General features: G+C 39.6%; 4 protein-coding genes across 4 annotated transcripts; 2 read left to right on the top strand and 2 right to left on the bottom strand.

Moving 5' to 3' along the window:
- Window positions 1-23,431: 23,431 nt before the first annotated feature.
- Window positions 23,432-73,998, bottom strand: khdrbs2 (KH domain containing, RNA binding, signal transduction associated 2; the record flags this gene model as incomplete). Its single annotated transcript, XM_079169036.1, has 9 exons — window positions 23,432-23,526; window positions 25,021-25,079; window positions 25,823-25,905; window positions 36,035-36,218; window positions 38,226-38,353; window positions 45,360-45,506; window positions 50,742-50,858; window positions 63,576-63,703; window positions 73,908-73,998. The coding sequence occupies 9 exons, from the start codon at window positions 73,996-73,998 to the stop codon at window positions 23,432-23,434; spliced, it is 1,032 nt and encodes a 343-aa protein (XP_079025162.1).
- A 3,678-nt stretch (window positions 73,999-77,676) lies between these two features.
- LOC306702924 (isoaspartyl peptidase/L-asparaginase) lies at window positions 77,677-84,660 on the top strand. Its single transcript, XM_079168685.1, has 7 exons — window positions 77,677-77,744; window positions 79,677-79,873; window positions 81,465-81,607; window positions 81,847-82,010; window positions 82,188-82,306; window positions 82,573-82,683; window positions 82,896-84,660. Exons 2-7 carry the CDS (start codon window positions 79,687-79,689, stop codon window positions 83,102-83,104), a joined length of 933 nt encoding a protein of 310 aa, XP_079024811.1. The 5' UTR covers window positions 77,677-77,744; window positions 79,677-79,686; the 3' UTR covers window positions 83,105-84,660.
- A 250-nt stretch (window positions 84,661-84,910) lies between these two features.
- Window positions 84,911-96,860, top strand: phf3 (PHD finger protein 3). The gene is made up of 16 exons (XM_079168417.1): window positions 84,911-85,006; window positions 86,620-86,867; window positions 87,514-87,630; window positions 87,735-89,037; window positions 89,604-89,865; window positions 90,142-90,193; window positions 92,181-92,295; window positions 92,400-92,556; window positions 92,672-92,788; window positions 92,962-93,084; window positions 93,173-93,317; window positions 93,434-93,620; window positions 93,716-93,863; window positions 93,970-94,059; window positions 94,276-94,471; window positions 94,565-96,860. The coding sequence occupies exons 2-16, from the start codon at window positions 86,636-86,638 to the stop codon at window positions 96,328-96,330; spliced, it is 5,010 nt and encodes a 1,669-aa protein (XP_079024543.1). The 5' UTR covers window positions 84,911-85,006; window positions 86,620-86,635; the 3' UTR covers window positions 96,331-96,860.
- A 378-nt stretch (window positions 96,861-97,238) lies between these two features.
- Window positions 97,239-240,549, bottom strand: eys (eyes shut homolog; the record flags this gene model as incomplete). Its single annotated transcript, XM_079168679.1, has 49 exons — window positions 97,239-98,431; window positions 99,342-99,503; window positions 99,611-99,783; window positions 100,041-100,215; window positions 101,989-102,133; window positions 102,770-102,936; window positions 103,971-104,153; window positions 108,050-108,222; window positions 115,982-116,205; window positions 121,064-121,172; window positions 130,745-130,895; window positions 139,702-139,878; window positions 147,455-147,699; window positions 148,150-148,262; window positions 148,440-148,590; window positions 150,980-151,071; window positions 151,237-151,427; window positions 162,409-162,622; window positions 163,110-163,234; window positions 163,818-163,942; window positions 166,631-166,830; window positions 167,270-167,348; window positions 167,644-167,815; window positions 174,241-174,386; window positions 175,838-175,945; window positions 176,408-176,504; window positions 189,785-190,044; window positions 190,885-191,006; window positions 194,493-194,614; window positions 196,235-196,432; window positions 199,943-200,056; window positions 200,742-200,855; window positions 203,954-204,067; window positions 204,170-204,292; window positions 206,430-206,543; window positions 207,294-207,416; window positions 209,326-209,439; window positions 211,463-211,585; window positions 215,169-215,273; window positions 216,858-217,111; window positions 217,267-217,430; window positions 219,089-219,228; window positions 222,784-222,888; window positions 227,234-227,393; window positions 231,499-231,613; window positions 231,998-232,125; window positions 232,945-233,141; window positions 238,918-239,034; window positions 239,805-240,549. 49 exons carry the CDS (start codon window positions 240,547-240,549, stop codon window positions 97,239-97,241), a joined length of 8,961 nt encoding a protein of 2,986 aa, XP_079024805.1.
- Between the last annotated feature and the right edge of the window lie 44,610 nt (window positions 240,550-285,159).

Genomic DNA, 285,159 nt, shown 5'->3' with positions numbered 1-285,159 from the left:
GATGTGGCTGTCGGGGGGGTGATGACTAGAACATTACCCAGCTGTCTCAGAAACAATGTCATTGTGTTTGCTGGCAGGAGGGTGGATGAATTGTGGCAGGAGGACGGATGAAAATCAACTATTTCCCCATTTGTATTATGCCGCCTTGGAATGTTGCCTCATAGTGCACAAAGCAGTTTATTCAAAGCATACATGGTCCGCAGATATTTCCTCCTCCTTTGCAATCAGTTGTGAACATTTTTGCACCAGTGTGGCAACACATGCTGCTCCTCTAATCTTTGCTCTTTAGGAGGTCTCCACTCTTACTATATGTATTTTTTTTTATCTTTAGATCCAATTAGATCCACTGAACAGGCAGCCCTGAATTACATGAATACCAATGTGTGAATGAAAACCTCTTTCTGTAATTTAATGATTGTGAATTTTTAATCAAATTTTTAACTCCGTGAGGGTTTTGAATGTAAAAAAAAAAAGAAGAAAAATCACAGCACTTACGCACATTTGTTCTACAGGCTTTCCTGTTAAAAGACTTTGTGACACTCACGCCGTGGTTCATCACGCTTGTAACGTCGGCGCACTAAGCACACAGGCTGCACATAGCTGGAATTAAATTAGGTCTTAAAATCCAGGCATGGAGCTTGGCACAGAGAGGATTTATCCAGTATAATAAGGCAACTGGATAACAGTGCGCAGCCAGGCTGCTGTCAGCGAGACACCCTTGATGTTTAATATTTGGTTGTGCTTGACTACGTTTGACAAAGCTGGGCGCTTTCTTAGATTGTGGGCAGGCAGTTGACTGGGACAGTGTTTATCTCCCCTGAATGGATTTGCAATCATTAGTCATCAACTTGCTCACTCTCGTAGTGCGATTTGTTTTCTTCCAGGGCTCATTACATGGGCGAGAGGTGTGCTGGGGGGTGGTGCATTAACCCGAAAGGGCAAGGTGCGACATTTGTTCCATGAGCCTGGTATGGAAGCTGACATACAGGGAGCATCTGTATGCAGAGGTGTGCCCTGTAGCTGGAGTGAAGCTTCGTGAATGTGCAATCTGAAGCTGGTAAATCCTGCAAAACACAATGCTCAAGTTAATTTGCATTACAACCATAGATGAGTAAAATCAACTCAAATATAAAACAAAGAAAGCAGAACTTCAGGTATAATATAGGAACGTAACAACAGGAAGTGTGAATTTGTGATGGCTGTGTAACAGAGTTAATGATTCCACTTGCCATCACTGGCCATTATTTGCCAGTTTCTGTATTGTTTAAGTTATTACTAATCCATATAATTTTCATATTATTTCCTCTATTTCTGTAAATATAATTTATGACTATATTAGTTTCCACGGAAACAAGTGTGGTGTGTCACATTAGCGCCCTCTGCTGGCTGCCGGCAGACTTTAGTGGTGCGCCCCGCTTTGCTTATCCAGTCTGAAGCGAGATGTCTCCGTGGTAGGTTGATCTGTGACAAGCTCCGTTGTGATATCTGTATAAGTCCCTTTTTGTTCGTAGAACTGTTTTAATTTATAATTTTTAGAGCAAATGCTTTTATACTGATAAGTTATTTAGCATTTTATTTAGTTACATGTTACTGTTAGTAACATGCTAACAGCTAGCTTAAGCATTTGTTTCTTTACTTGGCAGTTCCCGGAGTTTGTGATCACGAGGTCGGCTGTGAGACACCTAATATACCTCTGTTTGTTACCAGGTATTTGGAACTGAAATGTCGTTTTATTTACATGTATATGCAGTCTGAAGCGAGATGTCTCCGTGGTATTTCATATAAAATGTCTGACGAATAAACGGCTGATTGGAGACTCAAAAGACACAACGTGTGGCTGAATATAAAACACAACGCAAAGAGAGAGTACACAACTGCTACAGCTGCGACCATTCACACACACAATGTCACAAACATTTGATCTCTGGTCAGTAATGGTGCCCACGACAAACTAATAAAAGGGGCGGGGCTAACGTGTTGGGAGGCGGGGCGGCCCTTCACCAATGAAAAAGAACTGACTTTTCATTTCATGACATGACCTTGCACCACTGCTGTATTTTTGACAGCACAGGCCTCAGGCCAATGCCTTCAGGAAGGGTTCAGTACGGTTCATCCTCAAGACGGAGACACGGCCTGTCTGCACCTGGAAGGTTGAGGTTAGGCTGTCGGATGCTGGAGGAAGGCAGACAATTACTCCTCCATGCAAATGAATACAGACTGCTGGAATCGACTCAAAAACTATCCAGACATTGGAATAGCCATTAGAAACGTCGATGTTCCCTGGAACACAGCTTTTGATCAGAAAACAGCAACGGTTAGACCTCATTTATGGTTATGGCTGTATACAATGCGTCTAGACCACTGAGTTTTTGTCCTGGAGTGCGTTGTGGAGACTTTGTTGCATGCTCATTTAACTAGTGTTAGTTGCTTGGTGTTTGAATTGTGTTTGTTTGCACCGCTCCTGTTTAAATGCGTAAACTATGGCTCTAATTGCATAATTAGAAACCGCATCAAATGAATGAGGATTCACTCTGACCGTTTTTTTTTGGAAAGTGTCCTGCATGTGATTGTTTATTTTAAGCAGCAAGTTGACTTACTGATTTAGCGTGCAAGCACTTAGGTTAGCTAACCTCCACTCGGCCCTCTTTAATGGCTGCAAACCCTCTCTGACTTCTGTTTGCCTCTTTAGGCAATAATAATCTTTTAGAATTAAATATTCAGGTCTCATTTTTTATTGCCACATCCCACGGCACAGCATATAAAAAGCAGGTTTATGTTTGACATTCGTCTAGAAGGGCTTGAAGCCTGGAACCCAATGTGGCTGCGGCGAACAGTGAACGTGCAGTTTGCTTTAAGCTCTTTCTGTGCGTTTACAGCCACACCCTTGAGCTGTGCGTCTAGATTTCAACCTCCAAGGGCAAAAACTGTGGCCACCAAAGGGTGGGGATTTTTTTTGGAGTGAGCTATAGAGCTGATCGTCGCAGCTAAAATAATCACCTGCTTTGTGAAGTGAAAATGCACCAAAACAAATCAAAAGTTTATTTGTCAGCGTCATTAGGGTAAAGCTAAGGAGACTCCAGGCTAAGGAACCATTACGATGCTCAACCCTATTTGAAGCGCGCTTCAGCCATTATTCAAAACCAACTTTCGGATTGCATGTACAATGTTTACAAGGATGAGGTTCCTCAACTGATGCACAAATGCACCTTTCGTTGCTGGTCATGAGTAGGAACATTTGATGTTGGAGAGCTCTTTAACATCGTCCTTTGGTGGTGCTATATCTTGGCATGGTGAGATACGTCGTCATTGTGTGATTATACATGGCATTATTGGGCTGGAATTTTGTCACCGCTGCTGTTGGTGACACATTGGTCAAAGTGTCTCCCTCTCACGCGTGCACATGAGAGTGTGGTTCAGTGTGATATATCTATGGTACGTTTGGATTGCGTCCTCAAATTTTCTTGTACGGATATTGTGTGACCCCCCACCAACATTTTCATACCAAAATCGCCACTGTTTGCCAGTAGTGTTGAGCACTCACCATTGACTCCATTGTACATTTCTATTCACAGCATGGTGTTTGTCTTTGTCCTCCTCCTAATATAATTTCACCCGGGGGACCTCGGTTTCATTTGTTGTTCAAAGTGCCTCACCAGAAGCAGCTCTGGTTAATTTGGGGATTTGTGCGCATTTTGTTTTCCCGCTTACATTTAGGGATTAGATAACATCCCATAACGCACACTTGTACATCTCGGCCCCCCCAGCTTTATACAAACGAGAGCAATTTATTTGATAAATGTCTCATTCCTCATTTCAGATCTCATAAAACGTTGTGCAGTCATGATGGAGTATTAACTTTTCAGCGGGAGGAAGAGCAGATTATTTCGGGTCTTTAGTGGATTCTTGTCAAATTAGCTGCACTGCAGTCAAACTTTATCCTCACTGCGGCGGAGTCCCTGGCACAGGGACACATTTTCTTTTCAATGTGCTAAAATTGTTGAGGAGATCTGCAACGCAACCTGATGGAGGTTAAACTAGTAACAACATCTAGAATTAACAATGGCTTGATGTTGTGCGTTAAAGAAATGTATAGAATTGGGTCTAAAGTCTCATCCCTTGAAACAAAAGCTGATTTCAGGTGTAAATATGGAGGTGACCAAACCATTAAAATGTTTTCTTCCTGGCGTTTTGAGGAGTAAGCGTAAAAGTGCAAACAACCGAAACACTGCCCAACCTTCAAAGAACTATCCAGAATGAAAATGTTAACTACACTTCCAAGATTCAAGTGACATTCAGCTCCTTTCTTCTCCAGATTCACACAAATGTCACCCACGAGTCCCACTGGGGTGCATTAAACACACAGTGCTTGGATGTTTACTTTGCTGCCAAAGGAAGCAGGGCAGAAACTATTTACCGTGAAAAACAACAACAGCCTGGGGATTGTGTTTGGAATAGTTATGTGAAATTAACAAGTTGGCTCTGTCTGATGCAGTACATGACCAATCAGATAAGTCTTTTTCACTTTTACAATTTCAGTTTCCTGAGCACTCATGAACTCACACACTATGACTCACTAGAAATTGTGTCATTTGTAAACCAAATTGTCAAGGCGGATTACTTTGCAAAGGTGGAGCTGAAAGAGTGGAATAACGATATTGTGGCAAGTTGCAAGACCAAAGTATAGTTTCTCTTTATTTCTCTTTGTTTCCACGATTAAGAACCACGATTACCGTTTATATGTAATTTCCTCTTTATAATTACATTAAACCGAAGCAACATGATGGCATTTCATTTCGTCACGAACACCTGAAATCCATCGCTTCAAAGCTTCTAGATGCATTAAGAAAGTGAACACGGTGGTTGGTGCTGCACTTACTTTCTTTCATTAATTATCTGACTAATACACTGTAATTGTCTTCTAAATGCATTCTAAATGCATGGCTTGTTGGTGTATAAAATGAACCAAATGAAAAGTCATGCAGTCATGCATTCACTTCGCCTGCTTGTTCTTTGCCATCTTCACCGATGGCTGGATTTTATACCCAGCAAACACAGAAGGCAGAATTTCCTTCTTTTTGACTTGCATTACATGGTTACTACATTATTACATTATTACGTTATTACATGGTGATGTGGCGGAAAACCAACACAGACAGAACATGCAAACTCTACATGTAGCTGGGAATTTATTTTTTGTTCTTGCAACATTGATGCTGCTTTTAGCCTGAAATATAAATTCAGTCATTACAAGTAGGTGTTTTCATAGAAACCGTCTGAGCCCATGCCCTTCCTAAAAGGGGTTTTATACAGTATGTGGAGGATGCACCTGTTGGCTTCATTCCATTAGTCTAAATCTGGAGATCCACGAGTGTCCATTACTGTCTCCCGATGACGTTTGGTATTGATTGTAACAGCAGACGGAAGCATCGGTTGCACTCCCATCCGCGTTTTGTCTGATTCATGTGAAACCTGGCAGTTTTTACGAGTGTGATGTCGGTCTCTTCATGATGAAAATAAACCCTTTCCATGTTGTCTGACATTTATCACAAAGTCCTCTCTCCAAACACAAAGTTAGCCAGTAGATGTTGGTTGTAAAACACTGGAGGCGAACCTCCTGCAGCTGGATGTAAACTCATCATTATTCTACCAGGCGTTGTCTCATTAACCTGACAGATGTGTGAGCCGCTGCTCATGTGATTAACTTCGCTCACAAACTGTATGCTCTTTCTGAGCTTCACCTGCAGCCAGGCGGTTGCTCCGTGTTACACTCGGTGTTGGACAAAAACTGTGGAAGAGGAGAATTAGTAGCTAAAAACAACCCCGCCTTGCTTTGGTAAACAGCTTTTAATCACTGCGTCGCAAGCATGCAAGTTGTTTTTTTACCCTTCTTCACATTGTTGTGGATCAATCTGCTTACTGAACACTGACCATTTATTTGATCCCCTATGAGAAGGAAGCTTTTCATCTTACTCTCTGCACTTATTTTTTACCCCCGAGTTATTTTAGCTTTGGTGACAGAATTTAATGAGCGCACACTGTTTTATATCCACATTTGACTTGAGAAATAACTCATCTGGCTGTATTTACCCTCGTCTGTGCTTATATTACTGTAAACTGGTATTGTTTTAAGCGTGTGTGTGTGTGTGTGTGTGTGTGTGTGTGTGTGTGTGTGTGTGTGTGTGTGTGTGTGTGTGTGTGTGTGTGTGTGTGTGTGTGTGTGTGAGAGATCAAAATGAAGGTTGTGTACGAAGATGGCTGTGGTCCAGGCCTAGTTGGTTATCCCTGTTTGCAGTCTTTGTGCTAAATGAAGCTAACCGGATACTGGCTGTAGTGTATATGTATGTATGTATATATATATATATATATACTGTGTGTATATATTTATATATATATACACTCACGACTCATATATCACTGAGAAACAGACTAGAATTTGGATGCAACGTTGGCGTTGAACGGCTGCTCTAAAAGAAAAAGTCTTCTCCCTTCCTCTCACTAGCAGTTGAGTGGATTCAGTCACACATATTAAAAACAAATGTGCGTCAGAGTGTGTCACATCAAAGGGGAAGTGGAAAGCAAAACCCCTTGTTAATGGAGGGGATTGTGGAAGCAGGGACTGTGGGATGTTGGGGGGGGGGCATAATGGCCCTGACAATCAACCAGCCGACTGCCCGTCCTTTTTCCCTGCAGGGAGTGTCGGCGGAGACGGAGCGCTGGAGCTTGTTGACGCTTCATGAGTTGACACGGAGTTAGGGTCGGTGTCAGCTCTGTACAGACGGGGGATAAGGATTGGAAAGATGGGGAGTGTTGAGGGAACCAGAGTTAAGAGAAATCCCCCGGATTTCCTCTCTGACGTTGACAGATTGATGAGCCGGAGCTCACAGCAGTCCACCAGATTGCCCCTTTGAGATTGATGGATAAAAAAGAAGTTGGGTTTTTTTTTTCCATCTTATTTTCAATGTTGACACCCTCCCTAAAGAGGTACATCTTGGTAAGTTCTAGATAAAAGGCTGTGACGGTGCATCGTGTCTCACACCATAAGATAAATGACAGACCCGTTACCTTCTTTTATCAGAGCTCATAAGTTGCTATTACCAGAATCAGAGCGTGTAGCTGCTTCAATTTCATGTCGTCTCTGTAATCTATTGTCAGCGATAACAAAGGAATGCAATGCTCCCTCTTGTAGGTGTGACCATGAGACAGGCTGGCAAAGAGAATATCGTAAAAATTAAATGTCAATCTTTTGCTTAAATGCATCATTCCAAAGTTCTCTGCTTTTGTGCCTTTTAAATCACTGGATTTATCCTGAGAACAAAGTTTCTTTGGGCACTTCAAGTTGACACAAATTATTTTCTCCAGTAAATCACACCTGTCATGGAACATTTATTTGAAAATACAAAATCATTTTAGAAATGATCTGTTAGCGAGGGAGGGTGGGGGGAGCTCACCTCTCTCTCTCTCTCTCTCTCTCTCTCTCTCTCTCTCTCTCTCTCTCTCTCTCTCTCTCTCTCTCTCTCTCTCAGCTGCATTGGTTAATCTCTTTCTTGTGGTTTGTAGCATCAGCGCCCTCGGGGAGCTGGCTTTTTATCACTACTGACATGCATTTTTCATCTTCACAGGGTCTCCAGCAGCACTCACTATAGAGAATTGCAGTTTCCCCAAGCCCCGTAATTGTCTGTAGTATGCTGTCTTAGCTGTGGAAGGCCGCACACGTGTGCACTTTTGAGCCGGGAACTTCAGAGCGAGCTGCAAAGAGACTCTCAGACTTACATCAGTGTGACCCCCACATCATAATGTCGACACCTCACAGGGCTTAGAAGGTAGACACGCTGACTGATGACTCATTATTTTTTTGTAATTGTGTTTCATATAGGGTTGCCCTCACAACAACACAAATCTATTTTGGCCTCACGTATTTGAAATTTTGTACAAAACAATCAAATCAAGCAACAAAAGAGCTGCAAAAGTGGCATTTGAAAATAATAATCTAGTAATTACGTTCACATGAAAGCGTATTTCCTTTTTTAAAGGCCTATTCATATTTTCTTCCCAGTCACACTCAGAGTGGCTGTACGCCATTCTTGCATAGTTGCCTTTTATTTGATCCTGAAAATGATGCAGAATACTTTAGACAAAGCGCTAATATAATAATACAGCCCCACGGGTCGCCACACCGACAAGGTGAGGTCAATGTAAGCTCGTAATCAACTCCGACTGCAGCAACACATCGAGCATTTTACCAAAGAAACTAAGACTGTCTGAACCCCCATGGTTAAACATGCAACGCAAACCTGTGTCTAACCCACCACCACGTAACGCGCCGTTAGGAGGTCTTGGCCATTTCATGTATTTCTGTGAGACCAGATTGAGCTAAAGATAAATGGTTGAATGTGTACCAAGAGGAAATGCATAGGAAAACGTATAACTCAGATAAAATGAGCCAAGTAAAAGAAAATACATTGAGTTTTGATTTATTTTCTCAACTGATTGGTGATGGAGAAAAAAAAAAGCTATTTACTTTTTATTATCAAGTGATTAGAGGTTAAATAAATATATAAAGCTTTGATTATTTTTCCACTATATGTTATTATTTTAAATATTTAACATCATCATTATTTATTGGCTTCATAGGTGAAAGCATCAGTTATGCATTATGTCTAAAGCAACGGCTAGTGGCACCGACCTGCGTGAGCAATAAGTGAAGTGTAAAGTGCATGTTTAGCGACCTCCTGTCACTCGTACTCACACATTCAATGTGGCAGAGTTGACACATTAACTCTCTTTTGAAAACAGCCGAAGCAGTCGACGACTGTGCGGCGCGCTGCATGTTGGGATATAGTGTGTTAGAGTGCCCGTTAGTGGCTGACTGTCAGTCATTGTGAAGAACATTGAGTGTCGTTTGCAGCGATGTGACAAGTCTAAGTAGTTTCACTTGTTCTGCTGTAAAGAGCTCCCTATAGAAAGTGCAGCCTTTTGTTACAGACTCTTCATTAACGTACCTACCCTGGGACAAAAGGACTCAAACATGACCTTGACTGACAATCGGCGGCTGAATCAATATCCCGCTGTTTTTTTCCGAGTGGGCCACACGGATCACCTTGCCCTCTGAGTAATAGCTGCCGTCGAAATTCAACAACTGTGTATCATTTTCTCGGCTGCGAAAACAAATACAATCTAGGCAAAACAGAAAAGGCGTCATTGGGGACATCCGTGACTCTCAAAATCTTGACAGCTACATCACAGTCTCGCCTGTCGGAGGCATTTATCCGACAGAGCATCTTGCGCTGTAACTCACGGGGGTGCGTACAGCAGAAACAGAGGGAAAATACCCGCGGTGCCGACGATCTTAGATGTAGTTTTTTAAGCTGATTGGATTCCACGGTTGGAAAAGCTCACCTGAAGAAATAACACACATTGGATTTACGTTGTTAAGAAGATCAATTGAGGCTGGAACAAGCAGCAGTGAATGAAATTGAAAAGCTTACAGAATGCGAGAGGATCCATGTAACGGTGAACAACTGCTGGGCGTTACACTGGAGCTAATTTTCACTCTTGGCATGGTGCATAGTTGTGCTAATAAAATAATGAGAGCTTAAAAACCATGCGCAGATCAAATTAATTAAGCACAGATGTCACATTTTCACCCATAAGTTTGCAGTTTTAGGATTTTAAACCAGGGCTTTTGTGTTCTATTGAGTCGTTTAGAAATAAATGAAACGTCATCTTTCAACGTACCATAGATGTTGAAAACAAGTCCACAGCAGAAGTGCCAAAATAAACGACTTCAAATAGACAAGTGGTAATGAGTCACACGCCGTTCAAATGCAGGCTTTTTGAGTACACTTGACTGAAAATATTTTTGATAAATAAGTTTAATAGTTTAATAGAGAGAATCATTGAAACTAATAATTGAATTTTGTACACAGAGTGATTTATTAGGGCACATAAACAGACTATATATTGCACTATATCGCACTAACACCTAGTATTAAATACACGTATATGTATCTGTGTAGATTTAGTGGAAAATATGCATAAGCTATGGTTTTGTCTGCCATCATTAGCGACATACAAACACCTTATCCTGTTTACGTCTGTCTTTTGTCGTCTACAGGAGCTCAGTTGCCAAGAAAATATGTTTATTTATAAATAGCCATTTGTAATCTGAATATGGAGATGTATTTAGCAGCTTGTATATGCATTATGCATGGTAAACACTCTCAATGGGAAGAGACTCAGACTCCACTCTTTGAAGACATTATTCAGAGAGAATTGGTTTACATTCCCTTGAGAGAGACTCATGCAAACTCACACCTTGAGCCCCAATGGTTATGGTAATGCCTCTCAATTTCACGGGGAATATTGTACTTCTTGGGGGACATTTTCTTTTAAAATAGGCAATGTCATCTTGTTCCAAATGTTCCAAGGAAAAGCTTCGCTTCCTGCGAAACGTGTGTCACAATGTTATGAGCCAAAACAAATCTTGTGTGTCAAACCAGCTTTATTTTTGTGAAGATGTTTTTGTGTGCGAGACATCATCAGTAGAAAACAATTAGCCCAGTTCACTCGCTGCTTAGTTTATCCACACGCGCAAAACAACAAAAACATGTCAAAACTCATCTCCTCTCCAAAAATAGCTCGAATGAGCCAGAGGAGGCCCGGCTTTCGTGCAAAAGATCAGATCGAGTGTAGTTAATCTGTCGACGGGAGCATTCGACTTCTACAAAACTGCTGCTCGAGCAATACGTCCTCACCTTCTTACACCTGGCTTGGATCCCAGCCTGCTGTCGCAAAGGGGAACAACATGAAAATCATCGCAACGCGTCAAGGACTCTGACTCTGCACACCATTCGTTACAAGTGCTGCGCCGGTGGAGAGGGCCCTTTTAGATTCGGGTGATTATAAACCCTCATTTTCTATTCTGGCTCATCGAGCAGCTGTCTAAACAGAGCTGAGTTTGCTCAGGTAGCCGTCCCTGGCTGGGGGGGGGGGGGGGGGGGGGGGGAAATGCTGTGTGTTCGAGTTATAACCACGCACTGCTTTGCATGATTGAACATTTCCGGGGGACTCGCCTATAGATCCTGACCCACTTTGGTGTCTTTTGTGTTTCAAATATTTAGATCAAGTGATATTGCGGAAGATGAACGCCGTGCCGTCTGACAGGCCGGTGTGGAGTGCAAGTCATGGAGCGAATTCATTAAACAAATGCCAGAATCTGGGGTGGATGTTTTGATGAAATGAGTGTTTCCTCTTTCCACCCAAAAAAAGATAAACAATGCATGATCTTCCGCATCAAATCTGACTCGTCAGAGATGTGCCTGGGATGCGAGGCTATTGATGTACCGCTTTGCATGTCAAATGGGAACAAACGAGGTTCAGAAAAGAGACGTTCATGCACCTGTATTTGAACGGCAGGATCCTGGTGCGGCTTCTATCACTCTCAAGTGTTAATCACTGCGAGCCATGGAGCTGCTGTCGGCACCATCCATTATGACTACCAGTCCGAAAAATGCATGCGAGCTGCGTCTGGCTGCTGAACTTTATTCCGGAGGCGCTGGCGGGGTTGGGCTCGTAAAGTCGCCGTGACAGTTGGCCAGAACGCCAGCAGTGGGCTCGACTTGCTTAATGACCTAACATGTTCTCGTTGGCAACACTAAGTGAACCATTTATTAGAGCGCTGGGGACAGACACAGGGTGCACTCAGAGTGGTAATGACAGCAGCCGCCAGATGACAACACGATTATAAACACGAGTGTTGTCGAGGTTGTCTTGTGGAGGATTGTTTCCAATGTTCAGGGTTTTTACTTTAGGCCATAACATCGGCCGGCGTGCAAATGATCAAACCGAACAGAAGTGAGAAGAGAAAGTTTGTGAACCTAAAGTCCTTTTTATCTGTCAAACACTTAGATTCTTAAGCACAAGTAAAACATGTTATTGTCCACCAGGAATGCGACTCATTGCGGTCTTCATAACACTCAACAACCTGAAACACACACACAAAATAAATGACACACTGTTTACTGAAAGGCAAAAAAAGAACAAAGAGAAATATACATCCAGATATTAATAGGAATAGTTTGATATTTAGAGGAAATTACAATAAGGAAATATTTATTTTTTTTGGTCAAGGACTAGATGAGAAGATTAACACCATATATGCTAAATATGAAGCTAGATTCAGGAGACAGTTAACTTAGTTTAGCATAAAGACTGGACTGAGAGGCCGGCAGCTTAGCTCAAACACAAATACAAATCTGCCTACTGGCACCTATATATCTCATGTGTTTTATCCAGACAAAACAGTGCAAAAACAACAATTTGTGGTTTTATGGGCGGCTATGTGATGGACTATTTCTTGACTATTCTATATGCTAAGCTAACTGTCTCCTGTCAGTAATGTTATAATATTTTTTGATTTTAGTTTAGGTTTTGCTTGTTTAGTTAGTTTCAGTTTCTCAGAAAGGTTTAGTTTTAGTATATTTAAATTGACAGTAGCGTTAGTTTGTTTTTGATAAGGCCAGGTATAATGTCTCAACAGTATGTTGTTACATACATTTATAAACACATGGTGGGAGAACTGCATAGGAATGGCTAAAATGTTTAAATATTTTAATTTGAGAATCAACTTCAATCCCACGCTCTTTCATCCGGACCTCATGTTAACCTTAGACCGGAGCGGAATAGCTTGGCTAAATGGCATTTGATCTTCTACAATATTTAAATCATATTCTTGTTCATCTCCTTGAATGCCAAGTCTGTTCAATTTCTGTAGTTCAATACCACACGAAATTCATGCTGCCTCCTTTTTTTCGGTAGTGACATATTACAGCTCATAAACTAAAACTGCAGTGAATTTAGGTTCATTTTTTAATTTAATTAAATTAGTTTTTTAACCAGGCAATATTGTTTCAGCTTAGTTTTAGTCTTTCTTAAAGGATCGTTTTTTATTTAGTTTGAGTTTACCATAATAGCCCTGTAGCTTCCTATTTAAAGGTCAGATATGAGAGTGATATCAATCTGCTCGTCTAATTCTTATAGCAAGAAAGCTAATGAGTCAAAAATGTCAAACTGTTCATTCAGTCTATATAATAATCTGTAGAACTATTCATCTGCCTTAATTGATTCTGAGGATGTGTGACAAATGACAGTCTGTCCTTGGTGTGCAGTAGTTTGTCTATGCAGCGAGCCTTTGAGCCCCTGACATTCTGGCTGGGTGTGCATCAAATGCAGTACAGTAATTCCCTCCGACCCATTGGCTGTCTCTTTATGAATCCCCGAGTTATAATCTGCCACCTATAATCAAACGCGCGTCTGACATCCAGGGTGGCGGTCTGTTTGTAGATGCAGCTTTCAGCCAGAGACAATCAGCTTGTCCTTGTGAATGCGATGGGAGAAGATGGACCTCCTCGCTCTCACCTCAACCTTTTCAAATGAGCTTTTATTGTCCTGTTAAGAACAAACAGGTGCAATTATTTGCGAAAATAAGGCAAGAAGCATGAGAGTTTTAGCAGCCATCATTTATTTGTTCACACGGCCGAGCACAGCGTGTTGCATATCTGAGGATCTCTCTCTCTCTCTTTCGCTCTCTCTCTCTCTCTCTCTCTCTCTCTTTCGCTCTCTCTCTTTCGCTCTCTCTCTCTCTGTGTCTCTCTCTGTCTCTGTGTGTCTCTCTCCCGCTTTATTGAATTTGTTTCAACAAGCCAACATCTTACACACTCTGCCTGTCTGTAGTGCATTAATTAACACTACAACTTTGTCATGGCAGTAAATTAATATTGTCTTAAATAACTTCTGTGACGAACATTTTTTGCTTCTTCTGACCTTGAAAAATAACTAAAACTCTGGAGTGAACAAAGTGTTTGCACAATATCCTTACAATTCACATTTTATAAATTCCATACAGTATGTCCTTAAAAGAAGATCAATATTCAATATAAGAGTGACCTTTTTAAGGAGTAAGTGCAGCACTAAAGACCTTTTGAGGTTTAAAGCGGGTACAGTGGTGAAGCTCCACTGAGGTCATCACACAGGTGCCTCGTTGGCGTTCGTGGAACAGCCTGGTAGCAGCTGTGGCAGCAGCACATATGCCCAACAGAATACAGTTACGTGGCTGACTCAGACACATCATACAAGTATTCTCTATGTGTTCCTCTGCGCCATCTTGAGAGGCTTCAGGGCCCTTCACTGGAGCACGTCCTCATGGGGCTTCAGTCAGTAGTCTCTCAAGTTCCATCCCGTTCCTCTCCCAGCGCACTCTTAGATGGTAGTAGTAGCAGCGTGGGCCGACCCATGGGAGGACTGCTGCCCCTGCATAAGCAAAGACCGGCAATCTCTTGGTCTCCTATAGCAGTGCGTCAGAGTCCATAATGCTCAAAAGTGCCGTGAGCCATTAGAATTATGAACTCAGCCACGCTGGTAAGTGTTGTGGCTGACATTTCTTCAGCCGCCAGTTGCCCTTTAAGCTTCTCCCCACCGAGGTATTGCCTTCTGCTGTCACCCAAGCCCTAATTAACCTGCTGGAACTCATTGTGGGTTCCCATGTGCAGTCCGGAGGCCTGCAGAGGGCACGGGACTCATTTGATCCCGCCAACACAAAAGGGCACTGCACTCATTCTGTCTGTGTCTGTGTGTGTGTGTGTGTGTGTGTGTGTGTGTGTGTTCTCTCAACGTGAATTTCTGCAACACCCTGACAAATTATTTTTTAGAAGTGACTTGTCAGAAGCCCACCTACTGGTTGCACAGCACCTTTGATGACGGCATCCTGTAGACACGCTCCTGGAGTCACTTTTAAAGATGTCTTTGAGTTTTCCATCTATGGTGAAGTGTGTGGAGCATCATCAAGTTTGTCTCGTGTCGCCCCGGCTCTTCCTAGAGATCGTAGAAGGTGCTTGAGAGGGCAAGGCTGGCCCCAAGACACACTGCCTCCTGTAATCTTCACGGGAAGTCCATCCATCCATCCCCTCTGAGTGTCCCGTCACTGCCGGCCTGTCGGAGAAAAGAAGTCTCTCAAGCTGCTCTCAAATGGAAATAATGGATTGAGGGCGGGAATGGTGTTGTCCACGTCACATGATGTAGATGCGTACTTGTGTGTGTATATATATATATATATATCATAGGCATTAACAACATTACTTTTAAACAAAATGTTAAGTATTACATGTTAAATTTAGAAGACAGAGTGTGAGCTGGGATGCGATGAACAACAGCTGTTATGTGTTGTTGTGGTATACATATTGATGCATAGATCAGTATGTAGTACGTAGATGTTGCGTGTTAGTCTCGTCAGAGAGTGCAGCCAAATCTAGGAGACCAGAGCCCGTCTGGTCCGCCAGCGTCGGCCAGTTTCTATGGCCAGGCTGTGATCACTGAGTCTGTTACATAGTCAATGTCTTTCTCAGTTTTGGATCACAGGTGGCGGTCAGATAGTTTCGAGCCAAATAGCATTGAAATTTGATTTTGAGTTTTTGTGGTGTCGTTGTCTTTTTCTTAAAGGGACAGTGTGTAACTTTTAGTGGCATCTAGTGGTTTGTCCAAAACGAGAAAATGTTGTTCTTGTTTTGGTGGACATGTAGTTTGATGCTGTGGTGTAAATCCACTCTGACTGTTGCTCAGGACATGATGTTCACTCGTTGCAGTCGGCTGTTTGCTGCAGAATAATGTCCCCAGGCCGCTGCTGACACACATGCATCGGTAATTGTTTAGGTCAAATTTATTTCCATTTTTAAAGATTGGTGGGATCATTTATTTGCCACAGATGTCAGGGGAGATGTCCAATGCTCAGAACAAGGTTTAATCATTTTAAAATGACATAGTTGAATTACGACTGCTAAATTTCAACATTTCATTTAATATACAATCAGGACCTTGTGTGATTTGCAGAAAGTGCCAATTTTATCCCATTTTGCTCCCTTTTCTTCTCTATAATTTAAGTGTTTCCATATGAACGACGCTCCTGATCGTCAGCTTGTCTGTGGTCTGAGTGGTTTTCTCAGATTTCTGTATCAAACCACTTTTCATTGGAGACTTTTTCAGATTGGATAAATCTGCCACATTCTCAAATATGTTGTTTACATCCCGTACAGCCTGATGCAGGCCATCAGTACTGTGGTGGTGTATAAGGTGGTAAGAAAATGGTCTAATTGAGATTGCTACTGTTTTTCCATCAACAAGGTTGTTAACTGGGTTCTGGTACATAAGGGTCTGTGACTGTCTTTCTAATGGAGAGTGTAATTTTATGATCAGATACAGTTGTTAGGGGGCTGACTGTGAATGCTCTCTACTAGGTCTACTAGGTCACTAATGCTATAATCTACTGCGCTATTGCCAAGAAGAGAGGTGTGTGTGTAATGACCAAGGGAGTCCTCTCGAAGCCGACCGCAAACGATGTACAGGCCCAGTGTTCGACAAAGTTCTCCATGTGGGGATGTGAGGGAGGGCAATGCTGATTTAGGCAGGTGTACGTTTGTCTCCCTGTGGGCTAATATAATCTGGTTCTATACCTGTTCTGGTCCCTGCAGATAAGTACGCTTTCCTGTGCCTGGTATGATTGATCTCATCTTCTAGACTGGAGAAACTATTTTCATTTTAATAATGGGATTTTGATGGGGGGGTGAAATATGCTGTACACATGCATCTCTATCCGTGGCAACAACCTCTCTCCTTATTTTGAGCCAAATAACAAAAAAATGCTATTGAGTGTACACGGTTTCCCTTTAAATAAGCATTCCGTCTGAATCCCTGCCCTGGGTTACCTTTTTCAGTTTGGTGGATGGGAACACAATCTCTCTGTAGACAAAGGGACAACCAGTGGAAATGCCTCCTCTACGCCAGGTCTTCTGCAAAAACAAACACATCTGCATCTCCTAACTCTTTGGTTAAGTATTGGGTCTTGCTTCAAAGGCCAAACACAGCGGATGTCAGGCCCTGGACATTCCAACATAAAATAACACACAATTATATTTCATTTAGCTTATTTAGCAGGCGATAAACTCAATTTCTGAAAAGTGGAGCGAATGCAAAATTGCCTTGAATTTGCATTCTCTCAACTGGCCATCAGGGGGCAACTCGTGGCAAATTGTATAGAAGGCTATAAGAAAATGACTCTACTTCTTACTTGATTTATTGCCTCAGTAAACATTGTAAACATGAGTTTATGGTCTCAATCTCTGGTTTCAAGTATTCTTCAATACAGCATGATGTTCATTGAGTAAATTATGGTCCCATTCAGAGTAAAACAGACCATAAAGCAGGGTATGCGTTAGCGTGTGTCTACCTTGTGATTGACGGGTTGTGCTACTCGAGCAGTCGCTCCTCCGCAGTCACTATCGTTCACCGGTTGCAATAAAACTAAGGTGGCAACAGACAAAATCAAAGATGGCGATGGACAAAATGTCCCAAAACCAACGGGTGACGTCTTGAAGACTACGTCCACTTCTTATAGCCTATGGATGTCACACAGCTCGGTGTGTGTGTGTGTGTGTGTGTGTGTGTGTGTGTGTGTGTGTGTAATTTCAGGGACACGGGTGGTGGTTAGGGTTTGTGTCTGCTGCTCTCCTCACTGACTGAGCGTAAAGTTACTGGGGTTGGGATGGACCCACAATGTTGAAGTATTTATCTTTGTAAAACACTTGTCAATGTTTGTTTTAAAACATAGTCTATAAATACGCGTGACTTGACGATAAATTAGGTTTCTTACAACCTTTTGGCCAATATTACCCACACTTGGCACAACACCTGTCCAAGTAAAAGACTCAATTGAGGTCAAGTAAATAGTATCTATAATTGGAAGCAATCCAACTTGAACCCAACTGTCAAACCCAGTTTTTTTGAGGGCCAATGGCACAATTACCAAGATCCATGAGGTAAAGATTGTTTTTCACACTGCAGAACTATGTTTAAGTTCAACCTGTGCGAAACAGAAAAGATTCAGGCTGCTTTCATTTCCAATACAGAGCAAATCAAATAAGCAGACAAAGATGAATTGCATGCATGCTATTCTAATAGAAAACAGTAACAGCTGATACACACAATCACCTCCTTACCTGTGAGTCATTTGTCTTCACCGTCATGTTTCATGTTCCATCACCTTTCCTCTCATCTCTGTGTGCAACACATCAAAGTTTGATACCAACAGAATTTATCTTTATTTCTTGCACAGGAACAGATGCATAAGCATGAGTATTCACTAAATAGACTAATATGAATTCTATAACGCCTGCTGTGGCTGCATAAACAATGTAAGCAAATGTGATAAACTTGGCAAACCAACGAAAAACAAACAGCTGCCAGTTCTTTTTATTGCGCCCGAGGCTGCAGACTAATGGACAAGAATCACCGTGGATCCATGTGTGGACTAATGGCAAAGAGATGTGAAAACAGCTGTAAGCACCTTAGTCTCCAGTCTTTGTGCAAAACAAGAAAATCTACAATGAGTGATGGATCTTTTTTTTGTTTATCCTTTTTGTAATCTGAATGTGAGAGTTTTATAAGTGGCATTCACTTCAAGAAAAGCACCAACATCCGTGGCAGGCTTTGGGATTTCGGCTCTTGGCTGGTGTCGAGCTGGCGGCAGTCTCGTTATGAAAATGGATCTGAGAACGCTCCTGGCAAAGGCTGCATGAACATCACTGGCATACAAAGAGTTTCCAGCAACACTGTTCACTTCAAACTCAAAGGCGGAAATAAGCACAGGAGTTGGTTTTAAGGACGGACGGAGAACAGTTGAAAAGAGGAAATTATATTTACAACTATTCATTATTCAATGGTTTGATCATCATCATTTTTATTCTTGTCAGTTTCATAACAAAATTTTTTTTTTTTGTGCATATTTTTGCGTGAAGTCGACACAGCAATTCTTCATGTAACCTCAACAACCAATCGTTTTTAACTCAGGACCAAGGAATAATCATTTATATTTAGATATTTTATGGAGAACGGCTTGGAATACGTACCCAGCTACTCTCCTGACTGATGGCATGTCTGATGGCTGAGTGCAATCTTCGGTCCTCTGGGAGCAGATTCCCGTGCCTTCTGCTCTGGAAAGAAGCAGTACAAGTAGAAAATGCTATTTTGCAGAGTCGTGTTACAGTACTGCAGAGCGAGACTGTCTAGTAATTGTACAATACAACTTCACAACAGCAGCACTTCAGCACAGTATGGTTTCAGCTTCATTGTGGGAAAAAAAACCCTCTATTAAACTCTATTATTTTGTTCCCAAAGTTCAGGCAACTGGCACATCATCATACAATAATATTTGAAAAAGACTGTTGGATATAAATGGAAGCTGCTGTGCTTTTATCCCACTTTAAATGCTATATTGTTTTTATAAAGTTTTGATGAAAGTTCTTTCATTACATCTACAGTTTGGTTGATTCAGACCAAAGTAGATTGTTCCCCCTGAATTTGTTCATTTAATAACATGATTTAGCAGGAAGTAATGTCTTTTGTTTCCCCCAGCTCAGAATAACAACAAAGCACACACACGTCCTCTTGTGACACTCGAGACTGTGTAATGTTGACGTCTGCAACTATTGACTGACTCTTTGTTCTTGATTAAGTATTAAGTAAAGCCTGCTGCGACAAGAAAACAAAAGTCCTCAGCTCTACATGTGTATTCATGTATCCTTTCTTGATTTTAACAATGCTATCATGATGACTTTAGTTTTGAAAGTTGTGTTGCCTTGCAGTCATGTCTACAGCCCATTAAGAGGGATGACAATGTGGCGGGTGTTTTGGTAAAAAATCAACAAATTTGCTACATTACAGTAAAAAAATATATATATAATTTGAGGACAAATCATAGCATATTTGTACATGTAATAAATGGGAAGCCATGACTTATTGCAGCCTTGCAGGAGAAGTGTATCTTCTAACTCTTGAGCAGCGATATAAACAGCTTTCGGTGCTGTGTCTTGCTCTTCTGGCTCAGCTTTGTTCATAAATCTTGTTCTGGATTAACAGCACAAGTGTGCAATTAAGGTGTTATGCCATGAATACATTTTCAAAAGGAACTGCACCTTTGGTAGAATGTCAGAAGAAGAGCATGAATAATGAATAGGCCAGCAGGTATCTGTCCATGGGGATTAAGTGAGGCTGCATTTGCACAGCTATAAAACACATAAATAGGATTTATTGCAGAAACGGCATAAAGAAAAATAAGTGTTGCAGAAGAAATAAAGAACATTTGTTTAATAAATGAGTCCTACAGTTAGGTTTTCTACATTATGTATGTATAGTTAATCTACCCAGCCATATTGCATATACTTCTCCTCAAGCCAGCCTCGTGTAGTCGCCACTCTGCTGTTCCACCAATCAGATGATTAATTACTTCTAATCACACTACAGTTTTAGTACGATTTCATTTCCTTCATTCCTTTTGTTTCCATTATTTTAATTGTGCCTCGTTGTGTTTTTAATGAGATGTCAGAGTTATAAAAGCTGCGTACTGTAGCACTTGTAGTAGATGTAAATGAGCTTTAATGGTGGGTTCATGAGAATGTGCAGCGAGGTGGAGGTTGTATTTCAATCCTTTGAGAGTGCGCACACAGCGAGACACAAGGAAACAATACTCTTAATCACCAAGCATAAATGGACAAGTTCAGTTGTAAAGTATGATTAAGTATTAAAAAAAAGGTATTACTCATCAACACTGGAAAATGAAATCAATCAAGGCGGCCCAATGTGCTAAACCTGCTGCTTTTATGTGAGCTATGTGTCATTTCAAAGCTAGAAATAAATGATCTCAACAAAAGTGACCACAACTACTGTAATTTACAACGTGACAATGTGACGACACCCCCGGTGAATATTTCCACTCACCTGTTACCTTCGCCTCTGCTTTGCCCAAATCACACAAAAGTGTGTTTCTGTAACTGTAGAGAAAAACAAAACAGTGTGATAAGGACTGTGTCACTTCTATGTATCATCAACAATAAACAAGTATAGACTGACGGACTGCATGCAACGTAATAAGCAATTTAAACAATACATAGCACAGAGCAGTCATTGCATTCCATCACTGTGAAAAAAGTAAACCAATTCAAGCTGCTATAAATAACATTTTATAGAAGTTTTTAGCAAATTGCTGGAATTTATCTCTATCACTGAGGTGATGTTTAGTTTAACGGACATTATTTTAGTTTCTTTTATTATTTCTTTTATCACAGTTTAGCTGAATTCATTATGAACTATTTAGTTAGCGCTATGAGTTTCTTTTATTTGGGGTTAAAAAGGGCAGGTTTACTTTTTTTTAAGTGGAAGTTAGCATTTTCCGATTAAATTAGTGTTATTATTATTAGGGTTACCTTCTTAGGGTTTAGTCTTCCTTTCAGTCCCGTGATCTACACTCTTAATGAGAGCCAGGCTTCAGACGGACTAATCACAAAACAGAATTCAAATCGCTATCATGGACTTTTACAGTGACAAGTGCATGTACAGCTTTTTCAGGCTGAATGACAGAAATGCAAAAAGAGGTTAGCAGAGACATCGATGAGTCGGAAAGATACTAGACACAGCACGCTGAGTGCATACTATCAGAGGGTGAATACCAAGATCTACATCCTGTACGGCCCATTGTGCTCTTCACGAGCCAGCCTCAAACGCTGAGCGTGTTGTTATAATATAGGAGGACGTCTTACCTCTTTTAACGCCATATCATTCTCACAGTCAATCAGTGTCTGTTTAATGATGTAAAATGTCACAGAATGGATTAAGGAGAGACATTTATTAGTTTCCAAATAAGAAAGTGATCAAAGAGTCAAGGACAATTGAGCAGGAATATAAATTATTTAACAAATTAGTCATTTGGGACAGGTTTATGGGCTTTCTTTATGAAACGAGTTAGCTGTTACCTGAAAGCAGATGTTCATGTTAACAAACAAATTTATAGCTCCATAGCCTCCTATTTAGAGAGTCTTACACACTGCGTTGAGGTTTATGTTATTTTTATTAAATGCTTTATGTACAAATACAGATTACACACAGGACAAAGCACGCATTAGAAATGACACACTGTACATTGCTGATTGCTTTCACACCAAACAAAAGAATGTGTTTTGCACGATAACGATCTCACATCTCATATCATTTAAAGTCACAGTATAACTTAGGCTAACTTTAGTGTGTGGTGTCAACTCAGTTTTACCATGAAGTCATCAGAGGTTCATAAAGCAGTCAGTTATGGGGAAACTTGAGGTTCGATTTAGATTTCTGAACAATCAACATTTTTATAAGAATTGTTCAGGTCATTTAGTCACTTTGCATTCATGTCTTCATTTCTGGAAAAGGTTCGGTTTCCATCTGTTGTGTTCAGAGCAGTGTGTGGTTCTTATAATGATCTTTTTTTTATGTTGCAAATCCTGCAACAAATTAAAGCCACGACTGGAATCAAACAGGAAGAGAAACTTCTGCAAACCAACAATGATCTGCACACGCTTGGAAAGAACAGAAATGTATTTTCCCTAAGCCAAACAATGAATGCATTTGTGGTCTTGAAAAAGCCAGTCTGTTTCTCGAAAGGTCATGTTTACACTGTCAGGTATTAGTCTGGACAAGATCCTCTTAAACCAGGCTGAGCCCACAGCCAGACCAATCCGTGAAATGCGGAGAAAGGTGATGGAGGTTGAAAAAATCATTTTAAATCTGAAGTTACATTTGCTCTGCAGCTCTAGACTCAACCTGCCTGTTAAGCCATTTTGGGTGACCCACAATAAACTGAGCTGGGTTTGTGCGCTGTTTTCTTTTAGGCTTCTAAATTAGAAAAACCTGTCAATATGTTTTGAATAACTATCAAAAGAGGTTCTCCCTTCTTTTTGCCCTTGCAGGGACTCGAGAGTATTTGTCGAACTGCAGGGGCAACTCAAATGTGAAAAATTTGACTTTTGTGCCTTGTTGTTGTCGGCCATGGGATGTCTGACAACTTTGACTCTGTGTTGTGTGTTGCAAAATTAGGACTCTAAAATCTCTAATCTGAGCATTTCGAATGGCAAAAATATTGTACAGGTGTTGGCTAATAAACCTTGATAATCACTGCATTAAAGGCAATGAAATTAAAGTAATTTGTCAACATCCGAGTCATAACTTAGATGAGAAAATCTGCAGTTTAATGTCAAAACTATGAAAAAAAGCTACCGTCATTTTTTGGGATGGACAGAGGTGGAACGAAGGACATTTAAACAACCAATTCTAAGAAAAATCTTCCCGTGCATGGATGAATATGGATGAATGTTTATTTTCATTCCCTTTCTAAATTTTAAATAAAGGACTCTATCCTCAATGAATACATAATTGGTTAAGTTTGTAGATTTATGGGGTTCGCTTTTATTTCAATTTCTAAAGGAGACAAACGAAAAAAAGATGTTACAACATTTTATGAGGAATTAAAAAAAATATATATCAAAAGTTTAAAATTGGAGGTCACATATCTGGAGCACCTTCAGTATCTACCATAGGGATGTTTTCTGTAGCCCCCTCTTGTCAGCCGTAAAACTGGGGCTTTGAGGCTGGGACGGGTAGTCGCCCACTCCTCCTCTGCAAAGACAGTTAAACACACATTGTGGGAAGCTGCTGCATCCACCGTGCTGCCACAAAGTCAAACTGTGAGCTGGGGTATCGTATACTTTCCTCTCACAACCCATTTAACCAGAGACAAGAAAATTCAAGCGAGTAAATTCTATCCCAGGTACTTTAGAGGCTTCTCTCCACGGAAAATTAATTTCATAAGCACTTTGCCCTCTGTTGGACCAATACCGAGATCTGACAGTCAGCAGCGCCTTCCTCGGAGCCAAATTACATAAACACGGCCACCTCTGCTGCATGGCACATTGCACTGCTTCCAAATAAGAAAGTGTTTATGGAGCAGAAAATCAAATCATTGCCCCCTTGGTTTTTGGTTTGGTCCGACCTCAACACCCTGGTGCACAATTCATTGTGCTGAAAATGAATGAGCCTGCAAACCCGCTGTGGCAACCGGCTTATCGCCGCTGTCATGTGACAACCTTGTAACGCCACTTGTGGTCATTTATTTTAACATTTTAGTTTAAATGGAAGCTTTTAGTTTTGATCAACCTTTTGAGGACATTTACATACTCTTTTGCTTCTCTGACAGCAGTGTTGTGTGCACAGCAGAGGTTACTAAGCCAATAGTAACAGCTTTTCTGGAGGAAGCCCATGAGGGCACATATCCAAAAGGCAAAACACTTTTTTTTACAGCGGGCATCGGTTAGCCCCCCTGAGCTTCCACTGGCACATTTACTGTTTGAGTCCAATGCAGCTTGTAGCCAGGAAGGTAGGAGGGGTGATGCATGCAGGAGCGGCCCCCTCGGTGACAATGGTTTGAAGTGGGCTGGAACCGCGAGGCGTTTTCCTTTGTTTCTCTGCTTCACAACATCTTTTAAATATCAGTGCAGCAGCAGTCCGGATTGTGTGGCAGAGACTTGGAATGAATTGAAATAAGGTCCAAGGATGTTTCTTAAAAAGTCTGTTTTTAAAATCATACATTGTGTCAACGGATGTGACGAATTACATTCAACAATAGCGTCAAATTACTGTTGCTTTTGTGAAATATTACCGGCTTGTTGTCGGGGATAGCACTGGAAAGCTGACTAGTTGTTATCACACATTGAATGTGTTGCAGATATTGCTTTAGTGACTATACTGATGCGAATAGATATTGTACAACCTAATGCTGGACTCTCCTAACAGTCATGATCAAATAACCTACCAATTTATTATTTTTTCAATTATCTGACTAATTGTTTGGTCAGAAAATCATGAAAAATCACAATCACAATTTACTAAAGCACACAGTCCCAAAGATGTTCAATTAACGATGATACAAAACTTATCAAATAACCAACTAACTGTTTAAGCTCTAATTGTGTGATGATGAGCGTTTTCCTTTTGCTACGTTAGAAGTAGAGAACGAGAAGGGGCGACTCGTGAAAAAGAGTGTGACGCGTATTTGGATCGATGTTCAACTCACAAAAACAAAGTTCTGCTTCGTCCAAAATAAGCAGTACTTACCATAGTTGTTGTAGGATTCATCACTGGTTCCATGTCTATATTCATAATATTCTGAAATGCTAAATAGACAGAATAACATCAGTCAAAATGTATTTTTGTAAAATGAGGAAAGATGGTGAAATGTTTTGTTTATTTTGGCATTATTCTATATCATCTACAAATACCGTCTTTAAAAACAGATCACAAATCTATATATTTTTTAGATATATATATAAGGCTACGTTATTTCCTGAAACAGCTGGGCACCTTAGGTTTTAGCAAACATTCCTCAAACGGGTATAAATCGTGCATTTGTTGGGGACTATTTTTACACATTTGGTGCTCCAGTGAGAATTTACATCAGCAGGGCAGTGTAAGTGGGATTAACTACAGTGCTAATGTTGCTCACTGATGTGTTTTTAATAGTTGTTGGATGACAGTGGAGCTCTATGGTGCAGAGGACTAAGATACATCAGATTTTGGATGGACAGATGACACTGGTTTTGTCTCATTGGTTGTGTTCTTTCTGAGTTGTTGACAATAACAAACATAAATATCACCAGGCTTATCCTTTATCAAATTATAGGTACAAGGTGCTAATTTATGGTTCAGATTTAATGTTCTGTGTAAACAAAGTAAGTCAAGTGGAGGTCTTAATGTCCTATTAATGAACATATGTCATGCTGAAACGTACAGCTGGTCACAGTGGACCTTTCACAGGCTGTATTGTAAGTAAACATAGACAGATGGTGATAGGAAAAAAACCTGCTTTGTTGTTTATCCACGATGTGTGTGTGTGTGTGTGTGTGTGTGTAAACGTCACCTCTTTGACGGATTGCTGTAGTTATCCTCATAGGTTTCGTAACTCTCGTCATCATATTCCCCACCATACCCATCATCGTAGCCCTGTGAGAAAACACGCAGTTTGCATTAAAGTCTCCTCACCTCTATCCGCTCTAACTGGTTAGAGGTGAATATAAAAACAATCAATACCGAGCTCCTCAGGCAAAGTCCATTACTTTGTGTCCATAATAAGAGAGGAAACAGGGGGAAACAAAATCATGTCTAACAAAGAATATTGATTAAGGCTTGCAGGAGAGCATCTCTCACTAGTGGAGCCTAATAGACACCTTCTGAGTCTTAAACAGCAATATGGATCTCAACTGTTGATAAGAAGCTACTCGAGAAACAAACACAAAAAGCCAGCGAGTAACTGCACACGTGTTCAATAACAGTAAAAACTTTCTGAATGTGTGTCTCTCCTCCAACATTGCCTCCTCTTTGCATTGGTTACCACAGCTGTGCAGCTGTGAAACAGGTACAACGTATACAGCGTATTACACTTGTTTGTATATCTCCAACAAACACATAGCACTGTTGTTCTCCCCAGACACAGAAGAAAGATCCTCTGTTGTGTTCGATGGGGACACTGAGACAGTATCAGTATTGATACAAACTAATGTAAGTAAGTAATGGCAATAAGCTGTCAACATGTATGTTTTTTTTGTCTGCAGTTTAAATCCTGTTGCAAATATCGGTGTTGAGCCTCAGACTGTTTTTTTCCGCCCCAGTAATCCGGTTAATGAGTGTTTACATCTACAGGGGACTCAACCAAGTTATGCAAGTAACCTGGTTTTGGAACAATTCAAGTAAACATTGATAATTGTGGCATGTACACAACTCACTCCTTTCACTTCGGAGTTCTTCCACCTGCATAAATGTTCACATATTCGATTCCGGATCAGCAGCTCTTTCCTACTTATTAGACGCTGAAGTTGCTGCTCCTTTTCATATTTATTTTATTACTGGTGGACTTGATGGTATAAAAACCACTGGGGACAGGTTGGACATGTTCCTCTCACTTTTCAAAATCCCATTTTGGTCCACGTCACTTTTACAGTTTCAGTTGATTTACTCCTGACGTCTCTTTAAACAGGCCGATATCTTTTGACTGTCCTGCTGCCAAAACCCAGATCAGGAGAGGAGTTGATATGCTTTCAATTATGGCTGTGCACTCACAGCAATTAAGTTTTATGAGCAGGAGCGAGTGCTTCTGGGCGTTAATGCCCTGGCAGGAGTTTTTTATTAAACTAAAAAAATAATTGATCCTATGTTTGTTTATTTATAGTTGGTACACTCCTAAAAGTATTCTGGAATTGAAGATAAATCAAAGATACGGCACTAAAGGACACATGCCCCTTGAGCATTATTCACCATAAACTATTCATCATCAGGACTCTACCAAGGAAACTAGACATTGTTATTGGTCAGTACAACAATAAGGCAGCAGTTTACATGACATGACTAATTTATATCCAATTTTCATACTGCAACCAGCACAATAACCACTTTCATAAGAATTAGTTATTTGCTAGATTTAGGTCGATAGATGTGGAAAATAGCAAAGACCGCTGAGTTCATTCGGTCCGCACCACTTCTTAAACCAAACCTACGCTCTTTTGTGGACTGATCTGTCTGAAAAAAGCACTCCTTATAATATTCCGATAAATAGTTTATTCATGACAGCAGGGATTATCAATCTCAGCGGACCAGAGGTGCTCGTGAACAGCTTAACCTGAATAAGACCTTAACTGGAGCAAGGCCAACGTGTAGCTATAGTCTGCTCTTGTAATTGATGGATCTTGCTCATTGAAAGATATTTAGTGGAATTTGAAGTGCGTACGTTTCTTTTTCATCATGATCTAATCTCTTCTAATCCTTTCCAAGCTTGCTATTTGAAATCAAGCTCCACCGTGATGCATACAAGTGCTCACTTTCTTTTAGCGATCGATTATATTTTAAATCGGCAGAATGAAATGTGTTGAAACTGCAATGAAGCTGGATTATGCCAGACGTGGTTTCAACAGCGTATTATTTCTGTCTGCCTGTAACAATAGTGTAATACCATTTTTCTGTTGATGTGGCTGGTTTTGGTAATGTTTGTAACACCAGAGCAGACACATCAGTGTGAAGGACACAAAGGAAATTACATTCAAGGCACTTGAACACACTCTCCCTCTCCTCTCCTTTCGGGTAATGCTGAATCCAACAGCTCTGGTTCCTGTGTGGCTTTATTTGTGCGAACATGAATTTGACTAAATTAAAGTTAGGGATTATGTCAGGGATTAAGTTGTTCAGGGGATCCAATACTTCTCATTTTCTTGCATGAGTCCTTCTCTACAAAGAGAGAGTCAGAGACCTGCGTATCTCAGTAATTGACTGTTTTGTCAGCAATCCCATATGACAAGTCGCTCCACACTGGACTGTGAATGTAAAGCGATCAGTGGATTCATTTCAGGCAAATTAATTCTAAAAATAAACCTTCAGTCATGGTAAAGAATTACAGGACTAAAAAGTAATATAAGACTTGAGTTCTTTACAGTATTTTTTTTTACCTATGTCCTGTAACAATACACATGCTTCCTTTAGACGTAAAAATATATGTTTTCTGGTGTTCTTAGTACATTAGATATGAAAAAAGTGACCTCCCGTCCTGTCACATGATCCGGCCAAAATCACAACATGGCCTCTCACAAGCAATAGAGAAGCGCTATGATTTACAGACACACAGGATTTACGAAGAGGGGAAGAAACAATACAAATACCTTTTTAAAGTAGTTTTGATGCAGTTTGGTCACTGAGTTATTAATAGTGTGATGTACGTATTAGACTATCCAGGAGGTATACAGCGAGTTGTATTTTGCAATATGTATCGTATCGCAATATATGGTGATATATTGTACATATCGATATCGTGAGGTGCTTGCCAATATGCTTGCGTGACTTTTGTAGCAGCACTTTTGGTTTTGCATCTTTTTCTTGGTTTATTTTTTGAAAATTATACTTCAAATGAACTATTATGTAGATGTGTAGAAATGCGTGACGACTAATTAGAGTGGTGACATTTGTGATGCCACCCGAGCTATCCCGATGACAACCCGACATCTATGTGCTGAGGAAGACAATGAAGCTGGAGCACATGCATGACGGGTTCTAGATGACAGGATTTATATCAACAACACAATGTGTAAATACAAGCTGTGACTATTTTCTGTTTTATTTACTGGTTGAATTGTCTAACAGGGACAGCACAGATAAGCAATGTTAGGGAGAAGCGAAGCAGTGCAACACATTTTCTGTATAATGAAACCTTAATTCAGCGTCAGTTCAAAGACAACAACGTTCATCACACCCTGATTTATCTCTCTGCTGACCTCAGTATGAGTTTGACCAACAACACAGACAACAAGGTGCTGGGTGTAAATAGTCCGGCTACTAATTAATGAGGCTGAAGTCCTCGAGTTTGACTCTCATCTGTAAGAACAATTAACACCGGTCCTTTTTCAACAAGGCAGAGGAAATAAATCAAATGTTAACATAAGGGTGGAGAGTCCTCGCTCAGTGTAATTAGGACAGCGAGAACCTAAAGGCCCTTAGCACTGTGCTTCATTATCAATTGACAACCTGTATGTCCCCTGACAGTGACTGATCTTCTTAGGGAGCTGCCTGTGAATGCCTCTGCACACAGCAGAATGGGGAGGAAAATGAGATTTGCAGCCTTTTGTCTCAGTGAATAGATGCTGCTCTTCACTGCTTACCTGCAAATTCAATCAGCGTGAGCCTTTTGTTGTCGGCTACACGCATGTGAGTTTACTTTTGAATACATTTTCTCAACTCGTGTCGTGTTTAAATTTGAGAAAAGGGCACGGGTAATAATTGAGATTGATCTTGTATCTTTCAAGAATAGTGAATTAAACAAAATCATATTTGTCACAGTGGCTCAACAGAGGCTCAAGAACAGACAAGTACTTCTCAGTCTTCAGATGTCAAATATTGTAGTTCTTGGTGGGCTTCAGTCCCTGATAACACTATTACGCATTCTACCAGAGATGTTCTTCTATTAAATAATCGAGTGGAAGTGTGTGTCACACATCTATTTTAATAAACAGGAGAGTTCTGCACGGACAATTTCCATAATTAATCTAACAAATGTGAACTCAGCAGTGTATCTGAACCCATTGTTATAAAGCAATTACAGCAGATGTGCATAAAGGTGGCCTGAGAAACTGCTCTCATTCAAGATATATACAGAAATCTCACGCATCTTTTATGTTCACGAAATAGATGATATGGGGAGAATTTTTCCCCCATTTCAAAAGGGTGTCCTTTTGCTTTTTCCACAGTAGATAGATTAGATTTTTTTCTTCAAAGCCTCCCAAAGCTCTGTGTTTAATCACATTATGGCATTTCCCGCACTGCCTCGGTATGGTTGCAGGGCTCAGGTTTAAAAACCAAGCTATGCGTTTCAATTTTTACCAGCAATTTGTACAATTCATGGTCTTGCTGTCAGGGACAGAATCCTGCATCACTCTCCAGATTCCTCTCTTCTATCATCTGCTCCGACATTAAAAGATAAGCTTTGATCCAGATGGGATTTGATCTTTAACATTAAACTGGGGCCATGGTCCCAGTCGATACAAAATGCCATCAATCACATCTTTAATCTCCTTCTGCTCTCCCTTTGCACTTTTCTCACAGAGGAACTTATACTGATTACAGTGAAATGTCTCACTGCGCTCAACGCTCAGAGGGGACCAGAAAGCACTCTGGGATGCTTTCACGTTCAGAAGAACAGTTGTGCTGCTGTGGTATAGAGTTTACATATAGTCTACAGAGCACCACATTGTTGGGTCTCTGTCTAGAACACTCCCACACTTTAGAGGATTCTGGGCGAGGTGTGTTAGCTGCAGCTCTGGGGGAATGCACGCCTTGAACGGGCGCAGCCATTCTTGCGACTTGCCGATGCAGCTTATGCAAATTGATGCATTTGTGTAATGGATGACATCGATTGTGTCGACGAATCGGCCCTGCCGTACTATGAAGCTCTATGGCACGGAGGAATAAGATAAATCAGGCTTTGGCAACACAGACGATACTTTTTAGTGTTAGTTTATTGTTTGTTTTTGTTTTTTCAATGGGATTTGTTGACAACACACAGGTAAAATACCTACAGCTTTATCTTTTATCATCCGCAATAAAAAAAGATCTCAGTCATTTTGTACTTGTATTATGTCAAAACAACACTGAGGAGTGCAAATCAGTTTTTGCTTATGGCAAGGCTGTTTTATATGGTTTCAGAAACAGTTTGACGAGTGAAGTATCGCAGCACTCTGTACACCTGAAAGGCAAAAGCTAACTTGAGTCGTTGCAGAAACAAACTTCACTCCAGGGTGAACATAGTGCCGATGTAAAAGATGTAGCAAGGTGAGATTTGTGTGAGAAAGATAAAACCAGATGTTCATGAATTAAAGAGCAACTACAATTACCGCCTCGCTGTTGTGTTCCTCCGCCAACCAGTCATATGTCATCGCTTCATTGTTTTAACCTGTTTGACATTTGTGTGAAATTGTCACAATCTTCACAGTTATGTGGTTGTGAGGTCACAGTGACCTTTGACCACCAAAGTCTGATCAGTTCATCTTTTAGTGCAAGTGGACGTGGTTACTCTGTATTTCTGTGCATGCATGTAAATGTAGACAGTGTTTAGCTGGACATATTTATTCATTTATTTTCACTTATAACTGTTATGTTCATTTTAGACGAAATGTCTTAATTAAAAGAGAAAACAGGTATTAAGAAAGGTAGTCTTTATCATGTGGTTATCTCTTATACTGTATATTATTATATACTATATATACTATTCATATTTATATATGACCTGAAAACTAGCTATTTTGTGATGTATATCGTTATCGAGATAGGAGTTATATATACTATATTGCCCAACACTACTCTGATAGTCGTATCGTGTTAACGATAATGGACCAGACAGACAGACACAGACGGACAATCGGAAAAGATAATGCCTCTGGCCACGGCTGTCATGGAGGCATACAAATGCTACATGATTACTATACCAGCTTCCTCATTCATCCCATTTAAGTTTTAAATCAATACCACCCTCGATTAGATATGATTATGGACATTCTCACAGTATCACATTTATGAAACGGACGGACGGTTTGACAGAGTCCATCAATCAAAAGTCTCTGGAGAAATCTACAGGTACACGATACCTTTTTTTTTTCTTTTTTCCTACAAACAAAGACAGGATGTCGCAACAAAGGGAAATCTATTGCTGCTGATGTATTATTGTGTTTCAGCAGATTGTACAGCATCTTGTAAACTCAGTGATTGAAAAAGCAAACAAACCAGGACCTTTCGTATAAAGAGGTCGTGCTACGTTCTGGAAACATTCTTGAAGAAAATTGTGTAATGTAGTAGGACAAAAAAAAGAGAAAAAGAAGCAAAGTGAGATATGAGGGAAGAAAATGTTCAGGACAAACTCATCTTTCCATAATCCCCTAGTCTCTGCGCTCCCACCCTTCTTTCCAACCTCCAATTACAAAGAGAAGAAATGCCTCGCTTTTTACTCCTCAGAAATATACAGGCTCTACATCAGAACTCAATTTGGTTTGGTAATGAGACTGCGCTTGTGCATTTCCCCATGCAGACAGCCCAATCTTCAATTGCCAGCACACATGGGGGCTTTGCTTAGCAGGAAGGCTCTGAGGAAATAGACTGGTAAAAGCGTTGCCTTTTTTCATTTAGATGAAACTTAGAGCTCACCGTGTGTAGTCTTTTCAAAATGACCTTGAGATATTCTCAAGATCTGAGGACAAGCATACTTTTAACTAGAGCCTTGAGTATTTCTTTGTGCGGATCCCAGCACTATTTCAAATGATGTGAACAAAGATTTCATAGACCACTGGTCAAGGTAATCCCTCCTCCTCCAAAAAGAATATTCTCTTTGTTTGCATGTAAATGGTATTCACGATGCAGAGCTTCACGTGTCAGCCAAATTACTTTGTTTGTATGACACTCCACTTCAAGGTAACTTATAGTGATGTTGTAAAGCACATGTTTATGTTTATGCTATATATATATTTTTTTTTTATAGGTTTTAACCAACTATAAAACCACATTTACTTTCCTGCAGTTGCCACTTTGTAGGCAGCCGTTTTATTTCACCACAGAACGAACATCTACTAGCTGCAAGCAGGCGCTGATTTAATAGCTCATTCCAGGCACTGACATCTGCTGCTGTTACATTTTCAATGCACAAGTGACCAAATTCACATCATGCCAAAACATGTTTGCTTTTCACTTGTCCTATAGAGATGACTTTCTGACATCAGAATGTCAATGCTTTCTGGCATTAAGTCTTTTCTTTTTGACTGTCGGTTCTTTGTTTTTTGTACTGGACGTTTTACCACATCGAGTAAGGTGACATTTACATTAACTGCATTACATACATTGTGGCTGTCAACATCAAACTAGATGAAATCAGCAATAGACATTGAAATCACCATATGAAATATGCAATTAGTTTGGAAAAATGAATTTGCAAAGTTCCAAATGCAAAGCAGTTAGAAATAGCAGCTATCAGAGCAAGTGATGGAGAGATGTGTCACAGCAAATACAGCTGAAAGCTGATACATCTCACACATCTCACACATCTCAGCCCTCAACAGTGAAAGATGCTTCGCTTACGGCTTTTTGAAGACAGGGAAAGCTAGCTGTGTTTGGGACTAAAGGGGCACGGGTGAAAAGAACGTTTTTGAGACAAAACACAGCAAAGATACTTCAAGGACCAAGAGAGAAATGAAAAAACGGAATCATTGGATGATGCTGTGTGTGCATATTTGAAATCCTTGAAAGCCTGAGCTGACTTCAATTTTGAACAGAACTAGAAAAAGGTAAACCTAGTTCATTGTTATTCATTGTTTAGTGCACTATAAATCTGCACAGCAGCATAAATCGGATGCCTTCGTTTTTTTGCCTGAGACATGAAAGGTTGCCATAAAAAGCAGGCTGTACAGTCAGGTCCATACGTATTTGGACTGGGACACAATTTTTCAAATTTTGCCTCTTTACACAACTCCAATGGATTTGAAATTAAGCACTCGATATGTGGTTGAAGTGTAGACTTTCAGCTTTAATTCAATGGATACAACACAAAAATCACAATAACCGTTTAGGAATTACAGCCATTTTTAAACAGCCCCCCACATTTCCAGAGGCTCAAAAGTAATTGGACAAACTAACATAATTGTGAATATAATCATTATTTTTAATACTTGGAGGAAAATCATTTGCAGTCAATGACTGCCTGAAGTCTGGCACGCATAGACATCACCAAACGCTGAGTTTCCTCCCTTAAGATGCTTTGACAGACCTTTTACTGCAGCCTCCTTCAGCTGCTGCTTGTTTGTGGGTCTTTCTGCCTTCAGTTTAATCTTAAGTAAGTGAAAAACCTGCTCACTTGGGTTGAGATCAGGCGACTGACTTGGCCATTGAAGAATATTCCATTCCTTTGCCTTGAGAAGCTCTTGGGTTGTTTTCACAGTCTGTTTTAGGTCGTTATCCATCTGCACTGTGAAGCTCCGTCCAATCAGTTTTGTAGCATTAGGCTGAATCTGAGCAGAGAGTTTAGCCCTACACACCTCAGACCTCATCCTGCTGCTTCTATTAGGTGAGACATCACCAATGAACACCAGTGACCCACTTCCATTGGCAGCCATACATGCCCATCCAAAGCACTGCCTCCAGCATGTTAGACAGATGATGTGGTTTGTTTCAGATCATGAGCCGTTCCTTTCCTTCTCCACACTTTTCTCTTCCCGTCATTCTGGTACAAGTTCATCTTGGTTTCATTTGTCCAAAGAATCTTTTTCCAAAACTGGTCAGGCTTTTTCAGATGTTTTCTGGCAAAGTCTAATCGGGCTCAATGTTACCAGTGGTTTGCACCTTGTTGTAAACCCTCATTATTTAGATTCATGGAAATCATAGACTTTGTCAATGACGTGCCTACCTCCTCCAGAGTATTCTTGACTTCAGTAGATGTTATGAAGGGTTTTTCTTCACCAAGGAAAGAATTCTGCGATCATCCACTTTAGATGTCTTCCGTGGTCTTCAGGGCCTTTTGGTGTTGGTGAGCTTGCCAGTGAATTCCTTCTTTTTAAGAATGTACCAAACCGTTTGATTGGCCAATCCTAATGTTTCTGCTGTCTGACAGATAGGTTTGTTAAGTGTTTTTCAGCCTAACAATGGCCTCCTTCACTTGCATTGACACCTTTTTGGTCGGCATGCTGAGAGTTCCAAGGACCAGCTACCAACTGCAAATTCAACATTTTTAACCCTATTATCTGCATCATTTCTCATGAAATAGTGACAGAACAGACCACACCTGTCCATGAAACCGTTTGTCAGACAATTGTCCAATTACTTTTGAGCCTCTGAAAATGTGGGGTGCTGTGTAAAAATGGTGGTAATTCCTAAACGGTTAATGTGATATTTTTGTTTTATCCATAAAGCTGAAAGTCTACACTTCAACCACATATTGACTGCTTAGTTTCAAATCCATTGGAGTTGTGTAAAGAGGCAAAATTTGAAAAATTGTGTCACAGTGCAAATACTTATGGACCTGACTGTATCTTTGGTTTAAAGAAGAAGAGAAAATGATCCCGACATTGTGTTTTTTTTCCACCACAACATGCAACTACATTAGACTCCATACTAACTTACCAACAAAAGATGAAGATAATATATTCTTATCACCGTTTAAAGGTACGGGGTGATTAGCGGCATCTAGCGCTGTAGTAGAGGCCACGTTCATATTATATTACATTTTTTACTAATTGATCCCCCAAAATGCTACACTGGCCCTTAAGTCAAGCAAGTTGATTTTAATATTATGCTGATATAAATGAAAATCAAGGGTGGCTTGGATCCAAAATCATTATAAAAAAGTTTGGTATGCTTTTAAAATGAATTCAATGAAATATATATTTCATTCATTTCCTGCTTGCCCTCATTTTCCCAACACATGTCCCTGAACGCCCTACCTCTCCGTGTAAAGCAAGACTCCTCCAGATCACAGGGAAGGGGATTAAATAAGTCTGATTTACACACAGTTCAAGTAAAATTATTATCAGCCATACTTTTCACTGTGTGCAAAGAGGATTGGACTCACATATTCGTCGTACGATTCATGTGTGACGGCCAACAGCGGGGGCCTGTATCCTGCGCTCCCCGCTGCCCCCCTGGCCCTCGGGGCTTGCACCTCCCTCGTTAAAACAGCCGCGGGAAGTTTGCTGTGCGTCGCTGCCGCTGTCCCCCGAGGGGCGACTGCACTCCTTCCTGTGCCTCTGTGGCCCCTGGTAAAGCAAACAAGCAGACAAACATGCCGTCAGTTCGCCTTACTAATCTCACTCCACACAACATTTCATGCTGCAGTGATTTCAGAGGAAAAAAAGTGGAGTGAAGACATTAAGGAATCTGTTAAATCCCTCTTATCGCTGCGTATGTGCAGGCTGCCTCGGTCGCTGGTTGTCATACAGTGAAACACAAGATAAGCATAACCTCTGCTGGCACCGAGGTAGATCTTGTAATGATCAGAGGGCTCAAGAGTGTCACTTTGTGTCTGTGTCAGCTCTGCAAGCATGCCTGTGGGACTGTACGCTGCGTGGTTCTTTCAATAACACGACGGAGCAGTGCCTAGCATGTGTTTGTCCATAATCACACCTCCATCTGCCTGAAGCTTCAGAATACACCCAGGTGGTAGAAGAGAGACACTAAAGGCCGAAGGACACGTGGGCAGGCTTGAGGAATTTAAGGTGGATTGTTTCTTTTATGGAGGTGTGACTGTCCAGTAGCAGAAGCACATGAACACCACAGGGTTTGAATTGTGGATTTAGCATCGCAAAGCCGTCTATTGTCTGCTAACTTAGCATTTTAACAGCAGCATGATGTAGGTGGGCTAGGATACCCTTTCTTCCTCTGGCACATCCTTCACTAGGTAGCAGCCCATTGTGATCCAAAAATACAGACACTCAAAGGGGAATTACTGGTGCATATTTTTCATGGAGATTTACAATAATCGCTTATCGTTGCGCCACAAGGGGAAAATCTAGGTAGAGAAGTGGTGGTGGTGGTGGTGGTGGTGACTTTAAATTGTGAGCGTCCCATGTTACGGCAGGATTTAGCTCATCCATATGTGCTGCCTGAATTTAGGCCAGGCTGTCATGGCAAACTGTGCCTGCATGGTTACTCCTGAGGGGCCGCCACGTCTCAGGTAGATTACGGACAGTTTGCTCTAGAAACGAACTTAGAAGGAGTCTGCATGAGGCCGGCGTTTCACACGAGCAGCTGCATGCATGGCTAAGCCAATCAAACGCTCTCTAACAGTGTACGTTTTTCTGTAGCTGGTCCTGCCTGCATCCTAAAATCCCCTTGAGCTACAGGATAGTACTGAGAACTCAAGTAATATTTGAGTTATGAAGAAGACATTAACTGGGGGGAAAATTAATTGAAAGGGACATACTGTTTAAAACTATCAACTACAACATGAGAAGGAAGAGAACGAATAACAGGTTTATATGAATTATTCAGATGTTTGCCAGGGAACCAATTAATCTGAAATTCACCATGAAGGTGGCTACATCCTTCTATATTATTAAACCGTGCATTTGTCATTCACAACACTGCACACCAAAATTCAGTTTAGAATGTGTCATATTGCAGTGAATAACAAATGTGTGGGGTTGACTACTTCTGGATAGTTGCACAACTGATTTAAAGGAAAACTACTCAACCTGTGTATGATATCAACAGTCGTATGGTAAGTTCTATGGCGCTAAAGAGAACTTCCCCCCTTCTTCTCAACTTAAATTAGAGAAACAAGTCATTAGCCTTAACCGGGGGGGATGTCTCTGAAAACATTTTGAAAATATCAGTCGTAAAAAAAGAAATACAGGTTTTTGAGTTAGCATTTTTAGACTTTAGGATATAGTATTTTGCCAATATTATAATTTGATTCATGACTCATTCTGTGTTATCCGTTATGAGTTATATTTTTCCATAAAGATTCGGCATGAGTACAGTGCCAAAATAAGAGTTACTTGGTGGCACTTACAAAAACTGCCATACGTACACAGATGTCATTCTTGTACTTCCAAAGAAAATGATCGTCAAGTCTGAGAAAATAGCCCTGATGATAAATACCCCTTTACCTTTATACAAAGGATTAGTCTTTCCCTTTAGGACAAGTGTTTCACAAGTGTTTTGAGATGAAGACTGACACATTTTCTCAGAAATCTCTCATATTAGTAGTAACCTTCAGAAATGATTATTAAATACTCAGAGCCCTTTTCTTTGTGCTTTACCCCGTTTGTGTTGCGGTTGCTGGTCGTACGCTCCTCCCCTGTGCGCTCCTCCCTCTGCCCGACTCGTCGGAGCCATTGAGCAGGGAGAGCTCTCTCAGTTGCTCCTGTCTGATCTCGTCATTGTAGTCCTGCGGGAAACAAAATACAGCAGGTCTGAAAAACAAGGACATTTGTCTTCCGACTGCAACAGATGCTCGCAACAGCAGCAAATGTCACGTAATCAAAATGGTCTCGACGCACACGGGAACCACATGGCGTTGCTGAGCGTTGAATACTCAATGAGGAATGTTTTTGTTTGTGTTTGGACGCTTAATGCAGGAGAGTGATTAGTGAAAACAATAAATATTCCTCAAATAAAGATGTGGATTAATTGGTAGCGGTAGGTTTGTTTGATTTAAAAAAACATATTTTCTGTTAAGGGGTTGGCAGAACTATGTGAGTTTTTGACAAATTGCCTTCCGGATGACTGGAAGACAAAATAACCAACATAATTAGATTTCCACATAATTTCCCAAACCTGTATGTTGAGAAGAACGAGGACATGAAAGGGAAATTAAATTTAAAAAAACCGACTTGTCACTTTCAAGCAACAGAAAAATATAGTCGGCACACAGCCGGTAATTGACAGTTTCAACAACTTTGTGGGGAACATTGTTATCTTGTGATTCTGAACCCATTTTTCCTCAACCCGTTATCAAACATTACACGCCTCATTATGCAGCAGATAGGGGAGTGGACAAAGCAATATTCATTATCTTGTCATTGCTGACAGATAAACAGGCTTATTTCTCAGAAACACATAAGCAAAGCCCACACGATTTGAATACCTCGGGCAAAATGTTTTTCTTTCTATATTGACAACAAAGCGACAGAGGGAGCAACCAACCGTCAGTGTTTTTGACAGCCACATTTTGTGACTTTGTTGGGTCTTTCTGACTGTATGACTGGTTGTCAGGTACTGGAATGAGAGCAAGAAAGCCTACAAACCTTCTGTCAGGTATTTGAAAATATATAAAGGTCGCTGTAGACAAAGTCGGACCAACGGCTTAGACCCAGTGTGCGAGAGTTTGTTTCCAGAAGTGTGAGACCGTTCAAGAGTTGAAAACAAATTGTCCTGGTCTTTATGAATTTTTCCGACATGGAGTGAATGACATCTTCGTGAGAGCGTTAATCCGACCAGTAAATGAACTGCACATTATTTCATGAGGTATTGTTCTGTGTAGAGTGCGTTGATAAGTGAACGACAGACCGTTAATGGGTGTGCAGGCTCTGTTCGACGGAGATTACAGCTCACACATACACTATAATCTGGGTGTTCTGGTGAATTGTGTCACCCTTTACTTTCTTTAATGCCTTCTATTCATGCTACTCTGTGTATTATTCATTATATATCTATAAGCCCACCTACACCACACAAAGTCGTGAGGATATCACTGCAGAGTGTTTTCCCACTCGGTGATTTGCATATTTGTCACTGAATGTAATCAGATCTTTAACAAAAGCCAATTACTAGAATTAAATTATTATGGGTAACACTTTAAACTTGCATATTCATACACCTTGCACATGTAATACAAAACTTCAGCATCATTGTCACATTGTGCCAGCTGTCGTTTTACAGTAATAGGATAGGTGCCAAACAGGGACCATATGATGAACAGATTTTGACTCCCACGTGTCACAGAAGAAGAAGGAGAAGAAAAAAAATCCTCACGGCAGATTCCCAAAGCACTCGACACACTGCACACATGTGCTTCTCTTGTTAATGAACTAATAGGGCCTACGGCGTTCTGATGGTTTGAAGGAGAGCGGCAGGGCTTTTAATTGGAAAGCTGGCAGCATATCCAAAGCACAACAAATCTGCCAGAGATTGTAAAAATTGACTGTTGACAGAGGCGTTAACATGAGGAGATAAACCCCATGCTGAGGCTTCTCGGGTCAGACTGTTTGCTCGCTGAGATTAACGCTGACCATGCATGACCTTGTGCACGCACAAGATGCCCTTCACAGAGCTAAAGTTAGACTTTAAGGGGTCGGGACAGGAAGCCCGGCGATCCCAATCCCTACACACGGCTCTGTTGCTGGCTGTGTTGACTGATTGCCTTTTCTCGACTTTACATCTCATTGATACGCGTCTGGTGGCTGCAGGACCGTTTAAGAAAGAACTGCTGCTCCGTCCTTGGACATTTTTCTGACAAAAAAATGCAAATGAATTTGACTGAATTTTTGGATAATCAATCTCAGTGGAAGAGACGTTGATCTCCTCTGACACCTTAGGGCATCAAGTGATGTGGTTGTACTGAGTCAATACATACCTCCATGGAAATATGAAATACATAAACAAACAAAGACATCAAATCAATCCCGGTTTTTGAATCAGCCTTGAGTCACCCAAGTATGTTTGCACAAGGAATTGCAAGGCATGTGGCTTGGTGATTGGTGCTTGACAATAAACACAGTGCAATAGCATAAGTAAATAAATACAAATGTGAAAATCTACATAGAACATGATAAACAAACAATATAAGGGTGTGTTAAAAATAAGTCTGTTATTATAGTGTCAAGTGTCTATTTCAAGTGAAGTGTTGGATGTGTAAATGTATGTAATTGTATGAGGACGTAAGAGTCTGAGTCAGTGGGGGTCCCAGGCTTAGTTGATCACTACTGTCACATGTGAAGATGTCGGATGTATGTGTGTCAGGAGATGCTTTGGTTTCTTTGGATGACAGAGCTGAGAATTCACTGGTGATACACAGCGTATTGATAAATTCAGATTTATGGCACCCAGCGATGTGAATGAACCAATTTCAATTTCCAGCAGCGACCAAAATGCGTGTTGAAATGTATCTCGTTTTAGATCAGCTGACAAAGAAATCTCTCACAGTGTCGCGTCTGCATTGCCGGACGGGCAGGATTTATAAGTGTGTAATACATCATGTTCTCTTTCACAGCCGGCACGCGGGTCAATTTACAGGGACACATGGTTTTACAAATATTCACTCATATTACAGAAATGACAGCCTGGGATGATGAGTTTGTTGAAACTCCCCAAAAATAATTGAATCTGTGTCAACTTCCAAATATACACTCATGGTTCAGACTAATATTGTTGAAGGCCATGCTATATTAAAGTAACTATTTGCTATGGAAAGATATAGTGGAGCGATGTCTACCTGAGCATAAATAAAGGCGCCGCCTCTCTCTGCGTGTTGTTATCCGAGCTTCTCTTTGCTTTGCATATCTGTGCATGTGAGCGTGCCCCACTGGTTAGCTCGTGGCTGCTGCTCTGCACTGTTCTCATACGGCGGTTACAGATGATAATGCTCTCTCGACCAATGGCGTCATCACGGAAACGTAGCACCCACCCTCCGGTTCCCCTCAGGTAAACACTGTCAGCATTTTTGCGTAGTTTTGCATCGTTAGCTGCGAGCCTCGTCGCTATGTTGAGAGGTAAATGAAAGTCTTGCAATCTTGCGTCTTTTTAAATGTAAAAAGAAGTGGGGAAAGAGACTTCAAGAAAGACCAGTGCATGGTGAGTGGATTGTTTTTAGGTGGCGGTCTGCAATAAGACCAATGGTATAATAAGATCTCAGAGTTAATTCCTACAGTGCACAGCGCATGCTGTGTCTAAACAAGAAAGAAGGTCTGAAAAACCCACCACAGTACATGCTGTCTTGCATAACAACCTACTGAAAGATGTTCTCATTCTCCCAAAGCCCATCAGGCCAGTTGAACCAGAGGAACAGAAGCAGCTTCAGCAGCTGTTTATCTGCATCTTGAGATGATGTTTTTGAAGTTTTCTACTGTATGTACATACCCTTATCATTATGACATACCCTTATCATTATGAGCCGCTCATTTCAGTTCCAGACAAATGAACTGTCTGATCTGGACTTGAATTCCTGTATTTGGTGATCCTAGAAGCTTACATTTATGAATCTTCATTATTTGGCCCTTTGCTTGTGCATTTCACTTCATTGTGCCGCTTCGTGACCATCGGTGGTGACTGCATACAGAGAAGAATCAGAGCTACTTTTGAGATCCTAATGCAGGAAAGCGTAAGTGGACCATAGTGTGATACCACTACTCCTGAGAACTGCATTTATACCTGTATATGTATAGTGCACAACCAGAACAAAATCTACAACCAGTGCACAGTGAAAAGTGTATTCTTACTCATGTCGAGCTCTATTAAAGTGAACTCAACACAAATTGCACCCTCGTTCATTCCACAGTAAAATTGGTCCTGCATTGTTAAGATCGCCGGCACAGTCTGGATCTTTGCCGAAGAGAATAATGCAGAGGACTGTGCATACGTGCTTGCCTCTGCAGCACCAGGCCAATCTTCAGAGTTGGTGCTCAGGCTCTTTCTGTGCATCATATGGATCAAATGGATTACATTAAATCAAAGCACAAAACAGACAGCTTTAATAGCATGTATATTTCGCTTTTGTCTTGAAAACAAATTAGTACCGAAGATAAAGGCCACAAGCTCATCCAGCTGAGAGCAGAAGCTTCTGTCCTTCTCCAGCGCCTCTCGCTCTCCTCCTGTAAATACTGTATTCCACTGATTAGCTTCCTGTTTGCATAACTGTGAGCTGACAGCACTGACAGCATTTCTGCAGTCAGATTTTGCTTCACGGCAGATCTGAGGGCTCCCGCTCTGACGAGCTTTCTCTCCTCAGTCGCTTCAGCGACACTGCACTCCTTGGTGGCCCACGTGTGTTCAGTTTCTGCTCAGGACTAAATGAATAACACGCTAATGATGCATGTGAAATTGTAATTGTAAATGGTCACACAGCTTGTTCATGTGATTGTTATTCTTTAATAATTGTGAATTATATTATAAGGGGTGGGGGCGCATATGAAAAGGATTTTATTTTGGTAGAAGATGGAGCACATTTGAGTTTTTGTTCAGAGATAGGTGAGTGGAGAGAATAGAAATGAAGGGAAGCACCACAAATCACTCGCCTCTGCTCACATGCTGTGGTGCAAACTTAGATTTTCAGCTGCAACCAGCAGTGTAAGTCGCTTAACTACACAAGTGGCACTGTGGGAGCTACACGTCTGTGATCGTGCCTGCTGCATCGCTTTGACCTGAGTTTGGTTTCTGAAGCATAACCAGAAGGGGTAGATTGGCCTCTGGAGCAGTGCTAGTTTCCCTGATGACCCGGCAGTGAAGAGCAGCTGGCTCGCATCAGGCATGTTTTTAGAGGGGTCATAAATTCAGTCCATCTTTCCTCCTGGGCCAACTTGTGTTTGATGCATTCTACATTTCACATGCTTAGCTGGCAACAAATTGATGTCAAATACATAAAGAAAACGATTCCAACAATTTAGAATTGCTCTCCTCCAACATTGTGCAACCAGCAATAGACAGTTTAAAAACGAAACAGATTAAACACATTTTTCCTCCTTGTCAGACCCGGTGCCAACATTACCCACAATGCAACACGACCACTGACAGTTCGATTGGAGTGTTATGCTTGTCGCGGCCTAATGCAGCCTCTAGCCTCAAGGGGAGATGAGCAGCTGGATAAAGGTCTCGTAAGCTCACAAACTCCACACCTCCAGATCTGTTTCATTTTGAAACTTTTAGTCTTCAATCCCAACCAACCAACCACATAAATGAAGTTTGATAAATTGCCTCAAGTGATGTCACTTGAGGCTATTTAACAGACTTCACACAGCTTCCTCTGGGGCCACAAAAGGATTTACAACTTATTTATTTGATATATTCAGTAGTAGGCTACTCCCCAACACCAGTAAACAGTCTTTGATGTGTTAAATCTGTGGAGTTCCTCTTAAATTAATCAGATCGAATAAACAAATTTACATTATTTCTGCCTTTTGGAAATATAAGAATTACAAGTTGAATCAACAACAAATTGGTAAATCCATGCAGATTATTTTCAACCAAACCAATCCCCAATAGCAATTTAGTTGAAGTATCACTCTGACAACACAGTAACCACCTCCATCCTACAGTGAAGCAATAAAAACAAGAAACAGCAGGACGCACTTTCCACTCTCCGCCAGAGGCATGAAACATCTGTCACTATGGCTACTGACAGATGCCCGTTGTGCTGCATTATGTGCAGTTTATTTGCAAATCCATAAGATCCCCGAAGCAGCAAGCATGTGCTATGAAATAGATGGTATGGTCTTTGTTTCTTACGTTTGTTATGGACATGTGGGCATGGTACAAGCTGAATTTTGGGACAAAGTGATGTTTTCCCCTTTTCGAACATCACTTAATATTCTGGGGTTACGTCCATACTAAATGTGAAAAGACAATGATAGAAGCAGAATTTAACTTTGATATATCTTTTTTCCCCTAAAGCAGCATTGGAGGTTTTAACAGAGCATTTTCATCCACAGTGATGATTTCAAGCCCCTTTGTCACTTTGTTAAATCTTCCTTTAGTCACCCTGCATAACGAGTTCTTCTGGCATATTTTCACAAAAGAAACTGTTGTCTAGCCTTAAATGTCTGTGCTTATTGAATGTGTGCACCTATTAAAAAAATAAATGTATTACAGCCAATTCTGTGTGTACGCTAATTAGAAAGCCTTGCTGCACTCTTATTAGAATAATTTAGGATACGCAGTATCCCATCTTTTCGAGAGTTGGTACTCTGCCACAATACTTTTATATTCTTGGAAAGACTGTATAGAAGTAAAGCATGCTGGTAAGAATATAGACTCGGTGTAGGTAAAAGCATGAAATCCATAAAGTAGACTCATCCGGCACAATTCCTCTATTAGGCTTGTCACATTGGCAAAGCTTGATTAATATTTTCAGCTTGAACTCAGCAAGAGTACACAACATGCACATTAATTATTGCCATAATTCTCCGGGCTATAAGTTGCAGGAGGCTTGCAAGTTTTTCCATACTGCACTTTAATTGCTGAATACATTATTTTTAATTTGTAAATGAGGGAATGCAGTGTTGGGTAGTGGTTGTAAAACAGATAAAAACTTCACGCATATCTACCTCTTGTGTTAACAAACCCTGGATACTGTAAACTCTTTGTGTTAGTCAGCCTGGTGGGGACAAAAATCAAGTATGCAATAATGACTGATGTCCGTATACCACACAGGAATGAAAATTAGTAGGAAGGATTAAACTTACTGGAACTAGGAATTTTTTTATCTCCTCCAAGGCGTGACTCATGCGTGAATAGGCCTCTCCAGGTGGAGCAAAGACTTCAATTAAAACATGAAGATCATTACTCAGATGGGCGTATTTGGCCTCCCCGCTTTTCCTTAATTCTTCTTCCTGTGAAAAAAAAGAGAGCAAGTGAAGGATTTTAACTGTAATATAAAATACATCTTGTTTAACAACATTGTAATATTGGTGTTAATTGTAACAAATACCATATTACAAACTTGTTTGGATTAACATGTAGTAACTTCACTGTGTCATCAGGTATTTATTTGGAAGTCAATTTTCTTTATATTGTACAATGCAGGTTGATGTCGAACGATTATGACCTGTTGATTAAATCTTCAGTCCATCTATTTTATACAAAACTAAATATATAATGGATAAAACATACATTTGTCATTTCATTATATGGGCATTTAATGTTTGATTAATGACTAGAGACAGTTTGGACACATTTTTGATGCAACTGATAATGCAAGTGGCTCTTTGTGACTAATTATACTTGGGCACAGCAGTGGGGTGAGCTAAATGCTTATGTCAGCATGCTAACATGCTCTCAATGATAATGCGAACATGCTGATGTTAAGCAGGTATAACGTTTACCATGTGTACTCTTTAGAGTGTTAACATGCTTACATTTGCTAATTTGATCTAAACACAAGTAGCTTTGCAGATTTTTGTACTGGACAAATAAACATTTTGAAGTCAGAGGATGACTTATGTCAGTAGTTGTGTTCACCCTCCGGATACAATGAATGACTGCACAAAATGTTATGACAATCCATCCAACAGTTGTTTAGATATTTCAATCTGGACCAACATGGTGGACTGCCCAACAAACAGATGGACATTGCCACCCCCAGAGCCATGCTGCTAGCTCGGTTAAACATCAACATTTAGCCAAAGAAAGAGTTCCTGCTCAGAAATCATTTTGAAAATAAAGAGATTTTGCTATGTCACAAAAGCAGACATTTTTTTCATCCTTTCATCGTAATCACCTCCTAAAATAACAGGCCACAACCCACAGTAACATTTATGATTTAGTTTCAAGACAAGAGGAACTTGAGCAATCAGCACGTTCATCACTAGGAAGACGCCTTTTCCTCACTTGCGTAAGGAATAACTTGACTTTTAGAGAATAATTACTGATCATCTGACGACTACAGGACAAAACGACAAGAACAACAGACTAGATAGTAGAGCTCGGTCATAGAGTCTGGCATCGGGATGCTGTTAGGTATTTTCTTTGCCCCGATAGAAATTGCATTTTGTGATTTGTTGTGATGACCGCTCTGCAGACTCGACTTCAAAACAGCTCCCGGAAATGTTTAAATGGATTGACCTCTTGTGACTCAGACATGGCATACAGTTCAAGTCAAGAATTTGTGACTGCTTGTGCCAAATGGATTTGAGGAAAAATCAAGGAGAAGAAATGACAGCAACAGTGCCCTTCAGAAGGGAAAACAAGGGACAAACAAAAGATACTGATGCTGTATCAGAAATTGATATCACATAGAGATAGAGGAGGCCTTGTGTCAGAGCCGGCCTTGAGGCATGAGTGAACTAAGCGGCTGCTTAGGGCCCCGTGGCAACCAAAGGCCCCCAAGAGCACCTGAAATATCCCACAAGAGAGCTTGACGCACAGCAGCCTCTGTATGGACCAGAAAATATATTGGCGCACATCATTTTAAAACAAGACAATGATTATCTCGTCTCACAATCCAGGTATAGTTACAACTCTGGATTAATGCAAGATGGAAAGCAGTTGAAACGTTGATTAGCTATGGGTATACTGCAGGGTGGCTGTGTGGGCGACTGTGGCTAAGTGGAGAGCGGGGCCCGTCCTTCAATCAGATGATCGGCGGTTCGGTCCCCGGCTCTGGCTCCGCTAGTCGCATGTCGATGTGTCCTTGAGCAAGACACTTAACCCCAAAAATTGCTCCCGTGGCTGTCTGTAATGTAATGTAATGAAATATGGATACATGCACAACTGTCAGTAAAACAAATATCATAAAGTAGCTTATTCAGCCTAGCCGTAGTAAGCCGTAGTAAGCCTAGCCGGCTTATTCAGCCTAGCCGTAGTATAAATAGTATAAAGTATAAAAGGAAAGCTGGGAGAGCCAGTTTGAAAGAAGAGAAAGGAAAAGATGCAGACGTCACCATAATGGAGACAAACAGCAGGTGCATTTCTGTTTCTACATTAATTGTATAAGATTACTCTCTGAACATCTGAATTGATAAAGTTGTTTGGTCCATGTGTCCAGATTCACTTTATCTAATTATTACTAATTACAAAATTCCCCCCAAAAAGAAAACTCAATATTCTATAAACATTGCAAAATTAAGAGTTAAAGCAAGTCCACATGAAGGCACTGAAGTAAAACAAAAAGTCAATCCAAGCTCCTAATGCAAACTGTTCCCAAGTCTGATAACGAGAAAAGCCTAATCATGTTTCAACCTTAACCCAGGCCCCGAGGGGCCCCTGCCTGGGGCTTCACACTGGCTTTAAAGTTCTGTAATACGGCTTGGAGCCAGTCCTAACAGTGATGTCAGACCTGGAGTGGAGACATTTTTGTCTATTTGTATTTGTTACAAATGCGGTTGCTACATACTTTATGAATTATGACAAACCCTATTTCTTTGAACATGTTTTCAATAATCCTGCACCGCAACAATTGGGTGGTGAGTGCTTTGCTCAAGGACAGCATGATGGTGGCTGTTAAGAGAAGCGAGAGTGCCACTCTCCCAGCCAATTGGGTTCAAGCTTTTGTCCTTGCATCGCAGTTCCCTACCCTCCAGGAGAAATCAGCTTTAATTAATCCTTAAATTTCAGCGGGCTTCACATTCACTGTCAGAGAGTCACTATGGATCAGATCAAAACGTGCATGCTGGCGGACGATCGTGTCTCTGAGGTCTTTCAATAGTTTGTCGCTGAAATGTTTGGGAGTTTTACAGCAGGAGCGGCACACACAGAGCTATAAATCAGTTACCATGACTGGAGTATGCCTGCTTTTAATCGATCAATATTAAATGTTATAAGGACTTTAGGAACTCGGGTAATAATATTCTTTCTTGTTTCCAGAGTGAGAAAGGTGGAATGAGGACTCTCTGCTTTAACTCGGCTAATATCCGTGCTCAAGGTGTTATAGAGACCATGTGGTGTGATATGTGTGGGTGGGCTGCTCTCATGCAAAAATTCCAAACCTGAGAAAATTACCTTTACGGCTCCACAAATGCACCCTGCCGACCAACTGGATGAGATGGCAGAAATGTGTGCTCACAAGTTGAGCTCGTAATGGCACTTTTGCTATACGTTAGTACCACGCTGCCTTGTGACCAGCGGCCTGGAGTGGCAGACAGCCTTTCAGTCGTGACTTTTAGGTGTCAGTGTCATCGCAGAGTCGGCCCAGACTTGCCCAGACTGTACAAATCAATCAATACGGCACACAGAAAGCACTAAGCTGAATCAGATTGTAACGTATAGCCGGCCTTTGGTAAGAAACAACTGTTAGGGATTTATTATTTTCCTTTGTGTTGCACACAGCAACATGAATCTCCCTCAGACTGAATCTTCAAGGGAAACAAACAACACACCATGTGATAGCGGCACTTAGTAAGTGATTTATTAAATAATACAAACTCACAATGCATGCTGTACTGTACAGTGCAATATCACAACCTAATCACTGCATGCATGTAAAAAAAACTGTTATCCAGCTCTTTCTTTAATTTTACACACTGCAGACAAGTTAATGCAGCACATGAGTAAACTGAATGGATTTAGTGGCAGGAAGCCAACGTTTTAAATGAGCTCTTGCTCCAGCCAAGGCACATTTTAAAATGGGACGGTAAAGGAACTTTTCACTCCTTCAGTCTTTGTCTGAGTACAGACTTTCAGCCTCACAATTAGGTCGGAATGGATTACCAGTCATTTCTAGTTATTAAGCCATACAGTTGTTGAAGAATTTGGGGCTTTATTAAGTTAAGAAATTAAGTAAGAAAAGCTTATTCATCCAGAATATTACAAAATTGCACTTTTTACAGGCACTACGATTGATTGCTGGAAAATATATATAACTACATTATAAAGCAATTATAAACAACTATTGTACTTTCTTATATCACTAAGTATATACTTTCTTACTGCACCTGCTTTACACGTCCATGAAAACTGCGCTACTCCATCTGCTAAGGAAAATCATGTGATACGATCAAATGTTCCACAATAGCTACTGAACGGACCTCGTGGGGAAATTGTTTTTGTCATCTGCTGTTCCCAATGTGAAGAATGAACTTTCCATCTAACTTATTCATTGATTAAAATGGTGTTACATTTTGTTTTGGGCAAACTCCAGAGTAGCTACTAAATGTGCACTGAGGTGAGATTGTTTTCTCAACTAAACCGCATTTAATATGTTCAAATGACCACTAGAACCACACTGATATGTTTAAACCTGCAATAACTGATATTAGGGCAGCTGAAACGAGTTGCGAGCACAACATTGACATATCAACAGCAAAATGAGCGTTCATTTGGAGTTGGGTTTCTGCCACCAGATTAACATACGTCCAATTGTATGTCTCTTTTAGCTCTGTTTTTGGTCTCTAACAACTTCTAAAGGAGGAATCAGTCAAGTTGCTGCTAAACATTGGGCTGAAACTCGCTATAAAGCTCTGTAAAGCCAAGGGGAGCTGCAGATCTGTGTGTGAATTTCACAGGGGAACTCTTTCACGTTGTCATTTGATACATTTTTATTCTAAAAACATTGTTACAGCCGCTTTAAAGTAGTTGTTACAACCTCTGCATTATGTTACCCTCAACATTCTCTTGACTTATTGAAATGCAGCTCCTGTTTCACCAAAGAGGTGGTGACACTGCAAGTCTTTTGTCATGTCTAGATGTCTGAATCTGAGTCTACAGTAATAATAGCCATGTAACTCTATAGCAGCACACTGAGACCTGTTAAGAGCGTGAACATCAGACCCAGCAGACTGTCTGTGTACACGCTCGGATAAGTTTGGCTCCAGGGGACCGCAAGTCAGCAGGATAAATGACTTTGGCAAAGAAATTCATTACTTTGCATTCATAATTGACTCTTACAGAATATGCTATTAAACAACGCACAGAAAGACATTACCGTTTTCTCCTACATATGTTTGTCAACTGAAAGCTATTAATTCTACTCAGGGTGTTATTTATCTCACTTACAGCTCAGATGTTGTTGGTTAGAATATTCTTCTGCGCTTTGCTGGAATTTCAAGCACTTCCCTTCTGTAAATATTTCCTGTTGATACATATCTTGGACCAGCCCAACAACTATATTTCAGCACAAATCAATATCTTACCTTGCCTTTATCCCTCATGGACCCTTTGCCGAGGATGGACATCTTTACTCCGGTCTCCTCTTGTAATCGTTTCATGGAATTTCCCCGTGGTCCCAGCAGCTTCCCGACAAAGTTAAACTGTGACACAGGAGAAAAAAAAGCAACCAGAATGCCTTATCAAAGTTTTTAACATGTGTAAGAAGAGGACAACAAATGAAAAAGGTGACTTATGTGAAGACAAATGTTTCTGAAGACAGTGTTGTTGAAAACATATGTTGGATGTAAAAGGAATGAGATCGGTTTGGAGAAAAGGTTAACCATTAATGATGTTGGCCGGGCTTTGTATGTAATATGTAGAAGTTCCAAGAATTTGCATGTTCGTAAATGTTACCAAGGTCTGACTTAAAGAACTGGAATCAGTCGGTTCAGTCCTAGTTTACTTAACTTTTTACTTCTAAATGATAATTCAGTGATCGAAAGTTACGAAATCTCAGAAACTCAGATAAGACTTCTACTTTTAGGTCTGACAGACGGCAAAAAAGTTGTTAGTATGAAAGTGGAAGCTTCCCCATAAACTTCAGATTTCCCAACGGATTCTCTCAATATTAGACATCATATCTCTAGAACTCGATAGCTCGAACCAACAATGTGAAGAGAAATACAATTGACACCCTTGAGAAAGTTTAATTAAGTTAGATAACCCAGACTGTGGAATAGCTTCTGTGACTGTATACAAATATTCATAACATTACCAATATATGGTCTACATTGTCTCCCTGTTGCAGTCTTTCCACATCTATAATTGAGTATTATGTTTTAAAAATGTATATTCTTTACTAATGCGTATATATATATATATGTTTACATCATGTGAAATTCATGCCTGTATCCGTATACTTATGTCAAAATAATTGATGTCCAGTGTTACAGATGATTTGCTGTATATTGAAAAATCTAAATTTGATGACCAATAAAAAAAAAAAAAGCTGTTTGCTGACCATTAGTCATCTATTATCAATACAGTGTCAGGTTCCATTCACCATTCATCGTGTGAGAAAAAGCTATAATGTAGCCTGTGATAAATCAATAGGATTGTAGCACATTAAAAGTGAATGGGACTGTCATCTGCGGTCCAGCTTTATGTATCCATTCATTTGCCTGAACTGTGCCCTCACTAGTCATGCTTCTTATTGCCGTTTAGGGTCATCCATGTCCTGCTGAGAAAAAAAGAAAAGGGGAACATGGGCTCAAACCAATAAGGTTCCTGAGACTCTTCCAGAGGTCAGTGCTGAGATAAAGTCAGAAATAATGAGTTTCTTCCCAGTGGGAAATTAATACTATCCAGATGACAAACTATCAGATTCAAGCCTCGGGGCTCTGACTATCATTTCCCGCTCACTGTGCACCAGCTAGTGTTCATAGTGAGAGACGAAGCTCTGGGTTGTTGAAGGCACGACGCTGCTGAGATTACTGGTGATTAATCCGAGAGGTGAAACTCACAACTGTAGTCAAATGGGTCGTTTCTGAAGAAAATACGAGCAGAAGATCAATAAGAAAACAAGAGAAATGTTTAGTACTTGAAACAAGCCCACAAAAGCTACTTGTACTATCTCAAACACCATTTTTTAAATTGTATTAAATGGTTCGACCTTCAAATGTTTGCTGCTGGTTGAGATGAAAAGAGACCACCTCCGGAGCTGAACAGGTGGTCAGCCGCCCACCACAACACACTCTGGCCAACCCTAAAATGATATTAACCTTTTCACAAAGCAGCTTCTCCCACTGTGGCTGAGCGGATAATAACTTCAGTGCCAGCTGTGTGGCTGCTGCAACTCAACTCCGACAACTGCACACTCAGCTTATTTCGTGAACATCATTAACATCACGAGTGAACGCTACATCTCAGGATAGAGTGGCGCCAGGGGACACAGAGCTGAGACATCTTTAAAAAAAAAAGCCTCCCTACTGCCCTTTCCCTGTCCTCTGATCTGAATGATTAAGGCACCTTTGTGGATGCCTTTCTTCACAGGCGTTGCTTTGACAGGACTATCCTATAGCTGGCAGGGAGCTTGAGAGCAGATGGTCGTTGCGGCTAAGTTGAGATAGCGCTCACTGGGCGGTAGAAGAAGAGTGGCCTGTTTTCATTAAGCTAATGAATGTCTGGAGCCACTCTGCTGCTCCATGGCGAGCAATTTGGGCTTTAGAAAAGGGGCACGGTTCGGTGTTAAATGAGGTTTGAAATGATGCAATGTGCCCCCTGCAGTCTCAACACTGATAACAATGCGGAAGGGTGTTGTGAATACAACAATTACGCACAAAGAGATATCGAACAAATGAAACGGGTGCACATATCTACTTATCTGTACTTCACAAAGTGTAATTTCTACCAGAAGGACAAACCTTTGATTTCTTTTGTGCAGGATGAATTTGAATATCTCCGTATTCATTCTAAGTTGTGGTTTTTATAAAGCTCTGTGTTACAAAGTCTACAAGGCTTAAAACAGAAGATGAAGATTGAGTCACATCTCACTAAAGTGAAGCTGCAAACCTACTAACGCAGCTGAGCAGAGCACGTTCCCCAACATCCTCAATGCCTAAGGACCTGGTCCTTAGTTGCTTTTGAACAACATGATTTAAAAAGAAATCTCCTCACAACTGACAGGTCTTGAGAGCTCAACGCACTGCAACTTAAGAAAACATGCGCAATTAGACAACACACAAGCAAATTGAAAAAAACATCCACTAAATACTGTATATATATATGCGTATATAAAACATCAAACAAAAAGTTCGGAAATTTGTGTTTGGTAGATTATTTCTCTGTACTGTTGGCACATTTTTCATGGGCGCAACAATATATAAAAAATGCAAACTCCACAGAGAAAGGCCCCACACTGCCAGCAGGTTGAAACCCAGAGCCTATTTCTTGTTAAGCAACTACAGTGTTATATGAGGACTATGCTAAATCGCTGGAGCAGTGCTGGCTCCAGCGATAAATGCATGACAGATTTTAAATTATGCTTTAGATATTTATTACTTAGATATTTTTTCAGGACATAATTCTCCACTCTAGCTCATTATTTTGGCGTTAGGGTTGGAAATTATGGGCTGAAAGTTTGCTGTCCTGGGAACAGCTGATTTTGATTACATTGATTGATTACAGCAAGCTGACAAGTGTTATTCGTGTCATATATCTGACCATTGTTTTGTTTATTTCCCCCCACAAAGTTGTCTCTCAAATATACAACACAACACTGTCACTGTCTTTTTCCTGCTCCAAGCAATCGGCCTTTAGAAATCCACTATCAGTCCACCTCTAATATGAATTCACCTATTTCCAGTTGGTTATGCTGGTGTGTGGTTTCACGAATGAGACCAGTTCAGTGATCGACTTCTGCACTATATTTTTATATTTAAAATGACAACAGGAAAAAGTCTGAGAATAGAAGAAAAGGGTTATTTTATAGTTCATTGTGGTTGTTCTCTGTATTCAACAACGGTGTTATCTGTGCCTTTTTGAAGCACACTGACTTTTTGAAACTGTTTTGCACCTGTAATGCACAACAAAACCCCTGAGCATGAATTTGTTAATATTAAAAAAGGCTTTAGTGAGTGAAGTCTGACCACATTTGGCTTATCTTATACATAATGTAAAACAATATAACCACTGCTGTCTATTAGATGATTTATTTATTTGATGAAAGAAACAGTGCTTCTGCTGCAGCCTGTAGCATTTTATCTTTATTTCATACCCCGTCACTACAATGCCCTACAAGACCCGAGATTCCTGTGAACACACAGTAACATCCCAGCTGAATATCGGAGCAGCACACAAGAATATTTTTTTCCATTCAAACATAATGATACTTGTAAATATTTTATACTCTCATGACCCTGATTCTGTAATGCTGCTAAATTCAAAGTGGTAAAAGTGAGACTCACTCACATAAAAAAAAAATCTAAGCAAGTTCTGGATGATTTTAAGTACCAAACTAGCCCGCTTCCATGATTCAGTTCCATGGAAAGCCTGGAAGTATTGAAACTTCAACTTCAGCACATAAACTTTGTGAAGGGTCTGTAGCACTGCAGAACTAATAACACAAAAACCTTTTTTCGGCTTTTAAGTTGGAAAATGTGCACGGTGGCCGCCTTTTAATGCAGTTCACTGGGGCCAGGCAAGATTTGCAGATGTCCCGAGGCACTTACCGCCAGGTTAGCGAGCTATGCTATTGGGGAAGTCCAGGTCCTGTCTGATAGGAGGATTAAAGCCTCAGGTAGAGGTTTATGCTTTAATGACAGCTATGGATGACTGGGCTGTCAGAGGAGTGTGTCCTATCAACTCCACAGACATTAAAGGAAGCAGATGGGAGGAGATTTACTGTTCACCTGGTTCAGTGTATCACATATTAAGGTATGACTTTGCTTTACAGCTGTTGTCTTAGTTGAGGGTGTTGTCTCTGGTCAAGACACTAATAAAACCACTTCAGCATTCTTAAATATTTACCATTGCAATGCATTTCACAGAGAGATAAACTGATAAAAAGCTGCAAGCAGTGATGATCGGGCCCTCGCACATTTGCACACGTCGGGGGTACTGGGGGAATGTCTGTGACCTGCGGACACCGCACCCACCAGTTAGACGTTTCCTCCATGGAATGTGTGGTGCTTTATGTATTTTATATTGCAAATATTCCACCACTTCCTGTGGTGCTAGTGAACACGCGAAAACATGCATTATGTTGCTCTATATGAAGTGTAGACTACTTCATGTAAATGTCGTAAATCGGATGGCGTTTGTCACATAATGCTGATTTCCTTTCGCCAGTAGGTGGCGCTTTGATTATGAGTGAGAATGGAGGAATGACGTAAAATGTCCACCACGCTACGGATACGCCATTCCATCAAACGTAAAGCTTTTGATAACTGTTAATCACAAAGGTCTTTAGATTGTAAAGACCAAATTTGAAGTTGATCTGATAAATTCCCGAGGAGGAGTTATTGTGCCTATTAATAGGCAAAAATGAAGGGTAAATTCGTACAAAAATCAAAATAGCAGACTTTCTGTGTGGGGGCATGGGACCCATAAAATATCAAATTTGAAAAGCGTGCACGATTTGGTGAGTTTTTGAGCATGAAGCCCTCAAAAATGCAATTCTTTGCGAAATATAATAATAATTCTAGCGATTTCAGTAGGGCCTTCGAGACCCGACAGTTGGTCGGTGCTTGGGCTCTTATCATTGTGTGTTCATTTACACAAGCTCCCTTTCCACCCAACAAACAGAAGCACAATGTTCTTATAAAAATGTAAGAATTCCCATATGTAAACCCTGAACTGTCTCCCAGATGGCCTATACACACAGAGACAGTGAACACAGCAAATATCGTGATCCTTGTATATTTCAACAGATGACAAACAACTTGAGCCAAGATCAATAAAGACGAGCAGCCAACAATGCCGAAGTGATGCAACGCTACAAAAGGTATTTAAGACCGTGAAACTGTTCCAGACAAGCTGTGTTTTGCAGCAGCTACATAGCTTTACTGTTGGAGGAGAGGAAAAAAATCTTCTTTTGCAAGTGTTTAACCAGCTTGTTTGCCTTTAAATGACTAACAACAAACAAGTCTTTTTCACATCTCTTCCACTTTTTCAACGGATGGAGAGGCAGAGCTGTACAAACCCTGCTCAAAATGCAACAGAAGAGAGGTATACAGGCAACACCTGTTACTGCATGTCAACTTCAATCTTTATTTTATAAAGTATACATTAAAGTTTACACTCATTTCCATGTTATACAGTCTGGCTGTTAATACGCAGGACATTAATGTATTTTTCCGTTTTGCTGTAACAAGAAGTGCTACCAGGCATATGTTGACAGACGTCACTCAAACAGCGACTTTGAAAAACTACTAACTCACATTTGGAAACTGAAGCACAATCAGTTGTTTTTTTTGGCAACTTCGGGGCAGCATGTTTGTGTCCATCTTATGAATGTAAGTCCGATGCTGCCTCTCCCTTTTGATTTGCTCTCCACCACCTGGGCTGTCAAAGATACCTGGCTCTTAGTTGCCTCACTATGTTCACCAGCTGAACTCTAACTTTGTCTGCTGTTGTGCTGATGAGAAGATGGGAGTGAACCAAAAATCTGAAGTTGTGGGCCATAAAACCAAAACAATGAGCTGAGAGACGCTAAAGCGCTCTGTAGAGCTGAGGGTAATTGCGCAGTCGGGGGATAATTCTCTGTTAGTTTATCACTGCAACGTGTTAAGAGTTGCAGATATTCTTTTTAGGTAAACCAACATCCCAGTAGGAACACTTGAATAGCCCTAATTGAAATCATGTCCGAAAAATTGTAAAATGCACCAATACCCAATTCCAGTGCTGCCGTTCATGACATGAATGAACCAGAGAACGAGCGGCTGGGCGCTGGGCGGGGTTTAAAGGAAACACTTGTGCGCTTGCTGTATTGTCTCTGTGAATGCAGAATTGCTGTAATATGTGTGTAATTTTATACTTGGAAGTCTGACTGTTTTTGCTCCATTCGCCACTGACGAACTTTCATTCGAATGAATCGGGCACCGCCTCCTACGCTGTATCCCGTTCCCTTTATACATCCAATCTATGCTGCATGCTGACATTTAACTAGATATTGTCACATTTCCAGAATGTACTGAAAACCCTGCTCGTAATTAGTATTTGATAGAGCTGGGTTATTGTATCGTTGGTGCGATCTCTAACATGGGGAGGCATTTATCTTTATTATATCTCGTGAGCAGCATTGTGGCAGACAAAGTCATCACGCAAACACAGACTCAGTGGATTCCCAGAGTGGAATTGTGACGCTACGGTACAAGTGCCTCATTTTAATTCACACTCTGTACTCATCTGTTATCTAAGGAAAACACCTTTCCACATGATAGGACTTTCTTTGGGACACTGACATCTCTCAGACAAAAAATGTAATTCCTCCTTGGGTAGCGCACAGCTGCTGCACTATTTAAAGGTCACAATAACACAAGACCGATAAGCTCAAAATTGGGGCATCCACGAGGACAATATACAATTGAATGTGTTGTAGGCCGTGTACTGTACCTGCCAAATAGATAGTTAATGCACAGTATTACCCCGCAGAGGTAATATTTTAAAAACAAACAGCAGAATTATGTCCATTTTGTCTCTAACTAAATCAAAGTGATTTAAATTAAAAGGGCAGAAATCATTACATATTCTCATTAACACACGCACACACACACACACACACACAGAGTAGTCCCAGCACTGGACTCAGACAAGCAGACAGTATCAGCCATTGAAAATCCATTTCATGCCCCAAGGTTATGAGATGCTAATCAAGCTGTCTCATTAAACAGCAGAGGATAAATTCTAGTTAAGCGATAATGAAAATGACTATGCAGCTTAATCATATTTTTGCTGAGTAAATAGTGATATCAGCGTACAAGTTCGAGGCGTCCATAAGCGCGCTGAGTGTATCATTTGTTTACATGTCAAAACGGGACAAGTACAAATGTGCTCCCTCTTCTCACGCTAACCAAGATCACCTGCTTTTCAAGGTTTCAACTGTTTTTTCAGAAGAGATTAAAGAAAGCGATGGGAAGGTCACCGGAGCAATGCGCCAAGGCCAACTTTCTTAATCTTGACAGGCTGTAAAAAGACAACAAACCTAATGTCGATTTTACAGAGAGTGGTGCACAAAACACACAAGTTGTCCCTTGTGAATGATGCATACTGCCGGTCTGTAACAAGATGCATCATCCCTCCAGGTTTTATCCAGCTGCTGCAGCTTTACCAGGTCTGATATTTCATCTGGTTTTAGTATCTAATCAACCAAATTAAAACAACAAGACATACTGTAGAAACGCAGTACTAACCTAAACTCGTTAACTTTTAATTAGAACCTGTGGTAAAATACGGTTTTACTGGCAGGTTGGGTTAAGCATTAATCCGATTTTAAGTAAAATGTTCCTTTGTCAGCTCTCCAGCAAATAGCTAACAATGAAAGTCGAATGCATTATTCAGCGAGGAAGGGTAGTGTGACATGTACAATATATTTACCGATGCATTGTAGTTGATTGGGGGGGGTTTTAAGAGAAGATAAATTAGGAAAATACAATATACACAGTATATATTTACAGTTTTACTTTTAGGGAGAGCAAATTCTTTTAAAATGCTGTTATGGCATTGACGCAATGGTTTTGTTTGGTGTTGCCAAAATATAGTTATTTTGATACATTATTTTATGCAGCATGGTGGTTATGTATTCGCTTACTCACATATTAATTAAAGTCACAGTAGTCTCTTTCTCTGACTCAAAGCTTGACAAAGGTTCTTTGTTGCATTGTAACAAAATTGATTAACATTAACTTCTCAGCGTGATATCTTCATCAATAAAATTCTACCAAAAGAATGGAACTACTTAATATGACAGAAAAGACATTTTAACTTGTCATTACACATTAACTAATAACATTAACGAGACCCTTACATTAAGGTGTATCTGTAAGCCAACGTGCACAAAAACTAGCCAATGAAATGCATCCGTAATTAATGTTATTAACAACACCTGTGCTTGTCCTGCTGTGACATGTGTTCATTGAGAGGTCGGTGGACCATGAAGAGTGATTTTGTCAGTACTGGTTGTTTCTCTGTTAGACGACATTAATCTTCTACATGTCACTTCGTCAAATCCGAAACCATACGGAAGAATTCTCCCAAGTAATAATTTAATTACTTTGCATTTAATTACGGTGCAGCAAGATGGCAGATGTAAGCATGAATGAGCACTGTTAGACTGCTGAAACGTGACGAACAGATTTATGACATTTCATACTTCGCCACCAGTTACGGAGAGTAAAACCGGACATTATTGAAATCGCTGTGACGCAAAGTGAGGTTCCGATGTGAAGAAAAATAAAACTGATTAGTTTGTGTCTCTCAGCAGGGCCTGATATCGTCCGAGTAAAAAGTCAAATATTGTTTTAAATATGTTTTTCATATGTTGTTCATTGCCCGTTTTACATGTAGAAGTGTTAAAGAAAAGTGATAAGTAATCTGTGTTGTCTGATCTGTCGTGCTGTTGTTACACACCTTCTTGCAGGTGTAATGAATATGTTAACATGCAAACTTACACAGTATTATCACAAATTCAGGTCAAATATATCCTCATATTTTTGTCCGTTTCTGATTGTGTCAAGTATTGTCAAAAATGTGTTCTGAACATTGTGAGGTATTTGCTGTGTGCTCCATTCTTCTCATCTTTCTTTTTTTCTCATCTATCAAAGGGTGGCTTCATGTGGCTAATTATCATTAAGTGAAAGTGCAGTGTTACCAAGATGTTTAAGATAGTGGCACTGCAGTGTCTTGTGGGGTGCTGACTGTGCAATTAGGTCACAGAAGTTGTTGGACAACTGCTCCGTCCCTCTGGACTGCACTGCTTACTTTGCACAGCCGACCCTACAATGTTCATTACACAGAACCAGGATGTTGAGCCTGTGTATTTTGCCTGTGAATTGTTCTGTTTATGGTCATGAGTACAGACTCCAAGCTACACTGCTTTTTATTAACCAGGAGCCGACGCAAACTAGTCGACAGAAATAATGCTGGCATTGTGCGTTACAAAAAAAACCATGAATACGTTTATAAATATGTTTCATATCAGCCTTGTAAAAATGCACAATGCCACATGATTAACGTTGTGAAACGATTGGTTAGGTTTAGGCAACAAAATACTTGGTTATGGTTAGAAAAAACATCATGGTTTGTGTTCAAATAATAACTTTGCAACGTAATGTAACAACCGTAACAAGGTAACTAGCCTGAATAAATATCAACCGCCCTTAGCGGACTTTCTTGAGCAACGTTATGTAACAAGTGTGAAGTCAACGTTTACTTTTGGTTTTCACACAAACAGCGTCCTCCTGGGTGAAAGTCCTGTGTTTGTTTGACCCACCAACCCACGGTTCCGCTACCTTAGAAGTCACCTCTCCTCAAGGGCGACCATCGACAGCAAGATACATCATCAGCTGTGCCAGTGGGGCTGTTGCAAAGCTCCGTAGAAGAGTTTTTGAAAACTCTGACCTGCTGTCAACGACCAAGCTGCTGATCTACAAGACAGTTTTCTTGCCCACACTTTATAAGGTGCAGAGACCTGAACTACCTACGGTAGGCGCGTAAGTGTCCTGGAGTGTCACCACCAGAGATGCCTGTGAAAAATCAGCTGGTATCAGCTGGAAGGAGAAGCACATGAACATCCTTGTTCTTCAGGAGGCAATCATCGACAGCATCGCCACCAGCATTAATTCAACACCAGATGAGATGGAAAAGCCATGTAATATGAATGCCTGACACATAAACAGGAACTAAATGCTGGCCAATGAGCACCTTGAGGTCAGAAAAAGCATTTGAAGGACAACATCAGGATCAACCTCAACATATTCCACATATAGAGCTCTACCTGGGAAGACCTTGCTCAAAACAGAACAGCTTGGAGAAAGAAGTTTTTCATGACGGAGCCACGCTCCATGAATAACGATCTCCGACAGGCTGCCAAACAGTCAAGCAGCAGCAAAGAAAGGAGAGTGTGCCCATCAAAAGACTCTCCACACATTCCACTTCCAGCACATCAATGCCCATACTGCAGCACAGCTTGTGTTTCCAGAATTGGCCTCTTCTGCAGTTTGAAGACCCACAATAAGGAGCGTCGTACTCGACTTCGAGTGAGCGCCGTTGATGATGATGACGACTGCTTCACATCTGTCCTAACCCAAGTATGAACCATATACTTTACAAACATTGCGAGAAGTCTCTGGAAGATTTTTGTCCTAGCTTTGAATACAGTACATGTGCTGTAAGTTCAGGAAAAATCAATGCTTGCAATTAGAAAATAATTTTGAACGAAAAATGGTTCGTGCAGAAAAAGCACATTATGAGGCAGAAAGACGAGGGCAGACTGATATCCCCGAGTCATTGTGGCCCTTCTTTTCCCAAGAAACTGTCTCAATTGGCATTTATTTATAGATTTGAAATCTATGTAATTGAGTGAGGAGTTCCTGAACACTGCTTAATTAATTACTTTCTCAACAATGATCCTGAGGAGGAAACAGCAAATTGATTTCTATGGAGTGTCCTGAGGGGCTCACTGGGTTTAAGCACCCAGCCTGTGCTCCTGAGGCGCAGTTAAATGTTGCTCTGCCCTTCTCACATTCTCGTTTCTCTAATCCTTCTCTAATAAGGCAGACAAATCAGCTGCTTTTAAAACACATGGCTGAAAATAAATAGCCGCGAGATCATGAATCAAGACGTTGGGGCAAGATATAAGACAGACAAAGGAACTTGACTTGAGAGTGCGTAGGAGGAAGACTACAAATGGAAACTGTCAGTGTTTTGTTGAGGACCTCATCCTCAGAACTCCTTTACTGTGCAATCAAACCTGCAGCGACAACAAGAGGAAAAGTGACCAGAAGTGATCCATTTCAAACAAATGCTCGGAGACAAAAAAGTGTCAGAGAGTGTGGAAGCAGAGAGATGAGCAGCGGTCAACCATAAAAGTTTACGAATTTAGGAGAAGAGAGTTGATGATGATGATGATGATGATGATGATAGCAATGTTGTTGCAAACTGACAGCACAGAACAGAGCCTGCAGGTTTTATATGATGGGAGGCGCTGGCAAGGTCACACCAAAACCTCTGATCAGATTTAGTGGACTGAAGTTTCTTTTTGGCGTCCTGAAAATATGGCATAGATAGTGACACACACACATAGGGACACAAAGCAGGAGTGGCCGTTTTGTTTTATGGGACCTTCAAATTAATCGTTTTCAGCTACTCATGGATGCCAACTATCCTATATCATTATATAGCCTCATTTTCATTAGACCATGTAATGAAAAGCAGTTGCAGTGATCATCTGTTAACGATTCTGATAAATCATCATATATCTGAAAATAAATCATTTTCAGATAAGAATTCAAATAAAAGTCAGTTTGCAACCTTGTATAATGGCTGGACACAGATATATATATACTGCATTTAAAAGACACAAATCATACAGTAAAGCATTGAACAAAGTATTTACAGAAAAGAAAAGTACTCCCTAGTGATCTGTCTGTCTACACACTGTTATAAAACGAATGCAGTATATACTTTACTAGCAGAGCAGGACAAAAATCGATATTCTATATCGAAGTACGTTCTGTTACAAGCTGTGTTGCTACGCGGATGCTATTTTTCTTGGCTGCCCGTTGCGTTGCCTGAATGTATGAATGCAAACTCAGCGGAGAAGGTTTCCTTGATTACAGTGGCAGTAAAGCCTTTTGGTTCTCCACATGCAGCTGCGTGTTGTCACTAAGCGGCCTGATGGAGCAGCCTCATTAGGCTACATTTCATTCTTTGTCACGACTGACATTTCATCAGTCAGAATAAAGCGTATTGTGTCACACGGTGATTTATGGTCAGTGTTTCTCACTGTACCATCGAGTGCTTTAGTGCACTAAAAGTGTTGTTTTTTTTTTGATGACTACATCAAAATATGCGACACTGTCTGGTGAGTTTCTATTAGCCTGTTTGAGGCTTAGGGGGATTTTCAGTGCCAAAAGCTTTTGTGGAAAGAGGTGAAGCAACAGTGCGCAGACTACACCACCGATTGACAACTAAAATTAATGATTCATTAATTTAACACACACACACACACACACACACAAAAGTTCAGTGTTTTTCAAACATCTTGCCTTGCACTTTGACTGTTCTGGTCAGTTTCTTTCCACAGAAGATAAAGAATAGGACCCTAAATAGATGCAGTGTGTTTGGTGTTTTGGCCGAGATGTTGATGTTGTGTCTCTTACCTTTGGGTACTGTTGGATTGGAATGAGAACTCTTTCAGACAGCTTGATATTTTTATTGCTGATGATATCTAGGTATTTCTTCGTGTCACCATCTTTTCTCAATTCGTCGCCTTCATTCTTTTCAATCTCTGCAGAAAAACAAAATAGCAAAAAACAAACGGATAAGATGATTAGTTTGTTATGTAACTGAAAGGGCATCAGTCAACATCAGCTGCTGCATGACAAACAAACAAGGCCGGGGACAGTTTGGGAGACATTTAAGCATTTCAATGAATATTTTGCAGTTTATTTTGTGCCTGTAAATATGCTCACATTGCAAACTCCAATGATATGAGATTATCCCGCTGACTCCTGATACGTCCTTTTATATCGGGCCCCGTAATCTCATTATCCGGTGATTCCCATAAAAAAATAACAACAGAGGCAAACAGTCACACTCAGCTCGGTGTGCCTCACTTCGCCGCAAACTGAGCTCTTGAGGGACGTTAGCAGTCTCTGATCCCCACAGAGCACGCGTCCCGAGCAGATGGCGGATTAAACATTTACAAAAATTCTATGTTATCGGTAAAAGTTAATTTGAGTGGTTAAGATTGGATCTGTGAACTCTCATATCAAGAACATATTTGCAAATCATTGGTCCCAATCAAACTGCACTGTTCCTTCTATTGATTTTCAAAATCTTGTGCAAATTGGCCCAATCGTGCTCTTGTGTGTCTCTAGCCTTATTGCATTACGATGAGAGATGGGAGGTGAATATTAACCTACGGTTTAGCAGGAAAACACTGAACAGTGTTATTTCTTGATTCATTCATTTCACAGCACTTGAGCCGAACCACTCGCAATGCATTAAGTGCTCCAGAAATGACGCTATCTGTTGTCCACCACGCAGGAATCCTCCTCTGTCGCTAATTAATACCGGGTGGAGAATTATCAGGCTGCAACACATTGTTCTGGACAATGAAAGATGTTCCTGAACAAGACCGAGAACGAGTCACTGACCACTCCTGAGCTGCTGTCTTGAAACTCAAGAGTTCATTTATTCTGGAGCACGTCCCCCTTATCTGAGCTGTCAACAGCCAGTGGACAAAGCTTTGAGGCTAAAAACAGCCCTCCACATTTGGACGTTTCACTACGGAGCAGAAGTTTAAACAAATATATTGCTGAAGTGTTGGATCTGTGAGCAACGTATTACATTTGAGTTAATGCTTTTCTCTCTTTTTCTGTTCACTCGGGAAGGAGGTTGATAAAGGACAGAAATACACTTCAAAAGTGACTGAATCTACCTTAAAATCCATGTCACACGTCTAGAATCTGTTTGTGTGGAAATGATATTGCCTTTGTGGGAAAAGTGTACCCAGCGAAGGGTCCTTCTGAGGCTTTTCCTTGACGTGACCTTCTGGAGACCCGTAACTCCAGCTTAATGATCCAGGCAGCTCCAGGCAGTTCCAACATTCACCGACCCCCCCCCACACACAGTGGTTTCATTTTTACTCGATACATTAAAGTTAATTTGTTTGATTTTGCTATTGTCTGTGAAATCACCAAGACTAAACTCCAGCAGCTTAAAACGCGATGGCTTCTTGCAGCGTGACACAATCGCTCTGATTGTGCCTGATTGTCCGAGGAAGATCATTTAAATTGGAAGATGCTGTCCTCACTTTGTTGCAGTTTCTCTGTGAGACGACTGAAACTAAAGCTACACAACCTCCTAAAACATAGAGCGAATAAAAAGGGGAAAGTGGAAATTAATGAATGTTTAAAAATGTTATCAAGTAGAAGTAATCGCCAGATGGAAGAGCCTTAATAACTAAGTATTTACTGAGCTTTGTGCACTACTTTTCAGGTGAGCTTTCTGGAGCCACTTAAATCAGACTCTATAATATTATCAAATCACTCAGGCTTCTGTCAAAGATATATTAATATAGCTCCATGTCCCACAGTGAGGCTGCAATGGAAAGGACTGTATCAGGGGAACTCTGAACTCACACCACCATCGCCTGCCTCTGGGTATAAACTGTACCTAAAACCTCTCGCCTGAATCACAAGTAAACAGACTGAAAGACCCCTACAACCTTTCATTCCCATCCATGCGGAGGATTCACATCTGCTTATATCACAATACAGGTGTCCCAGGATAGCAGGAGCTTACAAAATGTGCTTTTCAAAAATAGCATTTATGTAGTCTTGCCTGAGGAGACAAATCAAACACAACCTGTGTGCAAAGACACGTGTATCTTGAACTACCTCTGCTGTTCATACAGTAACCAGGGTCCTTCATGGTGACAAGCTAAAACTACAGTATACATAAGGAGGAGAATGTGTATTTAGCCATGCTAGTGTTACGGTATTCATCAACATTCATGGTCCCCAGTGGATGAATTGTAATAACTTTGGCGATCTCCTGACCTTTCCTCTAGCGCCATAATAAAAGCTGTTTGTGAGTAAATACCTACAAAACAATTGACTCTCTTATTAACATCAGCTGTTCTTTGTGTTTAGTGCTAATTAGCAAATAATGGTGGGCATGTTAGCACGGTGACATTAGTGTTTAGCTCAAAGCATTGCTGTGTTTCAATACAGCATCATAGAGCCGCTAGCGAGGGCTGTAGAGAAGACTGTCCAATCAGGAAGGACAAGGAAAAGCATGTTTTGTTCGTAAATTGCGAGGACTTGTTGCTTGTAATAGTTTTGGTAATTTGAGTACATCATCATGCGTGTTTGTTAGTCATGCCATCAAAGAAAGCTCATTTGGATTTCAACCGATTGTAGTGCTCGTGGTAAAGTAGTTCCAGTTCTGTGTTTCATCAAGCATTGATATCCTCAATGATTCGTTCTGGTCTTCAGCGTGTTGGAGAGAATTTGTTTTTGGCTCTGTTTCCATTGTGAAGTGTTTGACTTTCAGACGGGCATAATGTTCACATCATTTGAATAAAGTAATGATGTTTTTCCAGCCCGTGAAGATGATTATACTCTGGAAGAGTGCATAATGGGAAACACCTTTATTTTGGTCTGCAGCCAGCCATTGAACTCGGAAGAAGATTGTGTGTGAGAGAATGAGAGACAGGCCAAAGGGAGAGAAAAAGAGGAAAATGACCTTACAATATATAAATCTGGGGAAACGTTCACACCAGTATCATCAGTGTCACATATAAGGCAGGGAGCGACGGAAGCCTAAAGATCAGAGGAGGGAGAATGCGCTTTGAAGGTCAGTGGTTTCATTCCTCACACAAGATGAAAAAAATCTCTTTGGGTGAAGTGAATGAGTAAAACACTCTGAGCGACTATTCTGGTACTCTTGATCCCCTCTGTTGCGCTGCCCAAACTGCTTCAGTGGAGTTGCTCAGCGGCCAAGAATGAAAAAAAAACAACAACTGTGGTTTAGCTGGACAGCTACCAGATAAATGTGTGCAACTGTACGTGTTTTTCCTGAAAAATAGGAAATATGCTCAGTCAGCCTGCTACGGCTTAAGGTTAAAATCATCTGCGTTGGTCTGTATGCAGCAACACAGAGCATCAGCCCTGACTGTTGAACAGTTTGAAGTTCATTTATCCTGGACACTTGGAAAATGTTCATTTATGTATACAACACTGTATTCAGAATTACAGTAAATTCGTCTCTTTAGACATCAGATTTTGTCTAGAATTTTTTTCGTTTACTGTTCACAGAGCTCTTTGAAAAAATAGGCCCCTTCTTTCCGCAGCTAGTTGCTCCCAATAAACATTTAGATACTAAACAGGAAGTTCTTGCTGAGCAAAAGAAAATACCATTGAGATTTGCCACGAATACACTTTGTGACGGACTGTGTTGCACTGAACCGTCCCAGACTAAAATTCACTAGGAGCTTTAATATAGTTTGCTAGAATATAAAACATAAATGTCCTACAATGTTTGAGCCACTGCCAGCACACAATGCAGTTCAATAAAATTAGAAGACGGAGCAATGACAGCTGCACCATTTGTTGGAGATAATATGTTTACTGCTCAGCTGTCTATCCTCACATTGTAGCTTTATTGGATTTAGTTGTTGTTTGGCATACAGTCAATGCTACTAAAGCATGCACTTTGTTTGTAAAATGTGTGTGCTTTCTTTTCACAGATGATGTTGGTGAGATCAAATTGTCTGGCGGTTGATGTTGTTTTCCGATGGGTCAACAGAGAAACGTGGATCCAGAGAAAAATCACACACTAAAATACAGTCGCACGGTGATTAAACAAGTCGCTATAATGAATCCAATCAAAATGAATTCTTCCAACATAGGTTAGATTAATCCCCACGTTGTTGCACTGCAATGCCACGGAGGGATTTGATGAGATAAAACAGAGCATGAAGATGAGCCTCATCACGCCCAACAGAGCACACTCAGGATGTCCCGATAGCTGACATGTACTCAATGTAGACAAATAATGCACACAGTAAGCATCATTTCCATTTTCACTCGGCTCACCTTTTATTTTGCAAAGCTGGCGGAAAGACTGGAAACCTTGAATAACCTGCAAACTGATGGAGGAGCTTTAAAGAAACACTGCTGATATTAAACAGCTAGAAAAACACACAGTTGCTGTGCGTTTATGTACGTGGCTTGGTAAGTTACAGCTGAACTCCACTTGATTGTTTTTGGCTTTCAATAAAATGAACCGCTAAAAATGTTAAAACAGTTCATTTTCTGTACGTTTAGAGAGTCACTATGTTGTTGGTTGATATTACAATACTCAATCCAAAATTGATTAACACAGTGCAACCAGTCATTAACGACTTGAATAGCTGACATGCTTTATTGTACTGTAGGCGGTTCCACCAACTGCAATAAGAGGTCAAACAGAGGCTTTGTTGAGTGCTACCATTAGCCTCGAGACAGCTAAATTATTCACTGATTTCTTTTACCTACTGAATGATATATCTATTATGACTCCACAATGGGAGCAAAAATGAATCAATCTGATTACTCTCCAATACCTAATTGTTTGTTCACATCAAACACAGAAAGACGTCGGTATGGTGTGGAGAATGGACCAGATGTGCAATTAGCTTTGTCCTTTTCCACTTTGGACTCATGAATGTAACCACATGGGGTTGGAAATACGCACAACTGTTTGCCCACATGCTGTTTATGTGTTTTTAACTGAGCTGCACTGGGGCAAATTGCATTCAGCCGTTGACACAGTGATAAAGTATTAAATCTTCGATCTAATTAAAATACCATCTTCAAATTCTTTGCTGAATGTGCAATGGACGGTCAAGTGAAAAAAAGTAATAACAAGCTAATTATACACATTTTTATCGTGATGGCATTTCAATAGTCATCTATTTACAACTACTTACAAGGCAGACAAGATGGAAAACTTTGGTAGACAACATGGTCATGAATGCAATGTTATAACATTTTATGTGTGACCTAAATATAAAATAAACCTGCAATTTGTTTTCTGTATGTTTGTCTTGACTTCTGGTCCACTTTTAAGCCTATGGGCACGATACAGTACCACAACTACTTCTACTTTCTGTTATTTGACAAACTGGCTGATGTGTTCCTTCTACACGTTTAATTCATTTGGAAAGCAGGGGGGAGGTATGGCTTTGATAATTAGGGAAATGGACATCAGTTAGGGGCTGGATAAGAGGACAAAGGCAATATATTTTGCATGGCTGAACACTTGGTGCTGTTGAATTTTCAATTAAAAATATTTAGGAAAAAAAGGCAGCACGGAGCCTCACAAAGTATCTTGATTACTGGTCCCTGCATTCTCTTCAGTCCAATTGATGTTAGTTGCCAATTTTCAGCAAAGCCTCAAGGATGAGATATCTGCAATTCTTTCCTCTGGAGTATTTGAAAAGTGTTTTGTATGTTATTGGATTTATTTTGGTTGTTTGTTATGTAATGTATTCATTTGTGTTGTTCAATTAAATTCCCATATTTTTCATATATTTCATTAGCACCACATATTATTTTCTTGCACAGTTGTAGATTGTATTTGTTTAAAATATGTGCAGCCATGATCGACCGATTTATTCTTTGGTTCATTCATTGATTCATTCATTTGTTCCTTCATGATCAGTATTTGTCTCTTTTTTCAGTCCTAATTGTGTTTATCTGGCATCCTGCTCCCTGTAGCACTTTATTTCCTTGTCTGATGGAACAATCTGTGTAAATGTAATTACTGGTATGTTGGACGAAACAGCACATTAGCCTCCATCAGCATGTAGTGGTTTAATCACTTCAAGTCATTTACAAGTGCATTGAAAGGGATTCATCAAACACATTCAAATGTAACCACAGTATCTGAAAAGATAGTAATTTACCTTCCTTCCTAAATACCATATGCCACTGTTTCACCTGCACGTTCCTCTGTTTTAGCTGGTATTTACATTAACAAATCCCACTTCTATTTCTTTATTTGACCTGTCCTGTATGTGACCATTCAAGAGGCACAGCAACATAATCTGATACCTTATAAATTGTCTGAGTGCTGCTGTTTTGGCTTGTCCTCTCATTCCAGTTGCTTGGAATGCTCACAACCTTGGAGTCTAATCTTATTCGACCGATACGCTCATTGTAAGTCACTCTTGATAAGACCGTCTGCTAAATGCTGAGAATGTAATGCAATGTATCACTTTCCTGAAATGTAATTTTTGTGTCCTTTTGATAGGTCACACCACATTGGTTGTTTTATCTGTCGCTATATGAGCTGGGTCACGGCTGGATACTGAGCAGGCCATAATGGAAACACGGAGTGTGTGAGCAACAATTGATAAAAAAAAGAGAGGGGTAGATTAAATGCAATCCATTCTTAGAGGGAGAATTGCACTCTGTGGTGAAACATCGTCCAAATCAATCGTAAGAATGTAAGACGTTTTAGTAGAAGTTATACCTTCCTGACTAAGCATCAATGTGTTGAAGAAAGCCTCCTGTTATATGTATTTGTACATTGATGGTATGATGCACCATGCAGAAAGCAGCAACTCTTAAAGCCTCATATACTCCGAGTATAGAGTAAGATTCTTACCTCCTTAGCAGTCACTCATTGAAGCTTACCATCTCAATATCTAATTATCGCTCTTCATTATTGGCTGACTGAACGTAAGGCTAAAACAGTCGCAGTGCATCGCACTGGTTCATGCATTGTCTGATTACTTTTAATTAAAGTTAAAGGGTCATTGCCCAAAAAGTGGTGTGAGCTTGTTTTCGATAGAGCTGTGACTGAGCATTTTCATCAGCCTTGAGTATGTGGCACAGAATTTACATATACAATGCGTGCAAGCAGTAACTGACCAGTTAATTAACTGCTGGTTGTTCCCCCTCTTTCTAAGAATATTCCCTCCTGTGTAGAAACATGAGAACCACAAGAAAGGACTGCTCAGTACTCGAGGAAAAACGTATGCCTCCAAAATGGCTAAACGTGAGGAGGAAATGGAAATGATGAATTGAAGAGAGTTGTGAGCTCAGACAATGTCGGGTTTCAAGACAAAGGCAGTTTAAGCTCTAAATGTTTACCTTATTAATGGACATTAAACTGGCAAAATGATGAAGTTGCACTTGTGAAAACACCGTAAACTTGAATCTCGTGCAGATTTGTTTGTATTATCACTGCACTTAGCAGCACATGTGAGGGCATTTAAGACATTACATACCCTGCCAAAATGTTTAGTGATAATATAAAAATAGTGATTGCAAAAGAAATGTGGAGAAATGTCCCCTTTACCCTACAATTGGAAACATAGCACACATCTGGTTCTTTTTTCTCAACAAGCTATTATCTCACATCTGCTTCCATGTCTGCTTTTCTTTTCACCTTATTAGTTTCATTGCAGGGCTACATGGCATGTAGGAAAACCGCTGGGATCCATTAAAAGCTTCCTTTTATTGACTCTCTTCAACCCACTTTTAAAATAACTGCACTGTTATTTAGTCAAAGGTAAATTAAGGTGCAACACATGAAGGAATTTACTTTAGTGACAATCTGAGCAATCAGGCTAATGCTTCATTGAAATAAGCTGTTTGTGTCCAAAAAAGGAGCTGTTTTGGGGAGAAAATGGGAAGACTGGTGAACAGCTAATACAGTTTCATACATTTTGTATTCAAATAATCTCTTTTTATATAATTACTCCAACTATCAAAGGAAAATAGAAGCTGTGAAGGAGAATGATCCCCACCCACCCCCTTGAAGAGCTTTGTCCCCAACAGCTTTAAATCCGCTCAATGATTTTTAGAGGCAACACCACTTAAACACATATTCACTTCTTGAATATGGAGCTGTTAACTGAGACCATGGTAATTCCATGCCATGCTGTCTATCGTCCATGATGTGAAAAATGCAGGATTTAATGCTCTGCTACTAAGTGATAAAATAGCTGTGAATGTATAAATCCATAAACGGCAGTTTATCTTGCTGTCCACTGATATGTATGATTCTGCATTACCCACGAGCATAGACTGACAACAATGATAACTGTGGGAAAGTGGTTGAAATCACAAACAGGGTATTTCACACGCTGCCCGCAGATGATTAAGTTGAACATTTTCCTAGTTGACAATATGAGATGGTCTGAACTGACAGTTTATTATAACGATTGTTCACTATTGTGTGTGATGCACGCTGTTCTGTGTCACCTTGTTAACTGGATACATGCTTTTCTATTGCAATAGATTGTCATCTATTGCAGTGTATTGTATTTTTGTATACAGTAATATACTGTATTGTGGAAGACCACGCTCATTATGGGGGAACTGCACTGTTATTAATTCACAAACGAATGCTTTAACTGAATGAAATAAACACGAAAACATGCTAGTTGCTGTTCAATGTGGACAGTTTGTATCCTCGCTATGCGAGTCAGCCTCCTGTAAATGTGTCCAAGTGAACTGTGTGATGGATGATCCCATCTGCATCACAGTTAGCGACAAGAGCGGGACTGTCAGGTGTCTCATCAACACATTTCAGCAGGAAAGCTCAAGAGGCAGAAAACACCCTGTCCAATCAGAGCATATTAAACTAACACACATTTTGACATGACATCTCTTAATTAAAAAACATGTCAGAAACTGTTAGTATATATAGAATAGATAGATTACAATAAATGGGTGTTTCACGGCTGAGAATTTGTTGATGATTTACAGCCAACATTTGAAAGCGTTCTATGGTAAATGTGGTCATTTGTTATCTATGTTTTCATACAAGCTACAGTGCCAAGTGCTTTCCTGTGCATTTTCTAGTGTCCTTTACGCCCATGTGAGCGAGGCCCCTTTGGATTTATGACACTAGAAAAGTTTATCCACTCATCCATTCACCAAAAAAAAGCAGATCACTCAAACCTTCAGAGCACACAGTCGGGATTTGCGCTGGAGAAATGCAAAAGTTACATCTGTGGACCGAATGGGCTGAGCTGAGTTCTTGCGTTTGCTTTTCGAAAGTGACACAATCTCATCTCAGCATGTGAATGACACCAAGGCTACCTGATGTATGTAGAACTGGGCTACTTTATGCTGCAGGTTGAAGCTGATGTATACTGCCTTGTTAGATATACTGTAATATTACATCTAAAGGCTGTAGAACATTGGTCACAATGGCATTAAGTCTTCTTTGTGACACTATAAGTAGTGATATAAAAGAGAATGTGAATGTCATGCTAAACTGCATTCACCTAAATTGTGTATTAAAAGTAGAGTTCTAAGAAATATGTTTTTTGGTAAGTGGGCTTAATTTGGAATCCAGAAAACTCAAGGCGCATGTCAAGTTTGCTGAACACAAGTCCCACACACTTGTTGTGGTCCGATAAAGATGTTACAATTCTAATCTTATATACCGAGTAATTATGGCAATAATACACTGTACATATCCTTAGGTTAAAAATACACTGTACATATCCTTAGGTTAACAGCACTGTTCAAATCCAGTAAATCGTAGGGAATTAGTCCTTTCACCATTTTTATCCTGGAGAACTGCTCTGTGAACAGTTTAAGTTCATTCTCTGAATGGTGTGTGCCAGAGGTTGACCTTGGAGGGCAGTGAGGTGACCACGCTTTGACTTTAACACACACTTTACTTTCTGTGCTCACTGCATTTCTTCCCCTCGATGGCAGAAAACCTCAGAAAAGTTCTGCACTGGAGCCAAAGAGCAGCTGCCTCCATTAAACACACAGCACAGTGAATTCACTGCCATCAAGCAAGCATTAAGAGTCAAGGGCAATTTGTTGAAATGAGCTCACATTAGGTCACTGTACTTCGCTGAAATGCAATGCAACGGTGTTTTCAGTTGCAGGTAACCGGGTGAATGGCTTTGGTAAATAACTGTGCAAAGCTCAGAGTAGATCGGACTTGAAAAAAACCTGACTTACCTTCTGCAAGTAGACGCACCGCATGCACAAGGGAGGGGTCCAAGCTGTTTTTCTCCGCCACCAGTTCAGGTAAGTACTTATCTGGATGCATTATTACCACCGCGGACCTCTTCACCGGCCGTGCAGGTGAGGCGACAGTGCTGAGCGTCGGAACGCAACTAGAAACCTTCCTGCTCCTGCAGCTTCAGTCTTGAAATCTATGAGCGCCACAAGCAAACCCCCTCAAAAAAAAAGAAAAAAGAAAACTAGTCGTCCCACGTCTCCGGGATGCTTGACTGGAGGCTGAGATGTGATTCAGAGGTGTGAGCGACTGGAGGTTGACTTGTGATTCAGAGGTGTGAGCCCATCTCCGCCGCCGCTGCCTGCTGCCTCTCCTCGGCACCCCGCCAGACTCTCAGACTCACTGGGTTTGCGGCTCGCGCTGCTCCCCGCCCCTCAGCATCATTATTGGCCATATTCCGGGACAGGCGCTGCTGGAAAACAAAGGCGATCCCCGCTGAGTGCATACCAATTGGGCGATGTGCTCAGAGGGAGTGGATACAAACGGGTTTTTTTAAAGTTGAGATTGCACTTGGTTATTCCATGCAAACGTCTCACTCCAAAATGTAAGATTCGATTGTTTTATTGAAAGTTGAATGCATGCTGTGTTGCAAATAATCCCTCATGAAAAAGAAGTAAGAAATTCTATTATGCTACATTTGAGAATACTATGCACCATACACACAAATGATGTGTGGCTGCAATCGGTTAGAACAGAATAGGCTTATAGTTATTCTACACCATAATAGGTCACTGTAAACTTAGTAGTGCTAGTTTCATTGTCTGTAGCTCCCTATAGTCAGTGTAGCTTGAATTATAGCTGATATGATAACTTTGGTTATTGCTGAAGCAGTAATGCCATACTAGCAAGAAAAAACATTTCTTATCCAATTAGTTTGACTCAGCCGAAGCAAAATGTACGGTGGCCTATGAGTTTCCAAAGGTCACTAGAATAACTTGTACCAAAGAAAAATGTATGTGTGCTAGCAGTGTAACCTGAGGGACTACAACACAAACTTAGTTTCTGTGTCGCTGTCCATGGTGCTAAACACTGCCTGAATGACTGAGATTACTTTGGATGGTTTTGCACACGTGGAAAAGGATCATTTCAAGTTTTTGCATTACTGATTAAAACGTACCATGATAAGTTATTTATTTTTGTAGTTGTGCTCCTTAATAGTCATTGTGTACCTTCTTTCCAAATGGTTTAATCCTATACTATTCTTATGTCTTAGAGGATTTGAGAGAAGAACATTTTGCACCCACACAGGTTAAAAGACCTGATCTTCTCCAACATGTCACAATCCAAAAAGAAATTTGCTCTGCAAAATCATGTCCAACTAGTTCTTCTTTGAATGGCGTTGTATGGCTCATTGGAAGAAAGCAACATCAATGCTCATTTCAAGCTTCCTTTTTGCTGTGTGGATTCACTTTGGTAAGTGTATAACAAGGTAGAGATTATCCCTCCCCTGATTTCTCACTCTGGTACTTAATGAATTTGTAATCCCATGCCACTGTAATGTTGTTCAAATCTCAATAAAAGCATGGTCAAGTATTTAAAATGTTGTATATATGCTTTATTTGTCCAGTAAAGCATATACAGTGCAATTCCCATCGGTGTAATAAGATCACCACTGTGTGTTAGCAGGGTTTCAATCCCAGTATAAGAGAATAATGTAAATGTCCTATTAGGACTCAAGGAGTCAGGAAGAACGTTTTCTGCTTGCGAAGTGAATTCTATGACACGAAGAGTTTCAATGTCAAGTGAATGCTTCATTAGGTCTTTATGACGCAGCGTCAGTGGTGTCAGCAGTGTAAGCATGCGTCTCGTATGAACCGCCTCTCTTGTCTTGTAGCTCTAATATTGACCTGAATCCTAAAGTCGTCTTCAGCGCGGCCCACAGGCTGCTTTACTTACTCTTTACTCAATATGAGTGGAATAGGCTGGTTAATGACCAATCGTAGCTCCACTTGACCTTTTAGAGTTGACTGGCTGCACTGATCAGAATCATAAAGACTGTGGGGAGACTACAGACACTGGTGTTCGGTAAATCAGAGTCAATTTTGATGTTCTTGTCAATGTGCAATAATGAGACACTGCATTTGCCAGTAAAATCTAACAATGTTCGACCACATTGGTAGAGACTGAACATATTCATAAAGAAATATATAATTTCAAAGCTTGCGGTGGTTGTGTACAGAACTTTGCTCGACATAGTTAAAGCTACAGTGGTTGCATGTTGTCATTAATCCTTATTTTAAGTTAACTATTTCTTTAATTTCACCAATATGGTGTCTTGGATCATAACAAAGGGTTTGACGTTACTCTAGTTTGTTCGTTTGCAAGACTAATACAATGTCATGTGTGGCTTTGGTTTTATTAACCAACTACCCTTTTTTTCTCTATACCTCTACATATTTAGATATTCTATCATGTTTGGTATAACAGCTCTTGCTAATTGCTTTTTCTGCACATTTCTGAAATGACAAGCAGGCACAGAAGGAGCCAATATCGATCATAACTTGCATGTCCTCATCATTTCTTTTTATGATTAACAATTAATGTCTATCTGAAATAAGACACAGTTTGAATTATTCTGGTTAATAGCCTTAAATAAGTGACCGGGCCCATGTCAGGCCAGTACTGTCTATGCACTTCATGCTTGCTGAACCTTAACTGATTTCATTTGATCAAGTTAAACGACGAGGATGACAATCCTGCCACTGTTATTACTGGCTACGAAAAGCAATGATGACTGTGACTGTAAATAAGGTTTAATCTTGTAATCCTACGGTATGGTTGTGCATTTAGACTAAAGCAGGCAGACTGAAATAATAAAAGAAAACAGACAAACACAATCGATGTGGTCCTTCATTAAAGGAATGAGAAGAAGAAATATGGATAGGGAAAATAGCTGGTACAGTGATTTTTATCACTGCAGAGAGAAGAGGACTTTGGACAAAGAGGACTGTGACTGACACTCTTTTCTTTAACTTAGACTCTGTATCAATACTGAAATGATTTAGTATTTCAACTTGGATTGATGTATTTTACTGCACTCTAGTGGTCAAAGGGCAACATTACATATTTCACTATACTTAATGCAGATCATCCTTTCAAGGTTTTAAGTTGTTTTTCATTGTTTAAATTAAAAAGTTGGAGTTGCAGGGTGAGTCAAACTCTTTTCTCTAATTATCAGAGGATCTAAGGTGTACTTTAAGTCTGATCACCTTTAACAGCATACTTAAAACCCTGTTATTTTGTGCTGCCTTTAGTTGTGTTTATCTCTTTTATTTTGTCTTTTGTTCAGTTTCTATATCAGAATTGTCTCTAACTCTCTTTAAAGGTTAAATGTCTTTAAAGCCCTTTGATTCATGAATTGTGAAAATAAATGTCACCAATGTATTCGACTTGCGTTGTTCAGTGTGAAGATGAAGAGTCACATAAGGAAGGGCGATGAGTGTTTACTTGGTTATACAGTTCACATCGGGAGCGCAATATGGGACACATTGTTGTGGTGGATGTCTTGTGGATGGGCTACAGCATGAATGCATGAATGTTGTCGGAAGACCTTTTGGAAAACAGAAATTCCTCTGTACACTGACCATTCCTTTTAAGATAGTCATTATTTACTACTCAACGTTCATCAAGTTGGTCAACACAGGCTTTATTTTGAAAGGCTGTACCGGAAGTGTCACCTTAAATTATATTAGACTTGGCATTAGTGTGCAAGTCTAAAGTCGGGACGAAAGGCGGAAGGTTTTCTCCCCAGGGAAGAAGCGAGAAGATCAAATAAGGTACGAAAAAGTCCAAATGTTTCATTAATTGTACACGTTTCAACCAGCTGCACGGCGTGAATGCCAGAGTATTGCTCTTGAGAATAACCGAGGAAGCTCCACACCTGAGGGGATTCACACGTGTCCCGCACTCCAGCCGTAGAGTCAGATCAACTCTCTAAAACATGTATGAAACAGCTGAGCGTTGCATCACATGAATGAAGGAACCGTGCAGCGTTACACTAGGCCTACTGCAAATCAAGATCTTTGCATTCAAAACATAGAAACAGCGGCGAGCGGGGTCGGTTGGTACAGTGTCAAGTTCGAGAACAACTCATTCAGGATGCTCATACCCAGCTCCATTCATTTAGTGAGGAGTTGGGAGGAGAAGATGTTGCATGGAGACCCTCTGACCACATCATATTGACAGTTTGGAGATCTACAGCGTGTGAGGAAAACGGTATCGATCAAATCTCTGAAGATTGGAGTCCTTTAACCCACATCCTAGTCCCCACAGACCCCTGAGGTATACTTGTTGTCATATCTCACAGGTGCCTCATTCTATCATTCCAATCTGTCATGACTGTGTCAGTCAATTTGTTCCTAATGACTTAATATCATTGTTCCTGTTTTAATTAGGGCAGGCTCTTTATTATAGTTGTGGGCTCTATAAGAAGAGGTTTAATTGTATCAGCTTTAAAGGAATGTGGTAAACAGCCTGTTAATAGAGACAGATTATTATCAGGTCATATCTAGTAAAGACGTGCTGACTAAGGTTAAAACTTTAAGCAGCCTAGTTAGACTTGGGACTTAGAGAGAGGTATATGGCTTAGATGAAGAACTTGTTGAAGTCAATTGGTGACGGTCGATGGGAGAAAAACAAGTGTGTGTGTGTGTGTGTGTGTGTGTGTGTATATATATGTATATGTATATGTATATATATATATATATACACTACCGTTCAAAAGTTTGGGGTCACTTAGAAATGTCCTTATTTCTCAAAGAAAAGCACTGCTTCTTTCAATGAAGATAACATTAAATTAATCAGAAATACACTCTATACATTGTTAATGTGGTTAATGACTATTCTAGGTGGAAACGTCTGGTTTTTAATGAAATATCTACATAGGAGTATCTGGAGCATCACATTTGTGGGTTCGATTATACTCTCAACATGGCCAGAAAAAGAGAACTTTCATGTGAAACTCGCCAGTCTATTCTTGTTCTTAAAAATGAAGGCTATTCCAATGCGAGAAATTGCGAAGAAACTGAAAATTGACACAAAATTGTCTGGGTGACCCCAAACTTTTGAACGGTAGTGTAACGGTATATATATATATATATATATATATATATATATATATATATATGTATATGTATTAGGATACATCAGCACTGGTTGAGGGAGGTGATTAGTTTTCTCTCTCAGTAATACAATTGTATCATTAAAGAAGCTCATGAAGTTGTTACTACTGAGTGAGGACTATGAATACATGGCTAGAGCTGTGTCTCTGTGTCAGCCTTTACTATAGATGAGTTACAGACTGCTCTGGCATTACACAGCGCCTTCCTATATGTTTTAGGACTATCTTGCCAGACTAACCAAGATTCTTGTAGAACGCCATATCCTTTCAAGGTTACGCAATGTTTGCTTTAATTAATGGATTTGAGGGTTATAAAACGGAGCTAACTTCCTTTGTTTTATTATCTTCTTTTATCGAGGGACAATAGAGTCGAGTGTTATTCGCAGTGAGCCAGTGTCACTATCGACAAGAGGATCAATTTGGGTGGGACTAAAGTTAGCACTTAAATTAAGCTTAGAAACATTTGCCAGCGATTTGAGTGTTAACCACAAAGGCACAGACACCATTGTGTAGATATCCGTAAACCAATATCTCCTCCGGTATTTCTTTTGTGAGACTCAATAAACAACTCTTTTTCTTTTTCTTGCAGGAACTTAAAGATGTCAGCAGTCATAGTCGTGCATGGTGGGGCGTGGGCAATACCAAACGACCTGGCCAAGGCTTCTGTTGATGGAGTGAAGGTTGCAGCATGTGACGGGTTTTCAGTGCTGCAAAGAGGAGGAAGTGCACTGGATGCTGTTGAGGCAGCTGTGAGGGCTCTGGAAGATAACACTGTGTTTGATGCAGGTATACCGTACAGAGTTATTCTTTTCAATATTTATTAACATATAGACACACGCACACACACACTCATATACATTTAAAATCTACTTTTTACAAATTACAATTGAAAAACAGTTGTATACACTCAGTTGCCAGTTTATTGGATTTATTGCAGGACTGTTGTATTATACTGCATTCATTTTAGTTAGTTTCTTTTATTATTTCTTCCTGGGTGAAATGCATTTTTAAGTCTCTAGATTGACTGCTGACATGCCATTTACACCCATTTCATTTAGCTTGGAACGCCTCAGACGTTTCTTATGTAGACCAGTGATCATCCCCGCTACAGTTACTTATCACATATTGCTTGATTCAGCACAGCTTTACCATTGACGCTAACCCTGGTTGGTGTTTCTGGGACAATCCCAGCTGCCGATAAGCAAATTAATACATTCATCATAGACCTTCATATTTGATATTTCGGCTTGTTGTACTTGTTGTATTTGCAGGCCTGTATTTGTCAATGCATCAAAATATTCACTTTCTGTTTCTTCAATCAGAGTTTTCTTTTTTGCAATTACATGGGTTCAGGTGCATCATCTCCCATTCGGCCTGGCTGTATTTAGAACTTTTATTTATGTCACAATATCTGTCAACTTGACCACTTTTTTTTTGTAATATATCATTTCATATGTAGGAGACCTAGGAGAATATGAAAACCATTGCTGTACTTTGTTCTACCTCCAGTAAGGGTATCTCTGGATTTAGGGTGCCTTCCCGTTAGCCTAATTTGTCTGTGACTCAATGTCTCCATCTGCTGGTGGTGTTGCCAACATTCAACTAGACTGGGCAACACCACGAGGTTTCTGACTGATTGTTGGGCTCATCCTCATAATCTCCCTTTAATCCCAAATAGAGTCTGCACCAAAATCTAATCTACATTTTAGATTATGTCCAAACGCTTTGCTCTCCTGGTGACCCCAGCACACTTGGAAAAACAACGACTTGCCCCAATAGAAGGTAGACTTCTGTACACTGTACAAAATAACAATCTTCTGGTACTTTACCATGCCTATTAACATTAGCTACAACTATTAGCACAGGGATGCATATCTTACCTGTGCATATAGTTTCATGTTCGTGTAAACACAAAACAATCATCTGCTTTACATAGACATATGTACTAACTTAATTTGTATACAATTAAGCTACATTAAAACTACATTTCAGGCCTTAGAAGCTTTCAAATGATGCATAAACACCAATGAAAATGTTTAGATGCATTTTCATGCACCAACTAAATCTGTACAAGGGAATACAAACCGGATATCAATGATGTATCCGTCATGAGCACTGTGCTCTACTCTACTGCTTTGTCACCACCCTGTGGACTTGTGAGGATGCAGCAGGCAACACAACACCTCTGCACACGAAGTAGGAGGGTCATCATATCTCCAGCCTGTCTTTTTCTCACACCCTCTCTTGACGTTGATGAAGACCTTCCAGTTTTACGTGGCCGCACTCGCTATCAGCTGTGCAGCTTCTGAGAACATAGGCATCATTTTTTTTTTTTGTCTGAGCCATTGCTTAAGTTAGTTACTGATTGTGATTGTAGGGCACGGAGCAGTGCTGAATGCTGATGGAGAGGTAGAGCTGGATGCCATTATCATGGATGGAAGGACACTTGCCAGCGGTGCGGTGTCTTCAGTGAAGAACATTGCCAATCCTGTGTCACTGGCACGGGCCGTGATGGAAAAGGTATCATCTTAAATACTTTGATTTTGTCTCTCTTTAAAAGAAGCAGTAAGAGACCAATGCTGGTTAGAACGGCACTGATTTTATTAGTGATTTGGATATTTTAAATAAATGTTTCTAATAGCAAACCCGCTTTTTTTTTGTGCAATGAACAAAAGCATTGAGGTGTTATAATAACCCAACAATCGTATGTTTTGAAATCCATTTTCTGTTTGAGCTTTTTCTTACATTTAAACTTCCAGACAGCCCACGTCATGTTGACAAGCAGAGGTGCCAACCTGTTTGCGGAGAGCATTGGCATGGCCACAGTTCCCACTGATACACTGGTGACTGAGAATCAGAGGAAGGAGTGGAGGAAAAACAAGAATTATGTTGCTGGAGTAATGGAGGATTTTAACTGTCAGTGGTAAGTATTTGCAGTGTTTCACTTCATTTTCTAGTCTGAACATAGAGTTCCTCATAAATCTCTACACGTTAATACTGCAGGAGAAGATGTTTTCAAGTTGTCCTCTTCACACTCGACAAAGTCAATCCCTTCTAAATAAAATATGTCTTTCTCAATCAGCTTTTCTTGTCATTCTAGGGCCCATGATACTGTTGGGGCAGTGGCTGTGGACTCTGCGGGCAATGTTGCATGTGCAACATCAACTGGAGGGATTAGAAATAAAATGGTTGGCAGAGTGGGAGACTCTCCCATCATCGGTATGACTTCATTTACTTGCACTGTCTCAAGTAGCACTTTTTAAACTGTCAGCTTCAGTTAAAATGAGATTATTTGAAATTCAAAGTCATTATTATAATGTCAGATTTGATCACATAAGTTACTTTATCCAAACAAGCTGCACTTTCAGAGCAAATGTATTTATTTACTCGCAACTCAGTTTTATTATTAATTGTATTATCCATTTTGTTTTATAATATTTACGGAAGCCAATGTGTTTTTTTTCATGTTCTCCCTTGTAAATAAGGCTCTGGCGGATACGCAGACAACTTTGTTGGTGCAGTGTCTTGTACCGGTCACGGAGAGTCTATTCTTAAAGTCACATTGGCCAGACTCATTCTTTCACATGTTGAACAAGGTGAAGTATCACACAGATCTTTTTCAGGATTTTATTTGATAGTGTGATTTTAACAATGGCTGCAATTATTAAATGGGGGAAAGACAAACTTCTATATCATACTAAAGGCATTATTAGCTGAATCAAATTGAAAAATAACTAGATATCGTAGGAAAAGAGTGAGATGTGGTATTTTCCAACCATTTTCCATTTTTTTCTCTTCGCCTCCGCAGGTAAATCACTCGCAGATTCTTCTCAGTTGTCTCTGAAGTACATGGGAGACCGTGTCCTTGGTGCAGGAGGTGCTATTGTAGTTTCTCCGTCAGGACAGTGGGCAGCCACCTTCACCACAGAGCGAATGGCCTGGGCAGCAGTGGATCATGATGGTCTGTGGTATGGATTAGAACCAAATGAAAGACTAAAAGAGCAGTTATCCCAATAACCATTTTAACAATTTTAATCCTCATTTATTCCAGAAATGGGAACGGTATTTCTTATGGTTTTTACTAATTCACTATGGTTTGGATCACTCTTATTGGGCATTTGCTACAGTTGTTTGTAGCTAAATTAAAAGAGTAGCGTTTTCTTCTTTCTAATCTGTGATGTTGAAGTTCGGTACTGTACAGCACATATAGTGACAACTAGAAGATTGTGGATATTAGAGTAGAAAAGTCTCAAGATCTGTTTTTTGAGCAGCTAGTCCAGGGTCTACAACAAAAAATGTAATGTTGAAAGACGCTTCCAGAACAAGCACACAGTATTTGCTGGAAAGTGTCACGCTGGAGATGAGCGATAAAGAGCGATTCCTCAACTGCTGCAGCAAACTCTCCTCTTCATAAGAGTTTGATATTGTTATAACATGTAAAATAGCAATAAAATGTCAACAAGTGTCTTTATTCTTGTTCTATAATTTCATAAATCCAACAAACTATAGTTTTTGTATATATAATATAACTATATATAAAACTTTATAAACTGACATCAAATAGCTTTTGCGGCTCCAGACGAATTTTATTTGGTGGAAAATAGAACAAAATGGCTCTATGGATAGTAGCCTAAAGGTTGCCGACCCCTGAGCTAGTCCATACATTGGATTAGTTTTTTTCCCCCTTGAATTCTGGATTGCATAGAACATATGCTAATGAAGGATGTCTGATTTATTTTATTAAATTCTCTTTTACATTCATTGTGTTAGTTTTTTTTCCTCCCGTTTGTCAACCCGAAACTGTCCAACTCCACTCGATTCAAATAAGGTCCACACATTTTACATGACATTAATCAGCTAAGGTTTGTAAAAGCAGAGAAAACTATCCTGCTCCTGTTATAAGAATTATTTATTTGCATTCAATAAAATGAGCTGTTAAAATGTATTGATTCAAGTACTGTAAGTCTGTGAAACATATCTGACATTTTCTTTTTCACCACATGTATAGTTATACAAGTGTTTATAGTGTTTTTCAAGCACCTCTGGTAGAAATGGACTATTCAGGAGTTGTAAACATACTAACAACCTCATTCATGCACTTCCTCTTCATTTGGCCAGCAGCATTGCTGGCCTTGCCTAATCCTCTGAAACAATGGCGGCTCAAACAGAGACGCTCACTGTCTTCAAACCTGATAGAGAATTTAAATGAGATAGTTTGACCATCTGCCTCCACTGTGATTTAAGTCATAGAGGCAGCTGTTTCACATTTAAAAACTGGACTTCGAACTTAATAAAATGTTGAAACTATAGTTATGAGGTAGATGTATCAAACTGAAACACACTATTGAAATCTCTAAATGAATCTAAAAAGAGTATGTAAAAAAAGAACTTGATTGTGGACACTATTGTGATTGTGGACACTACACTATCCTGTTGTGTTATTATGGACTTTTGACTTGTCTTTTTGCATACCGGTTTTAAAAAATCCTTTGGTTCCTGCATGCAGGTGATTTGACACAAAAGGCTAGACTCTCCTTTTCAAATGTAAAAAATAAAATTGCTTTCCAGACAAGAGGGTGTCAAATATTTCATATATCATATGGAAATAAATCTAACAACCCATTGTTTTCTCTTTTCTGCTGAATGCGTTTGAAAAGTTGACTCAAACAACAAAGTATCTTCAGGACTGTTAAAAGCCTCTGCACTTACAGAATTAACCCACGCTGTGGATACGTGCTATGTCTGTACTATCAGCTGCTATGCTACCTGTAAACAGAAGACACGTGACATACAGCGCTGCCTGTCAGGGGCTTTGCAGCAGCAGGACGAATGACGGCCGAGTTAGAGGAAGTTACTGGGAGCAGCTGTGCTAGTATGTAATCCTATACGCGTTGGTACGATATTGCAGCAAAGGGAGAGGTAAGACACTTGTATATTAAGAGAAATGTGTCAAAAGATCCAAACTGCACGCGATGGAACAGATGCATGTGGGCGTGATCATCTAACGACCGTTAGCAGCACTCAGGCTACAAACAAACTTGGTAACTCGAGGCCTATGCTAAAGCGACCCAGCTAGCCAGTCTGACAGATTTAGCATCGAACTGTCTAATATCTACATTTTCTGCCACACATTTTTAGCTTTTCTGCCACATATTTGTATTGTTTTAAATGATATTATATAGGAAAAGTGTTTGAGTTTAAAACGGCGAGGTACCTTGGGTGATAACTTCCTTCATAAGTTACCGTTAGCTTGCTAATAACGTACATGCTAACGCTAGCGTTGTACAGCGGGTTGTCGCTAGCCGTCCTGTAACGTTAGCATGCTAGCTAGAAACACTTCAATGGGAGAACCTGTACACAAACGCGGTTATTCATGTGGGCATTAAGTCATATTAGGTGGCATTAAATCAACACTTCTAGAGATCTGCCAACATATCCAAGTCGTATTTTCACATGTGCACTGTTCAGTTCTGGCCTGCTCAAGGTTGTGCTGTTGTAACGTGATCTAAAAACGGTAACTTGCAGTGAAGGTAACATTAGCTTCTCTCTTTGCAGGTTCTCCAAGTGTGCCATAGCAATAGTTCCATTGCACTTGCGTTAATGAATGTACCTCGAACCTGTTGGCAGCTCGGTAATGTAAACGTGAACGAGCCACGGAGGAAATGGTCAAAACTGAGATGCTGGCTTAATGTAGGAGGGCAGCGTTTAACGTTAAAGTTTTATACTGTCCGTCACTCTGTTTTCAACAACTGTGAGGGGCATTCCGTCAGAAATCAATCACATTTCGTGTTTTTTCCTACATGCTCACCTATTCGAGAGAGTTCTTGAACATAGTTTGAACCTGAAAGACCAACCACTTAGGTCACAGGGGACCTCAAAGTTGACAGTTTGTTTTCCTTGTTATCGGACAGCTTTCAATCGAGGTTATCCACATTTTCAATAGTTTTGGTCCAAGATAAACTAATATGCAAATACGGTGTTTTTTGTCCTTAAACCTTAATTTTATTTCTTTTTTTAATAATAATACAAAAAAAGGTTATACACTTCTTTACATCTTAAGTTTACATGTCGTGCCTGCTATCAGTTTAGTAACATCAGATTTCTGAATATATGGTGGGTAAGTCACTTGAACACATTACTCCTGAATGTTGCCATTGATTTTCTGGTTCACCTCAAATATTACTGCAGTTTCCCCCTTTGCTTATCATCACATGATCGGAAAACAGAACATTTAATAGAAATGACTTAATAAGGAAGCACAACAACTATAGGTTAATTTCACACTGGCCAGGTCCCGAGACTATTTGGTCGCCGAAAATCATCAAGTTAATACGGAGATTTGCAAGTTGGCCCTTAAATACTGTGCTCCACAAAAGTGCAACAATCTGCAGAAGCTTGTACATTTAGACAAGCTAATCCCTTTTAATCAATTTAAATCCCGTTTGACTGACAAAGAGCAGTGTGAATGCATGTGTTTCCTTTGAGTTGATGTTGTCCCTCATGTTGATGTTGTTGATCGTGTTATTTTACAGGAAGGCAGCAGCATTCATGGATATTGTGGACAGCAATCATTTAATACCCAGTGACCAGTTGGACGACTCCCTGATAACAGGTCAGAATTTGGAATGTGAAGCCGGTAATGAGTTTGGGACAGGACCCCGACTGGAAGAGTCACTGAAGAACATGCTCAGCGACAAAGACCCCATGTTTGGATGTGCAAGCTCTCAGTTCAATCTGCTGGACAATGAGGACTCCACTTTTCAGATTGCTGGCTCAACAGGTATGTCGGAAGACGTTTTGTCGCTAAAAATGTTTATTTGTACTGGTTCCGAACTTTGATTAAAATCTAACTAACTATTCTCTGATATGCTCAGCTTTTCAGGTGCGTAAAACCAATCACACAGGCATTCCTCCCTAGATTTAGGTATGCAGGGAAAAGACTAACTGTCAACATCTTTTTGTACAGAAGCATTTTAATGTCAGCATTAGCAGATGATATGTATCACATTCAAACTGTGTTTTCTTTTTTTCCAATTTCTTTTTCTTTTATTAGATTTTAAAGAGCATGCAGGATACCACAGCTATCTTGAGTAAAATGCTGGAAGTATCAAAACATCTCAATCAGATAGAATAGATCTATCACAGTTCATCATGATGCTCTGATGAAGGTCCATTAGACCCAAAGCTAAATTAGAGTGTTCTTTGCATAGATCTAAGTGTGCGGATATCTATTCTATCAATTACATTTTAAAGACACAGATACAACAATACATCATCAGTGTCAGCCAACTAGCTCATCTTCAACTGTAGAGATTGCCATTTTTAGTTCCATCAGTGGTAAATATTGTTTTGTTTTTTTTAGCAGATTTGCATTTCCATTAATGCACAAGGAAATAAACTATATTCATTTGTTTTGTCTGTTGCAGTTGTCACTGATGGTTCAGCATCCACAGGCCTCAGCAGCGAACTAAAAGTTGCAGAGATTACACAAGCCAAGCAACCTGTTGCCAGGCGGAAGAAACGTCCACGTAACTTAGAATCCGGTGAGTTGCTCATTTAGATTCCTGTTTCCACCACATAGCGCCTTCAAATTTGAGCTGGCGTGACGCACATCTTTTCTATGTTTTGTCTCTTCTTGCTGAATCAGAACATAGCAGTGGTCCAGAACCCGCCAACTCATCCACCAAAACCATGATCCGAGTACGAGCTGGAAGGAAACCAGCCAACAGGCTACAGAAGTCCTTTCTTATTGAGAAAGGAGTTAAAGGCTCCCAACTGAAGAAAGAATTAACTCTGGGAGGGCGTGTTGATGTTAACAATCTCGATGGTGGTTTATGGCTGAATCCCTCTGTTGTATTGAGACGATTGACAGTCACAATTGCAGGATTCAGGATTGAACTGCTTCCAGGACCCTCTTACACACAGAATGTTGAAGCGAGCCAGTCTGCAAGCCTTGACGGTGGTCTTTCGTATGCCGTGCTGCCAGATAATACTGTCAATGTAGAGAATCCCACACCTGAGAATGTGGCAGAGGTGGATGTAATTGAGAAGAGTTCTGCGGATGATGGAGCCCTCGGGCTGGGCCCGTATGTGAATCCTAACGAGGTGCAGACCTCCAACGGGACTTTAATGGGGAGCACCGACACGCAGGAGACAAATGTTGACAATCAGAGTGTTCCTGAAAAACAAAAGTCAGTCAGTGAAGGAAAACATGACATCAAAGAGCCACAAAACATTGAGAATAACAGAACCGCTGTTGGTAACAAGACTGATGATAAGGAAAAACAACAGATTGTGGCCCAAACACTGTTAAAGTCCAAACAGGGTCTGACCTTTAACAAGAATAGGGACTTGGTTTCAGGTAAACCAAACGACATGATTAAGGGACATAAAGTGTCCCAAAGCATGCCATCCAAAATCCAAAGAGGAGACCTGCACAAAATCAAATCTCCAAAGGAAAAGAAAGACATTTCACCTTTGAAAAGGCCAGCAGAAAACCCCCAAAGTGAGCATGCCACTAAGATGCAGAAGACACAGGACACAGGAGAGAGTAAAGTGAAGCCAAAACTGCCAAGTACACCGAGCTCTGTGGCGAAGAAGAGCCCTTCACCTGGCAACAGAGTCGATCCGCAGGGACCAACTAAACATCCCCATCCTCCCAATATCTCCAAAGTTGAGACCGCTAATCCGACGCACGGTTGCCTAGGCCCTTCTCTAAAAATGCCAGAGGAAGGTCAGGAAAAGCCCAAACTGAAAAAGCCAGAAAAGATCCTTCAAAGACAGAAAAGCAAAACGGCAAGAAGCATCTCTGTGGATGAGCCGCAGCTGTTTATTCCAGACAATGCTCCCGTTGTGAAGAAGGAAACGGCCGAGGAGCTGCCGGCTAACAGCGAGACTGTGTGGGATGGAAACAACTGTTGTGGCCTTTGCAAAAAACACCACAATAACATGTAAGTGTTGCAAGATCATTATTTTGTTACTCCAACTTAATTACTCTATGCTGTGGATTTAACTTGACAGGTATGGTGTTTAGATTGTTGCACAAGTGTGAACAACATTAAAATGTCAAAGAGTTCAAAGGGACAGTGCACACCAAAAAGCAAAAATACATATTTTTCACTTACTTGTGGTGCTATTTATCACTCTAGATTGTTTGTATTGATAATCCACAAACTGACAACAAGGTCTATTGATTATCTTGAGATACCGGAAACATTGCTGTTTGACTTCTAGCCCACTCGCACCAAAGCAACCGTGAGTAATAAATAGCACTGCAGGTAAGAGGAGAAATATGTATTTTAGATTTTGGACGATTATGGGAACATCAAAGCTAGTGATCCACAGTGTTTGTACAATTATGACCTGACTGGCTTTCAGTCAAATATGTGCTTAAATAAACAAGAAGGGAATTGTATATTAGTGTCATCTGTCTATCTGTCTCTTGGAATGCTTTTCAGCAAAAACACCTTTCGATAATATCCGTCCTTTTTTTTTCTTTTTCTTTTTTTTCCTTTAGGTTCATGGTAGGTTGCGGTCGCTGTGACGACTGGTTCCATGGCGACTGCGTTGGTCTTGACCTGACGAAGGTGCGTGAAATGGAGGAGGAGGATCAGATGTACGTGTGCTTGAAGTGCTGTGAGGAGGAGAGCAAAAAGGCGGAGCCAGAGCCCCCGAGTGCAGCCAAACCAGAAGTTCAAGCAAAGACGGAAGTACAGGATCTAAAGCTGCCTCCCAAGCCCCAACCGGGACCCTCCCAGAAGCTTCCATCAGTCAAACCAGTAAGAAACGTACATCGTGTCATATAGTAGCTGGTAGATCATGCATTTATTTAAATGTTTTATATACAAAGGATATCTAATTTGTTAATTTGCTAAAAGTACAAACATAAAACTCACCCTGTATTTTTTGTTTGAACTTTGGCTAGGGGGGTTATAATATTTTATGTGGTGTCTTTTTTTTAATATTTTCAATTTTGTTGATATTTTTTTTTTTTCAATGACTGAAATAATTAACAGTATGCCTATTATGCTTTTTGCACTTTTCTCTTAAAAAAGGATCCTGATAGAAGGCAGTCCACAGATGTCAGAGAAGCAGCTCATAAAACAGGTATTTATTAGTTTGTTTTTGGCTTGTTCTGATTTGGGTTACACGTTGGGTTCAAGGACAGAGGTCTGTACTATGAAGCAGGATTTGGGGTTAGCAAGGTAACTTCAGGTTTCACTCTGTGTGTTTTCTTTTAGGGTTACAACCGTGTTTTACTTCTTACCAGGGTTAGGTCACCATGTGAACTTCTGCTGCACACCTAACCTGCTCCGGAGCAAGTTATGTTCGAGATAATCAACTCAAAACAAAGTACCGCCTACTGACCATTTAAATCTCTGTATGTGGATCGAAAAATAACATTACACAAATATTAAGAGGTTACAGGCTAATCAAAGTCGTTATCCCGGTTAAACCAAACACAGTTGCAGCTGCCAAATGCAATAGGACGGTGTGAATGTGTAAAGTAATAGACTGATAATATCAAGAGCACGAGTAATGACTACAATTTAATTTGTGTATTCAATTAAATGAATGTGTTGCTGAGATGTCGTCCTATCGATACCTTGCAGCTGACATCACAGCGTCAAACGTTTGCTTACCGTTGGTCCCCGTCATGTCTTTATGTTTTAAACTTTGAACATGCCTTCTATGCCTGGCAATGGGATGTGACATCAGAAAAGCAGTCTTGAATATTTGATTCTATAGATTTACCGAAAGAAAGTAACAGACGTCAGTATTAAGATCAGAATCAGTAGAGATGCTAACTGAACTGGCACATTTCATTGCTATCAAAGGAATGTTTTAGATAATATGTAAGCTCGTAAGCCACAAATTGACTTTTTGTTGTTTTTAATCAATGAAACAAGAAATCAGTCAGAGTTTCTATTCAAAGCAACCGGAGCCATAGCGTTAAGTTGTAAATCAATTATAATGGACTCAAGGATGAACTCATTCGACTTTGGTGGTCAAAGGTCAAGTCACTCACATAACACGTCTTTGGCCATTACTCAATATATACATATGCTAATAATGACAATTTCACACAAATGTCTTAATAGGATAAAACGATGAGGTGATTATATTTACGAGAGACATGGATTCAAACTGCAACATGGTTGTTTGTTGGAGGCATATAACTACGAGGCAGTAATTATAGCTTGTGACATACTATACATTACATTTTTATACTGTACTCAGACTCTTTAAATTCTTGCACAACCTGCCATATTCTAACATTTTTAATGGGATATTTTTATGACATACTTTACTATGACATTTTTTCATTCTATATTTTACGACATACCATGACTGTTTTTATGATTTCTTTTTATGACATACTACATTTTCATTTTACATTACATTTTGTACGGCATACAACATGCTATAACAATGACATAGTATACTATTACATACTTTCCTGTGACTTTTTTTAGTTTTTTGATCTGTTGCACCCCTAACATCTAAGCGACACATTAATGCACACATGTAACTACAGTCAAATCTACTCACTAAATAGACTGTAAATAGGCCAGTGGCATTATTAACATGTCTAGTATTATGTTTTGCTCTTTGTTTGCAAAATATGCCGTCACGCTGACAGTAGACTTGTCCATGTTTGCGATCGATCATATTCTGCAACAACACCTTACTTACCGAGGATGATAACCAGCATCATGTGACCGCGTAACGTGATAAAAAAAGACGATATCCAGGGTTTGTTGAACTTGCTTCGTAGTACATGCACCAGGCTGGGTTCACGGGTCAATGTTATTACAAGATTGAACAACACATGACATTATATCTAATTATTTTTCATACATAGGGTGACAACAGCTTTTTCTTCTATAAATCTGACGATGGCATCGCCGTCAGTGCTGGAAGAAAAATGTCATCAAAATCGCTTTTTGTCTGTAATTACATCTAAAAGTTGCTTTGCTTACATATCAGATTACGTTGTCACAACTCCGTTTAATCATTCATATTTTGTAATCCTTGTGGTCACAGATTTTCCCCTCCTGTTCAGCAGATATTGTCGTTTCTCTCCTCACAGGTGTTCATCTGAAACTAGAGACAAAGAGTAAGACTTCAGCTTCAAAGAAACCTGTGTCTGTGGAGGCGATTAGGCGAAGTGTGCGTGATTCTCTGAAAGAAATACTTATACAGAGGTCAGTGTTTCATGAGTGAAAGTAATTAAAAGAATTGTGTAAATACGGGAAAAAATACTAAATCTTCTACAAGCATCCAACGTGTGACGCTTTGTGCCTTTCAGGTTGAAGGAGTCTGATTTGAACGTGTCGGTGGAGAGGGCCACCGAAGTCGCCAAGAAGACGGAGAAAGAGCTTTTTTACTTGTACAAAGACACCGACAACAAATACAAGAACAAGTACAGAAGCTTGATGTTCAACCTCAAAGATACTAAAAATAATGTGAGTACCATTTCAGATCAGGCAGGGTCCAATTATAGAGTTTCTTTGTGTTGCATTTCGGTACATACAATGTTACATTTGGCTTATTTTTATTTATTTTAATTGTGTTTTTTAGGTCCTCTTTAAGAGGGTTCTCAAAGGAGAAATTTCTCCTGGTAACCTGATTCGAATGAGCCCCGAGGAACTGGCCTCCAAAGAATTGGCTGCTTGGCGACAAAGGGAGAACCGACATGTAAGTGATGCCTTAGTCTTTGTTGTTGTTTTCTTACTAATTGTATTGCATAAAATCACAACGTTAAGCTCAGTAAGTAGTATTAACATTGTTCTCTTTTGTCATTTTTTCAAAAACTGTGGTTGTATTTTGAAATACAACTTCTAAAAAGCAATACATTCCTCATTTTACAGACAATTGAGATGATTGAAAAAGAGCAAAGAGAGGCAGAGAGGCGGCCGATCACTAAGATCACACACAAAGGTGAAATAGAAATTGAGAGCCAAGAACCAGTGAAGGCACCTGAGCCTGCAGAGGTAAGGGACACGACAAATAGTGCCGTATGTTTACCAGTAGAAGAGGGTGACTAGTGTGCTTAATTGTATTTATTCTTTTCCTCGGCAGCTTGAGCCTCCTTCTAAAGCAACAGAAGACTCGGTGGAACCTCCGAATACCCCTGAGAACAAAGCAGCAAGTGCCGACGCGGGGAAAGACACCACCAGCCAACACAAGTCTCACTTATTTGACCTGAACTGCAAAATCTGCACAGGTAAACGAGAAAAAAAAAATCAGCATCATTAATCCCTTTTTGCCATTTAGTCTGCTCATGTGTCACTATCTTCAGTTACCAACCTGTCACGTTATGTTTTATTTCTTTTCAACAAGGTCGTATGGCGCCCCCCGTGGAGGAGGCACCAACCAAAGTGGTCAAAGTTGCTACTACAGTGGTTAGGAGGCAGTCCACCAAAGCAGAGGAGACGAAGAGCACAGCAAAACCTGTCGTCGACGACGATCTGCACCTCACCGTTTTAGAGGAGAGCTTCCGAAACGCTCACTCAGGCTACGAGGGAAGGTAAGCAGTTATGTCCGACACTGTGTGGTTCGAGTGCTCATCTCCTTTTTTTTTTGCAAAGTTTGCTCCATCCTTTATCGTCATATCTGTCACAGGTCGGATCATAAAGCTGGAAGAGATGAAGAGGCCGCTTTCCTTATTAACCTGACCTCCCCGTGGCAAGGACTGATTCATATGCACTCTGTGGCAAAGTTTATGACTAAAGCTTTCCCCGTCTCAGGCATTTTGGATAACGTGACTGAGGTAAAGTGGACATACAACTGAACATATTTCGAGTTTGAAGAGCTGCTGCAAAGCATCTTAGACTGAAGTACTGTCAGTAAGGTTTGTCTTTTTTTTTCCTCAATAGGACCTTCCAGACAGCGTTCAAGTTGGCGGAAGGATTAGTCCACAGACGGTGTGGGACTACTTGGAGAAGATTCGGGCAACTGGAACAAAAGTGAGTTTTTGGGCAGCTTTCCTTCTTAAAGGGGATTAAACAGCCTATAATATGAATATAATCACCCAGAATTACATAAAAGAGCAGCTTACGTCAGACAATTGACATCCTGATTTCATGTGATGCATTATAAAGCTGCTCCATTAAAGAGTTATGGTCAACTTCTTGCACATGGACTGCAGATTTTACTGACTCGTGCATTTTCTTTTATTAAAGGAGGTGTGTCTAATTCGCTTCTCCCCTGAGACGGAGGAAGATGAGATTTCCTATACTCTTCTGTTCGCCTACTTCAGCAGTCGTAAGCGTTTCGGGGTGGTGTCCAATAATCTCAAACAAGTGAAGGACATGTATCTCATTCCTTTGGGTGCCACTGAAAAAGTTCCCCATCAGCTTGTTCCCTTTGATGGGCCAGGTAACCTGAACACAAAACCTAATTTATCTTCTCTCTGTAAATGATCTTACATTTTCTCATCTTTTAAACTTCATTCATCTTTTCATTTTACAGGTTTAGAAAACAACCGCTCCAATCTTCTCCTTGGACTCATAATTCGCCATAATTCGAGACTGAAAAGTGATTTTCTTCCCGTGGACATGAATGAAACTGCCAGGATTATTCCTGAAATCAAGCCCATCACCATTTCCACAAAAGAAACCCGAGCAAAAGAGGAGGAGGAGAAAAAATTCCTCTCTTCCTTGACTACTGTGCATAAAAAAGAGAAGGACAAACCTCTTAACGCGCCTGAAGATGTTGATGAGCCAATTACAGAATCTCCAGAAGAACCATCTGCATCAGAGGAGACCAACAGTCAGGAACCCCAAAAACCACTGCGTTTCCTTCCAGGTGTGTTATTAGGCTGGGGTGGGGAATTGCCGCCTCTGCCAGATGTTGGAGTTAAACATGCAACAGAGGCCTCAACGGAAAACTCTAAAAGTCCAACGGCTGCTGCACCTCGAGAGCGCTTTGTCTTCAAGAAGAAAGAAGCTAAACCCGTTAAAGCTGAACCGGAAGTATCCGGTCCGACTGATACGTCCGCTGCTAACAACTCACCAGGAAAGGATCCTGCAGTGGTGACCCGCAGTGCACCGATCTCTCTGAAAGATAAGCCTCCAGATGTATCGACCGAAGCGTTCCTGGCAAGCTTGTCAGCAGCTCAAATTGGGACTGAAACTAGCAGCGCTGCCTCTGCGAACAAAGGCAACTCTGGCCTTTTGTCTGAAACCGAAAAAGCTCCGTCTGAAGGGAATTCTTTGTCGCAGTCAAAATCCCCGGCTGCGCCAGCTCAAACTAACAGCTCTAAACCTCCTTTAAGTGGAATATTGAAAAAGTCTTCAGCATATTCCACTGTGAATGTAGATAAAACAACGGCACCACAAAAGGATCAAGCCAGTCACCCGGCGCCTTCGAGTCCCAAACCTGTTCCTGTGTTGAGCAGCGCTAGAAATGATTCAGTTACACTATTTCACCAAGGATACTTACAGGTTTCTCAGGCCAAGAAGAAACCGGAGGGAGAAAAGCAAACGACTATTCAATCATTCGCTGGTGAAAAGGAGGATCCTGGCATGTCCCAGGCGGCTGCTGCTGCTGCTGCAGTTGCAGTTGCAGTAACTCAGACAGTAGATCCTCCTTCAGTTCAAGGACCACAAGCAGCAAGTCACACAGAAGCATCTGAGCTCCAACAAGACTCCGTAATGACACAAGCTTTCCCAGCATGCAACAGTGCTTCAATAATCCCGCAGCAGCAGCAGCAGCCCCTGGTGCCTGGTAGCGACGAACACCCAACGGACCCTCCGAATACATTGTCCAGCCCACACACCCAGGATCAGAACCACAGTGCACCGTGGGCTCAGGACAGCACTTCACACATTCTTCCCGCACTTCAATCATCGCAGGACGCCGAGAGCGACCCGGAACCAGCCGGCCAGCCTACTTCCCTGGCCAAAGATCCCAAGCGTCTAGAGGAGCGATACAACGACCCGTGGGAGAGGCCGCGGTCTACGGAGGAACGGGACCACCACGGGAGGCACAGCCATCACAGGGACACTCACCACGGGAAAAAGAGCAGGCACCACGACCGGGAACGGGAGAAAAAGCACGAACGCAGCCACGACCGAGAGAGGAGCAGGCACCGCGGACACTCAGAGGACCGCTACGGCGAGAAGAGAAAAGAGAGGCACCACAGCGATGATCACAGCAGCCGTCACAAGGACAGACACAGACACAGACGGGACTCTGAGTACGAGAACGGACGGAGAAGTTCAAAAGACAGTTAATTATGTTTTTTTGTTTTTTTTTAAAGTCCTGCTAAGAAAGACTTTTAGCTTGTTGGTCACTTGGCTGGTTCAAACCACTTCGGCGTTGTTTGTTACTTTATACAGCGATCTGCAGCTATATGCCAGTTCCTCCATAGAAGTTCCATTCTATGTTGTTGACGGTGCAGCCAAAGTGAAATACAGTTTCAGTGGTGTTGAAGACACGTTCTCTTCAAACCAAGAAGTACTGAATATTGGAACAACTTTAAAATTTTAACCTTTTTATTGTATATATATCTTGTTCATATGGAGCTGCTGTGCTGATCAGTACATGTTTTCAGTCTTGTAGTAACATGCAAAACAAGTTTGGACCATGTGGTGAAAAGTTTAAGACGGCATGAAGGTAAGAAAACATTTGACTGAGGACCATGATCTAAACAGCAACTTGGCTTACATTTTTTTAAATTGCTAAAATATTTTACAAACTTTTTTTTTTTTTTTTAAAGTATATACATTTTGGCTTGTAATATACATTAGAGATAAAGTGTGCCTTTGCACTGTGTTTATGTACAGTTCATAATAAAGCTAATCTTTTTTTATTATTGATTATTAAAAAAAAATCTAATTTCTTTCTAAATGTATTAAAGGTAAAACTAACTAATACAAATTTATATTGTTGCATTACATCCATTTATTTGAGGTGACAGACTGGAATAGTAGTAACTGACAGTAAAATCAATATGATCCATAACAAAGTCAGATGAGAATTGAGTGGTACAGTTTTGAAGAAACAAGTCTTAAAATATAACTACGTGTGGACATAACCTTTTCTAAAACAAATGAACCTAACTACTACCAAGTGTTACACAAACCTCCTTGTGGAGGGCCTTAGAAAACAACTAATATCCAGTTTTATATCGCATCACAAACTACTCATTGCCCTCATAAACATTAAAACCCTCACTGTTGTTGAGAAACAGTAGCGGCTTAGTATCTTTAAACAAATAAACATTTCTGAGACTTCCTTCAAAGCCTTTTGAAAACAACCCAGCAGTGACAATTGATACATTTCTGTATAATTCAAATCCTCCAAAATAAAGCTGACCGCCATAGTTTAAGGCCACGTAACGCTCGAATGGGTCCAAGTCGTCGAAGAGGACTCTCTTGTAGTTCAGGAACACCTGGATAATTGTGCCGTTTAAAAATATGGAGACATTGTGCCACGTGTTGCAACACAGTGTGAGATTTCTGAATTCTATTGGGACGGAAAGTTTCTCCCCAAGGTTGACAGCGATTTTCAGGCGGCCGTTGTCAAGTCCAACTGTGAGGTAATCGTCATCTTCATGTTCGGCCCGACCCATCCACATTATCATGCTGTCGTTTGAGCGTGTGCGGAAGCTGAAAGAAACCTGTGTGTCTTTAAAATTCCTTGTGTTGTATCGCGGGTCCTGATATTTAACATATGAGCTTCCCACAAACTTGAGGGTGTCCGTGGCTATTTCTGTGTCGCAGTACCTCCCACCCCACCCCAAGGGGCATATGCAGCGGTAGGAGGTGACGCTAGATGGAGCACATAAGGAACCCTGTTTGCAGCTGTTGTTTACACAGCTTACAGACTGGTTACACACAGAGCCAGTCCATGATGGCAGACATAAACATGTGAATGAGCCACTTCCTGACGCCCTGCAGCGACCTCCGTTGTGGCACACCTTGTACCCGCAGGCGGTCCCATCCCAGTCCCCTACGTTCGCTCCACTTATCGCCCCGGTCTCTGTTAACTCAAAGTCTTCACCGTTGATTAGAAGTTCTCTTAAACCCCCAGTGAAGCCCAGCGGCTCCCCTTCAGTTGCATCCACAGAGACGAAGCTCAGAGTGGACACGCCCCCGACAAAGATGTCTGTAGCAACATCTAGGGTGGTCATCCCTTCAGTCGCATGCTCTCTTATCTCCTTATTATCCAGACTGAGGAAGCCTTGGTGACCAACTCTTCCAGCCTTCACTGTGTGCCAGGTCCTGCCGTGCAAGTCCACTCGCTGAACAGACTGCAAGACGTGGGTGCCATCCCCGAGATTGTATCGAAGCTGGACAAAGCCGGATGTCAAGGAGAGGCAGAAGAAGTCTCCTGCAGAAATAAATATAGTCATGTCATGAGTTCTTTCTCGTTTAAATGTCACACATTACGATTACTTTTTTATGACTTCTTTTTCATGAAAAAGTCATAGTATAGTATGTCATAGCATGTCAAAAAAAGTCATAGTATGTAGAAACTCATTAAAAAGTTATAGTATAGCGTGTAGAAAGTCATTAAAAAGTCATAGTATGTAGAAAGTCATTAAAAAGTCATAGTATAGCATGTAGAAAGTCATTAAAAAGTTATAAAAAAGTCAGTACTGAATGTCGAAAAAGTCATTAAAAACCATATACAAAAAGTCATTAAAAAGTCACAGTATAGTATCTCAATAAAAATAAAAAGTCATAGTATAGCATGGCAAATATATTCATAAAAAGTTAGTAATTATGTCAAAAAAGTGGAAAAACAGTGATTTATTTTGAAAAAAAGGTCATAGTATAGTATGACGAAAAGTTATAAATAAGTCGTAGTATAGTATAAAAAGGTAATAATTAAGTCAGACTACATCTTCTGAAAAAATCCTAGTACAGTATGTAAAAAAGTAGTGATAAAGTCACATGTCAAAGAAAGTCATAGAACATTGGAAATATTCACAAAAAAGTAAAAGATAAAGTTATCTTACAGTTTGTTGAAAAAAGCCCCCAAAAATTACAGCATAATATGTTAAGAAAAAGTCATAGAATAGTATGTTGAAAAATTAATAGTAGACCATGTTAACAAAAAACCCCATAAAATGTTAGAATATAATATGTTAAAAGTCAAATAAGCACACAGTATGATATGTTGATTACAAAACAAGGATCAGAGAACATCGTGATCTTACATATCAACACACTGACATTCTGCACAGTAAACAGTAATATTTCGTTCATTAAAATAAGCTGGAATTGAATGTCCTCACCAGCTTTGGCACCGAGGTGTTGTGCAGAGTAGACAAGGATGCCATCAGGTGATAAAGGCTGGAACTGCAGCTGCACAACAGTCCTGTGTCTAGTGCTCATAGGTGGGAATGACATCCATGAAGACTGGTTACTGCTGAAGAATGGATCACTGATGGCCACAGCTGAACAGGCAAAACGACAGAGCAATAATTGAATAGTGAAGGTCTTGTCTTGTGAAATAAAAGGAAAAGAAACACATTATTATACAGTTATGATTCAATGATGAAACCTTTTTCGCAGTAGAGTCCTGCAGTCCCCAGGGGGCACTGGCAGGTATATCCATCCGGGAGAGGGATGCAGGTGGAGCCATGGGCGCACAGAGGAGGGGGGCTGTGCTCGACATCACACACAGACACCGTCTCAGAACAGAGTGCTCCCTTCCATCCAAATGGGCACTGGCAACTGCAGACGCACAGTCAGACACTGTGAAAAGCTTGTAAACACTGTCGATTCCTTTTGCTATACTTTGAACTGTGTAACTGATTTTCTATAGGGCACTGATGTCTAGTCACAATACACATGGCTATACAGTATACACATGACATAAAGCTGCTGGGGGCATTCAACTCAACTAAAAAAAGGCTACATATGTTATTCACGAGTGGACTCATTATAAATAATCAGGAAATTAATCAAAATATTGTTTATTTTCCACTTACTAGACAGATGAGCCGGAGTTCACACACGTCCCTCCGTTTCTGCAGTGAACATGAACACACGGGTCGACTCCACACTGGCCCACGCTGCGCCCGAACGCAGGATGTCCCGAAGGCTGTCCGAGCACTTGGAACTTTCTGTCTCTTCTTGTACGAAACTGCACGTCAAAAATGCACCCTTTGAAATGAACAAAACAAACCGACTGTATGTCAGAGGGAGATCTTTAATTACTCTGATAGGGGATTTGTCAGAGGAAACACGGCAGTCTTTCCGTGTATGAAAATAAATGGTGCGCACACTACAATGTGATTAATGTGGTCGAAATTAAATTCTTTGATGGTTGTTTTATTCTGAGAAGCCACAGGGTTTTCTATCAAGTATACATACTGAAATCTGCATGTCTTTATTAGATGTCAACTATGAATTTGATGGAATATAATCTCTGCAGTCTCTACAGTTCACATCCAAGATGTCCCCACTCATCATGCATCTGCCTCATCATATTTGCTTTTTTGCTTTCATAACGCAATTTTATCAAGACAATATTTGCTTTGGCCTGTACCTGCAGAGCACAGGGGCCCTCTATAAATACAAGGCCTGAGCACAAGCCATGTAGTCACATGCAGACTCCCGTCTCTCTGCTGCATTAGTCATTGGCATAAACAGGATGCAGGGGAAATGTCATGCTCAATCATGAATATTCATGGTATGATGCTGTCTTCTTGGCAGACTCGAGTGATGGTTTGCTGTGCTGCAAAAAAACAAACCGTCGAAAAGCGAAGCAGATTCATGGGGAAGATTATAAAAGCTGTTTATTTTTGTTTTAGCTGCATTCACCCACTCTCGTAACAGAACCAAGAAACCAGAGGTGGCATTAATACCTGTCAGAAAAGAGATCTTGAAATGTGCGGTAAATTCAGTTCCAGAATCATGTTTTCGACTGAGGTTCAAAACCTCAAATATATTTAGCAAGTCTGATGAAAAAGACAAGTTTGACAAACATAAACTTGCCCATTTCTTGTTGTTTGATCAACAGCTTTTAACCCAGAAGCCACAGCCTCTGCCACCTTTCCACAGGGGAGTGTGGATCTGTTGATAACTGGGAGTGAAGTGCATTATCAGTTTGTTCACTGCCAGCCATCATGATTAGCGCTTGAGGAAGGTCACACAGATCTGATTAGACGCTCATGAGTTCTCATTACATCCTGAGCAAAAAGGTTAAGGTACCACCAGTGTCGCGTGACTCAGGTAGTTCTTACCAGCAAAAGGGGAGTATGACAATCTTATACAGCGTGGGCAAACGGATGCTTTACCAAACGCTGATTTGATTTTGGAAGGTTTATTTGGCAAGCAGCAAAATGAATAATGCGATGATGAATACGCAAACACACAGAATGGCTCCAGTCCTTAAATATTAAAAGCTCTTGTTCACCTCAAATGGATCTGCCATGACATTTCATAACAACAAGCTTCATCGCTGTAGTGGAGAGACTAGAGCTCTATATGGTTATGATGATATTCATAGCTGTTGTCTTCATTACGGTTATGGCAATTTTGCTCCACAGTTCCGCACATTAGCGGGCACAATGAATGCTCTCCAGAATACATTCCTACATTGGGTCACCTGAGAGAAAGCGTGAATAATGTCGATATTAACAAAGATGATTTTTGTATGGCACCCTTGTTCAAGTGACTTATCAGCAGCCGAATGGATTTGCACACAATGCAAAAGTGTACAGGGGGGTGTGAAGTGATTAAAGGGTGCAGATACAATCAACCTCAAAGCTCTGTTCTGGCGTAATACAGCAGTCCGAGCCTGTTACTGCCTTTCTCATTACACACCTTCCCCTCTGCTCACAAAGAGACAGAGATCCTTGGAGAAACTCCAAGCCCCAGTGCGATAACTCCAGACAACAGTGTTGGGTTGTAATAAAGCCGTGGCAGCCTTACCCAGAAAGCCATGACGGAACCTGGATCCAAGTGGCAGCAGTTCAGGGGTGTACTCATTATATCCACCAACAAAGAGCTGGTTGAAAACATTGAGGCCCAACAGCGGGCCTGGAGTGGATCCTGTTCTGTTCCGTTGTCCGTCAACCTGAGAAAAACAGTACAACGTCAGTACTCAAGCTAGAGGCGTACTGGCTGTAGGCGGCAGCATAGGAGTACAATACATCTGACTTTGGATTGATCACTGAGTTATTCAGGCACCAACTGGCATATTTGCCACAGTAGCTACCATACTCCCATGCTTCTGAACAGACGGGCAAAGGCCCGCCTGTTGAAAGCTGTCAGAGAGCTGACTCAATAGAATCTCGCTCTTGTTGCAGATTGTTTTGCCACACTTAGATGATGCAAACTTCCTTTTCATGATCATATAAATGGTCTTCAGCAATTCAAAAGTTGAGATTGTTTCATTTTGAAGGATGTTTGGAAGTCTGAAGAGCTCAAATCACTCATTATTTTTACAAGAAAATGGCTAGATACAGATACAAATCAGAAATAGATAGCATACAACCATTCTCACACTAAATGTTGTAAACGGAAAGAGATATTTCTTTCTTATCCCTTTGATAATCTGGTGATCCGCTAAGCTTTACCTTGGGACCTCCTTGAATGGTCCTGACCCCCGGGTTGGGAGACACTATTTTAAAAGAATGGAATTTGAAGCATTGAAGCTGGTCTAGAGGCTTGTGGTGGTCCAACAACACAAAGATGACACTTTTCAAATCACCTTCAGCCATCCTGTTTTCTTGGACCTTCCAAATGTAACGGAGTGAACGTTGAGCTGGTGGTTAAGTCGATCACTGACTATGGATGCGACACCTGATCCAAGGTTGAATTTGTGCACAACTCTGCCATTTCGTAGTCCCAAAACGAGGAAGTCATCGCCAGCATTGCCTGGAAAAGACACGCAGTTCGTCAAGACCGCAGTAGACATCTATACACTCACACACTTCCTCATTAGCACTTCATCTAAAACATCTATGACTGTAAACAATTAGCAGCAGATGGAAAGGGAAGTCTTGGCCCGGATATCTGCTGGCTACACCGGATCCCCAACAATACAGCCCCCTTGCCCCCAGAGGCTTATCTGACGTCAATCATATAGCTGATGGGTTCCATAATTGAATTCCATGTAACTTGATCACTGCCATCCAATAATAAAAGATCCACTTCATTTAACCAAATGATCATGCAAATTGTGTGTGTTTCATCTATTCTGATATTGTGCCTTTGAATTGTTGAATAGTGCGGCTCTCTCTGCTGACAAGTGTTTCATTATTCATATTTCTATTGTTTTGTTTGCCTCCACCTCGATGAATTTAACTCTTAGGAGAAAATTAGTCCAGAAGGTCCTCAAGTGTTTCTCTTTTTTATTCTAATTCTTCATCGTTTTATGAAATATGCTGGTGACAATAACACAGCGGATACCTGCTACCAAATCTGACCTCACAGAAGGGAGATCCTAATTTAAGGTGAAGGCTGCTGACAGCGTCCCATTGCACCAACACATCAAAGCCTGTTTAATGCAATTAAGACTGATACTTTTGAGATGCTCGGTTCACATGTTCCTTTTTATTCTAGCAATGCCAACATGCTCTTTGAAAGTCAAGAACAATAAGAGTTTAGCTGGATATCAATTAATTACTGGACTGCAGGAAGACTCATTATTAATGTCTCAAAATCTGCCAAGAAAGAACATCCTGAGGGAATCCTTTTGATTAGAGGATCTCAGAGGAGATTGGATATCTATTAGGTAGCACATTACCATACACAGCGGGTGAAATCTCTCAAAACACTTCTTTTAAAATCCTTAATGAAGTTGGACAACTCAAATCCATCTAATGAGACAACTCAAAGCAGTTTTCCTCTTTTCATTTGACCGTCAGAATGACGCTAAATGGCTGTGCGGATGTCTAGATTGAGCTCACCTTGTCCTTTGTGCCCAGCGAACAGCATCAGGTTGTCTTTCACAGCAGATGAATTGTTGGCAAGGGTGAACTTCAGCTTGAACTCATAGAAGAAACTGAGGCTCGGGATGGGGGAGTAAGCCACGAAGGACGTGTAACCAAACTCATCACTCCCACTGAATCTGGCACGAGTTATATTGAGGGCTGCAAAAACAAACACATTCACAACACGTTTATTTCACATTTGTGTTAAAATCGCGTTCACTGGTGTATGTTGGGTTCTGTGTCTGTGCGGCTTGAATTGAACAGGTTGGATTCATTACCTCCCTCACAGGTTGCCAAAAGATGGCACTATTGCTACACATTACATATCAGGGGTTAGTGAAATATTTTCCTTTCTGAATGCTATTAGATGATGACCTGTTTTCAAACACTATCACCTCTTCAGTCCTTTTCTATTTTCATTAGTCGCTGGATAGGAAGGGTTCTGGCGAGCACGCATTGCTTCATACCCAATGTTCACAAGGGTGGCACAATAATCCCAGTGATATTCAATTACAATGTCAAGTTTACTTATTCAATAATGCTCTCTTGTATTCCATCTCAGCACACCCATCTACTTGATTTTACTCTGGGGACTCAATGTAAATTTCCCCATGCTCATTCAAAATTACATGCCGCTGTGTTTTTTTGTTTGTTTACACACCAGTGAGCATTCAAACAACAACAACACACAAAAAAAACTGCTCTTCTTCAACACCTTGCATATTCTTCTGCAGCCCCAGGCGATGGCTAAGAGGGGTTCAGAGCTCCCCTTCAGCTCTGTTTGGCTGCTAAATTATTAATAAAGCTAGAAATGCTTCTGTTATCATCCCTAGTATGGTAGAGCTGTATTTGCCTATTGTTTCACTGAATGAACTGTAACGGCGATCTACGGTGTGAGTTTGAATTGACCATACGCATGGTCAGCTTTATGCCTCGTAAGAACAACTGAGGTCAGACATGAAGCAAACATGTCGGCAATTAATGCAAAATTATTAGATGACCTTGAGTGTATTTACTCTGTTCCTGGACGAATTACCCTTGAGCATATTGTACAAATGAAATAAGTGTCTGAAGTGATCTATACTGACATCTGCTAATTTTAGATGACCAGGAATGAATACAAATTATGTTGTTGTAAATGTGATATATTGCTTTACATTAAAGAAAATTTGATTTCTGAATTCCTTATCAAAACAGATTTATTTCTAAACTTCATTTGAGTGCCTATTAGTATCTGTGTCGTATTACTTATGCGCAAGAGGTGCACATAATATCATGAACCGTACCAAGACAACACTGGTTTCTAAATGTGTCAGGGTCATGTTGTTCACAGAAGTCGAAACTTGAAGGCATCGTTTGTAATGTTGCTATTTTAAGTTCCATTATATTTGAAGTGTTTGTTACCCTGTGATATACGGGACAGGTAGACTCATTCAACCATCACATTATATATAATGTGTGAATACAATCAACAGAAATCATGAGGTGTATTGGTACACAGTTGTGTGTTCCTATTTATGGTTTCTATTAGAAAACCCATCATTGTATAACACTTCGAAATAAAGTGCAGTGCAATAAACTAGTAGCTGCAGAACATATTATTAACAAAGAGACTTAAGGAAAGCTTCCGTGAAATGCATCCATCTATGGATGATAACGACATACTCGACATACTCGACATGTCAAATAATATCACATAGTGTTTCCACTTTGCTAGGTATTTGTGTAATGTGGAGCGAACAAACAGGAGCTGCAGAAGAACAACAGAATGACACTCAGCGCCAGATTGTGATGCGCATCTTAGCTGCCAGTGAGCAGCCGAAAACAACTCTCCCGAGGTAGAGATACTATATACGGAACTATTGTCTTCTCAGGCTCGGCAAAATGCAAAGTTAACAGAAACTTTACTCTATCAGTACTTTACTGAATGCTGACGCTGAATAATACTGCTCAGTGTTTAAGCACAGATGTTAAAAAAAAACATTGAAAATGGATTGTATGAAATGTATCAAAATGAGACGTAATTAAAAAAAGAATCTTTATTTTAATTTTTCTTGCAATGTTTTCCCTTGCTTTGTCCACTCACACCTGTCACTTTACGCATCCTCCCTTGACTTGAAATATTTTCAAAATGTTCAAAAAACAATCACATAAATTGTAAAGACAAGATGTGGTAGTACTGTACTAGTAATGCTGTATATTTCACGTGTGGTGTGTTTTCTATCAGTTAGAAACATGAATCTAGTTGGAGGTATGGGCACTTTTTATACAAAGGTAAACCATTACTACTTCTGAGTGAATTCATTTTAAATATCCATTAATGTTTCATGAGCTCGAGTCTCGAGGCATTTCAGCATCAACAGCACTTCCTCGTCGTCCCTTTCCTGCTAGTTCAGAGACCAACCTTATCTACCAAAGTGCACATGGGAACTGAACTAAACATCTTGTATTTAGAGAAACATGTTTCTCTTTCATGTTTACTGCTGGACAAACAACTTTAGAACTTTATCAAATAAAAGACAACTACCATGCTATCACTGGCAGTATTATATATAGATAAGGCTCCCGCATGAGGAAAAGTGCACCAAGTAGCATGCAAAAAAAGCCCAGGGGACCTTAGGAGTGATCAGTTTTGACTCTGATCGTATCTGATGTTATCAGGATTAAATTCAAATGTCAGGCATATACAGAGTTTGACACTGGAAGGTTAGATTACTCTGTTTGGGATGTGGGTGTAGAGAGTCTGTCAAGGGCTGTGGCAAACTCAGCGACTTATATGCGGAGCACCCTGCTGCTCCTACAGACAATTTAGTCACGCAAAACCCTTTATTTCTTTGAAGCACAACCTGTGAAGCTTCTCTCTCTTTATGGTCTTACTGTTTGCAGTCACAGAATAGAGACTTAAAACCGCTCTTGAACGCCTTTAAAACAGAAATTCCCATTTTCTATAACTGCTTGGTCATCCTGAACTTTATGTGACTGCCTTATTTAACAGGTTCGAGTAAACAATAAACAATAAACAAGAGTCTACAGTCATGCCGGCAGCTCTGTGAAGCAGCAGTGCTTTGAGCTAAATGTCGGCATGCTAGCATATAGTTACAATGACAATGCTAACATGGTCATGTGAACCATTGTTATCATTTTAGTTTAGCCTGTAATGATGCTAACATTTTTTTATTAGCAGTAAATACAAATGGGAATGTCCGTGTAGCAATTATTTTATGTTTAACCAAACATTTTGACCTGTTAATGGTGCTAGAGGAAAAGTCAGTGAACAGAATTTCATGGATATCTCAAAGTTCTTGAGCTATTTCAGTCTGGACCAAAGTGGTGGACCAACCCTCCGACATTGCATGCTGCTTGTGTGGCTAAATACAGCATCATTTTACAGTCAAATACAACACAAGCTGTCCAGTATGGCGTTAATGTATTCTGTTTATCAGTTGTTCCAGTGGTCCTTCAACAAATGCAGTTATATTCTTTTAACGTATTGGTATATTGGTGTAGACTATATGTATTATGGTCTGCTTTTGTGTTTCAATACAGTATACAACACAGTACAAACAGAGAGCCATAATGTTACCAGATCAGAAATTGTCATTAGTATTGGTTAGCCAGTCCAATCACTTTTATATTGCAGGGGAGTTGTGTGATATAAATAGGAAGTTATTGTTACAATCATATTGTGTTATAAGCTACCGTATGCTATACAGCAGAAGCCTGACATCTTTACAGAAAGGTTCATTCGAAAAGTTGCTTTTTGCACTGCTGAAATTGTTGGGAAATCAGGTCTTATGAACTAAAGAGTATTGTGGAACATTCAGTAAAGCGGCCGTGAGTTTTGCCTTGTTTATCTGACTCTATTGCTGGAGGAAGACGTTTCTTCCTCTTCAGCATCATTTTGTTTCATTAATCTCTTTACTTAACAAGAGACTCATTTCACCGACTGCTCAGGGCTGTCATTCACCAACTGTTTTCAGATCAGCGTCTTAATAAAGTTGCTAAATCTACGCCGACTCCTCTCTCTGTGCAGAGGTGTTCTCTGTAACACTTACGTTCCTCACACAGTAGACCTTGTCTTCCGTAGGGGCAGAGACATACGGCCTCCAATGGAGACTTTGGGATGCATGTGGCTCCATGACCGCAGGGGTTGCGCTCACAAGCATTGAACTGGCACAGCCGGCCGGTGTAAAGCGGGGGGCACTCACAGAACCAGTCCTCAGCATCACTAAACGAGTAGACATAGAGGGAGAAAACATTAGGCCAGAGGTGAAAATGGACCATGACATTGCAACACGTCCAGATGCTTTACAAGCTCACGCAGAGGCCAACAAAACAGGAAGATAATGATAAAACACCCTGTGCTGCATACAGGATTTGAGAAGACGCTGAGAGTAAATGTGTCCAGCCTGATGGCACCCGTGTAATACATGAGCTCTGCTGAAACCACAAGCATTTGAGTGAACGTGTGGATGGTGGTAGCTACTGCAGAGGCTGCAGTGTCTTTTGGTAAAAGGTAAACACACGCAGCCTGAAAAATAACAGCAGAAAGCAGATGATTAGTAGCCTGTCGGAAAACGCATAACCAGAACTTGTACAAGATTTTTGTCTGTCTTCGTTCCTCGATTTATATGCGCGCGCTTCCTCTCCGGGCAAGACGAGGAAGGTGATCTAGCATGCAAAGTAATATCCAGACAGGGCCTTTCTAAAATCCACTAAGATGTGCACAACTTTGAAAGGTTTAATATCAGATAGAGGAAGCATTGGTGGGGTTTCAAGTCTCTAAATTAATAATGTGTTTTGAGCAGCAGCACTGCAGGATGCATTTTGCTCATTGAGAAACTGGCTTCTTCAAATGAAATATTTACATCCTGTCACTGGAGTTGAGCATTGTTAGATATGACTGTATTGAAGTAAAAAAGGATGTCATATATTGCAGTATAAAAATCTAGTGTATGATTATTAAAAGGCTGCTAATGTCAATTCCGAGACATTTTAAAGGCACAATACAGCGCTACACACTGTCGCTGCCAATTGTTTCAAAATAACAATCACAGATGCGTTGAACTGAACAGGCTTTGTCATTTGTATAATCTTTGACAACCTGCAAGGGGAAGAATTAAATATATAATGGAGCACCTTCTGGAGCAGTCGCAATGTTTCAATGCTTTGAGTGCAGCTCATGTGTCCCCTGCATTGTCAGTAAGTGTTTGTTTTTAAATGTTGTTGACACAAAGATTGTGTGGGTTTTCCTCCAGATCCTCCAGTTTCCTACCCCAGTCAAACATGCAGGATAGGTAAATTGCTGGTATGTGTCAATGTAAGTATGCGTAATTGTCTGTCCGCTCTGAAACGGCAATTTATCCAGAGCTCCAATACTCCAGTCTGCACAGAATAAGATGGTACAGAAAAAAAAGAAGTATGGATTCACAAATTAAATTGCTTCTTCTAGTTGTAGAAAACTTTTTCACGGATACTTTCTTACAATGATAAAAGACTTGAAGACTTGACAATGAAGCTACTATAGGTACATAATCTCACAAACATATTCTGCTATATTTGAATTGGAATTCAAACGGCCACATTTCAAAGGCAAGATATTCATGCTCTCTGTGGTCAATTTGAAACATGCTTCAGTGTGGACTAATTTCAGCTTTTGGGGCTTAGTTGAGGATATTCTTACTAGAAAAAAAGATAATAAAAGATAAGAAATAAAATTGAAAGCAGCATACAATCCACAGGACGGATAAGAATCAGTTGAGCAAGTTCTGCCTTCCATATGTTTGTGTTTGCAAGCGATAAATATCTTTAAGTAATCATAGAACAGATTTAATCCTAAAACAAATAAAAAAACAAAACCACATATATGCTAATATAAGGCAAGATAAACCATTAAAGACGAATTGTCAACTGACTTGTATACAAGCACTTAAAAACAGGCAGCAGATATTCCTGGATGGAAAAAGGTAAAGTGTAAATAGAGGCAAAGGAGCACATTTGAAGACACTTGAGTTTTAATTGGCCTAATCAAATAACGCAATGTGTGTGGTGACAAAAGGTTATTTTAATTTAGCTGAGGCAATTACTTTGATTATGTAATTGTTGCAATGTTTGCAGACTAATTTGAATATGTTAATCACAAATGCATGACGTTGGTGCTCGCCATATCTCACGCCATTCAAAGACTGCACCGCTGCAGCACACCGGCTGGATAAAATATTTAGGAAGACTACATTTTTAATCTAATGGTTACCGGATGAAATGATGAATAATTGACCAGTTAGCTTATGATATCCCTGTCAGCAAGAACAATATGCTGTGCGGCCATATGCATTTCTCAAATTTCATCCTTTGTTAGTTATTTACGGAACACTTCTTTTCAAGTGCTTGTTGGTATGCAAATACGCTTCTACAGTAAGACCCTGATGAGGCTCTGCTGCCATGGCAGTCTTCAGTTCTCGGGTTGAAAGTGTTTAGCCCACTTCATCCTTTGTTAAAGTGAAAAAGACCTCTGTGTTTTGCAGATATTATTTATAGAGAAGAACTGCTTTGGTACTGAAACGCTTTTTGCTTTCCAGTGTTGTAAACAGCCAATTGGACACCGTTACGCTAGAGACACTGTAATTCTTGGTGGGTGGGAGGGGAAATCATCTGAAAGAAGTCTGGTTCCTCACTCAATTATTTGTCATCTGAATTTCAATATGAGCAGAGGGATGAAGTGGAGTTTACACATGGAATTCACCTGACGCACGCAGGCTCCTGTTTTAGCAGACGGCTGTTCGATATTTTCATGACCTCTTCCAGGCACCCTTGCAAACATTTCCCTGTCGGTGAAGAAGGGTGAGCCTCCATCACAGAGTCTCTTGAAACATGTTGCCATAGAAAAGCATACTTTAGATGATACTTGAAATAAAACCCTTTTAGAAAGGAGGCATGAAGCACAAGGGAACATTTCTCAAGGGATCAGATGGTATTTTCTAAGGTCCAACATGGAAAACACTGCACTCTGCAGAACGCTGTGCTTTTCTGAAACACTTTTAAACTTTTACTCGCATGTTTAAACTCAACACTTTTCAAATGTGCCAGTGTATTTATTCATTTATTTCACTTTTCTAAACTTGCAAAAAAGGAAAGAAACCGTACCCTACAAAACGCTGTCCTTTAATAAACTGCATTGACCCGATGTCTGGGAAAAAAAATTGTCTTCCAATGATTTAACATTTCTTCACCGACACGGGTTCAGGCGGATGAATTCCTACGAGATGATATTTATTTGCTTCAGACTTGGGTAAGAATCAGCTGTCAATTTCTGAAATCTGAAATCCTTTCTCCGCCAACACAAAACCTGTCCTCTCCTTAGACGGCATGCTGTTATGTAGCACTATCACTGGTCTTCTCTCAAACTAACTCACCAGCAAGCTGTCATCGGGCCAAATGTTCTACCTACTCCTGTGAAACAGACGTAGCGATTGCAAAAACAAAAACTATGCAAGATGCTGAGCTGTATTATTGTTGGAACCAAAACTGAAATAGGGTTTAAAAGGTGGAAGGACACCAAAAAAAACAAAAAAAACAGCTCAAAATATCACTGACATGACGACGAGGTGCTAGACAAAGAAGAAGACTGAAAGGAAATGAAATACAGCTATTAAATGAAAAGAAATGGTGAGAACATCGAAGACTGGCTTGTGCTGGATGAATAAAATAACATGACGTTTTCGTCTCATTACTGTAGAGAACAAATTCCTTCCTCACAATATGTTTCACAAAAAACATCTGCAGATGATGGCTTAATGAACATGTGCCTGTGCGCACAATCGCACGCACGCACAAACAAACACACACCGATAAGACACAGAATGATAATATTTGCTTTATGTCTAATTGTGTTACTTATATTGCAGTAAAGAGATTTGTTTCTTTGCAGATAGATGTTCTGTTTGTCTACTGATGACCTAGAAATGCCATCGTAGACACTTGCATAATAAGTATAAGTTTGGGTTTTACCTTGGTCAAAAAAACATTATTTTGTGTCAACTATGGTACTGTCCTTATCAATGGAATTGAAACTTTCCTAAAACACCAGAATAACATTTGAAAACAGAAATTCACTGTCCTATTCTCCTTCTGTTCTACTGTAGCTAGTTGTACTTTATTAGGCCTCAGAGGTCTACTCTAATAGAAAAAAAAAATCAAAAGCAGAAGCATTTCCTGTTCCTGTATTTTTTACATACTGAGTCACGTGAGATTTGTCCCCAAGTCCTTTTAATACTTACAATTATTATCAGCTACTTCTAAGTATGTCAAGGTTACCCAATAACTCATTTTTAAACAAGAAAATGTCTATGTATAAAAATAATGGGCAATTTGGCCAAAAAAACACCATCACACAGTTAGTTTTGAAAGCACTTGTCCTCCAAAATTCAATGACACAATAGAATAAACCCTGTAATGAGCAAGTTTTCTCTGGAAATATACTTTAGGGACCGCAAACGCACATGGGATGATCGCTATGTTTGTTTCTCATGGTGAGTTAAAATAATTGTTTCTTGGACCTTGAGTTATTTTATAGGTACTTTGTAACAAGCTGGAGCTCTGATTAAGGTAAAATTGGTTTTACTTGCTTTGTGAAGAACGCTTGCAGGCAGTGAAATGGAGCACTGGGACATTTCACTGTGGAGGTTTGTGTGCCGCCAAAGCTTGGACCGTCACAGAATGAGCAAGGCACCATCTCTACTGCACGCCAATTAGCAGAACTAGCACGGACTACATGATTTCTGCTCGGCGTCAGTGTGAGAGCACATGTTCATTCTCTCCTCTGTAACAAATGTGGATCTATTTATGCAATCCGTTTGACTTCAATGAGGATATCACGTTAGGTCACATTCTGATGAAAACTTTAAAGCAGCTATAATATTTTTTACATTAACAATGACTCAAGACCAAGTGTGTGTGAAAGGTGTCAATATTAGTGATGAGTCAACATAAAAGTATTACCCAGCTCTGCAGTACCCTCAGCATTTCAGTGTCTTTCAGCTGCTCAACACCAAAAAACAGACTGTGGTAAAGCAGGTAAAGAGCGAGAACAAGAAACTGAACATTGCCGGGTGCAATATAGATGGTCCAAATTCCTAGTGGCCACCTGCCCCTACACTTGCAACCCTCACAGATGCATCAATCATATTAATACATGCTTAAGTCTCTTCACACCACACCCACTATGACTGGTCACAGGTACATCTGTGCATCTGTATGCAGATTATACAGGGATTGTGCAGTTGTATATATTTTCCTCTAATTGTCTAATTGGGAGATAACATGTTGGATTTCATAACTAACTGTCTGGCTGTAGAAATACAGCTGTTCATTTTCCTCTGATGAAATATTCTTTTCTTATTCCCAGAGTTCTTATTTGTTACAGAGCGACTGCAAGGTACTTACAGCATGGATGTGTGCCTCTTGGAAACAGTTTCCGCTTTAATATTTCCATCTGCTGTGTATGCAGTCAGTCTAATGACATGGTCTCAACAACCTGCAGCTGGGGTTTATAAATCCCGGCATTACAGAGCTGGCACTGAAGAACAAGAAGGCCATAGTCCATAGGTGCTAATAGCCCAGCTTTCCCCATTGATGTCACTTAAATGCCTAATATTTATGTTTCATCCAGCCAGCCACAAGCTAATTATCCTGTTAGGTTTAATATTGATATATCTGCATGTCTAAGTGAACAGAATGCCACATGAAAAGGGAACAGCGGCAATATCACCTCAACTGAACCCACAATCAAAATCCTTTTTCATCCCATTATCTTGTGACAGTGCAATCCAGGGCAACTAACTGAATGAAGAGAGCTCTATGCACTCCTGATGACCCCTGCATGCTGTGTAGTTCAAGAGGATACTGCATTAACACGTATTCATCACACAGATAATTGCAAGGTGCACTCTTTCGCACATGACACGCCAATGTGACGACAATGCCACGACTCTTAATTGGTATGCTGAGAGCCATTCCTATTCCAATATTCTCGGTGCCCCTTTTCATTTCCAGTTTAATAAAAGCAATTGTTAATTGACAGTGTCATAACACAATGAAGAAGACATTACAGCAACTATTTTCTGGATTAGCTCAGGTGAAAGAGCATCGTATGTAGTTAATGCATACTTAGAAAGACGGTCAAAATTGCTGGTAAGTGGGGTGTGATGGCAGTCTGATGAGCTGTACTAGATAAAGATGAAGGGAGAGCGGATCCTCACATATTTGGCCCATGTATTGCCTTTATTGGGCAATGAAAACACTGTAGATTTATAGAAAGAAGTGGGAAGGAACAGGACAGAGTAAGTTTCTCCTTTCATGTAACGCTACTCAAGGTATTTGTCAAACTCTTCTTTTAGTCGACCATCTAGAGATTTAAGTAACTGCCCAGGCATTAGAACACATGTCTGTGTAAAATCAATGTGATGTAAGAACAACAGTCATTGTTCAAACTCACAAAGGCTCCGCCCTCTTCTGGACTCTATAATTAATACTATACTCATGTTGCAAGGCTAGGCCATGGCTCTACCCAGTTCAGTAATATACTGACTGGGTTGGCTGGGGCCCTCTACTTCTCAGGTGTGGATCAGTGTGCTTGGGTCAATGTTATGTTGCGGCATGGTGTGCATTTATCAGACTCCTCCCATAGTACCCATAGAGTCCAGTAGAGGGCCTGTGTGAGTTAAAACAAAAGTTACGATAATGTAACCCTTGTTCTATAAGCACAGATGGAGTACTCTACCAAAAGGGCCCTGTTGCTCCAACGCCACTCGCTCAATAGGGTGTAGAATAGCCGACAGCATTGTGCTCTACCATGTGTACTGTGGGGTCCGTGCGTATTTGTGTAGGCACATCCTTATTGGCCGGCTAAGCTTTTGCAAAACTTCAGTGGATAAATGCATGTTCCTGATTGGAGGAGAGTATTACCCATCTATTTTTTGGAGGTAAATGGAACACATAACTACATTATTTAACTTCCAATGTAGAGAAACTTTCCGAAATGAAAAAGACATGCCATCAAATAGTCTAAAATAATATTACTGAGCAAAACTTGATTGTTTGCCGCTTAAGGGCCAAAGAGCAGAAATAATAGCTGTAATCCTCTTTTAAGTTGGTATTGAGAATGTGTAGTATCCAATTTATAGAGGAACGCAAACTGTTCGTTTTAGCTTTGTTTTTGCTAGCCTTTAACTTCTGAGGGACATTTCTGGCTATCCAGTAGCTTTCACAGTCAAGTCATGTTATCCATTTTTAAGATAAGAAACTGCTGAAGGGCTATTTTAGCAAGATGGTTCATTATCTGTTTTACAATTCCACCATTTGTTGCAATTAAAAAACTATTTATAGATTTTCTGCTGAGCCCTAGTCCAATTCTTTACAGTGCCACTAAGCCTCGAGTAGGCCTACATTAAAACTAGTCCAATGCAGATAAGATACGATTGACAACTGAACAGTTCTGCATTTAGAAATGGTTGGTGCTGGGAAGAGGAGCTGTTGCCAAAACTGTCATTTTACAAGCTGGCTGACTGGGTTAGTGTTGGCTCAGAGCTCCCCTTGCACAGCCATAGCTCCATTCATGTTTGTAGTGATTGGGGAAAACAATTTAAACTGGAATATATATTCCTACAATGGAAACGCTCTGTCCGCTCTGACAGTCGTTCTTCATACTGAATCACATGTTCATGAGGAAACAGCAGGTCTAACATGGAGATGTAATGACTCTGTCAATCATAATACATTTTTTTCATGACCTTTGTTTATAGCATACACATATCCAGTGAACACTCCTTTATTTTGTTTGGCACATGATAGGATGTAACACTTTTTTTAAAATCAGCTGCAATTCATCTAATTTCTGGAGTCATTTCTTGCATTATTACAGAATAAAAATGAATTCGAGGAAGTGTATTTTATATTATAATTATTCATTAGCATAAAAGGTGACTTCGTACCTGACACAAGTTCCTCCGTTACGACAGGGAAGGTGTTGGCATACAGGCGGGTCACAATCCTTGATGTTTCTCCCTCTCACCGCCTCACCCGCCAGGTAAATCTCTTTTGAGTTGACCTGAAGTTCCCTGATACATCCAATGAATCTCCTCGCTCCCTTTGCACTCCCGTCATGCATCTCCCACTGGGATGAAACATCCCCAAGAAATATGGGTCCAAAGGTTCCCTGCAAAAAAACGGTGGAAAGCCAGTGATCAGTGTTATCATTTAGTACTAAATCATACAAAATATGTCTCCATTCAAGGACGAGCTGTGCAGCTAAAAACTGGTTCTAAATATCAGTGTGTGTGAATATATTAACATTATTATTACATTAAAAGGACCTTATATATTAAGATCAACAAGAAAGATTAACACTATCAGTCTGTTACTCTCCAGCTTAAAGCAGTTTTAGCATGACCTAGACAAGAAACCTAAATTATAATATATATATATATATATATTTTAGTCCTGATGACATCATATGGTAATACACATCCTGATACAATGAGAGAGAGAGGTAAAATATGTAAAAAATTGCTGCAAGCTTCCTTTGATGTGCTTGGTAATTGGGTAGAATTAATGTAGATAAATTCTGTGAACTTGCAGCTTATTGTACCATAACGGTCAATTTAACAAGTAAGGCATAATTGTGTCTGCAGCCAAAGCAAAGCTGCACAAAAAATGTAGCACAAGACGGTCTCATATTAGCACTAAAACATATAATTCATTCGTAGCGGTGACCTCCGGATGTTCAAATGAATATTGAGTACTACTTTCTATTTAGAAGGTTTACATAACACTTTCCTACTCACGCCATGCATAATGATTAATTTATGAAAGACAAATCAACATTTATCACAGCCTCATTACACGTTCCTGCAAATTAGGTAACATGCTGACAGTGGATTTCAAAAATAATGTATGAAAAGTTTTAAAGAATATAGAGTAAATGTCTTTCCTTTAGATTTAGCAATTTATCATCAAACTAATTTCTATAACAATAAGAATACCAGTGGGGCCCCAACCTCTATGATTTGAACACTTTTACAATTGTGTTCCGTAGAAACAAAGACCTTTCATGTTCACATGGCTCACTTCAGTCCGACATAAGATTTAAAGCTGCTTCAACCTGTAGATGGGTCACGTCCAAAATAACGTGGATACATCTGAAAATCCTGTTGACATGTCAACATGTCACATTTTCCACCCCGATAACAGAAATAACAAATCAATACAACAATACGTTTTCTCTTATTTTGACAGTTGCCAACAACTCCAGAGGGTGAGTACTGACTGTGCTCACTGTCCCTGCTTAAGCTTTTTTACATCATTATTATCATATGTATTATATAAAATCTTGTCATGGCAGATATGAGTCCTGAGGCTCATTCTATTACAGACATGATTGTGTTGTTATGTGAGGCTGTGCAACTTATGTGGGTCCTCAACGTACATTTTCAAAGCTCTGCTCAAGATATCCAACTTTGTATTGATTACAATATAGAATACAAATCCCTTATAGCAAAGATGATTATTAACAGCACTGTGAACATGTCAAATTATACTGAATCTTGATGTTTTCAATTTCATATCAGTCGTTGTTAAATCTAAGCAGTCATCATAATTCAGTCTTTCATGTCCCTAAAATGTAACGTTCATCATGCCACCATTCTGGCGTTCGAGGAAAAGTGTTGGACAGCTGCAGTGGAGGTGTTCAATGGAGTGAGGTGTCAGATCACATCATATTTGGGATTTAAATGACATATATTTGGTGGATTTTAAAGCCTATAAAACGACACGGGCGACAGGGGTCCACGGGAAACGTGTATGTAATGTCAGTGCAAAGTTAAGAGCCCTAAAACTATCTTTAACAAAGCAGAAGAGTCAAATAAAACACTCAGCTGTAGCTGGATACTTTTACAATGAGCTAAACTATATTTCATGTGATACAACAGCTATGAACCACCGGAGCTGCTTGATGACAATGGGCTGATATGGAACGCATTTACGGTGCCTTCAAGTGTGTTTACCACATTTATGAGAAGGGTCCATTTGAGAGACGCACTGATGTAATATTCATGACTTTGTAAGTGGACTCGCAGCACTGCGTTCACAAGTGTCGTATGCTGATTTCTGTGTTCTATTTGAAGGCAGGACAAGTGTGGCCTCCATTTTATTATCGTATTTCTACAAAGTGTTTTTATATACATGTGGTGCCAGTTTACATGAGTAACTTGGTCATACTAAAAAACATATCACCACCAAGCAAACAATTGTTGTTCAGTGATCGTAATTGAGCACTAAAAGCTTGTTTTATGACCACAACCGTAGTTAAAAATGTGGCAGTAAAGACTTTATACATTATTATTTCAGGTCTTATCCCCTTACACTGGCAATCTGTGAGAATTATGACAGAATTTGAAGATATTTTAAAACTGTATATCAGCTGTACGTTGGCTTCCAGTCTAAATTGCCAGGGATAATACTGGCTATGACCCGTTTCACTGACTTTACAGTCCAACATTCCTACCATTACTTTTAGAATTTGACATATAGCAATTTATTTGCAAGTAGTGTGCTGCACTGACATCTGCTAAACTGCCTTATGAGCCTCAGCAGTCTAGATTGGAACCTGACAATAGCTAACTTCATGATCTCTCTAAGGCCTGCAGCCGGGCAATGTCTGGAGTGTTGGTTTTAAAACATTGCAAGAATCTTTGTGGGTTCATAATGTCAAGTTTATAAGCTGTCCTTCATACAACACTCTATATCCTTAGACCCTTGACAACTGCTAGTAGCTTATTTTATTGCTATACTTCAACATCTATCATTTTTGTTATATCTACTTTACATTTTAAAGAAATTAGCTCAAAGCCTGACTGCATGTGACCAAATATTATATATATATATAAACTATAAAGCAAGGAATCTCTGTCTGTCTTTCTGAGAATTGCTCCTCCGATCTACTTCAATATTGCTGGGGACCCCATGGAGAGCTTTGTCGAATTTGGTGCAGTTTGGAAAAGCTATACATTCAATATTATTAAGCTGTCATCCATAGCGGGCATTCAGCAGCTTATTGCCTTTCACTTTTGCTGCTGGATGCTGGATACAGCGTGATAACACTAAATGAATGCTGACTTCACTTGAGTCAACGGGCACAAGCAGAAAGCCTACAGGAACATACTAACTTGTAACAGTACCGCCGGCAAAATACCTCCACAAACGCTGTACTTTATAACCGTGGTGGCTATGGCAAAGCAAGCGACTATTTTGCCTATTCATATTTTTAAAGTACTTTTAGGGGCCATTTATAAGATATTTTGGTGTACAAGGAGCTATAACAATATAGATATGATTCAATACTTATCTTCACATCCAAACATCATATTAATTTTATAGCTGAATAGCTGATTGGGGCCCTTTTAGTTGGGGGCCCCAGGCCCATGTTGCCTACCTTGCCTTAAGTCTTCCCCTGGTGTTTTTTTTCCCCAGTAAACAAGACTGTAGATCTAATTCACCGATGTTTCTGACTGTGATTAGATGAGACTTGAGTGTGTGACACGACTATATCATGGTGGGTGTTTTGATGAGGACCCACTTGAAGCCCATCTTGAGTGTGAAGTTGTTTGTATGAGCGGTTCTTGAGAAAGCTGCTAGCAGCAACACCACGGGCCAAGCATGCGCCCCTTTCTAAACAGGCATGTGTGTTTCAATGGGCACTGCACTGGTGATCATAGTTTGTGTAAAAATCTCATTTGACTTAATTTGACGAGTGTTGAGCGCAAACTAAAATCAAAAACCCATGTTCTCAGTATAAAGGTACATAATAGTAATACACTGGTCTCTATAAAAGTTAACTAGCAACCAATGTGGAATATAATTGTAGCAAAGATACTTGTGCAATAATGAATGTGTTATTAACGAAAAAGGGAAAAAAAGAGAAACATCTTGGCATCTTAAATTAGAAGACCATAAATCACATTGAGGAAGGGGGAGGCATGTAGCGCCTGTGGGAAGGTTGAGCCCCTCTCTGCATCTTTGGAAGTGAAAAAACAAAAATATTAATTTAATAACAATTATAGGTGTTGTTAATCAAATTAATGAGCCGGTGTAAAAAAAAAGAAGATAAAAAATAGCTGTTTCTTACATTTAAGGATATTATTTGCCAAGTGGGATCATCTTGGCGAAATAATATAACAGGTGGACATGTTTGTAATGGGAGCTCCCGTTACTCATTCATAAAGCACCTGCTGTTTGTTAAAACACTGTGTGCTGGGCTGGCTTTGATAACATACACTTCATCTACTCTTGATGTTGCTGACACGAGTCCTACATAGGATTCAAATCAGAAACTGTCTAATCAAAAACCAAGACATTTGGTGCTGCCAATATATTTCTGTTGGTCCGCAATGGATGTAGTTAATGTGCTGGATTCTGAAAGCTGCTAAATAATCAGTTTTAGGCTGCTGTGAGATTTAAAAAATGCACCCATTTGATTAGATCTCATAGATTTATTACTCAAGCTAGAATTCAAGCTTTTCTTGTGATATTTATGAGTATTTCATATTTTGCAAGTACCTGAAGCTACACCGCCAACGTTTTCTGTCTGAACGGCCACTTAATTTACACTGAAAAGAACGATGTATATTGCAGGAGTGGGTCTAACCTCAAACTCACCCGATTCTGCAAACGTTAAACAAAAAATGTACTATATAAGTGAATATAGTGACAAAAATATTTCCCGGAATAAGGACTATCCATTAACTATGGGTCTACAAATAGGTCTAAAAATGTACTGACATTAATGAACAGAGCTGTGGTTCTGAGTGAAAACATAATACATTGAATACATTATATCTGATGTAATTCCTTTGACTTACTCACGGAATCTGAAGTCATGCATGACAAATGAACTAATATGTTAATATGCATGTGTATGCATGTATATGTATAAAAGGATGGCGATACCAATCACATGATTATGGGTTTGAAATGCAAATGTGAGAAGATGATTGTGACAAAGGGTTGATTTGACTGACCTCTGACACGGGGCGTGACACGGACTCCTCGAGACGCCGAGCTGTGCCATTATCTGCAGCTATTTCAATCATGCATGAGCCTCCTTGTTTTCCAACAGACATATTATATCTGTTGAGAGAGAGAGCAGAGGGAAACCATGATTTGTAATATCTGATACTCACAATAAATTCAGCAAAGCCTGAAAAACATTCTGATGGAGAAACAGACAGAACAGTCACAGCAATGAAGCTGCTAATGTGACCATTGAGACTATACTATAAAAATGGATGACTACGTATACATTACACACTATTGCCTGAGAAACTTTATGCACTGGTGGATACTGTTGGAGGCAATGGTGCGTTTGTATCCCACGCCACAGCCCAAAACCCAAAACCCAGGAGAGACAACAAAAACAGAGAATGGCTTCCACAGCTGGATTTAAATAATAAGTTTGGAAATAAGTTTTTGCTCAGTGTTGCGGTGATAATTCTTTACGTTTTTGTGTTCCTCAGCAGATAAAAAATTCACATTATAATGCCTGTAAATACACTACAAACAAATCATAGATTGGTATAACCAGTTATGCTACATGCATTACTATTTCAAATGTATGGAAAATACAATAATATTAATACAAATGAAAGAAATCAGCCTGCAAAACATTATCATGAGTGAGAGTGCTCATTATGTCATTCAGGATTAATTGATGATAATAAAAATGAGGGCACAAACTAGATATACATTATAAACCTAATGAGTAGGAGGACAATTTTATCATTTGACCCTCTGTGTCTCTCTGGGGAAATATACAATTGCTCTAGTCATTAATGTTGCAGCCATAATGTTAAGTAGCTGGTCTACTTGTGTCATATTCCAGCTTTTGCAAAGTCAAGCGATTGCCTCTTTCTAATTCATCATTGGCTTTATACGCGCATTATACAACAGCAGCCTCTTTACAGGGCTGCACATTGTGCAAAAGATTGTATACTCTCTGCCACGCGCATGAACACAATTGAAAACTACATGATGCACTTTTGTTCCATAGATTCCTTATTGTTTGCCTGTGAACATGTGTTACCGGTAAATCTGATTCTGTTAAATCTTTTCATCCATTTTTTTCCCGATTGTACCACTGTTGATGAGACAAAACCCTCAAATGTCTGCTTTAATGGCCAGATGGAAACAATCAGGGCAATCGCCTTCCTGCTAATTAGAAAAAGCCTTCCAGGACGCCTTCCTGAGGCAATCACACGCATGCAACTTAGGAAGGACTAAGCACAGGTACTGTATGGAAATCACGCAAACACACACACAAAAAGAAAATGAAGGCACATTTCAGACTGTAAATAGAATGCAACCTACAGTAACGTTCAGAGAAAATGCCTATCATCATCTTCGGGGTGCCTTTTGTGTTTCTTAGGTCATTCTCCCATTCTCAGTGAGCGATTTCAGAAAACTACATTGCCTCAACGTGACAAGAATATAACAAGATCCTAAAGAAAGAACTGAAATGATCCAAAATTCCAATCCTTGTCTTTGTGACTGTTAGCGAGGCAGGAAACCTCACAACGTTGTTACTAAATCTCCCTCTTGCTGAGGGCATTTGAGGCATATTTTGGTGCTTAGTACAGTAGCTTTTTATTTGGCCTGCTAATGCTGCAAAGATTGTCCCTACGAGACACAGAGAGCATGCATACCAAGCAAATTGGATGATGTTACTTGATGAGCTCTCGTGAGCAAATTGAATGCTCCACCGGGCTAATTTACATTCGTCTTGCTCTAAGGCAAAGATGACTATTTATAAAGATGACTATGACTACTTAACTTGGTATAGTAGCTAGATAGCTAGAATGTGTCCCACGGCCCAAAATTATCATCATCATCATCACCACCACACACACACACACACACACACACACACACACAGACATACAAACACAAAACCACAATAGACTATATCTCACAAACAAACACAGGAGTGAATCAGAAGAAAAAGAGGCTGGGGTTTGTCTAACTCAGAGATGAAACACTATGTAATTTTATATTGGGCTCCCTGTGCACCATTCAGTGCCGGGTCTCGTAGGACCAACAACAGCAAATTCCCAACTTGAGGTAAACAAACATAGACGTATGAATATTTCATTTTCTGCAAACACACAAAACCACAATATGGCTGTGATCATTTTTACTTACTCAATCATCATTTATGCATTCCTTCATCTGGCTAATGCTCTAATCAGAAGTGATTTGTCATCTCTAACATCCTCATTTAGACTGTGTCTGGTGTGTGACTAATTCAGAGCAACTGCACTGTTGCAACTTTCACCAGGAGGATCACCACTGAAATATTACCTGCAACGTTAAGGGACCTGGCAAATATTTTCAGCACAGCACCTTTACACAGAGGTATTTGTTAAACCTGATGGTAGGTGTGCGTCTTTACTATCCTATCTGAACGTGCCTCCTTCACAGTCCCCTGAAGAAAATAACAATGAGGGAGGGATCATCATTAAAATATTACTATTGCATAAAACATCTAAAAGGTATTGGCAACAGATGGCAGTAAAACATCATGCACCGTGCTGGTGCCCTTGCAACAGTTTTCACTGGCTGATAGGCAAGATGCATTTTTCTTTTTTTTAAATGGCTTAATTATTCAAATCTTATTCCAGATTCTTACAAAAAGCAAATGATAATGTGGTGAATTTATAATTTGCAGGCAAATTTAGTGATCTGGAGTCAAGACTCTATTAGTTCTATCACTAGAGACTATGCTCAGTAGTGTTTTCTACCTGGGAGCACGTACAATGTAAATGGGTCACTCAGATTACATATATAAGGAAGATGTACCCTACCACCTGTTAGTTTGATATTCTTCTTAGCACAATATGCAGCACAGTTATACACCAGATATGAAGGGAAAGAGAGAGAACCCCCCCCCCACCCCCATATGCTTAATAATCATGTATTATCATCACACCACTGCGTCTGCTGCACAAGATGTCAGGAGGGATCGGTTTGTTGGTTTTTCCTTAAGTGCAACAAGCCCTGTATCGGACAATAATCTAAACCTACATTGACTGTAATGCCTGCTCTGGCTCGGTGACTTCCTCACACGCAGCACTGCAGCATTTGCTGCATAATTTCTGCTGTGACTGGCAAGCCTCAATTAATTTGTGTGGCCTGTGTTCCATCATTATATCGCTCGCAATACAATTAGACAGCACACCAGCAAGCCTCTTGGCATTGTGGCTTCACAAAAGAAATTCCAAGTGAGCAGGCAGCCCTGCTGGTTGCTTCTTCAATGCATATTTCATGGGACTACTTGTCAATACAACACTGACTGCTGTCTGATTGATAAACGTACGCTGCCTGAGATTTGGACAGTGTCAACGGGACGTGGATTTAAAAACAAAATGCTCAATATTAAGAACCTTCTTTTCACTCAGTTGCACATAATGGCACTTCCCCAAAATGAATGTTGTTTTCTCATTACTCTTTCAGCGAATAATACCCAGTGGGAAAGTTCTGTCCGTTGTTATTGTGTAGTTCAGAAAAAAGTAATCAATGGTTACTAATTACTTTTCCAAATTGCAAAGGGATTACTATACCCATTACTTAAATGACCACTAATTACAGCGGCGGTTATTTTACCTATAAGCCTGTACACATGCTCACATGTGTACCAAAATGCAGAGTAGATGGATAGACACAGCTGTTCTTTATTAGAATGCATGTTATTGGTTGAAGTGACAGGAGGTGAACAGATGTTTCTAACCTGAACACAACATGAACTCATAGCGTGTGTCTTAAGTTTCTTTGACGTTCATTCATAGAGGTGAAGACTGAAAATTCCTACTACTTCTCACAGCACTTTATTGTTTTCGTTCTCTTACAGCAGCTGTTGCTAGGCAACATTTGACACCTACATATGCATTATTACATCAAAACAATGATCAATAGTTAGTGAATGGACTATTAAATAATACTTAACAATCAAATTTAAACAAAGTGATTAAAGTAATTATTCTAGAGTGAAAACTTGTCACAAGGAGTGATACACCTGTAATACACATTTGAGTAATGTAAAGCAGACTTTAAAGTAAAGCTTTTTAAAGTCTGAGAACATAACGGTGATGATGCAAGCCGGGTTATCTCAGATTGCTCTACAACCCTCAAAATCCCAACTAAAAGCCAGTGATACACGGGGGTAAAGTTGACAGATGTGGGCAAGACGAGTCTCCAACAAAAGTTGCTATTAGGTTCCATAATATAAATTGTAGGATCCAGTGTTTTTGGAGATTGACCTTTAGGGAATAGAAATCAGGACATCTCAGGTTCCGTCGGCTTTCTGTAAATGAATAATAACTAGTGCAGGGCAAGTTGAAAACATGTCTGTTCAGAATGGGCCACATGCTTGGCCTGTGGTGTTGCTGCTTGCAGCTTTCTCGAGAAATGCTCATACAAACAACTTCACACTCAATACGGCACTTCCTTTGATCCTCAGCAATACTCCTGCCATGACATAGTTGTGTCACACACCAGTGAAACAGGCCTACAGTCCGGTTCACAGGACAAAACATCAGACTTGGCGGTAGGCAAGGTAGACAACCTTGGCCTGGGGCCCCTGACTAAAAGTGTCCCAAACAGCAATAGATTTGTCAGGATGTTGAGATATGAAAGATATTTAATTATTTTACTATTCAAACTAATTGTACATTGAAATAACTACTAACTGTGTACTTCTACTTCAGAGGAAAATATAGTCGTGCTACATTTACCTGACAGAGAAATGTTACTGGTTTACGCCCACTAATTTTGAAGTAGATCTGAGGAATGTTTCTCGAGATATGCAAGGGACAAACAGAAAGATAAACAGACAGAGATTATATGCTTTATAGTTAGATTACGTTAAATAATGCTAGGTCTTTACAGTGTACTTACAAAATAAAATAATCACACAACAAATTTCTCACTATGAAAAACATGTATTTTTTCATTTATCACTGCAGTGTACTTTTGTTGATAACGGGTGATGGTGCAGGGGATTTTTGGTTGGAGTGAGAGCATTTTTAATGAATTTACCACACATAAGATTGGCAAGTCGCAATTAAGTCTGAATTAAACTGAAAAAGACATGCAACAAAAGTCCATCTAATCACCAAATAAGCATACAGGCAAGGTATTTTAGTGCTTTTACTTTCTGTGATCAAGCATTACAATGACATTTTCAACAGCATCCAACAAAGAAGTTCAGAAAACTGTGAGAAATGTGCAGATGTAAAGTCAGAGGTTTTTTTTATTTTTACAGGAATAATATGATGGTCTATAAAGACATCGACATGAACATCAAAACCCATGAGTTTCTAGACACAGAATGAAAAAAGTTAAAAATCGCAAAAAAAGAAAAGAAAACTCCTCGTAAGTCAGAGCCATGCTTGAGATACTACTCCCATTCCTCTGACTGCAGGAAAAAAAGTGCATACATTTGAATAATCATTTCTGCCTGGGACTCTGCGTTCACCTGTGACAAGGGAAGAAATGTGATGCCGCAGAATTCTATGTGTCATCCTCGTTGATCTTTGACTGTGTGAGAAAGAAAATGACTCCAACTGTGAATTCTAAGCACAATGGGATTCAACCAATAATGTGCACACACTCGCAAATGACCGAGGGAGCTTTAGGAGTCTGCCACTCTCAAACTTTAATCGTAGTAGAATCAGCACAGGGCACTTCGGGAGTGGCCTTTTGTCTTTGCTATAACAGTCTATAATGGAGTGCTACACATCGGTTGTAGATTTAACTGTAAAAACATCAAATCTTATATTTCCAGAAACAGAAAACTTAGTTGCTATGTTATGTTTTGAGTGTTTCACATCTACTATCAATCTGCATGTCCATTATGCATTTTCACTGGAAAAAACAATGCACCGTAGCACCATTACATTCAGAAAATCTACATAACTATTGATAGTGCGCCTGAATAAATATAAGCTTCAATATGCCACTTCCTTTGTTTCTACACGGACTGCAGTCAAATGCAAGCTCTTCTCTGCTCATTTTCAAGAAAGTTGTACCCTGTATGTTTCACGTATATGGCAGTTGGTATGGATTGTTCTGATCATTTTACAGCAATCTTGCTCTACATAAGCTGCTCTACAAAAGGAAAATGTGATGCATTCATTTATGTTTACTGTCAGAACTGGCTGATAAACTCTTGATTAAATATTCACAATGTCTTTCATCTCTTTGTTGGTGATGATTAGCGAGATGGAGTGGTGTAAAACCGTTGAACAGCTCTCCTCTGTGGCTCAGAGAGAACTGGGAATAGAATCAAAAAAGCCGGAAATTCCTTCACAGGGTTTCATGCTGATGTTTGGAATATACTGTATATATTTTTTATTTATTCAGCATATTACCTAAATTGCATTGATACTGGAGCGGACACAATGTCGAGCTAAAACATTTAATTAAGCTGCAGCCACAGCTGTGTAGACCACCCACAAGAGGGCTTTTAATGCAATTTAAAATAACTCTCCACACTGTTTCATACTTATCCTTGTAACTACGAGAAATTATACCATAATGAACACACCAGTGCATTGAAGCTGAGCATGGGAAAACATCAAGAAAGTGAACTGCTTATTTTTATAGTACAGTGCAACGGTGAGCAGAGGTGTCATACCACGTCTTCCTGTCAACAATGGATGCCACCAACAATTGGTGCAAAAATGAAAGCAAAAGGCAAATACTTTCCCCTGTCTACTGTCATCAGAACGGTGCTCGAGATGACAATAAGATTGGTGGGTTGAAAATTAGAGTGTGTGTGTGAGATGTGGAAAAGGCGAAAAATTTGAAAAAAAGATGGTGTTGAGTCTGTGTCAGGCAATTAGCAATTTCCCCATTTGGTCATTGCAGCTTGGATTATTTTCAGTTAAATACAACTACTGCCCCACGCTGCATATATGCTGACTGCAAGTTCAAGCAGCTGTGTTCAGTGTTGCCAACCATCATACAGGAAAGAAGGTATTTACTGCTCAAACAAGACTAGATGATGTCATGCACTCATTTGCATATGAATAAAATTGCTGAACCGATCAAGAATAAATAGAGGCAGAGCTCAGCAGCAGGCCCTCTCTCATTTCTCCCACTAGCTTACACAGGCTGTAAGCCAGTGTATGGAGACAGAGGATAAGCTGTGCATGGGAAAGCATTGTGATCAGACCTATTTGGATGAGACAAGCAAGTAGTGCAAATGCATGTGGATCAGGTTTAACATTTGGTACCAAATTTGTTGCCAAATGCTTAGGAGTCAACTGTTTTCCGAACTACAACTGGAATCCAAAAGAGTAGCAACATTTGCTGCTTGTGGCTTTAAATAAAAAAGATGTTCTTGTGACTTTAAATAAATGATTTTACCCGGGGATATGTCTAAATAAATTTGCTAAATCTAGTGAGAAGAGTGGGAAGTTAACAGAGGTCCTTGCTTTTTATTATAACGTGATCTAACTAAGCTGCAACCATCTGACTCCAGTTGTATTTCTGCTGTGCTGTTTATGCACTGTGCACATGCATATAACATAAAGGCATTTAGATACGTGTTGGTTGTGTGTCTAAGCTGGGATCTTTTGAAATGCTAGAAGATCACTATTAGTTGGATACATTGATTCTGATATGGACAATTTATATGTATTGCTTTGACAAGCAAAATGTTAAATTACTCTCAGCGAAGGCAGCATTCTATACAAGAATTGACTATATTCTCAAATTGTATTACTTATTTTGTCATTGTTTAAATAAGTTTAAATCCAAGCTTTCTAATAGAACTAGTTTTTTTTTAAATGGTACCATAAATTAATATTTAATAATTGTACTGCTGAATATAATTTAAAGTCATTTGAATGCTGTGTTGAAGTGTGCAGGTTTTATTCAATTGTAATAGTCATGGATCCATTGGTGGGGTCATTGATCCAGGTATTGCACTATATGCAATGCAAGCCATACTAGATCATGACAATTTTCAAATAAGTATAAGAAAACGACTGGGTCATTCAGAAGGTGTACAGTTTGTGTATGCAGTCAAGACTATCGGATCTCAGCCACTTACGGTAAACACCCTGCTACCAAATGCTGAAATGGCCAATTTCCACAGCAGACTGAATATCAAAGGTTAATGATCCTAATCTCTCTGTGAACGATCTGCAAGAGATCTACCATGGATGGTAACAGATATTTTGCCCATTTTTGCATGGTCAAAAATAAAACTGGAGAGTTAGGTGATATATATATATATATATATATATATATATATATATATTCACAGTCTGATATATCGTGAGCCACATTTGTATGTAGCATAAAACTATTTGCTCGTGCTGACTTTAAGAAGGCAGAAAAAATGCTTATTTATGATGAGGTCAATGTAAAGGTGGTAAGTTCTACTATTGAAACTCAAATACATTACACACAATGGAATAAAAGCAACAAGCTCTATCTCAAGGTTTATGTTCAAAATATTGAAATACGTTTTAGAAAAGTGACTGCTATTTCTGCGTATCATTTTCTTAAGGAAACAGCCATTTGTGCCGACACACTGGACTGTTTTCTTTGTTTGTGTGACTTCAGGTCAGGGACTGCACTATTCTGGAGGTCAGTGACGTACTCAGGCTGTCTGAGGGGCAGCGGTGCAAAATAAAAAAAGGGCACCAGCTGCACGTGGTGGGGCACCAGCATGCAGAAACTAAACGAGAGAGCACTTAATCACGTTTTTTTCCCACTTGAAGTGTATCCCACCCCCCACCCCCCCATTGCCAGAGGTGCAGAAGGAACCAGGGCATTACAGTTGGGAAATGTCTGATGTAGTGAGCTTTCATTGCACTTCTGTATTACCATAGAATCAATGCTCTGATCAAGACTGATGATGAGAGCTACTGGACGGACAAGCTTTCACAGGGTTTTTATCAAAGACACCATGACATGTAACCTTGTTTTGAGATCCCATTGAACATTGTCAAAGCAGGAAGCACTGAGCACTGCACACATTTTTCAAGTATTTAACTCAGTGAATGTGCACACTATGCACATTGTGTGTACCTTTCAGGCAGATGCTTTTAGCACCCAGCTTTCAGAAGGCAACAATACTTTTTGCACCCAAAAATGATGGGATCATATCAGATAGTGTACCCGTATATGTAGCCTACTGGCTATGTATATTTTTCCTTAATCTAATAAAGTAGTTTTGTTGCTTAAACCTCAACAAATTCCAGACTGAAAAGCAGAAAGCCTAGCTCCAGTTTTTTTTAAATTTAAACATTTTTGTTCATGCTTTTTTAATTCTAGTTTTTAGGTTTTTGAAGATTCCCTTGAATTCTTTTTTTCTTTTAACAACAGAAGTTATGAACTTATAGTTTCACATTTTACAAAATGTCATGGTTTTTGGGAGATTTGATTGGTATGGTGTAGAGGTCCACCATATAAATCTGGAATTGATATCATCTGCCCAAAACACTTCTTTACAGTGACAAATACTTAATTTACACTTTGTACTTCTATGAAAACAAGGCTAAAAGTAAAAATCATGGGTAAAAACATAGATATCATGTTTAAAACTGATCACTAAAAGTAATTTTAAGACAATGATAATGACTTTGCCAATACAATATTACGGATTAGAAAGGAAAGTAGGAGACATATCATACCGTATTGTGATTGCCGTCCATCTGTTGTTATTGATGTTCTGGTCTGCAGCCACATTCAAAACATGACTGCCACCACATCCAAGTTTAGCAACAGGGATTCCATCTTCAAGGAACACATGAAGGAACTGATCCCCAAAGTTCTGCTGCTGAGCTGAAATGGTAAGAAAATTGTTTGATGATGAGTCTCTGTTTCCGTAGTGCCAAATTCAATACATTGTTAACTAAAATATAAAATTACTTTTAAGATACTGAATAGAGAAAATGAGTCCCCTTGGTGTGTGTGAAATTAAATATAAACTGTTTCAACAAGATGATGATGGAGGAAGATAAAACTGTTTGACATGAGCATAGTGGTAAGTAACTATATTATGCTCAGGGTAAATCCCAATCCATCTGTCCCACTATGCAGGTGCTATATTGTAATACAATGAGCAAGTGTAACTCAAAGCAACCTAGACATACCCAGCTAGTACCTGATTAATATCAGTGTGTTGACCACAAGGCCATACTTGTTGTGATCAATAAAATGAAAACCAAGAGGGAGGTTCCCTGACTGCCAACAAATGACATTGCACAGCAATAGGGTATGCCTTCGCTAAGACAGGAGTTTACGAAGACCCTATTCACATTGTTGTTTACTTCACAAAATACTCTAGTAGACAAACAGCGAACAGAGACTGCAAGGCTTCCTCACTATAAGAATAATTCATAACACTGAACTGCCCCAGACTATAAATCTCGATGGTCTAAGACAGGTTCTGTCTGCATGCAACAACCCTCTACTTTTTAATTAAAACATTCAACTTGGATCCATCACACCACCTGTGCAAACTGGGATGATGGACCACAAAGCAACCTTTGGACCTCAGTGTCAGACAGTCCTTTATGCACCAACCTGGTCCTCTCAGAATCCAAGCTACAAGAAGCTATCTTCGTCTGATAAAGCACTGACTGTGATAATGGTTCACAGCACAATGCACCAGGACTGCACCAGTAAATCATCTCTGGGCACCACAGTTGCCATCATGCTGTCTGGGGCTACTAACAAGCGACAAACTTCGAGGCTGAAAAATGAAGCCAACGCTGAAGTGCCAAAAACTGCAGTTCCTCGAATGGCCATTTGATGCTGGATCCAAAAGCAAGTTAATCCCCATAGAGCCCTGTACAACAGGCATCCTGCTGGCCTATGTGGAAGCATTAGATGATGGGCTGTTTTCAACGGGATATAAGGAACTGTAATGTCCATGAAACTCCTGGATGGACCGTGCAATTCAACAATGACTCTTTTCTTTATACCAATCTGACAGAACAGGTCTGATCCTGCCTGGCTACCACGAGGATGGTCACCAGGTGCTGCTTGTGATGTTGCATTATTAGATATGCCACTTCTCAGACTCCAGTAGAATATGTCACAGATTGCACAGTCTCTTGCAAGTGAGACAGTGTAGAGGGGGAGCAACAGACAGCCGCATCATTAATCCTTTCACAAGGGCTACAGGGGTCTTCAAGGAGGGAGGCATAGAGAGAGGGTGCACACCAGTCCCTCACCTCTGTCTAAGAAGACATGAGAAGACACGCAACATAAGAGTGCTATGTAAGGGAGACAGAGATAATAGAGAGAGCTTGCAAAACATGGTTGTAGATCAGAAGACATAACAGAAATACTGTACTGTTAAAGACACTTAAAATGTTTCAGGGGTTTTCAGTAAGACACATTTCACAGCTGGATTAGAGACATTGACAGGGAGCCAAAAATCCAGCGAGAGCTACCGAGTAGGAGCAACAATTGCATGATTGACCCCTTGGATTGATAGTGATAATTGAGCCAGGATTCTGTGAGGGTGTGTGTAGCTCGCTGGGCTTGGACACTGGTGTGTGGGCTGCAGAGACAGCCTCCACAGTGTGTGTGTGTGTGTGTGTGTGCCATCTCTCATGAAGTAATGGCTTGGATGGAGGATTTGGACACTACAGGAAAACGGCGCAAAAGCTGTGCTTGTTGTTTCAAGGCTGCATTGCAGCCGACATGAAAGCTCTAAACAATTCCTCCAGGGCAAGAAGGGCAACCAGAAAATCCCTGTCTCTTTGTCAGAGGGAGGCTATGCTTAGCTTAATATGCTGCACTGTGATAATGCATTTTCTAAGCCGACTTGGAGGTCTTCCCTGTCCTACGACTCAACAGGGATGCACTTTATGGAGCCATATTACTAACCGCTGTTGCCGAATGGACCACAGGAGAAATTATCTTGCTCAGACAATCCACTGTTTCCTTACGCTTATTCTGTGGAAGGGAAGGACTTCTACTGTCACAAAACAGCAGCAGCAGGGAGAAAGAAGGTACTCTTTCTGTGGCTGTGGAGTAAAAATATATATTTTTTTAAGTTTCTTTTTTTTTCCTGCAGCATTTAGTTAGATTACATACTTGAAGGGACAAGTAAAGGTTGACTTTGTGTGTGAAGTTCCCCGGGGACCAATTTCTGGTCTCCTGCTTTTCAGCTCAAATATGCTGCCAGCAGGTCATCATATCATCCAGAAACACATTTGTTATCATAGTAATACAATTAAAAGACATAAACATGGATGTGCAACATGTCCCTGAGACCGAACAACTACACAAAGATACCTTTTATTGATGTGAAACCGCAGCGGTGTGAAACAAGTTCAAAGACCTCAATGTAATGCTGAGTCATGTTTGCAACACTACCAAAACGGTTCTATTATATAGACATTACATGAGAGGGTTCTTGTCAAAGGCAGATGAACAAAAAAAAAATGCCGGTTAAAAATGCAAGACAGTAAGCTGATTCCAGTTTGTTAAAAATGCCTTAACAAGAAAGACACAATTTGATCACAGCTCACGGTCCTAAGATCTCTGAATTTGTTTCCTGTTCATTTTCGAACTGGTTATAAAATGTAACCTCTTGCCTCACAGTACATCACCGACATGTGTGTCATCATTAGGACATTAAGCTTTTATCTGTTTCAGCCCCCTTGTTTTTCACAAGGGTTATTAGAAGCTGACAAATCTGCTTATAGTTTTGCTTCTGCCTGCTGGAATTCTCCAACAAAGCATTAAATACGCTCGATGGTTTAAATCATATTAAAAAAAACGTTCATTCAATTTCCCATACATTGATGGGCCTTGATTTTGTAATTGCTGTTTTTAATATAAAAATATGGTGTTGTACTGGACTATATTATATTGAAAGGTGTTTCTAATCTTTTGCCCTGCTTATTAACATATATACATGCATACATGCATACGGGGGAAGAATATTAGAAACACCTCTCAGTATAATGAAGTCCAGCACAACATCATCACTAAATGTTCTGATGCAAGTTTCCTGTGTGAACATCATAATGAAGTTTCTTTTTTTCAAGTATCTGTGCTTTGGTATTTTAAGATGTACTGTGTTGGTTACAGATGTAACTACTTCTTATGTTTCTGCTAGGTACACAGGGATTTGTCACATTTTGAAACCCTGTATTTGACTGGTAAATATGGTACTTTATGATGGCACGAGAAGGGGCTGTTGAAAATCTCTAATATTTAGTTTGAGTCTTTAGTTTGTGGCATGTAATGAGGACATCTGGTGATTCCTGCGTATTCAAAGAATACAAAGCTTTATATACCAACCTTGACTTCCTGTCTCAAACTATTATTTTTGACACAATCATTCTTTTGTTTGTTGTATGCAAGATCACATTTTTCAGATGTGAGCAGAGCTTTTTCAGGAAAGCTTGAAAATATAATGACAACATGAATCAAATGTTGTGTTATACTGCAAACATAGTATGACCATTAGAGACTGTTTAATGCAGCGCACGCATTTATTGTGGTTGAGAGAAGGCACAACTTGAAATGTAACTCAAAGTAACAAAACAAGCAAAGAGGCGATGCTCAACATTTTCATTTGATGCTTATTTTCAATAAAGATGGATTATGACTCTCAAACAGGCCATGGGTCTCTTCAAGTTTTGTGTGATGTTTGGAATATAGCAGTTGCAAATTAAGTCACTTTAAACAAAATAATTAGTTTTGCGACTGCTGTGAACTATTATTTATATCATGACAAAGTTATATTTATTTTTGTTTATCTATTTTTATTAATTATTGCATGCAATTTCACAAATGTACAGGAATGTTAAACTAAACTGCAGGCAATTCTTTAACTGACCTAAAAGAAGCCAATATGTGTCTGGTACCTTATTGTATCTTCTTGTATTCTATTAATCAGAGCATGTTTGTGTGGGCAAATGACATGAAAAACATAATTATTCTTGCCATATAATCATCATTATTATTGCTACAGTGACTACAGATACATTTGAGACGTGAGAGTTAATGAATGCAGCGGCAAAGACAACGGAAATCACACACGGCAACTTCATTCTGCACCACTGAGTCTTTGTCACCTTTTCAAAGCAGTTGTTCCCACTAAGCACCATAAGTCATTTGTTGACAAATATTATTTATTTATCATAGATTTCAATGTTGCCCCCATCTTTTATTTTGCTATTTTTCTTCCGTAGGATATTGTTCCCTGTTGTCCCCATGGCCCTGTTACTCTACACCGAGCCTAACAGAGCGTTCGTCCTTTTGTCAGTGCCTGTCACCTGTTCTCCCTCATGCTCTCTCTCTCGCTCTCTCTCTCTCTCCCCCCCCCCCCCCCCCCCCCCCCACCTTCTTGTATTTCTCTTCTCGATCTGACAATTGAAGTCCAGAGGGAGACTTGCATGTTTGCTTCAGGGAGAGGTGTAAAGAAGGGAGCGGAGAATAAGGAGCAGGTCTGGCGAAGAGATTCTCTGCATCCCAATGTCTTTTGGTTCTCTTCTGATTAACTTTGTCTGTTTGATCTCTGGAGTTTTCTTTTCAGCTCCTCTGATGTGAAAAAGATGGTGCACTATGAGCCAGGAAGCTTTACTAGATAAAAGGCACTGTGCCCTCTATATATGCTTTCTGAACATTCATCTCTTTTCATGACGAGGCTCACAGTCTGCTCTCTGGCTTCCGTGTGCTGCTGCAGGGAAATATTGTAAATGTGGTTATGGAATAAAGAACAGAGTGGGTGTAATTGAACTGACCAACATCAAATTATGAATGTGTTCTTATTTCCTTTAGAGTTTACATGCAATCTTGTGAGTGAAGATGGATTATTTTTCAAGCTAATCTACAGAGTAAATCTGTGAAGGCTTAGACAAGCAGTGACTTAAGATCAACGCGACCAGATAATGGGTGGCAGTGGATATATGAGGCACCAATATGACAGGGCGGAGGTGAAGCGATTTTGCTAGCCCAGACATGAAGCACAATCTAATTCACTTGACACATATCACATCTGATAACTAACTTCAGGAATTTTTCCAATGTGAACTTCCTCTAGCTAGCTCCACTGAGACGCTCTTCATCTATCTCTGGTGAGTTACATTTACCCACCAAAATACAACTTTTAAATGCAGGAAAAATTACCTTTAACTTTTTCTTATTCTAAATAAATGTATGTATTAAATATCGTATCATTATGTTATACAAATATATTGATAATGCCCATGTCAGATTTGAAAAGCAAATCCATTTTCCCCTGTTTGCTATTGACTTACACTGCACACATGGGGATCTGAAAATTAATAATGAGAACACTGAGGGAACAACTTGCATTGTTAGAACACCAGTTCTTTGGTGTATTTCTAATGAATGCAAAGTCTTTCATATGAAGTGCATGGCTTTTGAAAATTGTAAAGGTATCTTCAATCAAGTATTGAAAAGCAGCTAGGAAGAAGAACATGCCTGAGAAATATACTGAGAGTTCCCTACAGCTGTGTTCTTTTTGTTCATGTAATGTGCTGGTTTTCCGAAAACACCCCAACGCAAATGTTAATTCAAGTACTGGGTAGTGTTTGAAAAGCTCTGCTTCTAAATTATTCGGCTGCTCTGTTCTCAAACCTATCATTTGACAGTTTCAAGTATTTCCAGAATAATGTCTCCTAAAATTTCCAAAACTAGAACCTCTAAATTAACCAAAAAATTATTTAACGGGCTAGTGCTGTTCCACAAACACACGCACACATGTGTGTGCGTGTGTTTGTGGAACAGTTATATTTGAGAGGAGAAATGCCAGTAAATTTAAATTTATATTGAAATACATCTAATTGGAAACATGTCACTTATCTTTAATTAAGCGCCTGTGTCAGAGAGGATACTGTTTGACTTAAAATTGATAGAACCACACCATGTGTATTTAAGGCTCAGCTGACTGACCTTTCAAGTGCACCAACCTCATATGAAGCACTAATTTAGAGCCCTATTAGGTTTTGAGAGATGGGTAATTAATAGCTCCTTAAATACAAAGATTTAAGTCTTTGGTGGGACACTAAGGCACTCAGCAGCCATCATGGGAGGCCAATGTCAGCTCAGAAAAGGAAAAGTCAAGCTATTATTACTCCAAGGAATGCAACTCTTTTACTGTTTTATGGCTAAAGTACAAATAAACGTTTGTTGTTGTTGTTGTTTTTTATTTTGCACACCATTGCTTACACTGTTGAATCCAGAAACTGGCGAGACAAGCTAATGTATGCTAAAAACGCAGATCAATTGTTAGAGAAAATTATATATCTAATGAGTTAAAATGACTTCCTTGTAATTGCACGCTGTGTCACTAACATCACATGTTCAGTTAAATACTGCAATGTTTAATTGGTCTGTAAATGTAAAGAGGCCACAAACCTGTAGACGGTGTCACAGATAAGGGGTTGATCAAGGTCACACCAGCAAGATGAATGTGGCGATGCCTGTTCCCGGTTTGTGAGGAATAAATCAACTGTGATCACCACACAATGCACGGTGGTTACAGTTCTGTTGGACTTGCACCTGACTTGCTGTGGTGTCACATGGGAAACAAGGATCAAGGTGGCTGCACTTTTTAGAGCGAGGAGCTGCAATTGCGGTCCGCCGAGACACACAGTTGGATATTTTTTTGGACTCATTAGAGGACCCGCAGAACCAGGCATTCATGTAGTGGCTTCACTTCTCAGCCGGCTGGTACTTAATATAGGGATACATACAGATGTATAATACACACAAAGCTGGATAAATGGAACAAATTTCTCGTGGCTCAGCTTTCTCAAGCCCTAAAAAATTACAGACTCCTCTCCTCCCAAAACAATGCTCTATTGTTAAGAGGGTCTACCCATTGGCCGCCAGGCCTACCTTTCCAAATCTCCTTCTGAAACAAAAGAGAGTTTGTATGTGTGTGTGCAGGTGTGGGAACAAAGAGGAGGCAAGAGGTAGATGTAGAATGCGGAGCTCACGGTTGGTGTAAAGGGTCAGTCCAATCCTCGGTCCCCATGTGAGCGACCAGCTCTTTCCTTCTTATGAGGATTCCTTTGTTCGCTTTCAGGTATTAGCTCAGATCATAAGCAGCGAGACAACAAAACAGCTGCTGTCCACAAAAGGCGAGGCTATCCGTAGTCCTTCACCGGAGCATTTTGTACTTCCCTTCTCTCCCACTCTCACATGATCTTTAGTTGTGGTTGAAAGCATTTTTGAAAAAGGATGAATAGCCATAGCTAAATAAACAGACCCAGGTGTATCTTAGGTGGCAGTCACGGGAGAAAACTGGCTAAATTATCCTTAAAAAACAAACATGTTTCAGTGCTTCCTTGCCTTTCTCCTGTAGCCTTGGAAACACAGTTCCCATCTTTGTGCCTCACAATTTGCTGCAACAACAATAGATGACTCATGGTGCCGGTGTCCCCAGGTGACTTTCTATCAGTCTACCAGTGATTTGTAATATTATTATTTGGCATCCATTGATATGTGCAAGTGTTTTATAATAAATATAAAGAAACACTACAAGCAGTTGCTCCACTCTTTTTCTCATCCTTTGTGTAATCATCCTCTACATTGTGTTATCAAACTTCAGATTTCAGATTTCATTCAGTGTTTTCTTTTTTTCTTCTTCCTCCTGCCTTTTCGACGGCACAATAACTGTTGCCAAGCTCTTTATTTTATTTTTAACTGTTGCCAAGCATCCATCTTGCTAGCACCCAGAAACAGCATCGTATTTTCAATATAATCAGAGGCTGATGACAAGGCCCAGACTGATGTATCATCTCTACATTATTAGTGATCCAAAAACAGAAGAGGTTGAGCGAAATAATAACAGTGTTAACAAGCATAACAGTAACAATAGGGGAAGGAAATGTCCCTTATTTATAGCATGTCCAGACAGCATAATGACGCGTAGACTTTTATTTTGAGGGGTTTACATCACAACAGAAATAATATTTGTACTCGATATGACGTCTGCTCAGTTTGTTGAAACAACATTTATCCACAGAAATCATTAAATATCATAGAACATAGTTTGGCGTTTCAATTTATTTCCTTGTCAAGCGTTAGATGAGAACATTAAAACTATTTTCGAGTTTGAGTGTGGTAACGATCTTCTCATTTAAGATCTTGCTTGGTCCATTAGTAGCCGGTATTGAATCAAAGAGCATTTACAGTTTGTCAATACTCACACTAATACCTGGATTACTGTCAATAAATTGCATGAATGTGATCTTTTTTTTTTGTTTCCTTACTTTGTAAATGTACGCACTCTAGAGAGGAATTAGATTGGATAAGACTAGTTTGGACTTTAATAATAATGATAATAATGAAAAACACTACAGCTTTTATAGAGTACCCTGTATACCTCTAATATAGCAGATACCGATCCAAATGGACATTTATCCCTCATACACGGCACAGCAGCATCATGTCAGCCACTAAAACCATCATCATAAGAGATGATGGTTTGCATTGTAGGCAATAAAAATCATCCTTATGACACAAGGACACACGCAACAAAAAATACGTATGTAAAGGTAACAAAATGGATATACTAATACAAATGTGACTTTTCACAGCATTGCGGTACTTTTCAATGTGTGCTTTATAAAAAAACTGTACTCACTGTAGAGGATGGTGCCCTGTGTAGATCTTGTTTTCACTGTCAAATAGAGAATAACAGTGGTGTCCTTGACAGTAGCAGGGAGATTATTACTGGTGCCAGAAAGCTGGAGAATGGATGAGAAGGGCAGCAGCTCCAAATAAGATGTGCCATCGAATGAGGGTATATATACTGTAGTATCTACAAAGAAAAAAAAAATACAAATTGATGAAATGCATTTAAATAGAGCGAGACAATCTTAATATCCCTTAATAAAAAATACATAATTAGGCTTGGGATGACATATCGAGTAAACGCAATGCCCTACAGTGCTTTTGTTAGTCAACAAAAGAGCAAGAATTGGCTGGCGTGTGCCTTTGCAGCACTGATAGCGTGACTGTGAGCAGAGTCAGCAGGGCCCTGTCAGTTATTTCCCACTGGATGAAAAAGGGGTACGACTTTAAGGAGAGGTGGCGGAGGTACCCGCTCAGGTCATCAACTCCACAAGCCAATGATGATCTGCTGGCTTTTACAAAAAAGGACACTGTACACCTCGTGGACGGCTTGCTGTTCAGGTGCATGGCAGTCGATTCAAAATAGGCCACCCCGGCGTCAGCTCAGGGGATTCTACTTTCAGAGTCCAGCTCTCAAAGAAAACTGCAGTTTATCCTCAGCTGAGAACTCATAACATATACTATGTGTAGGGTTACAAAAACATGTTTTCTGTTGTAACAGAAATATGAATATCCTTTCGTAACTCATGTGTTCATTCTTGTTGGTGCTTTGATGTTGGATCAAATGGATTTTTTAAGCAGACCTGGTGAATGACTGACAGCTTTAAGAACAGAAAGTACAAGAAAAGCAATTTAAAGAACACAGAGACATTTGATTTAGATGAAACGTTCAGTAAGCAATGGTCTTAAAGTTCAAGGTTTCCCCTGATTGGCTTAAAAGTGGCAATGGAAGAGAAATACATGTTCAATCAGTTTTAAAGATTATTCAAGTAATGTGGTTTTGGATGTTAACACATGTAAATGTCACAAGTCAGTGAATAGGTTCATAAACGATTATGAGGAATCAGGTTTATTTAAATATGGGCTGGTGACACCTGTTTTTTTGGCAGTTGTACAAACTCAAATTTGGAGACTGTCACACTGTGTTGATCAAGATTACAAAATTCAATGCATACTTTAGTGAACATTTCATGTTATAAGCTACTATGGAATAGTCTAAATAAATTGTTTTTTGTAGTTCACTGTTGGACTGCTTGAGTTAGACAGGTCAGTAAGATGCAGACTTGGTCCAGTTTATTGATCAGTCATCAGACCAACACCTGAGAAGAGTTTTCAGTCATCCCAATTCTCATAATCCTGAAATGTTCGCCTGTGTGCTCAGACACTTTCCGACCCTTGCTCTTTTCGCAGCAAATTAGAGTGGATGACTCTTCACACTGCAAAGAGTTGAGTGGAGCAGACATGAAAGCCAATACTTCAAATTACAAAGAGAAAATAAAAAACTGCCGTTTCTTTTGTTGTAGGAGTTTTTTTCTAGGGCTGATAATAATTAATCAATCCTGTAATGCTTGTTGGCAATTTCTGAGGACGGCAGATTGAGCTGGCTCATTTTTAAAGGCATCAGCAATTACAGCAAAAAGAGCTGGCAGTGTGTTGGCAAAGCAGTAAGCCGACAACCCCTCATCGGGTCCCATTAATGTCAAACACAAAAGCAGCAAATACTCACAACCCTAAAAAAAAAAATATTTTCTGATTGCTTTTTAAGAAATGATGTGTCTCCTCACTGAATTTACATGATTCTTTCTGGTCCTGCTATATGAAAGCGTTACCTGCACCAACGACCAATACAATTTTGTTATTAGTTAATCTCCATAAAAAAGGGCACACATCAAATTTAATCACAGTCAGTTAAATACCTCCTGTTCTCATTTCGCTGTTGATGTAAATACACAAATAAAAGTGTTGTTTCATAAGAGAATTTGGGTTATCACTGGCTTCAGTTTAGATTGAAGAGGGTCGCGGTAAAAATGTCAAAAAGATAATTTAGAAGCACCTTATTTGACAAAGCCATATTTTTAAATAACTTAGACCAAAAAATAATGGCACTTTAAATGAGAAAAAAGAGTGCACTTTCTTATTTGGATTGATGTCGCGGTTCGGTAAAAGTTGCTCAAAAGATATAAATGGGACAAAACTGTGCTCTCAACTTTCAAATATAGGAGAAGTAAGGACATAAGGTAATGAGCCGTAAAAGGAGGTCATGATCAATGCAGACCAAGTCTGAATAATTTCCTGCCTCACTGGTTTCCTCTTTTTTGTCTGCTGGCATACCTTGCAGCCATTTACTCCGTAACTAATTTCTGTGATCACTTAGCTTTCAATTGAATGCTTACATACTTGACAGAATGTCTTTGGCAAGGTCTACGACCCACTGTGTCTTCTTTGGAGGGACAATTTATCATAGCTTAAAACTCTGTCATGCCCGGATGAACTAGCTTTATCTTGACAAAACCTGTCTTATGGTTGGCTACTTGATATCAAATACTCACTCAACCACCTGGCACTGGCCTGGATTACGGCACACCCCACCAGAGGTGCAGCCCCAGGGTGCAAACATAAGGGAGCAAGACCTCACAGCTCACACACGTCAAGCTTCCTATTTACAGGCCGCACATAAAATACCAACTAAATCTGACTGAGAAGTAAGTCTGAAAGCTGCTTTGGAATGTCTTCATGTGCTAAAAAAAAAAGACCTACAGAATACAATTGTAGTGATTTAACCGATGTGGTGATATGGTAGAAGTGTAAAGGGATTCTGTGTGCAATACTGTCTGAGAAAGGCTTGTAAATCCGTCTTACAGTCATACATTTCACAGTATGATCCTGTACATTTTAGCAGGGAGTTAAACGCTTTGCTGCGCATTAAAATGTTAATATTACCAATCCTTGTTATAGTTTTAATCCTAAACTGAGTAGTGAATATAGAATCTACTTGTCACATGTACGAAGTAGGAAGTGGTGGAGGAAGTACTCAGATCCTATACTTAGGCAGAAATGCCACAATGTAGGGTAGTACTGTAAGAGTACTTAAAGTGGCTATAATTGATATTTTACAATCGATCAAATGACAATGTGAAAGGGGTCCCCCATAGTGATGAACCTACAGGGAATTATCCCCTCAATCTGCAGCTCTCCTCAGCTTTAATAAGCTTCATAGTGAGTTTCATTTAACTTTTTATCTGTCCGGCTTCCACTATCTCAAAGAATCGTTTTTGTCAACAGCAGACAGCTATTTTCCACAAAAAGCTCTAATAACCCACTTTATGCTACCTGCTCAGCACCGCACTGCAGACAGACACGTTTAGAGACTGGCAAGTCAACAAAGTCGAGCATTTAGCAGTTAAAGAGACCCTCAGGAGTTCGTAGAGACCAAAAACAGAGGCAAGAGAGAGTGAAGATTGGACTTACATTTGCCAATTCAATGTTAATGTTGCTTCTTCACTGCTATATGTGTAAATAACAAGCTGTTTGCTAAAAAGTTCGCTTTAAAGGTGACGATGTGTTGTGTACACTGGGTGCCACTGCCCCCAAGTGGCCAACAAAACCCATAATAAAGACTTAACTATCAAAATTGAACGTACTCATAATGTAAAATGGCCTCAACAATGATTATATACCGGTATAATATTTTGGTATGTATATCTGTTGCATTAAGCATCCATCCATCCATCCATTTTCCTCCGCTTATCCGGGGTCGGGTCGCGGTGGCAGCAGGCCAAGCAGGCTGACCCAGACTTCCCTCTCGCCCGCAACATTTTCCAGCGCATACTGGGGGATCCCGAGGCGTTCCCAGGCCAGCTGGGAGATATAATCCCTCCAGCGTGTTCTGGGTCTTCCCCGGGTTCTCCTCCCAGTTGGACGTGCCCGGAAAACCTCCAGTGGGAGGCGTCCAGGAGGCATACTAATTAGATGCCCAAACCACGTCAGCTGACTCCTTTCGACGCGAAGGAGTAGCGGCTCGACTCCAAGTTCCCTCCTGATGTCCGAGCTCCTTACCCTATCTCTAAGCCCGGCCACCCTACGGAGGAAACTCATTTCGGCCGCTTGTACCCGCGACCTTGTCCTTTCGGTCAGGACCCAGAGTTCGTGACCATAGGTGAGGGTAGGAACGTAGACCAACGTACCAGTAAATTGACACTTCACACTCTGCTGCAAACCGCCCCAGTGAATGCTGGAGGTCATGATCCGAGGAGGCCAACAGGACCACATCATCTGCAAACAGCAGAGAGGTGATCCCGAGACCCGCACTGCTCCTCTTGAATCTGAGGTTCGACAAACAGTCGGAGCCTCCTTTCCAGCACCCTGGCATAAGCTTTCCCCGGGAGGCTGAGTAGTGTGATACCCCGATTATTTGAGCACACTCTCCAGTCCCCCTTTTTGAAAATGGGAACCACCACCCCGGTCTGCCAGTCCACGGGCACTGATCCCATGGATCCCATGGATCAGTGCCCGTGCATTAAGCAGTGTTTAAATATTCACTGATCAAAGTGAAGCTAATTCTAACAAATCCATAGACTGTTTGGTAGTATAAATTATAGCAGTATATTATATTTTAGAATAAAACATTGTATGTTTTGTATATGAAAAACCTTAATCTGCAGCTCCAGTGACTGCAGTAGACATATCTCTTTATGTCAAGACAAATTATCAGGCTACATTTTAGAACATGTAGTACTAACATTAATAACATTAGATCTTCTTGAACAATAATATAAGAGGCTACAGGGACTCGTGTGCATCTTGATATTTCTCTTAGATACATACTGTGTGACACGTCAGCATTTCATCTAGGACACAAACAAGACCACATCATTAGTCACCGGGTAAGTTGACACATCTATAATTAACTCGGAGCGGAGGCTTTATTCTTCTCTTGCGTCTATTCTTAATTCAATAAGATGTGAGGACAAGGTTGTCACCCGGCAAAGTTGACACATTCACAGACTTTGTCAGCATGTAAACAGCCTCTGGACTCCGTCTGCCTGCTATTAGAACTAGTGTTGTAAAGCACATCGCTGGATGAGTGCTCACATGAGATTGCACTCTGTTAACCTGAGATACTGCTGAAATGCTTCTGAAGAGGAGGAATTCCTCAAACTCAGCAGAAATTACTCTAAAATGCCACAGTTGGTATTTAAAAGGAAAAGTTTTATGAGTGTGACAAGTTAAGCAGGAACTCACTTTACGGTCATGGAAGGAAAAGGTTGGGAGTTTTATGATTTATTAGGAAAAAGTAAAAATGTAATTACAAAATTCGGAGAATGTAGAACATCAGATTGATTTCAAAGGTGGTTGGAGTTTAATGTGTTAGTATGCATTATAACCTGACTATGTCAGGTTATAATGCATTTTTGGCTTATCAGGGTTAATTTCCAATTAGAAAGCTTGTACGATGTCACGCAGATGTCCACGCAAATGTGCTGCGGTCACATGTGATGATACTTTGAGGCACACTTGTAATTACCCTTGTGAACCCAAGAGGTACAATGTTGAGAAATAAATGAATGAATAAATGAGTGAATGAATCAACGAATGATGCATACTCCTTATTCTCTACTGGCTGTTTAGAAGTTGGCCAAAGCATCTTTAATAACTGGCTTAGCAAAGCAGCATCTCTGTCAAGTAAGCAGCACATAGCTGTCACCGATGGGAAAAACAAATGAGATTAAAGTCCTTAAAATAGCATAATTTTGTGTTACAGTGCCTGGAGAGACAAATCACATTTCAGTAGATTACTTAAACACCTGTAAATTAGCATTTTTAGAACACATGGCAGAGGTGTCAAATAAGGGCGTCAGATGCACACAGGCTGCTCATGCCATGTTAATGACTGTCAACGTGAGCTTCAAGCGCCATTCTGTCAGATTTCTATGTATTCTGTAAACACAACATTATGCTATCAGCATCAATCCCATTGAGGGGTTGTCAAGGTGAAGATCAATCCATTTTTCATTGCTGAAACTCTCTGAAATGCTAATAAGAATTTCCATCGCTTACCATATTCCCCAGGCTTAAAATGTACAATACATGACGGCATTTGGTGGCTACTGTGAATCTCCTTATTGAAACCCCATGACGGAAAGCATTGTTAGTGCAATGCTCTATGAGTTGCAGAGAAAGAGAAAAGCTTTCTGTTATTGCACGTTGACAAAGATAACAGTGGCAGAAAATCACTCAAAATTCAACGTTTTTGAAACACTTAATTTCATAGCTGCTAGCATTAGCCTGAACTCGGATAGCTTTCTCTAAAAACACTGTGGGGAAATACTACACGATGGATGCGCTTGTCTTTTCTTTTCTTTTTTTCAGCGTCACCTGTACGCCTACAAACTAGATACATATAGACTATTTAGGATTCATTATGCTCCTTAGCCTGGTCGTGTGTAGATTGTAACCCACAAAGTGTGGACACTTGCTACACGTACTGCCCAACAACCTATGCTAACCTTAACCATTCCAGATCAATACATAACCATAACCATTTCATAAAGAGCTACGCAAATTGTGGGGTATCCTTGAGACATGCCTGCTTATCCTTGAAAAAACATTTATTTTACTACTGTAGGTAGAAGTTGGCCGGATATGCTGATGATTGCAGATTAGATCTGAGCAGATAAACACAGCTTAATCTATTCATTACACTTTTGCTTGTGTGTTTTTTGGATTAGTTATATACTGTAGACTAACACAACACAACATAACATCTGAAATGTCAATCAGTTGTGAGCAGCTTGGCTTGCCTTATCAAGCTCACAAACAATTAATTTACACCTCTAGTGTTACTAATGTTGTCACTGACGGAGAATGACTACACCAGCAAAATACAGGATGCTGTTTTCTACACTGTCAGAGCGAATCATGGATGGCAAGAGAGGTAGAGAGAGCGGCGTCAGTAGCCACATTGTAAGTGCAAGTCTGCAAAGAAAAAACGCCGTAGTATGTGTGTCTCGTACGGCTGTCTCCTTGGTATAAATGTCGGAGCGGTTGGTACAAAATCATTTTTGGTGGCGACAGGGGCGAGGACTGGGGGGGTGGTGTTCAGTCTACGGGGATATTTAGGGCTGGCCAACGTCACGTAGCTGAGTGTTGAGCGGGTGCTGCAAGGTCGTGTTCTCGTTCTCAATGAGCGCTGGAGGTGAACATGGACACACGGCGATGGTTCAAGCTGCTTTTATGGATCTTTCATTTCATTAATCATATCCTGAATAATTCACATCGCTCAAAATTCCTAATGCAGCTCACTCTATTTTGCTCTCATAGTGAAACCTATTAGCCAAAGAGGCTCAGCATATATTAAACAATATAATTTGTTGGCTGGCTCTTCATGATACAACTATGGAGGTCACAGTAGAGTAGGGGTTTAAGCTTTTTACTGCTTGCGTGTGTCTATATATATATTTTATATATGTATTTAATGGATTAATTTATGGCTACGTGATTATCCTATGCATATTCATTTCATTTCAAATTTTAATATTATATAGGTGGAGGCTTCAAATAGCTTTTTGTCTCTTTCTGCGATATTGTGATATTATTTATCTCTTTGTGATATTATTTATCTCTTTGTTTATTTTTATTTTATTTTTTAAATTGTGCAAAATAAATAAACTAAGTCAACTAAATGTTACCTTGATCATTACGGCTCTGTACAGACTGTGGCAACACATTTACGTATTAAAAACTGTAAAAATGTCCAAACCTACCTTTCTCACAAACAGTGCCAGTGAAATGAAGCGGGCAGTGACAGGAAGGCAGAGCTCCCCCAGGCAGCTGCAGCTGATGACAAGTTCCTCCGTTGTGGCAAAGACCGTCCTTGCAAACTGGATGTTTTGTTGTTTGCGTGGAAGCTGCCATTTTTGTTGTTGTGTTCACTGTGTCAGAGGTGGTTGATTGAGTTGTCCAATTTGAAGAACTTGTTGTGGAGGCTTCAATCGCATGCAGAGTATGTCTGTAAAAAATATGCAAAAGTTGTAGACGTTTCAGTGAGCAAAAATCCAATTTAGCATTAGAATTATTTGCTTTTCAGCCTACAGATATGAACTATATCCATGTGCAGCAAAAATGACCCATTAAATAAGAGGTAGACGTGAAGTGCAGTCATTTACAAAGTAGACCGATTTTAGATCACAATCCGAGGCCAAAAGGAAAACTCAAGTATTATTTATAACAATGCGGTCGGATTTCACTGCATCAGATACAACAAAATGTGTCTACTGGTACTTGTTCTTGATTATCTAAGTAACAAAATATGAACAAAGTGTGTTAATGTGTTGGGGTGATTTTTCATGTATGAGCCCAGGAAAACTAAAAAACATGTTTTGCTGACAAAAAACAACAAATGTGAAAACCAAGTCAAAAGAAGAGATCATGATGAAAACATAGAACATGTTTACTTTACCTGCATCGGTCTATGTTGCTGCTGGCGATGGCATCAGACGTATAAAAGCTCCTCATTTCATTAATTTCAATTATTTCAATGCAGCCAGTATAGTTGTGGAAAGGTTTCGCTCTCTAAGTGAAAAAAAAAAATGTAGACAATTGAGTGGTTTCTCCCAGTTCTTTCAATATTTACATTGTTTTTAATTCTGTATGTATCATTTATGTAACCTTGAAGCATATATGTGTTTAAGAACCTTATGATTTCTGTAGATAGTTGAGAAACCACACAGTAGGAGCTGTAAATCGTACCTGATTGGGTAGATATTGTTGTGGCAGACCACCAGTGAAGACGTGGTTTGTTCTCATTATGATGTTTCCCAGCCAGTAATTACTTGCTGTACTTTTGATTTTCTCATGACCAGAAAGAGTTAGCTCTGCCTCACAAGGGGCCAGGTGTTGTCTATAAAAGAGCATGAAGACTTCATGTCAAGAGAAGAGGTGGATTGTACATGGGGTCTTTCAGTTATCACTCTGCATAATCTCCAAAATGTCTATGTGCTGTATTCTAACAATTCAAAAAGAAAGACATTTTTGTGGCCTTCATAATACGAATAACTCACCTTTCAAGAAATAAAGTTTAATCAACATTGTGACTTTAGAACAAAGCATTTTCAAACTCTAAGATCAGGACAAAGGCTTCTGAGATGAACTTCTGCTACAGAGAAAAACAACTTCCAGTTGCATAAAACATGGAATTTAAAAAAGAACCTATTTCACAACAGTGGTTTGAGAAGTAGAGAGAAATACTGAATGCTGAGATTAAAAACTATGGTAAATGCGTGTAATTGTTTTGTCAACTCTGTTGATGAATTCATTGATCACAAATCTTTTTTGAGGTGTGACTGCTGTTTTTTCTCAAGGCATCTTATACGCCTTCACAGAACTATTTTGGACCCACCCCAAAGCCATTCATAGATTTCAAAAACCAATTCTCCATTTTGAAACAACAGGAGAGAGCCGATAATTACCTAAGTGCAGATTCTGGACTAACCATCTGCAGCTTGAGGGTACTCGGGCCATGGATGCTCAGCCTCCTCTCCAGTGTCTCCTGATACCCCTTGTTCCCTGAGTGGAAGTTAGGAGGTCCACGAAGCAATCTAGTCTGATTTGTTAAGCTTGTGCTTTGCACGCTGTTGCATATGCCGGCTAAACACTCGGGGCACTAACTCGGAGCTGCATAAGTCCTTCCTCTAGAGCCAGCATGGAGAAGCGGTTAATTTAGAAGCAGTCTGCCAGAGCGGCCTGGCCAGCAGCCAGAGGGCACTGTGCTCACTGTCCTTGAGAAGTCAGCCCCACTGGGTTTATATTTAACATATTGAAAAGCGTCTTTGACGGGAAGATATATTAAAAGTCTATAATGAGTTAGGTCGTGATGTTGAGGATGGCCATGGTGTTGTACCTCTGGGTCAAATCAGACAAAGATGGACGAACTCGGCCATCAGACAATTACAAAGAATTTGCTTTGTGACACCAGGAACCATTTTTCCATACTCCCAACCCTCTCGTTATGACAGCTCTCTTTCTTGCAATGTCTCCAAGGGGTTGGTACAGAACATTATGATTGATTCATACTGCTGTTGTATTTTCACTGCAGAAAGAAAAAAAACAGGGGTGGAGCCTTGCAGCCCTTTAAACTTGATAGGCCTCACTAGCTGCACTTGCATATTTAGGGCAGTGCAGCTTTCTGCCAAGAAACACAAGGCAACCTTCCCACTCAGCTTTGTTTCCACAGGAGAACATTTGCTCACCTTTGCCACAGTATGTTCATAATCACCTTCAGCATTTGTTCTTCTCTTTTAAAAACTTCATTTTCAGAAAACCCAAATACATTTCTTTCTCCGTCTATTAATCCCAATATTTCTGTCTAACAAAACAGAATGTTGTTTTAGAAATGATTATCTTTGCTCCAACAGAAATGGTAAAATGGCCTCTTTGCAACAATGAATAGAGTCTCCATACTCTCTCCTAAAATGCAAAGTAAACTGATTTGATATGAGTTGAATATAAGCCACTTTGTTTCAGCTTCCAGCTCATACATAATACACTTTGTGACTTGAAACTGAACCACATCTTTCTTACGTCAGAAAACAATGGAGAAGACTGGCAGCAAGATTGCACATGGGTTTAGGAACAATATAACTAAAGGGGCCACAGCCTCACTTTAAATCATTTAAACATTGATTTTGTGCTTGGCTCTTGCTTGTTAATCTTTTCGTAATGAAAAACTGCAAATGAAGACTTTAGAACAGCCAATAAAACATGGTCAGTGATCACTAATGCATGTTAATAGGCACATTCTGACGTTTGCTTTAGTTCTTTAAAATGTAAGCCCATTTGCTCATTCATAATACCGTCTACATTCTCAGTCTGGTGATTCTTGCCAATTATATATCTTCGCCCGGAATTAGTTAAAGCCCTTTTCTACAAAAAGGCCTGTCACACTTGAAATGAGTGGATAACTAAGGATCAAGTTAGTACCACCTGAGGTGCTAACACTATTTGATCAAAATTTATTTTCAAATTATATTTTCTTACACCCTCTGTAAGTAGCTTATTGTGAATGTGCCTCTTTTTTCTCATTAGAAAATATATTCCAGCCTGAAGCAGATACATAAAACACCGCATCTGGGTTGATGTCTTTGTTAATACAACCTGTAAATTAAAAGCTGTAACATGACATTCTAACTTATCTATTCCGATGTGACACGTTTGTTCCTCTCACATTGCAGCAGCAGAGCTTAACCCCAACACAGATTCAAAATATTAATTAAATATAACAAAGAACATACCTGATATTAACAAGGTGAACCTTGCCATCACTAACATGAATTAACGTACTGATCCCAGAAACCTCTTCCTCTTCGTTACAGCAAAAGGCATACTGAAAAGAGAGTTTAAAGATGTGTTTTTTCATGTTTTTGGTCCATGAACTGTATAAATTGGCCGTGAGATCTGTCTTTCATGGGCAAACATGACAAATATTGATGCAGTGACTACAACATTAGCATATAATCCTGCATAATAACTATACAACCTGAGTTGTTACCTGCAAGATTCCATCCAGGATGAAGAGTTTAATGAAAAAGAGATCACCGTAAGCGGGTCCTTGGTCCACGTAAAGTATAGTTCCATGGGTCACTTGAGTCTGAAATCTCACAGTAATGTTGTTGAGTGAGCTGAGGTCAATACCCTTAAACTCCATGTATGAATTCCCAAAGAACTGAATGTAGCTTGAATCTGGGAAATACAAAAATATAGAAAGCAGAAATGGGGTAAAAGGTGTAATAAAGAAATCAAGACATAGTACAGTGCATGCATCTTTATTGTCAATTCTGCTGAGATTGATCTCTGAAAGAAGAACTCAACTTTTCACTCGCTTCCTCCACAGGGAGGTCAGTGCACAGGGTGACATACACAACAGCAACCTCAGGATTATAAAAAATTCAGAGTCTTGGTAAGAACACCTCAGCAGGGCAGATGCTTGTTGCCACTGAGGCTTGGACATGGACCTTTGTGGTTATGTTGCTATGCGGTTGATCCTTTTTCTAAGTCTGATCTAAATAGTTTCCTCTACTGTGTTTATGACTCACGGATACATGAAAAAAGGATTTGCCAGGATAATGGGTGTGGGAAAACAGTTTTTGACAGGTGAAAAAAAACGTTTGTTATGGATCATTTTCCTAAGTTTTCTTTTTATCTGTCTGTGAAAATGGGTGAAAAACAGTTTCAGCAGGTATAAACATTTTTTTGTAAGGATATTTTTTTCAAGGTGATTTTATTTTTTGCCGGGCTCTTTTTTGTTCAAAGTATTTGTTGTTGTAATACTCATTTAGGCCACAAGGAAGCACCACTACCCCCATGTTCTAAAGAGGATTAAAATAATTTCTGTTTCTTTCCAGGAGAGTTTAATTTCACCATGCACTCTAAACACAGGGATCACATTTTGTGTTCGCAAGTTTTATCACATTACTGTCACTTTTTGTCTTTTTCTTAGAAATGTATTTCAATCGGTGCCAAATTGCTATTAACGTTAGCTAACTATGATGCAAGCTATTAGCACTTAACCTAGCTACAACCCAAGTTAAGTGGTCTGTATATGTAACTTTAGTTTAATGTAAAACGTTACTGATGCTAACGGGGACACTTGACCCCTTATGTGTGGGATGTTTGTTTCTCAATCATTTCTCTTGAATATTAAAGTGAAGCAGACCGTATTATGATTTGCAATGTGTCGAGAGGCCTGGAGTGTAATGGACTACTTAAAATGTTCTAATTTTTGATTTGTCAGGAGCTTTTCTTGTCTGTGTGCATGTTTTAATCTAATGCACTGTTAATTCTGTAATGTTATGGTTATGATGGCTGCCTTTCATCTTCAGTAATATTCTCTGTGTACACCAAGTACACAGTTCAGTAGGTCTTTTCAGAAAATGATGTAATGATTTAAAGCAATAATGATAATTCATGCTGGAAAAAACAAAGAAACTTATTCTAAATAAAGCAGACCCGCTATAATCACTGATACTAAGTAAAAAAACTGTGGGATTTTATTTATCGTACAGCTAGCTACAGAGGTTGTTTTATCCCAAATGCAATAATGTGGGCAACGAGGTACTTTAAACTCAAATATGAGAGTGTAGGCAAATATGAGAGTGAAGGCTGTGCACAATGGGCAATGCAATGACTGACTGTACAATTCAAAGACCTTTGTTCTGTTGATGCTTTTATCTTGTGAACATATTTTATGTTTGTATTTTCCTGGGTGAGAGCAAAGACAATGCTCCTGCCTCGGCTGAACAAAAAAGGTTATTCTATTCTGTTCAATGTAGGTTGTAATAGTTGCAATGCCACTATGTGAAGTCTGTTTTGTGGACTCCAGAGGAAGAATAGCTGCTGCAATGCTGTAGCTAGTGGGGATCTAAATAAAATAAACTCACCAATAAAGATACAAAAATTAAAAAAGAACATAAAAGTGGGACTTTTGGACACTTGCTAAGAGAATAGGATCATTTTGAGCATTCAATGGTAGCTAGCAGAATAGAATATGCACTTTGGATGCATTTTTGGCAATTTCAAATAATATGGCTACTATACATATGTATTATATAGAATTGGATGCTATTTGTATAATATTGCAGTTATAGTGCGATGCTTATTCTTAAACAGTCCTTCAGTTGACAGTTGAAGCATTGGTACTTAGACCAATCTGTTTATTTATTGTCTAATGAATTAAATACTTAATTAACAGCAACTATTAATCTGAATGGTGCTGTCTTGTTTCACAGAGGGCGGAGTGAGCCCTACACACTGTTGGGGAGAAATTAAAACCTGATCATCGGTGCGTAGGTAAGGTGTTATAAAGTGAGACCCAAGCTATCCAAGTATATTGGAGCAGTGAGCTCAGCTTGATTTTGTTGGCAGATGAAAAAAATAGATTGTGATGTTAGTCTTACCTCATGAACTTTTATGAAAAACACAGTAATGATTATACAACGTGCAGTGCATTAAAAAGACACCATTTCATCTAAATCTTTCAATACATTATGTTTTGTCAATTTTATCTCATTAATCTTTATTTTTTACAGGATATTCCCATTCAGATTTAACATCTCTTTTTCTAGGGAATCCTAGCCAAGACGGCCTCATAAAGGTTTCACATAAAAGCACAAACAACACTATAATTATGCAATGAAGTCAAGTATACCGAAAACAACCCTGTATTAAATCATATTGTGAAGCAATACAGTGATTTCAAAATCATAGGCACTCTCGCTTCAGATGAAGTGCAAAGGCGTGAAAGATGGATAAAGTAATAGACAATGGTTTATGTCCAAATGACGTGGTGCAATAAAGCATACTTTATAATAATTTACTTGCCATGGGTGCCATTAGTTCCGACGCAGTAAATAATGTATTTGAAATTTCAGAAAGGCAATACATTATTGGCGTAATACCATAACCATACAGCATATTGGAATTGAAATGGTCCGAGAGAAAACTAGATTGTCTAAAGCCTGTTTTCAGGTATTCCTATTGGCTGTTCTTTCAAATGCTAAACAAGAAAGCTTCACTCAGAGTCATTGTTGCTGATACTTAAATATTTCATTCATTAAATGAATAAAACAAAGCTTATTAACCTTACATGGCCTCTTCTGACTTTCACCGGCGTAGCTTACTTCTCTAGAATAAAATTGTTCAAGCCACAAGTCAAATGTTGGACTTCCCTCTAAAATATCAAACTAAAATATCTGACTGGCCTCAAGAGTGATTTAGATTATCTAAGTACCAATGGTTAAACCAGGGGTGAAAGTAGGACAGCAGCTGCCTGTCAAACCCATTCAACAACCCGTTACCGTCACATTTCCAACAAGAAAACACATCTGCTAATGTAGGTCAACATACACAACAGTTAGTTATCACCGCCAGGTAGGTTTTGTTTTCGGCTCAGTTTGTCCCTTAGTCTGTTACATGTACATGTTTGAATTTAATTATCATTGCGAAATAGGGCATTTGTGCTGCATTCATGTGGTTTCTTATTAATCAGAGATTTATTGACAGGGACAATTCCCATGAATCTGTTAATATGTTGCTTAAGCAAAAAAGGACAACACATCTTCGGTGTAGAGTCCATGTTTTTTCCATATTATGACTTAAAGCTCATGAACAAGAACGACTTCCAAACTCGGGAGATGGGATCATCCGAGGAGCACATGAACGCACCATTGTCTGCGCTCTCCGAGTGTTATTCTAGTTTTCTTGTGAATTGCTTCTAAATTGTTCCAGTGTCAGTGTGTTTGTGCCCAGCATAGACCTTTGGGTTTTTAATCCGTGCTTGCTGCCTTTCCAAAACTGTTTCGTTAGCCTACTGCTGGCAAACTCAACTTCTGCTGCCGCTGACTGTGTGATATTGAGTGCTGTGGGTTTTTAGCAGTTGTTTCTTGCTAAACTCTCCCATGTAAAATATAAGTCGTGATGTTTCATGTTGTTCAGTTTTATTACAACACAATTTCCGGGGGGACAACAATCAACTACTCTTACTTTCACCCCTGGGTATAGCTGTCAACAGAAGGAAGCATCGCAACATAATTAAAATATTCAATAAACAGCATCCAATTCTATATAATATGGATAATATCATATTAATCTAAATTGTCAAAATCTAAACGTATCAAAAGTGATTATTCTGTTGTGCATCAAATGTACATAATGATTCTATTTCCTTAGTGTCCAAATGTCCCACTCTTATGCTGTTGTTTTTTCTTCATCTTAATTGGTAAAAATGGTTTAGTTTATTAGGACTTCACATATTGACAATGCAGCCATTACAACTTATATAGAATATAATAGAATACTCATCTTTGTCATCTATGTGTGCTCCGGTTGCCACAGTTTGGTCACACAAGATCAGTGATGACAGTGAGTCTGCTTGATTTACGTGTAGAACAAGTTCCTTTTGGCTTTTCCAGCATTAATTAACTTTGAGCTGGGTTTACACAATTTTTGTGGAAACGACCCAAGCCATGTCATCAGCACACTTAAATAGCTTGAAATTGCTGTTGTGCAGAGACATTTTATTGGTGTACCCAGAGAATATTACTGCAGATAAAACGCAGCCACTATAACCAGAACGTTACAGAATAAATAGGCCAAGACTTAAACACACACAGAGACAAAACAAGCTGCTGACAATTCAATAATCAGAAAATGTAAGATAGACTCCAGTGTCCCCAAGACACTATGAATAAAAATACGGCCTGCATCACTCCATTATCCAATACAATAATCTGAATATATGAAATAGTCAATTTCACCCAAGTGTCCCCAACTTATTGCAAATCATATTACAGACCATTTCACTCTAGAATCCAAAACAATAATCCAAAAACAAACATCCCACCAATGAGGGGTCCCAGTTACCAGACCTAACGTTACAATACACTAACGTCGTATACGTACATTTCTAGCCAAACGAACAACTTGACTCTGTTACATAACTTGCTAACACACTTGTGTTTTGTGTGGAGTGTATACAGGAGTTCAAACTTACCTAGAAAAATCATGAACAAACAATTTAGAAAATACATTTTCTTTTTCTCAGGGCTTCCATACATCCATGCTGTATATAATGTAAACGTGATATGTACCCATCAAAAACCTCGGCAGCATTAATGGCATACAGCTGAAAGAGACTAATGCGCAGTGCAGGCCATTTAGTGTGGGAAGCCAAAACGTAGATAATTAGTATTTTGAATACAGAAAAAGAGACTGTAAAGGCTCTTGGTAGCAACACCGTCTTTTTTCATTTTGCTCACTTTACAGGCATACTGTAAATAGTCTTATTTGTCAAAAAGCTGTGAAGCATGCGAATGGCACTGTATTAGACGGGAGAGGAATCTTGGCTGAAATGAAGGTATTCATACAAGTTTATTACGTGCCTCATTTTATAGAGGAATAACATGGCTTATATTATCCATGAGAATGGGCAATTATGGGATATTTCAGTAAAATTTCCACTGCCCGCAAGCTTATTGGGGGTAGTGACGCAGACAAACTTAAAAGACTGGCACAGCCTGCAATTGGAGGCAAGCATTAGGGGCGCTCATGCTCAATATATTTCTCATTTGAAGGAAGTAGTGCAATTTGTTGCAGAAAAGTCTAACCGGAGAGTCAGTTAAAATGAAAAGCATTGCTGGATGCACCTGTCTCATGCTCTGTCTGTTCTTATCTGAAAAAAGGGGAAAAAAATCATTACACTAGAGAAATCAGCAAAGCTTCTTTTAAGTTGTTGACATGATTAATCGGGCGTCTGCAAGTGAGACCTTTATCAATATTTGTTACGCGTCAAGTCCCAATGGGTTAGACCCTCTTTGATCTGACAGTGGGCCCCGCAGGGTATTTGGCAAACAAGCTAACCTGAATACCCCCAATATCTCTGGAGAGCAACGTAACCAATACCCTGAAGAGAATCCCCTAACAAAAAAAGTGAGAATTGTTATGAGCAGACCTACTGTGATCAATGAATTAATGAGGATAAATGCACCCAGCAACAATGCAGTGCTGTCTTCTGCTTGACTCCTGACAGTGGAGTTTACCAATGCTGATGATGGAAAATTACCCCTCGGAGACAAAGCTATTCATTCATTTTAAAGCCTTGTTTAGTCTGATGTAGTCTTTGATGCAGTCTGAGGCTGCTGCCAGAAGGCAGTATCATACCTCATTAGCAGTTAGCTTCAGTCTCTCCTTCAAAGGTCTCCTGTTTTTACTGCTACCTTACATTCTCACAGCAGATTTTTCATCCACATGCCTCAAGTAACTAGTTCGGCTGAATCGAAATTGTAAATGTGTACAACTTAAAACTGTATCCTATATTTTCAGCAGTATCAGTATTTTCTTTACTATTGTTATTAGAACAGGACGGGCTAACATAGTGCTGACTGAGGAGTTTGTCACTACTGGACTCAGCTCAAAAGCTTTTCAAGTTTCAATAGGGGAAAACATTTCTCAGTGGAAATATTCCTTGATATAAATCTTTCATTTCAGATTTAATTAGGGTCCTAATACATGTCCATAAAAGATGTGAGAAAATTGATACGAGTCATATTTAATGTTACTTGGAAAGGTGGAGCACAATGTTGCAGCACAGACTGTATGTGAATGTCAGGCAGGTTAAAGCACAAGATATTCCTCTAGAAAAATATAACAGGAGAAATACGAGCTTAAGATCAATTAATAAGAGGATAGACTTTGGGCGGCGAGATTTAATTGATACAGACTTAATGTCCCATTTATTTAAAAAAAGGCAGGACGTCCGTCCTGTTTCATGCCTGATTTATTTCGTGAGGTAATAGACTGACTGATTGAACTTGTCACAGGACAGAGATAAAATACTGGTGAGGACCGTTCTTGGACCCCTTGCAATTTCAGAGCCCTGAGGGAAGGCAAAAGGTCATTCTCTACTGTTTGAAAACCAGCAGAAAAGGTCTTATTTTTAATACATGTGATGAAAGAAGTTTTGGTTGAAAATGATTATACTGCTGACATACACAGCGGAATAGAATCCTAAATATAATATGGCCACTTAAAAATCTGTTGTCTAATTATATCTTTGTTGTCTGGTTTTAAAAATAACTGATGAAGTTACTCCAACGCACTGCACTGACAGTTACTGTACAGGAGCACACAGGCCATAAACTGCAGCTAAAATGATACATTTAGACACAGCTTTCTTCATCTTGAGGAGCCCTTTTTCCATAAATATTTTTAACTGTGCACATCATGCAGACGTCACCATGACTCACTAGAGAAGCTGAGTCACTAAATATATCAAAAAGGTTACAGGCATACTAACGGGCACTGCCAACTCAATCCGAAACAAGATGCTAACATTTATTAGTGCTGGACAGAACAAATGCGTGCATGTTAAACTGAAGGTCAACAAGGTGACGGCCCCAAGAGAGGCGCTGCATGTTTTAAAAGGACCCTCTGGCTAACCTCTTACTCATCAAGTTGATTTTGAGGAGCTTAAGTCATTTCATTTCTGCTGCACATGTCAGCAACAGATAACAGCTTCACCTGTGCTGTGGTGATCACTCCAAGGAAAGTCAACCAAATCGTGGCTTGGCTGCAGTAAGCCTCCCTCCACCAGCAGTGTCCTCTCTAGATAACCATCGGCTCTCATTTTGTAGAGCTAAAATACTGTGGAGCTCAGCATTGAACGTATAGTGATGAAAAAAAAAAAAAGAAACCCAGAAGACAATCATTTCAATCTGGGGAATAGAATGGAATTTATTATTTGTAGCCACTGGTGTTGCTGAACTGAACTAAATTTCTTTTTGCCATCAAAATTAAGAAAGAAAATTTTTTTTCAAGATTTTGACCAAATTAATGTCAAAGATGCCATCAAGAAATGTTATCCTACTGTTAGTGTACCTGTCAGCCCCTCTATGTATAACATTCAATTGACTTGGTATATTTCAAAGGTTGTGGAGTCTTAGGTTTAAAGGAGCACTGTCTGAGTCTATTTCAAGCAACACCAAGGGCACTGCATGCTTTTAGATGGTGACCTAGTTAGATAAACTCATGAGTTTCTGGGTCCCCTTGCTTTAAAACTTATTTACTCTGATTATGCACGTATATGTAAAAGAGTAAAGAGATGTTTCAGTGTGTAGACGCTTGGGTTTGTTTTTCTTTACCAGTGTCGTGACCCTCTCTAAACCAATGCAATATGCTCTGGATGAGAGCTGGATCAGGTGCATCGGGTAAGACTCCATTATGTTTGGCCCAAAGTGATTTTCAGAGTGTCTCCCCGAATTGGTTCAAGCTCGTCTGTGTTCAATAGGTCTGTTTTACAGCTCTGTGAACAGTTTCAAAGGTAGACAGACCTCATCTGTCAAGCAGTAACAATCTGCCCAGGGCTCTGAATTCCTCCCCTCACATAGATGACTGAATCCAATACCAATAATGTATAACATATTGTGTTCAGTGTCTTCATTTGAGTGTTAAAGGATATAGCGACAAATAATGATTGGACTTACCACTCTTTTAAATTATTGTTCTCAAACTGAAAGAGAAAATGCACTTTAGTGGCCAATACAAAACTAGATTTTAACAGGATTTTCTGTCACCACAGCTGCACAAACTACAACAATCTCTCAATCAAACCTAATATATCATCGCCTGCTATGTCCCAAAGGCTGTAAAATCACATTTGGAGTACCAGCTCAGTGGGACTCTCCTCTCAATCGAAACTGGCAAACCTTGTGCTGCAAAAATGTTTGGTGGGAAGGACAAGGGAAGGATAGCTTTGTAATTTGCCAAAAGAAAAAAGAAATCCCTGGACAACCATCAGTACAAATTGATTGCTGTAATTTAGTGTCACTTTCTTGCACATATAATATGAATGGAAGTAATAGTGTTGTAATGGGAGCTATGACTTGATTGAGAAACATTAATTTAACTTGATACACTGCCACATTTGTCATTCCAGCAATGAGTCTGGGTTTTACAGTCTATGAATATAATTCATGATAGAAGCAGCCTGAACACACAGACAAGTTCAAACATGAGAAACTAATTTGAACTGATGCGAAATTGGAACTTCTTAAACATATGCAACCTTTGAAGTTGTACACATCTTTCACAATTAGTAGGAACTGAGCTAAACTGCATTTAAGTCTGCTTAAAAGAGAGCACAAGGATACTGCTGACTGCTGTATATAAACTCAGTAGTGGAAGAAGTACCTAGATCCTTTGCTTAAGTAAATGTAGCACCACAAACATGTACAAATACTCCACAAATAAAAGTCCTGTATTCAAAACCATACAAATATTTAGATTTGATCTAATAAAATATACAGTAATATAAATAAAGTATAAAAAGTAAAAGTACTCAATGCACAGATAAATGCCCCTTATAAGTGTTATATTAGTGTGATGCTCTGGTGGGCCATCAGGGCCTTCAAGGCCTTCTCTGCTGGCCTAAACAGAATCACAAAGTTATAGCTATTTTATAATTTAATAATTTTTCTGAAATACACTACATGTATTATAATTTATTAAAATATTGTTCTCATTATTTTATTTTCTAATTGCACAGCTACTGTCTCCCTCAGTTGCTCTGCTTCCAGTGCAGCTTGTTTTAAGTAGAGCTTTTATCCAATCAGATTTCACCTCTGTGTCTCTAGGTAAGAAGAGAGGCCCGAGGCCTGCAGACTCACAAGTGCATCCATGTGCAGTTTAAGTGAATGGGGATGATATTGTTGATTGTCATAGTGTTCAACCAATCAGATCTTTAGTTTGACATGTTGGGCGTATTCTTTGACGTGCCAGAGCTGCTAGCTGGCCTACAACTACGTCAGCATTACGTGCAGCTCAGTTTTAAGGTGCAGCTCTGCAGTGAGGTGCAGCATGCGCTGTGATTGGTCAGTGGGCGAGCACGTGACTATTGTGAAACAAAACTTAAAATAGCCATCAGAGGCTTAGTCGGAGTAGTAAGAGTTCAAATTGAAAGATATGAAAGAAATTATGACTTTTTTTGCATTTTGCTTGGTGTAGATTATTATCTTTTTTACCTAGCTTTGTTTTTTTAACACTCAATGGCTGAAGGAGGAGAAATGGATTTGTGAGTTGGGATTTAACCGTGTGATTAAACTCTTTGTCAACAAAAAAAGGAGGATGGAGTTTGTCTTTAAGTGAACAGCATTTGGTAAGTCAACTGCATTTGTTTTTTTACATCTAATATCTGAATGGCCCGTGCCCTCGAGTGTGTAGGTGTTCTGCTGCAGTGTTGCTGGATTGATTTGTTGCTTTGTTGGCATATGAATATATGTGACTGGTTCTTGTGAGTTTGTTGTTGTCATTGTGTTAATTATGTAGATTTGGACTGTATGTATTGTCCGTTAATTACGAAGCATACCGTCATGCGCGGAGTTATTGTTTGTTAAGCTAGTTTAGCCTCTCAGAAGTGCAGGGCCTCAGCTGTTCTTTGTTGTGTTTTTTTTTGTTCCGGGTTGAGAGGTCAGAGTCCGTTGTCTCCTACGTGAGAGCAGTCCAACGAAAAAATTATATTTCGCACAATTTTGGCGCCATCTTGAGGTTATTAGGTGGTGTTTCAGCTGCAGGACAGCACTGAAGGCCCAGGTATAAAATGCATGGACCTCCACTGGTAGGATGTAAAAATGTTTAAGCAGCACTTTACTGTTGAAGTTGGACGAGGTGGAGCTGCTGGTATTTGATCTACTTTAGACGCAGTTAGTTAGTTTAGTCCGGTTCCCAACCGTCGGGATCAGGCACCCTAAAAAAGGGTCACAATTTAAATATGAGGGCTCATGAGATGATGAATGGGTTAGGAAAGATGAAAAAGATTATTCATTCTTCTGACTTTTCTCTTATCTTTTGATTTTTTTGTGAAATACTGGACAGTTTTACCTTTTTAGATCTCACGGAGTTATTTGGATGAAACCATGTGAGGAAAAATGTCTCTTTGGTGAAGCTGCTAATGAGTCATAGAAATCTGAAATGCAAAATGGGGGCCAAATAAGCTTTTTTTTAATAAGGAGTGACGAACCACTAGTTTGCTCTTTAGCAATGCACTGTATAAGCGTATTACTTTCTATGTAAAAACCTACTCTGAAGAGTAACTAGTTATTATAGCTATTAGATACATTTAGCAAAGTAATAAAGTATAAATTGTAGCATAAAATGGATAAACACCACTACATACCTGCAGATTTCTCAGCTGCTGTTGCTGTGGTAAGTGTTGGCGTTGGCACCCTGAGTGTGAAGCCGCGAGTGGTATTTTTGACTACAGTCGCCAAGGGAACAGCATCCGTAACAGGAGGCAGGCAGCTGACCTTGTTGATGCCATCTACACAGGAAAATGCTTCTGGACATGGATTCAACAGGCAGTCATCATAGTTGTGCTCACAGTTCCTCCCCTGTGTATGGAAAATAAACAGCCTTCAGATATGTCCTGTAACTCTACGATGAGATGCTAAATGCGATACGTTGTTTGAATAATTAAATTTGCATTAAGTAGAGAACATGAGATTATGTAACAAAAAACAGGCTTTTTTAAAACTTAAAAACCATGTGATGCGAGATAGCATCTGACTATATTATATTCAAATAATTTTTATGTGCAACGTTAACATTTGGAATATTTTATATTTCATCCAAAGTAAAGTTATAGGGTGTAAATTATTTGTAGTATGAGTAGTAAAAGTGTCGTATGTTGTCATGTTATTTCTATGAGACAGGCATCTGATTTACCTGCTTTACAATGGGAATGAATAAAAGATGATCTAGTAAGTAAGTCCCAAGAGAGGACTCAAGAGTTAAGGGTGCAAGAGGGTAAAGGTTAATAAAAAGAAGAAAAAAAGAGAAACAAGACGGGGAGATGGGGAATATGGTGGGGAGCCTCACCACAAATCCAGGACGACAGAAACAGGTGTAGCCATATCCTGGATCATTCTGAATGCATATTCCCTGGTTGCAGGGCTGTGGAAGGCACTCATTAATGTCATCCTCACAGTGAGGGCCTGTCCAACCTGCCAGGAACAAAAGCCCACAGAGTGCCGTGGTGAGCCCAGGCTCTCCCACTTCCACCCTCTGAAGTGAATATCAATCAGATTCTCCTACATTGATTTGCTTCTTTTGGGGTTCACACACATACAAAGACAAGAAAAGGCTTTCACTAAAGAGCAAGACGCCACATACATTTTAATGAGCCCGCATCGTATCGTCTTTTTATCACTGTCTTTCTTTAGTACTGTATGTCTACAAATTTCCCCCTAGAGAAAAGAAGATGACTTTTGAACGGCTTTGAGGCGCAGAAGCTATGTAGGCAATATGGCAACCTTTAGTGATACTTCACGTGGCCTATTTCAATCCAATATGAGCATCAACATGGTTACATATAGTAAACTGTACTCCAACACATCTGGGGCACAGTGAAGTGTTCCTGTTCACTTAAAAAAAAAAGTCTTGCTATCGAGGTTCTGTCTTAGAAATCTTGTTCATGAGCCACAAAGGTTTCCTTTAACAGGTATTATAAAAAGGGGAAAAAAACAGCTTTGGTTCCCTCATTTCTAGGTAAATTGGAAAAAGTCACAGGATGTCTGAGTGACTCACCTGACCTGCAGTGGCAGACGTAGCTATTAATAAGATCTTGGCAAATGGCACCGTTGTGGCAGGGAGCTGAGCAACATTCGTTAACATCCACTTCACAGAAATCCCCCATGAAACCTGGCGGACAGCTAAGAAAACATATCATACTTTCAAACTGCGAGGCTGTCTCGCGGCGCTGTCACTTCCTGCTTGTGGGTCTGACACACTGCATCTGTTAAAACTGCTTGTTTTCATTGTTTATCGAAACAACTTTTTCTAGTCAGTTGTTGCTTCTTATTTCAGAGTATATTATTTAAAACAGACACATCTGGAATCTGAAGAGAAACAGAAGTGGAATCAGTAAAGCAGATGATAAACTAACGAGTGGCTTCAATTTAAACTGAAAGTAAGGAAATGCTTTTAATTAACATGCCATATCAAGCTATACATAACATTCTTATAATGGATCTGTGGAGACTTAAAAGTATCTGTATTATTTTACAATAATCTACATACTTTACACCTACAGAGTAATAAGATACTGTCTGTTGAACTTAACAGTGCCTATACTATATCTGAACAACTCAAGTCCATCCAGATGCTCTCCTAAGAAAGAAATAGCAATGCATTAGTCCATTGTCAGCTAAATATTCATAATAAATCCAACAACAAATGAACAGTGACAGACTCATGACAAAGTACTTTGGAGTTCTGGCACAGGGTATTTCCGTACCACCTGAATGAAGTTCAGAGAAAACACTGCTCAGCGTAGTTAACAGATGATGCTGCCAAAGGACTGCTCTTAAACAAAGGGCCCTGGTTGTTTTGTCCATGGCTTCACTTAATGAATAAAGCCCTCTATGTGTTTATATCCTTACTGCTAATCAATTTCTTTAAAAAAAAACCTGGTCGTGACTAACAAAAAAAGAAAAGAAAAAAGAAAGTCACTGCTGAAAACTCAAGGTAAGTTTACGGAACACAAACTTGAAATTAGAGATCTTATTTAAGGGGAAGATAAAACATAACGGATTGATTCAGCAGTGCATAAAATCCACAGGTAACCAAAGTGAGAATGTTTATGTGTGGTAATGGTTTTCTGTTGTGGAGTTGGTGATTTGAATAGGATAAGCTGCACCTTGAGCAAAGAGAGGTACCACTCGATTCTGCAGATGTCATCCCCACTGGCTTTAAGTTTTGTAGAAGAGCAGTCGTTCTCCAGATGGACAATGAGCCTGATCGTGCATCAACGCTACCTGAGGCCAAAGGAAGACCGAGGTCTGCTGACTTGCATGGATTTCCAATTCACAGTCACCAGACCGTGAACTCGCTGAACATCTTTGGGAATATTTGACATTATAAAAAGTGCCACGAGCAGAACAATGTAAAGAAACAATGCAGATTCTCAGATTTACCGCAGACAAACAGTAACAAACTCCTGCTCTATTCAAGAGGCTACGATTCCTCTTTGGGAATTGACTTCTGTTGTAAACTTAGATCATAACTGAGTATAATCATATACAACACCAAGAAATGGACAGAGGATTTTATTCATAACCTCTGTGCCAAAAATGAACGTGTACCACTTCACACATACCATGCAGGTAAAACAACACTGTGATGTATGTATTGTAGATGTGGTCTGGCGAAGAAACCATTGCATGACTGATTTCATATTTAAGTCAGTGTGCTAGTCCGATCAAAACCTCTCCATTAAGAAGAAAACATATGTGGAATGAACAAAACATGCTTTGAATGTGATTTGAAGTCACAGTCTGTGATGTAAATGCAAACCAGAAGATTGGCACTTCCACAAAAAACACAAGATGGGCACCTGCTGTCATTCTAACACTGGACAACAGCTATATCTGTATTTATGTTGTGTGGTGGTGTGCATTTTTTTTTTTCCAGAGTCAAACTTCTTAATTGTCTGTAAAAAAGCCAAATCAAACATCTTGACTGATTGCTGAATCTCAATAGGGCCCAAAAACAAGTTAATAATCTATTGATACCATAATGAATTTTATTTGATGTCCAAAGAATCGTAAAGTGCACCCAACGCACAATCATCATGTTGCAGATCAGCAGGACACTGAAGGACATTGTTTGTCCTTAGTGTGCACATGTATCTGTGAATGCACAACACACACTATTTTGTCTTACTCTATGTAATATAGATACATACACAAATTAGCCCACAACATCGGAAGAAAAATGCTGTGCTCAGGCAGTAGGCAGTCCAGTGCATCAATATATAACACCGTGAAGTGCACCAACCCATTTGGACTTGTGGTGGTCTGGGATACATTAAATCATGACACTGAGCATATAGGAGCACATCAGCAGAAGGTTAGACAATGTAATTAACTGTAAGGCATCCAGGGAGCTGCTGTGTCAAATCTGCACACACTTACCGAATACCTCTTGTATTCAGATACACTTCATCACTCAACGGAGCACATGTCAGCAATTTAAAAGTAATGATTTACTGAACCAACCTAGAGGAGTGCTTCTGTATATGAAGGCACAAATATACATTAGCACTATTCTTGAGAGACAAGATCATTTTTTTAGTTAGAGAAATGCCAAATTTATAGAATACTGACCACAATTTTAACAGGGAGGACAGATATTTTACCAGTTCACCTGTGATACTTACAACTCCCCAAGATTTGGATATTTACTGTTTATTAAGCCAACTTATACCCGTCAAGCGTTCCAGTCTCACGGGGCACATGTTCAGTTTACTGTGATAAATTGTGGCACATTCTTCACTCACAATTTGTGTCAGTATCATGTCATTAAAGCAATAAAAGACTTCTAAGAGTGGCACAACTTACCTGCATGTAAAGTTTGATCCCTCACCGTCAAGGCAGGAGGCTCCATTGAAACACAGTGAGACATTAAAAGCGGCTTCTTTGCAGACATCTATATCATCCTCACAAGTTCTCCCTGCGTAGCCTTCCTGACAGAAGCATGCATATTTATCAATGAGATCCACACATGAGCCTCCGTTCAAACAGGGACTGGAAGCACAGTCCTGGAAATGAAAAGACAAAGACACTTTACCGGTAAGTATTTTGACAGATACAACCATGACATGCACAATTGACCATCTAAAATGCATAGTGTGCGATTAAAAAAAAGAAAAAGCAACAACTTTGGTTTAGAATAAATTGTTAGTAGTTAGCAGATGATCAGATTATCCACTGAACTAAACACTCAGACACATTGTAAGCAACTCGATGTTTTATCTCTAGAGGCCAGCACAAGCTGTGGTTTAAATCAATTAGGCATTAGACTAAGCAATTTCTTTTAATCAGGTATTTGTACAATGCTTACATGATCCTGGTAGTTCAATTGACTTATCTTGTACAAAAATCAATAGAGGTGGTGATACCAAAGGCCACACAAAGATTAGAAAATGCTCGTCATTCCTTTTGAACACCCAGCAGGTTCATTAATTAAGCCCAACTCACGTCAATGTTTGTTTCACATCTCCTGCCGCTCCATCCAGATTCACAAAGACAGGAGTATGAATCTACTCCATCTTTACAGCTGAGAAGGCCACAAGAGATGGGGTTATAATTGATTCCTCAAAATTATACTACAGTATGAAATCAACCAAAACTCACATCTTTTGCTGTACAGTTCATGCAGAATCCTTAAAGATATAATCTTTGGAACGATTGAGCATTTCCCCTTTTTACGGAATTAATGACTCTATACAACAAGTGACATGTGTTTCCGCTCACTGCGCTGGCATGGAGTGTAATTACAAATAATTCCATGCAATTGCCACACTGCATTTGCAGTCTTTCTGTTCTAAATGACAGCAAAAACAAATCGGTACCTGCCATGAAGACAAGGCTCTGACACGCATTCATCAATGTTCGTCTCACATTGGAGCCCGATGAAGCCATCAAGACACAAGCAGTGGTATTGATTAGGCGCGTCAATACATTTACCACGATTTCGGCATGGGTTCGAAACACACTCATCGATGTCAACTCCACACCGTGCCCCTAGGAAATGAAGGGTATTTTAGTAAGACATCATATACTCAACAACTTGATAAGAGAAATTTTAATTTACATTTTTTAGAATTCAGTTTTCAAATATGACAAAAATTTCAAAAATCTATGAAAGTCTTTGCAAATTACAAACTAGACACAGGATGACTTTTGATTATTCTGCAAGATCTGTGGAGACACCATTGCACATGCTCCGGGACATGATCCCGTTTTTACACTGTTTTGTGAGTTTGATAAATCTAGAGGAATAAACTACACCGTTTATGTTTAATGCAATTAAGGAATATGCTGACAAAATTCCTCAGTATTTCATATATTTATAGTTTCTGGACGCAGTGGAGGTGTGAGGTAGAGATAAGCTTGTCAGGATGAATTTGTTGTTTGTGTATGTCTTCGTATGGGACTTGTTAAAAGAAAAAAAACACCTTCAATGCTAATCATACGGTAACATATGCCGTTGTCAATGTTACCGTATGATTAGCATTGAATGAAAAACTAAAAGACTTATGTTTATTATTAATTATAATATTCAAATGAACTATAGGGCAACAATAAAATGCAAGCGTGAATTTGTGAAAATGATCATTTGTAATGATTAATTTGTAATTATAATAATAATAAAAAAGTTCACAGGTTTTCAATCTCATCTCTACATGTATCTATCTGGGTTCTGGATATAGTGAGAATAACGCCTGCAGTTGTTGCCAATGTTCTCCTCGTCTGCTTGCCGTCTTGGCTGACGCTGAATCAGACTACGGAGACTCTGTTTTTGGATTTGTGGATTTATCATCGCAAGTTAGTTCAAGATTGGACAAAAATATTGCAAAATATTGCCCTCTAAGGGCAGTCTTAGGTGCTGTAGTGGGCTCAAAGTCTAAAAGCTAGAGTGAAGATACTGGTGTCATAAGAAATGAGAAGACCTGAGACATTCACAGAAGTACTCGCTAACCAATCGCTCAAAAATTAAAATCTCCGAATGTCAAATGTTTTTGATACCAAATCACAGCATGGCTTTGTCTATGGGACACAATAGAGCATTAGGATGGTCATCACACACACAGCTGAGCTGCATTTCAAACTCGATGTATACACTTCTCTATGGCATATACTGTTGACCTGCTATCTCCCCCTAAAGATCCCCTTAAAAAAAACAGCAACGGGTCTATGTGGGTCTCTTAGAGTTAACGACTACAAGATGCAACCAGTACGGTCCTTTGAGAGCAAAACACTGTCTCCTAACAGCCGCATACTGTCCAGATAGAGCTGCCTCACCAACATGACATGTTTTTTTTATTTATTTTTTATCTCTGGTCTCTTTAGTAACCTTTGATAAAAAGTGCTCACAGGCTGGCAGAGATGGTAAACAAGAACGTGCTGTGTGTAGTTTACTGGTATTGCATTGAAGGATCTCTGGGTTTTTCACCTCAAGTTACCTCTTGCTCGCATATTATTTTACTATTACTGTCAACATACCTTGATTTTGATGAAAAGGGTTTGCCATGAAAAAAAACAAATTTAAAGTGCCTTTATCTTGTGATTCTATTTGACACTTTAGCTTTAATTATCAGCATCCATCTGCTACATGAATAGCAACTGAATCAAAGCATAAATATTATATCCTACTGGAAGTTTTGAACAAAGTTTTACACCCTAGTCTTCTACAAAATATTGTGTGAACTTCTTCACACCTGTTATTTGAATGTATAAGATTGATATGGCTTATGGGTCTAATGATAGCAGGAGAAATGTCTAGGAACAGAAACAGTTTGTTATATGCTGTAACTGCAGATCGTTTGTTTTGTGTCACACTGATAGCAGAGTGTAGTACATTAAAGTAACAATAAACGGCTGATTAAATGAAATAATTTCTCCGAAAATGTGACTGTGAAACAAATTAACCAAATACAACCTACTGATCTAAAGATGCATGATGTCTTTGAAAGGCCAGTTTACCCAAATGTGTTCCAGAAACATTGTACTGGTTACTCCCTCCATGCTGTGAGGATGGAGGCAGACGCCTCAGGGGCAAATAAAACCAAAGCTACCTCACTGGCTTTGTGCTTTTGTCATTTAGGTGAAGCGACCCTTTAATAAAAACAGTTTCAACTTATTTAACAACAGAATATAAATTAATGACAAAAGCTTTTTTTTTTACAGCCCTAGCCCACTAAAGGACCGGCGCGTGTTGCGACAATCGTCAACGTCCCTGAGAGGATTCAGTGAAGTGCAGCACTGAACTAATGGAAAAGTGTGTCACATATATACGCACTGTATATCCTTACAGCTGTGCCTACACACAGTACCATACAAACTGTGCTGCACCAATTGTGCTGACTCAAAGAGAACACATGAAATGCACTCAAAACACCTTATACCTTCACTGTTCATCAGCCACATTTAAGATAACTCTGAGGACTCACTAAGTAAGTCAGCTTTACTCAAAGAGTTGATGCTATTTATTATTTATGCAGACCCCACAAATATAGCAATGAGATCAGAGGAGAAATGGAGGGGAGAGTTCAAGCTGTGAAGGAATCACCAGATAACAGAATGTGTCAAAATGTGTCTTCTGCCAACAAATCAGAGACACAAGTTGGGAAAACACACTAATGACTGTTTGTAGTCGTCTAAATTATAGCACTTCTTCAGTGAGAGCCACAGAAATGACTCGTTTTGCTGGGGAATTAAAAATAAATGGGTTGTTCCTAATTCTACAAACAGGCATTTTTATGATGTTGTTTTTCACTAAAGTGGTAAAAATATTATGTACCAACTACTAAAATCTCAACTTCGAGGAATCGAGAGAAAAACCCACCACTGACCCAATCATTCGGTAAGCTTTTCATCCGTTGACTGAGAAAGATGTAAACAAACAAAGTGACAAGAATGTATTTCATGCCTCCTGTGTTTCATCATGAAAGAGAATGAATAAACCATTTAGGAGGCTAAATTGGCAGCATTGGAATATGATATTCATAACTATGTTTTAATCAGTGTATGAAACACGCACAAAGTGTGAGCAAAGAGGCCACTGTCGTGAAGTGAACCAGGTGAAGTGAAGGATGCTAAAGTTGACGGCAACTACGATTGTTGTTTAAATATATGCAAGTAAGAAGCCAATATTTTATCAATACATAGGTGCAACAAGAACGGACATGTAAGCGAAACAACAACCATTTGAATCGGCCACCGCTGCTGTTTACACAAGCACAGCACGCAGGATCAGCCAAAAGCAGCCAGGAGGACAGAGGACAGGAGGACAGGAGGACAGACGACAGGAGGACAGAAGACAGGAGGACAGAAGACAGGAGGACAGAAGACAGGAGGACAGAAGGACAAGAGGAATGACTGATACTGACAGATGTCTGTGTTCTTCATTCTTTAATAAACTTCACTCAGAAATGTTATTTATTTGATTAACATTTTACATTTGTTCCTAATGAGATATAAACATATATTTTAAATAAATTCAAATTATTATATATTTTTTTAAATTCTATATATGTTGTTAAAAGCAATTATTTTGTCATGTAGAAAAGCCGAGTATTGATAAGAGTAGCTCCTAGTTGTACTAAAATCCTAAAGATAACTATCCCGACCTGAAGGCCACCGTAGTTCTCCAACACGCTTGGAAAGGGAGGGGTGAGCAGAGGGGTATTTAGTTGGTTGCAATCTGCAACACACCACTATAGATGCCACAACATCGTACACACTGGGCCTTTAAGTGTACACAAAAAAAAAAGAATCATCAGGTTCCCTCATTGCAGAATGTAAATGGCTCCTTTCTTGAGACAAACTCATAACTTGTTTCATTTGGCCAAAAGTAAAGCTATGCTGCAATTAGAAAATTCACAAGTTTACAGGTTAAAAACAATCCCTGAACCAAAAATAATAAGAGGAAGTTGCAACAGAAAATGACCTATGGCTCATGTGATACAGAAGTGTGATGAGGGAAATGAAAAATCTCTGATTTGTTCAATACAACAATTTGCATGACACTTCTATATCCCACTAGCCATAGACTGATGCTCACACTGTGTCATTTCAGTTTGTATTTAGGTCAGATCGGAAGGACTGAACTATGAATGAGATATGGGATTACATACTGAATATTTAATGCCGCAGACTGGTCAACAAGGGTCTGAAATAGCTTTTAAAAAACATAGTAATCAGCACTCAGCCCAAAAACACATGTATAAGTCATGTACTAACTCTGTCTCAAAGTATTAAGAACTGTCTTCTTCTTGATACAATTAATAAATTCCACTATTCTATTTACGTTAAATGTGCACTACACCTCTAAAGCAATAGATCTGCAAAGCCTCAGTGGCAAATCGAAATAGTGACCCAATGTTATTCATCAAGTTCACCCAGTAAAATACTGAATCTGCTGAAGCCTTAACAGCAAACAGCATTGCCCGGGCCAGAGCATCATCCACCAATGTGCTGACTGAGGAAGCTGCAACAATGTGCTGATTGCACTGTACTATCACTCAAGGGAACATGCTCCTTAATGATGGGTGAAGAAGAGAAAACAGAAGGTGACGAATAGTGTGCTTAAACTGTGATTTATACAAACACGATTACCCATTAATCATGTCGCTGTAATGACTTCTGACCTCAGTACAGAGCACAGTTAAATAATACATTATTGTGATTGCAGAGCCTTTTAGACAAAACATACTAAATAATGGTCAGACAGCTGAGATGTAGGCAACTGCCAAGACAGTCGTACGGCGTAAGACACAGCATGCTTTAAAGTGTTCGTCAATATCTCACGGAAGACAAAATTATATTGTAAATAGAAATAAAGCATGTGATTATGTTACAGCCATAACTTACGGTTGTTATTAAGAATGTGATTCATTTTGAACAGATTGGAGAAGATAAAAAAAAGCAGCTTATTAATCTTAATGTATTCTTTCTAAGTGGGTCATCAAGATGTTTATTAAAAAGGATTAAAATAATTTATAAAAGCAGGCAACGGTATCAGAAATGTGAAAAGAACAATTTTCTGTCTTTTAGCTTCAATCGTTTCTCAAAACTCAAACATGTTCCATGTAAAGAAAGCTTGAAAATAACCGATCAGTTTAGAATAGTCAGGTAATGGTCTAAGCATTAATACTATGGAAAAAACTGAGTACAAAAACAGGAAATATCGATGCACTGACACACTGACCAACAACCAACCACCAAGAAAATCCACTGTGAATAGCGATGCAGGTGGGAATGAAGTGTCATTATAGCTTAATCACATCCATGAAAGTGAGTAGATAGCACGAGACTGATTTATTAGTAAGCAGCTTCAACTGTTACAGTCAAAATGAATGTTGGCATTCGATATGCAAAAAAGAAAAAAAACCTCGACTTCCCTGATGGCTGAAGCAAATAATATGATAATACCATCAAGTGACACAACGAGTTACAGCATTTCATAGATAGAGGAGATGACGCATCATACCATCAAAGCAGAATAACATTTAAATCAATTCCAATCAGGCTGCACAAATACGACGTGATGAATAACCCTCAGATGAAAAATGTACTATTAGACTAGAGTAAAAAGAAGTCACACACAGCTACAGCGCAGCACAACGAACCCGCTTGTGTTTTTGTAAAAAGTTGCAATGCTGTTACACATGTTACTAGAGCAAATATTTTGTATGAGTTCTAGTTGGTTTCAGCCAATCCAAACTGTACCCTCTGGCCGCTTGCTCTCTTGGGGAACCCTGTTTCCTCAGATGAGCTTAGAGCAACAGAAAAAGTAATGACTTGTACTATGCTGTGCGTAGGCCTAATAATAAAAGCTGCTTCTGTGGGAATTGGGCCATGCGTGTCAGGTTCGGCTCTCCAGAGTAGCAATACCTCAGAGATTCCTCCCCCCCTCCCCTTCTCAACTGGGGAAGGATAAATTGATGATACAGTGCGGAAGACAAATGAAATTAATCTTCCCAGTACCTGACAGGAATCGGCTTTAGTGCGCACACACACACACACACACACATATACACACACACACACACACACACACAGTTGCTCTAAAATAGCTTGATATCCGCACAAGTGGAAAATACGACAAATCGATTGAAGTAAAACAACATTAGCGCTCCAAGACTAAAGAAGCTGATGAAATGAAATAAATGAAACTCACAGACACGGAGATGTTTTCATCAGATAAAACACGCGACGTGAATCGATCTCGCTGCCTTTACTGAAAGGCTGCCACTGTATCTTGTCGAGGCAGGTGGGCTAATTAAAAGCAAGTATTCTAAAGCAGTTTTTTTTTTTTTTTTACACTAAGCCAGATCTGTGTCAGAGTGTCCATAATAGCGTGTGGCCGCAGCAAGTGTTGATACGCTTTTTAGTTCGACTCTCATATTGATCTTCATGTCACCTGAGGGCAAAAAAAGAGCTACCTGAGTATCCAGGGCGACAGACACACTTGAAGCCCCCGGGCGTGTTGATACAGATGCCCTCGTGTAGGCAAGGTGAAACTTCACACTCATTCACATCCAGGTCACACAGCGTTCCAAAATAACCAGGAGGGCAAATGCAGCGGAACCTAAGGAAGATAACACTCAATCATTACGAAATAAAGAGAAATCCAATGAAGACCAGTGTGTCCGACAGTATTGAGAGCATATTATATTTGAGTTTAGTTCAGTTCTTAGCATAGCTTCAAAATATGCAGAGTTATTTTTCTCAACAAAAACTGCACACACTCTTGTAGAAGCAATTAACTGGAGAAAAACACTGTGTGTGTGTGTGTGTGTGTTACAACCCCACCAATAAACCCTTTTCCACTCTCAAACTCATAGGCAGCTCTTAAAAAACAAAACAATAGAGCAGCAATTATGTTCCCCTGTGTGTACCTAATGTGAATTATATTTGATGACTTATTACTTAAGAGCTTCATCTGTCCAATAATGTGGTTTACTCAATTCTAATTCCTCCCTTCAGCTGTCGGTGGGTCTAATATCCCCTGACCACACACCTCAGAGGAAATGCTTATTCTGTTTGTAAGTGAGATAATAAGAAATCAAGTCATTAGACACCTCTGTGCTAAAATCTAAACTACATCTTTTGATTAGTTCGACATCATTTTTCATCAGTGACACCAGCAGTGGTATTTATCATGCCACAGCAGAACTGTGCCGCCTAATAACATCAACTCAAACTGCTGGACTGACCCGAGACATCTCCGTCAAAACAACTTCTTTATTGCACTCAGATACACCGCTGCCTGTTACAATCTGCTAGTCGATAACAATTAGTCGTACCTACATGCAGTAGATGAGAGAAAAAGATGCAACTTTTACAGAGTCAAACTCAAAGTCTCTAACTCAAAAGTAAAAAGACAGCAAGGGCTCACTGAGTACGCTGCAGAGTCTGATTCATCGCCCCAGCACAGATGGGCTTGTTCGGCTTGTTGGGTCAGGGAGATGGAGATAGCGGCGTGTGCAGTGTGTTTGTGGTGGGCAGCGAGGTTAAAGCACACCTGATGTGAACTCCCTGGACTGTGCAATCAGGGGAGCGCTCTGAGCAGGGCCAGGTCACATGGGAGAAAAATCATGACGGGAGACAAACTGGAGACAAACCATTTAGGACTCAAATTGGCCCTGGGACTTCGCTACCCATCTGTCCGACTAAGCCCGGAAGCCCCGGGGCTCCCATTAAGCACAGCAGAGAGAAGCACCAGTGGAGTAAAGCCCGATCTAGATACATGATGTGCTCCTGCTGAATTCGCTCTCTGTCTTTAGAATAGCAGCTTATGTGTGTCAAGGATGAAGACGGGCTTGTTATATAAACCAGAACACTTTGAAGAGAAACATCACAACCTTGTGCGTTTTCTTCGGAGAACGGTTTTATTTATGGGCCTTTTAAAACAAATGCAGGAAATTAAAGCTGCTTGGCCTTTACTGATATGTGCATTTTCTTTTAAGTGCACAATACAAAAAAGGCTAAGGAGCAATGTGGAAGCAAACAAAAAGAAAAAGGAATTTTAATACTTACTTGTTCACGAGGTCTTGACAAACGGCAGAGTTGTGGCAAGGGCTCGAAGAACACTCATTGATGTCTTCCTCACAGTGAAGGCCAGAAAGTCCCATCGTACAATCACAGCTGGATAGGAAAAATCATTAATATGGATATATTGTCTCGGATGGAAAATAGAAGATCTATCTGTTTCCCACTAGCACATGAAGAGAGGGGGGGAAAATCTATAGAAATGTAATATTCACTAAACATCATATTTAGTCTGATTGCACATGCAGTACAGTGAAATAAGCATGGATTTTAACTGTTTCAAAATAAGGGCTGCATTACAAGAGCAATAAGGCACATTTGTTTCGTTAACAATTTCACCTCATTTTAACCTGAAGCGTACATTATTAAATCCATTCAAATACATTTGAAGAAAGGGCCATGAGCTCAGAGCAGATCTTTCAGCATAGTGTATCAAAATGACAGTATAATGGCAGGGATACGTTGGATTTACCAATGTTTGAAGGACATCACCACAAAGCCTGACATTTTTCTTGCCTCCTAAGAAATGAAAAGCTGGTTAGGGAGAACACTCTTTACCTGTAGCTGTTGACCCGGTCCACACAGGTGCCCTGGTTTTGGCACGGATTTGAGCTACACTCATTGGTGTCAATTTCACACCAACTTCCTTCAAATCCTGAAAGATAGATGAGATGGTCATGGATCAGCAAGCCCCACCACATCCTGAAAAACGTCAGGGCCGATGATAACAAAGACCCCAGTGAATGCCATTTTAATGGAACTAGTAGCCCCTGTAGCATATCTCATCTTCCAGCTCTCGGCACTCACTGTTTCCCCTTTGAGAGTGTGTAAGTCTAATAATACTTTAGTGCTACAGACAGATTGGTCTGAGGTTTAGTGGTTTGGGCTTTGGGAGGTGTGTGGCTTTGTGCACCACCGTGCATACGTATCTGTGTGTGTTTGAGAGAAAGCTAGTGAGTGGGGGGGGGGACATCTTGCTAAGTTGGGGTAAGAGGGGGAGGCAAAACCCAAGAGCTCCATTGCCCTTGTTCATTAGGGGGTTGAGGGGCAGGATGGCTAAGCAGATCAGCATGGCTGTTTTGTTGTACTTTTGAAGGCAGCCTGGGAGCTTGTAATGTTCTGCCTGTCGGAGATATTCCTCTGGTGCTCAGTTTCAGTCTGGTCCCTGTGTGGTTTTCCGCTAAATAACTCAGTTTTATGAAGTCAAATAAAAGAATAGTTGAAACCCAACTGCACCGTTGACTATAAGCAAATGATGGCCATGAAGAGCAGCATTTTATAACTGAAGACCCATTTTGATCTGATGGGTAATTCTGAACATGTTGAAATTGAAATATCACTGAAACATTTTAGCTTGGAAAACCATATATCCAAAGAAATGTATTAGCACTTTCAGGTTGTGCAATTTCGTTTCCTTTTTCATTTAAAAAAGAATTCCAGTATGTACATTTATTGGGTTCACAAATTCAAGTAAAGTCAAAGATACGACATTCACACCTAATTATCCAGGACACCAAGGATAAGCAATCTAAACACGCGTATTGATTCTTTATGCCCATCATTTGCTTCCATACAATCAACTTTCAGCATTATGTGACTGCCTTTGGATTTGTTATGGAATGAGCAACGATTTTTAGAGCTCAGACCTCCAAAGACTGCTGCTGTGCTGTCCCTGCACGTCACACATAATTAAAAATGATACAAGCATATAACAAAGGTTTAACAAAACTAGCTTATAATGAGTGTTAGTGCATTTATTGCTTCCTTGTCTCATTATGATACTCCTGCTGCTTCAAGTTAAGAGTTATATGTATTTGAACTATAATGAGTTTTGGCTCATGTAAGTATAAATTATCAGCTGAGAGAAGTAAATGCATTAACAATGATGAGGTTTATAATTATTTTTGGGACAAGCACTTGTATAATCTTGCAAATGTGAAACCGAAGTAGTTGCTTAAATATGAAGAAATGTTTTACATCACATTCTATATTTCAAAGAAACATGGATGTACCAGTATTAAAGTATGATAGCCTAATACCATGTATCAGATGTTATTTTTCTCCTGTACCGTCTGTAACGATACTATATGTCAGGAGATAACACCATACAATGCTCTGTAACGGCATGTTTTCAAACTGTAAATAACAGATGGTAGGAAATGATATAGAGCATACATTTCTGAGTGCAGATAGATGGAGCAATTGCAAGCCATCAATTGTGGATTGCTACTCAGCTATATAAAGGTCAGTACAATTGATTATGAAGTGTTGAATAAAAGATGGCTTGTGCTCTTCAAGCAACTCTCACTGTGCATGTTGAATCAGCCGAATGAACAATGTTGTGTATGATTATGTTAAAAAGGCAAAGAGACAAATTTCCAAAACACCTAGAGTGACTCGAATGAAAAAAAAACAAACAAAGTACGACAGCGACACTGACGCAGTTCTGTGCATTTTGGGATGTCACAATGAGAGGGAATCCGTGAGACCACAGAGCATCTGGTGAATTATGGGACAGCACAGGTTTCCCAAGCTGGTCTGTCAGTCAACGCAATGGTGGAGCACCACAGGGACTATTTCGAATGTCACCGCAATGTAATGCATCTTCTGCCACTGAGCAGTGACTGGAGGCTTCTCTTTGACAGAGTACAGAGAGGGATACCCAAGGCGTGTGCGTACGTAGTCATTCCATCATCTGGCTGGAGCTACAGTATGTGATCACTGCTCATGCCGGTGAATGTCTCCGAGGAGAAGAAATTGTGGGTTAATCCCCAGTGCATATAGCGAACTAAGTTTGATGGACGTTTCAATTGAAATATGAGCGACATCTTCACTTTAAGAATGTGAATTTGGTCAGGACTGCTACATTTGTGACTATAGTCTCGTCAAAGATGCTGTCAGTGTGATGTCACAATTTCTCGGAGGGGGTTCATTTACGATGATATTACCCTCAGCTTGTACAATATAGATTGTGGTGTTTGTCTGTGGTGTCATCAGAGCGCTGTCAGACGGTACATCAAATCTTAGACGTCACTGAACTCTTAATCTATGTATGATTTTCATACTGACACAAAAACAAACCTTCAAGTTTTCTGTCTGTGTCGAGTTCTGGTCCACCAATTTATTTATATATACAAAAAACTTTGGGGTGGGTGAAGGTTTTTTAGAAATATTTTTTTTTACATTTGTAAAAAAATGTTTATATGAACATATATACATATAAACATATGTATAATTTTGTTTTACAAATGTAAAAAAAATCATGTTATTTTTTCTGACTGTAAAAAGAGACACATCTGGCACAAGTGGACACATCATCAGTGCTGTGCAACAAACAATAAACAACTCAATTTAGGAAATTAAAAACAAATATGAATGACCGGACAAACCAGATATCAAATTAGTCATCACAGCGGTGTTTCTCATAAGCAGGAGGTGCACCATTCTTGTGAGGCCTTCACATGCACTGAGCAGAAAACTGGGTTACTTGAATAAGTGGGTTGAGAACAGAAACCTCTTTGCATGTAAACATCAGGCACTGCATCCAATTTACCCCACTGCTACACACCTGGACCACCTCCTCGGTACTGCGTATGAAGGCACAAAATGATTAAACACCGAGTTTATTTAAAATGTGTTAACTGTACAGCTGTTGCAGACCCAGGCCTATTTTTATAGATTATGTGGATATTTTGCTACTAACCTCTTTCTCACAGTAGCAAGCACGTACTTAACCACAGCTCTAGATTAAACAATAGTATACCCCTGACATTGTGATCATCCACTGTCTACTTATAAAACATACCATTAAATCAGCTAAATGTATAAAGAAAAAGTGAAACGAGCCATGTGCAACAGCCTGGGCGCAGGTGTGTTGTCTTGGAGCTCAGCCACCTCCATTAAGAGAATATTGAAAATACACTACAGTAGAGGCTCCAAATGTGTGCCTTTACTGAATCATCTGTAGCTTTTCAACTATAAACTGTGCTCCACGAAGCAAAAACAAGAAATTTAAAATTCAGACTATGCTGTGAACTTTAAAGCTCAAAAATGAAAAAAAAAAAAAAAAGAACGTTATCTTTAATGAAATGGCACTCGTGGCAATGTGAAAAGATTGCGAGCACTGCTGATCCCACTGGAAATCAACACCATGTCTGCAGCTCCAGGCAGCACTCTGTTTAGTTTGCTCGTCCATATATTTGATTGTAAATGTCAACAAAATATGACGCCCTATGACACATGCCGCCCTGACGGTTGATGGACGCTGTCGCCGTCATGATGTCTGTTCTCACCATGACATGTCTGTTATTTAGTAGAGGAGCAAAGTGTTTCAGCATGTGGAGGGATACCTCCATTTCCAACCTACCAATCTGGACTGGCACATTCCATCACATCCAGAGACGGATGGGTCCATCTACACCGATGTGTGAGAGGTCATTTAATTAAGTTCTTGATGGAAAACAGGGTTGTACAGTACGCCAGGTCTGACTGCAGTGAGGGAGTGACAGTCAGCATTCACCCTTTGTGCCTAATGAGGTCTTGGTGGAGGCGGCCGAACCACCTCTGGATTCTCTTCACGTGAAGGAGTCCCAGGGGGACCACCACACGGCTTGCGGACATCGTACCATCACTGAACGCCCCGTCACCACTCTGTGGGGGGCGAGATGTGTGACAGTAGAGAGTTCAGCTAATCCAGCCTGGCTGGGGACAGTTTTGCTTTCATGGTGAATGAGTTAATATCCACACTCAGGTAAATCAATGACTGGGTGGGGAGCGGAGAACTCTTCTGCCAGTTAATGGCGAAACCCAGTGTTGTACTGTGGGTGCTGTGCGACTTCCAATATTTGGAGGGCAGCCTTCTCATAACAGGGGGGCCATAACAATGAGGTCTTCTAAATACGACAAAACATGGAGAATGTGTGCGGAGCAAGAGAATAGCCAAATAGCAAGAGAATAGCCAAATGGCAGCCAGTTCAATTCAATTCAATCTATTTTTGTATAGCCCCAAATCACAAATTATAAATTTGCCTCAGAGGGCTTTACAATCTGTACACATGCGACATTCTCTGTCCTGGAACCCTCACATCGGAACAGGAAAAACTCCCCCAAAAACAAACCTTTAACGGTGAGAAAAGAGGGAGAGACCTGTGGGAGAGCAACAGAGGAGGGATCACTCTATCCCTGTTAGGGATCCCTGTTATCAGTGCCTCCAACAGGGCAGAGGGAAAGCCCAGATGAGAGGACGAGAGGTCTTCATCCAGGATGTCCGGGAAATTTCTGGAGAAGATGTTCAGCTCTTCCGCCGTCAACATATCCTGAACGTTTTAAAGCCTCATTTGGGTTAAGTACAACCGAATGTTGAATAACACATTTTTTATGTTAAAATTTACTTTCGGGACTTGAAAACACACTGTGAAAGGGTTAAAGTTCTAAGATGAAAACCACCAGACCAGATAACACAGAGGTAGTGACATATCAATCGCAAGGTAGACGCGCTCTGAATGGGACCATAATTTATGAAATTAACATCATGCTATTGAAGAAGACCATAAACTTACGTTTACAATGTTTACTTATGTAATAAATCAAGTGAGAAGTAGGTCATTTTCTCATAGACTTCTATACAATCTGACTTATTGTTGCAACCACAAGAGTCGCCCCCTGATGGCCATTTTAGAGAATGCAAGTTTTAAATAATATTAATAATACTGGAGGCTAAGCAATCATCCCGTTCCAAAAAAGAAAGTTTTGATGAGATTGTAACTTATTATATATAATTAGTAAAAATGATATGGCTATATGCTTAAGGGAAAAGTTCCCACAAGGAAAAGTGTGGGACACGTTTCTGACTTTTCTTAAAATGTCAGGCTTTTTAGTCAAAATTTGAATACATCCCTATTTCCTCTCTTAACAGTGTCCTCTACTGCCCAGCTGTCATAATCTAAATGAAAGACTCCTCTGACTTGATACAAATCCAGATGCACTCATCTAGGGCGCCTTTGGCCGCCCTGTGCTTACAGCACTAAGTTTCATGAGCTGTTGAGAGTGCTTTGATGACTGTTTTTTTGCTCAGAGCTTTGCCTATCAGGCTACACACAGGGTGCCTTCAGCCTTTTGATTGGTGGAGCTTGCTGGGACTCTACGTCGTCTGGCAGCTTTGCTAACAGCAGAGCACAATAAGGGATGGACCAAATGATTTACTGTCGCATATTTTGATTTACAAGTGACAAAATGTTTTTTAAATAAACAATGTGTATATCATGACATAATCCTAATAAGACAAACATAATTGAAAGTTAATGTCATAAAGTAAAAGGCAAGAAGTGATGTTTTTAGTGACCAAAAATGCTCAGGTCTCTATAACTGAAACTATGCATTCGTAGAGAGTACGCTCCCTGACTTCATTGTGTCCTCCAACATCTGAGACTAAATCCATCCCCTTGGCTCTGCTGCATGAATGAGTATATTCTGTCAGCCTCCCCAGGTTTATATAGAAATGATTTGGTTATTTTTACCTGCTGTGAAGCATTCAGGGGTTAAACATCAATATGTTAGAAGCTATTAATGACTGAGAATATTTATGAGTGAAAAACCACTGATACCACTACGTGCTCATTGATGCCTTTTTCTACCCAATTTTTGATGCAGCTGTTGTTCGGGCTAGAAATAGAGGTTTCAAAGCTGAAATGGAAGAAAAGAACCACCTTTTGCCCTCAGCAATGGAATATCACTAGCGTGCTGAGACCTTTGCTCACTGAGGCACGCCCTCATACTGAGACTGAACACCTGCTACATTTTAATATTGCGTCGCCTCTCTGTGTGCCTTCACTTTCAGACTATTAGACGAGATATCAGTTATCCAAATGGAGCAATGGTTTACATGCTATGAACCTAGCTTAAATACAACATGGTCACTGACTGCATCTGTCATAGACTATTATACTGATTTCTATGAAATATCTTTGATCTGAGTAATTGTACAATGGGGAGAAATGTTTCGTGTGGAGGCTTACTGTCTTAGTATCGTGTATCAGTTCAGTTAAATTCAGCTTAAGTAAGGAATCCTAGTTCAACACAGTTTTAGTTTTATAGTTATATGTAACCTCTATGTTCTACATGCTACTTCTATCTCAGCCATGACACTCCTGTACATTTTAAATATCCTCCTTTTCTCCTGAAATTATTATTGTTATGAATATATAAACTTATAAGATTAAGACAGTAAATGTGGCTTGTATGAACTACAAAACACAAGACATGCAGTAAGATCAGTTGATCCGTAGTATGTGTTTAGGCATTGTGTTCTATATCACTATACTGAAACAAGAGAAGTAGGCCAGTGATATTCACATACATCTGCCAGGGCAGCTGGTTTATAAATTGAAACACATCTACTGTAAGTCAATTGTCCACTTCCTCCATAAAAAAAGAATAATCACTTAAAATGAAAGCAGCGAGGACAGACATTTTCAGCACATCTTTGGCAACAAATATTTCCAACACATCTTTTTCAACATCATATTAGGTATGTGTCAGCTCTCATGTTGGCACAGCTTCACAGTAGCTCATTAACCAACTGTTTGGTCGGACACAAATCTCAATCTTGTGGAAGGTGAAGGCTAGTGTTGCATGCCATGCAAATAAAGAGGTTTGTTCTCCATCTGGCCAGGAACACCTCTGGGGATATTCTGAGCCATGGAGACCAAATGGTTTTTGCATGTAGAGGGACCGCACAATGCTTCTGAATTAATTCACTATACTGGAAGAATCATGTTTCTCCACTCCAGAGGCAGGCCGATTGTCCCCCTGTCAAATAGCTCACTTTTAACACTGAAATATTCCAACTTGTCATCTGAAATCCATTGAAAAGGTATAGGGCAGTCTAACACAGATGGAAATAATTTAACATATTAAGTCTGTTATAGATCTAAAATAATAAGAGCTGCCGTCATAGTGTTCTTTCCAATGTGTTATGCAAAAATGTGAAACATTACTTTTAGTCATTATTACAATTTCCAAAAACCTTTGACTAAAAACAATTTAGGAATTTGACATTCATACACTTTTGTGTGTAAATCCTTAAATTGTTTTATGTTAACTGTTGTAAATCTTGCATTGAATCTTACAATCTCATTAAAGGGTAATGATAAATAACGATTTGAGATGCCATTTGTGCATTTAATGATTAACCGTCTGAGATCAAACCCTACAGCAGGTACAATTGCTACTATATGGCATTTAGTTTGCTTTTTTCCAAAAATAAATAAAGTTGCAGAATTGTAGCATTGCAATATGATTTCATATGTTTTTGGATTGACCTTCGTGTTTCTACATCTGGTACTAGTTCTAGTTGATGTAGTTGTGTCATGGATTGTTTGTGTAAACACACTTTGAGGCGGCGATACTGACTAGAACAGAAACACAGTCAAAGAAAGCTCTTTAGATTTGATGTGTAACATATTTCAACAGCAGTTCTTTTTTGCTTCCACATCAAAGTCTTCGTCAGTTAGTCAAACAGTAAAAAAAAGTATTATTTTACCTTCCAACAAGCTTGAATGTTTTGAATTAAATTAAAAGAGAAAGCCTATACCCATATTTTTGCACAAGTGGATGCATCGTAGACAGACTGAAAGACTTGGGGGACATGAAACAAAGATCCTACATCACATTGCAACCCAGGATGTTGCCGTTTACCGGTGCAAACTGTTCTCTGTGCAAACGATGAGCAAGGACACCCATACCTACTGTATAGATTGTGTACGGGACTCAGAATCTGCTGTAACTCTGCCATGTACCGTAATCTGTGGGGAGCGATGCTATGCGTGTTTGTTTCATTTGTTGTGGTTGTCGGCCGGTAACCCTCATCCCGACCTCTAACCTAACCCTCCCATTTGCAGGTTGCTCTTCTATCAGGTTTAGCACTCCCCGCTGAGGCTCCTCATTAAGAGGAAAGTGGAACATCTGTGCTGGTCAGGCAGGATGACTTAAGCCTGCTGGCCAGAGTCTCAGCATAGTGTCACTGCTAGGAAGAACAAAAACTTCCTACAGGAGCCCTCTACAATCAAGAGAGGATAACTGCTTCCCTTATATTTTCTTTTAAGACAATTCTTTCAGCTGGCTCTGGTTTTATTCTGGCCTCCAGGTCTTCACAGTATACCTTTGTAGACAAAACTCTTTTCCACTGTGTTTTACAAATCTCTTTAATGCTACTCCCAATAGGCATCTCCTAATGGCTATACTTTTTAGTTCTTGTTGAAATGACAAACACTAAAGTCGCCACATCACCCTTTTTGTGAAACGGATATAGTCTAGTGAAGTGTCTTGGGAAAATGATGGCCGCACACTTCGCTTTAGAACAAATTCAGTACAGCAGGTTTGAAAAAAATGATCATTAAACCCACTATGAAAGTGCTCATCTTTAATGACAGACCCCTGTCAACTGCCATCAGATATTGTCAGAAGACTGGTTATTAAAAAAGTTTGACAGTGACCGTCCGATATCAGAGTGTTGCTTCCGTCCTCTGGCTATCTTCACATTAGATGCCAGTGCCTCGTCAGTTAACAACGAGCTAAATCGCATGTAGGCGGAATCCAAACACAAGACCAGAAACACATACAAATAATGCAGATTACAAAAAAGGATTTTTTTTTTTAATACATTTATTTAGTATTATGACTAATTGTTATGAGTATGGCTGTACTATATCTATTAAAATAAAATAAAAAATGGCGTTTTATCGTAAATGAAAACGTTTTTTTTACAGTATATAACCAGTGCCCGACCAATAATGGATTTTGAGGAAGTTACCAATACAAAATACAATAATATTTTGCCGCATATTTGTTATTTTTTTTACATACCTGACGTACAAAAATATTTTATCTGGATCCTTGAAACTAGTTTTACGACATAATCATGACAAAGATATACCGAGCGGAAACATTGTACAGCTCCAAAATTAGCATGTCAGTGCTATCTGGTGGAGAAACTATATAACAGCAACACTTAATTATCTTAAACACATCTTTGCCATTTATACGTATACTGCAATCTCTTATTACTTGTCAGCTTACGAATACAATGAAAATGATATATACACATTGCTGACCCACCATCTCCCCTGACACAACACATCTACACATCAAATTTGTTTAAATGATCCAATGTCATGATGTCAAAATTGGTTAAACTGCAAGGAGCGCATGTCTCAATTGTAGTTAAATTACACCTCTAGCTGCAAAACGCACTGCGTGTCTAGACCAGCTATTGTCCACCACTGGGCCGGGTCCCACCAGGTGGGCCTCCGAGTGCCATCTAGTGGGCGGCGGAGGTACTGCCAAATGGACGCGATTAAATCAATAAAAACATTTTTGGGGGTAATATACAGGGCTAATGGTTTTAATATATAAATGTGCTCAAGAATTCACGTCAAATTAAAAAGCATAATTTCTATGACCGTTTGAATATCACCACGCCAATCACGACACATCATCAGGTGTGAGAGTGTTTTGCCACTATTAGCCAGCTAACGTTCCCTCGGATGCAGCGACACAAAATGGATTTTTTTTAAATTAAAAAGTGATTTGGGAGAAACCCTGTGCCAGTAGTGTGGTGAAGAAATATGACCCTGAGTACATTAAATTAGGATTCCTAATGGCAGGCAGTGAAGGGTGAGGCTAAGCAGAATTTTACTGCACAGTTTATTTTTCCTCTTTTTTTTGTGTACCTTAAGTTACAAAAGGATGAGATTCCCCGGTCTAGACAACTGATGTGTTCCATAATACCACCTCCTTAACAGCACACGCCTTCATGTCCACCCTGAGGCGTGTTTTACCACGGTGCAGCTTTTCCAACTGTGCCCATATATATATATATATATATATAGTAAAAGCACACACTGTCTCTATTCGAGTGTAGCCCACATGGCTGAACTAAGCTGCAGTTGGAATGGGTACCATGTGACTTTAGGTCTGGTTACCATGATGTTTTTATTTCATTACTCAAGAGACAGTATCTAGAAAAGGAGAGGTTTTGCATTGTAATGCAGTCGTGCACATGAGCTTGTTTTGAGTACACGCTGCTGCCATACTGTATTCTGTGCCAAATAAACAACCAAAGTCTTTGACTGAGACGTGTGCCAAACGCATAAAATCGCATCTTCAGTTAATTTCTGTACCCTGCACTTCTACCACACACCATGCAAATAAGCACAACCGAATGTCATAGACAAAATGGCTAATTTGATATGATTTTAATACAAGTTAACCTTGATAATATTTACTGTGTGGTGTCCCTCTCGAGTGTGTGGGATGATATTTGCCCATAGCAGTAAATCTGGCATAGAGATTTCAATTTAATTAGGCCTGGGAATAATGTAAAGCCTACACAATTTCCTTGACAAATAACCAACACTGAACGGTAAATAACAAGTCTGTAAAATTGTTGCACTGGGATCAAGCCACGGCTCGTATAACAGCTCCACATTTGTTGAGTAGTAGCTATGTAGGAAGGATTTATGGTGTATAATAACGGAGAGTAGTGAGTCACAATACTTGTGTGAAGTGAAGATGGTCGAGCCCACGCAAAGCTCTTGGTGTAATGTATGCAGCCAGCACCTAATTTCCTATTCCTCTCCAAGGAAGCCTTCTGAAACGAACCCAGTTGCTCTATTTATATCTGGAAACATCTTTTCATCTCGGCGCTGATCGTGCCATTAGGTACAGCACAACATTAAAGCATCTTCACCTGCACACTGATAAGTTTGAATATTAAAACACTCTATCGTTTAACAATTTCTAAGCTATCTTGGGGCTTAATAGGTCATTTCAACGCTGGTCATTTTCGATGCGCGATTACTAGTATTTTTTTTATTTTTATGAAACCGACAGCTTGTGAATTGAACATTAAATTGATTTTCATGTGTTGAATTTCTTAAGTGTGTGTGTGTGTGTGTGTGTGTGTGTGTGTGTGTGAAATATGTCTAATTGAATGCTTATGCCTGAGCCATTTCTGAATGAGTGTGTAGGCAATGTGAAGGAGCTAGTGTACAACCAGTATGATACATGCACTTTAAAAATCTAAATTAGGGCAACCGTTTAGTTTCAAAGCTTTTACATTAGTATTAATGAGATTCCTTTTTAGTATCAATACTCAGTGGGGGGCTTGTTATTAAAATGGGCAACTCACAACACAAGCTACACTGTATAATAGGCCATGTTCTGGCATCATTTGGTAAAATATGTCAATTTATGGACATACTGAGCATATGAATAGAAGTGGAGAAGTGAATTGTTCTTTAAGGGTGGTGAGTTGTTTCTATTGATTTTTTTTATTATCTCTCTCACCACAAAAGAAATGTCATTAACTATACTTGTCATTGTCAAAGACATGCATATCTGACCGCAGCTTGAATTCCCGCGAGGGACGAGACTACATCTTTTAATCACCAAGTATGCATGAGGTTCATTAAACGGACTGTGGCTCATACTTTCAAACGCTGCACGAGAGGACCAGAGAAATCTGCTTTATTATGAACATCATGAACATGCTTTTGTATGTAGTGATGGAAGCAAATTTTAAATATTTCAAAATTAAATAAATTCAGAACCTATAATTAGATTAGAAGGTTTTCTAGTATAAACTGCTAATACAGTTAGATGTTTTAAAAAAGTGGAGGTCTATCCAAAGCATTTCATCAATTTGGAATTAATTACTGTGAAATGTTACCAGGCAATAATGTGCATAATGGCATTTCATGTCAAATTATTAGTTGAAATATTGTACTTTATGTTTCCATATCAATATTTTATCCAGCTTATTCCTATTTACAGTTGTAACACAATGTTTAAAGGTAACACTGACTGGTCTTTATGTCAATGTGTTTGTGGTAAATGGTACATTTTAAGAGGCAGGGTTAAAAGGGCTTTTATCTTTTGTCATGGTGATGTAAGCTAATGGCTGACTTGTTTGAACAGCTAACAAGTGCGAGGAAGGAAAATGAGTGACAGCTTAATTCAAAATAGAAAGAACTGTTTAATCAGGAATTGATTGCAATGATATGCCACATGTATTGAGTGTTGCTGATAAGTACAAATTATGCTAATAGGATGTAGCCAAAATAACCTACTATACAGTAGGCTTTGTGTTATGGAGATTTCAAAAAAATAATTATAATAATTTGAATTAAACAAAAGGCTGCTGATTTGGATCTGGGTGTTGGCTCTCTATTGCAAGGTACTGTTTCTCTGAATAATCCTCACACTTTATGAGGTGGCAGTATGTGATGCATGCACACTGAATATGCAGCCCAGTATGTAGCACACGAGCGGCCGACGCACCATCGACAACGCAGCCACCACTGGGTTTAACTAGTTGTGGTCATCAGGGAAAATCAACCCAAGATAAAGCAGGAGGCAAGTTGTTTTCGCCAGGAGTAAAAAGACCAAAGTTATCCTTGTCTGGCTTTGTTGACCTTTGCAAAAATCAGAATGGAAAATGTGTTAAAATACAGGAAATTTATTGGAAACACCACTTTTCTGGTAAACCAGATTTGATCACTATGCTTACCACCCCAGAGTCCAGCTACGTGGACTATTCAATCCAGTTCAAAATGAATATGAATTAATCATGGTTAGAAAAACAATGGATTTAATCACTTTAAATCATCACTTTAAATCATAAATAAATTCATGCACAAGAAAACACTTCTTGTCTTGGAAAATCTCATACATTTCAGAATGGAGATACAAACGAATGGTTAACTGTGACCGGAATATGTTTCATCTTTCTCAGTTTGTCATTTTGAATGTACTTATTAAACAGTGTAGATTGTCTACGTATAGTGACCGATTGAACGAAACGGCGTAGTTACACTCAAAAAGTGGGCTAAAAAAACAGCACCGTTAGTATGAGATTGCGGCGGTGTGTTCACTCACCAGCTGGGCATCTGCAGGAGGCTGTTCCACTGGAGCGTGTCAGGCAGGTGGAGTTGTGCAGGCACGGATTGTGGAGAGGGTCACAGGGGTCATAAGGCTGGTTGCACAAGGGGCCGCTGAAGAAGGGGGGACAGGTGCAGGAAAACTCCCCGGGTACGTCTGACTCCTGACACTGAGCTCCATTTAGACAGGGCCCAGCATCACACTCATCCACATCCTCTGCACAGTCCACACCTGTCCAGCCTGGCGAGCACAAACACCTTGGATACACCAGAGAGGAGATATGGCACTGTAGAGGTCATTTCAGCATTAATGAAAATGAATAGAAAATAAATAAACACTTATTTTGTAGTATCCTTAGGGTTAAGGATGTCATTCTCTCTGGGAAAAAAATCATGCTAAAAATGAAAATAGCAGCGGTACGGTGGGGTGCTGGGGATAAGCTACCACAACAATTCGAATGATCCACAGCACACATTTTTCGCCATGAAAGTACACAGCGGTTCAGTCCAAGTATTGGCACAGCACTCTCGGATCTTTGTGTGAAGACAGTGCAGGGAATTTAAAGGTTAATTGAACTACCAGTCAGAGCTGCTTTTAATTCTGGACAGCTGAATATAGGACACAGGAGGTTAGAGCACTGAGTGGGGATTAAATGGAAATGTATGCATGCTAGACACAGGCAGAGAGAGCTGGGGACAGAGAAACAGAGCTTTCTGAAGCATCTGCTCTTAAGGCGGGTGGATATTCCACTTGGTGGCAGTGAGTACCCGAGCACTACCAACCACTCCACCTTGCATTTCTTTTCATCCCCCAACTTTTCCACCTGAAGCAGTTTTACGTCTCCCCAGCGAGAGGAGGGCATTAGCTGGAGCAGATACACCAGCTTTTTCCTCCAATGAGTCGCAGATCCCCTGAAACCTTTTCATGCTGTGAGCCATTGATTGACTCATTTGTTTTACCTGCCATCTGCAATTCATTATCTCCGCTGCCGGTGGAAGGACATATTGCTATCTCTGAACGGCTTCTTTTTTCCGCATTTATTAAGTGACTGATGCACCTCGTGAGGACAGCGCCCTCGGGCCGGCTCGCACACCTACTTGTAGCTGTTGAGAAGGTCTGTGCAGGTGGCGTTGTTTTTGCAGGGCTGCGAAAAACATTCATCAATTTCTTGTTGGCAGAACTCCCCCTCCCAGCCGGAGTGACACACACACTCATAACTCTGCAATACAAAAAAAAAAGAAAAAGGAAACACCTTTAGAATACTATTGAAATATAGTGACACCTTACATCTGCACTTGTCTCGGTGTAGTAATATCGTAATAGCAATACGCACCATAAATATAACAAAAAACATACGCTATTCATTTAGAAGCGGTTAATTAAGTTGTTATGGAGCATTCAGAGGGCATTTATTTGTTTGCTCATTTATACCCATTACATTTTAGTAAACGGTGCAATGCTTAATATGCTCAAAAATATTGCAGAAAAAAACCCTCCCACTCACAAAAAAAGCTCTTTGCTGTTGAGAACTGTCTAAACTGTGGAAGTGTCAAGCTCGTCTTAAATTTCCACATTACTGCCATGCAGATGTATTCCTCCTACCACCCACCCTCTGGGTAATATGTAAGCCTGTTTTTTACCCATGCCATCCAAGGTATATGGTACAAGCCTTTATCAAGCATACAATATATGAACATTAATTTCCATAGACATGCAAACATGTTAGAAATTGCCTGGATTTGTTTAAAGCCAATGTTGTTTCTACTGAACACCAAGAAACAGATTTATATAGCTCCTACCGTTGCTAATCTTGTTCATTCCTCCATTCAGAGCAGTATGTGAACAGCTTGTCCTTTAGTTCATCATTGCAATCTGCATTATGATAATTAATCACGGCACAGGAGATGAATGGCTTGTTGTCCATTACTTTCCAAGGTACCGGTTAATTTAAATTCCTCTTTGCATACAGGAAGAAGGAAGTCATATGGTCAAGGTTTTTTCAGGATTCCTCATTGCCAAGATCCTGTCTGAAGGTCCCGTGTGCTGCTGGTTGAATGCATGCTAATCTGTATTTCATACACTGGAGGGGAGCCGTTAAACTTTGTCTGATATAATTTGTACACTGTGGGCCCTTTGGTGGTGGTGGTGGTGGTGGGGGGGGGAAATGCCGTCATCTCTTGATAAATTAGATACCTCCAGGAGACTTCTATTCCTTTCCCCTGGCCATAGAACATAATCTCATTTTGCTGCTAAGTCACCTTCAGGGACCGCAATTCTCCAAAATAAGCTAAAGCTCTGAGGGACACGGTGTTCAGAGAGAGGAATAGCTGCACTGTAAACAAGACTATGCTGAGGGGTTTCCAAAAACTGTCCCAATTTGAATAATGAGTGGAGAAAGAAAACCAGAGTAGTGAAACAGAGAACAGTATGACTACAAAAATATTGGTTGAAATTTCATTATTCACCTCATATCACACCCAATTCCCTTCTTATGCGGTGTCCTTTTGTCTTTGGATTAGGAGTATTCCCTTTATCCCAGAAAATTACACTGGATGTTCTGACCAGAATTTTGTGCGAGGGCATTTTTTGAAACCTTGTCACAGAATCCCTTGTTGACTATTTCACAATATAGAGAGGGGAAATGAGCATGTGTCCTTCAGTTATCCCTAAATTGCTACAGTAGCACTTTCTTTAAACGCAGGTGTCTTGACAGCAACAAAAGAAAATGCTAGTTTGCTTTTGTTGAATATTAGACATTTACCAATGAAAGCCTGATAGTTACTTTTGAATGACATAATTGCTCATGCCAGAATACTTTATTTACTTTGGTAAACAATAGTCACATTTGAACACGCTGAAATGTGAAAATATGACATGTTTCTTTGGTTTGGCAATCCATAATATGGCTTAAATTATATTAAATACAGACCTTTATTGAACAGTTTCTATGGAGGAAGTTAACTGCCACAAGTTGATTATAATTTTGAAAGGTTGACATTAGAAATGTATTCAAATTAAGATTTAATTAAGAGATTTTGTCTTTGTGACAAAAACTGAATACTTATGAAAGGTTCTGTAATACTTTTCTTTTTTTTCCTTCTCATCATGTGGCTCCTCTGGGACTCCGTAGTCTAACAACCGAAGCGTGCTGTTTTTGTTAAATATATCTCATCTTTCTTACATACAATATGCACAAAGTACAAACTTATTTTAAACCCAAACATTAGGTGGGGACTATATACTAGAAGTTATCTATCTTTGTCTAAAGGAGAAAGAAAAACAAAGACTTTATCTATGACACATCTGCTTCACTACCGCAATCTGTTAGAAAATAAGCAGCTGTTGGAAAAAAGGCCCCTGGTACTCATTGCACAGTTTGTAAGCAGCATGCAGCTCCCAAGGCCTTTTTGCAGCTGAAACAGATCAATGTTATAGGCTAAAAACACACTTGAATAACTACAGAGGTAAAGCTGTGCCTTGCAAAAAACAAAAGTCTTTAAATGTTCTCTTGAACCCAAGTGTGTGCATCTTTGTAAACAGACATAAGTAGAGAAGAACGAGCATGCTTGGTATAACATGTACTGAAAGCAATCAGCATTTAGATAATCACTCGAACTTTGATGTACAGCCTAAATTTCACAAACTCAGTTTTCATTCATAATTTCAACAAGCATTCACAGAAAATCAACTGAGCCCTGCAGCTAGAAGGCAGACCAGGCCTGTCCTGCTTATCCTACCATTGAAGTATAATCCAAACTGCCCTACATCAGCTTAGCTACAGCGATGTAAGCTGCAGCTGCAAATGTAGTGTATTTCTTCAGAAAGAGGACAAATTACGAGTGGCCGTTATTTGACAAATACAAATACATTCAGAATTTTCTGACTGTGCCTATGCATGACATAGCCAGGAATGGCAAACCTTGCAACCAGCAATGGTTTTAAAGTCACTAAATGGCTTTGCAAAAATCGAAAATAAAGAAGTATCAACTATGGTGCTTTGTTAAAATCCTAAAGATCAATCTTTTCAAATAAAGTATCTAATTGCGGAAAAAAAAACAGCGACATTCTGGTCAAAATAGGGACAACTTCATGAGTATGCAATTTAATACGTCCATTGAAAACTCCTGTGTGTTTTTTCCAAGTGTACTTAAGTAACCTTTCGGTCATTTTAACACATTAAAAACTCAGCCCATTAGGTATAAATGTCATAATTGGCATGATTTGTCTTTTCGGAGATAAAATAATGAGGTCCTGTTCCTATCTTGTTTCAGCCAGACACCTAACACTTGAAACAAATTTCCATATAAGACCAATACAAACCGCCAAATTTGCCTTGAATATATAAACCTGATCGTTGTACAGCTGTAGCAGAGCTCAGAGTCATGTTGCCATATTTCGTTCTTTTTTAATAATACACTTAATTTTAACAATACAATAACACACTATCACTTTTCATGTTATCGCACAGTTGTTTATATTTTACTGCAACAGAAATGCTTTCAAACATAAAACTGCATGACAGTCATCAAAGGTAATAGGCAGAGCCGTATGTGTTTCAGGTCTGTCAATATTTTATAATAAACTGGATTGCTTTCTAAAGAGTTACAAACTGTGGTGATTTACAGGACATTGTGCCATTTTAAAGCCTTCTAGTAGCCATTATATCAGGCCATTATACTGCCAAACTAAGAGTGTGTCTACTTACCAGATGGAGGTCCGTACATATCGAGTTGGTGCTGCACAAACTGTTCACGCAGTCATCAACGTCTTGCTCGCATCTCAGCCCAGCATAACCAGGGTTGCAAAGGCAGTAAAAGCCGTCTACAACTGAGACAAGATGAGTAGGACGGTTACTGCATTCCACATCATACATTAATCCACTCTACTCTCAGTAGGTCAACATCATAACACAGGTAAGTGCTGATAATGACTATAACGCACAATCATTCACTGTGAGTTCCTTGTGCTGTTCTGTCAAACCTGTTGTGGCTAAATCTATGTGACAGGTTACACCCCCCCCCCCCCCCCCCCCCCCCCCCAACACACACACACACACACACACACACACACTCTGCATCAGGAGTTTGAGACTCTAACAGTCTCTGCAATGGCCAGTCAGGCGCTTTTTTCTTCTACTACTTTCCTTGTTCCCCACCTGTACTTATCCCACTCTTCCTCAATGAAAGCCTGAAAACTCTGTCATTAGTTTTCCCAATGTCAACACACTGAATGAGCGGAAAAGAAGTGGAACAGTGAGAAGAAGCCCATTTCAGGGGCCATTCTTTATTCAGATGTTACAAATGCGCCAATTCCTTCCATCAGAAGTTAGAATCTTCCACGTCGAATAATCCATTCCTGCCTCTCTTTAATTATTAATGACGTTAAAGTGGGATGCATCATTCGGTTTCTCCAACACAACACTGGTGTACAGGCAGCCAGTGACAGAGGTAATTGGACTTCTTACAGGAGTGAATTTATTACTTCCCCAGTCAGGGTCCCAGGATTCTTCATTATCCCAAAGATTTACCACGTAATCTATGCTGTCACTCTGTCTTGGTGCGTGTAGCTGCTATTACTCTCATTAAATGCTTAAGGTCCTGGGTGGCAGCAGCATTACTCATCTCAACCACTGTGGCTATGCAGTGCTCTCCCTGGTGGCTGGCTGGCTGCTGCTGCTGCTGAGCGCCGGCTAATCGGTCCTAGAGGCCTGCCACACTAACCTAAGGTGAACTGGCTGCACTGAAGATTAGTCAAGGGAGCTGGCCAAGGATAGGATACTCTTAGATAGCAATCCACTGCCATCACAGCTTTGTTCCGGCATAATCCAGTTGAAACAACATTGGCAGGATTTGTTGAAATGTCACAAAGGCTAGAGGGTATTAACTACAAATATTTTGCTCCTGAGAGAAAATGTATTTAACCCCCGCACTACCGGTGCTCAGTAATTGCAGGAATCTTAAATTAAAACGTATCACAGAAAAAATCTGTGCAGTTTTACATTTTAGATTTGTATTCAGATCACTGAGGTTGTAATAACTTATCATATCTTATCAGATAGCCACGGGAAGATAAACAATATTCTGCCTTCGATAGTATCATTTTGCCTTTTATCATTCATTATTGAAATTACAACACATCACTGATGCTTAATTGATTTACTTCTACAGTTATGTTAAGGAAGTAATCAGCAGGTAATGTCCTAGATCCTCACATCAGATGGGGTAACTCCACTCTCATAACACTCCTATTAGCTGCAATGGTGACCTAATTGAAAACTGCCTGTCAGACTGTAAGTGAGCAGAACTAAATTTGACAGATGCACAGTGTGTGTGTGTGTGTGTGTGTGTGTGTGTGTGTGTGTGTGTGTGTGTGTGTGTGTACATGGAGGTTAGCTTCCATCTTGAGTGCCTGTTATTAAGCATTTTGGTAAGATAGGCTGTTTCTTACCATCATAGCAGAAGCCGTGAAAACAGGGGTTGGAGCTGCACTCATCCACATTGATTTCACAGCGGGGGCCAGTGAAGCCCCGGCTACAGTGACAGCGGAATCCCAAAGGGAAATGGTCCTGATCCAACTCCTCAACACACACTGCACCGTTCTCGCATGGATTACTGGCCTCACAGGGTAAGAACTCACATTTATGACCTGGAGTGAGGCAAAGAAACGCACGTAAGAGAACCCACCCAGCAGGCAACAATACAACAATCTCTCTAGCAATGCAATGGACCTGAAAGTCTGGGGTTGCCAACAATTATTCCCCCGATTGTATGATTCCCTGAACCCATCCATGTGGTATATTACATGCTGTGTCAAGCTTGGAAGACAGGAATAGTTGAACACAAAACATGTTCTAGTAGATGCTGATCCAAAGTCACTTTCCTCAATCGCAAATTATCCTCACATATATACAGTACAGTCGGAGTCAAACACACTGTTTTGTCCATTTTAGTGGCTGAACATTGGAAATGAAATGGCTGACGTTATAACAGTAGCTAAAACATTACAAGTGTGCTTGCAATTTAATAGTCTCCATCCTCATATCCAATTGGCAGCCATGTTTAACAGCTCATAAAAACACCTGTGGCTGTGCAGCACTCAATTTCATAACTAATGCACAAACTGAAAGTTAATCAAGATTGCTGCGACACTTAAACAGTCACTTTGTTTTAGCAAACTGCCAGAACCATACAGACAAATTAAAGTGCAAGACATCGGTATATTCATTATGCATCAATCTGTAGAAGAAAATCACTTTCATTGTCAAATACAAAAGGGTAAGAAATAAAGAACATGCATATACACAATTTTTTAACAAAGCAGTGCAGAACATTAATCAGCCCATGCAATGAACATTAAATGGGCAAATAAAAAATGACGAATGTTGCAAAACATGCAAAATTCAACAAAACACATTGGTTACCTCTGATGATTTCTGTGAAACAGTCACATGAAGAAACACGTCAAAAAAAAAAAAAACATTAGGACATTCTTACAGAAATGGTCAGTTGCCTTTTTGTAGAGGAATTGCTGAACCCAAATGGGTTCTATATGCTTAAATCAAAAATGTATATCAGGAACATCATTGCTTTTGGCTGAGCCAGCAAGTTGTCGTAGCCACAGCTGACTAAAGTTCAGTTCTGGCTATGTCAGCGTATTACATAGAAACTTGGTGGACATTTTTTTATTTGGTACTTTAATATTGTAAATACTTGAGTTATGGCCAGTTTTGTGAAGTCATAGTGACCTCTGTACACCAAATTCTAATCAGCACTTCCTTGAGTGGAGGCAAAAAAAAAATAAGACGACTCGTGCAATTTGAACATGTGGAAAGCCGTTTCACAAATGCACACAAAGAAAGAGTGATTGCTAAGATGACGGAAGATCATAAATGTTGTTTAACCTGTATTATATTATGTTAACATATATTATATAGGGACGTCTACACTATTAACCAAGGAATATAAGCCAAAGCAAACCTCGGGAATGACGAGCTTTTCTGTCTATTTAGAACAACGTCTCTCACACTTTGAAATGACACAAAGTTTTGCGAAAAAGCCCTCGTTTTCCACTAGCACTTAAACACACCATGCATTTTTGAATCTGTCTGTAGACTGAGAAAATAGTCTTAAAACTCCACATGCAAATCTAACATGATCTGTGGTTTCAGGCAATCCGTTCACACATTTAACAATCTGTAAATAAACAAAGGAATTAGGCCATTTTAAATACAGGAAGCTTTTCAATGCTGAAATTGATCAGATCTGTGAAGTCGAAGTTTAAAATCCAACCATAAATTATTCATATTTAATCAGGTTGTGATGTGTGCATTTGTAACTGCTATACACACGGTCCAATTGCTTGGTATTTGTGTGTACATTGGGATACACAATACTCGAAAATGACGCACAAACACATTTGTAAATCTTCATTTTGATATGTAGATCATTTGAAGACGTGTTGAGATCAACTTAATTTCATAGTTTCATATTGGAACTACTTCATGACCAGACAATAGCTACTTTCCTCGGGGAAGACGTGGCAGCACCACTGATGTCAACCACGAGATGCTTTCAAAATGCTTACTTTACTGGTCCTTACATAAGTAGGGAGCGGTATGACGGCTCCACGAGGCAATATGTGTGATATAAACAGTGTTGAATCCCTTTCTGTAGTGTGAAAGGATAACCAGACCTGCCAATCTCATTGAGAATCAACAACCCATTTTACAGCTGTTAGCAGCTTTCAGTGCTTTTGAGTCATTGCAGCATTCACAAACTCCAGCACAGGAGACAAGCAAGGTCCCTTATTTTAGTATTATCACACTTGAGATACTGCCAGACTTGAAGAAAGAGTGGAATTGTGCAAAAAATCAAACAAGACAGAAGTTATATTTGCTTCTGACACTTTGCTTCTCAAACGCGTGATCGAGGTAGATGAATTGGCTGACTGGGTCTAAACAAAACCTGGTTCAAACCAAGGCTACTGCTTTTCAAAGATGTGGCTTTGACTCGGCACTGGAAAGCTTACGCTACAAAGTGTTTTGTGCAGATTGGGAACAGAGTTCTTTTCAAGTGATTCTAAGTAACGGTAAGGCACATAATGTGATTATTACCACACATGTTAATTACATACTGTGCTCCGTTGCTTTAATGATCCCAAATCGTCTCTCTCAGAATATACTTTGGTTTGATTTACAGTTCCTTTTATCTTCGACAATAAAAAGCTGTCAGCAGTCTTTGAAGTTACTTTTTGTAATTTTCATGTGCCTTTTTTTTAGATTTGTGAAGTGCTGCCCTCACTGTTGTCCTTCCAGGAAGATCTCACAGCCAATGAGCTCATTAGATCTGTCCGTGGTCCTTGGGTTTTGACCAAGGTCCTCCTTGAATGCTTGCTTGGTTTGTTAGGATGAGTGAGTCTAGAAGGAGTCTGGCTCGATGAATGTGTTTTTCACATTTACTAATGATGAAGCCCTTTATGCTCCCGTGAAGTCCCACTTTTAGAATTTGATCCACTGACAGTTCCTTCATGGCGGAGTCTCTACTCCAACATGAACGGTTAACAGTGAAAGTCTAACAATGACTAACAGCTTGTGTTTCATGTGAATCATATTCAGAAAATTGCAGTCATTACTAACATGGGACGGAAACAAGCTGCGTCAACAAGTAAACATCATTAAAAATCAGGTCATTTAACAACAACAACTGATTAAATCCTAATTTAATAATTTTTCAATTAAAGTTAAATTAAACATTCCTATTGTGTTAAATACTGATCACCAAACGTGTCAGTTAAGTATTATACAATATATGACTACAAATGTTTTGTTGATTTATGACAGTAAACTATGATCTACCTTCTCCCAAATCACCCATCAACATTTGAATTCCCACTGATATGCCAAGACGATGCTGTAGTGACGCTATAGCTCTATCGTCTGACTGAATGATGAAAGTTGTCACATGTGGCAGAAGCACCCACCATAGCTTACATCTCAGTAATTACTCAAGGTTTTTTTGTATTCAACCAACCGCAGGTAGCAAATGAAGATGTTCTCATTTTGTTGAGACATGTGAAGTGAGTTCAGACAGGTGAAAATAATAGTATGTGGAGTTAATTAACTTTGCTTCTTGTCCCCATTCCCTCAGTGCTCATTACCTTTAAACGGAGCCACACATTGGCAGAAGTAATTACCAGGCTGGTCAATGCAAGTGGCTCCATTCTTGCAGGGGGATGAAGCACACTCATCAATGTCAAGTTCACACTCTGCACCTTTGACAGGAAAGAACACAGAATGATAAATATGTTATACTATCGCTGGCATTAATGTTTGGCTGTTCTGAAACATTCAGTGTTGAAATCACAAAACGCATCACTGCAGTAGCTGTTAGTTAAACCCGGAGAGGGTTTAACCGAGAATAACAGGCTCTTGTGTAAATTATTTTTGATTTGTCGATTATGATCTTGATACCGTAACAGATGCTGTGAAAGCTGACTCCAGCTAAAACACCAGAGAGGGGTCTCTGTGGTGCCACAACAAGGTATGAACAGCGAGAACTTCATTTCAGATATAATTCTGAACTTTCAAAAAAGTTTTCTTTTAAACATTATTTATGGGGGTTTTTAAAAAGGAAGAGAACCCAGCTTCGTCGAGATGATAAGACTCAGCACTGCAACCAGTGGTATTGTCTGCAATGCACTGAATCTGGCTCTGTGGGAATTATTAGCGGAAACAGGTGGAATAACATGATCTTTGTTTTAGTTGAGAGTTATTCCATTATTCTTCTCTGTGATTTTAACAGCCACATGTAGGGAAATAATTAAGACTTCAAAATGTGTGCAAGTATTAAACCACTGTTTTGTCTCTACACTTTAAAGAGGAGCGTCTGATGGCTGCCGACTTATCGTTCATGTTAAAACATACAAAGACCCGAATAAATGAAGCACATTCACTAACCTGTAAAGCCAGGCGTACAGACACATCCATAGCCATGAACGAGGTCAACACATGTGGCGTCGTGCAGGCAGGGTGAGGATATGCACTCGTCTATGTTGACTTCACAGTAGTTTCCTGTAAACACATGAGATTTGAAAGAGTCAGTGGTTCAAGAATGCACTGGCTAAAACTGTGGCTATAAGCTGCAAAATGATAGCGGTCCTTCAGAGCCCAGACACACCCTCTTCCATTACCCTCCTAAACTCAGCTATCAGGAATACTTAGGCCTACTTGCAGGATGAGGTGCATGTTGATCTCTGATTGTGTTGTTGCAGCTCAAGGATTCTGTTGACATATTTTTGATTGTAATGATATGTTAGTCATACTTTATGTTGATGTTGAGATTATGTTGCTTTCAATGTGTGTGTGTGTGTGTGTGTGGGGGGGTGGGGGGGTGACAGGATAGTCATGTATTGTTTTTATTGCTGTTCCAAGTCTGTGTTACTCTGCATAATGCTATTTCATGTTTGTTTTATGACCAAATACTGCGGCTTTGATTTGTAACATTTTATGACTCATGCTCAGTTTTGCACTTTCCTTCAACTCAGTAAAATATATGTTGCGTTTGACTTAAAGCCTCTTCGTGGAGAGTTTAACATTTGATGATTGGTGACACCTTCACCAATTGCAGTTGCAGTATTTTAAGACAGATGTCACAAAAATTAAGTCAGTCTGACATACCGTGTGCATATTTTGCAACACTTGGAATAAACACATTTTTACTGTTATGCTAGCAAAGTTATTTTGACACCGTTTTGGATATTTGACAAGTAAGGGTTTTAAATCAAACAACTATCTTTCTGCTCAAACACCATACTTTCTGTAGATGACTTCTATTCTTTCTGTAGCTGATATCTATTTCTATATTGTATATAGAACAGATCATGTAATATACAATATGCTTCATTCCCTTGGCTTTGCATAATTTGTTTACTCCGTAAATACAAAATAGATATGCTGCACACGTGATGTTATTTGCATTATCGCTATTTCACACATTTAAAGTCGCTGTAAGCTTTGGAGGAGGCTGATATATAGTGTGAAATCCCAGAGTACTGTTTTCTGCTCTTTTCCCTACAAACGTCTAAAAAGAGTTTGTTTTACTGTATAACCTCATCGCCTCCCATGTGGCTTGAAGGTTAGCATGAGTTCATAGTTGAGAAACTGAAATTGTCTTTGAGATATTGTCGATACTGATGCTCAATGTAGCCAAAAACCTTCAGATTCTCTGAAAGACTCCAGGGACATCCAAAGATTTTTATAAATCCATTCATTGCCAGTGAAGTTTCCTCTTACAGCAGGTACAACTGACACTTTAAAGCTGAAGGCTTTTCATGATTTAACTCTCAGTATAAACCACCTGTATCCAGAAAGTCAGAAAGTTTCACCAGCATGAAAAAGCAATCAAGACAAAAGTAATTTTGTATAATTTAATAGATGGTAAATGGACTGTACTTAGCGTATAGCGCTTTTCTAGTCTTTCCGACCACTCAAAGCGCTTTCACACTACATGTCATCATTCCCTCATTCACACACTGATGGAACCTGCCCATCAGGACTAACTAATATTCACACACCAGCAATTTGGGGTTATGCGTTACTTGGCCAAGGACACATCGACATGTGACTAACGGAGCCGGGGATAGAACCGCCAATCCGATAATTGAAGGACGACCCTGCTCTCCACTGAGCCACAGTCGAGAAATGCCATGCAATTTGCTGAACATATTCTTGCACCCAGAGGGATAAACCCTTTTCACTGGGTATTGATTTTAATGACGCCATACCCTTTCCTCGGTCACCACCCTAAAAATAAACTTTACATCTTCAGCCTCAATGTTGGTAAGAACATGTAACTGGGGGCAGCGGAGCTTTTGAGTGGTAGCTTTGCTGATAAACGAAAGAGCATCTGGAAAATCTACTTTGAGAATATAAAACTCATAAATCGCAAATGATGAATCTCATCATTATGTGTTTAAACTAAGATACCTGCACAATTAAGCCGATCGCCTGTCACACACTATGAGCAGAGAGGATAGAAAGTCGTTCCCCTCTTCACATAAAAAAAAAAATATTGCCGTGATGGGATTTCTGAGGCTCCTCTGTAGCTGTGCTTCAATAAAAGGTTTCCATTATTGAGAGGCATCGAGCTTCAATGGAATGTAATCAAGAAATTGTTTGTTGCCATACATTTTTAAAAAAGCACAGCTGGAGTGTAGTCTATATTTCCATTCCTAGAATACATTTATAGTGCCACCTGTCGTTGAAGGAGAAGTAGGACGAAAGCTGTGATGATATAAAATTGAGTAAAGTGAGTAAAACTCCTCAGATCACGCACCAAGCACGGACATGTATATGAACTTTAATTTAATCTACACAGTTCAGCTGTCAGCAGAGCTCTTGCCACTTTGATTTTCCTGGGATCTTTTCCAATCCACCCGTCTTCTAAATCAAACATCACATTTAGCAACAGTGTTTATACTGTAGAATTAGCTGTTCTGTTTGGCATGGCATGTGTCGTTATATCATTAATGTAGAGCAAACAAAGAGATCCACACAGACTGTAAAATACATTTCAGTCATGTATGACATGAACGAGATAGCTGTAGAGCTGTAAAAATACTTAACAGTCAAGACAACACCATTAGAATGAAACAACCCAAACCACTGCACCATTACATGTTGCATTACATTGTGTTGTAATTATATCTCTTAGAAGAGTTTCAATGCAAAATTATACTTTGTAATAAAACATTTTGTTGTTGCATTGAGACCAAATGACATGACAAATGGACATATTGCATTTTAATTATTACCACATTTGTTACAACAACCAAATGTGTGATTTCTGGATGAACAATAATTGATTTTCTATAATGTATTTGAAGTTGATTTAATAAAGTTAGAAAAATATAAATATCTTTAAGTGTAATATTGAAGATCCATGCTGATGCACCAACACGTCTACAGTTAAATATCTAATTTGCCTGAATTTAAAGTTCTGAAGTCAAATTAAAAACCACATTACAAGAACAACAACTATATTCTCTCTAAACATACTCACATCCATGTGTTTAAACACACTGGTACGCAGGTACTCATCATTCGTCGCATAAAGGTTAGAGCAGTGTTGTGCAAACAAACACATTCGTGGTAAGAAGCGTATGAAATACCTGTGATTCCAAGAGGGCACTGGCAGCTGAAAGAGTTGAGCTCATCAATGCAGGAGCCTCCATTTTGACAGGGCTGGCTGAGACATTCATTCATTTCAATCTTGCAGTTATTTCCTTAGAAAGCATAAAAGGCGCACAGCATGTTGACACATTGTTTCGCTGAATAAAATGTCACTTTAACTTACAAAGAATAACTTCAAGATAGCTTTCACTTACCGATAAATCCAGGTGCACAGAAGCAATTGTAGCCACCGAGTGCGTCTTTACAAATACTCAGGGCTCCACACGGCTTTTCTTCACAGTCATCAATGTTTATCTCACAAAACTGGCCTGTTAACCCTGCAGAGAAAGGACATTATATTCTATAGGATGTCTGCACTCCAGGGGACAATCCCTTAAACAATATGTATATACTGTAACACTGTCTCTAGCAGTGATACAGGTATAAATAATTATACTTATTAAAGAGAAAAATGAGAATTTGATTAGCTGATTTTCTTCCTGTCTTTCCTTTTCTTTCTAGTGCTCAAGTAAATGACAACATGTACAATCACTGTAATATTGTCAAATATTAAAATGGTGCTTCAAAACAGCAGTAAGTACCACCAGTGGGGAGGGATAACATGTTTTGTTCATCAAAGATGCTCACTCGATTTCCGGTTTGAGAACTCATTCCTGCAGCACTCTATAAAGCAAAGCTCATTTGGTTCTAAAAAAGGAAAAAAATCTGAGCAGCTCTTTACTCTACCGGATTACAGCACACGTTTGAGACTTCTCTGGTTTCTGGCTTTGAGAGGCAGCTCATGTTCAAACATATTGATTGAACTTTCCCAGGCCATGGAAATATATTGGAATATCTTAAACTAGGAACAGAATCCTAGTTATCTGCAATTTATATGGAAATAATGTTATATTTATATTATAAGTGAAATGATTAGATGTTTATAATGTTGACATTTTGCACACTAATCAGCAAGTATTTACTGCATTTACGGCAGTTACTGAAAGAAAATTACTAGAATGCTAAGCTATTTACTTTTACTTATTTATAATTACCTCATTTACCTATACCTAGTAATTACCTGTGAATTACTGTAACAAATGGAATGATTGATTAGACTTGGATTGGAATTGGACTCATTTTTCAAGTGATACAATGTGATTATTACCTCGTGCAATCCACTACCATCAAATCATTTCATAACTAACAATTCCTTTGATAAAATATGAGTTTGGATCCTAAGAGGAAAAACATACTTTCCAAGTATCATCACTGCTTTGAAGTCGGCTCACAACCTGATGAACTGAGCCCGGACTTACACATTTCATAGGCTGGTTCGTTGTTGCTTAAGGCAAAAGAGATTAGACTCCCACAGAGGAGGAAGGTGAACAAGCGAAAGCATCAAACCGAGAGAGTAAGTGTGCTATATACATGTTTCATTCAAGGAATTACCTCCATTTGAGACGAGCTGCTGCCGGATGGAGAACCTACCTGGTAAACAATCACACTTGAACCCTCTTGATAGATCCACACATGCTGAACCGTGTAGACACAGGCCATCAACACAGTGGTTTATAGGTGTTTCGCAGTGCGGCCCAGAGTACCCATGGTGACACACACATTGATAAGTATTTGCCAGCTCTTCACAGAGGAGAGTCCCCCCTGAGTCGCAAGGATTTGACACGCATTGGTTCACAGATGAGGAGCATTCATTGCCATGGTATCCTGTAAAAAGAGGGATCAAAGTAGTGATTGATGTGCAGAGCTATGTACAGTATCCTCCTGACTTCCCACGTCTGGCAGACATCGGGGATTGTGATTTCACGTAATGCCGTCGTTGCCAGTGTTTTTCCTCTCTGCTGATTTGCAAATTCTATCCAGCATGAGCCTGAAGCACTAAAACCAACGAGGGATTTCAGCAACAGTACACAAAGTAAAACTACTGTGATATGTGTGGTGGGGTTTTTTTCCCACCAAATGTAACTAATTTGCAGATTCGTACACATGCTTTCTAATGGTATTCACTTAGAGGTTACCGCTGTTTTGGTGCTACCACAACAGTAATCAACAACACTAATACATTTTCACATGCTTTCAGGGCTGAATTCAAACGAGAGAGATTGATGTCGAATGAACCAAGAAGAGCAGAAGACACACTGTGTTTATAATGATTATATAGCTTAGAGCATTTGCATGTTGCTTTGCTATTGCATGTCTGCATTTCTATATAGAGTTACTGTGGTAACGACTATAGCAACTTGTATTCTTATTGTAATTTACTTCTATTCTATATTCATGTTTTTTGATTTTTGTACTTAATTTAACTGTGCTATGCTATGCACCAGTCCTTGTAGTTTGAAACTTACTTGGCAATAAACCAGATTTCTGATTCTGACAAGCTTGATTGTTGTATCACAACAAAAATTGAGCTGAACAAATTCATCACCAATCAACTTCATAAATGTGCTTCAATACCTGCAGGGCAAATACATTGTATTTCCCCAGCTGAGTTGTAGGAGCAGGTTCCTCCATTTCTGCAGAACTCAACATCTGATGCACATGAGGAGACGAACGTGGAGCAATTCTTACCTGAGAGGTAGATAAAGATTGTTAATCGAGCGCTGTAAAAATGAACACACACTAAGAAAAATGAGCACATCACCAACACAATGACACACCTCAATATGACCGTCCTACAAATGAGGTTGACTGCAGAGGGTGACAACCATTCACGTGAGGAACCAGCGTGATGTGAGGTGTGTGTGTGTGTGTGTGTGTGTGTGTGTGTGTTTGGTAATGGAGCCAGTCGGAGTGATACTACAGTATAACTGCCATATCTTTATACCACTGCAGTTTCTTACAACAGCCAAAGGCACACACGATTTATTTAGTCTAGGTTTATGCCTGCTTACACGGTCACAGTGCAAAAATATGAATACAATTCCCTTGCTACTACTGTGCAAGAAGTGATGGATACAACAAAAGTTCCATTTACACCACAACAAATAGAAAACTGTAGACAAAATAAACATAGTTGGTAATGTAAAGATCAGCATTCTGTTAACTTGTGTCAATATTGCTGTATGTGTAAGATAAACAGCACCTTTGATACATTCTGGTAACCAATACATCATCTTTGGAAAGTACTTTATCCTATACAATGTTCTACAAGAGGAGAAACAAAGATATATTTATACTCAATCAGCTGTCATCGTACTGAATTTCGTGAACGAGCTCTTACATTCGACCAGTTTGATGGTTATCACTGCTGAAGAGTCATCAATCTGCACTATGTTCATTAAAGTCTAAATTATGAAAATGATGCCTCAGATAACTCACCAGCAAAGCCTGAGGGACAGATGCACTCATAGTCTGCAACCAGGTCAATACATGTGGAATTATTGGCGCAGTATCCATGGACACATTCATCATAGTTGATTTCACAGTTCAAACCCCCAAACCCTGGTACGAAGAGAGAAAGAGAAATCTCATCAGTGAATATCAGTAAACACCAGACATGAAGAGACAATAATTAGTATCAAATTGCACCCAAAAGCAATTTATTGCTGTTTCATTGCTGAGCTTTTACATGACTTGTCCATGCAAGCTCATGACATTACGTACATAAAATGGAGAGTAGATTGCACTACAGCCTTTATTTGAGAAATTAAATCATATTTTGTCATATTCTTTGTGACATTATTTTCATGGCGAATGTTTAACTCTAAAGTAACATTAGCATATTTGATATTTTAAAAATAAAAAGGTTAATGTCATGAAGTAAAAGTGAGAGCTGCCAATTTGTGACATTTTAGTCCCCCATAAATATATTCCACTGCATGGTCACGCTACAAAATGACTATCATTAGCACTGTCACACACTGCAGCTACAGGAGGCCCATGACTAATGCTTGGCTATCAGCACCATCGGTGCAGGTCAAATTCTCATCATTTCTCAAACTGACCATGGAACCAATTTCCACCTCTCTCCATGTCATAAAATTTGACAATTATCCTGACTTCATTAAAAATGCATAACAGGCTTCAGCCGCAATCACGGTTTAATCAGAGGTATGTCTCACAGGTAAGATGTCAACCGGACCAAGAGATTATTGGAAAAATAGCTGAGATTTATTCCCTCTTACTCTAATGACGCGAGCGGCAATTTCTGATGGAATGATTTTATGAGATCGGAGAGAATTTTAAGCAAATATCTGTTAACCTTATGGGGATTGAACTGAAAGCCATGAGACGTGAAAACATGTGTAATTAAAAAACATCGTGAATACAGGAAGCAATCAACATCAAATGCTACAAAAAAAAAACTTTTGTTGATAGTATACAGGTAATCATTCCAAAAAAATACTACAACAAATGACTTCACTGATTAGTCCCTGCTCTTTTGGGGAAAGCGTGCTAATCAGCAAAATCACCAGTTGGGTTTGGTTAGGACACATTTTTCTTGACTCTCAACCTTCTATGGCTGTAAAGGTAAATAAATTAAGATACGGCAAAAAAGAAGATAAGGGAACAACTTCCAGGTGTGGAAAAAGGGTTAAATCCTTGTACCCAACTAAAAGAGGGTAGTTATCTATGTTTCTCTTCAGGACATATTGCCCTAAGCTGAGTCTGCAGATAAGAAATCGTTTGTAAGGAAAGTAATGTGCAAGAAGTAGTCTGTTTGCTGTTGTGATATACTTAGGATATTTTTTAGCGGGGGAGTCTGAGGAATGATGTTCCAGTTCTTGAGTTAATATTGTTAAAGTGATTAGTTCGAAAAATGTCACATTTCTATTGTAAGTGTTGAAATGATAAGTCCATTATCACAATAATCGGAGAGGCACGATGTCTTTTTTTTTTTATTCCAAAAAATAAAATAGATATGAACAAACTCTAATAAGGCAACTGGCATATTTTCTCTTTACTCTTTCAACCATTTGAGACTGCAGACTGGAATCTTTGGGACAAAGTAGGCTTCCTTGATTATTTTCACGGTAAATATTGGTCCCATTAGAGAAATGGAAAAATGGTACCAGTGCTCAAAATCTGAAAAATAAACTGCAATGAGAGACCTTATGAAGTTTGTACAGGTTATTCAGTTTATCTAGGATTTATCTACCGAGGTAGTACAAGTGGATGAGTTGTATCTGTGTTCGTTACTGGATACTTAAACGGGTTCACTCACCGTCTTTTTATCTCCATTTATTTATACACAGGAAAAACAAATAGACCACCAAACAACGGAATTGAGATAGACCGAGTGCTAAAGTGTTTTTGAGTGGCTGGTTGGTTGCACACCAACAAAGGTCTGAATTAGCCACATAATTGTATTGCCTCAACTATTTGGGCATCTAATTGCATTGCAACTTACCCTCTGAGCAGAAGCACCGATACAAGTCATTGCCGTCCACACAAATTCCACCGTTCTGGCAGGGCTTTGACTCGCACTCATTGAGATTTACTTCACAAAATGACCCTTCAAACCCTGCAGCATATGTAAAAAAAAACACCGTTATTGGAATCCTTTTTTGCCTGGTTTAATTCCTCAGCCAATTAGGATCAGCATGACTGTGTCTTCACAAACAAAAGCTGGTATTCAAAGCTTGTATTGATTCAAAGAGCTTGCTGGGCACATGCAGACTCAGCTCACTGGATCATTTAATCATGTTTAATAAGAGCCAGTCATTGCCCTTCTGATTTATTGCATTAAACAAGCCAAATCCAGTGATTTTTAAGATCACAGTCAATCCATACACAAAGGGAACCACATGAAACAAATAACATGCATCAGCGCACATGTGTCAACGCACTCGCTCCACACACACTCTCTCTCTCTCTCTCTCTCACACACACACACACACACACACACACACACACACACACACACACAGGCCATTAAAGAGAAGAAACATGTCAGTGTTTAAGGAACATAATTACTGGTGCTACACAGGCTGTTAGTGGGTTAACCTCACACTTATCTAGCATAGAGTATCTGTTATGTGTTTCACACAGTCAGCCAAGGACTAAACAGAGCATCAGGGTCCTAAGATGCTCTTCACAATTCTGAATGTGGAAAAAACAAATATAAAAGAACAGTCAGAATAAACCGTTTCCCCTCCGAAACAATACTGTAGGGTTACATAAAAACAAGAACAATCGAACAACAACTGCTGCAAAAAATCCCAAAAACGGTCTAATGCGAAGTGTGGCTCTTGATCAAACAACAGGCTTTTGGAGCTCAAATAATTTTATGGTAAAAAATAAGTCTTGCACTGAAAACTTGTTCCTGTGAAATGAAAACAAAAATGTGCTGCTGTCAAAAACAGTTTTTGGTTGTAAAAACCAAAAACGTATTGCCCTGCAAAATCTGCTCTTCAACAAACAGCCTTTTTTAAAAAAAAAGCAAAATCCACTACTGTGAGTTCATCAAACATTCTCAGTTCAATAATATGGTTTAGTGTGAACAGTAAATACTAGGTCAAGAAGTTGACAACATGTGATGCACAGTACAGCGAGGGAGGGTATGTGTAACATGCTTTGCAACACATTAGGTTGGCAATATTGGATAATATGGATGCCGAGACTGCCGACCTGAAGCATCTAGACATGACAGCATTTCGCAGTGTGCCCTTGAGAAGTGATTAGGGGAAAGCAGCTCGCCGCAGGTTGCTTTCATTTACATAAGAAATCACTCACAATCCTTCACTTTGACGTCTGCCGAGCATAAGTGCAACAGGAGTAATGAAGTTAGGGTTATTGATTGGGTTACATGAACTCCTATGTAATAGCCATTCATTTGAAAGGAGATAGCAGAGCCAGTGTAGAGTCCACTGAATTATGATTGGTTTGGCTGGATTTCTTTTTTTTTCATTTCTAGTACCGTAACTGTATCCAGGAATGAGCCGCATGATTTCCGGTGCACGTACACACAGTGCTATACTGACACTCTGTCACTTACTGCACGCATATCCTTGACTTGTAAGAGTCTGCAGCCTGGTTATACCCCTGGCAAGCCTCAGCGTATCTAACAGGTCAAGCCTCTTCGTCTTACTCCTGTGTTATCCCCGGCACTGCTGGCAGCTACAGCTGTGATAACAGTCATCCACATGGAGGGGAATCAGCGGGACTTGACTGACACACAAACACAAATTGTTTGTTTCCTGCAGGAGCTGTCAAACTAATCTGCGTAAGGTCATCATATGGTTATGAAGGTGTAAAAACGTTATGCGCAAGTTTTTGGGACTGTTTATTATATTTTTTTAATGCATGGTCTAGTAAGAGAACACGAGAAGGGCTCTTGTGCAGTCTTGATCTGATAAACCTAAAAAAGAGAACAATCTACTTTTTGATCAATAGCTACTAAAACACTACCTGAGTCAGCAGTATTTTCTGTACAGCGACATCATTCCTTTTAGTAAATTGACCTTGAAGCCTGAGAAAATGCATTATTTTCCACGCGTTAATATAGCTGCGTGACAAATGTAACACCTGTTAAAGGTCTCGCTCACCTCTTTCACACGTGCAAGAGACATTCTGTCCACCCTTGGTCTCAGCGCATATTAATGTGTGCTCACTGCACAGTCCAAACGAGCAAAGGTCAATATCCACCGAGCAATCTTTCCCCTTGAACCCTGCAATGAAAAATTGAGTTAAAGGATGGAGAAGGAAATTCAGAATCAGCCAAACCTCGGGAAATAAGGTCTGAGGTCTGAATTCATAAAACAACAGTAACTCACATTACGCAACACTTATATATTTGTGGCTGCATGTTTTATTCAAGATAGACACCTTTTCTCTGGTGCATTAATGGGGGTATTGATTCTTCCCCTTGCAATCTACCTGCTATGCAGTATGCTAATTGAGTGAATCATCGACAGAGACCCACCCTAGCAAACTGATCTATATCACATTTATCTGCCCCACCAAGTGCAGGTCTGCATGCCACTGATAGATACCCATGTCAATATCTATTGTTGTAAATAAAGCACAGACAGATGGTGTGACTGATACTCATTACACGTGTTTGTACAAATATAGATGACTTAAAGGGAGAATCCTAAAATAGATTACTGTGTTTATGCACTGACATCACACGCTTCAACCCGTGGCCATTAGATAATGGCGATGATTACAAAATTAAAAAAGTGCATTTCATTTTTACATTCACAAAAAGGTTAGGAGACTTACTTTATGGAGTCACAGAATATTTGTGTGTTTTTTACCAAATCTTATTCTAACCAAAAACCTCTCAGAACTACAAGCCTCTAAACAGGAAAAATGCACCCATATCACCTCATTAATCTTTGTGCAGTCGGTGTCTGCAAAGTAGGTCTCACTCACTGGCAAAGCAGTGAAATGTTTCAAACACTGCTAATGCAAATCCCTTTTTATCAAGACTTGAATAAACCAACAGGACAGCAGCTACAATATACTTCCTGTTGTAAGCAGTCTCCACTTTCTATACATTGTAACCTGTTTCCAGAGCCAAGCACTTTACATCAACACATCTATCTGGATGTTTGACGACCTTCCAACTACCCTTTTCTCATCATATTATGTATTGCCTTGACTAGTTAATGGACAGCTATTGCCTCCAACAGAGTGTTCAGAAGTGTTTAATAACCAATTGTGCATGCAATTCACTCTGAGGTTAATGTTGCATGAAGGAATGTCACATTTACAGTGTCACCATCTCCAAATGGGACTTCCTATTCTATCTGACAGCTACTAGCGGCTCAGCCCAACTCTGCTTCAGAAACAAAGGCAGAAAGTGAAACGATGTTTTTCACTTTATCTCAAAATGTGCTATAACAAGACATACTATGATGTATTGTTAATACAGTAATACATTAAAGCCAAGTCCTTATATACCCATGTTCAGTGGTTAATGATAACAGCCGCGGGTCATAACTGTTCCTTGGCTCGGAGAACTGCTGTTCATCGGCACATTTAGTAATCTCTCATCACCAACGTTCTGGTTGCTTCACTGAGCTGAAACACTGAAAATCATGTTCCTGGATAGAAATCACAAGAGTCAGTTATTACTTCTAAGTGAGTTTAATAAATACAATTAGACTGTGAGGTTATGTACAGATAAGAAATTGAACTTGTGTAGTTCATTACGTCCACCAAATAGCTTATGTTTCTGGCCTTCTTTGTTTGGTCTTTGTATAGGTTAGCAGGGTAAATACTAGTGCTGTAGTACTCAACATTAGTTTTAGCCTCAAGACCCCTTTTTGAAGGTCTCTGTGCCATTTCAAACATTTATCGGTGCTTAGAAAGGAAGCACGACATGGAAAAGGAGTGTTGAATTTCAGCTCCTTAGTATGTTTGTTTGTATTTGTTTTCCCATAGAAAAAAAGGAAATACTCATGGCATACTTATACATACACATATATATATATATATATATATATGTGTATGTATATATATATATATATATATATATATATATACAGTATATGCCAATAAAAGAGGTGACTGACAAGGAATCTTCATTTGTTTTCTCTGGGTGTTTTTATGGGAATGTTCATTTTTCACAACATTTTGAGGAGCGCCTTGACTACATAGGCACTACGTATAAATATTATAGATTTCAATGAAATTTTGAGTGAAGTCAAGTTCTGGTCAAAATCTAACAATGCAACCATGTGTTGATGTTTTAAGCACCACCAGAAAACTACTACAATCCTTCCCTGGAATACTTAACAGTGGGAACTGTTTCTTAACCATTAATCCTAAATTTCATATTTTCTTTAATAAGTTTGGAACATACATGATTTGGATGAATTGTGCAACCTTGGCCAACGTATCCCTGAGAGCTTTAGGGATAATAACGGTTAAAACAAATTCTATAATAATTATAGATCAATTGGACAACACAGACATACTGTACTGTAGTTGCAAATATAAAACAGTGGCAGGAATTGGTCAGAACACAGGATTGTAAAATAATCTGATTGTGATTTGTGTGTAGGGAGAAGCAAGCAAACCTGACAGACCATCGATCTAATTGACTTTTAGAAAAGATAAAGTGATCAGTAACACCTGTCTATAAATCTTTCAATGAAGTCAAAACAGTAATGGAGGCTTTACTGACACATTGGTGTTCTGTTCTTGCCCAAATCTAATTTGAGCAACAGGCAGAAACAATAATATGAGAAAATGACTTACAGTGATGCATTTGCTCGGTCCATAATGTCATAAAAAGCACATCATGTAACAGGTGCTGCACATGTTTCAAGGCAGTAAATGTTTTAATGACTTCACCCACATTTGAATGGATTTATTGTGCAGTAAAATAGAGGCACTTTTGGCCGAGGGAACGGCACAAAGAACTAAAACAAGATGTGCACTGACAACAAAACAGTGGTGATATTGTTTCACTACATTATACTCAAACAACTAAAGTAGGAGAATAGACTTTCAAAAAGAATACAAATATAAAATATCCAACATAAACCATGCAGTTGTTCTACCTTTGTGGAATATATTGAGAAAATGATTCAGCGAAACCGACCCACTGACCGGTGCCAGAGTGTATTTTGTCTCCCGTCAACACCTATGTTTTGTGGATTTTATTTGTCAAATGTTTGTCTGTAAATCCTGTTCTGTGGACTGTGGCTGTTTACTACTGAATGTGACATTGGACTGTGACATTCTGACTTGTGCAATCAAGTAGTGATTAAGTATTTTATTACCAGAGGGCATAGTAAAATCAGCAGCACACTGAGGAATGCAACACCGCCCTCTCTTATGGACTGATTGTAGATCCTTTCTGGAGCATGTGTTATAAAATGTCTGACAAATAAAAATTGATTTATGTTACTTGATTAAAGGACAATGCTGAAAACCAAATCTCTGTTTGATCAGCTACGTCATGTTTACATGCATTAAAGCTTAGCAAGATAGAAAACAGTGTGTTTTTCTTTACAGATGTATGATTTCTATTTGCTTTGTGTATTTTATTTTAAGATGCTGATTTTAACTGGTTTCTCGCCTGCATTCAAACTTGTGTACCTGATAATTCTTGTCTTTGCTACCTTTACAAGCACACCTTGAAAACAAATTGGAAAATGATCTGAGTAAACTAATTTGTATGTAAATACGTGAGAAATAAACTTTCCACATATTCCCAAGGTACAGTATACAGAAAGTTAATGGGATGATATTTTTGTAAACATGCTCAATAATACACAAGTAGTTGGTACTTACCAAGAGGACAACGACAAATGTAGTCATTTATCAGATCCATGCACGAGCCTCCATTTAGACAAGGCTGTGACCAGCAGTCGTTTACATTCTCAGAGCAGGTCCGTCCTGCAGGAAAGAAGAGAGACAAATAAACTCTACGTAATGTCACAGGGGCCACAGCTTAAAATGTGTTTCGACAACACGTTTTGCTGCCACCGTGGACATAGTAGTAGTATGAAGTAGTATATGTGAAGAACAATACTATATACATCCAGAACTTATTCAGTACACATTTTTGTTTATTTCCCAACATTGAGCGGCACCTGGTTTAATGGGGACAGGATTTTACTTCACGAGGCAGCTGATTGCCTCTGGTTCTACGTACTGGCTCGAAATGTGATTGAATGATTATGCGTTCAGCATGTTGCAGCTTGTATGTATGCAGAAATGGTGTCGCCTCAATTTTTGATCCTCTGGGCAAGAGTTAGACACAGAATTGATTCCAGATTTTACTGACAAATGTAATGCTCCACTAGGCCTGGCCTCTGGCGATATTTCAGACCTCTTATTTCTCTATGAGCCGGAGAGCTCACAGAGAATAAACAGCCCGACATCCTCAGGCACTGCTGTCCACGCCCAAGGTAATTGTACTTTTGCCACCATGACCCCACACACTGGCAAGGGGCTTTGTTAATCACATATTATAAGATACTTGCATAATTAAGGTAGCTGCTGACTGTACCTCCAGCAAAAATATATTGTACAAGAAACACTTTGTAGTTTGACTCTATGATACAAAGCCAGATAGCAATGCCAGCTAACCATGATTAATTCAACTGCTTACACATTACTGCACCGCTGTTCAATTTAGACATTTTCACCACATGGGCAAAATTGGTAATATCAACAGTCACAGTAATATCACATAATGCCAAATGTCTAAGAAATAGACAGAATATTTTAAATCTACATTATCTAACTCACAACTTATTTGATTTTGGCCTAACTAAATATAATTAAGTAGACATTTTTATACCATTGAATCTGCCTGTTTAAAGATAAGCGTGACATTCAAATTTTGCCTTAAAAACATCTGCTGAGCATGGCTGAGCATGGCACAGATGTTAAATAAATATCATAAAAAGTGGCATTTTTATTAACAGTGATGAATGAATGCATACCTTCAAGCTACGCGTTTTAGCAGGTGATTTCATTCTAAATAACTTTTCAGTTATACAAGTGAATTGCATTTCGCCCACATTAATTACTGCAATGAAAATGGGCAAAGACATGCTTTTTATATCACTATAAAACTCATTCTAAAGCGTAGTGATTTACAAAAAGGAGATTGCTTTCCCAATACAAGCAAAACGCATTTTGACAATTAAGAAACTGTTATCACTCTTGCTTCAGTATATGTCTTAATATCATTATCATGTCATTTCTATGTATACTAATTCAAATTCTCCATCTACTCCCATAATATGTACAGAACTCAACTTGCATATTCGCCCTCACCACTGATACGTATCAAATTTCAATGAGAAAACTGTAGCTAATGTTGAATAATGCCGAGCACATTCCGATGAACTTTCTGTGTAAAATCTGTATATTTCAAACAATAAAACCTGCTCTAAAACCTGAAATGCCTGTGGCTGGCCATACTAATGGCTGCAAATAGGCTCACATTGGCATCAGATGGTCTCATACCCTCAAACCCTGGGGGACAACGGCACCGATAATCACTGATTAGGTCCACACAGGTGGCGCCGCTTGCGCAGGGGAAGCTGTTGCACTCATTTGTTTCCAGTTCACAGAGCGACCCTTCAAATCCAAGTATGCAGCGACAGGTGAAGTTGTACTGCAGGTCCAGGCAAACACCATGTTCGGAGCAGCGATGGCCAACACAGTAATCAATGTCCTCTTCACAGTGGACGCCAGTGTATCCTCTGGGACAAAGGCAGCTAGCAACAGATTAAAGAGAATTTCTTAATACTGTATAGAGGTAGAAGAATTCTTTCAACCCTGAAGGAAAAGAACAGTAAATGTCACCGCTTTTACAATCATTGACATTCTGGTGCCTGAATGGCCCGAGGACAATCCAGATTTGAAGGCTCACCTGTAACCATCAATCTCATCCACACAAGTGGCTCCATTTTGACACCAATGTTGAACACAGTCATTGACATTTATACGGCAGCTCTGACCAGACCAACCAGGTGTACAGATGCAAGTGTAGCTACTGGCGTCATTCAACACACAGCGTCCTCCGTTGGCACATGGCTGTTGAAAGAAGACAGATCCGTTAGATACGCACATCATGACATACGCTGCCTCATGTGCAAAAAAATAGATAGCTTCATCTTTTATGGTAATATTTTCGATTAGACTGCAACCATTCTGCTAAAAAAAAAATACAATCACTATTTTACAATGCAACCCAAACAAATTTCTTGCTCCCGGCTGCCTGAAAATGAGCTTCATTCCAGCCACATGGCATTCTCATGAATACTGATCCATGCTCTATACTGGATTCACTCAGTATTCCACGTAGCATCTACATCCTGTCTAAAAAGACAAGATCAATGGTCATTGAGTGCTAAACCTCCCAAGAGTTCCTTGTAACAAAACAGATACGCCTGCTAGCTGGTACATGTGTATAATAGAAGGGTAACAAAGGGGCAGAGGAAGAGCTGGCTTGTGGGAAGGTATATATTGCAGGCATCATGGCATTTCTGTAGGATGGCCAATACAAGGCTTTCTCCACAGTGAGCGATCATCTCCATCTGTCATTTGAAGAAGCCCCTCTGCTTTTTAAAAGCTTTTTTTCAAAAGGCAGAGGGTCGATCTATCTATACCTAAAGAACCCCGCACATTCAAAAAATACAGACATTGCAAATCTTCAGTGACACTCATCCGCGTCACGTGGCTGAGACCTTTTCAGCCCTGTAAATGTGCTCCCCCCCTGCTTGCCAATAGCAAAATCCCTGATAAACAATCACACAATTCCAGCTTTGTCTTCTTTTACCATGACTGCTTAAGAATCGGGCGGATGTGCCATCACATTCAGAATAAAAACAGAACACAAAATAGTGCTTTGATGATTTAAAAATGAAGCATACATTACACTGTAAATATAAATATTGTTTTTGTATTTACAGTCAGGTCATAGGTCAGAATCTGTTATTAACTACATTTGGTATTTTTTTCCCTTTAATGCAGCCTTCTTCTCAGAAAAAACAACATACTGTACAGCTTCAGCACCAGCTGATTGCTCTGTTTATGGATTATCGCATTTGCTGTCAATCTTCCTGGGGGATTTACGCTTATTTTTATCCCGGTGTATAACAAAGGATTATCCCACATTTTATGAATACGATACTGAATTAATATTTGATACCCTCTCACTTAAGACCTCAATGTTGTAATTCAGTTTGTGGTGACAGTTTGCAGCAATGTTGCTTCTATAAATAACTGTGAATATTCCTACTGCCTTACTTATCATATGAGTTTTAGTCCATAACAGACTGTGCCTTGTAATGTAATTGTATTTGTGGTTTGATTCATTTATTATGCCAAAGTGTCACACTGGTTATTACGGATTCATAATTTACCATCACCCAACTAGATATCGATGTGAACGTACTGAGTTATATCTTAGTTCTGTGTTCTTATGGGACAAAACTGAATTAACAGTGAGCCGAAACCCCTCTAAATAAAATAGGGGAGAAGATTACACAAAACCTTCTCATTAATTTGCTTGTTATGGTTCCCTGCTGTTGTGATAATGTTGCTGCCCTGTTGAAGAGAAAACATAAAAATAGCTTCAAGAGAAATAAACAAAAAGATTGGGAGCTCTTTAAAAATGTATGGGACTTAAGAGCAATACTTAACAGAACCGCAGAGGAGTACAAACAGTCCATTTAGATGTTTTTACTCACCTGAAGGTTTTGAGGGCAGAGTACACGGCAGGTATGTTCAAGGCCATCTGGAAGGTCCAAACACTCAGTCTTTGATGGACATGTGTTGTTGGGTAGAGCACAAGCATCAACGTCAACTTCACAATTCTTTCCCAGAAAACCTGAAAGAAAAGATTTGATACAATTAAAGTGACTTATGAAATACTTGATCAGATGGGTCGCAAACCCATCTCTAACTAATGTCAATGTACCAGGACACAAGGTCAGCTCTTCTATGTATCTAATGGACCGGGCCAGAATTGGGCCGACAGTGGCTCAACTGGTGGATTGGCCCTTTTGTGCCACAGTGCCTCCATGACTTTGTATTTCACTTGAGTCTCAATTAAAGTGTTGAGTGAGTTTTAATATTTAAACTCTTGTATTGTGCTTCTGCTTTTACCTCTAATGTTTGATGTAGTGAGGAGGTGTAATTGGAAATAATGTCCAATTTGAAACATTTGGCATAACCAATAGTTGATTGGACCATTATCCAACGTAATTGAATTCTGTAAGCTTTAGGTCAGAACTATGCATTCGTTTGACTTCATCCATGCACTGTTGTTAAGCAAACATTCAGTATCGAGTTGATAATATATTCTGTGGCAGATGGGGCATGGAAAAAAAGAAAGTGTCCTGCAACTTATAATTCCACCCATGACTTAAGACTTTGCTTTGCACTGTGGTCCGGCACTCACCAGACTATTTTCTTACATTGTAGAACTCACTTCACCATGAGAAGATGCAGCAGATGAGGCATACGAGTGGGAGAGGCTTAGGTTTACTGAGATAACAGATGGGATTTTAGGAGCAAGGCTGGAAAGCCAGGGTGTGCCCTGTGGAATTTTATTACCATGGATCTGTGGCCACATCTAGTACCAGTTTACTTAGAGAGTTAGGGATTCATGATTAGGGATTACGGGAGGCAGCAAAGGCAGCTTCAGAGGCAGCTGAAAAGAGCAACCGATGGCTCTGCCTGAAAAGAAAAGATGTGAGCTTGTGTGCAAAGTATGGCTATCCATCTTGTGTTTAAATAAGAAGATACAGCAAATATCAGTGTCAAACATCACTTTCTACTTACTCTACAATTGTCTTAGGCTGTTCGTAGATATTAATAGTAAGAATGCAAATACAGTCATCATAGGTAGATGTGAAACATGTTCCTAAATACAGAGACCGGTGTGGATGGCTCCAGTCATGATTGGTGCTCTGAGCAGTTGTATAACTGTTGAGCCTTCTGGGATGTCGTGGGTCTATTTCAACTTGACACTTGTTCCTACTTGATAACCCGAATTACATAGCCATCAGCCCACCCCTCCATTCCTCTAACATCACAGCCAGATTTCCACATAGATGCTCACCCAAAAAGCACAAGGGAGAGTCACAACAAATCTGGTGTGTTGGAGTTAAAAAAAAAAGAAAAACACAAAGACTTTAGTTGTATAAATAGTCATGTACACAATTCAATTTATTTTTAATTGCTGATCAAAGAATGAACGTATATGATCACCGACCCAGCGGATATAAAGAGAGCCCTCTTTGTGATTTTTTTTTGGCCTACTTTCTCCGATTTGTTTATAAAGCACGCATAATTTAAAGATTTAAAGTAAGAGGTCTTAATGTTAGCTTTCTCATTTTCAGCTCTTTTGACAGCTGTGATATGATTGCATTGCTCATTGCTGTGTTCTAACATGCTGGCCTTTGGAAGAGTTTGCAAAGGTTTCGTCCATAGGTTCAAAGACATGCCAGTTAAGTGAACTGGAAACTCTAAATTCCCTGTAGGAATGACTTCGTTTTTCTCTCTGTGTGTTAGCCTGTCCAGGGTGTGGCCTATACGCCTTACCCAATGTCTCCAGCCCTGAGCAGGAAACGCGGTGGATGAATAACGCTTCAAGCTATCATTCACCATATTTTAAACCATGGAGAGTTGTACCTGAGACACTTCAAGGGATGACACAATTCATCAGTTGATGAAAATACTATGCCACTTCTGAATGTCACCTTAAATAGTGACTCTGGTGTGCCTTGCTTCAGGGGCTGATGAGGCAAACAAACTCATGTGTCATTAACACTGGCATTGTCCTTCAATGTTTAATTGAACAAGAGTGAACAAACACAATGTTTCATTACCATCAAAGTTACATTTCCCTGAAGAGCCAAGAAAACATTTGCTTGGGAACACGGGCTAAAAATAACTGTGGCAAATTCTTGTGAGATTAACTTCATGTGGCCACTAAGACGCCGTGCCCACAGTGTCTTTGGACTGTCCGTGCAGTAAAATGTTCCAGTAAAGTGGGCGATAGCAATTGCCAGACACAATAACTGACACTGTGCCCTGCCGGCAACACAAAGCTCCCGCGAGTGGTCCATCAATTTACGTTCAGTGAATGTAAAGTCAGACTCAGCCCGCCAGGTACAATAAGCAATAACAAGAACATTTTGATAATTGTGGAGTTTCATAATATAATATTATGGAACTCCCATTAATTCATTTGGGATTTTCCTCAGCTGTTCATCGCAGACCAAAGCTGCAAACTGATACTGTGAATAATGAGAGGCTGTGTTTTCTTGTCTCTACTCTGCACACTGGAGCATGTTGTGATCAAAGAGGGTAGGGCCATTTTATAACGGCTTGTAGTTCCATATTAAAGGCATTTGGGTGCTTTATTTGAACATATTGGAAAGTATATACTAATTTCAAATATATCAATTAAATGAAAAAGAAATAAAAAGAATAGATAGGATGTGACACAGTCTAGGGAACCAGCTGTCAATGGCTAATCACCTTCAGTCTTTGGTGTACACTGAGGGGCGAATTCACAAAAGCATTGCACGGATTTTCGGCGGCTAAACCTGCACAAATAAGATACAAATTAAAAAAATGTTCTCAAAGCACCCGTAAAGGGGTGAAAAGCACTCCTTCCCGGGCTGCCAAGCAGAGCATCTTGGTGGTCCTGTGCTATTTGCATGTATATAAATCAGGTAATATGGAAAACATTTAGCGCAAAATTGGCCCCTCTCTATGTAAATGAGCATTAATGCAAAAACAGTCCAATTCCAATTCACAAATAACAGCGTTGATAGTCACATGCAGTTATAGTGAAATTATCAGCATCTCCAGAGTGTTGGTTGTAACTGAAGCTCATTTATAAGGGTTGTCTGCTCAAATCCATTAATTTTAAGATGTAGTGACAAGATACAATGACAAACAAATTATAAAAAATAGGTAAATATTACTACCCTCTTACTCCTTTACCAAATCCTGGGCTATCACTTTCCCTTTCCTTGCCTCTCTCTTAATTGCCTTCAGGAGCTTTGGATGGAAGTGGCACTCTGACAATCAACTCCTGACAAGACCTCTGGCTCTCCCCCTTCACAACTGACGCATTGGCCTCAAGCGTATTTATGCTTTTCCACATGGATAATTGCAATCAAACGCAACAAACGACAAATTGCACTAAGCTGTAAAAAGTAAAGGGCCGTGTTTCTGCTGTAATATCATTCGCTTTTGTGAATCGGCCCTGGAAGACAGATAGCGGTTGAAAATGATGCACAATGAGGCCACATCCACTGCATACAAGCTTAAAAGGTCTACCGCACTGCCGAATACCACAGCTACTACAGAAATCCCTTAAATGTCATACAAAAAAAGCTGTAGTTTTGACAATAGCCCAACATACCTGCATGACATTGGCATTCATGGTGTCCTAGCAAGTCAGAGCATGTGCCATTGTGCTGACAGGGACTGGAGTCACACTCGTTGACCTCAGTCTCACAGCTTGTTCCTGAAAACAGAGGCAACATTTTGTTTGTTGCATTAGTGGCATTTGTAACACATTACCATCTTCACATAGAGCTCTTCATGAGTGATATTGCATGTGTCATCACCTGTACATTGCATTAGAAGATCCCAAGAAAATGATTTATTTGCCACATTTAGTAAAGGGATAGCCTGTCTAACCAGAGGTGTATTTTCTCTAACACCTCCCTTTGTTTTTTCACCATCTGAACCCTACAGCACTTTACTAAAGGAATGTCTAATGGCCAAATAATTGTTCAGGAGTAAGCTTAGCATAAAGACTAGAAGCAAGAAATCTGCCTACCAACAACTGTGAAGTGCACTAAATAACATGCATCGCACTTGTTTAATTGGTTTAAGTGTAAAAACAACAAGTTTGCAGGCGTAAGATGCCGCACTATTTCTTGACTGCAAACACAGACAACCTGGAGTCTTGCCATCACTGTGCTGTTGCCAGGCAGGTGTTGATACACAGATTATTTTCTTTACGCTAAGCTAATTGTCTGCTTGCAGTCGCTTCACATTTAGCGTACAATCTTCTCTAAACACTTTTGTTCAGAAAATGAAAATGCATATTTACCCAAATGTTCCTTTATGGGTTGCCTACAACACTTTGAGCACCCTCTCTCCTGAAACAATAATAGGATCACAGACATTCCTTTATTAAGATGCAGATTCAGGTGGTGAGCCCCTGGAATCACAAAGAGATATGTGGATGGACAGACTCACTTTCCTCTTAAGAAAATAGACACTTAATAACGAGCTCTGAAGAGAGCAGAAGTGGTGGGGGATGCAGGTGGCTTGCTATGCCATTTGTTTGGTGCTCAGCTGCCTCAGCAGCGACTACTTTTACCGCTGTGTTTGGGGGTGGGTGTCTTCCAGTGCAGGTTATTAATTTAAAAAGTCCTATCATCAATAACGGAGCAGCAATGACATGTAGTGAAAGTCCCTTCTTGACAGCGGCAACCTCATGCTACGGCACAAACACCATGATTGATATCATCTGCACAGTGGCTGCTACAGGTCATTATATTCGAAATATGCCATGCTCTGCGACAGAAAATCATACAAATGTGTCCTACTAAAACGCCTACCCTCATTTATGAGTGTGAATAATTAGGTGGCATTGTAGCCTTTTTTAATATAACTTCAATGACATAAAAGTTGTTGATTTAGCCTTCAAAATGTTTGTACTACAATGTCTAAAAAATCTAGAAAAGATCAAATATATTTAAAAAAAATACACTGATGTTGAAGGTCAATATTAATTGAAGGTTATTTTAATTGAATTTTGGAAATGCAAAGACCTTTTGCATTTCCGGTGAAGAATTACAGATGGTTTCACAATTTGTCTTTTAATCGCACTCCTGGATCTCTGCTGGATTCTACACTTGAATGTAATTCTTATATTATTGTCTACACAATTAAAAACAGAGTGTGTATGAATATATGCCAATATATGTTGTTGTTCAGTGAAAAATAAAGCCTTCCAAAATGAAACCCGAATGCCGGGGCATGAGTAATGTATCCTGAGTTATGATCTATGATAGAGTACAGTGGGGTTTCTGGGCAAAGCTTGAAATTAAATTGGCCTTTCTATGCTGCATGGCTCAAAAATTCCAAAGCAAAAATCCCAAGATGCCAGAAAATGATGAATTCTATCAGTCACCAAGACCTGCCATGGTGTAAGAGACAATTTTCCATTACCGATGTGGCAACAGATTTCAGCTTTGAACAGAGGGGAGAAAAACCTTGTTCATGTAGTGCTATGTAAGGGCTTATCTGACTGACAGGTAAGTGTGTCAGGACTTAAGACTGGATTGGGAAATACGCTATAGGCCAAAACCTGAGTGCACTGGGGAAGAAAAAAATAAAACATTCACTGGTTGTTTAAGCATTAAGACAACAGAGGAACAATACTATGCTGTGTCATCATAAACCCTGTACAGCATAAATAATGTACAACGATCAAAAATCTGTGTTCTTCCATACTGTCCATTGCTTTGTCAAATAATGTCTAGAAGAAATAATGTAATTAAGTATCAATATAGATGTTTACATACTGTACTGTATTATGCTGATACGTTTCCAATGATATACGATTGTATTTCATGGACATAATGGACAGTTTAGATAAGCAATACTTCAAACATGATCTTCTCGTATGCTGTAAAATTACATAGCTGTGACTGAGAAACTATGAGTCTCCCATAGAGCCAACATCAGAGAAGCATTTCGCTTATTTATAGCTTTGTTCTTATTTGTGGTCTCCAGCTATTATGAAAATAACACCTGAGTTTGTCCGTTTCTATGAACTTCTTCAATCATTTTAATGCAAAGGGACATGCTCTGTACCCTTAAATCTCATTGTCTAATAGAAACGTCATCATTTGTTTTTGTCTCTCCCTTTTTCCCCCGTTTTTTGAAAAAACCTTCTGCCATGTTCTGAGCTGGCAGCTAATTAGAAAGCAGTTTGCCAGAGTACTTGAATGCAATCATTAGCTGGCCTTAGAAATGTCAAGCAGGCACGGCTACTGGTAAATAAGCTTCAAGGTTTTAAAAAAAAGTCGCCTCATCGAGAGAACTGGCTTTTGCTTGAAATCTGTAGTTTAAAGCACAGATTTCTAGCCTGAAATAACTTAATATATTTATACTTAATATAAATATTTTTTTTTCAGTTCATTCGCATTTCAAAGACATGCAGTTAGTTGTAGGCTAGGCTAGCTTTGGTGCTTCTCTGTATTTAGACTAAGAGAAAGTATTTACTACGTGTATACCGCTGGTCATTGCTTTTCCTTGCCCACCTTTTAAGGGTGGTCAAAGGCCAGAGGTCAGTTATGGAGTACCAGCCTTGAGCTGGCTGTGATTGAGTTTTTTGAGACATTAATCAGAGCGGATGTTTGAAAACATGGAGTTTTGATCCAAAACCTGATGGCGAATGAGTGGCCTTCCCTCTCACTGTTGCCCTGCTGACCTATGTGCAAGCAATGTACAGTATTACAAGTCTTTCACTGAGCCCATGTGACCCTCTCTTCACCAGAATAACTGCTCTCAGATGTTATTAAGTAACACACTTGTCCAAGTTTACTTCACGTCATCTGGATATTAGCAAACACTAACTTCAGGGACTGACATAAACCTGTTTAGAGTTTGTTTTAAAAGGCCTAATGACAAATGTATACTCGACAAGTTTATTATACCACTGTCTATGTTGAGATACTGCAGAGTGCATGATGTTGCACTGATGATCTGATCATGAAACTGTTAACAGTTTATGAAGCTCCATATTATGGGATATTCCCATCTAAACATTGATAAATATTGATGCAATATCAGTTTAATATTGCAGCTGCTAAAGATGCTGTAATGTTAATTATTGCTATACTGCTTGATACCATTACCTATAATAACTAGAATAATTCATTAGTTGATTTATATTGTGCATTAATATTGTAAATGTACAAAGTAGTAGGTAGCTATAGCTATCAAATTAATGTAGTGGAGTAAAAGTTCAAATACCTCAAAATTGGATATGACATCATGATATTGGATCAGTGCATATACTCACATACTTGCTGATACCCAATCAAATTTTAAGCTGTATCGGACGCATTTCCGAAACAACTGCCGTCATTCCCAAAACCATTCTGATGAAGTCGGTTGGTGGTTGGGTCTAGGTAGGGATTTGATGTGTAACTCGGTCTACTCGTACACCCCATAATCATCTCTATTTTTGTTGGAAGAACTCATCTCTCAAACAAAAGCGTTGTGTCTTTTTATATAATACGGTGTTTTTTGTAACAACAAGGCGGCAGTGAAAAACTTTGTATGACATAACATGTTAATGGACCCCTGCCAGACAATAAGAAGCCAGTATTTTCTGTTACCATTTCGACGTGATAGAAATAACTCACTTTTGATGGAATACATGACTTGATGCACGCTGCCTTACAACACCAACAAAAGGCAAAATAAATGTATTATATATATGGATCGCTCTCAGCAGAAGAGCTCTCTGTGTTAATGTCTTGCATCAGACTGCAGAATGAATTAAGATATTCAGAAAATGATTGCACTTACCACCTGTGTTGCATATCTGCCTCACATGTTTGCATATAGTAACAGGACAAAACACAAACCTCTGCCAACGGCATGTTACTGCCAAGCTATACCAGTTATTCCAAACATCAATCAGTCATTCCTTGCCCCAAGACTTACCTTCCCACTAGGGTTTGTACAAATCCATATTTTGAGAAATCCTAGTCAACAGACAGACGGACAGACAGATGGAAAGGGGCAAAAAAACAGATAATAAAGCAAAGTTATCTCACCAGTGAAGCCGAGGGGGCACTCACAGATGTACACTGGAGATGATGATGGCTGACTTGTTGTAATGCATGTGGCTCCATTCAAACAGCTGTTTGGCTTTATCAGGCAGGCATTGCCTACGTATTGACAAAACTCTCCTATCCATCCCGGGGCACAAACACACTGCAGGAAAACAGTTAAATATTCACAGTACAGTATATACAAGTAAGTAATAGAGCAAATATATGTTTGTCATTGTTTTTGCTCACGCTGGATTTCAAATTAAAGAAATGATATGAGGGTTAAGATGTTGACTTTCAGTTTTAAGTGTGTTTGGTGGTGTTCACCCTCCATATAAGTACACAGTGTAGCAATAAGCTATAGGGATGGGTTGAATGCAGAGGTTACATTTCATGTATATGTACAATGTATATGACAACTATAATACAATTTAAATTGTTTTACCCTTGCGTAGCATGAAATTGAAATGGCAGCAATTTGCACACTGCTCATATGATGTTGGTGTAAATACCTTTAAATAAAAAGGGTGATTATAACCAAATTCCAAAAAGCCCAACTTTTTCACCTACCTCAATGTCTACCCTCAGAGATAGTTTTGGTTTAATTTGCTTAGGTTGTGAGATATCTCCCTCTCAAATTATCTCAATATGATGGAGGCTAATATAATTTGTGGCATTCACAGCATTGAAAAATGCTTTAAATGAATTCAGACGTATCTTTTCTTTTATGTCCCTGGTGTTGTGGATAGAGTTATCTAGATTAGGGACCATTACTTCTGTAGAAAGATTAAATGGAAATTGTTGACAATGAGGCCTTTGGACTCAAGAGTCATTGTTTCTAAAATTTAAATTACTGTTCAATTAAAAAAAAAAAATACTGAGATTCCCACAAATGAATTCATATTGTGGTGAATGCAAGGTAACATGAATCCAATCCAAACAAATCTGCAAGGCAATCACAGTCATGTTTTTATATGCTGGAGTGCAGAACAGCTACACAACAGTCAAATTATAGCCCAAAAGTTCTACTCTGTATATCGACCAATATATAAGTTGCATGTCTAGTTTGGTTCTGTCTGTTAAGAGCATCTCCATGAAAGAGAGAATAAATGAGCAAGCTACCTTTAATGACCTACCCGCTGGGTTTTCACACTCAAAGGATAACCATGTAACATATATATATATATATATATATATATATATATATGTATATATATATAGAAAGAAGAATTGGCTCATGAGCAGTGAGCAACAATCTTTGATTATGTCTGACCCTGTTGAAGGAGCTCCAACACGAAGCATCTAAAAGTGGATGTTAGATTAAGAACAGTCTCAGTGGCTTAATGGAACAAGATTGATTGAAAATAATTAGGAACCATGAGGCTTTACAGAGCAGTCTCAGGTGTTGTAAAAAAATATATATACAGACGTTGGAGGAGACTGAGCAATAGAGAGGAAAACCTGTCTGTCAAAACAATGTGTCCACATACTAACAATGATCAAAGGGTTAGAATTGGATTACTGCTGTCTGTAGATATTACCCATCACTTTTGTTCATGTTATTCCTTGTTCTTTTTTTATTTCAACTAATGAAAGGTTTTCTGAAACATAAAGCCTTGAAGACGCGTTGAATAGACAAAATCTATTATGATAGTCCATACAGCAGAACAATAGACCCCCTATCAGCCTTTTCAACCCTTCTTTATACCATCAAAACCCTCACGTTGTGACACCACCTCCAACTACTAGTAATAAAGGGCTTTATTCATGTCATCACCGCCACACTTGCGATGTATGTAAGGGAAGGCACCCTAGCTGTCTCCACGATGAGAACTACAGGAGATGTGATGGTAGAGAAAGGTCCGTATCCATTGTTAACACAGCTCCAAACACTGCAAACAAAATCATGGCAGCCACAGAACTCAGCGTCACTGGAGGTAGTCAGTCATGCAGCACTTCCATGATCGTTCCTGTGTGAGTGTCCTTTGCCAAAAACCCATCCAAGGAACAGCTTGTCTATGCATTACTAGACACTCAAAGTGACAGCACCTTCATCAACAAGGAGGTAGGCGATGCATTACAAGCAGACGCCTACCCTGTGAAACGGAAACTTACCACTATGCTTGGAGATAACACGATTTTGAAGAGTGAAAGGGTTTGTGGACTCTGTGTGAGAGGTTACAATTCATGTGTTCACATCAACCTTTCTCCTTCACACACTCAATGAGCCTTGCCGACCGTCTGTCCAAGTTCCCAAGGCTGTGGCCCGCCTTCTTCGACGAACTAAGAAAATCAAGTCATGTGAGTGAACAGGAAAGTGCTAAACATGTCATAATCCGACATCTGCAAAGTCAAGCATATAATAAAGAAATTGAGCTGTTAAACAAAGGAAGTTAACTACAGCGTTGCAACCCACTGCGCCACCTCAACGGTATCCTCAAGGTAGGAGGAAGACTCCGCCACTCATCCCTCGCCAACTGATTCAAGCACCCAATTGTCATCCCCAAGGAGCACCATGTGACAAAGCTGACAATAGCCCACAACCATGAAAGGACAAAGCCTCGGGGAAAAGGCTTCACCACAAATGAAATCAGATCCAACGGCTATTGGATTCCTGGAATGAGCCAAGCAGTTGCGTAATATATTCGCCAGTATGTGACTTGTTGCAGACTCAGGAGGCCAAAAGAATGAGTGACCTTCCTGTCGAGCGTGTAGAGTCCTCCCCCCCCCCCTTCCCATAATGTGGTATGGACTGCTTCGGTCCTTTTGTCACTACAGAGTAAAGAAAACTGCATAAACAAAACAGCCTACACTTTACCTGTTTGTGCTTACAGGCCATCCACATCAAGATGTTGGAGGATTTGTCCACCGATGCGTTCATCAACGGCTTGCGATGTTCCATTGCAAATTGAGGTGCAGTTAACTCCAGTGCGACCAAGGCACTAACTTTGTTGGTGCAAAGAATGAATTCAAGGCAGCTCTACAAGAGCTTAACACACAGAGACTCAATACATTTCTTTCACAGAAGCAGTGTGACTTCGTCAACGACGCTAAACTACGAACTCTACTCTACGAAGCTATGGCCATAGTCAACAATAGACCCTTCACTTTGGATAACTTAAACAGTCCAGACAGTCTGGAACCACAACAAACCACAATCATCTGATCAACACAGCTCTTCCGCCACCTGGAACGTTCCCCAGAGAGGACTTGTACGGAGCAAAAAAAAGGCGTCGCGTACGGTATCTGGCCGAGCAGTTCGGGAGTCGTTGCAAACGTGAGTATCTTCACAACGTCATCGCAAGGCAGCGCTGGCATACACCGATGAGAAGTGGGTGATATAGTGATGGACAGAGACAAACTGTTGCCCAGAGGTGAATAGAGACTCCCAAGCTGGTAAGGATGGACTTGTAAGGAGAGTGAAAATCTCAGTGAGAGACAAGATACTGAACAAGATCGATGAACGCCTGAGTAAACTTTCCATAATGGAGCGCCCGGTGCAGAAGTTAGTTCTGTTGTTAGAGGCTCCTTAAGTTTATGACTGCAAAAAGACAGTGTTGCTCCTAATGTGAAAATGATTCACAGTTCATGTAATGTAATATGAAACCTTCATAATTTGGTGGGAGTGTAAGTAACCCAATTTGTGTTTTGGCTTTAGAAAGGAAATAGCCTTGTTTTGACTATTGTTGCCTTTGTTGCATGTTCTTTGCCTGCCTTCAGCTACATTTTTCTTGTTTCCTCTTTTAAGATAAGAGGCTTTTATTTTGATGGCGGCTCTCCGAGCTTGGAAGAAAGTTGTACTCTTCACACAGTTAAGAGCAAAAAGTATGGAGAACATGTTGGATTTTGAACACAAATAGAGACATTTAATGTATTAGCAACCCCCAAATAGGCACATGGTTGGTGCCTGTTATAAGACTGTAATTACTGTAATAACTGTGTGTTTAAGTGAATTAGTGTCAGTGTTGGCTCTATGTGAGTAGGCTACAGTAATGCACACATATTTGTTGTTTTGTACACAGCTCTTATGTTGGTTTGGAATTTAGCAATACATTAAAATCATCAGTCAAGTATCAGACCATATTTCGGACGGATATGAGACATAAATCATGATTTAACAAAACGAAATGTAAAGATTTATGCAATGCATCACATCTCTGCTTATAAATGTGTTCACTTGATGTTCATACTGTAATTAAAGTGCAGCATGAACCATATTTTGTGGGCTTCAGAGTATTTCATTAGGACTGAAACATTGAATTACTTACCTGATATCCGCCAATTCCACTCAAGCACAATCCCTCATTCAGGCAGTGGATATTGAGCAGCCTGCAGTAGTCAATTATTTCTTCACAATTCTTCCCGGAAAACCCCCGCAGACATCTGTTAAGATGAGGCCAGTGTCATCAAAATCAATTCACCCAAAGCCTTAAGCACTAAGAGGCCATATTTTCTTTCTTTTGCAAGATACATGGGGTCATAATTTGTTTTTCTACAGAATTGTTTGTGATACAGAGGTGGGTGGAATCATTTCTGCAAGTTTTTATGGTCTTGATTGCCAAAATTGGATTAGTTGGCAATATGATATAGAATATGAGACATATAGAATCACCAGCCTACAATGAGGCTTGAGGTCTGCCAGACATGTATGTATTCGTCCAAGAGCTTGTAAGTGAAATGTAAATCCTAATCACATTGAATAACATTCCAGTCATCTAGAAAGGAGGAATGAGAGTGGCCTCTATTAGATCCCTGTATGCGTTTTACCTGCAGATATAATCATTTCCCCTGGACACACAGGTGGCATTGTGAAGACATGGTGATGGGCTGCACAGGTTCTGCTGCCTCCTGCATGCTGGGACCACGGTACCATCTGCACAGACACATTCAGAGGCCTGCATACAGAGGCAAAACAAACCAGGTCACCTGGCAACTTGGGAAAACGGGGTTAGATTACACAGAGGGTACATAAGATCACTAACTGTAAGAACATGAGCGTATTGTGACTTGACTGACACATTATTATTTGTTACTGATCTCTACAATTATATTTAATCGAATCCAAGTAGGCAAGTAAATAATGGGTTTTATATATGTTTTAATATGCGTTTTAGAAACCACAAGAGGCTAATAAATGCTAATGGTGATGTAATTCAAAGTTAATGGGATTTGAATTTCACATTAAGCTTCTAGAAATAAATATCTACGTCAAGCCGCAGCAAGATCAGGCATTATTTTGATAAATGTCCCTTTTAGTCTGCTCTACTCTGGTTTTCTTAGGTTAGCTGTGAATGTGCAGTGCATTTGGCAAACTGTAATGAACAAAACAAAGGTCAGGGAAAGACAATTAGACTATTATTGTATTTTCTCTCGTGCATCCTCGAGAACATTAGAAACACTACTGCCTTAGCAAAATGTTAGACCACGGAGGCATTTCCAGTGAAAGTTGAAAATTGCAGAAGGCACCTAATTACAAAAAGCTTTTAATGAGAGACATTTCAAACTGGCACTTACACATGTGCTGGGTCATTCAATCAAAATACTGGAGGATGCAAACACCCTGGGCTCATCTTCAGCAGGAAATATTAATTGCTGTTGCAGCCTTCAGAATGAAGCCATTTGATCTTGTTTCAAAACTCTATATTAATTTTCATGTGCCATTTCTTGTTTATCTCCCACTGAGATAAAACAAATAAGGAAAATTAAATCCTCACATGCTCCCCTGCAGTGCAAATTCGTTTCTCCTGACATGCGTACGACATGCAATCGAAGACAACTGTGGAGTCACAGTAGACGCCCCCAAATCTTTCTGGACAACGACAGACAAATCCTTTGAGGCTTTCTTCACATACGCCACCATTTCTGCATGGATTTGGATCACAGGGGGCTTTCCTCTTCTCACAAGGTGGGCCTGGAAAACAGACAGCACAAAATTACAGCACTTTTATTCAGATTGTATTAACATCTAGAAACTGTAATGTTTAAAAACCTGTCAACTGGTGTTCTTTGCACAGCGGACATTAACATATTCTACTTAAAATGATTAAACCCCAAGCGGTGAACATGGAAAGTAACATGGCACATGTATGAAATCGCTTCAAAGCTGTTTGACACAAGTTTATGCCTGAAAAGACACGACTGACATGACTGTAATCCATGGAGGAAGGGGTGACTGACTATCAATAATTACACAGGATGGAGGCATGTGCAGGACCACTAATTTAATTGTGACAAGCACAATTAAACTAAAAGGCAAGATCAACTATAAACAGCATCATTGCTGTCAGGCTGCTATGGTGGCCTATGATTGATGATATACTATAGAGCCTAATTGCCCATTTCAGAAACCTTCCCACTGAAGCCAACAACTCACATCAACTGGAAAATAAGCAAAACCAGCAAGATGTTATCCTGCACATGTAGAAAAGACAAAGAAGCCTCACTAAAGTTACCCCAGAGGTCTTCACTTCAGGGAAACCAAACTCATAGTGAAGACTAAAGCAAATATTCCGACCAGCTAACAAAATCGATCATTAGGTTTGGTTCACCTTAAAATGCACGGTTTTCTCTTAAAGCTATACACAGGGAGTTGAGTGTGTGTCTTGTATTTTTCCTGCTTAATGCTTGTGAGGCAAAATTGCCTCGATCTCAGGGTGTTGCGTTTCATGCTGTGAGCGTGTGTATTCAAGTTTGTGCTTGTGCAACAACACAGGAGGGTCAGTCGGTCTGCAGCTGCCATCCCGTGCAGTCAGGTCTACTGTAGCATTAATATAAATTAGCACATAAATGAACATTTGGGTCACTTGATGGTACTGTAAACACTGCGAACACAACAAGCAACATTATAAAGTAATATGCGGTTCAAACCTGTGGCAGTTTTTAGGGAAAACAGTTTGCCATTATACACGGTTATTTTTTTGGTCAAAACGGTTATTTATCTCATTCCATTTCAACAGATTTATTTTTTTCATTTTTAATCGTGTTTTTATGTTGTCCTTACACATTTCATCACCTTCTCTGTGCTTAAATAATCATCATTTGTCATGTTTAACTTGTAGTCCTTGCTCATTCAGGCAAGTTTATTAGTGGCATTATTATTATTGCTGCTTTTTTTTACAATATTATTATCATTATTCCAATAATCATTGACCATTTTACTACTCCTGTAGCATACTGTACTGTAATGTGCAACACTTTGGTATACATTGATTTAAAATATGGACTGAAATAATGAATCAGTTCGTGCAGACAGATAATACAAGAGTTCCCAACATGGAAGGTGCAATATTTTCATCATGTAATCCAAAAGAAATAAGTCTATACCACTGTGCCAAGTACAGTAATAAAAGGAAAGTCATCATCAGTATGTAGAAATGATATTCATGGTGGATTTTCACTGAACTTTAAACTAAGTAGTCAGTGCTGCAGCCCGTTTCATAAGCATCTTCTCAGATAAAGTACTTCCGACCTAAGCTGTAGCCAGTAGTTTTCTAAATACTGCAGGACCACAACACTTTCACCAGCAGGAGCACAACCAGAGTCAGGGTAATGCCGGAGTGACATTGTATGCAAAGGATGAAATTAGACTGAATTCCCTGCAGGTTCAAGGTGAATAAAAGTTGATGTTATTCCCTGGTGAGGGTTTTCATTTTTGTGTTCTTCACAAGGTGCCTACACATTTATCTTTCCAGTGACTCTTTCTTTGCATATTTTCTTTAATCCCCCTGCTGATACGAGTGCTCATGTCCCAGAGGCTCCTCATAGCCTCCTCTGTGGGCATCAATCTTACTGTATACAACTCCAGGGCGTGCTTCTTCCTTAACTCATTTTCCACCAGATATTGAGTTTTCATGAGCGGTCCAAATGCAAACTACTATATGTTTAGGAACACTCCCATCTGTTGCAAACATTTATGACATAAAGTGGTTGTAGCGCTCTCAGCACTCAAGATGGAATCTCCTAATATGTTGTTTTTCTAACGATCATTTGTATTTGTGCTGGCATTTATGTCTACCACCGATCTGTTCATCTGAAAATCATCCCTTATTATTGCTGTGATTATGAACGGCAGAAATCTAATGTACATAAAGAAACAACATTGTGTCACTCTCTAATTAAATTGTTTAACAAGGGTAAAGAGTACATATATTATCCAAATGAAACCTTCAAAAAAATCATATTACTACCAACAAGATTGAAAAAACAATTAACACCTTATACCAAATGGAAAATGCCCTATAAAGATGGTAATACCTTGCAACAAATACCCAAGAGAGAGTCCAAAGGAGAGTCAAATCAAAAGAAAATCTCATTTGAAACGTCCCATGAGTTCGGCTCATTATTCTGTGCGCATAGACTTTGGCCTATGAGGGCAGCCGGCACTGGAGCAGCCACTAACTTCCAGTTGATTAATGAGGCAACTGCAGCAGGGAGGTAGAGGAAGCACAAGCTCCACAGAACTCCCAAGAAGCTGATGGGACAGCAGGACACCATGACTATGCTAAAGAACCCAGTGGAGTCTGCTTACTTGAGAGAGCAGCTGCAATTAAAGCAAATTAGATAAAAGCTGCAAAGGCAGAGGGTGCATGTGAGTAACCAATTTATTTCTGATGTGAATTATATGAATTATCCATTTAACATCAGAAGAGGGCGCACATTTATTTACCATGCTACCTGTTTGGTTTGGTTTTAGAAAAATGTCCCAATATATCAGTTATTTACTGCAGATGTAATTTCTTTCTTTCTCAGCTATATGCCAGTACATCTTTAAAACCCTTTGGACCCGACGATGCCAAAAAGGTCTCCATTCTGTTCCGAGGCTCTGTTCCAAATGTCGTAGAATGGACTTTTCATACAAACATATTATTAATGCTTCATACCAAATTAACGAAGACATTCTGTTCAACACTATCTTGCAAGCCAGTGTACACACTCCAAACACAATTCTACACAAACTCAAATAAGCCACTAAAAGAATGTCCACAATATCACTCTTTTTTCGCCATGGCTGAGCCGACCACACATTCCGGTGGGCGCTAATAAGAAGAAGCTAAATGCTAACACGGAAAACCGAAATAGCAGAAAACATGCCAATAACACACTGAATCCAAAGATATCTTCACTATTTATCTAAGTGAAACCACCACAGAGCTGTGAGCAAACAAGCACCAGAACAACAAACCGCTTCACCGCTAATATTTCATAAACTCCTTACCTTTGTGCTGTTTTGATGTAAACAAAGGCATATTTCTCCGGGTCCTCCTGTTATATCAACATCCTGTGATGGCTCTGAACTGTTTCCTGAAGACATTGGGATCAATCTAACTTAGGGTAACTAACGTTTGACCTATTTCAGTTTTGGCCAATGGGTTTGACCCATGGGGGCGGATCACGGTTTCCGATTATTTTATTGGCTTAAAATTCTGTCAAACAACTCAAAGATCGCATCATACACTCTTCAGACTCTTCGGGTTCAAATCTTATGTCACATGCGCAAATCGGCCAATCACAGGCTTTAGTAAGGTTCAAATACATCACGTAAAACGGAAATTCAGACGAAAATGAGCCATGTTTTACAGGTTATTATATGGCCCAGGCTCTCAAAATGATGCCAAACTGCTGTATTAGATAGATTGAACACTATTAGTGATAAAAGAAGTGAAATATATAGATATATAGTATATAAAAGTACAATAAAACAGCTATATCGGCTGCTTCCAAAATCAGAATTGACGTTGGCTGACCTCAGCTGACCTTGATTTCTCAGGCATACTTCACTTTATCAAAGCCAATTGTTTTTTAAAAGGACTGCTGACATGTTGTGATATGATTTGGGAGAGTTTAGGCCTGCCTGTGCATCATTTCAAATCAATAAAAGTGCTTTTTAGGCACAAAAAAAGGCAAACCTGAAAATGTTCAATTTGAGATGTGTTTAACATTCGTCCAGCATTTACCAGTAACATATACACTGATATGTACACATCTTAACAAAGGTTAAAGTAGTTCAAGAAATAGTTTTCATCAATAGACCTGTGCTGAAGCTGAGACAATTCTTTGACACTTACAAACCTGTTAAGGCCATGGGCCATAGATCTTTTGTCAGATGTAATTAAGGAAAAATAATTTCAAAGTTTAAATAAGATGACTTTGACATACTGTCTGATAATTCAATGTTTCTTTGATAATAAACAAATATAAACTCTTTCTGGAATATACATGTCCTTTATCTAAGTATTAACATCCAGCATTCACAACATACAAGAACATGAGGGCAAAGCGTTATTGGTCCCTTTAAAGATTCAGAGAATTCTCTTGTAATCTTCTCTTTTAGGTGTTAAATACATTCAGAGTTGCTCTCGGAAGCGTCTTATATTACAGTTCACCTCTTGTACTGTACTTTCTTCTTTTTCTGTATTTGAATGAAAAAAGGATGCCAGCATTGGCAATAACCTTGAAACCACTTCTCCGAAAATAATAAGCTGAAAGCATGGGCTGGACTCGAAAAAGGCAAAGCTATGACACTTCAAAAAAGCTGCCGGGACAAATTGCGCTCCAAACAAAACAATGAATCAATGCGAGGAGCCACCTGGAGTTTTTACTCCAGAAAGTTCAATGCAGGCTAGTTTTACAGCAGACAATGATATCCAGGGCAACCGAAGGAGTATCCAGGTCTTGTAACCCACTTGTGTTTGATACCCATTAACCTAACTGTAAGTTACTGGAGCAAATGAGGCTCATTACCTGAATCATGGCTGAAGCGCTAATGTCTCATAAACAAGCTCACTGGATCACGATTGCCACCCAACGCTTGCGTACGAGCCCTCGAGTAACTTGCCCAAATCACATGGCAAGGAACACAATTTGTCTGCTAATGGAAAATACGTTACATTTGTGTTTGATACCCTTTTGGAATTCATTCAGGTGAAGAGGCATCAGCATACTTTAGCCTTTACTTGGCTCAAGCTGATCAGACCATCTAAACCATGAGCATGACACATAGTGATTTATACAGAATTCAGTAGAAATTAGAAAGAATATAAATCTAATGTTGAACACTACCGTACTTCTTCTTAGACCAGGCTACATTGTGATGAAAGATAAAAAAAATATATACATTTTTTAGTCAAGCCATACTTTTTTTTAAGCACACAGACGGCGACCAATTTTCAAAAGGTCTGATTTAATATGCTTAGCAGAAACACTACACAATAAATTACATTTTAATTGATTGCAGTAAACCTTTGTTTTACCAACTGCAACACGCTCAGTTAGCCAGCAGTTTAGCACTGGCTTTTTACGACCACATCGTAACGTAAGGTATTTGATTAAAAGGTGTCCGTTTCATATATTATGATGACAAATATAACATTGTAGGATCAGGTTTGAAGCCCATGAGGAAATGCTGATCTTTAAAAGATATATGACTTTTCTGTTTTCAGCTTTGACCTTTTCCACAGATAGTTGCCCCTTCGAGGCAAATAACATGGTTGTGCAAATGAAACTGGGATGCAGCAAAATCTCGCCCACTGCCTTTTGTAAATAGCATGAAGAGAAGCGGATTGTCTGTCTATGATTCGCCTCGCAGGGATCAAAGCTGAACAATTACGTTCAAATATTGTGTTTTTATTGTCAAAGTCAGACGATCCATCTATAATACAAAAACAACAAGCTGAAAAAGAGCTGCTTACCAGAGAATCCTGTGTCACAGATGCATTTGAAGGAGGCAGGCGACCCTTGAACGCACGTCCCATTTTCACAAATTCTGTCACAGTTTTCTTTTCCAACGACTTCGGAGCAGTTAACACCTAAAACAAATGGCAAGTCAGCTGTCTACAACACAGAAATACACAGATACAAAGATATGCCTGGGTTATGAAGTTTATGGGCATGTACAAAACGATTGATGATGCTATTTATTTGACTTTCTAATTGAAAAACAGCGTTATATCAGTGCTATAGATGACACTGCTGCAGAGAGTACACAATGGCAGTAAAGACATTCAGAAAGAAGTCGTTCAGAATGCAAGTTGCTTCGATATTAATTCAGTTTGCATTAGATGTGAGTGTTTGGGTACATGCCAAACATTAACTTGTAGTATTTTTATATTATTTCAATTACTCTCAACTAATTTAACTAAGTAACATTTTGACAAATGCATCAATCAGATTACACAAAAAACGGTTGTTGACCAGTGACCGGCCAATGAGTCTCATATATCCTGTCAAATGTATACACATGTGCCAGGTGATGGTTTTACACCGCACACACAGAGCCACAGAGAGTAACATCACAGCCACACACACATACACACACACACACACACACACAACATGCACCTCACATACACAGCGGCACAAACAGTAACGTCACAGCCTCACACACACACACACATCATCGTCAGAATGGAAGTTCTTCTGTGAGTAAAGAAGACAAAGCTGCAACTTCTAACACATGCAAGTCCAAAATAAGCTCTTGATGAACAACCTTGAAAACATTTAGAACAGCTGACAATCAGACTTTGTAAAAAAAAGGAAAGTACATTGCAAATCAGCGCATACCTACTTTTGTCCTTACCTGTAAAATGTGGAGGACACAGACATGTATATGTTCTGTGGTTGGGGTCTGTGGATCCATTGCTCAAACAGACTCCTTTGTTTTCACAAGGGTTATCCAAACAACCATCAGACTTTTCACAAAACCTCCCGGAGTAGTGGTGGTGGCATAGACAGCGGTATGCTTCTTCCCACAGGCCTGTTTGACAAACGCCGCTCCCCGAACAAAGTCGCAGCAGAGGAGACCCCTGACAAAGTTGCGTTTTAACAGACACATTGAGCCGTAAGCCCATCTTGCACAGCTGCGCGTCTCCCTCATGCAGAGCGATGAAGTAATGACGACCCGGGACGAGCCACTTAGCCTCAAGTTGCTCACTTCCATTTAGATTGTGGGGGAAAAGAAACTGATCTTTTATCTGTCCAGTTGTTGAACAGCTCTCAAAGCCGTCTTTTGAAACATTGAGGAGTCTGATGCCGTAAGACTTCAGTGTTTCATCAGCAGACATCAACAGTTTGTCTCCATGTTGCAGCTGAAGTGGGCATATCTGTGGGAAGTTGATAGGGGGCCCAGTTGACTCCTCTCCCCCTTGAGAATCCCAACACTCGGAAACACTCCTACAGATGTTTCCTACGAGTGTCCAATTCATTTGGTTTGTGTGTTGCTTAGGGTGCCATTCAAGTGAAGCTTGTCTGTTGCAAACTGTTTGGCAGTGGATCAGATGGACAGCCACAAAGACGGCAATCACGTGAAACAATGATGCCCCCATGCTTCCCCTCGCTTACTATTTAATACAAATCAATCTGGGACTCAACATATGTCATCTGGAGAATGAATGAGGCAAATGCGTTGTATTGTACTTCATGAGATGCTGTTCCGCGTACTCCAAGAAGTCCACATGATTGGTAATGACCTGAGGAAAACAAAGATTGTGATTAATGATTTGCATAAGGAAGTAGATTCTAGTTCTACAAAACATGTTTGTCTAACATAAGTTATTTCTATAGCTCAAAACTTGATGAAGTAGAATTACCGCCTTGCGGTCGTATTCCTCCTTCAACCACTCAAGTTGCGGTTTACAAATTACATGTTTTACTACCATTAATGAACTTGGACCGCTGACCACCAAATTGCAATCAGCACAAGTGAATGTTTGATTTTTTTAGAAATTGCCGTTCCTGAGATACCGAGTTCACGAGAATGGGACAGACAAACCAAGACTATGCCTCTGGCCACGGGTGTTGCCGATGCAGAGGCAGAACAACACGACCACACTGCAATCATGCATACTTTGTTGCATTGTAACAAATAGACTTCAGCGAGTCGAGCTGAGCCGCCATAATCACATGCGGTGCTGCTGACCACCAAGTGTGTCACAGCAGCCTCGGTCTCCCTGAGGTTTTTTACAGAGAGTGACAATGTCAGATAAAATATTCTCTCTTCCCTGCCGGTGCCTGATACCTCAATGTCATGCAGTGAGATGAGTTAAAGCAGACAGCATTGTCTTTTTCCCTCAGGCCCTTTTCATCCATGCGCAAGAGATAAAACAACAAAGTAGAGAAGCCTCACTGCAAGACAAAAACTCTGCTCCTTGATCAGCTCACAAGGGCTGATATGAATAACTGCATGGTGATAAGTAATAAAACGCTGAATATGGAACAATATCAATAAAGGGGGAGTGATAAAGTGAATGAGATTGCAAGTATTGTCATGAGGGCTGTGTGGGCACCCATTCAACCTCATTTACATGAGATGAGGTTGAATATTATGTCTCACAAGCTGGAGAAAAAAATAATTAAATTCAAATAAAAACATGGAACTGGTTTATGTATGTATGTATGTATGCAGTTTTTGAAGGATATTCATTATTACCAGCAATGGAGGAATAAAAAGCATAATAGTAATCTATCTATTTTTGGTTTAACTGTTATTTAAAGTTGCTGTAATCGATATTTTTATATTACAACTCACTTGTATTGACAAACCTATACAGAGAATCATCTCTTCAAGTCTACAGAGCTGTAGAGACTACTGGAGGTATCAGTAGGCTGGTTTTTAGCCTGACTGGCTTGTTTACTTGTACTAGAAGTTAATTAGCAAAGAAAAACAGAACACAACTGTCTTTAATCTTGAACAGCACATGAGCTGATCAGGTGGAAACCGCCGGTTCTGCTAAATTAAGCCGATGCGGAAGTGTCTTAAAACTTGCATTTCCTCTGCTGACCAGCAGGGGGCGACTCTTCTGTTTGCAAAATACAGTCCGATTGTAGAGAAGACTATGAGAAAATTACTCTACTTCTTACTTGATGTATTAGCTCAGTAAACATTGTAAACATGAGTATATGGTCTCGACCTCTAGTTTAAATCTTCTTCAAAACAGCACGATGTTCATTTAGTAAATTATGGTCTGTTTAGAGTCAAATAGACCATGTGCTTTAGGGCGGGCTTACTGTAATTGACAGGTCGCTGCTGCTACCAAATCCGTATCCGGCGTAACTGCGTCACCCCTCCGCATTCCAAATATGGTAAATTCCATTCATCGGTTGCAAAAAACAACAACATGGCAACGGCCGTATTCCAAGATGGGGATGGCGAATTATATGACGTAATATGTCACAAGATCATAACCAAACATCAATGTGATTATAATATCAGATATTAAATTACCAAAAAGAATACAAAAGATAACTATCAAAACAACCTAAACCCTTAAAGTACTGTTGCAGCAGTGGTGTTGACTGAGATCAGTTGCTTATTCAATGTGATTATGGCAGGAGTTTATGACTGGTAGCCTACTACGGATGGATATTGGACTTTTATAGTAGCTGCCACAATTCAATAATACACGGCGTAGTAATATATGTACTGTATATATATATAATAATGCACTTATTTTCACTTCATCTACCAAACACAACAAGACCTTGGTCAACACGACAGCAAGTCTGTCTCACCAAGATCTGTAATCCAAAGTTGGAGCGCAGAGACAGCTGGGATAAAAAGAGCATCTTATATCACCACGCATGTGACATCGAACTGGCAACGTCCACGAGCAGCATGAGGAATGGATCGATGCTGGAGGAAGCGCTGTAGCAAGGGGAAAAAAAATCAGGAGGAAATACTGCCCTTTTTTTTGTCCTCTATTTCAACATATGCAGCAGGAAGCAAAACACATGCATGGCCTAGTGATTTAAATTCTGGTCAATATATTTGATCCCAATAAGAATTGTTCACAACAACCTCTAATGCAATTTGGTTTAGAACAATCCAACGTGAGATACTCAGAGGGGGTTTCGACCGTTTGCATGATGAATGCAATTTAGACCCTTAAGCACATTCATCCTTCATAATTGTGCAGCGGTTTCAAATTAATTTAATCTGAATTACAATCAATAGTAATTCATACCATTACAGCAATCTATACTGTTGTCCTCCACTTAAACAGGCCAAAAGATTTTCTGGGATATAAAGACGCCTTAAAGGTATTGATCAGTCAGGATTATACTGCGGGCCAAACACTATAGAGGTTCAAGTAATAAGGGCCATGGGGTCAGAAGCAAGGTCATGCATGTGGGGGGGGGGGGGGGGGGGGGGGGGGGGGGGGTCAACTAATTGTCTCGCACAGCCTACTGCTTTCATTATAGCTTAGTTCCATCCACGTTTTAGGATGCCAATCACGCAGGTGTGCAGAGGGCAATGGATCAAGGTAGCTGTGTAAATCCTCGCTTGACTGATGACTGAGAGAGACGCCGAGAGGACACAACAAATGATCACATCAAACTGGTACGCCTCTATGTCACACTGTCATGAGACAAACTGGACTACAGCTGGTCAAACGCTCGGTGCATTCAACGACTAGGCGATCCACAGAAAAGTAAACTGCTAATCCTTTGATAATAGATCAAATTGTTTAAGTTTTATAAGAGTGGTTTAGCGTCTCACATATAAATATTTGCTCAGAGTCTTTTTTGACAGTAAACTGAATGTCTTTCCATTTCGGACAAAACAGGCACTGGAATAAGTCAACTTCGGTCAATTTAGGGAATTTGTGATGGTTATTTTTCACTATACATGATTCAACAACCCATCAATTAATCATGAAAAAGATCCACAGATTAATCAGTTACATTAATCATTAGCTGCAGCTGTGCAGGCTACAATCCATTAAAAATAAGCACTAGACAGGTCATTCTACGTAACAAAGCTCACGGAGTACCGTTTGATCATAAACTAGGCCACATCTGAAAACATTTGCGAACTTGCCATCTAATGAGAAAAATTACATTTTCTTTTTTCAACACAAGTAGCAAAGTTTGGCTCATTAAGCCGTCGGCGCCATGCACAGGCGGAGATGAAGATGTTGGCTAGTGAGTGAGGCGCAACTGCTAGTTACAGTGTAATGGCACTTATGCAAGAATGAGGACGCACAGGTGTAAATTGAGGCAAACACTGTTGAGATAAATAGTGCAAGCCTTCTCTCGTATGGTAATTTCTCATCATGATTTCCTTGATTCAGAACTTCTCAGGCCTCGACAGCTGCAGTGACTGAATGCTGTGCGTGTTTGCTACTGTGCTCCGTTGTGAGTGCACGTTTGTTTGTCTGCTCAGGGACAGGAGATGGCTTCTTGGAAGGTTACATTTTGTGTTGCATGTTCAATAAAGTTGAATAAAACAAATACAATTTTAATAAAAAGAATGTGTAAGCCTGCCATAATGTTGAAAGCTGCTGTTTTTCTGTTATACATTCCTCAGGAACATCAACAAGAAAGACCCATTTACAAATCTCTTCACCTCAATGAAGCTGCTGAAATGATTCAATCCGAAGGTGAGAGCAAATATCTCTCCAGTTAACACTACAGATGAGGCAGACAGACTTTATGGCTGCCATTACGGAATGAGTCTATGGTCTTTCTATTAATCTCACAAATAATTTGGCAGAGAAGTTACATCGTTTCTGACCAGCATGCCAATTCATTCTGAAAGCCCAGTCCTCTTTCTTTGTGACAAAAAAACCCCAATCTTCACCTGAGAAAGACTAAAAGTAAAAACGCAGGCTTCAAATCAACAGGCACATAACTCCTTTCTCTGCCCACTCACTGTTAAACAGTCTATTTCATTCTGACAACAGTGGGGGTGATGGATTTGGTAGATGATGTCCCATTTCAGAGTGGGTTAGAGCCGAAAAAGGTCAACTGCCATCATCATTAAGTGGGTCGCAATGCAGACGTGGTTCTGAACGCGTTTACAAATCATAACCCCTTTAGCTCCGAGATTTGTGATGATGCACCCGAAGCATTGTCATTAGTTGATCGTGCGAAACATGATGAATCTGATATCCTGCAGCTAAGCTTCAAACACTATAAAAATCTGTTTAGCTTCCCATGTTCCATCACCAGCAGGACACCACTGAAACAGCACCACTGAGCCATTGATGTCAGTGCGGAGCCACTGGAGGACTGATAAGCCAAACACCAGCAGGCTGCTGGCCACAGCCGCTGCCGACTGATCACTCACGCTCCCTGGGAAGCTATCTGCATCACCGCTAATCAGTTATAACACTGATGAGAACCCGGACCCTGCAACCCTGAAAACCAACCCTGCATACATTTTCTCACTCTAAACGCTCAGTAATTGAAGCCAATGGAAAAAAAACAATTTTAACTGAAATTTCAGGACAGTTTCGTGAAACTCTAACATTAATTTACCGGCTAATAGCAAAAAGAAAATTACATCTTTCGGAATTATATCTCAGAATGGTTAGAGCATGGGAAGCTACGGTTAACATGTGTTCCTTCACCTTCACATATACACTTTTTACATTTTGTTGTTCTCTATTACCCCAAGGAACATTTCAAACTGCTACTGTAGGATGTTTCCAAGGCCATAATACCTCAAAGAAGTTATAACCACGGGTTAAATTAGGCCAGAGCCAGCAGCAGCACAGCTTCACCGGTGTGACTTCACCTCTATGAATTGCTCATTTTTGTTTGAGGCAATACCTTCATCAGTCACTAGCCCCCCTGTAGTATAGACTGCAGTGTTTCCTGTTTATTTGGTGCTCTGGAGGAGAACCTCAATAAAGCAATGTTGTGCGTCTTTGTTTGTTTGTAACACTTGTGCCGGGCTTCTGGGAATTGCGGTATACACTATTTCAGTCACACAGCGCCTTAAGAGCCCTACATAAAGGAAATACTGCAGGTCTATGGCACAGCATAGCCACGTAATCATTATCCAGCGGTAGGTTATGTGGTACCAGACCAGAAAACTGCTTTATGATTTTCACACTGTAGTTGGTACAAAGGATGCATTAAAAGTTTCATTCAATGTCTTTTTTTTCTTTTATGTTCACCAACACTGAACAAGCTGCTCCTTGGTGTTAACAGGTGTTGTTGCTTGAGTTAAAAAAAAGTTTAGCTCACTTCAATCAGTCAAGCACTTCCTCACCAAACCCCCTACCCTCCTCACGGAAAGCTGTAGTGCACTTGTATGGAAAATAATCAGCCCCTCTTTTGTTAAGATTTGCTTTAATATGAACTCAACCTTAACCAATCAAACGGAGAAAATCAGATCAACACCTGCTAAATCTGATATTATAAATATATGTACAAAGGGAGAAAATGTATTTATTTTATTTTGAATCCCCTATTAGTCCCACAGTGGGGAACTTTGTTCTCTGCATTTGACACATCCCTAGTATATAGGGAGCAGTGGGGCAGTTACAGTGAGCAGTTCCAGGTCCAATGTATTGCTGAGTGCCACTACAAAACAGGACACGTAGCAGCCAAGGATCGAATCATCGACCTTTCGGTTAGCGGACGACCCTCTCTACCCAGCGAGCCACGGTCGCCCATAGAGCTATGTAATAATGAAAACACAACTAAATGTCATTAGATTGCCCTCGGAACATATTTCACAGCTACTAATGGAGTATTGATGATAAAAGATAAAGATGGCTTTATCGTTTTTTCCACCACCAGACACAAAAAAACAAAAGCCATCCAGCATATAAGGGCTACAGTATGGCCCATATATTGGTTTATGTCATGGAATAAAACTGAAATAGGTACAGTATCTGGAAGCCCTGAAGTTGTTGGTGATTACCTCTGCCAAGAAGGTCACGTTTATTTGTTATTTAGGATATCTCCAAAACCTGCAATCATATTTTTGGTCATCAAACTACAGTCCATCGATTGATTGTTGGAGACATTTGCTCTGTGTGCTTCCTTGTTTCACCTGATTTCATTTTTTTTAAATATAGCAGCTACACATCACATGAATACACAAACTAAATAAAGAATGCAAATGTTTTTTTTCCTCAAATAAGTAGGTCATGTCTCACAGTTGAGCCCCATTATCATCATAGGTCTTGTCACATATATTTACAGTAGAGTGGCTGAGTTTTGATCCCCTTTGGCAGTACACTGTGGGAAGAGGCCGTCACATTCAGTCAGGCCCTTATCTCCACCTCATCAGTTATGTGTACGCTTGTATTGTTATGCTATTTGAGTTCATGCTATTTGCTTCCTCTTGTGTTCCTGCACAGATTATGTCAGTACGAACTTTACAACAGACCAGGTTCCAAATGGTCTGAGCAGGTAGATCTGCACATCATGGTCTAAGAGAGTCCACCTGACAGAAGCTGATGCAGGCCTCACAACAGGCCTGCAGCCAAAGGGGGGTCTGCACTAAACAACAGCTTATCATTACACTCAGCCGACGCGTCTGTCTGCCCCCATCCTGCAAGGCCCGGGATTTACTATGGACGGGTAATCTGACAGGCAGAGCGCACAGCAAACATGGACCATCTGCCGCCCGCATGCAGCACGGTACCGGCGGCACGTTGCTGCTGACTGACAATTACACTGTAAGGTGACGCCATGTAGGGTGCATGCTCACCATTAAGTCGAAAAGGTAGTCCGCCCTGGGACAGCGACTCGTAACATCATTTTGGAGTTTGTCATTCAGAGCTGAGAAGTGTCTCTCTCTCTCTATCTCTATCTCTCTCTCTCTCTCTGTCTCTCTCTCTCTCTCTCTCTCTCTCTCTCTCTCTCTCTCTCTCTCTCTCTCTCTCTCTCTCTCTGTCTCTCTCTCGGGGATGTGACAGCTGAGCTGGTCTAAGCGCGCGGAGGAGGAAACATGTTGCTAAGGTAATGTGATCAGACGCTGAGGGCGTGCCTGTCTGTGGAGGAGATGGCCCTCTGGAGCAGGGGGAGGGCGGGGACACAGCCTGCCTGATTGATTATTTAATTAGGCTAAACTAAATATTCATTAGACCAGCCAATCTTGTATTAAAATCTGAAGCCTGCTCTCTCAGTGATTGAAAGTGATTGTAGTCTATATTTTACCTGAGGGGTAAAAAAAAAAAGTCAACGAAACCGACTTGTCTTATAACTCTGATTGGACCGTGACAGATCTGCAAACACTAAATAACTATTTAACCCGTTTACTGTATTAATTGATACTTTGCCATTAAGCTCAATTACTTTGGCTGGTAATTAAATGAAGATTACACTCTCAATAACAATGCATTAATTATTTTAATGTTGTACTGGATTAAAGGAGATTGTTTTATGTTTCATTGTTTTACATGTAGTTGTGAGAGTATAACTTCCTGGAGCTGTCATCACCGTTTGGTTGCTGGGCAATCAGCAAAAACTCAAAGTCTCTTATTCTACAAACTAAAGAAGTAAAGAATTACTGGCCGACGTATTTACTTACCTTCGGACAGGCTAGCTGTTTTCCTCCTTTTAGTCAAAGCTAAGCTAACCGTCTAATAGCTGTAGCTTCTTATCGTACATGAGAGTGATATTGACCTTTCATCTACTCTCAGCAAGAACCCTAACAAACATCTTTGCCCATACATGGAATGCCTCCTTTAAATATTGCTCGCTGACCCAAATCGCATAATTTCACAGTTCACTTCTTAGTTACGTCCTCCAGCTACACTGGCAGAGAGCGATTCCGTAGTGGTATTGTATTCATATCATAATGTTTATTTACCCAGGGAGTGTTTTGACAGCTTGTGCATGATGTTATTTCTTCCCGCAATGACCTACATCCCCTTCACTGTACACTGAGCAACATCCACACCAGGGAACTGCACTGCAATCCGTCTTGTACTGGTGGCTGCCGTGCAACAGTATACTTAAGGGGTTAAGTGCCTTGCTCTAGGGCAATTCAGTGGTCGTTGCAGAGGGGGATGAGAGTGTTGGCCATTTACATTCCCAGTCCAGATTCCTCCAGCTGGCCAGGGATCCAACTTGGAGACCGTCCATTCATAAGCCTGTAACTGGTCCGCTACCACCGTCTGTCCAGAACGCGTACCAAAGAAACTGAGTTTAGTTATTCAGAGAGAGATTTTGTTGCGCATGTCATTTTACGAATGAAGCAGTGATTTTTATGGGCACGTGTCCAAAACACTGACGTGATTTCTGACCTACTTTTAAGACCCACCAGCAGAGAAACACAGAGCAGAGATGACAGATGTTTTCATAAAGGTCACTGGCTTCTGTTGCAACTTACTTCACTTGATTGTTTCCTCACAGTAGGATTCACACATTTCAAGTCTGGATTCCTCTGTGGTTTATGTGTTCTATACTCGTTCTGCCCTCTACGAGCATTCGCCCTACAGAAGCTCTGCAAATAATAGCTTTGCCAGTACTCAGTTTCAAGTAATTTCAGGATCAATTTTCAAATGACTGTTCTTATCAAAACACATCAGTATGAAGCACCTGCCTGACCTTAAGATTTGACGTATTCTATCTTCTATGCTTATCCTGGTGAAAGACATTTAACTTCTCAAATCTGGTTTGCTTCCCCACTGTGACTAGATTAACGAGCTGCCCTTTTGCTGGTAGCATCGGCCATATTTCCTGCAGCTTTCGGTATCTTCATTAGATGTAGAAATATTGACCTTCAGTGCTTTTTATGAGAACATATAACAGAGAAAAGCAAGCATTTATCTATATAGCTCTGCAAACTATTCTCATCATTCCTGTACTGTATCAAGCACGGCTGGTATTATGTAGTGCACTTTGAGTTCGTATGTGAAGAATTTATTTTACATCTGATTCCTATTTTTAAATTTGAGCAATTTACAACCAAGGGAATACATTTTCAACCATCGTACTTCATTTGTGACTGCATCAGCCACTCTATGTCATCTCTGTCTCTTAAAACCTCCTTATTACCCAACAAGAAATGAAAAACACTTTATTGTACTCCAATAAAATGCAATGACTCCAATTATACAAGGACTTGTTAGTGCTAAAACATAATTGAAATGGAGACCGGCTTTATGTACTATTTGATCCAAATTACATTATCATCCTGACAAACCAAGGAATCAGTAGGAAGTTGCATTAAATGATCACATTTTAATAAATGCACAGGAAATGTCTTTTAAATACACCATTTATTGAATTTGCAACAATTAACTGTGAAAGAATGAATTGACATTTTCCAAGTAAATCGACCAAGAGATGACAATCATCGATCAGCAGTGATTTCTGGTACATTTTAGCATCTTTCTGGAGGTTAGAAAGTCTGTGGGCTGGGGAAGTGCTTTACTACAGTATGTGCTGACTCAACAACTTGTTAATCAAGCCCACAGTTATGCACACACAGTCAGCTGCATGGAGCCCGTTGAGAAATACTCAGATCCCTCTTGAATATAGATATAATTAGATTGTTGCACAAGATCTTGCTTTATGAACTCAGGCACACACTGTATGTTCACTAAACAGAATGTAGTGAGTGATGCTGCAGTGTATGCCGTCCAAACAATACGGCATTGGAGTATAATAACTGAGGTTTAACCTTCCGAGGTTCACATGTCCCTATACCTACACTGTGGCTTGCTTGTAATGTAAACGTGTCAAATAGTATTCTTTTTGCATATATTGTCAGCTACTCAAACAAGCAGTTCAAATGTAATATATATATATATATATATATATATATATATATATATATATATATATATATATATATATATATCCAACAAGACCATCTAGCTCAGAATGTCAAATAGGAAAATAGACCCAGAAAAGTGAAAAATAATGAATATAGACAGACATTACTAAAATGTCACAGAAAAACATTTATGAATTAATTACTGATTCAGAGGCAAAATGCCATGTTGTAATTGCCTCTGAACTTAAAAGTTTGAGGTGATAACATTAAAATATTATATTTCATCCACTTTTCTGAGAGTTGTAGAGATTAATCAACATTTATGTGTAGCAGCACTTATTCTGCCCCTGAGTTATGTGACCTTTCCCGCTCACTTAACTGCATATAGCAGGGCTCTGGGGTAAACGCTGTTGTACTGTATGGAGCGTATGCTCATTTAGTACAAATGCAATATATTATCCTGAAGTTCCCTAAACTGACTCACAAAGAATATATTCCCATCAGGTTTGGGGGAAGAAAACATGTACAAAATGAGCAATTGCTGCAGAAATAAATGAATCTGTGTTTACACTGTTAATAACATCTTAACAGCCACACAGCAAACACAAGTATTCCCAGATACAGTACCTCTGAGATGGGCAATGTTGTAATGTAGGCACCATATGCTGAAAAAGATGTTGAATATGAGAACAACCGCAAACAAATGGCATCGTTATCCTGGCAATTAGGCATGAATATTGCATCAAAATGTGCTCTGTGTATCATAACCTTTACATATTTCCATGTCCTTTTAATCATAGCTGTATTGGAGAACATGAATCGTTTTGACTGATTACTCTGGACCGAGTTGATAGAGTAGGGAGGGCGCTGGAAACAAGGACACCGCCATCTTTGTCTCCTTACCTCTGGGATTTAGATATTAAACATAAAGGATGGCAGATTATTATCCCTGTCACCTTGCCTTAAGCAATGATATTCTGCTTTAACGGTGCCATCAAGTACCTGCTGTGTCACATACTAGTGTGATTTCAGACTCTCTGAAATGTTTATGAGGCGAGTGAGCTAAGGGTCAAAACACAAAAAGTGGTTTCGTCAAGCTCATAATTATTAGTCACAGTCTGAAACAGTTAGTGTGAAGTGTGTTTAAATGTATAACATGATAAACATATCTTTTGGAGAACTAGAATTGAAATCTATTGTTCATACAGATTACCAAAAGTTTGCATTTTTTTTGCATTCGTCTTTGGGTCAGTCATTTACAGCTCATGTGTAATATATATTGTGTTTTGAGGTAAAATATCTAAGTGTTTGCTTTTTCCATATTGTCCTGAGTGTATTGCTGCATTTAGATAATGATCGTTGAGCAACACAAAGCAACGACGTAACAAGCTCAGAACCTTGTTCTTGCCTGATTTAACATGTCTCGCTGCAACAGAAGCTTTATGTCAAGAAGCTATTTTAAATTTCACAAAACAAAGAACCCTTTTCTCTGCTCAAATTATCATACCATTTAATATAAAAAATAGTTTTCCGGCTTATTTTTAATATAGGCCGACTACTAGTATGTATGAAGTCAGTTAAAAAAACAAACATTCATCAGCCTATTGTATGTTTGGATTGCGATAAAAAGTACAAAATCCAGTGCAGCGTTATCGAGATGTTGACACACAGAGGAATATGTTTCGACAAACCACAGCTCTGTAAATAGCTCTGGTGAAGTGACAATAGAATCACAGCTCAGAGGTCAATCTACTGAGCTGTTTGGGAACAAACAGCAGATGTCACATGTGCACCTGGTAAGTGCACACTGAAGGCCACAACATGTACACAAAGCTCAGTTGTGCACGATTCCACCAGATCAGTCTGCCCTAAAAATCTACCGAAGAACATCGCAGAGTTTGTTTTAATTTTGTTTTTAAGCTTTATCTTCCCAGATTTGTACATTTCACATTGTGCCTTTTTGGCATGCCGACACAGTACTTTTCCACCAGGAAGAGCTCATACGCTCTACTTATTTTCTGTAGCGCGTTTCCATGACAACATTATCAGAATTGCGTCGCTGCCATCGCTCTGCATCAAACAGAGATTGACATGATGTACCAGGGTTCATTGAACTCATCCAATGTTAACATTTAATACAGAATAGTTATAGAAACAAAACAAGAGTCCAAAATTCCCATCTACTCTACAACTCTATTTTTTTATTGTTTTTTATTGTTTTGTGTTTGAGACCAGAAATTTAAAGCAGCTCTAAGCTGTTTTAAAAAATGAAACTTGGGTTATCTTAAATTCCACATTAAGACAGGGGAGATCTAGTTAGAGGCTTGACTGCTGGTACCATAAATAGACTAAGACGTGTACTATTCTAAACCACTTCAGCAAAAACTTGTTTTCACAAACTTTGTTCAGGTGGCTGATGGATTTCACGCTAGTTTAAGGAAAGCTACAGAGTCAGAGGCATCATATTACAAGTATCAAACGTTGTAGTGTCCTAAGAGAGCTATGTGAAAACCTCAAAGCCGGCAACACATAAATCATCACAGAAGCACTGGATATATCAGTTACTGAGCTCTGCACTCACATGAAAGTCCATGCTGGGAAAATCAGTGAAGTAAAAATGTCACTACCTGTCTATACGGGTGTGCATTCTGGCTGCATCCTCAAAGTCTCCCCATGGCTTCATCCACCAAATCATTTGGATCCAAGCTTCATGACACAAACACACACGCACACACACACAGAAGATACTGTACCCTAGTTTCCTTGACATAGTGTCTTATCTCATAAGACCCACACCGAATGCAGAGTATAATGCATTACAGTAAGAAAAAAAAAATGTAATCCTATATTTGAATCGAAATGATAATAACAAGAGGATCAATGGCAGCACAGTAATTTGTTATGTGTGTGTGAGAGAAAATAGGCCCTTTGCTTCATTCTCCTCTGTGGTTAACTCTTGTTATCTGTTAGCTGCTCACTTTGCAGTCAAATATATGAGATGTTTGTTCTTTTCACGGTTTTAATTAGACAAAATAATTAAGAATACATTCCCTACAATTGATTATTAGCCATTTCTACCTCCAAGTCCAGTACACAACCTTTGCAGAATTACTTTTTGTGCCTCAGCTCAAGCTGTCAGAGCCATGTTATATTGTTTACAGTTTTTTGTATTTTACATTTGTTGCAAAAATTAATGTACGTTTGTTGTGTGTTTTGCCCTATTAAGATGAACGCTCCTCTAGTCTGTCCTGCTATTGGATCATTCTAAACTACTTTTAACTCACTACGAGTCTCATCATTGGATAGCTGACCATGAAAAGCCTGTGAGGACACGTAAATTGGACATGGTAGTCTATACGAGTCAGAACCCTTTACATCCTGCAAGAAGTGGGGAAGGACAGAAAAACAGTCTGCCACTAGTTGTTTTTTTTGCATCAGCTTTAGTGTTCAGAAAAACACTTTCTTTAATGGAATTCGATGCAACAAAAGAAGCATGCCAGCAGTGCCTCGTAACACCAAACCAGCTCTGTGACTGAATTTACAGTAGCTGTACCTTGTGTTACTGTAGGGGCTGTTCTGCCCGCCTTCTGCATTGCACTCATACATGTGAGCTCAGAGGTTTCAGCTGCCACACTATTATAAAATATGTAGTCATCCATGACAGCCTCCCCGTCTCGCTATCATGGGATGCATTTCTTTGCTGTTGGCTGTAACATTGTTCATTAAATGAGTGGTATTTTTTGCAGCAAGTGGTGCTCTGAGGAGATCATTTATTCAGCTGTGAAGTAGTTCAGATGTGCAACTCACCATTGGTCATCTTTTAAAGGGAAATTGGATAGTTGGGAGATCTAAATGCAAGAACATATGCTTGTAGTACTGGCCGGAGGTGAACACTGAGAATCAGAAATAGGGGAGCAGAATACGTTTCTATTGGCATGCTAAGCACGTTATGATCACCATCAAAGTGATAGTCTCTCAAGTCTATACAGATTGTAGACAATAACTCCAGGTAAATAGTTTTGTATTGAATATACAATTGCGATGCCACCATAACATGACCTGAATCAAGTTTTGTGTTTCAAGAATTGGGGAAATGTCAAACTTTTTTGAGGATAAATCTGTCACTTTTAAAGCAGGAAGGGAAAAACTTGATGGAAACTGGCAGTTAATTCTCATGGTTCGTATAAAAGATGAAACCTTTCCTTCAAACAGACAGTGGGTGGCATTTACATCCTCAACATTTCACCCTGAGATCTTGTCAAACTGTAACTGAATATAGAAAATGTGGTACTTGAATAACATTGTATTTTATGTTGAATGTGTCATCTGCATCTAAGTCTGGAAACTAAGTCTGTCAAGAAATCACACTTGAACGTGTTCATAACGTCTTTCAGTTGTACAAAACTAAATGTATCTGTAAGTATTTCATATATTTAATACCAACCATGAGAAATGATCTATGACACATTTATCCTGACCTGCATATCCAATATACCAATTCTAGATTCTCTTATGAATATTAATTCTCGTAACCCATTAGCAGAGAGAACGGTTTCTGATAGCCTTGAGTTGATGAATACATTTTTTTTTCCCAGCATACCCGATGAAATAGATTTTCTTTCCTGCCTTTCTATTAGATGGGAAAAAAAGAGTCATTGAAGCCAAGTTGTAGCCATAGGATCAGAGGAAAAGGATCAAGCACATCCTCCTTTTGACCTAGTTATCAGTCGACCTGGTCTCTCTCCAACTGAATCATTACATCTGTGGTGTGATCCAAACCAAAACGCCACCACTGTCCATTACCCACAGGTGTCCTCAGGTCACTTCTGACTTTGCTCAGTCTAGCTGTAACTCCCTTGATATATTATGGGATAGTAATTGGATGGGGAGTAGCCATGACTCAGAGTGGCCGGAACATGAATCAAGTTGGACAGAGCATATCTTTGTACCCAGTGACACGTACGACGTCATCGCTCTTGGAGACCAGAAGTATGGTTTTTCGTTTTGATGGGTAACGACAGCACTAAAAGTTTTACTGTGATGCTATCATGAAGGCCATTTTGATTTCCTGTGCTGGATCCTCATACCGCTGCTGGCTGAGGATAAACTGTGTGACGACATTGTGCTCAAAATGACAGAGAGAGAGACAGAGAGAGACAATGTTGACTAACCGATGTGATTTAGAGTGGTATGTCATTGTTTTGTTGCATCTGACTCCAAAGACAGAATATTGTGATGGCCTTTTAATAGATATGTTATAGTTTGTCATTGTGGAAAATATGCTTATTTGCTTCCTTGCTAAGAGCTAGATGAGACGACGGATACCACTCTCATGTGTGTATGGTGATGGGCAAGCGATATTCCAGGACGTAACAACCCCCTTTTAACCAAAACACGCTTTTTCTTTACGATTTAGTTTTGGCACAGATAAAAGAAAACAAGATGTAATGCGTTAATTAGTGAGCTTAAGAGGTGCCGATGGGCTGGTTTTATTAGAGCCAGGCTAGCTGTTTCCTTCTGTGTCCTGTCTTTATGCTAAACAAAGCTAACTCGCTGCTGGCAGTAGCTTTTTATGTTTAGTTTAGCGCCCGGTGAAGCCTGGACCCTCTTTAACAGCTCAAAAAAACATACAGTATTTTGTTTTATCACTTTGAGTTCTTTGATGAGCTCATAAACGACATACTCCCTTTAATGAATAACAATAAAAACGTGTATTTAGATTTCATTATCATTATATTAGCATCACTATGTAAAATAACATATTTACATATCCTTGTCTGTGAATGACAATGATTAAAAAGAGGAATATATATTTGTTTATTCGCAGCCAGAGTAACACACAAAACGTTCTGTTGAATGCTTCACAGTCATTTTTGTCACCTTCATCAATTGTATAAGCCCAGCTTGTGGAATAGGGAAATACTTTTCTACATATTAGGTTTTAAGGAGGTCAGAGATTTCCTTTTAAAAGTTGTTGAATTTGCAATTATTATTCTTAGCTATACAGCAGTGGTGTCTCTGGGACCCCAAACAATAAGGAAGGAAGGCCAGCGTCAACAAAATCAGCACATAAGTAAAGATCTTAATATCCACGTTTGTATTTGAGAATACAAATGTGTATCAGAATAAGAGCAACGCAAAAATGAATATGATCCTGTTACAATACTGGCTGCTAATGGAGTGTGTGATCATATCTCGATGAGAGAGGCTTTGAATCGGCAGTGCACTGCATTGTCCTTGCTGCATCCAGTTTCCAGCCTTTGGTTATTCTACCAGGTGCTTGGAGTGGATCAATTGTGCCTTTGTGAGACATGAGAGGTTGTTCGCCTTGGAGGTTCCCTTAGTCAGCACATGGCTCCTTAGATGTAATATCCTGTTTCTATGTGTGCTGCAAGTTATTTGTTTTATTTCCCCTGGCCCTTCATACAATATGTTGTTCAGATGATGTTGTGTATGTGCTGTGAAATAACTGTTTGCTTACTTTGAATAAAGCGAAAAATGTCATGTAATTAGAGGCTAATGGTTCAGTCATAGTGAGGTATTGATATTTGTTTGAATAATCAGAATGAAGTTTAATTTCCCTTTTTATCTTAGACCTTAGAGACCCATTTTTGTCCTTTTTAGGGTGGGACAGGTGATCTTCAGGGGGAGATAGCAGGTCAACAGTAGATGCCACAGAGATGCCAATTTCCATTTTCTACTATGTCTTCAGATTTGGTGCAGAAGTCTTTACCACTCGAGAATTGATCAATATGATCAAAAATCCTCCTTTATTACTCACTATGATAAATGCCTATTATGGGGCCTTACATTATTACACATGAATACAACTTGACTCATTACATTTACAAGAGTCTCAGCTTTCCAGTTATACCCAATTTATGCTTATGTTTAGGGACCCGAGTATAGAGAAATATTCAAACACACCATTTTTTAAACAGGCAAAAATAACACATTTATACTGCATGCAAAAAACTGCATGGTTTTTGCCACAAACTGCATGGGATTAGCATCCAATTGGTATGTCTGTATAGGGGAGAATCGTGGGTACATATAACTAATTTGCATTCACATATCTTGAGGTGAAAGGTCAAGAGACTCCTTCGAAAATCGCCATGCCAGTTTTCCCTCAGACTTATTCAGCCCCCTTTCCTGACAAGCATGGTCCCAATGGATTCAATAGGTCGTCTCATATAATACCAGCACACCTTGGGCAGCACACACTTTTCTACTTCACTTTGCTTCCTGTATTTCTGTCTTTTAGTTCGAAATGAACATTCCAAGGTAAGCTTGAAAAGAATAAATAAGTACATGTTTCCTCAGGGTCTGCAATGTATTTGTATTCATTGTATTTTGTACATGGTAATGTAATTACCCTAAGACATGTATGATCAAAGGCAAGAGTCAACCTTGCAACTGAAAAGTGACTTGTTTTCCCCCCCCATATGCATGCAATGCTATCAATGATACTATCAACAACGTGGTGTAACTAGTTTACATGCCCTTGAGACCACTTACCATACAGTTACTCAAGAGCCATCTCAATGTCAATACCTCCCCCCCCCCACACCACCCCAGTAATAATTTCAGCGCTGTGCAGATAGAAAAACACGATCATCTTGTAATGTTTTGAAACGCCATCGTTTTGACCTATTTACCCATCAGACCTTATTTGCACAGACAGCAACATTCTCTGCATCTGCTCGGAGGAAGAGATTCACCCCGCTCATTGCATAATCATTTCTTTCTCTTTGCCTGCTATACTTAGCAAGCAGCCTGACATGCCTCACCAACAAGGCCCACAGACACCCCCATCCTCATGTACTGTTTTCCAAGGACTTTTTGCTTTGATGTACGTAGACCTGGCACTGTTAACGTCGGGAAGGTGTGCCTATTGTATACGGCAGATATTTCTTATTTCTTATAGTTGTTTCTCAGGATATTTTTTTCTTGCTGTGCTGAAGGTTAATGTCTGAATCTGGCTGTGCTCCAGAAGGGTTTTATGTTTACATTTAACACTATTTACAACATGTTTGTCTATCTAAAACAGATTTTATTCTGTTCTTACCATTTGTATTCATTATATCTGTTACTAAGAGTCTGTTCCCTTTGCAAATATTGTCTGGTGGAATACTGATATGGCTTTTTATGGAAGATGAATTAAATTATATTTCTTCTATGTTTAATACAAATGAATCATAATTAGTATCCACTATCACGTAATATAAATGTACTGGGCTAAGACTGACTGGAATTATGTAAAAATTGCTTTTTTGGAGGATAAATGATAACAGTCATCTTTATGTAATATAGATGTATTGGCAGCGTTTTATTTCTGTTAGATACTGAACATATTATAGTCAACAGAAAGTGTAAAGCTAACATGAAAAACATTCAGATATTTGAATCTCTATTGAATTGCAGTAAGTGACCAACAGCTATAATGAAATCATAAAAACCACAAGCTGCTGGTACAGTTTCCTAACAACCTCATAACTCAGAGGCTGAATAATAATGCACCCGCACACCAAATCAAGACGTCGGAGCAACTCACAGAGAAACACCAAATAACTAAGGGGAACAACTACCCCGAGGCTGTATTATCTTTTTGACACTTTATTTTCTGCTGTTTTTACAAATCATTTCATAAGAATTCAAGTAAAAAACGAAAACAAATCAAAGTCAATTAAAACAAAGTAAAGCACATCATTTGAACAGTAAAAGTCCAAATTGATGATCAGAACAGCTGAGGGAACAGACATTGCAAACATCCGCTGAGAGTCAATTGCTAAGTATTAAGATCACTTTTATGGATGATAAAACTGATATGACAAACAAAAGGCCTTAAATGCTGTTGTGATGCCAGCAAATGCACCTTTGCTCGATTAATCGCCCTCGCAAAACAAATGTTCTCGAGAAAAGCTGCAGATCAATCGGCGATTGCTTTATGTCATGTATAAATGGAGGGTGAGGAATTGAAGGAGCACAAGAATGTGAGGCAGTGTGCTGGCATTGTTCCAACAGGGGGACTTGCAAACAGAAGGGAAACTGGCTTGGCCAGGTATGGATGCAGCAACAATGCCAACACCTTGACATGAGTTGGTGATACAGAGCTCGAACTACGCAGTTTAAAGTTATGCACATTCTATCTTGGTTGGGCTCAGGCAGGTGGAGCGGAGGGCTGAAAAAAACTGCCAGATGAGTTGATAAGTTCCAGTTGAAATATAGGAATACGGTACTATGGTGTGGTGACTCTGGCGAAGTGGATAGCAGGGCCATCTTTCAATCAGAGGATCGGCAGTTCGATCCCCGGTTCATGCTAGTTGCATGTTGATGTGACCTTGAGCAAGACACTTAACCCCAAAATTGCTCCTGTAGCTGTGCCTACGGTGTAGAATTGTGATATAATCTGAATTGTACGTCGCTTTGGATAAAAGCGTCTGCTAAATGACTGTAATGTAATGAACCTGTGTAAGTAATTGAGAGAGTGTCCTTGAACCGTCACCATTTTAGCATTCTTCTTGGCTATAATAGTGGCAATTGAAATGGTATAAAAAAGATGCTGCTGTTAAAGTCTGACCATGGATTCTAGCCTCTTTAGTGAGACAAGCTCAAATGTTATTATCAGGAAATTGCAGGGTGGAAAAACATTGATGGAATTGCATGATAATAGGATTTAAAATGTTTGAAAAGCAGATAGAGCAGGCGTGTTCTCCTCAACAGATGCCATAATAGATCCTAGAAAATTGCTCCTGGTTGTTAGCTCGAAGAGCTTCTGAAAAGGTTGAGATGCAGGTTGCCTTTTCAACCTACACCTCTTCATCCAAACAAACCCCTGCCTTGTATTTAAGCCTTTAAAGGGCAACCTCAGTGGCACAGAGAGGCTGTATAATTGACGCAATGATTAAGATGATAGATCATAGTGAAAATGTTATTGACATTACCTTTAACAATGTTGCATATTTGCTAAATGCAGTACAATGCAGCATATTACTGTATTTACTGCAAAAAGGAAAAGTGTTTGGCTGCTTCACCGCTCTCAGTTCACAGTGATTCAACTGCGAGTGTGAAAGCTTTTTAACCCTCCATACTAATGACAGAATGAGCACTCAGACACAGCCACCATCTTTTGAAATACACAGACAGCGTACTCCCACTCACTCTGCTCCCAGAGTCTCTGCTCTGCAGAAAATATATCTCCTGCCCCACGCTGCCAGCTCGAACTGCTCCCATTGGGTTTCTGTCTATGCCATACCGAGCGGACAGCAGATAGACGTGGAGCCTCCTCCCTGCCTCAGGCCATCCTGTTACTAAACTAAACAGAACAACAAAACCCCATACATCTAACGTAGAGACAACTTTGCCCGCCTATAAGTAGCAGCTGAATAAATACACTTACTCTTACGACCTGTGCCTTTCGTATGATTGTGGTTCAGTTGCTGTGAAGCCCTCTGACCTACAGCAGTTCCCCAGACAAGATGTAAAGATAGAACATATATTGAATTGAAGTACACAGAAGTAAACAGCGCTTTAAGTGAACTGAGATGAACCGACAGAGTCGGTGGTTTAGAATGGAAGGAAATGCTGTTCCAGAATTGCCAAATGAGATGTTCACCGAGTGAACGCGAACAATTAAGAGCTTCACCTCACCTTACATATACTGTTCCAGGTACTGTTTGTAGTGAAGTGAAAATACTGTCTGTCTGTTTCTTGTTTCGGGGTTACTGCTGCAGAAAAAACCTGCAGCACAAGGATCTTTGACAGTCTGGTGATGTACTGCAGCTCTTGGCACAGAGGAACTTGTAGTGTGTTTCTATGTGGTCTGCGGCAAACAAGCAAACAAACAAACATATATATTTTATACATACTTTGTAACCTTTTTAGCCACACTTGTGGGGTGGCTCTAAGGATGGCAATCTCAGTTGACCGGTCGACAACTCAAATATCTAAACAGCTTTTAGATGGATTGCCATGAAACTTGGATGAAGCCCCCTGACTTCTCTTCTAGGACCTTGAGGTTGATGTTTTTGTTTCTCAGTGAAATATCTCTAACAACTATCAGATGGATTGCCATGTAATTCAGTACAATTACATGGTGCCCAGAGGATAAATCCAAATCACTTTGGCAAACCCTAGTGTCGACGAGATGAATTGGCACCGAATTTTATACAGACAGTCGTTCCTAGACTCTATGGCAGTCGACATTTGTTGGTTGTGAGTGAAATGTCGTTCTGTTTCACAGGGATTTGCAGCACTGTAGAACAACCTCTATTGAAAGGAGAGTACTGTATATATTAAACCATTTGAAATTACTGTGTTACGGAAGCTGGATGAACAAAGAGGAAACAATTCACTGTAGCAGAACAAATGATAAAGAAAATTCTACTATAAAAACCATCTCACTGATGAAAGGGTTTTAATAGTGAAACAAAAAAGTATCTAAAGAATGTTTGGACATGAATAGTGGATGTAGATGAAGTGTTTTGCGCACTGATTGTTTCGGTGAAATGTCTCCACAATTGGATGGATTACCATGAAATTAGGTACACACATGCATGTCCTCAGGATGAATTGTGAACACTTAGGTGATCCTCTGACTTTCTGTCGGAGAACGTACGACCTAATAATAAAACCTACTGACATTCCCATCAGCCTCAGCTGTACTTTGTGCTATCTAGAAAAAGTTAGCATGCAAACACTCTAAAGTAGGATGGTGAACATGGTAAATGTTGGACCTGCTTAACATCAGCATGTTTGCATTGTTATTGTGAGCATGTTTGCATGCTGATAATAGCGTTTGGCTCAACGCACAGCTGCGCCTAAGTACGGCCTCACAGAGCAGCTGTCATGGCTGTAGACTCTCATATTGGTATAGGAAAAAGGAAAATCAGATTTTAAAAAGGCAAAAAAAACAATCAGCAGCCTTCGTAGCTGTTCAAACTTTTTGCTTCCTTGTCTGTTGTTCTTTGGCTTTTGCTCCCATTGACCTGGTATCTCTCTTCTCTTACATATGGCCAAATGAAGACACAAAACAAGGTTAACTTGTAAAAATCACAGCACTGCACTTTGAACGCAGAACAATAAGACATTTCATCCCCGTTGCACTGCAAGTTGCTCACAGTGACACGACACAGTTTTGGTGTCAGAGCATTAAACAAAATTGCCTGGTTTGCACAAACGCAAAATAATGATGTAGTGTGTTTGCAGAGAGAAGAGAGAGCACGGGGCAGGAAAAGGGCAAGACAGAGTGATTTTCCTTTGCACACTCTCTAATAAAGGTTTTGATCCATAAAATCAAGAGGTGCACTGATTAGTAAGGTTGTCGACCTGGCTCTGTGACTGTAGAATTACTCTCAACAAACACCCGATACTGGTTTTCGTGGCTTTGTCATATAAACTAGCTTCTTTATGTCATTATTATACATGGGCATTGTTGGTACATTTTGACATTAATGGTCAGGAATTAAATCCAACATCTGATTTGAGGTAAAGCTTCACTCACTGATTAATTATTATGAGGACTGTAACTGTGACTGGTGGATAAGTATGTGCAAGAATTGGAACAATGTGACCTTTTGCAAATGTAAATGTCTCTCACTAGACAATATAATTGGCTGCGCTGAATACCACAGGGAGAACAATTAAGGATAACAAGCAAATATCTTTGTCCCAAAGCAGCAATGCGAAGGAGTTAAAAATAAAGGATTCAGAGCTGTTTATGCAGGCTTTTACAGTAACTTAGCATGGCATGCATAGCATCACAACACGTAGACATCTACAGTAAATGTACACTTTGCTGATTAAAAGCCATTCTGGTGAAATAGATTAGACACGCAGTGCGCTGCAGAGGTTAAGCAGAGCGCTACACGTGCAGGAAATGACAGTGTAATTACTGAGATGACTGCAGCATCCTGGAGACCTGCTTCAGCTCAGTAAGCAGCTGACAACAAACAAGCTCAGCCCCTAAATATGACTTGTCGTGCCTTTGTAGGAGAACCCGCAACACACAGCAGAACATACAAACAGAATCAAACGGATCTTTTCACAACATTGTAAAGGCACATGAGGTCCATGAGAATTGATTTTAAACCCACCTCTGTTTTCAAGATCTATATTTTTTGACAACGGATGAGGGCGGCAAGAGGGCTTTGAACGTGATGCTCCTGCGTTCACGGTGTGTAACATTTATAAGATAAGAATAAGAACACAATCATGTTCATTTATAGATGAGTTTTGTCTGCTTACTTTTGCTCCTGGGGAGTTTGTGGAGCCTGTGCAGCACACTGCTGCTGCAGTGTAGCTCTGCTTGAGGAGTCTGTTTTTTTGTTGTCAGCAGGATTTTTTATTTCTTTTCACTCCTACATAATTCATAACTCTGTCCCTCACTTTCATATAGTTCTACTTAAATGCAAGTCAACCGCTTCCACACAGACACAAAAATAGTTCTGAGCCTCCTTTTTCTGGCACGGTAACTCACACAGACTTGGAAACTGAAATCCTAGACTTAGGCAAAGTGTAATGCTGTGTAGATTACAGTGGAGCTTGTATTTGTACTGGTACACGCTATGCAGAGAATTAGTGGTTTCAAGTGATTGTATGGCGAAGGCTATGACAATGTGACAATCAACTTTTCAAATGAGTCAGTGAAATGTTTCTAGAACAACCTTTGTTATACGCAACCTTGACATGTAAAGTATTTTACTTGCACCACATTAATCCTGTGCTCATAGGTAGCCCTTTAATTAATATAGCGTACAACAACAAGCCTTATTTCTCTGTCTTGCTAAAGGAATAGTTTGACATTTTTGGAAATTCATATTCTTGCTGAGAGTTAATTTAGAAGATTGACAGACTCAGGATGGATTTTTTTTCCCTCCCTGTTCCCATTTTGTATGCTAAACCCAGCTAACTGGCTGCTGTAGGTGACTTCATAATTAAAGGGACAAACATGTGAGTTGTATCCATCTCTTTATTTAACTCGTGGCAATAAAGCGGCTCAGAATATCTTCCAAAACTCTTTCTTTAAGAAATGTGATATGAAGCAACAATTGTGCAATTCAGAGGAACGATGAGCTCATTTGTTTTTTGTGATCAGATTTCATAAAACCAGATTTCATAAAACCAGACCCCTGCAACAGTTGGCTGCCCATAACTCTTGATAAGAGAAATTCTCTTCTCAGCAATAATAATTCACAGAGGCTGGAAACACTGACAGAAAACGTGCATAATTCAAGAGTGTCAACTATCGAGTTTCAGTGTGAAAAAAGATTTTGAAAGCAAGATTATCTTATTTTCTGTTTAGTGTTCATCTTGTGCCATATGGGAACCTCATTAAGGATAAAGGTCTTGTCTGTCGAAATGCGCCAACTCTGTCATTGCATGGGCTGTGTTTCCAGAATAGGTCAAATCATGTTGCCATTCATATTGCAAACATGCTAAATGGAAAAAGATGTTCATATGTTCGCGGTGTCCAAATAGCTGTCCCCTTTTCTAATAAGACAATATATATGAGAGACAATTTCCAGCATCAGATCTGGAAGATGGCCCTATCAATTTCTTGTTGAGCCATTTATCTTACCAACATTGATGAATTCATTATGGTGACAATTCCTGTTGCTATAATGAAATGCCACCCAGAGATTGGCCCCTGGTTGAAATGGAGAGCAGAGACATCTACCCCAATTATTGTAAAATTTCCCTCCTTGAGAGATCTATCTTTCTTCTGCCGGCTCATATTACTCAGCACATTATTGTGTCTGCCATCACTGAATGTCTCTTTGACTCCTAAATGAGTTTAGAACATCCCCCTTCAGCAAACCCTTTCCTTTAATTGGGCCTTTTTACAGGTTATGACAAGAATAGGAAACTTTGAATACAACTCATTATGGACCAAACCTTTATCATAAGTACCAATCAAACGTTTTATTACACTATATTATCAGGTTAAAATGGTTAGTTTTAGATACGCAATTTTTTAGACTTAGGAGTTTATTGATGACAGACAAGCAGTTATCTTGATTATAATTTAATAGTATTACTAATACTTAGTAACAGGCACTCGTTTTTAATCAACAGCTCGTGGAATGAGCATGTGATATTCCGATTAACTTCAGTATAAATTTGGTTATGCAACCATGCAGAACACAAGAATGATACACTCGAAGTGAGCCCTAATAGGGTATGAGTACATAATGGCTCCCAAGTAGCCAATTGATAGAAGGAAATGCTCAACAACAATATCTCCTACACAGGCGAGATATATATTCACAGAATCCATTAGACAAAACACTTCACTATGCTTCAGTTAAGAGGAGAAAACTGTAGACGGTCTGAACACGCTGTCCCTCACAAGCTGCTCTCACTCTCCACTACCCAGTGCTGTAAAAGTTTTGATGGGATGTGTGTCACTGGATTATCTTGCCTACATTCCCCCCAGGCTTTCATTGTAGATCTGTGACATGGGCACAGGCATTTAGTGGGACTCCCAAGTGTCACTGGCAGAACAGCAGGACCCCGCAAGGCTCCAGGAAACACCATCTATCATTGTCATAAGACCAATCATCCACATCAGCAGTGCCTTTCTTTCAGCAGGAACCATGACACACATTAAGCGCTCTCGCTGACCCTGTTCTGGTATATATTATTTCCCTTTTATCTTGTTTTTTTCCTCTGTTTTATATAATAAAAATATCATCAGGCAGTCTAACAATCAAATTTGTTTAGTTTAGTGCTGCTGACATGTTGAAACCATGGTAATCACCTTTAAATGAAATTGCTTCTAACCTCAGGGCAGAGTTTAGGTTAAGTGGTAATTGGCTGCTAGATATCAAGTTGGATTTGGTTACTTTGTAACCTTGTGTAATAATATCTATATTCGTTTGTAAAGTCCTGAGGAAATGATGCAATTTTAGACAGATTTTGCAATCAATGACTGCATCTTCATTCGAACATGTTCCTTTATAACAAAAGACAATTAAATAATTGATGTTTTCAAAGCAAACACGGTTAAGAAAATAATACGGTAGCACAAATTGTAAATTCTTTACTGAAAGGTGAATACATGTTATTACATCAGTGACCAAAGACATTTTCATTTACCTTTTTTTTTCTTTTTAAATGAGATGCATCGGATCTCATAGGTTATTGTTCAGAATGCCCTGGTTAATGTCTCATTTTAACGATATTAACCAAAAACAATCTGAAATTAGACGTTGTCACCTCTGCCAGCTGAAGTGTGTTTGGTGTTTGAGGTGAGGCAGGTGCAAAGGTTTGGCCAGAGTCCCTATTGATATTCATCTTTGCAGGTGACATTTATGCAGTGTGAGTTATAATGTGCAGCCTCAGTCTGCCAATGGAGTGTGCATGGAAATGAGCTTGTGGTATAATCCGCAGCGGTATCGGCTCACATCCTACACTCAGACATCTCCGAGTCTCTGCTTATCCAAAGAAGTTGGTTAAGTTCCACCTGCCACACTTATTCAATACGCACATTCATTGAAAAAGAGAAACTGGGAAGAAGGATTTATCTTCAAACTTCCTCTCAAAATGATTGAATTCTAAATACATAATTGACCTACATTATGTTGTATATTGCTTCATCACATTATTTCCAGAAACCAGATGTAACAGAGAAGTATTAATAATAATTTTGTTCCTACTTTGCTTGACTCATTACTGTATCACAGTGGCGTGGAGTTGTCGAATCGCAAATATGATAAAGGTTCTCTTTAAATTTGATTTCAGATGAAGCACATTTAATGCATAAATGAGGACACAGACGCTTTACAATCCGAAAGCAGAAGGTAGCAGAAAGTGAAATGAGACAGATCAAATTAAAATAGAGGACCCTGTTTCCCAGAACTCCCATAGCAACATTTGCATGATATACAGTCTGCTGGATAATGCACCTTTAATGTCTGCTATTTCTGCCAGACTATCCGCATGTTTAACACAAACAGTCTCACCAACTGTATTTCTCCCATTCTCTCTCTCTCTCATTACCTCATTTTAATTTCACATAGGACCTCACAAACAAAAGATAACACGCTTTCCTGTCACTTAATTAACATTAGTGCACTGGATAAATAGATCCTGGAGGAATGCGAGACTGAAATGCTACTGCATATAATGAAGTAAAAGTTATCAATTGCTGCAGTAGCAATTCAACATTGCTGATTCCATGTCCTGGGTGAATGCTTGATTGTGAACAAAAGTGCCTTATCTAATCATTTCATTACAGATTAGACCAAATTGTGCTAAATTAGGTTTTAGAGACGGAAGGTTTGAGAGGTTGTGCCTCCTGCCCAGCAGTGAGTAACGTGTTAAGTGTAACAAAACACAATCGATTTGAGAGAGACAAATGTTGATTTCAAGAGGGTTTTAGGGAAGATTTTTTACAATATCTTGCTGAGATCAACTTTTCACTTAAAGCAATTTATGCTTATATCTAATGAAAAATGAATGGGATGAGCGCTATGCATTGGGAGGGAATGCACCTACATTTTAGAGTTGTATTGGCACAAAACCCACTGCTGCGGTGCTTTGTGTTCTGTACGTTAACTGAGTGATGGCAGCAAGTAGATTAATTGATCATGCAGATCATGCTGACACGCAGAAGCAATCATACCTTTAACCCACAGCGACGTGTTTACTCTGAGCCCCCGAAGAAGCATGAGCATCAATGTGCTGGCAGATCACAAATGCACTATGTGAGGGAATTATCTTATGGACAAAAAAAAATGCATAAATGGTTATAATTTCAAGCAATTTGGCTATGTGTGTAATGCACCTCAAATCACTGAGCATTTGTAATTACTTCATCCTACAACGTAATCTTGCCCCCGAAAAGATAAAGAGAAAAACAACAAATTGAGTCAGCATTTTGTGTTGCACATCAATTGCTGAAAGGATGATGAATAATTAAGAGGGGCTCCATTTAATACTAGAAGAATGCTGATGAAAAGCCTTACCAAATAACATAAAGAAATTCATACCCCACATTAATATATATTGGAAATCGAGTAGATCACATTAATATAGATTGGCATTTCCTATATGGGTCAATTTAACTGGTCAAATGTCATCAATGCAACCCAGGTTTATGAACATCACTGTCTAGTTTCTAAACAGCTCACTGAGCTTTAGCTAGGTCGTAGCCAATTTACGCGAGAACTATGATCCCGTTATGGAAATGTAATACAGACCACTGAAAATAGGCAGAAGTAAGAGGCATTCTGTTATTAGCTGCATATACTTTACAAGAGTTTTGCGTTATTATACTGTACTTACACATAACATCAGAAAACATTTTCAATGGCCGCCAAAACATTTTTTTCCCCTTAGAATTGTACCCCTAATTCATTCGTTTTAAGTTTATTAAGTATATCTGTAAATCGCATCTCTCCAAATTATGGTCTAAAGGTTCTCTAACAACACTGCCAGGGAAGTGAAAAACTCTAAATTCCTTAATTTCTAAATGATCCCTTCTTTTTTTGAAGCATAAAACCTGATGTTTTCAATAGTTTATCACAAAGAAAACAAGAAGTAAACATCACCAGGAGACGTGCTTGTTGTTTTCCGCTTGTCGTCTCATTCCAGATTGCGTACGATGGCGTCTTGAAAGCATCTGACTGAGAATCTTTAGAAATTAAGGAAGATTTAATGTGCCACTGTCCTGTAATTGCAACTTGTGTGGGCTATTGTTCAACAGAAATCCACAGAGTTGCTTCAATGGTAGCTACAGGTAAACAGCTTACATGTATTAGCAGAAATGTGCAACATTTTTACAACAATAAAACCAGTCTTCATTCATATAATGCCTGAGTTGTTCTGTGTACTTATTTGTTGAGCAATAGAAATTACATTTTGAAAACGTATTTTCTGAATGTTTTCTTTTCAAATTGATACATGTGAAGTGGAGATAAAGTTAGGTCCAAACATAAATGGTGTTTTCTACCTTTACCCGTGTAAAGAAATTGGTGATGTTTCTCAGAACCTCTTCTGTGAGATCCTATACGTTATTATAAATGTCTGAGGACAGAGAGAGAGAGTGAGAGAACAATAGAAATGTGTCTATCGCGATTAAGTTACTTCAAAGAGCAGTCTCTGTCACCACTGTGGGCTTTTTTGGCTGCTTAAGAAGAGGAGACAGCTTCAAGTTGAAACTCACATTGTTTTTTGACAAATCATGGGCGAACGCTATGTGCTTTCAAATTCTACTCGGCACACAAAAGAAAATGCTCTGAGCAGGTACAAGTAGCCTCTGTAATCACCTCAGCAGGAGTTCAACACATTAAAGCGAAGGAGAAAAAAGGCGGTTTTAAAGACTTTGCTCTTGCACTAAAGCTTTGAAATGAATTTAAGTGGAAGATTCCGACATAGTGCTTTTACAATATTTTAAATTGAAAACACATGTCTTCAACCGTTATGATGAACATATCTTTTATTGTCTGTGTTTGGCAATGCCACACATAACACACACATTCAATTATTAAAGTATTTGGACTTTTTTGCCACTCTTCCCAATGAAACAGGAAGCCTGTGAACCACAGTATTCTGACTTCATGCTTTTTAACCTCCTTCCAACAAGTATTTATCTGTTCTTCATCTCCTGGAACCCGATACATACTGTTACACAATCTGCAGCCTCTGAGCTGTTCAACAAGCTTCAGTTTTCATTGGATAAAAGCTAAATGTGTTTGCCACCACTGGAACTCTAGGAATGAATTATAAATTAGGAATACAAACCAACCTGCTACACCACAACGTTTGCACAACTGCATGTAGAGTCAAGTACACCGCTCGTCACCGCCTGCTCACAACTGGAGATGGGTTAGTTCGCATTAAAAATGAATGGCCCATTATGCACCCAGGGCACATTGTTACTAACCTCAGTCCAGCTGCAGGCTGCACTGTGACCTCGGGGAAGGACCCCTGCCACCTGGAGTTACTTGGCTGACCCAAATCCTGGGCAACACCGTATAGCGCTTGCTGTGACTCACCTTCTGTCTTTTGGTCTCAGCATATAGCAAGTCTCACTACCTCGCCATATAGTGTATGCTCTTTGAATCCTTTGTGCAGCCTATTGTAACATCAAAAGCAAAGATGTATGGTGACCTAGATGTATATCTTACCTTCAGAAAAGCCTGTTTTCACTGAAACGAATAGAGGCTCTCTATGAAATGTCGCCACAAAATAATGTTGATAAAAGCGACACTCAGTGCCCTAACAGAAACTGCATTAAAAAAAACAGTATTTCTGATGTATTGACATGAATTGTATTCAAATGAAAAAATGGAAAGATATGGAGAATAAACAGAACAGAGTAGTTTATATAGAGCCTCGGCAGTGTTATTTAAATTACATTACAATCTGATACTGCTCAATTAATGAAATAATAGAGTAGAATGATTTAAGGATGTCTAATGCATGTAATATGAACACATGGATGACCAAACCCTTGATTTAAATTAACATAATGTTAAAATGATTTCATCTTGTTATTAATGATGCATTAAAGTGTAAGCAGCTTTTAACTTTTGGAGCTCATTTTAAATATCTCTTATATTGTTGAATAATTTAAGCTTTTGCAATGCATTGTGTTTCATTGTATGTAAAATTAGAAGTCACTATAGGTGTTAAATATATGTAGCAAACTACAAAGTACAATATTTACCTCTGAAATGTGGTGGTAAGTATAAAGAAGCATTACATTGATATAACTTAAGTGCAAGTACCTCAAAATTGTATTGAAGCCCAGTACTTCAGTAAATTTACTTAATTTACATTCCAACACGGCACTTATGTAACAAAATCCTGTAAAACAAACTGAATGTCATCTGGTTTTTAAATAGGAAATGTGAAATATGTCAGTGGGCGCATTGCCAGAGTTAAACAGGACTTTGATTGAACCGTCGAGGTTTTCTAGACCTGCAGTAACTTACACTACAGATTACAAAGAGGTCCCTATAAGCCCACAGAAAACTAACGGTAAACATCAGCAGAGCCACGTCAGCAATAACATATTTCTTTAGGTGATCGATCAGCATTGAAGAAGCACCAAGATTGAGAAAAACTCAGTTGGCTGCTAAATGGAGGTTATTAGTGACTTAAGGTAACACAGCATTTTCAGCCTTTTTGCTGTAATACTATCTTTAAATAAATCAGCAATGCTCATGAACATTATCAACCGTTTGAATTTGACTTTCTCTGCATTGTTTGGTAGGCATTTTGCAAAGAGGCTGGACAATAGCGCATTAAAAAAGTATTAAAGTATTAAAAAAGATCAATGACCTGTTAAAGTTGAGCCAGAGCCGAGAGCTGTCAGCCACCTTTGCGCGTCATGAAAAAGAGCTTAAAATGTGTCTTATCTGTGATATTGTGATATAATCTAATTTCTAGAAGAAACAAGCATATGATCACACATGTCTCAGAGGCAACACATTATCTGTGTTTCAGGATCAGGCTCATGTCATGAAGCTTTATGACAAAGATGAATTAACAATATAAAATATGATATATAACTCAATACAGCTGGCCTGTTTATCCTCAGAGCATCATTCCTGTGATCTCTGTCATGGTGGCCAACAAATACTGAATTTATCTGATCTTCTCTGCAAACACTGCAAGCTGTGGAAACATAGTCTTCTCCAATCTGGCAGACAACTAACCACGGCAGACAATGTTCACGATATATCACCATCAAACAAGTCATATATATTAATGTCAATGTTCACCATCCAAATACTGAATGGGAATAATTACATTCAGTCAATTTGAAAATGTTAAAGATGGGGAAAAAAACTTGATACGGTATTTGTTGAAGAAGATAATGTAAAAAAAAAAAAAGGGAAAAAAGTTCCCATTTCTTGTTCTTTTTCATTGAGGAGAGCATTGAAGTGGATAATTAAATGTAAACTGCCCTGTGTAATTTGTCATGTCATGTGAAGGACCCAAGGCATTTTCACAGCGAGCAGATGCTACTCAGCACTTCTCTAGCTAAAGCCTTCATATGGGTCACAGTTTCCTTTGCTGTTGTTCGTGCCAGATGGCTAAGTTAGTGGGGTTTGCCTTTCAAAAACACCTTTGTGCACATTTTAATAGCTTCTAAGTGTAACATTAATGAGAGGCTGGAATATAGTTGTTGTCCAGGTGCGTTTGAGCAAAGTGCTTGACCCCCAGCTGCTCAGTGATCAGCAGTGACACTGTGGTTGTACTGACCTGATACTGTTCATATATTATATTAGATATATTAAACTGAAGAAGGGTGTTGCTGCTAAAAAAGAACACAACAGTACAACTCTTCTTGGATTCATTAAATTGAACAAAACCAGTATTTAAACAGACGAAACAGAACATTTGAACCTAAAAGATCCAAATGAACTGTTTGATTCAAGATCTGAATTGACCCTTCGCTGTTTCAAGCTGTCAGTTACCATTTAGCACACACGGTCACCAACTGCACTCCTTGAATGAAAATTGTCTAACTTTTGAATGTAAAAAAAAAAAAAAAAAACGTTCAGGTAGAAGCGGAAAGAAGAACAATATGTGTTTGAAGGATATATTCATCAGCAAAAACAGGTTGAAAAGATAAAGATAGAAGCTCAAGCTGACGGATCATATTGTAAAAGTGAATCACCTGGTGATTGAGACAGAAGACAATGCAATTAATTAATTAATCTATTGGTCATATCTGACAACAGGCCCATAGCAGTGTGTATGGCAAGTGGGCTGCAGTCACAAAGCCACCAAAAATCAAAAGGCACAAATCTGAGCAATGTGGCATGTGCCCACGAGCCCTTAATCACATTAGCAAGTTAAGAGTAAACACGGGGAAACTTCTAGGGTAACTTGTTTGCAGTTCTAATAAATGGGATAAGAACAAAAGCAGAATGTATAGATAATGTAATTATTTCCCCTGTGAATGACTGTAAATCTATAAAAACTGTTTTAGCACAACTGATTTCTGTGTCATTACAAACTGTGAAGCCTGGTCTAGATGTGATATCTACATTTACAAATCATAGTGTATATAATGAACTGGTCTATGATACTATTACACACAATACTGTTAATAGTCACAGAAATTACAAAGTTTTCGATTCGGTTTCTGCTGATGGGGCACTTTTATTTAAAGTTTTGCTCTCAGAAACAGATTTTTAAAGCAAAACAAGCAAAACCCTTTAAAGCTCTTAACTATAAAAGACTCCTTGGTGTAGCCCACAGCATGACTCACATACTGGAGTACACTTTTATAAATGTTCTTTTGATTAAGCATGAATGAGGCACTGAGAGCAAAAGATGTAGCCTGCTGTGAAACCCGTGCAACCCTTTGTTACTTTGTGCATCACTTACAGAAAATCAGCCGTGATCAAATTTTTACCGCTTTTACTTCTATTTTGTACAAACAAAAAGTTATCGTAGATGGCACTTTCTGAATCTGGTGTAAACACCCTCTGACTCTGATGGTTCTTTTAATCAGTCTTTTTCACAAAGACACACAAATGACTGGCAAAAATACCTGCATGTAACTTTAACCCCCAGTGATTCACTACACTGCAGTAAATCTCAAGTTTGAAATTGAATTCTCTTAAACCAGTCAGGGACAATGAATGACATATAAGTCATATTAAGAGGTGCTTGCTGTCTCAAGTAGGAGGGAAAATAGGATGATTTTTTTCAAGTAGAGCACCTGTACACGTATTTGTGTCTATGGGACATCGGCAGAATATAGTTCCAATGCAAATTGTCCACAATGAATCGATTAATGATCCAGAATAGCAAGGAACCTTTTTAAATGTCTATTTTTTTTAATTAGTATATTAGTGATATAGAATATGTGTTTTTGAAATCCAGCAAATACTTTACATTTAAGAGCCATTGAAACACTACCATTATACATTTTTGTTGTTTTTGTTTAGTTTTTGTCCCTGTCTAAGCACAACATATTCAAAAATAATGGCCATAACATAACAATGTCACTAAACGGGTTATTATATTAGGAACACATGGTGAAATTATTGCTTTACAGCATCAAAGAACATGGCGTGCATTGACTACATATATCATAGTCAACTGTTTGTAATAATATTGTGCTCTTCACGTGAACTATTTCAATCAAGTAAAATGTCCGGCAGCCAAGCTTTATTTTGGTCCACCGTCCACTGTCAGCAGAGAAATGATTATCTCTGCCCAGCCTATCATCGATTTCAATCTGTATGATTGTGGCAAAATGGCTGCCGAGGAAGCCATTGGAACTGGGAGAATCTGACATTGATGTATTCAACCAATGAAAGACTTTCTGTATTCAAACTAAACTCTAGCGATGCTGGAAATACCATCTACATTTGATCAGATATGCAATTTGAGCTTTTTTAAATGTTCTTTTTATTTAAGATTGAGAATTTTACGGTAAATAATAAATGTTGTAACTCTAGATTAAGTAAGCCTGTGGTCATCTTTTATCCTGCAATCTTTGAGTCTTTAGGTCCTGCAGACCTAATTTGTCAATCGTGCCATAGTAAGCCCCCGTCTTAAAGATTGGTGGTTGTGCGCAGGCAAAACATCTGCAGTTATTGATCCACCAGACTCTAATGCCCTTCTGATCCATATCACTGTAAGGCCTTATCAGTGACATGCAGGGATTTTTCTGTGATGCTTATAGTCTCCACTGAAATTTCATGCCTGAAAGGATACTAGAATATGCAACTGCTCTTTGAAGCATTAGATATTACGTGAAATTGATGTAAACTAATGTTTGATACAACATCCCATGGTTTCTATGCATTAAATCGTTTTCAGAGGACTTGGTTTATAGTCTAGCTCTTTGTAGATTATTGTTCTTTGCATGCATGAACTACAGAAGACTTCTAAAGAAATGTAGATGATTTGTGCTCAAAGATTGCAAGGATTATGAAATGCACGATGAAGGCAGTGAAGAACTTGGCTTAGGCTAATAAAGCGTGTGCTGATACACCAGTCAGTATGGAATAAGTGACCTAAGCAGGGACCAACTCTAGGTCGGTGCATATCTCATTGACTTATCGTGAAAAAAATGTCGTTGATCTTCTTTTGCTCAAAAACAACCACGCAAATGTGTTTACTATAGATTACTGCTCCCATTCCCAACATTCCCAAACCCCAGTCAAATTCCTTGTATGTGCATGCATACTTGGCCAATAAAGCTGAGTTTGATTCCATGGCAGGCTGAGTTGGGACTGGACTCCATCAATCTCAGAGCCCATCGGCTATCGGTCTGTAGACGGTTAAGCCTCCAGGTGCAAGGGGCCGTATTAGTGGGGATCCTAGTAGCCAGCGGATAACGGGGCCAAGACTTCTTTTCCGCCTGCTTCTCATTGTTTATAGTTTGATTAGCATCTTGAGGTGTGAGACTGGAATCGACATCTATGACCGGATTGTTTCACGAGTAGCAAGACAACAAGCTAATTTCGCTAAGCTAATAAAAATTGAAATGCAGTCAGACAATGTGTTCTGCCTCTTTTAGTCCCGAATTGGACTGTTTATCTGCAGCCAACCAAAGCCTGCTGGAACATGATTGGTCAATACTACACGGATTACAAACGGGAACAGAGAGCTTTGGATATCACAATCTTGTCACGTTACGCATTGTCTATAAAGATTAGGATTTTACAATAGTATAAAATCTTTGTGATCAGATGCCCTGCTCCTTTCCACCTTTCTCACTCTTTGGTCACACAAGATGCAGGCGCCCCATGGCAATGTCATCTCTCATGTTCTCTCTATATATTCCTGTTTTTAAGCAAATTCACGACACATACAGAAATACTCCACAGTATCATGACAAAAAAACTGAAAGTATGATTTCTGGTGTCATTTTAGAAAATTACCCAAAGGATTTATGTGTTGTTAATCTTTTCATTTGTTCTCATACCAGGTAGTTTGAATGCAAGAAGATGAATATATCTATCCAGCTGTTTAAAAATTACCATAATTTGAATGTTTTTTGTCTTGATTACATTGCTTTGACCAGAAGCATCAGTGAGAGTAGTACATCATTGTTATGTGTGATAGAGTGAAAACACACCTACAGTGAGTTTAAATCCGAATTACTAACATCACCCTTCCAATCTTACTTGGGTGTATTGAGTACAGTGTCAATAGAATTTCCTTACAAGCGTCTGCTGTAATACTTCTCAGAACACAAAAAATACACTTTAATTTGTACTTCAATTAACACATCATTATTTCATCTACTAATCTGCCGTGCGTTCTGATAATATGTCATGTTAGTATACGTTTTTATGTATTAACTGTTAGCATTTTTCTAATAAATGATAAGTGAGTATTGAATGAATGAATGAATGATTATTCAGATGTTATTGTGTAAAAGTATGTACATAAGAACAACAATAGTATTAATGGTTTTATAATAATACACAAAAACATTTTTTTAGATCATGCAGTGAATGTTTCTCATTATGTGAAAATAAAACTGTACTATTGTGTGATAAATTACATCATGAATACTAAGGTATTGTGATGATATATTTTGCTTCATATATAAATGCTTTGTATATTTTATCAGGCACAGATGGGCCAAATACAAGTGAATCAAGTAAACATTTCCCAAAACAAATTATTATCTGAAATATAGGATGATAATTGGAGTCAAAGAGTTTCCGGATGCAGAAACCGTGCAGGTCTTACATAGATGAATAAAAAAGTTCTCACTGCTTCCAAAAACAGCCACATGACCGTAACAAAAATGAGCCTTTCCTGATCTGCATCCTCCATGGTTGAAGTCTGAGTAAATTTGGACAACTATACTTGTTTAGGGTTTGTGAAAGATCGTGATCACGGTTCAAATAAAACAATGCTGACCGTTGGTGAAAAACAGCGTATAAACCACGGTCTGCAGTATCAAAGTCTACGGTGGTAGTTTAATACATCAGAGAGATTCTTTCAAGTAGAAAAGCAGTATATGATTCCAGTTAGTTTACAGGAGACTGTCAAGAAAACTAATATAGTTATTTCAAGCATTTGAAAAATCAAGCTATGCTGAGTACAGCTTCGAGCAGTCACTTGTGGTAGTGTAACTTGAGGAACTCTGGCAATTGCATCCAGTTTGGCCATGGTTGTGGCCACATGGGTTGCTGCCTTCTGTTGGACTCCAGGCTAAGCATAACGTATGCCTTCCATCACAAGGAAGCTCTTGTCATTGGTAGATTATTGGTCAGGTTCAGATCCCATCGCTTAAGAGTTAAGAGAACATTGAGAGAGACAAATGTGGTTCGTTTAGTTTGTGTAAACAAAATTACAGTTACATTCAATCATACACTTCTATTATATTTTAGCTTGATAATGTTGTTTTTCCTGTTTGCATCTCTATAAGTACATTTTGATTGCTTACACCTGCACTTTTGAGTGCTAAAATTAGTTCCATCACTGACATGCATTGAAAGACTGACATTGTAGGCCTACATCGTCACATATTATAATGTCTCCCTTCTTTTTTTATAAGGCCTATGACTCATTGGCATCATAGTCTGTAGTTTCCTATGAAATATTAATGTGTCTCTGCGAGTCTTTTAAGTCTAGCCAAGTTAACACTTGCAGCACACCTAAACCCCATATCAAACGGCAGCAGCTGCAGAGAAGCCCCAAGCCACCTCAGCTTAATCCAATTTGACTGGCCATCACTGTGGGCGATGCTGGATGGAACATTATGTGAGGTGGATAGAGCCTTTTACTCGGCATTAGTGGAGAGACACTTATCAGTCCACTTTTGACTTTGCCGTGAAAAAATAAATTTGTCAAATGCTAATATGTATGCTGTTATGTCCCACCAACAAGCCTTTTGAGTGATAGAATTAATAATCTGGCATTCATCAGTATTTAGTAACAAGACTGAGTGTAAATTGTGGGTCTGTGTTGACAGTTGGATCATCATATTTCCACACAACTATTAAAAAATAACAAACAGTTTGTTTAAGCAATATCACGCACTATTGCAAATTATTTAGATGTTCACTCTCTGACCTTGAAATGTAAGATGCACAAATTGGACAACCTCCATTTCTGTTGCTTGGACGCTTCACAGCCTGCACATAATTTGGAAACTGGTGAATTGTCTGAGGAGTCTGAGCTCCAGTGACAGAGAAGGTGCCGAAATAAGCTTTTAGCTAATCCATGCCAAACATATCAGACATCTGTCACTCGCAGTGCTGGCCAGCCTTCTGCTTCGCGAGCTCATTTGGCACTTGAAACTGAAAAGATTCTGCAGACAATCTTCAGATTATGCTGCTATATATCTGTCTCTATACTTTCATGGTGCATGCGCTGAGGCAATTCCCACAGCCAACATAGCAGGGGCTCCCTGTGGTTTAAATGTCAGAAAGACGCTCATTCCAACCGACAGAATTAACTTACAGTCTCAGCTCAGCAAGCGGGGGCCTCACATGATGGGATGCACTATCAGGAGATAATGATGCTCACCTGAGCTGCAGCGCTGTGAACACAAATACGATGTGAACAGACGCAGAAACACTGTGGCATTGTGATGACCTCAAAAAACAAAACAATTAACACTGCAGAATTTTCATGTGACAGAAAATATGGCATGATTTTGCTTCATCTTTGACAACAACAAAAATCCATAAGGAGGTACTGTCCATTTGGTTTCACACACTCAAACAAAATGTATATTTTATCACATCCTCTTGCTATATCTCTGTTTCTCTCTCTCTCTCTCATAACAGATGGTGAGAGGGATTCACTCCTGGGTCAGATGCACACACAGAACAGGTACAGTAGTAACTCAATACACTTCACTGCAGACTCATGGAAGAGTGTTTTTTGACAAAAGAACAAAAGTTTGCGTAATGTAATATTACCAGTACTTGACACGGTTGTGTTAGCACCGTCACGGATGCTTCCCAAGTGAGCTCTAATTATCAGAAATAGATGCAGTGTGATAATGGCCGCATTGCAGAGGACTCTGCATGTGTAACTCTGGGCTTTTTTTCATTATTGTATTGCTGTGAAATGTGTTGGGATGGCAAAAACCGAAAGACGAGAGAATATTAGACAGACAGCAGTGCAGTAAACCCAATGATATGTATCATGTTTCCATTTCATCCAGACTGGAGATCTCAGCTCCCAAAGAACAAAAAAAAAAAAAAAAAGAGGACTGGAAAGTCATCTTTAAAAGCACCTGGGAGTGAAACTCTGTTGTGTTGACGGTTCACTTGACAACGACGTGCTAAGGAGGCCCCGGTGTTTATTTTGCTTTACATTAAATCCCCCCTATTTAGTTAGTTCAGCTGGTTCGGCTGAGCAAACTGTATTTCTTTAAATTGTGAAATAGCAACATAATTGTGTGCCTTAATAATAGGGAGCTTGAAAGCCAGTGAGAGTCAGTGTGCCTTGGAAATATAAAACTGAAAAGCTTTGGCACCCTCTGCTGTTCAAGTGATTTCCAGATGGCAGCTATTTACACAGACCTGCCGTACTGATGCAGACATTGGCAGAGGGCAGACTGAATGAAAGGAAGATTAAAAAAATAGCTCCTTTTTTGAGATTTCAGGACAATATTATGCTCTAATTAACCCTCCTATTAAGGTGATTTTGGTATTTTTAGGGAACTTAACTTTTCCCAATTAATATTTGAGTCATTTGAAGGGTAATCTCTTATTAATCAAAGGAATCTGCAAATCTCTACATAAAAGAGCAAATATTCTCTGTATAAAAGAGTGAAAATGCTTGTCTAGTCTGTTCACAGTTCGTTATCTCCTGGTGATGATCCCCAAAGGAGCAGCAGAATAATTGTTGCTGTGTTGGTTGTTTCATATTCACCTAGAGGTAATACAGTAATGCAGATTTTCTCGTCCTCCCAGGGGTACCTGCACATTTGCTCGGCAGTGCTTTGACCGCATTGGCGTGTAGAGTACTCTGGTTATCCAGGATGAACTAAGACAAACATTAATTGGTGGCCCAGGATCCTTTGCTCTGTACCTGCTGTGAGCCCACACGCCGCTTTGGTGTGGCAACCTCATCATCCCTCCCATCCGAAATCTCCTCTGACAGGGCCAGCAGCACCGAGCTCCTGGTTATCATTTATCATCCCAGCAGATTGGCTCACAGAGCACACAGCAGACTGATGGGTCATCCTCATGCTGGGGACCTGGCTGGAGTGAAGCTGCGGCCCGTTGTCTGCATGATTGCAGAGCTGAGAAATGGGGAGGAGGGCTTGTCATTAAAGAGAGAGGAGGGACACATCTAATTCATCTCGCCTTTCATCGCTCTGCAGTATAAGTGCTTTAGACGGCTCCGATATTGTATTAGCACACCTGCACAGGCCCCAAGAGGAAAGACTAGGGCTTCTTAGTGGTGTTCCTCACCAGCTCCCTTGGAGATGTGCACCAGAGATTACCCCATTAATATATCCCACTACTCACTGGGGTGGGGAGGGGTAGCTCCCGGGGCTAGCTCCCCTGCAATGAACATCTGTAGGATACCACAGGTGGCCTCCCCTCCGCACAGGGAGGTATACCCTGATTGTGTAGTCCGGGTCCTTCAGCTCAGTCGAGAACATTTGGTGGGCTTTGTCGGCTGTGTCAACACCTGCAGTGATGGATACTCTTTGCAAGCCTTCAAATCACGTCTCGCAATGCCATGCAGTGTTCAGCCAATTTCATTTTTGGCTGAAAACAACGCTGCATTTCGTTTATTGTGAATGCCTCCAGCTGATCAAAGAATGATGGCTGACAGGTCATCATTAAGTCATAATCCGCCCCCCAAACTTCTTTGTTATTCTTAAGATCTCCGGCAAAGCGATAAATACATACTTATGAGCGAGGAGTATTGTTTTGAAAAGGTCAGGACCCAAAACAATCAGTGAGCTGCTCCATCAACCGGGAGGTGACATTGTGGACTCGTGGGGACATTTATTAACACGTTAATGAGCTTAATTTCATAGCAATGCTCACGGGAATATCTCTCTCTCCCCTGACCGTCACCATGGCTACAGACTCTTATTGTGTGTTGATGGGACCGTTTTGCTTTGATGACAAATTGAGGTATCGACTGGCTTTCATCTGTTTTTGAAGAAATACGGTCTTAGACACAAGCCTAGATTTCCCTGTCCAACTTCATGGAGGTACTATAACATTTTTACTTGAATGGAAATTATTTTGGCATTTCATTTTTTTGGCATTCAGCATGTCAGCCGTCTGTTACTCATCTCCTGCTATGACTGATATTATTACTTGTTTAATATACAGAGCTTTAGAGCAAAAACAATCATTTGAACAGCCATTGGCTTGTAAAGAATATTGTAATAAGGCTTCCATTATTACATTTCACATTAGAAGAGACTTCCAATTATCGTCTGAGCCCTAAATCTGTCAAAAATCACCCGCCCACGCTGTGTACAAGTTTGTGCAAGTCCAACTAGTTAAAATAGAATTGAAACGCTGGCGTGGAGAATTCTCTGAGAAGTTGTGTGGTGTGATTTAAATGGACTGTCTGGTTGTGATGACAGAGGCACAGTTTACCATGACCACTCATGCTGTTGAAAGCAGCTCTCTGGGCAGATGTGATCAGTGGAGGCAGTGTCTCCCTCCAGCCCAGATTGACAAGCCAGACCAGACTCAGGAGATGGATATCACAAGGGACAGCTGAGCTGCAGGTAACCAGTGGTGCAGGCAGTTTTCAGCCAGCCTCATTACAGCAGACAGGTTGATCCAGGCAATTGCTCGGCAGACAAGGTTGAATCCAATGCACTAATTGTGTAATGCAATATAGGAAGGCGATTATGAAACAGTTGCCTGGTTAAATAAATGGATTGTTTGTTTGTTTAAAGCTGTGCCTTAGCAAAACACATGAATGTGTGATCTGTAATATAAGCAGCCTGCTGTGACAGTGTTTAATGATAGTGTGTGAAGAGATGTGCTGTTCAATGCAAATTGCAAACCAAATTCCTCGATGTATGATGTCAGACAGGCTACATTAGTCAGAAGTGAAACTGTGAAAGAGTGAATGGACAGTTTATTCAAACTGTGTACACTACAGTTGGAATCACAATTAGTGTAATGAAGGAAACATCTGCAGATTTCTCATATACCTCCATGTTGCAACAGGGCGTTGTTTGTTGCTTGTCGACTTCTTAACATGAAAGCATCAGATCAATTATCGCGTATGCTCGGCCTGTCTGCGTTTCAGCCGTCCCTCATGTGTCTCACTCACCGTGGCAGGAGCATAATCTCCAGGCATTCATCTTTATTATTCAGCAGAGCCACTGCAGAATTCAAATCACCAACGATATACTCAAGGTCAAGTAAAAAAAGAAAGAGAAAAAATACATTAATAAATCAAAGTGTATGCCCCCAATCTAAATGTAAGTGGAACACTCAGTATTGATTGAAGTGTTCTTATTTTGCTCAGTAAAACCATACTGAATACATATTTCACAATACATTCAAAGACACAAACAGGGTTCAACTGAAAGATGTTTGCTTTTCACCTGCTACTCTTGCTATGGATCTGACGATTAAGCATTCTGGGGCTGTGGGTTTCATCTACTGTGCTCTGGGAATGCAAACTGCCTAAGACAAGCAGTTGTCTCCAAATGTGCTGCGAGAGCAGATAGATCACTGGTCAACGATTGGACTCTCACTTATGTAAGAGAAAAAGGGGGGACATTTTCTGATTCAAGCTCGCTATGTTGTACCCTTAAACAATTATGTTCTGACAGTTTTTCTGATGTGCTTTTTCCTGTAGAGTGCAGCAGGAATGATTCTTAAAACCCTGAAATGAGTCAGCATTTTTGCACATCAGATTCCCTCGTCTCGACGTCAATGATTTTTTAATGTTTTTTTGTTTAAATGCTTGAAATAAGGTCTGTGGTTAACACAAGCTTAACTAAGAGATTTTAGAACATTTTGCTCTACAATATAAAATATGTCCTCACGTGAATTATGAAGCTTTTGCGAGTCATACTAAAAAGTGGCTAAATGAGACTACAAAATGTCATCGTGCCAACCAGTCCATCCCATACAGCCTCTTTACAGTGTAAACCCGCGCTCACGCGACCAACGTGTAAGAAATCCCATTCAACATTACCAGAAATAGTTACGTATGTCAAACACATTGTCTATTTATTCTAAAAGTCTTTCCTCTCATAATGTTAAAGTGAAAACATACTGTTTGAAAATACAAAGTAAGCCAAGCAGCAAAATGGGGTTATGGGGTTAAGTTACAATGAATAACAGCCTCCTCCACCAGGGTGCTCTTCTATTTACATGTCTTCTACATAGATTATCAACTGGTGACGGTGCTGTTTTCCTCTGACATGCAGCTTTTGCCTCCAGTGTATATTTAAGACTCCTTTTACAGGGTTCATGTTGTAATACGAGTTAAAGGCAAACACCAAGAACTAACTACTCGCGGAGCTTTAGTTAGCTTTATTAGCTTTTATTTCAAATATAGTTATTTATAACATTCTATTATTAGAGGGTTGACCAGGCACAAGCGGGCAAGGAGTTAAAAAGAAAGAACCCGGGCCGGCCCGCCCCGAACGCCAAGCTTGACACCATGTTTTGATATGTGGGCATTCATTCAGGTAAATAACCTTGTAAAGCATATCTGCAAGTGAAAATTAGCTAATGAGTTGTGGTTGTCCTGTCGACAGCAAATTGTTAGATGCTTGAAAAGTTTCTTATCAATCCATTTGAGTGATAACGAAAGAATTCCATTTTCCATAGTCTTCGGGGAGGCTAATTATTTTATCACAGACATTTTAATTAGCTGTATCTCAGAGTTGTCCACGGAGCTACAAAAGCTACAATAGATAGAGCAAATACTGTATGTGAGGCTTTTCTTAGGAAGAACTAAGCTTCACGTAGTACAAAGAAACAAATGGACTGTACAGGATGAATGAAGAAGCACTGCTTATGATAAAAGAATGCGTGACATTCTGCAATGCATTTGGCACAGCTTAATAAAGGGATGTCAGTACTTCTGAGGAGCCCATCTCACAAGGCAGTCAGCAGTTGCATGCATGTTTGAGTTGTAAAAGACTCTACATACAGTGCGGTAACATCAGTGAAAAGATAAATGTGATGAAAGGATTGTGCAAAGACAGGGAGATCATCAATAAATCCAACGTTTCCTGGTTCAGATCAGGTTGCATAATGCTTGGGATGGTAAGTTATTAATTTTACAGCAGTGGAGCAGAAATCAGGGGTTAAAAAGTGAAGGTGACAGAGATTGATTAGTGGCTCACGATTGATTGGTGACACTACAGCCTGAAGAAGACAATGGAGCATGCTAACGGCAATGACAGAATTATGGGGTTAACACATATCCATCTCTATTATTAATGACTAAGCAGCTATTTTACAGGCATCTTCAAGATTGGCAGATTTTTCTAACCCGCCCCCTCACTTCCTCATCGTACGGTCAGATAAATTATAGACAGGAGAATGAA

Source organism: Pholis gunnellus (assembly GCF_910591455.1).
Source record: "Pholis gunnellus genome assembly, chromosome: 11".
NCBI lineage: Eukaryota > Metazoa > Chordata > Actinopteri > Perciformes > Pholidae > Pholis > Pholis gunnellus.
This window is presented reverse-complemented; position numbering and strand designations above follow the sequence as displayed.

What these genes read in the sequence shown, in the direction of transcription:
- LOC306702924 (XM_079168685.1), top strand. Translation starts at nt 79,687, where the DNA reads ATGTCAGCAGTCATAGTCGTGCATGGTGGGGCGTGGGCAATACCAAAC. An exon ending in GAGGATTTTAACTGTCAGTG is followed by an intron (nt 82,011 to 82,187) that starts GTAAGTATTTGC and finishes TTGTCATTCTAG; the next exon opens with GGCCCATGATACTGTTGGGG. An exon ending in GGGAGACTCTCCCATCATCG is followed by an intron (nt 82,307 to 82,572) that starts GTATGACTTCAT and finishes CTTGTAAATAAG; the next exon opens with GCTCTGGCGGATACGCAGAC.
- phf3 (XM_079168417.1), top strand. Translation starts at nt 86,636, where the DNA reads ATGGATATTGTGGACAGCAATCATTTAATACCCAGTGACCAGTTGGAC. An exon ending in TCCACGTAACTTAGAATCCG is followed by an intron (nt 87,631 to 87,734) that starts GTGAGTTGCTCA and finishes TTGCTGAATCAG; the next exon opens with AACATAGCAGTGGTCCAGAA. An exon ending in AAAGAAATACTTATACAGAG is followed by an intron (nt 92,296 to 92,399) that starts GTCAGTGTTTCA and finishes TGTGCCTTTCAG; the next exon opens with GTTGAAGGAGTCTGATTTGA.